The sequence below is a fragment of the Mauremys reevesii genome, linkage group 26 (genome assembly GCF_016161935.1).
Source record: "Mauremys reevesii isolate NIE-2019 linkage group 26, ASM1616193v1, whole genome shotgun sequence".
In the NCBI taxonomy this organism is placed as follows: domain Eukaryota; kingdom Metazoa; phylum Chordata; order Testudines; family Geoemydidae; genus Mauremys; species Mauremys reevesii.
The window spans coordinates 13,911,880-14,141,318 of NC_052648.1; the positions used below are offsets into that span (position 1 = coordinate 13,911,880).

The 229,439-nt window shown below is 46.9% G+C and overlaps 3 protein-coding genes and 1 long non-coding RNA gene across 10 annotated transcripts; all 4 read left to right on the plus strand.

Moving 5' to 3' along the window:
- Positions 1–448: 448 nt before the first annotated feature.
- Positions 449–34,181, plus strand: RAB11B (RAB11B, member RAS oncogene family). 3 transcript variants are annotated; one of them, XM_039515590.1, is made up of 5 exons: positions 449–601; positions 20,214–20,409; positions 23,179–23,372; positions 25,567–25,647; positions 32,754–34,181. In XM_039515590.1, the coding sequence occupies exons 1-5, from the start codon at positions 562–564 to the stop codon at positions 32,897–32,899; spliced, it is 657 nt and encodes a 218-aa protein (XP_039371524.1). In that variant the 5' UTR covers positions 449–561; the 3' UTR covers positions 32,900–34,181. The 3 variants fall into 3 exon arrangements, with proteins under 3 accessions (XP_039371524.1, XP_039371526.1, XP_039371525.1); XM_039515592.1 differs by lacking the exon at positions 449–601 and adding an exon at positions 3,557–3,575; XM_039515591.1 differs by lacking the exon at positions 449–601 and adding an exon at positions 19,850–19,901.
- Positions 34,182–48,038: 13,857 nt separating this feature from the next.
- MARCHF2 (membrane associated ring-CH-type finger 2) lies at positions 48,039–135,854 on the plus strand. 3 transcript variants are annotated; one of them, XM_039515668.1, is made up of 6 exons: positions 48,042–48,177; positions 64,971–65,082; positions 68,250–68,479; positions 91,568–91,763; positions 120,147–120,356; positions 134,901–135,854. In XM_039515668.1, the coding sequence occupies exons 3-6, from the start codon at positions 68,304–68,306 to the stop codon at positions 135,057–135,059; spliced, it is 741 nt and encodes a 246-aa protein (XP_039371602.1). In that variant the 5' UTR covers positions 48,042–48,177; positions 64,971–65,082; positions 68,250–68,303; the 3' UTR covers positions 135,060–135,854. The 3 variants fall into 3 exon arrangements, with proteins under 3 accessions (XP_039371601.1, XP_039371602.1, XP_039371603.1); XM_039515667.1 differs by lacking the exon at positions 64,971–65,082 and having other exon boundaries at positions 48,039–48,177; XM_039515669.1 differs by lacking the exons at positions 48,042–48,177; positions 64,971–65,082 and adding an exon at positions 57,224–57,244.
- Positions 135,855–154,526: 18,672 nt separating this feature from the next.
- Positions 154,527–157,667, plus strand: LOC120391840. Of its 2 annotated transcripts, XR_005591505.1 has the most exons (3): positions 154,527–154,600; positions 155,093–155,348; positions 156,538–157,667. It is a non-coding gene; the product is annotated as an uncharacterized LOC120391840 (long non-coding RNA). The 2 variants fall into 2 exon arrangements; XR_005591504.1 differs by lacking the exon at positions 155,093–155,348 and having other exon boundaries at positions 154,549–154,600.
- A 10,410-nt stretch (positions 157,668–168,077) lies between these two features.
- Positions 168,078–217,923, plus strand: HNRNPM (heterogeneous nuclear ribonucleoprotein M). Of its 2 annotated transcripts, XM_039515166.1 has the most exons (16): positions 168,078–168,238; positions 181,177–181,346; positions 190,639–190,691; positions 191,544–191,551; positions 191,632–191,725; positions 197,739–197,933; positions 199,568–199,721; positions 201,990–202,039; positions 202,895–202,955; positions 203,790–203,891; positions 204,912–204,956; positions 205,572–205,646; positions 206,748–206,846; positions 214,744–215,522; positions 215,885–215,936; positions 217,482–217,923. In XM_039515166.1, exons 1-16 carry the CDS (start codon positions 168,141–168,143, stop codon positions 217,643–217,645), a joined length of 2,199 nt encoding a protein of 732 aa, XP_039371100.1. In that variant the 5' UTR covers positions 168,078–168,140; the 3' UTR covers positions 217,646–217,923. The 2 variants fall into 2 exon arrangements, with proteins under 2 accessions (XP_039371100.1, XP_039371101.1); XM_039515167.1 differs by lacking the exons at positions 168,078–168,238; positions 190,639–190,691 and having other exon boundaries at positions 181,214–181,346.
- Positions 217,924–229,439: the final 11,516 nt, after the last annotated feature.

The following is a 229,439-nucleotide window of genomic DNA, read 5'->3' on the forward strand; positions in this document are numbered from 1 at the left end:
GCACTGAACCCAGCCGGGTGCCCTCGGGGCCTGCCAGGGTGGAGGCGGGGGCCGCGTATCCCCTCAGGACTGGCCAGGGTAGGGACCAGGCAGCACTGAACCCAGCCGGGTGCCCTCGGGGCTGGGCAGTCGGTGCCGGCTGGAGCGCGCCTGCAGGGGTCAGCACGTGACGTAATTCAATTAAAACTTCATCGGCCAGGGCCGGCGCGGGCAGTGGCCACGGGCCGTGTCACGGGGCGCGGCCAGGCGCCGGGTCCGCGGCCTGCTCGGGGGGGGGGGGGGGGGCTGCAGCAGGGCCCCCCTCCCCCCTCACATCACAGCGCTCCTGCCCCGCTCAGCCAGGCCCCGCCCCGCCCCCACCGTCCTGAACTGATTGGTTGGGCCGCCTGTCAGCCATCTTGACGCAGCCTCCCATTGGGTGGTGTCTGCGGAGGTTGCGATGTGCCCGCCCTCCGGCGTCCCTGGCGGCCGCTGATAGGCGGCCACGGGAGCGGTTTTCCCCACCCCCACCGCACCGCGTCGGTGCCTGGCAGCCAGAGGATCGGCCCCGCCGCCATCGCCATGGGCACCCGGGACGACGAGTACGACTATCTCTTCAAAGGTACCGCGGGCGGCCCCCCCCGCCCCGCCGCGGGCCCCCGGCCCAGGGGCGGCCCCTCCTCCTCCGCCGCCGCCGGGCTCGCGGCGCTGCCTTGGCCCGTCGGCCGCCATGGCCGCCAGGCAGCGGGTCGGGGCGGCTGGGCCCGGAGGGGGCGCAGGCCGCTGGGCATGTTCGGAGGGGCCGGGCGGGCAGCGGGGCTCGAGGGGCGGCGCGTCCCGGGCCGAGGGGCGGCGCCCACCAGGCTTGGCAGCCCGCGGGGAGTGCGGGGCGGTGTGTGGGCTCTGCCGCTGGGAACCGAGCAGCGCTCCGCGTCTGGCGCCGTCCGTCCCGCCTGCCCCCCTCTGCCGGGGCCCCCAGCATGTCCGCTTTGTTCCGCAGAAGTCGGGGGGCTGGTGGCGGTGCTGGCTCGATGCACAGAGCACCCCTGTCACTCCCGTAGGTGTGTTCAAGCACCTTCGAAAACCCAGTATTGTTAATCTAGTGAAGAACGTTCCTCGGTAAGCGCTTGGAAGTAGAGAAAAAGGTGTGAACACAATTTTGTTCTGTTCTTGGACTCTGGCTGCCCCTCTCTCTGTTTTTTAAGCACTTAAAAATGTGTGTTTAATGCTTGGCTGCCTAAGGCTGTCTACACTACACAGCTTTCAGCGACACGGCTGTGCCGCTACATCTGTGCCACTGAACGTCGGGCAGTGTAGCTGCTGTTTTGTTGGCTCTCCTGAGGGCCAAGAACTTCCACCCCCAACAAGCGCACCTGCCAACAACACGCTCTTCACATTGGTGCTTGTCGTGGCAAAACTGTTGTTTTTCTGGGGATGGGAGGTGTTAACACCTCTGAAAGACAAACGTTTTGGCGTTCACTTGCCAGTGTAGACATAGCCTTAGAAACAACAGGTTAGCATTCATTTAAATTTTCCAAAAAACTACCTTTGGGTTGAGACAAAGGGCAAGAAACTTCAGCTCAAATGTTGCTCAAAAATTGCTAAATGAAAATGGGGGTTAGAGTAGAAAACTCTTATCCACCTTAACTCTAGGACTCTTTGTCGCTTAACTCTAGAGTCGCTGTAATAAGCAGAAATTCCTTTATTGCTATCCCAATAGCGCTGCAACTTTCTAACTACTGGGCAGCTTTAAACTGAGATTGCTCAGTATATATTTAATGCCCACATAAAATTAACTTAATAAAATTCTCTGAAGCCGGTTGCTGAACCTCTGCAGAAGTTTTTAGTATTGGCAATTTCTCTTTAGAGACTGAAATGACTTTGTGCTCTCATCCAAAAAAATATTGGTGGTAGATGCTCTGGAGTTTTAAGGGTGTGTCTGTGAACACATATCTCATTGTCACAACTTCACTGGCAGTAGCAATGATGGTTGCACTAGTGCAGACTGACTGCTGGCCCCAGCTCTGAGCGGGTCTGTGACACTGGCAATAACGGCACTCTCACTGTTGCTACCACCAGTTGAGTTGCAGCAGTGTGATATTCTAGGACAGGGGTTGGCAACCTTTCAGAAGTGGTGTGATGAGTCTTCATTTATTCACTCTGATTTAAGGTTTCACGTGCCAGTCATACACTTTAACATTTTTATAAGGTCTTTTTCTATAAGTCTCTCTAATATATAACTAAACTATTGTTGTATGTAAAGTAAATAAGGTTAATTTAAAATTAATTAAAATGCAGAGCTCCCCGGACTGGTGGCCAGGACTCGGGCAGTGTGTGCGCCACTGAAAATCAGTTCGCGTGCTGCCTTCAGCGTGCCATAGGTTGCCTACCCCTGTTCTAGGAAAACAAGCTGTGGATTGATGACATCTAGGTGTGTAGTTGATTTTGGAACTGTAGTAGGATGTGTGTGTTTTCTCTGATGAAAACCTTCCTGAGGATTTGAAGTTGATGTGTATTGAAGTATTGCTATTTGCAACTGTCCTACAAGTGGTACTCCAGGACACACTCTGCACTGTAACAAAGTGGTCCCCAACCTTTTTCGTCTGGTGGGCGCCAGATGAAGGACCATGGTGGCGGTTGAGCATCTGCCAAAATGCCACCGAATTTCGGCGGATGCTCGACTGCCGGCCAGGACGCGGGCGCCGCGTTGGGGACCCCTGCTGTAACAGTGTCCTCACAGTGAGTTAGTGTGCTGTAGATTAACACGCTGTCTTGCCATGCTGGAACTTGCTGTATAGACAAGCACTTGTTCTTTTCATTGGTGTCCATGCATAAATATTTTGCTTGCCAGGGGAAAATTGAGGGTTTTTTTTGTTATGTTCTATTTTTTTCCCATTAGAAGCAGTTTACTGTGTCTCTTATTTTCATGTAAAGTTAATATGTATTGCACTATATGACCCACTCATTTTAAGAGCTGCCAAACAGTTGGAAAAACTTTTTCTTTTTCCCCTCCTCCCTTAAAGCATAATTGATTAACTTCCAGAGTATGCTAAATTGCCAGGCCTGGTACTAAATCCCATCAGCTTTCTAAATGGCTCAATATCCGAAGACTTTAAAGCTTGACAACTGTCTTATTCTTTTCCCCCTCAAAAATAATTTGATACGTAGATGAAAGTACGCAACATTACATGGATCTTGTTTAAAAAAAATCTACACTGTTGAGAAATAGTTGAACTTAAATTAGACTTTATATTTTCAGGGAAGGACTTGCTTTTGTATTTGTATTGTAAAGTACTTTCTAACATTGTTTAGTGAGGGGGAACCCTGTTCTATGTGGCTGAGAGCCTAAATTCCTTAGGGTGGGGACCAGGTCTTCTATGTGCCAAATGGTGCTGGACATACACTGATGTTGCTTAGATGATATTTTTTATTATTTATCTCTTGGCCCAGCAGTAAAAATCTGTTGTGCTGTTCCCCTTCTAGCTATGGGATCATTGATACCAGAGAAGGAATAATATAGTGGCTTATGAATCTCACCTGGAAAGAGATGGGGCTGCCGCCCAGGCTGTGCCCCCAAAAGTAATAAAAAACAATGGGTAAGACCAACTTCAATCCCCACTGCCTTGTGAAACTATATATCATGTGTTGTGCAGGCACTGAAGAAATAACTGGTGTCTGAGTGAATTTTTTGCTGGTATTCTGACCTGCCCTTATTTTTATCTGTGCACTGGCTTTTTGAGTTGTTTCTACCTCTGTTCCAGCGACCATATATATGGTGGTCTGAGCAGGAAGGAGATGATTGCGTTTCAGGAAGGATTTTTGAATTTTACTTTCTGTGTTAAGAGGACAGAATACGCTAACCACTTTTTCTGAAAGAGACCTGGTATTTATCTCCTGGTGCATCTTTAGGGTACAATTTAACTCTAATTTTAGTTTTACAGACACATTTTGCTAGCAAAAGATATGTACTAATCATCCTCCCAATTTACGTATTGGAGTGGCTCTTAGTAGACCTAAAGAGGCTTAAAAATGTCAGGTTTCAGAGGGGTAGCCATGTTAGTCTGTATCAGCAAAAACGAGGAGTCCTTGTGGCACCTTAGAGACTAACACATTTATTTGGGCATAAGCTTTCATGGGCTATAACTCACTTCATTGGATGCATGGAGTGAAAAATACAATAAGCAGGTATAAATATAGCACTCAAAAAATGGGGGTTGTCTTACCAAGTGGGGGTGTGTGTCAGTGCTAATGAGGCCAATTCAGTTAGGGTGGATGTGGCCCGTTCCCAACAGTTGACAAGAAGGGGTGAGTATCAACAGAGGGAAAACTATTTTTCGTAGTGACCCAGCCACTCCCAGTCTTTATTCAGGTCTAATTTGATGGTGTCAAGTTTGCAAATTAATTCCAAGTCTGCAGTTTCTTGTTTAAGTCTGGTTTTGAAGTTTTTTTGTTGAAGAATGGCCACTTTTAAGTTTGTTGTTGAGTGTCCAGGGAGATTCAAGTGCTCTTCTACTGGTTTTTGAATGTTACAATTCTTAATGTCTGATTTGTGTCCATTTATTCTTTTGCATAGAGACTGTTCGGTTTGGCCATAGTACATGGCAGAGGAGCATTGCTGGCACATGATGGCATATATCACATTGGTAGATGTTCAGGTGAGCCGAGCCCCTGATGGTGTGGCTGGGTCACTACAAAAAATAATTTTCCCTCTGATACTCACACCTTCTTGTCAACTGTTGGGAATGGGCCACATTCACTATGATTGATTTGGCCTCATTAGCACTGACCTCCCCCTACTTGGTAAGACAACTCTCATCTTTTCATGTGCTGTATATATTTTATTCCTGCTTATTGTATTTTTCACTCCATGCATCTGATGAAGTGGGTTATAGCCCACAAAGCTTATAACTAAGATTTATTTAGTTCTTTTCTTTTAAAAAAAAAAAAGCTTCAGAATCACACTTCAACTGTTAAAATATTTACTGCTCTAGAACTTCCTTTATGAAATCTTGACTTCAGTAACTTTTTTTTTGTTTGCAAAAATGGTATTCAGCAAAGTTTTATATGAAATTATTGCGTAAACTGACTGTTCAGAATTTGAAAATGGCTGAGAAACTAGAGCATGAGCTGTTACAGCCAGCTCACTGTTTTGGTGTTCCCTCACACAAGAATTGGCTGTCTTCTGTATGTGGGAGTGGCTGTTCTTTAATATGACTGTAGTAGATATGGAAAGATGGCTGAAGTCTGGCCTCAGGTAATCTGTTTTTGTACTTGGAGGGTGAAAGTGTGGTTATGGTCAGAGAGCTGCTCTGGAGGACTAGCCATTCTTAGAGTATATCTGTACAATAATCTTTAGTGTCATGTTGTGCATCTTCACTCAAATCTGTTTTTTTGTTGTATTTTTTTATTGATCAAAATGAAACTTTGCCCATTGTCCGCACTGCCCTAGCTTTGTCTGTTATGCTCTAGCTGGGGAAGAACAAGCTGATGTCTGCATGTAGCAGAACAGAACTAAAATTGCCAGTGAAGGACTTTGAAGTAAGTCTCTTGTTGGTGAATAATACACAAAGCTGAAACTTTGGATTTTTCTATTAGCAAATTAGCTTGCAGTGTGAACATTTTAAAAAGCAGAAACCTTTTGCTTTGAGTTATAAATGGAACATATAGCAGGTGGGTTCACTGGTCTATTTAGAGCAGGGGTGGGCAAACTTTTTGGCCTGAGGGCCACATTGGGGTGCGAAACTGTATGGAGGGCTGGATGGGGGAGGCACAGCCTTCCCTAAACAGCCTGGCCCCCACACCTATCCGCCCCCCGGACCCCACCCCTGTCTAACCCCCCCTGCTCCCTGACCCCTAACTGCCCTGACCCCATCCACACCCCTGCCCCCCCAACCTCTGCCCCATCCAACCGCTCCCCTGCCCCATATCCAACGCCCCAGCCCCCTTACCATGCTGCTCGGAGCAGCATGTCTGGAGCTGCGCCTCTCGGCTGGAGCCAGACACACTGCTGTGCTGCCCTGCATAAGTGCGCAGCCCTGCCACCCAGAGCACTGCCCATGCAGCAGCATGGCTGCAGGGGAGGTGGGACAGCAGGGGAGGGGCCAGGGATAGCCTCCCTGGCCAGGAGCTCAGGGGCTGGGCAGGACGGTCCCACGGGCTGGATGTGGCCTGCGGACTGTAGTTTGTGCACCTCTGGTTTAGAGTCAAATACATTAATAGTTGTCCTTCAGTGTTTTATAATAGCCCCAAAATGGTCTTTGAGGTGATTCACTGTACCTGTAAAACTGCAAACTCTGTCTCTTGTATTCTAACAAGAAAATCAGTTTCTATAGAAACGTTCACTCTTAAATAAAAATGTTGAAGGCTGCAGGAAGGAAAAATTGCTGACCTTTGTTAAGAAACTGTATCTAGAGGTAGAGAAATATTTGCCTCCAGCTTTTTTGGAAGTACGGCCAGTATAACTGAAGCTTTAGTAGTAGGAGCAGTAGTAGTAAAGGTAGGTTTGTTCATAATAAACCATTTTAAAAAATGTACAAAGATTTGGCGTCCTTATATGTTAAATTATTTGTAACAAGTCTTATTTCTGCAAGCCTTAATGGGAAATGTGCTCTGATATTGTTTAGAGCAGGCGTAGGCAACCTATGGCACGTGTGCTGAAGGCGGCACATGAGCTGATTTTTCAGGGGCACTCACACTGCCTGGGTCCTGGCCACAGGTCCGGGGGGCTCTGCATTTTAATGTAATTTTAAATTACGCTTCTTAAACATTTTAAATGTATTTGCTTTACATACAACAATAGTTTAGTTATATATTATAGACTTGGAGAGAGAGACCTTCTAAAAACATTAAAATGTATTACTGGCATGCGAAACCTTAAGTTAGAGTGAATAAACGAAGACTGGCACAGCACTTCTGAAAGGTTGCCAGCCCCTGGTTTAGAGTGTTCAAAATACCACAGGCAAAAAATTAAAAGATGCTAACAAACTGTATGGATGGATTCCAAAGCCAGAAGGGATCACTGTGATTGTCTAGTCTGAATGTCTGTATTACTAGGGCCCTACCATCTTCACGGCCATGAAAAACATGTCACGGACCATGGAATCTGGTCTTTTGTGTGCTTTTACCCTATACTACACAGTTTTCACTGGGGAGATCAGTGTTTCTCAAATTGGGGGTCCTGACCCAAAGGGGAGTTGCAGGGGGCCACAAGGTTATTTTAGGGGGGTTGCGGTATTGCCCCCTTACTGCTGTTCTGCCTTCAGAGCTGGGCAGCTGGAGACAGCTCTGAAGGCAGCGCCTCACCAGCAGCAGCGCGGAACTAAGGGTGGCAATACCATACTGTGCCATCCTTATTTCTGGGCTGCTGCTGGACCAGAGTGCTGCCCAGCCAGCAGCTGCTGCTTTCCAGCTGCCCAGCTCTGAAGGCAGCACCACCGCCAGCAGCAGCACAGAAGTAAGAGTAGTAGTACTGCGCGCGCACACACACACACCCCCCTCCATTTTGGGTCAGGACCCCTACAGTTACACATGAAATTTCAGATTTAAATAGCTGAAATCATGAAATTTACTTTTTTTTTTTTAAAGCGGCAAAGAATTCTGTGGTACATTATAGACTAACAAACGTATTGGAGCATGAACTTTCGTGAGTGAATACCCACTTCGTCAGATGCATTCACCCACGAAAGCTCATGCTCCAATACGTTTGTTAGTCTATAAAGTGCCACAGGACTCTCTTTTAAATCCTGTGACTGTGAGATTGACCAAAATGGACCTTCTCATGGCCAATGATTGGTTAGCCTCAAAAAGCTCAAAATATTTAGCTTATCACTGTAAGGCATGTTTTCAAATACTTTACTCATTCTTGTGGCTCTTCTCTGAGCCTGCTCCAGTTTATCAATATCCTCCTTGAATTGTGTGCACCAGAACTGAACACAGTATTCCAGTAGCGGTCACACCAGTGAAATAACATCTCTCCTCCTGTTCTGGATTCCTCTTTTTTATAAGGATTTCATTAGCTGTTTTGGTCGCAGCATCACACTGGAAGCCTACCCCCAAATCTTTCTCAGATTCAGTGCTTCCCAGATAGACCATACTTACAGGATGGGGGACTATGGTCTTTGTTCCTGAATAGATAACTGATATTTAACCATGTTAAAACTACAGCTGTCAAGCGATTAAAAAAAATTAATCACAATTAATTGTGCTGTTAAATACTTAATAAATGGTATTCTCATTATTTTTGACGTTCTCCACATTTTCAAATATTGATTTCAGTTACAAAACAGAAAACGAAGTGTACAGTGCTCACTTTATATTTTATTACAAATATTTGCACTATAAAAAAGAAACAAAAGAAATAGTATGTCAGTTCACCTAATACAAGTACTATAGTGCAGTCTTTATAGCAGTAAAGTTGACCTTACAAATGTAGAGTTAGGTACCAAAAAAAAGCACTCAAAAATAAAACAATAGAAAACTTCAGAGATTACAGGTCCACTCACTCCTACTTCTTGTACAGCCAATCGCTCAGTCCAGGGGTCGGCAACCTGTGGCTCTTTGGCTGCCCCCTTGTGGGCAACTGTTTTTTGAGGGGGTGCAAGGTGGAGGCTCTGGCTGGGAGGTGCTTACCACAGGCGGCTCCCAGCTGGCAGTGCAGCAGGGCTTAGCAGGCTGGCTGGCTGCCTGCCCTGGCCCCATGCCACTCCAGGAAGCAGCTGGCTGCTGGCACGCCCCTTGGTGGGAGGGGGGACAGGTCTTTGTGCGCTGCCTGTGCCCACAGGCACTGCCCCTTCAGCTCTCATTGGCTGGTTCCCTCCCCCCCTGCACCCCAATCCCCTGCTTTGTAATCAAGGAAGACTGGCACTCAGCGGAAGAGGTGGGAGGTTTGCATGCAGGGGCTTTGGAGGTTCACGTACGCACTGCAGCATGGGTGTCGTCTCAGGTACGCAATGCTTCTGGCACCCCATGATTCAGAAGGGCAGAGACCACTCAGTCTCCAGGGAGCGCATTACTGTGACCCCCCCTGCCCTTATTCAGAGCCTCACTTGAGGGACTGTCAGGTCACTCGCAGGCCCTGTAGCAAATGCATTTTAACAAACCCAAATGTGAATGCAAGTATTTGCAGGAGAGATGGGTCCAAACTTGTTTGTATATCCGTAACATCAGTAGGCCCCAACTGAGATCAGGTCTCCATTGTGCTAGATGCTGTACAAATGCAGGGGGTGTGCCTACATTGCAATCACGCTCCTGATTGCAGCTCTGCTAGCTTTAATTTAGCTACCCTGACTAAAGATATCCGTGAAGATGCAACGGCCTGGACCCAGCATGGTTTAACACTGCGGCCACATACCCAGGCTGTGGGCAGTCTGGTACAGTCCTTGCTGAAGCACCTAGATTCTAGCTGCATTAAAAGTATTGGCAAGTAGTAATTTTAATATGTTCAATTATTATTAGTTGATAAATTCTAACTCTAGTAGCTTTGGGTGTGATGCAGCTCTCGAAATATTTTGGTCAAAGACAAAAACAAAAAAAGACTTCTTTGAAAGTTGCCAACCCCTGGCTCAGACAAACAAATTTGTTTACATTTGCAGGAGGTAATGCTGCCTGCTTCTTGTTTATAATGTCACCTGGAAGTGAGAATAGGCATTCGCATGTCACTGTCGCAAGATATTTACATGCCAGATGCACTAAAGATTCATATGTCCCTTCATGCTTTGACCCCCATACCAAAAGGACATGCGTCCATGCTGATGACGGTTCTGCTCAATAATGATACAAAGCGGTGTGGACTGACGCATGCTCATTTTCATTATCTCAGTCAGATGCTACCAGCAGAAGGTTGATTTTTTTTTTCTTTTTTTGGTGGTTCGGGTTCTGTAGTTTCTGCATCAGAGTGTTGCTCTTTTAAGACTTTTGAAAGCATGCGCCACACCTTGTCCCTCTCAGGTTTTGGAAGGCACTTCAGATTCTTAAACCTTGAGTGCTGTAGCTCTCTTTAGAAATCTCACATTGGTACTTTCTTTGCGTTTTGTGAAATTTGCAGTGTAAAGCAAACAACATGTGCTGGGTCATCATCCGAGTCTGCTATAACATGAAATATATGGCAGAATGCAGGTAAAACAGATCAGGAGACATACAGTTCTCCCCCAAGGAGTTAGTCACAAATTTAATTAACACATTTTTTTTATGAGTGTCATCAGCATGGAAGCATATCCTCTGGAATGGTAGTCAAAGGATGAAGGAGCATATAAATACCTTGCAGTGACAGCTACAAAAGTGCCGTGTGAACACCTGTTCTCACTTTCAGGTGATCTTGTAAATAAGAAGCAGGCCGTATTATGTCCCGTAAATGTAAACAAACTTGTTTGTCTTAGCGACTGGCTGAACAAGATGTAGGATTAAGTGGACTTGTAGGCTCTGAAGTTTTACATTGTTTTGTTTGAGTGCAGTTATGTAACAAAAAAAATCTATATTTGTAAGTTGTGCTTTCATGACAGAGTGCACTATGGTACTTGTATGAGGTGAATTGAAAAATACTATTTCTTTTGTTTATCATTTTTACTGTTCAGATATTTGTAATAAAATATACACTTTGATTTCAACTACAACACAGAATACAATATATGTCAATGTAGGAAAAACATCCAAAATATTTAATAAATTTCAATTAGCATTCTATTTAACAGTGCGATTAATCACAATTAATGTTTGAGTTAATCACGAGTTAATGGCGATTAATTGACAGTCCTAGTTAAAATGCATTTTGTTTTCTTGGGCCTAGCTTACCAAGCAACCTACTTCACACTGTATCAGTAACCAATCCTCTTTATGTACTACTCCTCCAATTTTGTCATCCTCAGATTTGAGTGGTGGTTTTGTTTTCTTCCAGGTCATTACTACAATTGTTAAATAGTGCAGGGCCAAGAACCGATCACTGTGGGTCCCCACTGGACACATACCCGCTTGATGATGAGTCTCCGCTCTCAAGTACACTTTGAGATCTATCAGTTAGCGAGTTTTTAATCCATTTAATGTGTGCCATATTAATTTTAAATGTCTTGTGGTACCAAGTCAAATGCCTTACAGAAGTAAAAGTAATTGTGTTCATATAATGTACTTAGATCAGCCAAACTTGTAATATCATTTAATATAGCAAGTTAATTTGACAGGATTATTTTCCAAAAACCCCTGTTGACTTGCATTAATTATTTCCTTTAATACTTATCAATTCCCATGTCAACTGCTCCATTATATTGCCTGGGATTGGTCAGCTGACCAACCTATAATTACCCTGGTCATCCTGTTTACCCTGGTCATCCTGTTTTTAAAAACTGACACAACGTTAATTTTCTTCCATCTTCTGGAACTTTCCCAGTGTTCCAAGACTTACTGAATATCAGCATTAATGGTCCAGCAAGCTCCTCAACTTGCATCCAAGAGTTTTAAAAGAGCTATTTTGACCTGCTGATAAGTTTACCTTTAGTGGCTGCTGTTTTCCACTCTACAGTGGAATAAAAATTGTTAATCACCATGTGATGAGTCTGTATAGTCTGTATTTTCCCAAATACAGAACTGAAATAATTGAAAATTTCTGCTTTTTCTGCATTATTTCTGATGCTTCTACAAATGGTAATGGACCAGATCCTCACATTGATATCTTTTTTTGTTCCTAGTATATTTTAAAAAATTCTCCCTTATTGGCCTTAACTCTGCTGGCCAGAGATTTCCCCTTGTGCTCCTTTGCATCCCTTAGGAATTGTAGAAAATTAATAACTACTGATTTATATTCATTACTATCAACCTCCCGTTCTCCCCCCCCCTCCCTTTTTTTTTTTTTTTTTAAATATCTGCCTTCACTTCCCCTCTAACCAGCAAAGCCTTCTTCAATTGTGGCTTTTTGGGCATCTAGTAAGGTGCTCTTAAATAATTCCCAATTATCATTCACATTCTTCTGATTGGTTGCAACACTTCTTGAGTTAGGAGACTGTCCTCCTATAAATTTTAGAAATTCCAGGGATGGTCTAATACTGGCAGCATGATACCTCCAGCATATGTCACTGCAATTGAAGTCATGTCTCCCGGCTCTTTCTCTCCCTTCCCCCCCCACCCCCATGATCACCCAGAACTTTTTCCTGCACATTCTAGATAGGTACATAAGGAGGTAGTCGTCATGTTCCCTAGTGGGATATGATGGTCTATAGCAGGGGTCAGCAACCTCTAATTTAAGGTTTCACATGCCAGTAATGCATTTTAATGTTTTTAGAAGGTCTCTTTCTAAGTCTATAATGTACAACTAAACTATTGTTATATGTAAAGTAAATAAGGTTTTTTAAATGTTTAAGAAGTTTCATTTAAACTTAAATTAAAATGCACAGCTCCCCAGACCCGGGCAGTGTGAGTGCCCTTGAAAATCAGCTCACGTGCTGCCTTGGGCACGCATGTCATAGGTTGCCTACCTCTGGTCTATAGAAGACACCAACTAATACCCCATCTTGTGCTTTATCTGTTAAGACATTGATCTGTAAGTATTAAGGATCATTTTCTTCTGAGTTATCAGTGACTCTGAAACCGGTAATGCCGTTTTGGACAGTGCCACTCCCTCTCCCCTTTTGCCCACTTGATCCTTCCTAACTAGGTTATAACCATTGATGTTAACATTACAGTTGTGCAGATCATTCCAGTGGACTTCAGTAATACCAGCTAGACTGAATTTGTGCATAAATGAGCAATTCCAGTTCTTGTTTGTTACCCAGACACCTAGCATTGGTGCATAGGCAATTAAAGGCTAGTGAATGTCTCCATGTCCTTTGGTTCCTTGGTTAATTATTTTCTCCACATCTCAGTTTTTGTGCTGAGCACTCATATCTTCCCTTTTATTAGCTTAACCCCCTCCTGACTACTCGAGCCAGCCTGTCACCAAGGAGATTGGTCCCGCTTCTACTGAGGCAGAGGTCAACCAAACTATATAGTCCCTTCTCCCCATAGAAGGTGGACCAATGTTCCACAAAACCAAAACCCTCCATCATGCAACACTTACCTATCCAGCAGCTGACTTCCTCAATCTTCTGTCTTCCTTTGCTTGTGGGACAGAAAGGATCTCAGAGAAGATTGCTTGGGTGTTTATCTTCAACATGCTTCTGAGTTTCCTGAAGTTTATCTACTATCTGTGAGATACTCCATGACAGTGTCATTAGCGTCAATTTAAGCTGCACAACTGTAAGAAAATCAACTTTTGTCTTTGTGCTCAATTTTTTTTTTTAAATCCAGTCTTCCGTCTTTACTGCTCTAGCTCTGCTATGAGATGTGTATTTTTAAAGTTGGGATGTCTATTTTTGGTTCTTACTGGCTGAACTTCGCCATTGGTACTTCAGTTATCTGGAATTCAGTATGAGACTTGAATCTTCTTTTTGTGAACTAGGTAGTGTTAGTAATGTTTCTTGCACCTCTAGATAGGCAGAAGGCTTCAACCACTTCTCTGGGATGAGGACCTAGCAACAATAATGCATTAATTCATTACTTCCAGACTAACGCACAACAGTTCCCTCTACACAATGCACTTCAAGACCAGTCTGCAGTTCCAACTGGTCCAGCACACAGCAGCTTGCCTTCTGGGGTGTGTGTGATATAAAAATACATCTCCTCTTCTACACCCTCAACTCTGTCCAATTCAGGGTCCTTATCGTAGATTTTTAAATGCCTTTAATGACCTGGGAACAGACTGTTTCAGCAACCAGTTTACCATTTGTGCCCCCCTCTTTCTTTTGCTCACTTACTGTACTATGTGTGTTTACAGAGCACCCATTACTACAAGCACCAAACAAAGTAAACTGATGGCAGCGTGTAGCTAGGAGAGAGAAGGAAGTACAGGAAAGAGGTAAGCATCACTGTAGTTGAGGATGCAAGCTTGGGTTAAACTGATTTTTACGTGCACTTTAACCAGTGCAAATCCCTAATGTAACTAAATTAAAAATCTATCTAGTTAGATCAGTGCAACTTTTTTAGTACCTTTAGAGCCCATTCATGCTACTGTGGTTTGGTATGTTCCAGTGTAGGAGCATTTGAAAGTGATGTATAATTTTGCAATAAAAAACAACACCTAGAACTCAGTCATAGACCAGGTTCCCATTGTGCTAGGCCCTGTAGAAACACAGGACAAACTGTCCCTACTCCAAAGAGTTTTTACAATTTGAGTTTTGCCCTACTTACTTCATGTTAATTTATTATTAAAAATAATAATAATAAAAAAGCTTCACACCACATCCAAAACAAATTTTATCATTTTACTCCACCAGAAAGCTCTGCTGATAGATGTAGAGCAAACATATTGTCTACTGAATTGTTCCTGATGCTAGGAACCTCCTGAATTCTAAACTCATGTCTGACTTTGACATGTTGTGTGACTTGCTCAAAGGTCACATTTCAACCTTTGTCTTCTGCTTCCCCTTGCTTAACTCACAAGGTGGTTATGCGGATTGATGTTTGTAAAGTACTTGGAGACCTTTGGATGAAAAGTAGTATAAATACTAACTAGTACTTACCCAAATTATATGATGACTGATAAAACAAACTTGATATTTGCAAATCGACCCTTTTCTAACCAAAATGTCATCCTTGTGACGGGTTGGATCACAGAAACCCCCTTGGGGCTGCTAACTGATGTGCCAAGACTACTTCTGCCCCTGCTTTTGCTGCCTTATTGAGCCAGACATGCCAGTCTGCTCCAACACCGACCCAGCGTCTGAACCACATGCCCCAAAGCTGCAGACTTAACTGAAAGCAACTTGAGAAGTGTTCCTGTCTTAACACTCGGATGCCCAACTCCCAATGGGGTCCAAACAAATCCATTTTAACCCTGCATAAAGCTTATACAGGGTAAACTCATAAACACTGATAGAGAGAGATGCACAGCTGTTTTCTCCCCCTCCCCCCCTCCCTGGGTATTAATACATACTCTGGGTTAGTTAATAAGTAAAATGAGATTTTATTAAATACAGACAGTAGGATTTAATTGGTTCCAAATAGTGACAGACAGAACAAAGTGAATTATCAAGGAAAATAAAATGAAACATGCAAGTCTAAGCCTAATACAGTAATAATACAGATAAAATCTCACCCTCAGAGATGTTTCAATAAGTTTCTTTCACAGACTGGATGCCTTCCTAGTCTGGGCACAGTCCTTTCCCCTGGTACAGCCCTTGTTCCAGCTCAGGTGGTAGCTAGGGGATTTGTTATGATGGCCACCCCCTTTGTTCAGGTCCACTCACTTGTGTCTCTTTTGCATAAGGCAGGAATCCTTTGTCCCTCTAGGTTCCCACCCCTCCTTCTCAATGGAAAAGCACCAGGTTAGAGATGGATTCCAGTTCAGGTGACATGATCACATGTCACGGTAAGACCCCAAGCCTTCAGGAAGGCCTGTCTGCAAACAGAGCGATCCACAGTCAGTTGTCCTGGTTGATGGGAGCCATCAAGATGCCAAACCACCATTAATGGCCCACACTTTGCATAATTACAATAGGCCCTCAGAGTTATATTTCATATTTCTAGTTTCAGATACAAGAGTAATACATTTATACAAATAGGATTACCACACTAATGATTATAAGATTTGTAATACCTTACAAGAGACCTTTTGCATGAAGCATATTTTAGTTACATTATATTCACTCATCAGCATACTTTCATAAATTCATATAGAGTGCAACGACACAATCTTGATACAGGTGAAATGCCTCTCCCTCTTAGCAGGATTATGGCAAGACTAGGGAACTAAGAATTGTAGGAGGTCCCTGAATTCGCTTGTCACGGGATGGATGCAATGACCCCTTCCTCCCCATCCTTCTCCATTTGTCTATGAATCTGATAACCAAAAATACTGAACATATGTCTAGATCAGGGTGTTAATCTCACTCTAGGGATAGGGCAAACTCCATTTATGGTCTGTGGAAATTTAAGATTGCTTATCCCCAAAATCCAGAGTGTAACTCCCCTTGGAATCAGTGGGAGGTGGGCTATTGTGTAGTAACTAGCCTTCAAGGGCTGCATGAAGCTGACTCAGGACATGGCTACACTTGCAGATGAGAGCACTGTGAGTTAAACCTGCCTTCGGAGAGTGCAGTAGGGAAAGTGTTGCAGTCTGTCAACACTGACAGTTGCTTGCGCACTGGTGTGGCCACATTTGCGGCACTTGCAGCAGCATTGGGAGCAGTGCATTATGGGCAGCTATCCCACAGAGCACCTCTTTCCATTCTGGCACTGTGGCTTGTGGGAAGGGGGTGGGGGGCGCAGGGCATTCTGGGTCCTGTCCCAAAACCCTGTGATGCATCAGTTCGCATCCTAGCATTCCCTGTGCTTCTGTCCACATTTGGTGCCATTTTTCAATGTTTTTTGTACTGTACGCTCTGTCTTCCCTTTCGGTCTACGGGAATGGAGCCCAAACTGCTGAGGAGTATGCTGACGAGTCTCGCCAGGGTTTGGCGGTCGAGTTATTCCTTAGGATCCAAAGTGATAGTGAGAGTTCCGACGACGATATCGACTCGAGTAATGCATACAATACGAGTTTGCTTGTGGCATTCATGGACATGCTCACCACCGTAGAACGCCGCTTTTGGGCTCAGGAAACAAGCACTGAGTGGTGGGATCACATCGTCATGCAAGTCTCGGATCATGAGCAGTGGCTGCAGAAATTTTGGGTGAGGAAAAGCCACTTTCATAGGACTGTGTAAGGAGCTTGCCTCCACCCTGCAGCGCAAGGACACGAGATTGAGATCTACCTTGATGGTGGAGAAGCGGGTGGCTATTGCAATCTGGAAGCTGGCAACTCCAGACAGCTGTCGCTAACCAGTTTGGAGTGAGAAAGTCGACCGTTGGAATTGTGTTTTGATGCAAGTTTGCAGGGCCATTAATTGCATCCTGCTCAGAAGAACGGTGACTCTGGGTAACGTGCAGGACGTTGTGGACAGCTTTGCACAAATGGGCTTCCATAACTGCGAAGGGGCGATAGATGGCACACACATTCCAAGTCTGGCACCAGCCCACTTAGCCCTGAGTATGTTAATTGGAAGGGGTATTTCTCTATGGTTCTCGAAGCGCTTGTGGATCACTGTGGACATTTCATTGACATTAATGCAGGCTGGCCTGGAAAGGTGCATGACACACACATCTTTTGGAACACTGGCCTGTTCAAGAAGCTGCAGGCTGGGACTTCTTTCCCAAACCAGAAGATCACCAGAGGGGAATTTGAAATGCCCAGTATGATCCTTGAAGACCCTGCTTACCCTTTAATGCCGTGGCTCATGAAACCCTACACAGGGAGCCTTGACAACAGCAAGGAGCGGCTCAACAACCAGCTGAGCCGGTGCAGAATGACTGTGGAGTGTGCTTTTGGCTGTGTAAAGGACCGCTGGCACTCTGTATGGGAAGCTGGACCTGGCAAATGACCGCATCCCTGCGGTTATATCCGCGTGCTGTACCCTCCATAACATTTGTGAAGGGGAAGGTGAAAGATTCACTCAGGCATGGAACTCTGAGGTTCAACACCTGGAGGCTGAATTTGAACAGCGAGAGAACAGGGCTATTTGAGGGGCCCATCATGGGGCTGCAAGGATTAGGAATGCCTTGAGGGAGCAATTTGAGGCCGAAAGCCACCAGTAATGTCTGGTGTATAGTATATTTATGTTAAATAAAAAATAATTGAAGCAGTACATGTTTACTGCTGAAGTTTTAAAGAGAGTCAAATCACTGAACTGGTGGAAGTCACAGTTAAGCACCTGGAACATGCAGAAGAATATTTTCTTTTATTTCAGTTCATTCAAAGCTGTAAAAGCAGGAAAGCTTATTTTCTGCTTCCAATCTCTGAATTAAAGAGGTCTGTGACGATGAAATTAAATTTTTAGTTCTAAAATCTTCAGAACCAGAAACAGTCAGTTCAATTCACTGGCTACAGATAATACGTCCTTTTAATAAATTAAATTATAAAATATGTTCTCAAACTTCTTATGTATCCAGAAATATTTACATAACTAATGAAACTTTTTTTTAAATGACTTGTGTATTTTTAATTGAATTTAAATTACCATCCAAATGCAGTTTAACATAGATCATGAGTAGAGAAATTAATAATCTAATAAATAAAAAATCCTATTTTCTAACCATACAAAAATTTAAAAATTAAGACTCTTCAATTATATTGCTTAATATACATTTCTTAAATGTGTATGGATATGGTGTATGCTCCTGGCTAGCAGGCAGAAGTACCACATTTAGTGAAGGGAAGTCTGTGAGGCGACCTGCGACCCACACATTATAATTCACCCTTGTTATTGCAATAACGGGATGTCCCACCTGCAGTCTGTCTGTGCCTCTTTGACCCACCTTCAACTTCAGTAACCTCTTTTGGAAAAGGGGCGAATGATGCTCATATTCTTTGCTGTGATTGGTGAGGGTGGCTTTTGTTGATTTGACCATGAGTTTCCATTTATTTATTGCTTGCTAACTTGTGCACTCCCTAATGTAGGGATTTAAAAAAAAAAAAAAAGTAGTCCTTGTACCTATAATTTCCCCTCATGGTCCCACAAGAGCCTCAACTCTAGGCTCCTCAGCCATCACCTCTCTTGGATGGAGACCTTTTTGTCTGTGTCCCTCCTAACCAGGGTTTTTCCGGTCTTCATAGTTCCTTGCCTGCACTGAGAGTTGTTCAGCAGTCTGCCTTCCTGGAGCAGGCCTATTTCTGCACTTTGCTACCTCCGCAGGCTCTAAACAGTGTAATTGCCGCAGTTGAGTTACCACACAGCTCTTTCTAAGCAAGTACATTTATTCTTAAGGTAAAAGCATTAGAACATTAAAAAAATAAACAAGCTTGCATGGATACCAATAAGCTTAACAGAGATCATCTCCCCAAGAGCTCCAGTTGGCGTCAGTCCTTTCAACCATTCCCTAAGGATTGGGGCCCTCCCCTTTGACAAATCTGATCCTGTCTGTTTTGCTAGATCAGAACAAAGACTGAATAAATTTAAACTTAGACTCTCTCTAGTCCTTCCTTTTGTCCGTTGGCCTCTGGAGAATCCACTTTGAACTAATAAAAGGGAGCATCCTCAGGGGGTGGTACCTCGCTCTGGAGGTGTTACAACGTGAGGGAATTTGCCTAATTACCCCCTGCTGTTCGTAGTTCCTAAAAAGATGTGTTTACCCTCCCCCATGGAATTACATATAATCCCTGTCCCATAATGATGCATAAACTTAATATGGTAGGATCTCACAAAGAGATTGTAGGCAATTGCCTAAAATGTCCGTCAAAGTCCCTGTAATGTTCTGTTAAAGAAACTTATGTGACAAATCTGGCTGAGAAAATAAGAAGTTGTTGATTTGGGGGAGAGGGGATTGTATCTGGAGGTCATCAACTGTCCAAAGAATAAAGGAGCAACCTGTTTATCTCACAGTGTGAGTACAGGTGCAAGCCAGGACTGGGTTTACTCTGAATACATGTAATGTTAAGTGTGGCTGGTCCCAGATTTAGGAAATGGCATTGGGATCTGGCATTAATTTAATTTTAATCTAACTGCAAGTATTTTTGTAAAATTGATCTCTTTGTAGTAAAGATCTCTTCAGTGCTGTTTATACCAGTGGTTTGCAACCTATTTACCGCTGTAAATGTGATAAGTGTTTTATATGGGCCTGTACGACCTGTATGGCCCTGAGGATGTCACATGGACTGCAGCTGTGTGCTGATTGGCCCACAGGTTAAGAACTGCTGGTTTATACCATTTCTCTACAACGTTCAGTTGGAACCTTGCCACGTTCAGGTGGAGACTTTCGAATGGTCATTTACCATTTACTAACAAAGAGGTAATCTACCAGAAACTGGCTGCTGGATGAATTACAGTTTTACACTATGAAACATGAGTTTCTTTCAGATCTTGCTCATAGTGGTAAGTGTCTGACTATCTTTCTTTCTGCCTAACTTTATGTGAGGCTCTCCTTATGCCTAAGGATCAGAAACTTCTTAGAACGAAACCTGTACTGAAGGGATTGCAAATAATTGTTTTAGGGGTTTTGTACTCCGCATCTGGGCAAGCAGTGAGTGGCCTGATAAAACTGTTGATTGGGGACTCTGGAGTAGGGAAGAGTAATCTTGGGTCATGTTTCACATGGATTGAGTTGAAGTTTCCCAAGTCATAAAATATTATCATTAATTCCTCCCACAAATATCAAGATAAATGATTAATTTTGATTTCTTCCAGTTGTGTTGATTGGGGACTCTGGAGTAGGGAAGAGTAATCTTCTGTCACGCTTCACTCGCAATGAGTTCAACCTTGAGAGTAAGAGCACCATCGGGGTGGAATTTGCCACCAGAAGCATCCAAGTGGATGGGAAGACGATAAAAGCTCAGATCTGGGACACTGCAGGGCAGGAACGATATCGTGCCATAACCTCAGCGTGAGTATTACCCAGCAGCAGCTCTCTTCTGCTCCACTTCTGCTGTTGGTGGAAACGCATGAGAAGGAAAGAAACCAGTTTTACTTTCTACTCCCAGGGTTAATCTGCACACTAAATCTGCAGTCAGTGAGGCTCAGTAGACAGTGGTTCTCAACCTTTCCAGACCACTGTACCCCTTTCAGGAGTCCGATTCATCTTGCACACCCCAAGTTTCACCTCACTTAAAAATTACTTGCTTACAAAATCAGACTTAAAAATACAAAAGTCGCAGCATACCTATTGGAAAAATTGCTTACTTTCTCATTTTGTGTATGACATTTTAGTTTGTACTGATTTCACTAGTGCTTTTTATGTAGCCTGTTGTAAAACCTTGCAAATATCTAGATGAGTTGATGTACCGCCTGGAAGACCTCGGCATACCCCCAGGGGTATGCATATCCCTGGCTGAGAACACTGCAGTAGAGAACCACCACGATGCTACTTGTACAAACACACTATAAAAAGAATGACTAGGGGGTGGGATGGGGAGGAGTCTAGATGAATATGGTGGAAAGTATTGCTCAGTTGGAATGACACTGTATTTAAAGTAGACTAGGCCATTTTGGGATGTAAGAGTTTAACCAGTTAACCAATAGTGTTGATGCTTATCAGTTTCTGTTAATAATTAAACTCCGTCCAGGGTCCCTCTCGGCTGCTGGCCACGCGTGCCTGGGGAGCCCTGGGCGTGAGGGTGGCAGCAGGGAGCCCCGTGTAAAATATGAGGGTGCTGCAGCACCCTGTCGCCCCTAGTTCCCCAGGTGAGCGTTTAATTGTGTAACTGAATTTTAATCAGTTACACGGTTACTGTTTTTACATGTTGTTTACATCCCTAATGCCATTAGGTAACCCCAAAACTTCTGTCTGATTCTCTTGCTGCCTAAAACGTACTACCTTCATTAGGTGTTTCAGTCACATTAATAGTAGTCTCTATTAATAAATGGGCATTATTTGATCCTTTAGTCCAGGCATGCAGGCCCAAAAAAATTCAGAAGTGTCCACTGACTTGGTTTCCAATCTGAGACACCTGGGACTTGGTTTTCAGAGGTGCCAACCATCACAGATTCATTTGAAGTCAGTAGGAGCTGTGGGCGCCCTATACCTCTGGAGTCACTGAGTTAAGCACCCAAAAACTGGAAGCTAGTTTGGATAATGTTGGCTGCTAAGCATTGGGCATGTCTCTCTAGACACCTAGTTCTGAGATCCTTTCAAATAAGAGGCCTTCTCAAAAGTGAAGGATGTCTTGATGATATCTACTGGCTTTGCTGCAGGTTGCACACTGAGATAAGTGCATGGTTTGTCCATTAATATTAATTTACATATTTGTATTAGCTCCTAGAGACCCCAAATCTGTAGGCCTTGCTATAGAAACTAGATCCTGACTACTGCAGAGAATGCTGCACCTTGGTGGAGTGTAGGTGTATGTTACTGTTTTGAAATGGAGTGTGAGAGAAACAAGTAAACTCAACATAAAGATTTAAACTTGAGTCTAATGGGGTGGGGGGGGAGGGAAATGTTCTGTGTAAAAAGTAGACTGTTCAGATCCCAATTTCAATTTGCCTGTCACATACAGGCAGAATGCTGGCATCCCAAAACACAGGACTTTCCTCTTTTAGAGGAAGACAACTAATGTGGTTGGGAGGTGGGTTATCCAAAGCCACATTCTGATGAGCTGATTGGACCTTTCTGATGTCATCAATGGACTTTGTCACTGAATTGTGGACAAAAAGCATCCATGTCCATTGTGTTAAATTGGATGGGGGTGTGGCTGGAATGTTGACTTTTGGGGTTTTGGCATTCTTTGGGGACAGGTGTGGAGAGAGGAAGTTGCAGGAGCAAAGAGCCCCTGACTAAAGGAGGGAGTGATTATTTTAAACTACCCCATCTCCCACCCCAACTGCCGTGTGTGGTTCGTTTTTTTTTTGTTTTTTTTTCCCAAGCCCTGTGTTGTCCCTTTTAGCCACTCAATTCACTTGTCCTGTAGAAGTCAAATGTTAAAGGAATTGAGTTGAAATTGGCTGCTGTGAAAAACGTGTTGAAAGGACAGCTCAGGTTCTGGGATAATGGGCCAAGGGAGAAAGGGTCCAAATACCCCAGAGAATCTCTTAAATTAAAAAAAAAAGAGAGAGAGAGATGGGGAGGGGTTAGTCAAATGTCCATATTGGTCTTTTTTTCTAGTAATTTATTTTCATAGTGGAAAGATCGATTACATAAACTCAGCAAAACCTTTTGAACAGAAGTCTCCTGTCTATCTTATTCTTTGAAATGATAGTGAGTTTCCCTTTATGCTGCTAATATGTCCTGCTTAAAATAGCCTTCAGATTCTTCAGTGTTTTGTTAAATACATTTCAGTTTTCTGAAAATCCCATTTTTAAAGTTGAAACTTACTTTTATCTTTTTAAAGAAAAAACCAAACCCGTAGTGCCCTTTTTTTTAAAAAAAAATATTTAAAATAGGAAAACTAACTGTAAAATGAACAGGAGTACTTGTGGCACCTTAGAGACTAACCAACTTATTTGAGCATAAGCTTTTGTGGGCTAAAACGCACTTCATCGGTTGCATTCAGTGGAAAATACAGTAGGAAGACAGACACACAGACACAGACCCCCCCCCCCCCCATTGGGTGTTACCAAACACACTATAATGAGTGATCAGTTAAGGTGAACTGTAAAATGTCTGTGTAGATCCCTGAGCTGAATTCCTTCTAATGCAGTGTATTCTTCATGGTTTCAGCTATTACCGTGGTGCGGTTGGGGCCCTCCTTGTCTATGACATTGCCAAACATCTCACCTATGAGAATGTCGAGCGTTGGTTAAAGGAGCTCCGGGATCATGCAGACAACAATATTGTCATCATGCTGGTGGGAAACAAGAGTGACCTGCGCCATCTGAGAGCTGTGCCCACCGACGAGGCCCGGGCTTTTGCAGGTTTGTGGACTGCGTGTTTTATCTGTTAAGCTGGTGTTTTAACTTCAGCATGTGGTGTGTGGCAGACTCAAGTACTCCATCTCGGACAAGGGGCAGCCTTCCATTTTGAAGTTCTGACGTGAGGGGTGATGTATTTTAAAAAAAACAACCTGGCAATGGAAAAAGTGCACTTAAAGGTCAAACAGTGTTTGGCTGAACTCTTTTGAGACCCAGAGCTAGGAAGATGTCTGGCAAACCAGTGATCCTGTTCCTGGGCTGCCTGATATCTGAAGCACAGACTCTTACTCTCCCCAGCCTGACAAGGAAATAGGAACAAAGATCTGGATGAAAAATGTTGCTGATGTTAAAAACCAATCTTGAGGGATGAATAAAGAAGAACATAAAACACCAAAAAACTAAACGTTCTCTGAGTATTACATTCAGTAAAGAGCGAAATATTTGTGTTGAACAGAGATTTACCTTTGGCTGTGGAAATGGTTTAAAACCCTCCCTGCCTTGGTGTTAGCCAACACCATGTAACGGAGCAAGTCACAAATCTCAAGAGACTAAATGAGTCTTTCCCCTGCGTGTCCTACTGAAACCCAGTGCAATACGGAATGAGAGGCTGCAGCTCCTACCTCGGCTGTTCCGTCATAGTTAATGATGGGGGCGGGGGCTGCAATGCAAACTTCCAATTTAAGGTCTCACATTTTGGCAGGCAGGACTGTAACGTCATATGTGCAGCATTTAAACGTTGATGGTGGCAGTGGTACATGATCTCTGTGGAGGGAAGGCACTCCCAAGGGCGGCGAGTTGTATGGGCCCGTGGTTCCCAGGCTCCAGCAAATTCAGGGCCTGGAGGGGCCCCGCTCCACCAATGTAAGGGGCCAGGTCTCTCTCCCCCAGCCCCACCTGCCGCCCCTGCACGCCTTCCCCAAGTGTCCCTGCCTGCCCTGGGCAGCTGCTCTGCCACTCCACGCTGCGCTCCCTCGCCTGCCGCTGCCGGCTACAAGGGAGCGGTGCCGGGGGCAGGCTGAGGCGGCTGCTGCACCTGTGGAGGGAGGAGGTGCATGGCACATGCCTCTTGAGGCAACTCTGGGGGTGTAGGGAGTTGGGCGTATCCTGGCTGGACTTCCTGAGCAGCAGCCTGGGTGGGGCTTGGGTGAGTGTCATGCCAGGGAGGGCCCCCCCTTCCCTAGAGCTCGCTGCTGCCAGTGGGGAGAGGGCTGGGGGTCGGGGTGTCCTCTCTGGCCCCCGTAGCCCGGGGCAGCCTGCCTGCTGCACCCCAAACTCCTTATCCCCAGCCCCACACCCCCTCCAGCAGCCTCCCCAAGCCAGTACTCCATACCCCCTCCTGCACCCAACCCGTCTCAGACTAGAACCAGCACCCCTCCAGCAACCAACCCCCTCCCCAGCCAGTACGCCAAACCCCCTCCTGCACCCCTATCCTAGCCCAGACCCCTCCTGCACCCAGACTCCCTCCCAGAGCCTTAGGGGAGTGCGGGGTGGTGGCACTTGGACCCATTCTGGGTACCACCAAAAATTATACAAACCTGCTGCCCCGGGCACTCCTGTTTCATTGTTTCTTGCCCTTGCTAGTGTGATGTCTCCAGGGAATTATTGGCTGTGGGGTCACAGAAGTCCTGCTTTTCCCAAGTCAGTCTCTGGGAGTGGAGTGAGGATGAATCTTGCAGTTACCCATCTACATGACTGTGCCTTTGCTATTGCTCAGAGGTACTCCTGTGTTGCTGGGAGCTGCAGCACACCGGTACACCTCTACCCCAATACAACGCAACCCGATTATAACGCGGTAAAGCAGTGCTCCGGGGGGTGGGGGGGGCTGCGCACTCTGGTGGATCAAAGCAAGTTCGATATAACGCGGTTTCACCTATAACACGGTAAGATCTTATGGCTCCCGAGGACAGCGTTGTAGATGGGTAGTTCCAAACTGCTGTTGGCAACTGTAGCGCAATAATAAATAACGTGCAGGGCAGGGACCCTGTTGCCTGGCAGAAGAGGGACTGAAAGGAGGGAGATGTGCTCAGACTCTTGGGACTGGGGTGCCAGATCCATTTGAGCAAGTAGTGGAGCTTCTTCTGTCACACAGAAAACAAGACTGGGGTCCAGGCCGGCTATACCAAGAAATCTAAGCCAAGGTCTATAATTCAAAAGTGCTGCTAAAGTCTTTAACTGAATGATCTGTTTCTTTTTACAGAAAAAAATAACTTATCTTTTATTGAAACTTCGGCCCTGGATTCCACAAATGTAGAAGAAGCCTTCAAGAACATCCTCACAGGTATGGCTTTGCTTTTTGGCTTGCATGTCTGCAGTATGTGGGAAAAGCTCATGAGAACCTCTCTAAGAAAGGCACCTATCAGCTGGGTACAAGGCTGGAGTCTTACATGATGATGGGTACAGTGGAGACAGACCATTAGGGACAGCAGTTCAACTTCTGAAGCCCTTTTGCTGGTTTATAATGCCAAGATGACCTGGCAGGGATTTGTCCTTGCAGTTGCTGCCGATGGATACTAGTGAACAGAAAGGTTCTCGTTTTGTTTTATTATTTTTAAATCAGGGCACTAAGGGCTGGATTTGGTTTTGCTTGAACTCGGGTATGCGATGTTTTCTTGGCACTGATCACCAAACTCTCTTAAAGGGACCCGCCAACTGCATTTTCTCCTCGGGGGGGCCCACCTTTTTATAGATATACTGAGTGTGCCGGTGCATACACATGCCACTGTCTTTAAATTTAATCTGAATTTAATTGAATCTTTTAAAATGTTTTTTTAATTCAAACATGAAAGAAAACGACAATTATGTGCTATCCACACTAGTATGACAGCATGTACAGTGCAGGGCTGCGGAGCTCCATTTAAAAGGGGAAGTGGGGCGGCCTCTAACTTGGACTTGTCCCCGCTCAGCTCCTCCCAGCCCCCTTGCTCTTGCTCTCTCAGCACCGCCCTCTCTTGTGAATAGAGGACTCTATTAGGGCTTGTGCTCCCTGTAGTCTAAGGTCATCGCTGCTTTCTTTATGGGGGAGTGGAGGGCAGGCTACATACAACAAAACAAAGGAACACACACAACATCCTGCAGGCCGTCCTTTTCCTGGGAGAGAATTAGCCTCTCAAGACCCTTTTATGCCTGGGGGACCCAACTGAAACAGACACCAAATACGGATCCCCTCCCAGCAAGGAGGGGGGCACACAGTGCCAGTCTGCTTGGGCATCAAGGCGAGAACACTCCTGCTGCCCTGCTCCCAGACCCTCTGCTCGGCTCCCCCAACCCTTTGCTCTTGTTCTCCCAGCTCTGTCCCTTTCTGCAGCTCCAGTCAGCACCTGTGTCTCTGCGGCTGGGCCATGATCACTGCTGACTGGCCACTTGCTGGCTTTGGCTGTGTGCTCCAAACTGCTGCTGCTGCCTGAATCCCGGTTCTCAGGTGGAGTGAGAGTGGGCTCCAGATGATGATCGCAGCAGCCAGCGCAGAGGAAGCAGCCAGCGCCATCTACCAGACAGCCAGCAGTCTGTGCATGCCCTGGAGGCACTTCCTCTGTGCTGTGGCTGCCATCCAGATCCCACTCCTCACTGCCCAGGGGAAGCGAGAGTGCAGCGGGGGAGTGCCTCTGGGGCACATAGAACCCACCTAGACCCTTCCCGCAACCCACTGGTGGGTTGGGAAACACTGCAGTAGTGAAACAGTGGAAGTGTTGAATCTTAGACCAGTCTGCACTAGAAAAGATTTTCTAAATATAGCTATACCAGCAAACCGCCTCAGTGGAGACATAGCAAAGGGCTCTAGTTCACCACATGAAATCAGCTATACTGGCAGAAGCACTTCTCTGCCAGTATACGTGCATCTACACTAGGGCCTTTGCTAGTATAAAAAGCTAGTAAAATATCACACCCTAACCACTGTTGTTACACAGGCAAAAGTTTCTAATGTTTAGGGCCAGGTCTACAGGAGGTGATTAATGCAGTTTAAGATGAGATTTTTTTAACAAAAGCACCTTCCCAATCACTTTTCACTCCCATTTTAGGATAATTCTACCGGTTCTGTAATTCAGCGTAGTTGACAAGACTTGAATTTCTAACAACAATGTTCTTTCATTAAAAGCATTTTGGAAAGGCGGGACAGGCCCAATTCTGTTTTCCTCGGCTGTGCTGGTGACTTTTAGGACCCCCTGCATTCTATAAAATGTCAACATTCCTGCACATTCATAAAATATTTCATGCTCTCAAGTGCTCCAGTTCCATACCAAACTGGGATTCAGGTTTGCTGTTGTAATTGGAAAGCTGGTGAAGATCCATGTCTGGGACATGAGACATATGAAAGGGAAGCCAGAAGCAGGAATGCTAGTAAAACAATGTGAAGCTGTCCTTTACATATAAAAAGCTGTCCCTCCTTTTAATTATAAAAAACAAATATATCTGGTAGGGCTTTACCAACCATTTATTTACCTTGCTGCAATTGCAAAGCACAAATTACTCCTGGGGGAATTCTGCACAATGCAGAATTTATGCAAAATTAATGTTCTGTGCAGAATTTCACTTTCTCCCCCAGAGAATTTGTGCTGCGGAGCTGCTGGATGCCACTAGGGGCTGCTGGACCCTGCAGAGCCTGGCTTCCCCAGCTTGCAAATACAGGCCATTGCGGGGGGTGGGGACTGGAGGGTTCCCAGCAGCTGCAGTTCCCAGCATGCCGTGAAAGAAGGAGGTGGTGTGTGGGCCACAGCCCTGCAGTGAGTGGAGCACCCAGCCTGGCCGGGGTGGAGGCCCTGTGGAGTGTCAGCCCTGCACAGCCCAACACTGAAATCGCCACCGGGTACCCCATACAAGTCCTATCTGAGCAGCATCAGGCTGTTTCTCCCTCTGGATCTCTGGGGGTGGAGGGGGTACAGGTGTCTGGGTCAGGGTGGGGGGCACCCCACAGCTGGATCTCTGCAGAGGGAAGGGTATGGGAGTATGGGCTGGGGGTGTCCCATGCAGCCCCCTCCAGTACCCCCCAAATACCCTCTCCCAATACTCGGAGCCCTTTAGGTGTCCCGTCTTTCCCCTTCTCCCCCCCCCCCCCCCCCCCCCCCCCCAGCAGTGTCCTCTATTTGGGAACCTTTATATAGCAACACTACACGTGCAGGGTGAAAAAATGAGACTAGACTAAAAGACTGGAGGGGCAGAGTTTTCCCCCAAGATGTGCCCAGTTGGCGCATGTGATAGACCCAGACTGAGGCACCTGACAAAAGCATAACTGTGAAACAGGAACTGGGTTGTCATAGGGGTTTCTTTAACTCACTACTCCAGGGGAATCTCTTTTGTTGTCTGTATTGTTACAGACATACTTGCTGGGTGGTATTTTGAAATAACCAAAATAAGTGAAACGGGGGTGATTATAGTGTTGTCTTTCACAAATAAAACATGCTGAATTTTAAAATATTGTGTGCAGAAATTTAAATTTTTTGGTACAAAATTCACCCAGGAGTAAAGGCCCCAAGGGACTAAGTGTGTGTGTAGCAGAAAGAAAGTAAGGAGATAAAGGGAGTCTTGTACTAGAAGTTGCTCACCAGTGACCAGGCCTTCCTGGTTCCCATCTCTGGATCAAAGGGGGAAACATGAGAGAAGGAAATACAAACTTAAAAAAAAAATTCTACCGATCTGCACAAACTTGCCTATATTCTGGCAGTACCATCTCTATGCAAGGGCAGGTTAGTGGGTGACCAGAGCTGGCTGAAGGCAGTGAGAACAACCTGGACAAGCCTCCACCACTGTGCCACAAAGAGTAGTGTCGGGATCTGGCTTCGTGGAACAGATATGTGGATCCTCAGCCAGGACAGTCAATAGGGAACAAACTTTGTACTAAATCCTTTGGGCTACAAGCCAAACTGTAGGAAACCTCACACACATTGATGAAAGATCATACACCAGGGGATGAAGGGCGTCTGCCATATGTTAGAATATAGTCCCCTGTCATTTAAAGGAAGGACTCTAATAACCACGTAAGTCCTTTTCAATCGTGATTCCCAAACTCTTTTTCGCCATAGCATCACACTGGGCTAATGTGATCCATGTATGTATAAAGAAGGAAATAGCAAGCAGGTGTAGAGTTGCTCCCTATAGTCTGTTTCAACAATCTCTACTGCAAGATCTGAATCTGGTTCTAACAAAGCTGATGGGGAACCCCCATTCAGACTATCAGACTCGTATCGCTACCATATCTTCTTCCTGTTTTAACATCACCCTGGAGAGCAAGTGAGGTCCAAAACCTTACAGATTCTCTTCCCCCACGCTTCCAACATTAACCTTCTGGAATGCCAAGTGTTTTTGTGTCCTGCCCCAGACTCTCGTCTAAAGTAGCCTCTGACTTGTCAGTCAGGTCTGCCTCTGTCTTCCAGGCTCATTCATATCCACAGATTGTCAGGGTCCGTACGTTGATTAACAAGGCCCTTAGCTGTTACCCAAATAGGACCAAACCGTGCACAAATCTGTCTTTGTTCTGTGAGGCATCTGAGTATAAGACCACTAGTCAGCCCCTCTTTGGACAGTGGTGTCCTTCATTAGCCTATCTTCCAGAAGAGGGAAGACCTGCACCCCCAGGTTGTGCAGAAGCAGGCAGTGGTGACATCTCCTGCTGTGTTTCATGAAAACATGCTGAGCCAACATCAGCCCCAACAACAAGATGAAATGAGATGATGCTTGAATGTGAGATACTTTTACTGTGAGTGCCTGAGCAACAGCAAGGCCTAAAAGTCACCCTCCTCTAGAAAAGGCAAGATTGATCCCCAGGCTGGCTGTCTTAAGCTTTTCTTTGACCAGCTCTACTGATGCAGATCACTAAGATGGGCCTGAGCTCTAGGACCTTGTGCTATTTGATGCTAATGCTTTCCTTCCCTGGTGTCAGATGTCTAGAGGGACTGGATTTGTGGCATCTTTTCCCTAATATATAGGTGCTTCAAGGTATTGCAAGGGAATGGGCCTGAGATGTAATCTGGTGGGTTTTTAAAACCTGAATTTCTGTAGCCTTATTGAATTACACTCGGGAGCTGTGTGTAGAAGCTGATGGGCCATTTGGATGAGTTCAAGGTTCCCAGTATATCCAGCATAGACCCTGGTGGGCTGCATGTTCTAGAGCCTTTCAAAAACCCAGCAAGTTTTGATGGTCCGTGGACCACAGCTTGAGAACCTCTGGCACAGAGAGTACACTTATAAAGTTTGCGAACGATACCAAGCTGGGAGGGGTTGCAAATGCCTTGGAGGGTAGGATTGTAATTCAAAATGACCTGTACAAACTGGAGAAATGGTCTGAAGTAAATACGATTAAATTCAATAAGGACAAATACAAAGTCCTCCACTTAGGAAGGAACAATCAGTTGCACATATACAAAATGGGCAATGACTGCCTAGGAAGGAGCACTGCAGAAAGGGATCTGGGGGTCAGAGTGGACCACAAGCTAAATCTGAGTGAACAGTGTAACACTGTTGCTTTTTGTTCTTTGGGTGTTTTTGCAAACATCATTCTGGGATGTATTAGCAGGAGTGTTGTAAGAAAGACACGAGAAGTAATTCTTCCGCTCTACTCTGGTGATTAGGCTTCAACTGGAGTATTGTGTCCAGTTCTGGGTGCTACGTTTCAGGAAAGATGTGGACAAATTGGAGAGTCTGGAGAAGAGCAACAAAAATGATTAATGGTCTAGAAAACCTGACCTATGAAGGAAGTTTGAAAAAACTGGGTTTGTTTAGTTCGGAGAAGACTGAGGGGACATAACAGTTTTCAAGTACATAAAAGGTTGTTACAATGAGGAGGGAGAAAAATTGTTCTCTTTAACCTCTGAGGATAGGACAAGATGCAATGGGCTTAAATTGCAGCAAGGACGGTTTAGGTTGGACATTAAGAAAAACTTCTTAACTGTCAGGGTGGTTAAGCACTGGAATAAACTACTGAGGGAGGTTGTGGAATCTCCATCATTGGGGATTTTTAAGAGCACCTTAGACAAACACCTGTCAAGGATGGTCTAGAACAGGGGTCTCAAACACGTGGCCTGCAGAGTTATTTCCTGCGGCCTGCCACAGTTCTCCTCATCTCTCTGCCCCCCAGAGCACGCCCCATCCCCGCTCCTCTGCCTACCTCACAGTGCTTCCCACAGCCAAACAGCTGTTTGGCAGTGCCTAGGACTTTCCATGAGGGAGGGGGAAGGAGCGGGAACATGGCACACTCAGGGGAGGAGGCAGGGCTGGGGCGGGGACTTTGGGTAAGGGGTTGGAATGGGGTGGGAAGAGGCGGGGCAGAGGGTGGGGCCTCATGGAAGGAGTGGAGCCGGGGGCAGAGTGTGGGGGGCTTTTGTATCTTTGTCCTCATGTGACCCTCGTGCTCGTTTGAGACCCCTGGTCTAGAAGATAACACCATGAGTGCAGGGGACTGGACTAGATGATCTGTGTCCCTTCCAGTCCTACAATTCTATGAATCTATAATAACACAAACAAAGAAGCTTATTGCTGAAAAAGCTTTTAACCTGACCATGTTCCTTCTGAAGTGTTACAAGGCTATTAATCCTCCTGCTTCAGGGCAGAATTGATTAGTTTTGAATCGGAAAGAAATTACTTTACTTTATGCTCTAGTACTGCATTATGGGACTCGTTGGCTTCCACTGACCTGTGTGTTGTAGATCACCGGGGGGGGGACAATGGCTGTTACGGTACAGCGGTAACAGCGTTCTGATATTCTTGTACCATTTGACCAAAGTAGAAGTGTGCAGTGACCACTGGGAAGAGTTGCTGATGCATAAGTAGAAGTTTAACAAACATCCTGTTTAACAATAATGCTTCTAGATGGTGTGACTTTCCCTTTTATATAGGACATGCCCTTGAAAATAGTATCTCTGTTTAGGGAGTTAATCTCCTCTTTCTGCTTATACCCCACTAAAGGCCCATCAGCCATATCCTGTGCAAATTGGTGTCAAGCAGCACTTTGGAGGAGGAGTTGGTAGCAAGAGCAGATTACTTCGCTAAACAAAGATCTAGTTTTCATGATGTCCTTATTAACAGAGCATGGGCAGAAGAATACAGCTACAGAACTGATGAGGAAGCTGTTAAAAAAATAATGGCTTTCAGAGGTGTCAGTGGGTATTAACGTTCTGCCCTGCATTGGACGAAGCAAAACCAGAATTTATGACTAAACTAGAAGAGATTTGGGATTAGCTACATAACACTGTATAAACCCTGTTTTGGCAAGGTAAACAGCCTCCTTTTTGGCCAAAAGGGTCTGCTGTAGGTAAGCACCGGGGCTGGTCAGACTAGATTACCCTTGAAACTCTTCAGTACCACATTCTACAATGTCCTTTCTGTGAAATGTGCAAATACCTTGTTGAAGCAAATGTTTGTCTAGGCTCTCGCTAACGAGTCTCTTCTCATGTACAGAAATCTACCGCATCGTCTCACAGAAGCAGATTGCAGATCGATCTGCACACGATGAGTCTCCCGGCAACAATGTAGTTGATATCAGCGTCCCGCCAACCACCGATGGACAGAAATCCAACAAACTCCAGTGCTGTCAGAACCTGTGACCTGTAGATGCTGTCTGTGCCCCTCACATCTTCTGTGCTTCAGTTAGAAACTTGTGTGGGCTTCTTTCAAATATTTCCTGTGATTCAGTGACTCCCTGTGTTCCTCTTCTCCACACCCCTCCCCAGCCCACTTCTGTCATCTTAGAGCTTTAATTGTAGGGCTAACGTTCCCTTGCCTCTGAAATTCCCTTTTGAATGTGATGACTTTTGGGCTTGAAATGTAGGCACTGATCTGGTAGACATACTTGTTGTGGAACATCTGCTGCTGGATGTTATCCCGTGAAGCACTCTCCTCAAATGTATATTTTTATTTTTGTGTGGGAGAGGAGGCAGGGGGACTTGGTTAGAATGGCTGAAGAAATAACTACATTTAGGTTTTCATTTGTCTCGTAGTCAGACTTTTTCACAGCCCCTTATGTTTCTGTAAACATGGGGGAGAAATTAAAAGAAGATACCTAGTCTACCAAATGTTCTGTTTTCTGTCCAGCTGAAGTATCACAGTGAGGTTTTTAGTGGCTGCACACACGAGTGGTGTTGAAAATAACCTTACTTATTATGTAATTCCCCTGAATGCAGAGTTAGTCTGGCTGTGCAGTTTACTGTTTCCTGCCTGGGAAATCTTCTCTACTCTTAATTTGTTTTATTTGGGATCAATGAAGTATGTCTGCATTGCATTATTTGCCACGATGGATGCCTGTTCAGCTCTGGGCAGGCACTATGAAGTGGCTTAATATTTATTCTTGGCTTTGTTAACTAACATTAATGTACAGTAAGTGCCAGCATATTCATTTTAAGGTCCTCTTGCAAGCTGTAGAACTAGGTTCATTTTATACTGTAGATCAGTGTCTGGAGGAGAAATCCTCTCTAGTCCCAGAATTTTTTTGCATGCTGCTTTCTCACTAGGTCTATCCCTAAATCCGTTTGAGTGAGAGTAAAGCACTATTTTCATGTCATGTCCATACCTGCACTTGTAAGGTTTTTTGGTTGTTGTAGAGAAACCCAATACTTTATACATTTTGTAAAGCTTATGCAGAACCATAGCATCTTGGATTTTCTTTCCATTATCGTTCACTATTGACCTGGTGCTTAATCTTTTTTTTTCTTGACCTCCACTAAACTGTATAAAATTCCACATAATACACACTGTCCTGCTACTTCACTCTTAGCCTGTTTTCTGAATTGCAGCTTGTAACTTCCAAATGACTAATTCACATGATATGACTGATTATCTGTCATCAGTAGGGCTAACAACTATTAAACTTGTTAAATAGGAATAATTTTATCACAAACTTGTCAGTCGCTTGCTTGCTTGTGAAAATCCTCTGTAGGGAAGGGTTCATCGGTCACCAGTTCTGGTACTGTTGCATCTTTGCAGTAAACAGTGTTGTGTTGAAAGAGTACCAGGTGAAATGATCAAAACGAGGCGTTGGGAGCACCCGCTGTTCTTGGGAGGCTAACTAAAGCAACTTGCTTCCAAAGTCTGAGTTCAGGCCTCACTTGACACATCCTACCTTGCATGTCAGTGAGTTGTTGATTTTTATGTTACAAAGTGAATCTGAAACTGTACATTGTGTGCTTGGGGTGCGGGGTGGGGTGGGGGGAGTTGACATTCCAGTCTCAACTGTTTTGTATCTGGTTATGTAATAAAATTAAGGGCAGTGAACTCTGATGGCTTTTCTTTATAAGATGTCCAGCCAAATGCATTAAATTTTACAAATAGAAGGCCAGAGTTTTAAGCTAAGCAGTCACATGGTCTCAGTACTTCATAGTTTAACATAAATTATTTAAACTTAACCGGTTTTCTAGTACATTCACCACAGTCATTGGCCAGGGTTCATTTCAGGCTGTGGGACTATGCTCTAGGACGGTGAACGATCCCCATCTCCTGGGGAAGGTATTTATCTCTCCTGGGAAGTGGTGGGGTGCTGTCCCTGCAAACTCCCAGTGCTAGAAGCACTCTCAGCACATGACACTAGCACTAATAACATCCTGAGAACAGGACTCCTAGCAAGCCTGAACTGGAACCTTCTCCTTCTGGTGCGTCTGAGACATTGTGTGACTTGCAGTTAGTATTTGGAGGCTGGCAGGGGAAGCACATCATGCATAATATATTGAAAACAGTCTCATAAAGGTTTGAAAATATTCCTTTCAAAAGCAGGCAGCCACTCTTGGAGCTGGAGTCTTTTTTTTGTTTTGTTTTGTTTTTAAAAAGCTCTTTCAACAGAACACTTGATGTAAAGGAGCGAGGCGCATCCCTGAGTACTTTGATGGCATGAAGAAGAATTGTGCTGTTAAGAGGCCTTAGTCCGGGGGTAATTTACTAATACGGCGATTACCCTGCAAAGCCTTTGTTTCTAACGGCCTCTTCTCTCGTTAGCAGGTGAGGGGTTTTCTGGCTAGTTTGAGAAGAGTTGAGAGAAGCAGGAGGGGTCAGAATTGGTTAAATTCCTAGGCTCTGGCCTGGAAACATTTTTACTCCTGGGATTTGTGCAGAGCTCTGGAATTTGGCTCAGAGCCCTAATAAATCCTTGTCCAGGGCTCAAGAACAACCAAGCATCCTGCTTACTGGAGAGATCCTGTGCTAATTCCACCTGTCCTGAGGTCCTGGCATAACGAGCTGCTCAGTTGTGCTCTCCCCCAGTGATGAAGCGTGACTGCACTGCCCACATCACCATGCTGTAACATGGGCAGTGTAGACATACCCTTAGTTTTCTGGTTGCACTCCAGCCCATACTTGACATGAAGTTGTTTTTGTCTGAATTGGTCGGTTGCTTCATTAGCCTAGTTCTGGACTGTTTCCCACAGGCTGTTCTGCAATTGTTTGCAAAGTCAGCAGAGCACAAAACTCTTCCCCCTCCTGTGAGGATGAGATGATTTTGCCTAAGGTATGCCAGAGGCCGTTAGCACTAGAGAACGGGCACTTACTGTAGTCTTAAGTCTTAATAGCTCTTATATCTTCCCATGCACAGCTAGGAAACCTTAATGGGGTTACCGTATAATCTAAAGTATCTTGATTCTCCCCCATGCCAATCCCTTACACTTCTGAAATTTAGTGTGATTAGAAAGCACTGCAGGTGCCTGCTCTTGGAGTGCTAGACAAAGGAATTCAAAGGCAGCTTTCTGATACTCAGACCTGGAGCAGCTAGAACAAACCTTTAAATAAGATGTACAGTAGTGCAGGCTATTACTACACTTTCTTGACATGAAAAAACTGAGGAAAAACTAGAAGAGGTACACTTCTGTCACTTGTCTGCAGTGGGGGCATTTGCATGTCAGTGAGAGCAAAATTTGTCTCATAAATTAAAACTCCTTTTTACAGAAAGCTGCCTGTTCAAGGAAGCAAACAGGTTCTGTGGGAGTTAAAGTTAAATCTTCACAAAGCTTGTTCTCCAAGTCCCTACTTCACCCAGACACGGCAAACAGTGTTAGTTTTCAAAACTTAGCTAAAACTAACTTCAAAAACATCTTCCACCATCAAATGTGGATGGTCTGGTTGTTGTGTCCATTTTGAAGGTCCCTGCTGACTTTAAATTTTATTTCTGTCTTGGATGGTGCCATGATAGCAGCATCTTTTACTAATTAAATAACTAGCTAATCACTGTCTATTGAAGCTGTTTTGGAGAGGAGGCAGAAGACCAAAATTAACCAACACCCAATGTTTGTCATTGAACACATGCACAGCGGAACCTCATTACATTAGCTCATCCTATTCTGATCAGGGTTTTCTCGTTAAATCTCACATTCGTTTCTGTCACATGGGGAAGTCTCAGTAACTGCCTACATGTCTGAGTTCAGTGACAGGAGCTCTCAGCCGGTCTTTATGGAGTTCACCTCTGATGTGCAAAGCAAGCAAGTGTGGTCCAGGGGAAAGTTTAAATCACTAAAATTGTTATTGCAAAACTCCACAATGACTCTGCTCTAATTGTTGAATCCCTTTATTAAAAGGACTTTGTGTGTGTGTCTGCTGTAGAAGTGTTTGCAGAGGGGAAAGGAATATGATTTCCTTTCTTTCCACCCCCCCACAGCTCATCAGAGCTATATCAGAGGGAGCTTGACTATATGTGGTGCCTCTACAGAACCCCCAGCCTGTGGGAAAAGACCTAGTATCTTTGTCCATTTAAAAAAAAAAAAAATCAAAGTGGGAAATGCAGTGTGAAGATACCTCTTGATTCATATGCAAGACAACTGGAATTGTTAGGCTGCTGTCTTGATTTTGAGGACAGGTCCATGCCTTTGTTATTTGAATAGGTCACTCATTAAAAGAAGCCAACTTGCTTTGAAAAATCTGCTTCTCTGTTTGGCCAGTAATATTTTGATTTCTGTGGGCACAGAGTGCTGTCACCCTTGATCTATCAGTGGTGTGAAACGGAGTCCATCTGTGCTCTGTGATAGGAGAGTCTCCATTCTGAGCGTAAAGGAAGAATACCATCCTTAGACATTTTGATCTCAGTAGAAAAATACAAACCTAATAAGGTATTTCATAGGCACCTACTGAGGCCTTTGTGCCCCAGTAAAGGAATTTACACTAATTAAGGACCTTGCTCTTTTTAAAGAGGCAAAAGTCAGGCAATTTGGAGTGAAGGCTGAAATTGTCCTTCACTGGTCTCCAGCCTGTTAGGGCTGAGCTTGGATTCTCATGGTTTCTAGAGCAGACCTTTAACAGGACTGTAATGTAGAATTTTGTAGTTCAGAATGATGAGCAGTGGGGTATTTCCAGAAAAATGTGATTCCAAGGCTGCTTCATTACAGTTATTTACACTATCATCAGTTTTTGGTAGAGTGTAGTCTGTCGGGCTTCGTGGGCTACCACACTGGACCTTTATGCAACTGGGAAGAGGTTCCTGTCACTTACTTTTATTCATGGTTAATGTGTTCAGTTAAGTGCAATTCACTTTGTAAATATATATATGCATCACTTGATTTTTGTGCATGGTTATGATGTATTGTGGCTATAAAGATTGCCAAACCAAATTGTGTGTGTAAATTATTTTGTTCTTAGAATAAGATGGGAATCTGTTGCCTTTGGAACTGGCAGGGTAACAGGACTGAACTACCAGAATTGAGGTTAACAGATATTACATTGGAGGGGATGTCTGATTAGTCAGTGGTGCGGAGTCAAGGGGAGTTCACAGCGCAGAGCTATTCAGGACATTCCTTGAGAAGCCATTGGATTGACCCTTATCCCTTGGAGCAGTGGGAGCCTACCACTCCCCTTCCAGCTGAGCCTTTGGAACCTGTTATGATCCCTTCTCACTCAGCCTGCCCAGTGGGGCTGCTGAACAATACCAGACCCTCCAGCTCAGTGAGGACCTGGTGTGGGTAAGGGGGAATCCAGCTAGAAGTGGGCAGAGCCATGAAGTCACCGGGAAGGTGGTCTCTGTCCTTTACACTTGTTCAGATCAAGTAATTCAATCTTCTTGTGGTTACTTTTTAGTTGGTTCTGCAGCAGCAGCAGCAATGATTTCACACACACTGTATTTTATACAGAGCTATTGTAATGTCATTGAGAATCTGCCTTGAACAGGGCCTGCCTGGGGATTTTATGCTCTTTTCTACCCTTCCCCCCTCCTCCTTTTTTTTTAAGAGGGCCTGAAAGCTTGGAGCCTTTTTGGGCTTGTTTTGAGCGAGGGTATTGTCACACATACATTGATCCTAGCCCTTTGCTTCTCCAAAATCTATATGTGTCAACGTCTTGTGGCCAAAACCAGACCTTTAGCTTATCCAAATTTGGGCAGGTCTTTATGAAGTGCTGCCTGATGTAGAGGGCTCCCAGTTAATGAATTCTCTGCTCCTGCCCTCTACCCAGCCTCATTCCCCAGTAGTTATGCACCCCAAATTCCACATCAATTAGCTTTGTCCTTCCAGCCCTCTCATTTGCCCCAGACCGTCACCAAGGGTACTCACCCAGTCCCATGTCAACTTTGTCTGCATATACATCCCTGATATGGAACCTGTTGCCCTCAAGCACACCTGTAGGCTTCCAGCAGCTGTGAAGATGCTTCACCCCCTGGGAGGGTGGGGGCAGTCTCAGGGTTCTTTGTGTAGGTCTCCCAGATCTGAGGGGGTGGTCAGCTCTAATAGGGGGCTGTGTCTTCAGCCTCCCAGGCCTGGTCCCATGCAGTGAGGGAAGAGAGCTGCCAGCTCCTAGTGGTTGCTGCTTCCCCTTTCTGAAAGTGGCTTTGGCTGGGCTTTCCCCTCCCCTATACCACATGTCTGTGGGCCCCTGAGGGGGCGTGCTCTAAGGGCTCAGGCAGTAGTTGCCATTGGTTGCTCTTCCTCTGGAAGTAGGGAAGCCAGCCCCTCGAGATGGTTCCCCCTGGGCAAGTCTGAAAGCTGCAGGAAGGGCTGGAGCTCTGAGGCACAAGACAGACTGTAGTGGGGGCCAAAATCACAAGAGTTAATGATAAAAGAAGAGAGGCAGAAGAGAGATTAGCAGTAGCTATAGTCGGATCTTAGTTGGGGCAGGGGACCAGGGAGCCATAACCTCATCACTTTTAAAAGGGAGGGCTATGCCCTCACACTTTTTACCAGCCGTAAAGGCGAGCGATGGAAGGGCGTGAAGAGGAGCAAGTGGGGGCAGGGCCTCAGGGGAAGGGGTGGTGCAGGGGGACAGGGCCATGGTGCAGGCACTGATGACCTCCCCACTTTTAGGGAGCTTCCATTGCTCCTGATCTGAGTTGCATGGCTGGCTAATGTAGCGACAGTCAGCCATAGCATGCGAGCTGCCCAGGGCTGTTCTGATGGGTGTAGAGACAAAGCTATGTTCAGTTCCAACTGATCCGAACAAGGTTCATAAATCTCTGCCTTGCCACTTGCCCTGTACTAGAAATGCCCCCTTATGCATCCATCCTGTGCCCTGAATGAGGCAGTGGGGTGCAGGGGGAAGTATGTGATCATGTAACTGCAGGACTGTATCACAATGCAACACACAATGGGGCAAAACATATGTAATTTCCTACTTCTCCTCATCCCACCCTTCTTTTAAAGGAGAAAGGTAAAATCATGCAATTGTAACTGTCCCCTCCTTCAAGTATATGTCCTACCATAGGCTGTGTATGTGCCCCTGTGCTCTCAATTGGAGATTGTAAACAGCAGCATCCATGCCTCTGTAGAGCAGCACCTTATGCTCCCATGCAAGAACATATAAGCAGCATGGAGCTTCTGCCCCTCCTGTTCCTTCTCAACCAGCTGTGGCTCAAGATGGAACAACTGCATTGTCTGCTGCTGTGATCCTCAAAGCACCCCAATACCAGCTGGCACACAGGTGTCTTGCTATTACATGCCACCTTTTGGGTATATATCACTGGAAAACTAATAACTCACTGATAATTAATATTTTCTCATGGTGTAAATATGGTAACTCAAAGGACCTAAATATATGCTGGAAATGTTATCAAAATATATTTGGCAAGCAGCCCCCAGGACATCCCTGTTCCTGACAAAGGAGTGTAGTTCCACCTGCTTGAATGTGTTTCTGATATAAATTAAGAAAGGTGTGACAAAGAAAAGCACATTTACATGCAGGAGAAACAAAGTCATCAGGAGAGCAAGTGGGGAAAGATGACCACTTAACAATCTTGATAGGGGATGGAAACTCCACCCCGAGGAAGCCTTGCTGCCCCTGGATGCGGAGTCAATGATTTTGGAAAGATACAAGGGGGGGGAGCAATTGTAGCCTTCACCGGAGCAGACAAAGGCACCCAGCACTCAGAGCTCTGTGGAGGGTCAGGGCCAGAGTCTAGTCAGCCAGGCTGGAAAGGAGACTTAGTGAGAAACATCTTTGAGCAAGAGATTAGTTTGTTATATCAGGGTTTAGGCTTAGCGGTGTATTTTTACTTCCGTTTTCTTGTCACCCTTTCTATCTTCATTCCTTATACCTGGTATCAGTTAAACCTCTCACTTTTTGTTTAATAAATTTGTTTTACTTCTACTATAAATCAGTTCAGTACTTTGATTAAAAGAATGTGTGTTAATGCCACTTAAGGTAATAAGCTGCTAGGTACTGTCTCTTTAAGGGAACAACAAATGAATAACTTCTGTAAGCATTCAGCGATAGAGCTGAACTCTACTGGGCAGAAGATTTGGGGGAAATTTGGGACTTGGAGGTTGTGACATTCCCCTCTGGTGTTAGCTGGACCGGTGATCTGCTAGGTCATTCCAATCCTTGACTCTGAGAGCCAGCCTTACCCTGCTCTGCTGTGAGAACCCCACTCCTGGGCTGTTCACGCACAGCCTCTGGCATGTAAGCTGCTCCCAGGTATTTGCAACTGAATGACACTAGCCAATATCTCCGGCCTCAGACGCAACCCTAGGAATGTCCATCTTGCAGTGTCCAGTTATGCCTGGCACTCTAGTTGTCTCCATTGTCTGAAACATTCACGTCCCATTGAAGTGTAAAGTCTGTGTGGGGTTCAAAGGCAGGTCTTGTTAGAGAGGTTAGGCTGAAGCTCCTCTTAGTGGAACACTCCCTAGTCCAGTAGGGGCCACTCACTTGCACCCCCGAACATTGGCCTCAATCTCTCAGGCAACTCTGCTGACTTCTGGAGCCTCAGAGGTGGTTCCAGAGATGAAGATCTCTAAAAGGAAGAAGCCCATCTCATCTACCAGAGACTCTAGAAAGTGGGATATGTCACCTCATCGAGCTGACTCTTGGGAGACCTCACATCCCATAATGGGTCCCACTGAGGCTCCAGCTGATGCCAGTACCGAAGCTTTTGTACCATCTAAGAAGTCCTAACCAGAAAAGCCTTCAGCTAAGCAGCACCAAGAAGCCCCTATCTCAGTAGCATCTCATCTTTTGGCACCAAGATGCATCTAAAACTGGAGACCATCCAGATTGGCACTTGGCTTTTCCCCCCACCCCCAGTACCATCTTTGGAGCATCAATGCACCTGAACACATGCTGCTGGCTGTGCATGCTCTGCTAATCAGCTGGGCAGCATTTGAATCTCTCCTGGGCAGCCGCGCAAGCACACAGCTTACAGGGAACACAGCCCCGACCCAGCAGCCTGGGCTCCCAAAGCCTCCAGCCAGCACTTTCACCACCATACATACAGGTAGGGACACACCCAGCTGCAGTTACATGCAGGCTCTCTGACTAGCCTCTGCATAGGAAGGCTACAGCCAAGGCAACTCCCAGCTCCCCAGGTACACACCCCCTCTGGAGTATAACCCCAAAATGATACCCTCTTGCACTGCACAGGGAACTGTACAGCATAAGGTCATGAAGTTCGTCCCCTCCCTCAATGTGGAGAGGAATATGCAATAGCCTTTGCCCCTTGAGTTATGATTCCCATATACTTCACTTCAACTCACTGGTTTAGATAAAGCAAAAAAAAAAGTTTATTAACTACAAAAGATAGATTTTAAGTGATTATAAGTGCCAGCAAGCTGTCGTGTTGTCGGTGAGGACGGACACGCAGCGACCTTGGAGTTGGGAGCAAAAGGTCTGGCACGCCAAGCGAACTGCTCGCTGGCAGGCCGAGCACGGCTTAAATCCTGGTGCCTTGGGCATGAGCCTGCACCGGGTTGGGAAAAAGAATCATGATTTGGAGCATTCAACAGCAGAGTCAAGGGAGAGAATTAGTTCAGGAGTGGGTGGATCGGCTTATGTGGCCTGCATCTTGCAGGAGGTCAGACTAGATGATCATACTGGTCCCTTCTGATCTTGAATTCTATGATTCTACATCAACAAGCAGGGCGGAGCACGTTCCTCCCGGCTTTGCACGGAAGCGATGCAACTGTGGGACTTTTGCATAGCCCACTCCATCCATCTAGTAGCATCGTTTCTCCCAGGAGTGCAGAACACACTGGCAGACCGCCTCAGCAGGTCTTTCCTCTCCCACGAGTGGTCGCTTCGTCCCGATGTGGTGCACACAATTTTCCAGAGGTGGGGTTTTCCCCGGATAGACCTTTTTGCCTCCAGAGAGAACAGGAAATGCCATCTGTTCTGCTCTTACCAGGGCACCTCCCAGGGCTCCCTCTCGGATGCATTCCTCCTCCCGTGGAAGGATCGCCTGCTGTATGCCTTCCCTCCCTTCCCCCTCATACACCGGGTACTGCTCAAGCTCCGGAGGGACAGGGCCCACCTCATTCTCATTGCTCCGGCGTGGCCGAGACAGCACTGGTACACCCTGCTGTTCGACCTCTCAGTAGCGGATCCTATTCCCCTCCCGCTATGGCCGGACCTCATAACGCAGGACTTTGGCAGGCTTCGCCACCCGGACCTGCAGTCCCTCCACCTGACGGCTTGGCTCCTGCATGGCTAATCCGAGCAGAGCGGGACTGTTCCGCTGCAGTGCAGCAGGTGCTGCTAGAGAGCAGAAAACCTTCCACTCGGTCGACCTACCTCGCTAAGTGGAAGCGTTTCACGCTCTGGTGCAGTCAGAAAGGTCTCAACCCTCTCCTGATCCCTATTCCCAAGATCCTGGACTATCTCTGGTCCCTCAAAGAGCAAGGCCTCGCGATCTCCTCCATGAAAGTGCACCTGGCGGCAATTTCCGCCTTTAGGCCCAGCATAGGGGAACGTTCCGATCTTCTCCAATCACATGGTTTCCCGTTTTCTAAAGGGGCTAGAACGCTTATACCCTCCGGTACGGCGCCCAACTCCTACCTGGGATTTGAACTTGGTCTTAGCCAAGCTTATGGGAGCCCCCTTTGAGCCCTTGGCCACGTGTTCCCTTCTCTACTTGTCCTGGAAAATGGCCTTCCTCGTCGCTATTACTTCGGCGAGACGAGTCTCTGAGCTTCGTGCCCAAACGGCTGACCCGCCGTATACTATCTTCCATAAGGACAAAGTGCAGCTTCGGCCACACCCCGCCTTCCTGCCTAAGGTGGTGTCGGCTTTCCATGTGAACCAGGACATCTTCCTCCCGGTCTTCTTCCCGAAGCCACACGCATCCCGTAGGGAACAACAGCTTCATAGCCTCGACGTGCGTAGGGCCCTTGCTTTTTACATAGACCAAACGAAGCCTTTCCGCCGTTCGCCCCAGCTCTTTGTGGTGGTAGCAGATCGCATGAAGGGCATGCCAGTCTCTTCCCAGCGGATTTCAGCCTGGGTGACGTCATGTATCAAGACATGCTATGACCTCGCTCAGGTTCCGGCTGGTCATCTCTCCGCTCACTCTACAAGAGCGCAAGCCTCTTCTGCCGCCTTCCTGGCCCATGTCCCCATTCAGGACATCTGTCGGGCAGCGACCTGGTCTTCCGTTCACACCTTTGCTTCCCACTACGCATTGGTGCAACAGTCCAGAGACGATGCAGCCTTTGGCTCAGCAATCTTACACTCTGCCATGTCTCACTCCGACCCCACCGCCTAGGTAAGGCTTGGGAATCACCTAACTGGAATGCATTGGAGCAATCACTCGAAGAAGAAAAGACGGTTACTCACCTGTAGTAACTGTTGTTCTTCGAGATGTGTTGCTCCAATCCATTCCAGACCCGCCCTCCTTCCCCACTGTCGGAGTAGCCGGCAAGAAGGAACTGAGGAGCGGACGGGTCGGCTGGGGTATATATCTAGCGCTATAGCGGCGCCACTCCAGGGGGCGCCCAACTGACCCACCGAGTGTTGCTAGGGTAAAAATCTTCCGACGAGCCGTGCACGCGGCGCGCACACACCTAACTGGAATGGATAGGAGCAACACATCTCGAAGAACAACAGTTACAACGGTGAGTAACCGTCTTTTATTGCCTGCATGCACTTCATGATAACCAACTGCCACTATTTCACCCACTTGCAAGTGGGCAGATAAAAATTGTTACATTCTGGTCAAGGTAATGGAGTACTACTTTTCCTATCCCAGCCCCAACTCCCTGGTTATGGACACAATCAATGAAAGGAATCGTCAAGCATGCTCCAGATCCTCTCTGTTCAACAGAGAGTCCAGATGCCTAGATCTCCTGGGTAGGAACTGTTATGTGTTGTTGGCTCTTCAATTTTGAGTCATAAATTACCAGGGCTTGATAGCAAAATGTGATTTTAATAGCTGTTCATTGTTCACTTATTTTATTGAACATTTGCCAGAAGACCAAAACAAATATTTTCAGCCTCTCATTTTGGAGGGTCCCTTAATCACCAAAGCTACCCTACAGGTCGCTCTTGATGCTGCTGACATGGCTTCTTGTCCTTAGCCACCACAGTGGTTATGCAGTGAGAATACTGGATCTAGAGCTCTGGCCTCCTGAAGGAGGTGTAAAACACTGCGAGGACTTCTCCTTTGAAGGGCCCAAATTCTTCAGCAGTGACATGGATTCCTGGCCCCACTCCCTTAAAATCTCAAGGGCAACATTGTGGTTCCTGGGAATATATGTGCTTCCAACAAAGAGACATTTCAGCAAATCTGAAAGAGATACAGTAGTCTGGAAAGGTTGAGAGCCACTGCTCTAAGAGACCATTTTGATAATCTCATCAAGGGCCTTAAACAGCCTCTACTGCACAATTCTGCCGTCTCCCCCCCTTTTGGAGACTGCCTGTCCCACTTACTACCTACCTGGGAATATATCACCTCAGACAAGTACATGCTGGAGGTGGTCACTAGGGGATACTCCATTCATTCCCACTCTATTCTCCCCTCCCAACTCCCTCACTGTCCCTCATCAGGGACCCTTCTCATGAGGATCTCCTAAAGCAGGAAGTCTAGTCCTTCTTGCATTTTGGGGTGATGGAGCTGGTTCCCCCCAAATTGTCCAAAGAGGGTTCTGTTCCAAATGCTTCCTGATTCACAAAAGAAAGAGCAGCTGAAGGCTGATATATGATCTCAGAAATTTGAGCACCTATGTCTTATTGCAGTACTTCAGGATGGTAACACCAGCCACCATAATCTCATCCCTAGATCCAGGGGACTGGTTTGTCTCCTTTGACCTTCAGGACATCTACTTTCATATTGCTAGTGTCCTCTCCCACAAACACTTTCTATGCTTTAGAATTGAGAACTTTCTATTACACCAATATCGTGTCCTCCCCTTTGGGCGCTCTGCAGTGAGGGTTTTCAGCAGTAGTGGCTCACTTGCATCAGTGGGGCATCACAGTCTTTCCATATCTGGATGGCTCACTTCTCTGGGGCTGCTCAAGAGACTCAGTCTCTATTTCAGTCCCTGGGCTTTTGCATCAATCTAAGGAAGTCTACACTATCATAGAATATCAGGGTTGGAAGGGACCTCAGGAGGGCATCTAGTTCAACCCCCTGATCAAAGCAGGACCAATCCCCAGACAGATTTTTACCGCAGTTCCCTAAATGGCCCCCTCAAGGATTGAACTCTCAACGCTAGATTTAGCAGGCCAGTGCTCAAACCACCGAGCTATCCCTCCTCCTCCCTAAAGCAAGTTGGGGAAGCTACATGGGTAATAGAAACCAGTGCTTCAGGTAGGGCTTGAACTCATAACCCCAGCAGTATTCCCCTGTGCACTAACCAGTTGCACCACTGTCCAGTGGCTAGACTTCATCAGAGCCACCCTAGTCTCCCCATCCACCAGGCTTATCTCCCCAAGGAAAGATTCTTCACTATGACCAGCCTGATCTCTACTCTAAAGCACAGCCTCTTACAACTGCAAGGGCCTGCCTAGAACTCCTGGGCCATATGTTGTCATCCATATTTGTTACACCGCATGTGAGACTGCGCCTCAGACGTCATCAGACTGGGGCAAGGACTATGTAGACCCCAAATAGGCAGGGTCTTTCCAAACTAATCACAGAGCCTGGGCTGGTACTAGACTCTCTCAGGTGGTGGAAAGACCCACTGAAGGTTTGTGGGGGAGCCCATTTTCACATCCTCCACCTTCAAAAATTCTCATGACAGATGCCTCTCTCCAGGGTGGATGGGCCAATCTACAAGAAGTCACAGCAGAGGGCAAATGGTCCCCCAAGAGATTGTTCCATAACAGCATCCTAGAACTAAGGGCAGTCCACTACACCTGTCAGCACTTCCTTCATGACATACAGGGCCACTCTCGCTGGACAACGAAGAAACTATATACTATATAAACCATCAAAAGGGAGCAAGATCTCTCAGTCCTTATGCACAGAGTCACTGAGACTATGGAACTCATGCATCCCTCATCACATTGATCATCTACTCAGCCTTCAGAACACAATTACAGATTGCAAGAGCAGGCATTTCCATCAGGACCATCAGTGGGAGCTCAATGACTGTCTTCCAGAGCATTTACCAAACCCGGAGCCTCACACATGTATACCTTTGCAACATCAACCAGTGAGAAATAGTTAAACTATTCTGCTAACATTCAGTCAGTTCTCTGCTCCCTCAGAGGATGTGGCTGCAACTCCTTGGGAGATGTTCTGCTAATATGCTGGCCCCGCTCTACACGTACCCACCTATACCTCTAATCTTCAAAACTTTGCTTAGACTGAGACAAGGAGCGAGTGTTAACCTCATAGCACCTTAATGGCCAAAAAAGTGCAGTACCTGGACCTCCTTCACCTCTGTGTGGCAACCCTTCTCAGTCATCCCTTCAGGCACCCTGAACCATCCCGACCCCCCGACTGGCTCCCCAGAGGTTCTCGGGCACAGAGTTAAACGTTCAGTCCGTTCTCTTGTCCAGACAGGAATGTTCTGTGGTGGGTAAGTTTTGCGACCCCAAACCGTCCCTGGGTTTGGGGGCTGGCGGAGGCAGAGGCCGTGGTGGAGGTGACGGCTCAGCGCCAGCTGGTCCGCATTGCCTGGGGCTCAAGCCCGGCCTGGCTGCAGCCCGAGGGCCCAGGCGTGGGCCTAGCCAGGGCCTGCAGCCCCCAGGCACAGTGAGACCCAGCTCCGACCGGCCTCCCCAGGGCTCCGACCGAGGCAGCCCCTCCCCCAGCAGTGGGGGCGGGGCTAGGTGGAGGAGGAGAGGGAGGGGTTCACGCCCTGCCCCTGCTCTAGGCCCCGCCTTCTCCAGCCCGGTACGGGGCCGAGCCTGACCTGTCCCCGCCACTCGGCATCCTGCGCGTCCGTGGCCACATTACGCCCTTCCCCAGGCTGCTAGTAGCTAGTGGCTATGTCCATCAAGGTAATACCATGACGTCTAGAGTCGGTTCTGGCAGACGATTGGGCGATATGTCTATCCTTCTGTGTAATCCCGTGCGCTGATTGGCTGGTTTGGGTGTGGGCGGGGCTATCCGCGTGCGCTGCTCCATCCGCCGTGACAGCGGGAGGGAGGCAGTAGGCGGCGCCCGGCGGCCGCTGGAGCCGGGATATGGGGCGGCCCAGGCCCCGCTGAGACTCAGCCCGGGGCACCGGGACCGGCGGGTGTCGTGCGATAGGCCCGGGCGGGTGCTGCTGGGACGGTGAGGGGGGCGCTCCAGGCGGGATGGGCGGGGGGAGCTGGGCAGAGCCCGGGGAGGGGTGACGGGGCTGAGGGGGACCTGGCGTTGCTGGGGAGCGGAGGGGATTCGGGGAGCAGCGGCAGGAGCTGAGGGAAGCCTGGGGCACAGGGGAAGCGGGGTGGAGCTGAGCGGGATCTGGGGGCTGGCGGCACAGGGAGCTAACAGCTGCCCTCAGAGGATGGGGGCTTGATCGGGACCATCTTCCCTGCGTAGGTGAGGAATGCTGGGGGCGAGGGCTGGCTGGGGGCGGGCTGCTCTGGGGGGCTCTGGACTGGTGCTGGAGAAGCGGCTCCCATTCCCCCCACTGCGCCGGCCCAGGGGAGCTGGGAGGGACAATGTCAAGTCAGTTAGTGTCTAAGCTGGATCCTTCTTGCCCTGAACCCCCCTAGGCTGAGGCAGGTTCTCTGGGGCAAGGGACAGGAGCTGGTGCCTCAGCATTGCCCTGAGGTTGCTAGGCTGTCAGTCTGTCCAGTTGCCCAGTTAAATTTGGGATTCCTATCTGCCTCTTAGAGTGTCTAACTGTTTCTTTCTAGTTGTAGTTGTTCCCCCATCCATTTCAGAGTCTGGTCTTTTGTCTTTAATACTGACAATGGTACTTGGTCTGATTTTAACGTGCCCACCTTTGCCAGGCTGGATAAGCTTTCACACCTCTCCTCTTCCAAGCATCTACAAAGTAAATAGTGAGATGTCTTAAGTATATTTAGTTCCATGATTAAAATATGTAATATAATAATGCTTAGCTCTTAATTTCCTTTTTCATTAGCTCTCAAAGCACTTCACAGTCCTTAATGTATTTCTCCTACCAATATCCTTGTGAGGTAGGGAAGTAAAAGCCATAGGTTTCTCCAAGATTAACATTTAGATTAGACCTTTTGATTTCTGTCATCCAGTGTTGTGTTGTCTTTCTGTTTTTTTGTTTGTTTTTATTCTAGGACAGTCAGGGGGTAGGACCTTGTTTTCTTAGCACTCATCTGAGCTCCAGCATAGTCAGAATTCAATTGAGTGCTCTCACAAACTTCTCTGGGGTTCTGTCCCCAAATACAGTAAGATTCATCTTGAGTTCTCCATAGTGAACTCTGCTCTTCAGCTCTAGTCTGGGATCAGTGTGAGCAAGCCTCCCTTTGTCCAGGTGTTGATTTCACATAGGCAGTGTGACACCTGGTGGTGTCCAGTCAATACAGTTTGCTGAGGAGATGCAAGGCTGGGTGGTATTGGTATGTTGTTGGCAATTGAGCCTATGTTACTTGCAACTTATCCATGAGTTCTCATATTGAAGGGGAAAGAGGCAGGAGCAGCACTGATTTCTGCAGATCTGTGCATGTGAATGCTCTTGGGGATGGGGAGCAGCTATGCTCTCGGGCCAGTTCAGGAGGAATTATTGCATCAGTGACAATGCTGCACCATCTGCTCAGGATAGGTCTTGTAAGGTCAGCAGCATCTTGTAATTGACTGCCTTGAACACTGCAAAGAGACTGAATAGTATCAGTGTTGAGGATTTTTCTCTTTCAGTTGCCATAAAGAGGTTGTTGACTAGATTTTAGGGCTTGTCTCTGTGTCGCATCATGGGTTGAAACCTGATTGTGGAGAGTCCATGTCAGCATGGCTCAAAGGGGAAGACAAGATTGGCTTTTTAAGACCTGGTGGACTGTTGCATTCTCCAGGGGCCTGGTAGGTTGCCTTCTCTCAAGGAGTTGTAATTTCCATTGTATGGCTCCATTGTTGTTCACTGACTTTCTCTACTTGGAAGAGGCAAGGATCTGTTTCAGAAATAGTGTCCAGATGTGTTTCAGAGCAACCTAAGACATGTATATGTATAGTGGTACTGAGTTCATTCAGAATTGTCAGGATGGATATTGCTCTATATTCTGGTCTGATCCTCTTATCTTGTCCTCCAAGATCTCAGATTTTAAAAATCTAACCCCCTGAGCGAAGACCTTGTCTACACTAGCACTTTTGTCGGCAAAACTTTTGTTGGTCAGGGGTGTGAAAAAACACACCCCTGACTGACAAGTTTCATGACAAAAGCGCCGGTGTGGACAGCAAGTTTCTAGTTTAGAACTAGCCCTTGTGCCACAAGGGGGTGGCATTTAGGAGATACCATCCCACTTTTCCACCCCCGTTCAAGAAGGAACTAAATCCAAGGGGCCAGCAAAGCGCATGGGTGTATTGAAGTCTGGCCAAAGGAGAATCCAGTTTAAGGAGTCCAGGGGAGCTCAGAGAGCAGCACAGTCATATTTTAGTATTTGCTCACTTTATATTGAGTGGTGTCTTATTTTGGCATCTCGGATGGGCAGAGCTTGGAAGAAGACTGCCACACTTTAACTTATGTTGCTCATGGGTGTGGAATTTTCACTCCCTGAGAGACCTAGCTAAGCCAATGTAACTTTTGTGTGTAGCCCACCACTTTTCTAAAATAAAATCTGAGATTCTGGAGGACAATTTAATATTAGGGGGGACATAACAGTTTTCAAATATATAAAAGGTTGTTACAAGAAGGAGGGTGAAAAATTTTTCCCCTTAACCTCTGAGGATAGGACAGGAAGCAGTGGTCTTAAATTGCAGCAAGGGAGGTTTAGGTTGGATGGTAGGAAAAACTTCCTAACTGTCAGGGGAGTTAAGCACTGGAACAAATGGTCGAGGGAGGATGTGGAATCTCCGTCATGGGAGGCTTTTAAGATCAGATTAAACAAACTCCTGTCAGGAATGGTCTAGTTATTACTTAGTCCTGCCTTGAGTATAGGGGATTGGACTAGATGATCTGTTGAGGTCCCTTCCAGTTCTACACTTCTATGATTGTGTGCTTGTTGTAATGAGGATTTTATTGAAAATAAACATTGGGGCCTCTTGTGTTGTAGACCACATGCTAGAAGACTTATCTGCTAGAAAAGACAGTTGAGCCCACAGAGGTGTGTAGTCTAGCAATCTGAACAGAGAGTTGGAAATCCTGGGATTCTGTCACCGACTTAGCCCTCTGTGGCTCAGTCTTCTCATCTGCAAAAAAGGGTCATCTACCACTTGGGCTGTTCAGAGACTTAATGTTTGTGGTCTTCAGAAAAGTGATACAAGTGCAAAGTATTGTGACTGACGATAATCTACTACTTGTTAGTACAACTGTGTAGTCAGGCAACCTCAATATCCCTTCCTTAAGCTTTAACAATGAATCAAGTGGACTCTTTTCCCCCCCCCCCCAAATCTTTCATGTAAACATCCTACAGAGAGGCGCTTATGACCTAATGGTGTTAGCCTCTTATAGGGAAATGGAGATTACATATTACATGTTGAAAATGTAGCTTTTCCAGAATTAACATAATTCTAACAATTTCTAGCCCCTCCTAGGAAGCCTTATGTTCCACTTCTTCAGCAGTGTATGAACTCTTAAAATCTGGGCCATCATGCACACCATGTTTAACACGAGGTTAATTAGCTTTTGAAAACAAGAATCAAACATTTTGTATCCGACACTATATTTTAAGGAGTAGGCCCTAGATATGCCTAAAAAGTGTTGAGAATCTTCAATTCCCGTTGAAGTCAGTGGGAGTTGAGGGTGCTCATCTCTTTCCAGGAGGCTTTCAACACATTACAAAAGTGGGCTCTTAATGATTTAATGTTGATACTGTATGTAACAAAGGTTTTGGAAGATAGTATAACATCCTCCTCTTCTCTTTCAGTCTGGTGTCACTGCATCATACTCATTTTTTGAACAAAGAAAGAACTTGGAAACTCATTCTTTGTTCTTTAATTTATGCAGACATAAATATTATGTTTGTATTTGAAAGGATTTTTCTTATAATTGGTTTTGTATGCCTGTTGTCTCCTCCTGTCTCTGTGGACTCATACTGAATCTCATTTGTCAGACTGTGTTGCTGTTGACTAATTGGTCAAGCTTACGAAAGTACAGAAACACACATGATTGTAGAACTACCTGTCACGGCTCAGTTTCGCCTTCCTCTGCAACATAGGACACGGTCACTTGCAGGTTTAGACTAATGTAAATGGCAGGTTTTCTGTAACTTGAAGTCTTTAAACCATGATTTGAGGACTTCAGTAACTCAGACAGAGGTTTTAGGTCTATTACAGGAGTGGGCGGGTGAGGTTCTGTGCTTTGCAATGTGCAGGAGGTCAGACTAGATCAGTGGTCCCCAACGCGGTGCCCGTGGGCGCCATGGCATCTTAATGCGCCCACGTCCTGGACCCTGGGAGAGCACCCGCTGAAATGCCACCAAATTTCAGCGGCATTTCGGCGGGGACGCCTCTCGATGACGACGCTTGTCGACGGCAAGCGGTGTCATTGAGAGGCGTCCCCACTGAAATTCGGCGGCATTTCGGCGTGTGCTCCACCGCCGCAGTGGCGCCAGACAAAAAGGTTGGGGACCACTGGACTAGATGATCATGATGGTCCCTTCTGACCTTAAAGTCTGAGTACAATTGCACCTATTTTCCCCCTCTTGTGGTCCCTTGAGGGCTCCCAGCTTCTCAGCCATCACCTCTCTCGGGCAGAGGCATCTCTCTCTCTCTCCTGACTAAGGTATTTCCGGTCTGCACAGTTCTCTGCCTAGATAGTAATTTCCCCAGCAAGCCAGACTGCTTAAACAGACCAGCATCTGCGCCTTGCTTTCTGTCTGAAGGTTATGATCAGCTTTAGCTGCCAGCATCACAAGTTACCACACAGCTCTTTGTAAGCAAGCACATTTATTCTTAAGATGAAAGCATTGCAGTGAAAACCTATTAAAAACAATAAAAGAACCTACACCGATGTTAATAAGTTTACCAGAGATTATCCCCCAACTCCATCAAGGGCTCTGTTAGGAGTCAGTCCTTCAGGCCTGTGATGGGATATACAAACCCCACACTGGGACAGAAGGGGTTAAAGAACAGTACTGGGCCTCACTAGCCTTGCCCCTCCAACTGTGCAGAGCACACTCCAGCTGCAGACAGGGTTGAAAAGCCACCTCAGAAAGCTCTGGAGGCTGGGGAGGAGTACAGACCTACTCTGAAGGTCCCTGCCAAAAAGGGTTGGAGATGCCTCCTTGAAGTACCTGGACTGTATGCTGAGCCTGGCTGGGACTGACTGTTTGGTTTCCTCTTCATTTTTCTGTTTCCTATTTGCGACCAGAAGCGGAGAGACTCAGGGAGGGTAACTTAGAGGGTGTTCCTGGAGGTCGAATGCTGACGACCCTCCTAAGGCCCTGGTTTGGAGTCCAGTGGAGTGGGTGGGCCTGGGCTCCCCTACCACTGCTCCACAACTGACTGGACGCTAACCACTAGGCCTCCCAGCCCACCAACAATCCTATTACAAGTTCCTGCAAAGGGCTTTTTCTGTGATCACAAGTTCATAACAGCTCTAGCTCAGAACCAGTACAATCATGAATAGTTAAGTCTTCCCTTTATACATCTGATTGTTCATACACTTGGAATCTGTAAATCCATGTTGTAAGATTAGCAGGTACTCCATCCCAAGAGAACTTGTTTAGTATTGCTTTCCATCACCACTGTTCTCTGCTCCTTCTCCTCTTCTGTGTTCATTGCTCCAATGACAAACTTACAGCTGGATGATGGGTTTGTGACATCAGAGGCACTTCTTCCTCACAGGACAGCTCATTGGGTGGGGAGACTGCGAGATAAGAGGATTGCAACTTTCTAATGACTACCAGAGCAGAAAACCACTTTACCAGAATTTTATTAATTCAGACACATGTGACATGCAGACTCTACAGTATAGATACCATAGTAGAGATGTGATGGATTCTTCTCCCCCAGACTCCTCTGATCTTGTGTCCACTGGATATAGTGGACTGAACTGGAATGACACAGGAGAGATGGGGTCGTGGCTGTCAAAGGGAGCCACAGCAGGTACAAATGATGAAAGGAGTCTCTGATTCCTGTAGGTGCAGGAGACGGCTAAGCCATCTTTAGGGTACATGCCATGTATGTGTATCCTAATCCAGATGTCACAGCATGCATGTACATGCTTGGGTAACTGTGTGGCTAAGCTTTTTTAAAAAAAGTATACACTTAAGGGGCTTTCCTGTTTTGTAAAGAATCAGTATGCTCCTTGGCTGAACAAGCTCAGAGAATGAGATTGGCTGTTACTCAGTTCATGAGAGCATCCTCAGATTAATTAAATGCAAAACAAACCTGTTAATGAACACTAGTGTTGCACAGTTCAGAACTCATTTCAGGAAGTGCTAATGTTAAGGTTGAACATGAAACTGTAGCCTTCTGTTGTGCGTGTACATTGTAACAATCTTCAGTTGCATGATCTCATGTTCTATCTTTATACTATCATATATGTGTATCGAAGTTCGTAGAAAAGATGCCACAGATCAAATCGGGTTCCCTTTGCTGGCAGCCCTCCAGATTGCTGTGAAGGGATCTACCATTGAATACTCATGTGTTTTTTAGCATCTGGAGTCTGAACAGAGCCCAGGCATTGTCCCTGTCTTGGGTCTCGGGGCACACACTTGGGATGCAGATCCCTTGTCTAGTGCCCCCATTCGGATAGCTTAGACCATGCGGTTCCTCGGTCCAGTCCCTGGAACCAGTGCTGATGCCTCAGACTTCTGGGAGAGGCTGTGTTTAAACTACAGGAGAACACCACCCAAAGATGTGAGCCTTCTGTCTCTCTCCTCTTCAGGGGGGCTGGTGGTAGGTGTAACACTTAACATGCACAAAATTTCTGTATAAAAGTGTCTAACACCATTGCTCTTTAATTAACAAAGCATAAGAGAGTACAGATAATCTAGAAAACCTCAAACATCCTAAATGCAGTGCCCCTGGCTAGCTCATCCTTCCCTTGGGAGTCCTTGGAGGTCCTCTTTATTCAGAGGAGCAGCCTTCCGCTTTGGGCCCTACATGCAGCTCTTCTCTTCAGCCGTTTTCACCAGCTAAAGCTGAAGGAGCGTCCTGCCCTTTTTAACCTTCCAGGCCCTTTGTCAGGTGACCACCTGGTCAGTCCCAATAGGTGATCTCATTGCTAGGTGTGGTGGGCTGTACAACCCCCCTACTGGGCAACACAGAGTTAATAAACTAATGCATCAGGTATAATAGGCCAGGGAAGGCTAAGCTTCTCCCAAGCCAAGCCCTGGCCCTGCCCACTCTGCCCTCTCCCCAAAACTGGTGCCAGCTCAGCTCCAGCCAGATACCAGCAGGTGGTTGGGGCCAGTGAGCAGCCTGGCACTGGGGCCAGCAAGCAGACCAGGGCTGTTCGGATGGGGCTTCTCCAGCCGTGGGCTCGGGGCTCTGGCAGGCTTTGGGGGGATCGGGCTTGGGCAGAAGGGACGGGGCTGCATGGCTAGCCTCCCCGAAGCAGGAGCTCATGCACTGTCCATGGCTAAGGGTACCTTACCCTGCCCTGCCAGTGCAGCTGTGAGAGATGTCAGAATTAGAAGGAAGAGCTTAAAAGTGAGAAGCCTAGCCCAGTCAGTGGCACACTTGTGAGAAGAGTAGGTCTCCAGTCTTCAGCTCCTGGAGCAAGGGCTAACTAAAGATAAAAACTGCTCAGCTGATCACTGCCTGGTGACCCCTCCCAGGAGGGAGGAAGGGAGGACCTGTTGTGGATCCACTTGTGATGCCTTTACACTAGCCAGTGAGCCTAGTTGGGAGAACTTTACCACATCTGAGGGGCAATTGGTTTGTGTTTATTGACAACCCCTGGAAGGGGTTGACTATCTGGGGCTCAGCCCTCCCCCTGAGCCTCTTGAGACTGGGCAGGTATACAGAAACAGCCACATACCCCACCCCCAGAGCAGAATGCTGGTGCGAAGGGACCTTGTACTGTACAATATGGTCCACTTGCTACTGATTTAAAAGTCATTGGCATATTCTTAAGAGGACAGATGTAAATAAATTGAAAACTAAATTCTTTCCAAAAAAGTTCTGACATAAAATTGGTTTCCTTTGGTTACTATATTAAATAGTAGTTGTGTAAAGACTGATGTGTTAATGAAAGATGATTGGTACATGGCTTATGGAAAGTGTTAATATTGTAAGTTAATGGCAATTTCCTGTGTATGCTAACACTTAATACTGTTTGCTGCTTCTTAAACAGCAGATGTAGCGTGACTTATGTTTTTCTGTGTACTCATTTTAAATTACCTTCAGTGAATCTGGCATAGATGGGTAGTACAAGATGCTATACGAGTGTATTTAAAGAAAATGTAGGAAATATTGAATCCGAGAGCTAATATGTGATCGTGCAGTTTGTATCATGATACATGCACAAAGTGGAACTGAGGTAAGGTTTGTATGGACAACTTTAATATTAACTCTTTAAAATATAAATTTGTTATGCACTGTTAAGGTTGCAGGGTTTAAGTGTGTGTGAATGTATAGTTACGTTAAAGATAAAGTTGAACTAATATCAGCGATTCAACTTCTTTATGTGTGAAAAATACAGTATTACCATCCCAAGCTCATAGCACTTACTCTTGGAGTAATGAGTGAATTTCCATTCAGGAGCTCCACATGGCCCCCCAGCTCCCAAAAAATCTGCCACAAGTTGGCTTCCTGCTACTACCCTGCTCCGAAAGTTTCACACCATGATTCCAACTCCACCTCTCAGCTTTGAATTCCCATGGACTTTCTGAAGATCAGAGGACCTGCGGTGGACATTAGTGCATTAAATGGTGTCCCTAGCCTCTCTTTGCCAGAAGCTGGGAATGAGTGACAGGGGATGGATCACTTGATGGATCACCTGTTCTGTTCATTCCCTCCGGGGCATCTGGCACTGGCCATTGTCGGGAGACAGGATACTGGGCTAGATGGACCTTTGGTCTGACCCAGAAGGGCAGTTCTTATATTCTTATTAGTGCAGCACACACCATCAAATATGGATCTTGTAAGGTCCAGAGCAGCTCCTGTGACCCCTTTAAAAATCTGCTATTGTGTGGCCAGGGAGGTTGAAGTGTTCTCCTACAGGTTTTTGTATATTGCCATTCCTAATATCTGACTTGTGTCCATTTATCCTTTTGCGTAGGGACTGTCCAGTTTGGCCGATGTACATAGCAGAGGGACATTGGTGGATGTGCAGGTGAATGAACCGGTGATATTGTAACTGATCTGGTTAGGTCCTGTGAGGGTGTCGCTGGTGTAGATATGTGGGCAGAGTTGGCAGCATGGATTGGTTGCTGAGTAAGAATTGTTATGGTGCGGTGTGTGGTTGTTGGTGAGAATATGCTTAAGGTTGGGAGGTTGTCTGTAGGTGAGGATTAGCCAGCCTCCCAAGGTCTGTGAAAGCAAAGGATCATTGTCCGTTATTGATGAGACTCTAGTATCTGAAGAAAGTCATTTATTCATGAATCAGAGGGGTAGCTGTGTTAGTCTGGACCAGACTCCAAAGAGAAACTGCCGATCTTAAGTTCATTTGCAAATTTGACACCATCAGCTCAGGATTAAACAAAGACTGTGAATGGCTAGCCAACTACAAAAGCAGTTTCTCCTCCCTTGGTGTTCACACCTCAACTGCTAGCAGAGGGCCTCACCCTCCCTGATTCAACTAACCTTTTTATCTCCAGACTGATTCTTGCCTGCATATTTATACCTGCCTCTGGAAATATCCATTACATGCGTCTGACGAAGTGGGTATTCACCCACAAAAGCTTATGCTCCAATACATCTGTTAGTCTTTAAGGTGCCACAGGACTCTTTCCTGCTTTTTACAGATCCAGACTAACATGGCTCCCCTCTGATTCATGAATAAATGACTTTCTTCAGAATTTTCCATGGAAAACAATATAAAATTAAAATACTGTTGAGCCACGCCTTCCCCATTTTTAACTAACACGTGACTCTATTTTTCCTGTGACAGAACAGTGACACTTCCATTTTTATTTTATTATTTTTATTATGTTTGCCTGGGCAAACAAACACCTTTGTTTATAACTGGTATTTTAACGTTTGCCACACATGGACCATGTATGAAAAGGCCATGTGTGAGACAAATTTCAGGTGCAAGTATGTCTCAGTCATTGTCTGTCCAACAATTGTTATGACTTTTGGTCCATCTAGCCCCGTGTCTTGTCTTCCACCAGTGGCCAAGTGTTTCTGAGGGAATGAGCAGAACAGTCAATCATCAAGTGATCCATTCCCTCCCAGTTTCTGGGAAACAGAGGCTAGGGACACTCAGAGCCTGGTGTTGCATTCCTGACCATCCTGGCTAATTGCCATTGATGGACCTATCCTCCATGAGCTTATCTAGTTCTTTTTGGAACCCTGTTATAGTTTTAGCCTTCAGAACATCCCCTGGCAATGAGTTTCCACAGGTTGAATGTGCATTGTGTGAAGAAGTATTTCCTTTTGTTTGTTTTAAACCTGCTGCCTTTTAATTTCATTGGGTGACCCTTAGTTCTTGTGTTATGTGAAAGAGTAAATAACATTTCCTTATTAACTTTCTCCACACCTGTCGTGATTTTATAGATCTCTATCATATCCCCACTTAGTCATCTCTTTTTCAAGATGAACAGTCCCAAACTTTTTAATCTCTCCTCATACAGAAGCTGTTCCATACCCCTAATAATGTTTGTTGCCCTTCTCTGTACCTTTTCCAATTCTAATATATCTTTTTTGAGATGTGGTGACCAGAATGGCACTCAGTATTCAAGGTGTGGGCATCCCATGGATTTATATGGAGGCACTATGATGATAGGCGTGGACTCCATGGGTGCTCTGGAGCACCCACGGGGAAAAATTAGTGGGTGCTCCGCACCCACCAGCAGCCAAGCTCCCCTCATGCATTTTGTGATTGCAGCGCCATTGGCCATTATCTTTGAAAACTCATGGCGAATGGGGGAGGTCCCGGATGACTGGAAAAAGGCTAATGTAGTGCCCATCTTTAAAAAAGGGTAGGAGGAGGATCTGGGGAACTACAGGCCAGTCAGTGTCACCTCAGTCCCTGGAAAAATCATGGAGCAGGTCCTCAAGGAATCAATTCTGAAGCACTTTGAGAGGAAAGTGATCAGGAACAGTCAGCATGGATTCACCAAGGGCAAGTCATGCTTGACTAACCTAATTGCCTTCTATGAGGAGATAACTGGGTCAGTGGATGAGGGGAAAGCACTGGATGTGTTATTCCTTGACTTTAGCAAAGCTTTTGATACACAGTATTCTTGCCAGCAAGTTAAAGAAGTCTGGGCTGGATGAATGGACTATAAGGTGGATAGAAAGCTGTCTAGATCGTCGGGCTCAACGGGTAGTGATCAATGGCTCCATGTCTAGTTGGCAGCCGGTTTCAAGCGGAGTGCCCCAAGGGTCGGTCCTGGGGCCGGTTTTGTTCAATATCTTCATTAATGATCTGGAGGATGGCGTGGATTGCATCCTCAGCAAGTTTGCAGATGACACTAAACTGGGAGGAGTGGTAGATATGCTGGAGGGTAGGGAATAGGATGCAGAGGGACCTAGACAAATTAGAGGATTGGGCCAAAAGAAATCTGATGAGGTTCAACAAGGACAAGTGCAGAGTCCTGCACTTAGGACGGAAGAATCCCATGCACTGTTACAGACTAGGGACTGAACGGCTAGGAAGCAGTTCTTCAGAAAAGGACCTAGGGGTTACAGTGAACGAGAAGCTGGATATGAGTCAACAGTGTTCCCTTTTTGCCAAGAAGGCTAACGGCATTTTGGGCTGTATAAGTAGAGGCATTGCCAGCAGATCAAGGGACGTGCTCATTCCCCTCTATTCAACATTGGTGAGGCCTCATCTGGATACTGTGTCCAGTTTTGGGCCCCACACTACAAGAAGGATGTGGAAAAATTGGAAAGAGTCCAGCGGAAGGCAACAAAAATTATTAGGGGGCTGGAGCACATGACTTCTGAGGAGAGGCTGAGGGAGCTGCGATTGTTTAGTCTGTAGAAGAGAAGAATGAGGGGGGATTTGATAGCTGCTTTCAACTACCTGAAAGGGGGGGTTCCAAAGAGGATGGATCTAGACTGTTCTCAGTGGTACCTGATGACAGAACAAGGAGTAATGGTCTCAAGCTGCAGTGGGGGAGGCTTGGTTGGATATTAGGAAAAACTTTTTCACTAGGAGGGTGGTTAAGCACTGCAACGGGTTAACCTAGGGAGGTGGTGGAATCTCCTTCCTTAGAGGTTTACAGTCAGGCTTGACAAAGCCCTGGCTGGGATGATTTAGTTGGGAATTGGTCCTGCTTTGAGCAGGTGGTTGGACTAGATACCTCCTGAGGTCCCTTCCAACCCTGATATTCTATGATTCCGTGCTCCGCCCCACCTCCTCCCCCTCCCCTGAGCGCGCTGCGTCCCCACTCCTCTGCCTACCTCCCAGCACTTCCCACCTGGCCGCCGCCAAACAGCTGTTTGGCAGCGTTAGCACTCTCCAGGAGGGAGGGGAGGAGCGGGAATGTGGTGCGCTCAGGGGAGGAGGCAGAGAAGAGGCAGGACTGGGGCAGAGATTTGGGGAAGGAGTTGGAATAGGGGCAGGGAGGAGGCGGAGTTTGGGCGGGGACTTTGGGGAAGGGGTTGGAATGAGGGCAGGGCTGGGGTAGGGCTAGGGCCTGGGCCTGGGCCTTATGAAAGGGGTGGAGTGGAGGCGGAGGCAGAGGGGGGTCAAGCACCCATGGGAAAGAAGGGAAGTTGGCACCTATGATTATGATATTCTCTGACTTATCTGTCCCTTTCCTAATGGTTCCTAACATTCTGTTGCATATGTGTTGCTATGTTGGGAAAATGTAAAAATATTAACTACAGGTGCGTGAACGTGATTGGACAACTGAACAATACTCTGCTCATGTTTTATGACGATGAAGGCCTATCAGCGTCTAAATAGTGTTATGCAAAGAGAAGACCATAGGTCTGATTCACTTAAAATAATTAGTTAACTGTAACTGTTTTGAAATTATTATGGAACCATAGTAATGACAGCGTAGTTCTTATAGTGAGACAGTTTCCATTTGATGCAGTTTTAATTAGTAAATGTAAGTATTTATCAATTTGGACTGCACCCCAAAAAACTGATCCAGGGATAAGGTTGTGCTATATCCACCAATATCAATATAAGGTGATTTCAAGAAAATCTCTTCCCTCTATGGAATAAGCGTACACTCTGTGAATACACAGTAGGCTCCAAACTTGAAGAGCAAAAGAGAGCGCTGTGTGTAAATATGCACTACAAGCTCTGTGACAGTGCAGTGGTAAAATACACTGCAACCTGCAGGCAGCTGCTAGTTTCCAGAAACAAAGACAATTGAAATCAAATAAATGAAATACTTTACTTCAGTCTAATTTGGAAAATAATATCTAAATGTAAGATTCAAATTGTTTGGTAATAAAATGTATTGATTATAAATGATCAATATTGCCCATAAAAACTGAAATACAATACAAATCAAATCCTGCCAAGCCTTGAGCTTGACAAGTTAGTTTTTTCTAATCTTTTTAAGACTGTATTCTCTATGGAAGACTGTCTTCATCTGTGTTTGGAAAACAAGCCCATTTAAAGCCTGACCACAGTATAAATAAACCAAGTCTTCAAACATTCTCTGGAACAGCTCTCTAAAGTGGCCTGTCTAGGAACTACAGGTTGTAGTCATCTGTCTCCGCTGCAAGATAGGCAGGCTTAATTTTAGTACTATTTAACACTAACACTGTGGCAGCTCTTAGAAGCCAGCCAGGCCGGATTGCTGGGCAATATACAAACACATAGAAAGTGACAGTTCCTGCCCTAAAGTGCTTGCTGTCTCTTCAGAAGGTCATGTTTTGGAGTAATTTGTTATGAATATTTGAAATTTCACTCCATGAGTGAGGCAAATAGTCCTGCTGAAAAAATATAGTAGCTTATGGCATTAAGTCTGTGGGCATTGCCTTTCGAGCCTGCAAGGTGTACAGCCTCTTCCTTAGCTAAGGCTTGATAAAAAGTGTACTGAGTCAGTGGGAGACTTGTTCCCTTGGCTCCAGTGATTTTTGGATCAGCTTTATGCTTCTGTGACTTACTGCTATGAAGCAGTGCCTAAAGAGGTGAGTTAATGATGGGAATCTTAACTCCGTAAAGGTTCTGACTCTCGTGCATTTAGATTCTCAACCTTTAATGTTGCATTAAATAAACACAAGCCAGGAAATCCAGAAGTGGCCTGGTGAGTGATTATCCCATGCATGTGCTCTACAGAACTTGTAAAATGCTTTGAGATCCTTCAGGCTGAGAGCTGCTGTACAAATGTAAGTTATTGTCGTGAGCTTGATTGGCTGGATTGATGTCATAAAGCACATATAGAACTATTATCTTCATACTGAAAGGGCTCTCCTCAATTGCATGCTCATTCCAGGTCCGTACTATTCTTATGACTTACAAGTTTGAGTTAACCAGTATCTGGAGACCTGAAAATTCCAGGTGTATTTTCCTGCAACTTCCATTTTTGTTTCACTGTAGTAATCTCCTGATGGGGCTTCCTCCTTTGTGTGTGTTACTGAGTACATGTTTGTAACAAAGTTTAAAAGACGTATTAAAATTATTTATATATAAATGTGTTTGGGGGCCCGGCCAGATATCTCTTCAAATGCTTTCAGAGTATGATGCAGTGGGTTAAGCCAGATGAGTCATGTTGCTGAAGCACGAGAACGGCTTTTTGAAGCTATGCCCTTGAATCATTAATCACAGCCCATAAAACTCTCTGCAGCAGTTTGGGACCAGTGTTTGTAGTTGGGTTAAACCAGTTCTGAAGCTTTGCGACCATAGGACTATCTGGAAATACACACATGTGCACATGCTGGAATAAGGGGGAGGAATAAACCAAAATCTCCTCACCCCAGAATGCACATGACTACAGGGCGCTATACGAATCTGCAAAAACATAGTTTTGTGAGAACCTGTCTGGAACTACCCCAGCTCCATCAGTTGCACAGGGTGGGAGGTGGTGATGACCATTTCAAAACAGCCTTCCCCTCTTCAGAAACCCAAAGGCACAGGGGTCTGTGGAAGACTCTCCAGAATTTGACTTTCGCCAGGGTCTGATTTTATCTTCTGTAGCGTGTGTGTGTGTGTGTGTGTAGTGGTCCCACTGTCACACTGCAGCAAAAAGTGCAGACCTTTCTAGTGTATTCTTGAATAAACTCCATGTTAACACGGTTTTAAGGTTGAGAGCAGAGATTTTATGAAATTACCAGTATTTTAGGGGGGAAAAAATCACAGGTTAGTTGTAATTATTCCAAAAAACAAGCATCAGGAAATCCAGTTATGGTTTAACTTCAAAGCTATCCAAGCATATTGAGGTAGGGAAGTGCACAATTAAGGCACTTGACTCTGCTCTATAGTGACACCATGCAGTAGGGGGAGAAGAATTACTTGTGGTTTGTTCACAGTGACTCTTACAGTGTTCTGGGGTGTGTTAATGTTACTGGAACTTAAACATTTCCCTACTTTATGGTATTCAGGTGTCAAATCTTGCTTGCTTTATTCACACAAATGGGACTGCTCAAGTGAGTAAGGCAAGCAGGATTTGGCCACTAATCACCACTGTAACATTGCCTGAACGTAGAGTTTGTTTCTAGTATCGATGCACTAAGGTAGCACCCTCCACTCCCAAAATACAGAAGAACTGCATCCAGGTAAAATGGGGTGGGGGTAGGGGGAGAAGAATTACTGGTGGTTTGTTCACAGTGGCTCTTACAGTGTGCTGGGTGCTGTACAAAGGGCAGCTCGGTCCCTGCCCCAAACAGCTTTACAATAAAATTAATAAACAAAAAGTACTTATCCGAGAACCACCTAATCTCGCTGTATGTGTGAGAATTCTGAAATCCTAGGCATAACTCGCACTGCTGAGCTGAATTTCTAACACACGTGGTTTAGCCCTTTTAAAATCCGAGGGAGCTCTACAAACCAAACCAGTTTTGCTGCAGATCTGTTCAGGTGTTGAGTGTGTGAAACTCCCATCTGTAACATTGTGGAGACCTTTATTCACCTTCACAGAACAGCTGAGGAGATCTTATTTTGTAAGCTTAAAAAAAAAAGAAATCTCTGGGCAGACATTGAGCATGGAAAATTCCAGCTACTAAGGGCTGTTAGAGAAAGCTATGGGTGACTGAAAAGGAGGGGGTGTTTTTTGAAAACAGCACCTGTCACTCACCCCTGGCTCTTGCTCCTCGGTGTTCCCATGATAGGATTGGGTTTGGGCATGACGAGCTGTGGAAATTCTTGAGGAGAGTGAGTGTGTCGAGGAGGTTGAGGTCCTTAGGAAGTCAGGAAAGGGATAAACTTGGCTTTGCATGCAACATGTTCACCTGTGTATGAAACTGGAACTGGAGTGCACTGGAGATGTTCTCTATGGACTTCAGTTATTTCCCCACTAACTGTAACTGTGAAATACGAACTGCTTTTCCTTTGTGTTTATTGGACGGCATTAGTCAGATACATATTAAGGCAGTGACTTCAGGCTACACCCTGCCATGGACCATGTTGGGAAAATCCCAAATATTTTGTAACCGGCCACCCATTTCCTGACAGACTGTAGTGTGTGTCAATTCCCCTGCAGCACTGAATAGAGGCAGGGGGTGGGGAAGATCCTGTGCTGCATGTATTTCAGCAAGATGCAGAACATGGAAGAAATGCAGTGTTAAATATCCTCAGGATGTTAGGAGGGAGTACAGGTCTTGTGCAAAGGGGTATTTTTCTCCTGATTTAAAACAAAAAAACACATGTTTTGGCTGAGCAACTCTAACTGACCTTTCCAGGAAGAGCATATATCTGCAAAGCAGCTGGTTTGATAATCATCGTAAATGATATTATCTGTGATGGGATTTACTTTTTGCTTCTTTAGACTCTGGGTGATCCTGTGTCTCTTTTAAAAGAGGGGGAAGAAAAAAAAGAGAGCAAGAGAATGTTACAGACATGTACTTCTAGTCCCAGACGCAGTCTGCCAAGAGGCAGAGGTGAGTTGAGTGAAAGCCAAATAGCCAAATCCAGTTCACATTAAAGTCCGTGAAAAGGCTCCTGTTGAATTCAGTGGGAACTGGTTGGGCAGTGGTGCAGGAAGATTCCTGTGAGGATGTGGAGAAAGGTCTCTAGATAGCTGTCCAAAAATAGTTTTGCTAAACAATTCAAATCAGAAACATTAGAAAACTGTTCATGAGTTCCCTATTGAGGGCCTTTGGTGTCCGACATTTTCCAGGAACGCTCAAATGAGGTTCTTGTGGAGTGATCAGTAAAGCAGAGGTGTGTGTGTTTATGGGGACAGGGGGTACAGCGAGTAAATGAATTATTTATGAATTACTCAGAATATGATTAACATATAAGACTTTCTGTGAATTGAGGGAGCCCTTTGCTAACTGTTGTTGCCTACCAAAGGGAAGTCAGGTAGAGATACGGATTTGCTCCTGGATCTGTTCAAAGGCAACAGAGCCATTCTGAAAGATACGGTTTTCCACTGTGCAGGACTTACTAAAGGTGTTGTAAATTCCTGAAAAGGAAAGTTCATCCAAACAAGTTCTTCCATTTTTAATCTTCTGAATAAGTCTTCTTAGAATCTCCTTAACAGTCGTGCTCTCATCTTTTCTCTGCATGTCCAGCCAAGTGTGTAACCAGGGAACAGCCTCTCTATTATTTTTCTTTTTCTGTTTTATTCTGATTTAGGCCCAGCTGTGACTGATAAAACTATGCTGGTTCATGATCCTGGCTGACTTCCATAGTGCAGAAATTTGAAAGCAAAACAATTTCACTTCAGTGTAATCGGTTATTTCAGGATCTCCCATAAGTCCAGAGCCCTTCCTGGATATGCCAGTCAGCTGCCAAACACTGACTTGTCCCAGCAACCACCCACCCCTTTGAACAACCTCTCATCTACACCAGCCATGCCTGACACATTTTATGCTATTCCATGTCCTAACCTGCCAGTGCTTGTGGCAGGGTTTATTGACCGAAAGCTTATTGTTGTAAGCAATTTATTTGCACATATGGAAATTAGTTTATTAATTTGCACACAATGACACACATGGAGCAGAACAAAACTTGACAGCTATGGAGGAAACTGAAGGAGTGCAGGGGTGTGGAGATCCAGGGGTTTGTGGAAGTGTAAACGGGTCGACTCACCCCTGCGGCGCCTCCTACTGGTTGCTCTCCGAAATTAGCTCAGTCCAGCCCTGGAGCACCCTCTGCAGGCTGGTGATCCACCTGTTCTTAGGCCCCCCGTGGCCCTCCCTGGACCCGGTGCCCTTTTACATGGGGTGCTGCCCCCTAGCAGTAACCCCTTTCTCTGGGTCTCCCCTTCTGTCTCAGGGAACCCCCACCCTCTATCCCTACCTTGCCTCAGTATTTGGCTACTGCCAGTCATTGTCTAGCCCCACACTCTGGGGCAGACTGCAGTATCAGCCTACTCATCACAGGCAAAGTTGGGTTTGGACCTGCTGCCTTGGCCTACCCCTAGGTTGCCCTCTGCAACCCACAGTACCTGTTGGCCCACTGCTAGGCCGCAGCCTGGGGCTTTCTAGGCTGGAGCTCCCCAGCTCCTCAGCCTTCCCCAGCCCTGCTGCACTCAGGTATCCAGACTCAAGCTCCTAAGCATCCAGGCCCATCTCTCTCTATAGCCAGAGAGAGACTGTCTGGCTTCTGGCTTCCCTGCCTTGTTATAAGGCCCTGTTCCTCAGTTTGGGGGGTGGCCCCCCAGCTGCAGCCACTTCCCTAATCAGCTCAGCCTTGAGAGCCACCGCTCTCAAGCCCTGTCAGGCCACTTTTTAAACCCCTTCTCAGCAGGAGCAGGATCCACCCTGCTACAGGAAGGCAGACTGAAAAGAAGCAGAATACGGCTTAGGAGGTGCAGAGGAGTAGGGGTGACAGATGGAAAATGTGAAAGATGCAGTATTGTAAAGGGAAAGGGAGTGAAAATGTGGGGTCAGGTAAATATAGACTGGAGGCAGGACACTGTCAGGGAGCCTGGAGGGGGATGAGAGTAAAGAAGACGACTGGGTGGGCTGGAGAGGAAGATGGGAAGAGCGACGGAGTAGTGATAAAGGAGAGGTAGAATGGCAGCTCCCCCTTTGCAGGGATTAGCAGGGGTGAAGGAGTGCCCTCCAAGAAGCCAGAGGGGTAACATGTTTTTGCATGTGTGTGTCACCTTGAGTTTTGACCCTGAAATGTTTACACACTGAGGGGGTGGTCCACTTAAAGTCTGGGGGTAGAATGAGAGGAGGGGGGCTTTAATTAGACAATAATGTATGTTAGTGTGCCTTGTCTAGATTATATCACATGCGTCTGACAAAGTGGGTATTCACCCGCAAAAGCTCATGCTCCAATACGTTTGTTAGTCTATAAGGTGCCACAGGACTCTGCCGCTTTTACAGATCCAGACTAACACGGCTCCCCCCGATACTTGTCTATATTAGACTTTTCAAATATGTTAGCTAACACATGCTAGTATCACACCTTAAATCCTAGTCTAGACAAGGCCAAAATGGCCTCATGGGGCTCCCTGATTAATGTCCCATCATTTCCACACTCAGTGTGCTCAGTTTCACAAGCTAGGATGGCTATTCTAATTGCGGGTACTGTGCACTCTCCCTGGGGAGCAAAATCCATAACATCCTCCCCAAAATGGATGAAAAGGCCACTTCATCTGGAACCTCAATTTTATGTTAAGGCAGCCTCACAAAATTCTACTTCTACATCTCAAGGACAAGTGCAGGCTAATAAAATATCATTAATGGCTTTTCTTTATCACAAGGGTGGACAAGTCAGTTTTGTGCCTGGGCCAGTAAGGACAAGTGTGCAAGGCTTTGTTTAGGGTTCCATTTCCCATGTATGTAGGAGGACAAGGTACCAATAGCACAGATAGTGATGCTGAGGCCAGAGCAGGATCCTAAACGACTTGGAGTCAGTCCCCCCTTCCCCCCTTTGCCCACTGACTGCAGGTAACTAATCCTGTGTGACAGACTTGTAGAGCAGTGTAAGAAACAGCACACTGCGGGAAGGAGAGTCTGATGGCATGGGTGCTATATGCCTCAGGAGAAGGGGGAGAGGCTGGTTGTGTGAGAAGCTAGCTGTAGCTTGAACAAAGAGTGAAATGGCTTAGAAACCTCTTCATCGGCTTTGTCTCGTTTTGTTCCAGGCCTATCATGACTCTGAGATTCAGTCTCTGAAGGAGTAGGTGCTCTTTGTTGCCATGACGACAGGCGACTGCTGCCACCTACCTGGCTCATTGTGTGACTGTCCAGGAAGTGCTGCTTTGTCTAAGTCAGTGGAGGACTCCGACATCGGGCGACCACAGTATGTCACCCAAGTGACTGCAAAAGATGGCCGGCTGCTCTCAACAGTGATCAAAGCACTGGGAGCACAAAGGTAAAGGAACGTTGCTCGCTGCTTGCGCTGGGCTGCATCAGCCTTTTGCTCTTAGCTATTACTATATCCCAGCCCATTTGCCCAGGAGCTTCATGGTAAACTAACATTGGAGATGATATCTGTTTAGCCAGACCTGTCCAGGGAAATAGACCCTAAAATGGAACCTAATACTAATCAAATACATACAATTAATTAGGCTCTCAAATGTCCATTGCATCCTAACCAGACTACCTAGTGCTGACCAAGCCTAGGCCATGAGTGCTACAACTGGCATCAGCTGGGGCTGCAGTGAAGGTGAGACATCCTCCACCAAAAAAGGCCAGGAACTAGGCTTACTGTCATGATTATTTAAGCACCAAAGACATAAGACATAAGACAAAATACAATCCTTGCTCCGACAAGTTTGTGAAGTAAAAAGTGCACATGCAGACTGTACAATGTCCTTTCTCCCCAGCATACTGGAACACCAGGGCACTTATATCTGGACACCATGATTTCTTCAAATATAACTACTGTAGGATTCTTGTATATTTAAATATCCCAGCTACTCACAAAAATGAGCAGGCAGAACAGAGGGTCAGTCTGATGTGCCTGGGAGTCAGAGGGTGATGTGTGTCAGTTGAATCTAACCAAGCTAGTAAAATTTAAAGCTGTATCTTTATAGAGCATTTGCCAATTCTTTTTTCCACATCTGACTTCCAGTTTTGTCCTCTGCAAACTAAATTGTGTCTTCGTTGATTCAACAAGCAAATGGCAGCAAAATGTGCTGAAACTTTTTTGCTTGAAAAAAGCCTCAGATAAGCTCTGCAGAGAACATTGGCATCACATTCAACTCAGCTAGTGAGTTGGTCAGAGATCTTACTTTCAAATCCTACCTGAGTGTCAGTTATTCTATTCCATTTCAAATCTATCCATAAACTACGAGTAAAGAATTGATGAAGTATGGAAAATGGTGACTCTATGAATATGTGGAAGGAAGAGCTAGACACAGACATTGACAAAGGCAAAACCGAATGCTTTGTCTAACAAACCTGGAGCAGAATGGTGGAAGTGAGACTTGCATTTCTTTTCTTGGGAATTGCAATGGGAGTTCATGTTCCACTCTGCAAACAGACCATCTGGGTTTTATGGGCCGGGATGTAGGAAGTCTGGCCTAATAGTCAGAGAAGAAATAAGCTCTAGTGGGCAGAGCAGGCATCCAGGGTGGAGAAGGAAGTCAAGGATCAGCATCAGAGTCAACTGCCAGTTACCAGAGCCATGGGTCAAGCCAGAGTCAGAATCAGGAATCGAAACCGAGTGTCAGAGCCAAGGTCAGATGCCAAATGTCAGACCCAAGGGTCAAGCTGGAGTTGGAGCTAGGACTGGTCAATGAGGATTGGAGGTGAGGCAGGGAAGAGCCAGGAACAGGAAGAGAGGGAAGAATCAAGCTCTGAGCAGGAGCACAGTGGGAACAGGAGTGAAGGCAGGGGGTGAGACAGGAGACAGGAGCAGAGCAGGAACAGGGTTGGGTGCAGGAAGCAGGCACAAGCAGGGTCCAGTGCAGCCATAACAAGAAACCACTTTATTGCTTGGACAAACTTCCTATTCCTCCTCCTTGTTTAAATAGCGTAATTGGATCAATCAGTGGAGCCAGGCAGTCCTCGAATCAGAGCTCCCATGGGTGGTGCCTTGACTGGGCTATTGCCCTAGTAGCTTCTCAACCCACCTAGTTTCAGTAGCTGTTGGATGGAGGCCAGGATGTGACAGTTGTCTGGGGACTCCCAGGCCTGGGTTCAAGATCTGGGACATTACATCACCCCCCTTCTTATGGCAGCAATGGGATGGTTCTTGTGGAATGTTCTTACAAATTCGGGGGCATGGACATGTTCAGCAGGCTCCCAGGGACGCCCCTCAGCCCTGTAACCCTCCCAATCAATCAAATGCCACAGCTTACCCTACTTGGTTTTAGAATTGAGGACTTCGTGGACAATCTACTCTTCATGGTCCTGCACACACATCAGAATGGGAGGTGGCTGGGTCCGGTGGGGAAAAGGGTTAGTCATATATGGCTTCAATAGGGACTCATGAAATGCTGGGTGGATTTTGAAGGAACAAGGCAGGTAGAGTTTGAAGGTGACAAAGTTGATCTGTTAGTAGATTCGATGTGGGCCAAGGAATTGGTGATTGAGTTTATGGGATGGTTTGTTGGTATGGAGGAGCTCTACTGAGTGCCATACTTTATGGCCTACGTGAATTCGGGGCCTTTTTGTTGCCATTGGTCTTCATATTGCATGTTGTCCTGTTTGGCTTCCTCAGGTGGGTTTTTAGCTCCCTCTGGGTACAATGGATCAGTTGTACCCGATCTGAAGTGGCTGGAGTAGGGGAGGTTGGGGGTAGTTAAGGATGGAATTGGGGATGGAATGTGTAGTTTGCAATAAAAGGGCTTCGTCCTGTGGAAGCATGTTCAGTGTTGTTATATGTGAGCTCCGCATAGGATAAAAGTGAGGACCAGTCATTCTGATGGTGGTTGTTGTAGCTCTGGAGATACTACTCCAGGATTTGGTTCACCCTTTCTGTCTGGCCATTTGTTTGCGGGTGATAAGATGAAGAAAGACAAGAGTGTACTCCCAGCAATTGGAGGGCCTCCTGCTGAAAGCAAGTAATTAAGTGAGCACCATGGTCAGAAATAATGCACTCAGGGAGTCCAGAAGGCAGATGACCTGGTTTCCCTGTAGCTGGGCGGTCTCCTCGAAGGAAGGTAACCAGGTACAAGGCACAAAGTGGGCCATGTTCATGAGGTGTGTGATAAATGAAGGTGGGGGGTAGCTCCCTGTTGTGGACATCCAGTTAGCCATAAAATCTCTCTTAATAGCTGTTCTCTACTTGCTTTACCTGTAAAGAGTTAAAAAGTATTACTGCTATGCATAGGTAAAAGGAAGTGAGTGGGCACCTGACCAAAAGAGCCAATGGGAAGGCTAGAACTTTTTAAAATTGAGAAAAATCTTCCCCTTTGTCTGTCTGTGGTGGCTCTCCTGGGGAGAGGGGGACAGAGCAGCAATACTGTAAGAAGCTTTGGGCCACGTATGAAAAATCATTTGTATCATACCTAAAAATTACTTCTTTAAAACCCCAGAGATGTAATTAGATCAGGAAATGTCTAGAAAGATGCAATTAGGTTTATCTTTTTTATTTCTTTATGGCTTGTGGATTCCTCTGTGCTAACCCCAGGTGCTTTTGTTTTGCTTGTAACATTTAACCTGCACTTCAAGAAAGCTATTCTTGATGCTTAATTCTTTTATTTGCTCTTTTTAAATCTACCAATAGCCTGAGTTTTCCAATGTATTTATTTATTTTTCTTTCGTTCGTTCATTCTTAATAAAATTTACCTTTTTTAAGAACAGGATTGGAGCTCTGTGTTTTAAGAGGTTTGTGCACATACTTTTTTTAAATTAGCTGGTGGCAACAGCTGATTTCCTTGTTTGTTTGTTTTTTTTTTCTTCCCCCCCTCAGCTCTTCCCCGGAGGGAGGTGAAAGGGCTTGAGGGTACCCCACAGGAAGGAATTCCCATGTGCGCCTTCCTGGGTTCTCAAAGGGGTTTTGCACTTGGATGGTGGCAGCATCTACCCATCCAAGGTCAGAGAAAAGCCATAATCTTCAAAGTTTAATACAAGCCTGGAGTGGCCAGTATTAATTTTTGGAGCCCTTGAGGGCCCCCAACTTCTGCACTCGACGTGCCAGAGTGGGGAATCAGCCTTGACATGGTGGCAGAGCAGTGGGATCATTTTGAACCAGAAGCACAGACCTCGGGATTTTAAAAGGACACATTTTTCCTTTTGGCAGCCGGCAAAGCCAGAGCGTTTTTTATTTATTTATTTTATTTATTTATTTTATTTGCTGGCTGAGGGGGAACAGGCATGCAAAGGGTTCAGCCTACCAAGCCAGAGAGCCCAACAAGCAGTTAATTTTTTTTCTAGCTTTGTGGCAACAGGGCAGCCCTGTGCACGAGGTTGCGGTTGGGCACCGAAACCCTAGAGCAACCAGTCTTCCGAAAGTGGTACACCACGGAGAAAACCGACCCAGATCAAGCCCAGATATCCAGCTCCATGACAGAAATGCAGGGAGGGGATGGGGGACTGGGAATTTCCCAGGGGGAAAGGGTCAGCCCTCCCCAACCCGAGATCCCGGTGCCTGGATGCCCTTAACCCAGGCTGAGTTCTAACTGCAGAAGACAGGAATTTCTTCCTAGAGATGAAGTGCTTGGAGGCTGAAGCGGAGGAGAAGCGCTTGGAAGCGGAGGAAAGGAATGAGATGAAGTGCTTGGAGATGGAACTGGAGCTGAAGCGCTTAGAGCTGGAAAAGGCTAAGCTGGGTCAACCAGGTAGCCCTAGCAATCCTCCTCCAGGTACCACTTACCATTCCAAGAAATTCCCCACATACAAGGTAGGCAATAATACAAAAGCCACCTTAGAAAATTTTGAAAGATCCTGCCTTGGATATAACAGCCTTCCAGACCAGTATATGGTGAAGCTGAGGCCACAACTCAGTGGATCCTTAGCAGAGGTGGCAGCTGAAAGAACACATGAACGCATACAAACTTTTTAAACAAAAGACCAGAATTAGGATGGGGCTAACACCCGAGCATGCCCGTCAGCGTTTCAGAGCCCTAAGGTGGAAACCAGATGTGACATTTTTCTGACATGCCTATTGCATTGTAAAAAAATGGGATGCCTGGATATTGGGAGCAAATGTTAAGTCTCTGGAATATCTGTCTCTCCTAATACAAATGTTACAGTTCTTAGAGGGTGTGCCTGAGGAAATAGAAAAGTACATCCTAGATGGGAAGCCCAAAACTGTAATTGAGGGTAGGGAGATTGGAGGCAAATGAGTGGAGGTGGCGAAGAAGAAAGCTAGTAGCAGTTGGTGCAGATACCAGAAGGGGCAACCCAAAATAACACCCCACCATCAAAGTCAGCCCAAGGCCCCATCTCACAAGGAGGAGCCCTCCACACAGCCAGGAAAACCCCAGATGCCCTCTTGTCCTACCACCCTACTCTCCAACCACCCACCTCGCCCCAGCCCACAGTCAGCTGGGCGATGCTTTAAATGTAATGAGCTGGGGCATATGAAGGCCGACTGCAACTCATCACCCGGGGGTCCCACCGAGAGCCTTCAGGCCCAGAGGCCTCGCAAATACCCCCAGAGCGAAGGGAAACTGTGAGTGTGGGCGGGAAGAACATTACTGTGTGGAGAGACACTGGAGCACAGGTGTCAACTATCCGCCAGTCCCTGGTAGACATCAAATTCGTCGACCCAGAGGCCCAAGTGACGGCAGTGCAACCCTTTAAAGCCAAATCTTTTAACTTGCCTACAGCCAAGTTGCCTGTCCAGTACAAAGGCTGGTCAGGAATATGGACTTTTGCAGTCTGACGATTATCCCATTCCCATGCTGCTGGGAGACGACTTGGCCAACCATGCGAGGCTAACAAAAAGAGTGGGGATGGTCTCCTGCAGCCAGGCTAAAGAGGCCTCCCTACATAACCCCATTCCTGAGCCTCCTGCAAGGACCCAGTCTGTGTCCCCCGATACCACAGGCCTGGGGACCCATCCAGAGGTGGTGGAACCAGACCCCAGACCAAAGTCTATGGCAGCAGTTGTAGATCCAGTTCCTGGGACTCAGCCAGAACTAGCCCAAGGATCAGAACTGACGGAGCAGTCAGCACCAGAGCCCGTGCTTGCAACCCCACCAGAGTCAGGGGAGCCAGCACCAAAGGGCGCCACAGAGCCTGCGCCTGCAGCAGCAGCAGCTAAACCGGCAAAAGAAGCTCAACCAGAGCCTGAAATACAACCCAGTGCACCAGCGGAAAGCGGTTCACAATCGATGGAAACACCCCCATCACCTGCATCGCTTCCAGTGGGTCCAAGTCCACAACCCAGTGAAGAACTAATGTCTCCAGCATCAAGGGAGCAGTTCCAGGCAGAGCAGGGAGCAGATTAAAGCCTCAGGGTATGTCTACACTACCAGAGTAGTTTGATTTTACTTAACTCGAATTTGTGGAACCGACCTTACAAAGTCGAACGTGTGTATCCACACTAAGGACAGTAATTCGACTTTGTGAGTCCACACTAACGGGGCAAGCGTCGACATTGGAAGCGGTGCACTGTGGGCAGCTATCCCACAGTTTCCACAGTCCCCGCTGCCCATTGGAATTCTGGGTCGAGCCCCCAATGCCTGCTGGGGGAAAAAATGTGTCGAGGGTGGTTTTGGGTAATTGTCGTCATTCAACCGTCACTCCCGCCGGCGGGCAATCAGTTCGCGCACTTTTCTGGTGAGTGACAGCGTGGACGCCACAGCACTGCGAGCATGGAGCCCGCTGCGATCATTGCTGCACTTATGGCCGTTGTCAACTCCTCGCACCTTATCGTCCACCTTTTTCACAGTCAGATGCTGAGAAATCGGGCAAGGAGGCTCTGGCAGCGCGGTGAGGGCATCAAGTGTGAGAGTGGCACAGACCTCTCACAAAGCACGGGACCCCACGCCGTGGACATCATGGTGGCAATGGGTCATGTTCATGCTGTGGAACGGCGATTCTGGGCCCGGGAAACAAGCACGGACTGGTGGGACCGCATAGTGCTGCAGGTCTGGGATGAATCACAGTGGCTGCGAAACTTTCGCATGCGTAAGGGCACTTTCCTTGAACTCTGTGACTTGCTGTCCCCTGCCCTGAAGCGCAAGGACACCCGGATGCGAGCAGCCCTGACTGTGCAGAAGCGAGTGGCCATAGCCCTCTGGAAACTTGCAACGCCAGACAGCTATCGGTCAGTAGCGAACCACTTTGGCGTGGGCAAATCTACCGTAGGGGTTGCTGTGATGCAAGTTGCCAACGCAATCGTTGAGCTACTGCTCTCAAAGGTAGTGACCCTGGGAAACGTTCAGGTCATCATAGATGGCTTCGCCGCGATGGGATTCCCAAACTGCGGTGGGGCTATAGATGGAACTCACATCCCTATCCTGGGACTGGATCACCAGGCCAGCCAGTATATTAACCGAAAGGGCTACTTTTCAATGGTGCTGCAAGCACTGGTGGACCATAGGGGACGTTTTACCAACATCAACGTCGGATGGCCGGGCAAGGTTCATGACGCGCGTGTTTTCAGGAACTCTGGTCTGTTTAGACGCCTGCAGGAAGGTACTTTCTTCCCGGACCACAAAATAACTGTTGAGGATGTGGAGATGCCTACAGTGATCCTCGGGGACCCGGCCTACCCGCTAATGCCCTGGCTCATGAAGCCCTATACAGGCGCCATGGACAGTGACAAAGAACTCTTCAACTACCGGCTGAGCAAGTGCAGAATGGTGGTGGAGTGTGCTTTTGGACGTCTCAAGGGGAGATGGAGAAGCTTACTGACTCGCTCTGATCTCAGCGAAACCAATATCCCCATTGTTATTGCAGCTTGCTGTGTGCTCCACAATCTCTGTGAGAGCAAGGGGGAGACCTTTATGGCGGGATGGGAGGTTGAGGCACATAGCCTGGCTGCTGATTACGCCCAGCCAGACAGCCGTGCGATTAGAAGAGCCCAGCGGGAAGCGCTGTGCATCCAGGAGGCTTTGAAACCTAGGTTCCTCAGTGAGCAGGGTAACCTGTGACTATTAAGTTTGTTTGCAGAGAAGCTGAGCCTGCCCCCGTTTCTTTACCCAGTTAATGTTGACTATCCTCTGCAGTTACATACCCCATTCACCCTGTTCCCCCCCTTCCAACACACGTTTAAAAATAAAATACATGGAACTTTGTTAATTAACACCGTTTTCTTCAGTACTGATTTCGTGGTAAAGGGTTAAAACTGGGACGCAGACTGTGGTGGGTGTAGGGTGTGTAGTGCTGCAAAGACTGCTTCTAAACTCGAGGAATGACAGGCTCCTGCTCCTAGAGCGGTGCGCGGTGGCGGACTGGTTGTTTCAACGGAGCCTGCCACCCCTCCTTCTCGGGACTCTGTGTGTGGGGGCTATGTGACTTTGTGGCGGGGGAGGACGGTTACAGATCAGCTGCTGCGTGGCTCTGTGATCCAGGAGAAGGACCGCTGCATAAGATCTCTAACCACCCTCCCCTGCCACAAAGTCACATTACCCCCCCACACACACACACACAGAACATGAAAACCACCTCCCAGACTGACCAGGGTGCCTAGTGACTGCACTGTGTGTGTGTGACCTGCTGCTGAACCTGCCCCCATGTCTGTACCCTGGTAAAGGTGACTGACCTGTCCAATTACCAACCCCCTTCCCCCCCTTGAAACACAGTCTCCTCTAAAAGAACTTGACAGAAACAGTAATTAACAGAAAAGTCTTTTTTATTATCACCTAGACAGTTAGGGGATGAAACTGGGATGGGGGCTTGGGTGAGGCAGGAAGGAAAGGACTCCTCAAAATTTAGGGAATGAGAGCTTTTTGTTAATTGAGCACTCTGCAGGGGTGGAGTGACAGTTTTCACGGCCCCTGGCGCCCCTCCTTCTTGTTACTTTGGGTGAGGGGGGTATGGGACTTTGTGGCGGGAGGGGGGGCGGTTAGAAATAGACTGCAGTGGGGCTCTGTCCTCCTGCCTGCGGTCCTGCAGAACATCCACAAGGCGCCGGAGCGTGTCCGTTTGCTCCCTCATTAGTCCAAGCACCGTTTGAGTCGCCTGCTGGTCTTCCTGCCGCCACCTGTCCTCCTGTTCACTGTGTGAGCGCTGGTACTGAGACATGTTCTCCCTCCACTGGGTCTGCTGTGCCGTCTCGGCTCGGGAGCAGCCCATAAGTTCAGAGAACATCTTGTCCCGTGTCCTTTTCTTTCGCCGCCTAATCTGCGCCAGCCTCTGTGAGGGGGATGCCAGGGCAGGTCAGGAAACAGTCGCAGCTGTGTGATTGGGAAAAAGGGAGTGAATTCCTTACAAAGATACGTTTTTGCGAACAATGAACATAGTCTAGTCTGTCTCTGTGAACAAGACCATGCACAGCACCTATCTCATGCGCACTCAGGACAAGTTTGAATTTTCGGCCTTCGCATTCATTGCCTGGGGTCTTGCACTGGAGATCAGACAAGCGGGGCAGGACAGCAGAATTTGTGGAGCAGGCACACATGGTAAGCCGTAGACTTTTGGCTGCTTAAAACTTAATGTATAGCAGTGCCCTCCTTTCACGGTCAAAGCAATGCTCCTAGCGTTTGCAAGTTCCTGCTGCCGGTAATCCGGAAAGCATGAACTCTGCCCCTGTTCCACCCCCTCGCGGCTGTCCCAGGGTAAGATCCCTGTATGCTGCCCCTCTACCGCCTCTACCACGTGGCTGTAAACCGACGCTTATTGTTATGTAAAGGAACAGTCAAGCATTCCCAATACTAACATTCCCCTAATTCAAAGCAGGACGCCCTGAGCGAGATCACCCTGAGGAGGATCACTGACAGAGATAGAGACCGCATGCTGCGTGAAAGCCAGCACAAACCAGGGGCCTATGCCGCCATACTCATAAGAACATAAGAAAGGCCGTACCGGGTCAGACCAAAGGTCCATCTAGCCCAGCATCTGTCTACCGACAGTGGCCAATGCCAGGTGCCCCTGAGGGAGTGAACCTAACAGGCAATGATCAAGTGATCTCTCTCCTGCCATCCATCTCCATCCTCTGACAAACAGAGGCTAGGGACACCATTCTTACCCATCCTGGCTAATAGCCATTTATGGACTTAGCCACCATGAATTTATCCAGTCCCCTTTTAAACATTGTTATAGTCCTAGCCTTCACAACCTCCTCAGGTAAGGAGTTCCACAAGTTGACTGTGTGCTGCGTGAAGAACTTCCTTTTATTTGTTTTAAACCTGCTGCCTATTGATTTCATTTGGTGACCCCTAGTTCTTGTATTATGGGAATAAGTAAATAACTTTTCCTTATCCACTTTCTCAACATCACTCATGATTTTATATACCTCTATCATGTCCCCCCTTAGTCTTCTCTTTTCCAAACTGAAGAGTCCTAGCCTCTTTAATCTTTCCTCATATGGGACCCTCTCTAAACCCCTAATCATTTTAGTTGCTCTTTTCTGAACCTTTTCTAGTGCTAGAATATCTTTTTTGAGGTGAGGAGACCACCTCTGTACACAGTATTCGAGATGTGGGCGTACCATGGATTTATATAAGGGCAATAATATATTCTCAGTCTTATTCTCTATCCCCTTTTTAATGATTCCTAACATCCTGTTTGCTTTTTTGACCGCCTCTGCACACTGCGTGGACATCTTCAGAGACCTATCCATGATGACTCCAAGATCTTTTTCCTGACTCGTTGTAGCTAAATTAGCCCCCATCATGTTGTATGTATAGTTGGGGTTATTTTTTCCAATGTGCACTACTTTTACATTTATCCACATTAAATTTCATTTGCCATTTTGTTGCCCAATCACTTAGTTTTGTGAGATCTTTTTGAAGTTCTTCACAATCTGCTTTGGTCTTAACTATCTTGAGTAGTTTAGTATCATCTGCAAACTTTGCCACCTCACTGTTTACCCCTTTCTCCAGATCATTTATGAATAAATTGAATAGGATTGGTCCTAGGACTGTCCCTTGGGGAACACCGCTAGTTACCACCGGATCCCCCTTGTCCACATGTTTGTTGACCCCTTCAAAGAACTCTAATAGATTAGTAAGACACGATTTCCCTTTACAGAAACCATGTTGACTATTGCTCAAGAGTTTGTTTTTCTATGTGTCTGACAATTTTATTCTTTACTATTGTTTCAACTAATTTGCCCGGTACCGACGTTAGACTTACCGGTCTGTAATTGCCGGGATCACCCCATGAGCCCTTTTTAAATATTGGCGTTACATTAGCTAACTTCCAGTCATTGGGTACTGAAGCCGATTTAAAGGACAGGTTACAAACCTTAGTTAATAGTTCCGCAACTTCACATTTGAGTTCTTTCAGAACTCTTGGGTGAATGCCATCTGGTCCCGGTGACTTGTTAATGTTGAGTTTATCAATTAATTCCAAAACCTCCTCTAGTGATACTTCAATCTGTGACAGTTCCTCAGATTTGTCACCTACAAAAGCCAGCTCAGGTTTGGGAATCTCTCTAACATCCTCAGCCGTGAAGACTGAAGCAAAGAATCCATTTAGTTTCTCCGCAATGACTTTATCATCTTTAAGCGCTCCTATTGCTCGTCGAGGCAATGCTCCCAGAGTACCTGCTGATAGCCTGGCGCAGAAAAGTGTCCTACCACGGAGGACCCAATAAGGCCGCTCTCCCCAGGAACCTTCTGCGGAGGCTTTTTGATTACCTCCAGGAGAGCTTCGTGGAGATCTCCCAAGAGGATTTCTGTTCTATCCCCATATATATTGACCTTCTTTTCACATAGTTAATATTCCTGCTCTGTTAAAAATAAATGTTTACATGTTTAAAGCACGTACCGACTGATCCTTCCCCTGATTCAGGGTCCGGGTTAACGGCTGGGGAGGGTTGGTAGGGCAGCTCAGTGAGGGTGATGAAGAGATCCTGGATGTCGGGGAAATCAGCGTTGTAAGCGCTGTCGACTGCCTCGTCCTCCTCATCTGCTTCCTCCTCTTCCCCGTCCGCGAACATCTCCGAGGAACCGGCCGTCGACACTATCCCATCATCAGAGTCCACGGTCAGTGGTGGGGTAGTGGTGGCGGCCGCACCTAGAATGGAATGCAGTGCCTCGTAGAAGCGGCATGTCTGGGGCTGGGATCCGGAGCGTCCGTTTGCCACTTTGATCTTTTGGTAGCCTTGTCTCAGGTCCTTGATTTTTTCACATGGCACTGCGTTGTATCCCGGCTGTATCCTCTGTCTGTCATGGCTTTGGAGACCTTCTCGTAGGTCTTTGCATTCCGTTTTTTGGAGCGCAGCTCCGAAAGCACAGACTCATCGCCCCACACAGCGATCAGATCCAAGACTTCCCGGTCAGTCCATCTTGGGGCCCTCTTTCTGAGATTGCATGGACTCCTCTGCTGGAGAGCTCTGCATCACTGTCGGTGCTGCTGAGCTCGCCACGATGTCCAAACAGGAAATGAGATTCAAACTGGCCAGACAGGAAAAGGAATTCATATTTTCCCGGGGCATTTCCTGTGTGGCTGGTCGGAGCATTCGAGCTCGGACTGCTGTCCAGAGCGTCAACAGAGTGGTGCACTGTGGGATAGCTCCCGGAGCTATTAGCGTCGAATTCCATCCACACCTACCCTAATTCGACATGGCCATGTCGAATTTAGCGCTACTCCCCTCGTCGGGGAGAAGTACAGAAATCGAACTAAAGAGATCTGTATGTCGAACTAAATAGCTTCGTTGTGTGGACGGGTGCAGGGTTAATTTGATTTAACGCTGCTAAATTCGACATAACCTCCTAGTGTAGACCAGGCCTCAGTGTAGCTTGGATGGTGGCACGGAGCGACCTACTGCCTCTCAGCTCTTCCAATAGGTCCAGGTTTGTTGTAGAAGTAGGACTCTTATACAAAGTAACCCTTTCTGGTGGGTACAAGGAGGATTGGCGCTTAGCCCACGATCACCCTAGTGACCATGCTGGGGTGAACAGGACCAAAGACCGTTTGGGGAAGTCATTCCACTGGGAGGGAATGGGCAAGGACATTTCTACCTATGTCTGGTCTTGTAAGGTGTGCCAGAGGGTGGAAAAGCCAAGACCAGGTCACGGCCCCTCTCCAGCCACTCCCCATAATTGAAGTTCCATTTCAGCGTGTAGCTGTGAATATTCTGGGTCCTTTCCCTAAGAAAACACCCAGAGGAAAGCTGTACATACTGACCTTCATGAATTTTGCCACCAGGGCTAAAAGCATGAGCCAGGCATTGGCAGACATTTTTGCCAGGATAGATTAGCCATCAGACGTCCTTATGGATTCGGGAACTAACTTCCTGGCAGGGATCATGAAATGTCTTTGGGAAGCTCATGGGGTGAACCACTTGGTTGCCACCCCTTACCACCATCAAAGAAATGGCCTAGTGCAGAAGTTTAATGGGACTTTGGGGGCCATGATACATAAATTTGTGAATAAGCACACCAATGATTGGGACCTAGTGTTGCAGCAGTTGCACTTTGCCTACAGGGCTGTACCACATCCCAATTTGGGATTTTTCACCCTTTGAACTCGTTTATGGCCACAAAATTAAGGGGCCATTACAGTTGGTGAAGCAGCAATGGGAGGGGATTACATCTTAGAATCATAGAAGATTAGGGTTGGAAGAGACCTCAGGAGGTCATCTAGTCCAACCCCTTGCTCAAAGCAGGACCAACACCAACTAAATCATTCTTCTCCAGAAACTAGATCAGGAAATGTCTAGGAAGACGCAATTAGGTTTATCTTTTTTTATTTATGGCTTGTGGATTCCTCTGTGCTAACCCCAGGTGCTTTTGTTTTGCTTGCAACCTTTAACCTGCACCTCAAGAAAGCTATTCTTGATGCTTAATTCTTGTATTTGCTCTTTTTAAAATCTACCAATAGCCTGAGTTTTCCAATGTATTTTCTTTCTTTTTTAATAAAATTTACCTTTATTTAAGAACAGGATTGGAGTTCTGTCTCTTAAGAGGTTTGTGCAGATGTGTTTTTTGTTTTTTTTAATTAGCTGGTGGCAACAACTGATTTCCTTTCTCTTCCTCCCACCCCCCCTCAGCTCTTCCCCAGAGCGGGGGTGAAAGGGCTTGAGGGTACCCAATAGGAACGAATTCCCAAGTGCACCTTTCTGGGCTCTCAGAGGGGTTTTGCACTTGGGTGGTGGCAGCAGCATCTACCCATCTACGATCAGAGAAAAACTGTAACATTAAAAATTTAATACAAGTCTGAAGTGACCAGTATTAATTTTTAAAATCCTTGCGGGTCCCCACCTTCTGCACATGAAGTGCCAGAGTGGGGAATCATCCTTGACAAGGTGATTGACAATAGTTAAGATGGCTATATCTCTATTGTACTCAGGTAGCTGCACGATTAAGTCTAGTGAGATGGGCAAGCCCACAAGGTTTGTTGTGTGGCACCTTAGTGCAGACACGTAAGTCACAGAAGGCTACATGTGCTTGTGAGGCCACCAAAAGAAATACGAGGCCAGGTACTATGTTTTGGAACAGCCAAAATGCCCCACCAAGGGGGAATCATGGCACATCTGCAGGGCTGCCACACGGAGACTGCCAGGGGGAACATATATGCGTCCCTTCACAAAGGTCAGTCTGTCTTGGAGCTCATGCACTTCCTGGTCGATGGCTTCTTGTTTGTCGGGGAAGTCCCATTGGCAGAGGCTGAGCAGATTAGGACAAACTGGTCCGGGAGCATTGTCACACTGAGGAAGTTATGGGACTTTAGGATGTAGGAGATCTCTTGGTTGGGTTTCTTCTGGTCAGCATAGTACTTCACTTTTTGGGACAGGGCATCTGCTTTGCCATTCCCACCACCTGCATGGTAGGAGATTGTAAAATTAAAATGGGAGAAGAACAGGACCCATCGGAGCTGTCTGTGATTGAGGGCTTTGACTTTCTATAAATATTCCAGATTCTTATAGTCTGTGTATACTTGGACCGGCTGTCAGGCCCCTTTAAGGTAGTGTCGCCACTCCTTGAAGGCTGGTTTGATAGCCATGAGTTCATTGTCTAGGATTTCATAATTTTGCTTGGTGGGAGTGAGCTTTCTAGAATAAACAGCATGCGGATGCATCACTTGCTGGCACCCATGCCTCTGGGAGAACCCTGCTCCAGTTGCTACATTAAAGGAGTCCGCTTCCACAATTAAGGCTTGTGTAGTATCAGGGTGGGCTAGTAAATGCAAGTTTTAGGTGCTGGAAGGCACATTGGGCCTCCAGAGTCCAACTGAACTGGATGTTCTTATGGAGTAAAGCAGTCAGGGGCAGTCTGCTCTGAGAATTTCAAGATGAACCAGCGGTAGAAATTCATGAAGTGCAGGAAACGCTGAACTTTGTGGATGTTCCGAGGTACTACCCAATTTCAGACCGCCTTTACCTTTTCTGGATCCATTTTAACTCCTTCCACGGACAGGATTAATCCCAAGAAGTCAGTAGAAACACAGTTGAAAGCACATTTTTCGAACTTGGCATACAATCCATGTTGGCGAAGCCTCTCCAAGATGGTGCGAACATGAGTTGTATGCTGTTTGGAACGGTCTGAAAAAATAAGTATCATCAAGGTACATTACTACGTATTGATCTAGGATGTCCAAGAATACATCATTAATGAAGTACTGAAACATAGTGGGGCCATTTGTCAGCCCAATGGCATCACCAAATATTCAAAATGGCCATAGTGGGTCCAAAAGATGGTCGTCTACTCGTCTCCATACCTAATGTGCACAAGGTTATATGCGCCCTGTAGGTCTAGTTTTGTGAATATTCGAGCAGGTACCGATTTCTCACTGTTATCTGGTTCAAGGCCTGGTAGTCTACACAGAGATGGAGGCTGCCATCTTTCTTCTTCATCAAGAGACAAGGCACCCCAGCAGGTGAGGTGGATTTATGGATGAAACCCTTGGCCAAATTCTCTTGGAGGTATGCATATAAGGTTGCTAGTTCAGGTTCAGACATGGCATAAAGCCAGCCAAATGGGACTGTTGCTCCAGGCTCTAAGTTTATAGAACAATTGTAGTCCCGATGGGGAGGTAGGGAGTCCGCATACATTAGCAAAATCACTGTATTTGGTGGGGAGTTAAACAAGGATTCCACCTCCCATCTCTGTTAGGCCAATCACTACCTCCCATGGGGCCTGGGTGTCTTCTGGGTGTTTCCCATCCATCAGATCCCAGCAGTGCTGTTGACAGAACTTTGAGGAAAGAGAGACTCATGACTCCTGCAAGTGAATGAGGGGATTGTGATGGATTAGCCAGGAGATACGCTCCCCACATTTCCCCCGATTCTGGGTATTACACTCTATTGCAGCATCTCTTGATGCCCCCAGATTGTGACCCCCAGGGGGATGGTTTCAGTGACTACAGGCCCTGAGGATATTGGGGGGGGGTGGCCATCAATGGTTTCTATCAGGTCCTGGACAGACTTGGACTATAAGGGTCTGGTCTGTTGTCTTGTCCATAAAGTTTTCTGCGGTGCCTGAATTGATGAGGGCCTTATGCACAGGGAGTTGTCAAGTCTGGTGCAGGATTCTTAGCCTAACAGGCACTTGGAGTTGTGGCCCCACCTGGTGGGATTTGGTTCATGATCCTGTCAGGACTCAGCCTTGGGACTTGGGGTTATATCTTGCCTTTGTGCCCAGCTCAGACCAGGACTGGGTTGGCTTGTTCTCCAGACCCTTTTGAGTCAGCTTTCAGGCCAGGCAGGTGGAGACAAAGTGGCCTGGTTGGCCATAATAGAGGCATAGATTGAGGTGATGTCCATTGGGTGGAGGCCAGGATATGGCAGCTGTCTGGGGACTCCCAAGCCTGGGGATTTCTTCAGGGTTAAGTTGCCAGTGGGCAGAGTCTATCTGCATCTGCTTGGTGTGCTGAATAGTGTGGTGGTTGTAGCAGGTGCATGCAGGGTAAGTGGAAACTCTCACTTCTCTTCTCACGCCTTTCCCACAACTGGTTGTCAAGTTGTATAGTCAGCTCTATAAAGGTGTCCAGGCCTGCTGGGGTTTTCACTGGTGTCAGAGCATCCTTGAGCTCCTCACTCAGACCCCATTGGAAGTGGAATAGGTGGTCCACCTCATTCCGCTCTGTGTCCGATGCCAGTTGGCAAAAGTGGGCCGCATATGCGGCAGCAGTACCCTGCCTCTGCTGGGCAGCCTCAGCCATTCCAGCATGGTGGGTGTCAACAGTGCCTGTAGGAAGGTGTCCCAACTGGTTAGTACTGGAGTAATGTCCAGTCCAGTGCCTCCCCGTTAGCAGGCTGACTACCAGGCCTACCTTGGCCTGGTCAGAAGAGTACATTTACAGTTAAGGTTGGAACTGGAGGCGACATTGATTTATATACCCTTGGAACTTTCCATGGTGCCCGTTGAAATGTTCTAGCAATGGAGTCACAGGCCCTTGCGTGAGGGGTGCCACGGCAAGTGGGACCCAGAGGTCAGTGTTGAAGAGCCCATTAGTGTAGTGCCTGATTCTCCTCAGTAAACTGAGCAAGATGGGCCTGTGTTGCCTGGTAGTCAGTCTGGAGGTGGGGTCCCCACTCAGTTCTCCAATTCCCTTTGCGAAGAAAGAGTGAGCCTTGCTGATTCCGTTCTGCTCGGCCCTCCCTAAGAAGCAGTCTGAGCAAGCTCTTATGGACTGGGATTCAGGCAGTGTGGCCTAGCAAAGCTGGAGACACGTCTAATGGGTGGAGCAGACATATAGGGTGGGGCAGGAAGCCAAGCAGCACCAGAGTCAACTGCAAGTTTCTAGAGCTGGAGTAAAGCCAGAATCAGAACCAGGAATTGAAGCTGAAGGTCAGAATAGAGGTCAGATGCTAACTGCCAGAGCCAAGGGTCAAACTGGATGGGAGTCAGGGTCAGACGTTTGAGGCCAGGCTGGAGCCAGGACTGTATTGGAGGTAAAGCATAAGGGCAGGAGGAGAGGCAAGGATCAAGCTCTGAGCAGGAGCACAGTGGGAACAGGAGTGAAGGCGGGGGTGAGACAGGAGCAGAGCAGGAACAGGGTTGGGTGCAGGAAGCAGGCACAAGCAGGGTCCAGTGCAGCCATAACAGGAAACCACCTTGTTGGTGGGACAAACTTCCTGTTCTTCCTCCTGGTTTAAATAGCGTAGCTGGACCAATTTGTGGCGCTAGGCAATCCTCCAGTCAGAGCTCCCATTGCTAGTGCCTTGGCTGGGGCTATAGCCCTCGCTTCTGAGCCCATCCAGTTTCAGTAGCCACTGGGTGGAGGCCAGGATGTGGCAGCTGACTGGGAACTCCCAAGCCTGGATTCAAGACTTGGGACATCCCAGTGGGTGGGAAACAGCTCATGCCTTTAAATTAGGTGGGGGAATGAGGCTCAGTTAAGCAAACTCTGTCTGGAATTCCAGAGCATAAAAATGCAATAGGATCTGTAAACCGTGCTGCTTTTAGGGCTCTTGGTGTGAGGGTGTCTGTATGGCTGTAATGGAATCCTACTCAGCCATCACTATTTCAGATCTCTGCATTTTCACAACTACTTCAGGTTAGGTGACCAGACAGCAAGTGTGAAAAATCGGGATGGGGTAGAGGGTAATAGGACTCTATATAAAACAAAGCCCCAAATATTGGGACTGTCCCTATAAAATCGGGACATCTGGTCACCTAACTTAAGGTGTTGGTGAAGTCAAACAGAGCCATGTGGCTGAACCTGATTGTGAACATGGCCAAACCAAGAGCAAAGTAATCGCAGAACCAAGTGAAATACAGTAGAACCTCAAAGATACCAACACCAGAGTTACAGACTGACTGGTCAACTGGACACCATGGGGAACCGGAAATAAGCTATCGGGCAGCAATGGAGACAACCCCCCCCCCCAAAACAAACCAACAAATACAATACTGTACCATGCCTGTATTGCATTTTAAAGGTAGGCACATCTGGACTGCCTGTCCCCACTCCCTACTTACCATGGGTTGGGGCAGCCACTTACAGGTAGGAAGTGGTGAATGCTGTTTTCTCCTCTCCCTCCCCCCTGGCTGGAAGAGGAACAAGCTTGCAAGCTCAGAGTCTAGGAAAGTATCAGAGGGGTAGCTGTGTTAGCCTGGATCTGTAAAAGCAGCAGAGAGTCCTGTGGCACCTTATACACTAACAGACTATTGGAGCATGAGCTTTCGTGGGTGAATGCATCTGACGAAGTGGGTATTCACCCACGAAAGCTCATGCTCCAATATGTCTGTTAGTCTATAAGGTGCCACGGGACTCTTTGCTGCTTTTACAGAGTCTAGGAAAGAAACTTTCCGAGTTGCTACTGAAACATGGCCTGGAGTTTAAGCTGCTGGAGCTGGAGCCAGAGCTCCTGCCTGCACACTGCACTCTGGAGGAGCAGCTCAGTTTTAAAGTACCAGGTGCCTCACTCATCAACTTTGCAGCCAGGGGGCTAGAACCAGCTGTCTGTCCTCACCCCCACCTACTGGGCAGCCACTGCAGAACTCTGAGCCCTTGCTCTGAGCAGTTCGCCCTGAGGAGCATGCCATAACAGCTTGTTCAGAGTTACGAACAACCTCCATTCCCGAGATGTCCGTAACTCGGAGGTTCTACTGTATTTAGTACTGCTGCTTTATTTATTCGGCTCAGATAAGTATGTGAAATGGAAGAGTTGTTGAAAGCAAAATAGGAAGAGAGGGAAGGAACATTGCTACTGATAATGTAGACTGTGTCCTGCCACAGTAACTGACCTCAAGATCTCATGAAACCAAACAATACCAGGAACAGCGTGACTGATCTTAACACCGTGAGAGACAGAGAGACAGGGACTAGGTCAGGGTTGCAATTTCTCCACAGAATGGAGTCACATTTGAAATATTTCCTTTGTAGTTCCAGCAAAATTTAGCCTTTTTATTTTAAAAGCTTTCCAGATGTTATCCACTGGATTGCTTATTGGTAGTCAAGGTTCTATTAGGACACTGGAAATCTGAGACTTCTCAAACAGGAAGAGAGTAGATAAAATATCTCACAGATGCAATTCTTAGCAAATAACAGAGAAGCATGAGAATATTTGAGATGGGGTGTTTTTATTTATTTTTTTTACTACCTCAGTTGTTAATGCTGCTTATAGTTTATCTGAGCCATATTTATATAGCACCATAACTGGACTTGGTGCTTGACTGAAATAAGACGCTGCCCCGTGCCCTGAAGAATTGCACTGTGGATCAAAAGAAAGGAGCAGAAGTAGGGAGAGCCAAGATACTTTTATGTTTTGCATGAGGTTTCTAAGCTATGGTGTTCGTGGTTTTTTTTTTTTTCCATCCAAGGCCTGGCTAGGGCAAGCAAAGAGGAGTAGCTGGTCCAGGAACGGAGTCAAGCAGTGTCAAGTAGGATTTGAAAGCAAGTGAGGGTTTGTGGCTCACTGGCAGAGGGTTCCAGAAGCAGGAGGCAGAAGGAGGTGAGAGTATGGAGAGTAGATGGAGCAAGGAAGTGAGAATGGGCAGAATACAGTGGGGGATGTGTATCCTATGGAACGTTCAGTGCCCTGGGGAGCTCCGAACTTGATGTGGAAGGTGACAGGGGTTGGTGAAGTGATGCCAGGGTGTGGCAACGTGGTCAAAGTTGCAGGAAAGCGGGGACACTGCACATGACTGTTGCATGGCATGAAGACTGGATAGTCGTCAAGGGCCGAGAGGAGCAGCTGATGGAAGTCTCAATGAGCGAACTATGGCATGAGCCAGGGCTTAGCAGTATGGGGGAAGGGAGACGTCCTTCAGTGCTAGCACAGACTGGGTAGAACAGAGCTGCACCTCCTCATTTCTACCCACTGGCAGCAGTGGGAGAGTGGTGCTGAACCTCCCCAATCCCTACTTTTTTTTTTTTTTTTTTTTTTTAAGGCCCTGACCTACCCTCTCTCTAGCAGAGAAGCTGGATGCAGGGTGGCACCTGCTGCTTCCTGCTCTCCCCACTCCCTGTCCCAGCTCCTGTCTATCTTGGGTGTTTTAGGGCACCCAGTATCTAGGTCTGTGTGGCTTGTGCACACCATTCCCTGCCCTTTTGGGGTATAGGATTTCTTGTGTCTGTGGCATGCTCCCATCTCTGCAGCAGGGGCCCTCCCGCCGGCTGCTTCTCTCCTGTCCTCAAGTTCAGCAGTTTCTCGTTGGAGTCTGTTTTTGAAGTTTTTCTGTTGCAAAATTGCCACCTTTTAGGTCTGTTACTGAGTGGCCAGAGAGGTTGAAGTGTTCTCCTACTGGTTTTTGCATGTTATAATTCCTGATGTCAGATTTGTGTCCATTTATTCTTTTGCGTAGAGACTGTCCAGACAAATGCTCAAATAAATTTGTTAGTCTCGAAGGTGCCTCAAGTACTGCTGTTCTTTTTGCAACAGAAACACTTCAAAAACAGACTCCAACGAGAAACTGCTGAACTTGAATTAATATGCAAATTAGACACTATCAATTTAGGCTTGAATAGAGACTGGGAATGGCTGAGCCATTACACACATTGAATCTATTTCCCCATGTTAAGTATCCTCACACCTCTTGTCAAACTGTCTGTAATGGGCCATCTTGATTATCACTACAAAAGTTTTTTCTCTTTAATTAATTAGCCTCTTAGAGTTGGTAGGACAACTCCCACCTTTTCATGTTCTCTGTATGTATATACATCTCCTCACTATATGGTCCATTCTATGCATCCAATGAAGTGAGCTGTAGCCCACGAAAGCTTATGCTCAAATAAATTTGTTAGTCTCTAAGGTGCCACAAGTACTCTTGTTCTTTTTGAGGATACAAACTAACATGGCTGCTACTTTGAAAACTTTCCTGAATGGGACTTTCCTGCCACGTTGCCCCGCCCTGTGCTCCTTGGCACTTCCCCCAACATGCTCTTTCTGTTGCAGTTTCACTGCAGTGTTTTCCTGATGCTGTGGAGAGGTGCCTGGGGGGATTCCACTATGTCTTTTTCTGTTTCTGGCACACTGTGATCCCTAAAATACTTCTTATATTTACATTGAATTTAAACCCTTGGCAATATAACAATTAACACTTAAATGTAAGACCAGATCCACGAGAGGGAGAAAGGGCAACGTAAGCAGGCAGTCAGCATGACCAGGCCAGACTCCTTGAAGACAGATTGTTTGCATTCTGGAACTGACATTTCACTTCCATGCAATTTAATTTTATGCGTTGCATTGATTCATCGCTGAAAATGCAAATTCTACCTAAGCCGATGTGAATCTTTGAGGCAGAAATTCTGCCTCATTTTGCCAGTTCTCTGTAGATTTTGTTGTCACCGCCCATTCCTTTGTGCTTCTCTGTCTCTCTCTTTCTGTAATTGTAAATGCGCTTATGAGCTACTTGGACGGTGCCCCTGTGGTGAGCAGCCTTGGACTGTGCTAACAGTGCACAAGAACATAATTCCAGAAAGACCCAGAGAAAGGTACTCTCAGGAATATATGAACAAACGGAACTATTTTCATTTCCATCAACAACCCAGGACCATTGCTTGGAAAATTTAAAAGGCCCTGAAAGTATTTGTACTAGTCTTCCAAAGCTTTTCTAGTCCTGGCAGGTCAGAAGATACTTGACCTTTAAAATCAGATCTCTCTGATTACTGTGTTGGCTTCCTCCACACTTGATTCCAATATGTCTGTCTTATGTGAGATTTCAAACCACTAGGGGAATGATTAATGCATTGTATTATTCCTAAAGTGCAATCTGTGTACTAGGCCCGGCCTCTTCTAGACATGTAGGAAGAAATAGCCCCCTAGCCCTGCAGAGCAGATACTATACATAGACAGTCTACAAATGGAGGGTGGAGTTGATTGCAGTGTGGTGGACAGAGAAGCTTAATATGCCGCTAATTTTGCTGCGTGGTCTTTTATTTATTAGCACATGATATGCCTTTTGGGAGCATGGCTTCTGATCTGTTTTTATTTCAAATGCAACCTTGGTCTTTAGTTCTAGCTGGTTTTGAGAAAGCAGCTGCCAAAATCACATCTGAACGTGAGTAGGTGGGAAGGGGGAAAGCAAGTGATGGTCTCAATGATCTGATTTTTAACATTGCGATTTCATGACTTGGATATGCATGATTACTGTGTATGCCGTAGAGCTGAGACCCTAAACTCTTTAGTGAGATATTTCTGTTCACAGCATACGCTTGAAAATGAAGACTCTGAATCGGTCCGTAGCATCTTAATCTGGTGCTTTTTAGAAGCCTCCCCAGCAGTACAGGTAGCCATTCTGGACTCTGGTCCACTGTAGTTTTTGCTCCCTCATTACGTACTAACGTAGACTAAGATGTAACTCTTAGTAATGCCCTTGCAGTTATTGACATGGCCCACATGCAGTCATTTACTGTGTGTCTTTTTCAAGCTATTTCTGCTGCTGCCACAGCAGTTTGCTTTGAAGAGTCCCCCAGTCTCCAGCACAATGCAGCACCTTGTCTAGCATTAGCATGCCCTTGCAGGGCATGGCGGGATGTGTCTCAGTGTTCTCTGGACATGGCTGTGCCATTCTTCCCAGTCTGACAGCAATTTCATCCCATTATTTGCCTTTTTCTTTAGTGATGGTCCCATCTGTCGAATCTGCCATGAAGGTGGAAATGGGGAGGGGCTGCTTTCTCCCTGCGACTGCACAGGAACACTGGGGACCGTGCACAAGAGCTGCCTGGAAAAATGGCTCTCCTCCTCCAACACTAGTTACTGTGAACTCTGCCACACTGAGTTTGTCGTAGAGAGAAGACCAAGGCCCCTCACAGAGGTACCACTTTCCTCCTGCTTGGCTTTTCATGTGTTATTTTCTTTACCTTTGAAGGAAAATGACTGATGTAACAGTTTTTAATTCAGTACTCTGGGGTACCGTCAGGTCCCTTGGGCTCTGCATTCAGCCTGTCTGTAAAGCTGTGTATTTAGCAAAACAGGAACCATCTCTTTCTTTCAGTGTGTTTTTTAAAATTGAACCTGCATACTTTATTTTTAAAAGTTGAATAACTTAGTTTAGGCCCTACATATAGATGAAACAGTCTCCCAGAGTCACATGGTGGATCATTCTTAACCAGAGCTTTGTTTTGGACATAGACAATTTGATCATATCTTTTAATGCACTATAACCAGCATTGATTAAAAAAATTACTAGGAAATAGTCATTTTTCCTCAATTTTAATAAAACTAATATAATGTGAGGAGAATATATGACACATTATAAAAATGCCCTGACATAGTAACTTGAGCTGTAAGAAATCTGTGGAAGAGCAGAGTTCATGCCTTTGGTCTGGCCAGGAGTTGGCTGAGAGTTAGGTGTATCCCGTAGAGGAGGGTTGGAGAATGGGGATTAGGATATTTGTTGTTAGCCTCCTTAGAGGCAGACAAAATTGGGTGAATGAGGAGGCCAGAGAACTATAAATTTGCCTTTATGATTGAGACTACAAACAAAAACACTGTGGAAATGCAGAATTGTTGTTTTCATTTGCCCTGTTGTCCATACATAGGTAGAATTCTGTCTTGTTGTATGTGGTGTCCCCTTTATTAACTTAATGTTCATGTGTAATGTGGCTTCGAGAAGTGTAATTTTTCCTTCTCTATCCTCCCCAGTATTTTGATATCTAGTATCTCAATGTTGCATTAACTTAGTTCTCTTGCATTTAATTTCCTTGGTGTATCTTGCCCATAAATATGAGGCATGGTATACTTTAGATGCTGTGTGTCATGGACCAGTCCTTGGTGAGTGACCCTGACACACACGAAAGCATTTGGTTTGTAGGTCAGAAAGTTCGGTTCCTTCCCCTCTTTAGATAGGTCTGTTCTGGCTGTTTGTAGTGTCACATCTCCTGATCATTGTAGAGGTCATTCCATACAGGAGAGGAAGATATCTTTGACCAACTGATCTTTCAGACTTATTAATTTACTGTGCAGCTACTATACTATACCTGCTGAAGAGCTTGGGCCTCTTGCTTAGGGTGAGCATATCTAAAACATCACTGAGCTTGCAGATGTTTCCCCTGGGATGAATGAATAAATTGTGAGTTACAGTGCAAGGGGGCAGTAGCTGAGTTAGTCAGAAAACATGATTTTACTAAATAGGCCTGATGAGCTTTCAAAGCTTTCAAATAGATTTGAAACTTATTAGAATCATAGGGGTAGAAGGGACCACAAGGGTCATCTAGTCTACCCCCCCCCCCCAAGATGCAGGATTTATTGTGTCTAAACCATCCCAGACAGATGGCTCCAGCGCCCTTTTGAAAACCTCCAACAGAGCACCTTCCACAACCTCCCGAGGCGTCTGTTCCATTGTCCTAACAGTTAGTTAGATTTAATCTAAATCTGTTATGCTGAAGTTTGAATCCATTGCCTCTTGTCCTGCCCTCTGTGAAAAGAGAACAACTTTGCTTCATCTTTTTTATGGCAGTCTTTCAAGTATTTGAAGTTGCTCACCTCTGGATTCATTCTAGTTTCTCCATATCCTTTCTATACATTGGTGACCAAAATTGGACGCATACTCCAGCTGAAGCCTAATCAGCACCAAGTAGAGTAGTATTCTCACTTCCCATGACTTGCATGTTATGCCTCTGTTAATGCAACCTAAAATTGCATTTGCTTTTTTTGCAACAGCATCTCATTCTGACTCATGTTGAGGCTGGGCTCCACCACAACTCCCAGATCCTTCTCAACAGTGCTGCAGCCAAGCCAGTTATCCCACACTTTGTTCATTTTTTCTTCTTCTCTAAGTGTAGCCCCTTACATTTGTCTTTGTTGAATTTTATTTTGTTGTCTATAGCTCACTTCCCCAATTTATCAAGATCTCTTTGTATTTTAGTTCTGTCCTCCAAAGTGTTGGCAGCCCCCCTAGCTTTGTGCCATCTGCAGATCTGATCAGTACGCTCTCTGTTCCTACATCCTGGTCATTAATAAAGACGTTAAACATCACTGGAGCCAGAACAGACCTCCGTGGAACCTCACTTGAAACCTCCCTCCAATCTGACATAATTCCATTAACAGAGACCAACACCTACAAAATCTTCACCAGGCATTCTCAAAACTACGATACCCACACAAAGAAATAAAGAAACAGATCAACAGAGCCAGACGTGTACCCAGAAGCCTTCTACTGCAAGACAAGCCCAGGAAAGAAACCAACAGAACTCCACTGGCCATCACACACAGTCCCCAGCAAACACCCCTCCAACGCATCATCAGGGATCTACAACCCATCCTGGACAATGATCCCACACTTTCACAGGCCTTGGGTGGCAGGCCAGTTCTTGCCCACAGACAACCTGCCAACCTGAAGCATATTCTCACCAGTAACTACACACAGGAACCAATCCATGCAACAAACCTCAGTGCCAACTCTGCCCACTTATCTATACCAGCCACACCATCACAGGACCTAACCAGATCAGCCACACCATCACCGGTTCATTCACCTGCACGTCCACCAATGTGATATATGCCAGCAATGCCCCTCTGCTATGTACATTGGCCAAACTGGACAGTCCCTAGGTAAAAGGATAAATGGACACAAATCAGATATTAGGAATGGCAATATACAAAAACCTGTAGGAGAACACATCAGCCTCCCTGGCCACACAATAGCAGATTTAAAGGTGGCCATCCTGCAGCAAAAAAACTTCAGGACCAGACTTCAAAGAGAAACTGCCGAGCTTCAGTTCATCTGCAAATTTGACACCATCAGCTCAGGATTAAACAAAGACTGTGAATGGCTTGCCAACTACAAAAGCAGTTTCTCCTCCCTTGGTGTTCACACCTCAGCTGCTAGAAGAGGGCCTCATCCTCCCTGATTGAACTAACCTCGCTATCTCCAGCCTGCTTCTTGCTTGCATATATATACCTGCCTCTGGAAATTTCCACTACATGCATCCGACGAAGTGGGTATTCACCCATGAAAGCTCATGCTCCAATACGTCTGTTAGTCTATAAGGTGCCACAGGACACTTTGCTGCTTTTACAATTCCATTAATAGTTACTCTTTGTTTGCAGTTGTTTAACCAATTATGTATCCACCTAATGGTAGTTCTGCCAAGCTTGCATTTCTCCAGCTTACCTATCAGAATGTTATGTGGGACTGTGTCAAAAGCCTTGCTGAAGTCCAGATATATTATGTCCACTGCATTCCCCCAGCCACCAACCCAGTTGTCCCGTCAGAAAAGGAAATCAAGCTGGTTTGGCATGATTTGTTTTTGGTGAATCCATGCTGGCTGCTAGTGTTACCCCCTTCATCCTCCAGGTATTCGCAAATTGAATATTTTATACATTGCTCTAGTAGCTTCCCAGGTATTGAAGGTTAGGCTGGCTGGTCTATAGTTCCCTGGCTCCTCCTTTCCCCGCTTTGAAAAAATGGGTGCTATATTAGCCCTTCTCCAGTCTTCTGGGACCTCTACTGTCGTCCATGCTTTTGCAAATATTGCCAGTGGCTCCGAGATTTCTTCAGCTAATTCCTTCAGTACCCTCGGGTGCATAGCTTCTGGTCCCACAGATTTGAATTCATTCAAATTGGTCAGAAGATCTCTGACATGTTCTTTGCTTATCCAGATCTGCATCCCTTCCCCTTTATTGTCTATGGTAAGTTCACTATGGTCGTCCAGTCACATGCTATTTTCTGTGAGAAGATTGAAGCTAAGTAAGCATTAAGCAGCTCTGCCTTCCTATCATCTTCCGTTATCAACTCACCTTCTCCATTGAGCAGCAGATCCACACCATCCTGACATATTTGAAGAACCACTTCTTGTTGTCTCTAACATTCCTTGCCAGCTGCAACTCATTCTTTGCCTGGGCTTTTCTGATTTTTGTCCCTACACGCTTGTACTATTCCCGTGTATACTTCCTGGTGAAATGCCCCTCCTTCCATTTCCTGTATGTATCCATTTTGGTTTTTAGATTGTTAAAAAGCTCCTTGTGCAGCCATGTTGGCCTCCTCTGGCTCTTCTTACCTTTTCTCTGCGCTAGAATAGCTTGAGGTTGAGCCTCTAGTACAGGGGTCAGCAACCTTTCAGAAGCAGTGTGCCGAGTCTTCATTTATTCACTCTAATTTAAGCTTTCGCATGCCGGTAATACATTTTAATGTTTTTTAGAAGGTCTCTCTCTCTACAAGTCTATATATTATATAACTAAACTACTGTTGTATTGTAAAATAAACAAGGTTTTCAAAATGTTTAAGAAGCTTCATTTAAAATTAAATTAAATTTAAAATTAAATTAAAATGTTGATCTTACGCCGCAGGCCTGCTCAGCCCACTGCTGCTCAGGGGTTCCATCCACCGGCTCCTGCCAGCCGGGATCCCGCTCACCCTGCTGCCGGTCTGGGGTCCCGGCCCTGCCCACATACAGTGGGTACCTACTTTCTCCCTGGTTCTGGCCCATTCTCTTCCTCTCTCTGCACTGAGCTGAGGGTGGGAGTGGACCGAGCACAGGGCTGGGGGTGAAGGGTCGGGGCAGGAGGTTTGGGTGTGGGGGCACTTACCTGGGCAGCTCCCATTTGGTGTGAGGGTGCAGGTGGGAATGTGAGGGGGGGTGCAGGAGCTCCTGTTCGGTGCTCAGGGTGCGGATGTGCGGGGTGCATGGGATGGGGGCTGGGGATGTGGGGTGCAAGAGTCAGGGTAGAGGGCTGGGGACATGTGAGGGGGTGCAGGTGTCAGGGCACGGGGGCTGGGTATGTGTAGGGGTGCCAGTCAGGGCTGGGGTCATGGGGGGGGGGGTGAAGGAGTCAACAGAGGGCTGGGTGGTACAGGGCTCAGGGCAGGGGCCTGCGGGGTGGGTGGGTGGGAGTGCAGGGCTCAGGGCAGAGGGTTGGGTGTGTGTGTGCGGGGGGGGTCAGGGCTCAGGGCTGGGTGATTGCCCCCCTCAGAATCCCCAACCCCCCTGCTCCTTGTCCCCTGACTACCGCCCCCCGGGACCCCACCCCCTATCTAAGCCTCCCTGCTCCTTGTCCCCTGACTGCCCCCAGGACCCTACCCCTACCTGTCCCCTGACTGCCTCAACCCTTATCCACACCTCCGTACCCAGACAGAACCCCGGACTCCCATGCCTATCCAACCGCTCCCTGCCCCTGACAGGACCCCAGAACTATGGACCCATACAACGCCCCGCCTGCCCCAACTCCTCTCCACACCCCTACCGCCAGACAGCGCCGACCCGAACCCCTGACTCAACCAACCCCCCCAGCTCCTTGTCCCCTGACCACCTCCTCCAGAGACCCCCCCACTCTGCCCCACCCAGGACCCTCCTTGCTCCCTGTCTTCTGACTGCCCTGACCCCTATCCACCCCCCACCCCCTAACAGACCCCGGGACTCCCATGCCCCATCCACCCTCCAGAGACCCCTGCCCCTAACCACCCCTGGGATCCCACCCCCCATCCAACCCACCCTGCTCCCTGTCCCCTGACTGCCCCCACTGCTTATCCAACCCTCCTCCTGGCCCCGGCCCCCTTACCATGAGGCTCCCCGCTCATCCGGAGCCCTGCCGCCGTGCGCGCAGCCCCGCCCCTCAGAATGCTGCGTGCGCGGCGGCAGGGCTCTGGATGAGCGGGGAGCGTCTTTCCCTCCCCACAGAGACAAACACTGCCCCGCGGGAGCGCGCAGCCCCGGCCCCCAGAGCGCTGTGCGCGTAGCGGCAGGGCTCCAGGGGAAGCGGGGGAAGGCGGGGGAGGGACCGGCAGCTTGCTGCACTCGGCCGGACGCTCCGTCCCGGGAGCGTGGACTCTGCGTCTTGCCGCGCCAGCAGATTTTTAATGGCATGCTGGAGTCCCGGCAGGCCCCAGCGTGCCATTAAAAATCGGCTCATGTGCCGTCTTTGGCACATGTGCCATAGGTTGCCAACCCCTGCTCTAGTATTACATCTTTTAGGAACTGCCAGCCCCCTTTGGCTCCTTTTCTTCCTAATTGATCTTTCCATGAGATGGTGCCTACTATTCCACTGAATTGGTTGAAATCCACATTTCTGAAGCCGAGTGTCCTTGTTTTGCTGTTCTCATGTCCTCCTTTCCATAGGATCTTGAATTCATCAGAGCATAATAACTTCTTTCCAAATTCCTGACCACCTTCACATTTGCAACTAATTTGTCTGTTCGTCAAAACCAGATCCACAATGGATGACCCTCTACTTGTTTCCTACACATTTTCAGAATTTGCAGGACATATTAAGTTTTGCTGTAATAGTCTTCCAACAGATATAAGGGAAGTTAAAATCCCCCATTAATATTTGCTCATGTGTGTTAACTAATCTTGTTACCTGCTTGTAGATTGACTCCTCCACTTCCTCTTTCTCATTTGGTGGACTTATCAAACAAATGGTCACAGCAGACACTCAGATATTCACCCTACCAGCCAACAACACAGCCCCTCTAATACAGCACCTACCTCAAGAACACTCACCGTAGCTCCTGTTGGATGGTTCCCAAACTCCCTCTGTTTGCTTCTCCTCTGTTCGCTGCTCCTTAAGATCGCAGCTGGCTGCCTTTTTATAAGACTGCTGGCTTGAAGCAGCTGCCCCTCAAAGCGTCTGCTGGTTCACACTTCAATCAACCACTCAAGGCCCACCTGGAACAAAGCACTTCCAATTCACACTTTTCAAACAAACACACACACAGTCAAATCGGTACATGACTAGATGATAGTCTGATAATGCCTGTTGTTACTAGTTATGGTGGCAACAACAAAAATGTGTCATATTGCCAGATCACCAGACAAGACGTTGCTTAGCTTGGTGAGCCATTGGCTGAGAGTCCTTCAAAAGAGTCTGTGGAACACTCACCTTTAGTGGATCTTATTGATCTATCCCATCACCTAAGGAAATTCCTTGTAAACTTCTCCTCCCACTATTCGCTTCATATTCTGGTTGGGCAGCTTGGAGAAGGAGCGGATGGGGCCTTTATCAAGACAGTTTTGGGCCCCACACTACAAGAAGGTTGTGGATAAATTGGAGAGAGTCCAGTGGAGGGCAACAAAAATGATTAGGGGGCTGGAGCACATGACTTATGAGGAGAGGCTGAGGGAACTGGGATTGTTTAGCCTGCAGAAGAGAAGAATGAGGGGGGATTTGATAGCTGTTTTCGACTACCTGAAAGGGGGTTCCAAAGAGGATGGATCTAGACTGTTCTCAGTGGTAGAAGATGACAGAACAAGGAGTAATGGTCTCAAGTTGCAGAGGGAGAGGTTTAGGTTGGACATTAGGAAAAACTTTTTCACTAGTAGGGTGGTGAAGAACTGGAATGGGTTACCTAGGGAGGTGGTGGAATCTCCTTCCTTAGAGGTTTTTAAGGTCAGGCTTGATAAAGCCCTGGCTGGGATGATATAGTTGAGTTTGGTCCTGCTTTGAGCAGGGGGTTGGACTAGATACCTCCTGAGGTCCCTTCCAACCCTGAGATTCTATGATTCTATTTGTGCAGCTGCAGAGTAGGGCTGGCATGGAGGTTTTATTTCTTATCGTCTTCTGTTTTTGTAAACTGAAGAAAGTCTCCCCTTGGAGGTTTTCCCCAGATCTGTTAGTGACTGCTCTATCAGAAGGAAAACTCCACAATAGAAGAATCTGGAGATCTAGTTGAGGTGCCTGCAGTTCCCATAATCCTCCCCTTGTGTGTGCTCCCATCCCCACCAGGGGATTTCATTGTGATCTTGCTCCACCCAAGCAGGGTTATAGAATGGGATACATGCAACTCAGCTTACAGTAGAAATGTATTTGTCCTAAGGATTCTGCTACATAGCCTGGTGGTTTGGAGCTCACAAGATCATATACTCTATAACATTTACTAGGGCAGGGCCTGTATCTCAGCTGTGATGATACTGATATGCCCAGCAGCACTTGGGTTATTTAACCTTACACAGGGCCTAATTTTCCATATCTGGTACCTAAATAGGACATCCAAATCCTGCACTTAAGTGCTAGTAAAAGCATCAAAGTGCATAAAACAGAAACATATATGTTGATGTGAGCTAAGTACAGCATTTGGACATCCTGTTTAGGCACTTTATGTCTGAGAGCCATCTATTTTAGTGACACTTTCAGGTTTGTGATTGGTACGGGTTTTGAGGAGACATAAAATAGCTTTGCAAAATCTAATGGTGAGGAAACTCACTGCTGCTTTTGCTATTTATTCAAGTCAACATTGGGAGAGGCCTGCATTTGGGTCTGGATCTCAACAGAGCCATTGCTTGACCATGCAAGTACGTCTGATGGCCATTGATAAGAGGCCAGAGCAGGTGAAAGGATGAGTGCTTTAAATTCCAAGGTGGATGAATTAACAGCCAAAGATGATAAACTTTAAATTCTTATTGATGGCTTCAAGGAACACTCTCTGCCCAATTGGATTCTGCAGCCATGATGACATAGTATGGATACATTCTAAAAACACAGAGGCAGTGCAGTGAAAGAAAACAAAGTTTTGTGGTTACAACTAAAAATGGTTAAATCCAAATGAGACACAAATCTCAGTTGTGGTCACCAGGAGGTGAAGAAGCCCTCAGTTATTCTAGATGTGAAGCTCAGCTTGTTGCCCTGTCAAAGAAAGCAAATAGGTTGGTTTGACATGATTTGTTCTTGACAAATCCATGCTGTTACTTATCACCTTATTATCTTCTAGGTGTCTGCAAACTGATTGCTTAATTATTTGCTCCATTATCTTTCCGGGTACAGAAGTTAAACTGACTGGTTTGTAATTCCCCTGGTTGTTCTTATTTCCCTTCTTATAGACTGGCGCTATATTTGCCTTTTTCCAGTCCTCTGGAATCTCTCCCGTCTTCCATGACTTTTCAAAAATAATTGCTAATGACTCAGATATCTCCTTGGTTAGCTTCTTGAGTATTCTAGGGCCTGGGTTTCACTAGCAGGGGGATTCGAAGTAAGATATGTAACTTCAGCTACGCGAATAGCATAGCTGAAGTCGAAGTATCTTAGTTTGACTTACCTGGCCGTCCTCACAGCGGCGAGTCGATCGCCATGGCTCCACTGTCAACTCTGCTTACTCCTCCTGCCAAGGTGGATTATAGGCGTCGATTTGAGGATCGATTTATTGCGTCTAGATGAGACACAATAAATCAATCCCTGATACAGCAAACACGATCCGGCAGGTAGTATAGACATACCCTTTGATGTATTTCATCAGGCCCTGGTGACTTTGAAGACATCTAACTTGTCTAAGTAATTTTTAACTTGTTCTTTCCCTATTTTCACTGGCATTTACTGTTAGACGTCCAATCACTACTAACCTTTTGGAGGAAAACCAAAACAAGAATGTCATTTAGCACCTCTGCCATTTCCACATTTTCTTTTTTTTTTTTTCCCCCCCCCCCCCCCCCGTATTGAGTAGCGGGCCTACCCTGTCCATGGTATTCCTCTGGCGTCTAATGTATTTGTAGAATGTTTGCTTGTTACCCTTTATGTATCTAGCTAGTTTAATCTTGTTTTATGCCTTGGCCTTTCTAATTTTATCCCTAAATACTTGTGGTATTTGTTTATATTCATCCTTTGTAATTTGACCTAGTTTTCACTTTTTGTAGGACTCTTTTTCAGAGTTTCAGATCACTGAAGATCTCCTGGTTAAGCCAGGGTGGTCTCTTGCCATACTGCCTATCTTTCCTACACAGTGGGATAGTTTGCTCTTGTGCCCTTAATGTCTCTTTGAAAAACTGCCAACTCTCTTGAACAGTTTTTCCCCTTAGACTTGCTGCCCATGGGATCTTACTTACCAACTCTGAGCTTGCTAAAGTCTGCCTCCTTGAAATCCATTATCTTCATTGTGATGTTTTCCCTCTTACCGTTATGACTGAGTCTTTAATTACATGATCACATACTGTTTTTTTCCGCATGCTCCACCTCACTGAGTGCACAGGAAGGACGTGCTCTGGTGAGTGAATCAGGGTTGGATAGTGAAGGAGCCTGTTGTCTGTGTATAGGTCCTCTACCTTATCTATTTGTTGCAGAAGTTGGAAGATGTTGCTGTTTGCAGAACAGGGACAGGCAGGAGGCCTGCCCAAAATTAAAGGCCTAACCCTCACCAAAGAGGGAGGAACCACTAAGCCCAGGCCACAGTTGAGTATTGGAAAGTGTGCAGCGAGTAAGGCAGAGGATTGCAGGAAGAGAAAGGATGGTCTCATGGTTTAGGCAGTCGAATGCTGCCCTGGGGAATTGGATTCTGTCCCTGCCTCTGTCACAGAGTTCCTGCATGGTGCTGGGCAAGTCACTTCAACCAGATTTTTCACCGGTGGGTCACCAATTGTGTGTCCTCATTTTCTGCATGCCTGACTTGGAACCACAATGTCTGATTTGCTGAAGTGCTGGGTGCTCACAGCTGCAACTGAAATCAATGGGAGCTGGGCTTTGAACATGTACAGTGCTGTACGATGCTAAGAACTATGAAGAATCTGGTTCTAAGCATCTCAAATTGGACACCCAAAACTTTTCACCTCTCTGTGCCTCAGTTGATCTGTAAAATGGAGATAATATCCAGTCATCTCCCAGGAGTGTTGTGAAAGTAACTAGATTTTTGTGAATCCCTCAGATACTGTAGTGAGGAGCACCATGAAAAAGCCCTTGAGGAAATTAATAATTCTCTGTTCAGAGCAGGATTTGAATAATGTACAGATAAGTCCTGGAATCACACGCTGAAAAATGATAAAACAAAATATTGAATACCTTCTCATTAAGTGAACGCCATCTGGCCTAGGCCCTAAATGAGGCAGGGGTTCTGTGGAAGAAAGATTTCAATTACGTGATCACATGCTATATCTTAATGCATATACACAGAGTGGGAGTGAATTAAGGTTGTAGGGGCAATCTTAATTCTGGCATTTCCTAATGTTTGCTTGCCTTTGCTACATGAGTGATCTTTAAACATAGCGTTTTGTATGATTATAGTTGTGATCTGAGCACACTGGTTTCCAGCCAGTGTTGTTCAAGGTCTTTCAGTCTTTAGAGCCTTTAAGAATAGACCCCTGACTATAAGAAGTCAAAGTGCAGAGAATTGCTTTGAACCAGATGTTTCTACTTTAGTAAAACCATGTCAAGTGCAAACAAAAGGAATAATTACTCCGCAGGATTCATCTTAGAAAACACATCTAATATTTCAGGTGTTCAGAGAGGTTTTGCAATAACTAGGAAACTCCTTCATTCCAGAGGTTTGCTGCTTATGACCAAAAGAAGTCTTTGGTCTGATCAGTTGTAGTAGCCCAGTACATCAGTTAGTCTGTTTGTGGAGTCCGTTTGCTCTTTGGGGATGCACTGTGACAACTGTAGAAGCTCTCTTTTAGGGCTTCAGGCAGAACTATGTGAGCTGAGTCATTCATTGCTGAGTCTGCGCTTCCTTTCTCCTTAGGGGCCGTTCTCCAAGATGCTGCTGGGTCTCTGTTTCTACTGACACGGGCAGCCTTTTCTGGGAAAATATCACTGTTCTGCATGGACTTCATTAATCTCTCTGGCTGTTGCTTACTGCCAAAGCACTGAGTGGTCTGTTAAATGCTTTGGTACTTCCCTCTGCATTCACCCCTCCCTGTGTCCCTCTCCCCTTTTCTGGCTGGGGGGGGGAGGGGGAAAGGATCCACCAAAATACTTTGATACTTATTTTTCTCTTTTTGTAAATGGTTTTAATCTTTGTCTGTTTTCCCCATTTGTGCCTGAGCCTTGCCCGTTGGCCCTTCCTGGCTCTCAGATTGTCACTGAGTGTGTAACCATCTGTGATTTCTCTTGTATTTGCTGTAGGACTGTAAAATAGTAACCAGTTCACCGGTTAACTGGTAAGCATTAGTCTTACTGGTTAATCCACCCTAACCATTAACCCCAGCCGTGCCGGCCGGCAGCCAGGCCGCCGGAGCAGGGGCGGCTCTAGATATTTCGCTGCCCCAAGCAGGGTGGAATGCCGCGGGGGGCGCTCTGCCGGTTGCCGGTCCCACGGCTCTGGTGGACCTCCCACAGGCATGCCTGCGGGAGGTCCACCGGAGCCGCCTGCCACCCTCCCGGCAACCGGCAGAGCGCCCCCCGCGGCATGCTGCCCCAAGCACGCGCTTGGCGTGCTGGGGTCTGGAGCCGGCCCTGCGCCAGAGCGACCTCAGTCCCGGGCCGGCCAGAGCAGCCCCAGTCCCAGCAGTTAACCAGTTAAACTATATAATTTTAATCCTTTAAACAGTTAACTTTTTAAAATAATATTTACATCCCTAGTTTGGAGCCCTTTGCTGGTTTCCTGTTGGAGGCTATTTATTAAGGCTAATTCGCTCCTCTTTATTTTAACTATTTATTTAAACATTTTAAATCATTTTAACCCTTTCCTGTCCTCTGCTGCAGTGTTGTAAATGGGCTACCTAGAAACTGTGCCTAGCTACCTGCTATTAATAGGACATACCACCCAGTCGATACCTGAGTCAGTGAGAGGCTGCCACTGACTGCCAGCCTCCTGATCCAGGAATGGATGATTTCCAGTCTCTTTTGGTACAAGCTGCAGCCCTAGAAGCTCCCAGCAGTTATAAGTGCTGCCTAAATATAACAACTCACTCCTGTCATTGGGAAGCTCATGCTCCTGGTAATGCTGACCTGCACTGAGTAATCAGGGTTTCCAGGGGGAACAAAACTGGTGTCTGAACTGATTTCCTACTCTCATTCCTGGGTTTGGCAGATGCGCTGTTGACTTCACAGCAGCAGCTGTTAACAAGCCCAATGACAGATCAGTCCAACTGAAAGAGCAGCACACGTTATCTAAGCACCTAGAGAGAGAAATCATGTGAAGGTCAGGGCCGGTGAGAGAATGGGCACACACTTTTGTGACTCATGCTGAAGGGCCATAACTTTACTAAAAACAACTACCTAAAGGTGATAAAATCCACCCTGAACCATCTCTGGTCTTTCCCCAGTGCAACTAAGGTCTTAGGGTATTTGTTAAATCCAAATATTTCAATATGTGTGTTTCAATAACCATTTTAAATTCCAAAAAGTTTTTCTCTTGCCAGTCACCCAATATTTTGACATTCAGACCTTGTTCACGTATTTACAACATTACAAACTAATCTCTTGTAAATCCTTGCTTTGAAATGTATGAAGCAACCCAACAAAGAGCTCTATTTCTGTATCATCATCAGTATCATCATCAGTTTTGTCCTCCAAATGTATGTCTATTATTGTATGTTCTTCTATTTCACTGCAAAGTGATTGCTTTCATTGCATTCATGACACTGTAACCTTTGGACTGGTCACTTTGCACCATGTTGGACTTGCTTCCATGTTTGTTACACACAAATCTGGGTTTGCAGTTTGTGTACCCTTCCGTTCTGTCTTTATGCCATAGCATCCGTTTTAAATTAAATGCACTCTGATTTTTTTCACTGCATGCGAACGGTTAGGAAGCACAGATTTCACACACCCTGCAATTATCTGCTGTACTTTGCAAGAAATTAACTTAACGTTGAAATAACCTTGCTTTGACCTGGTTATCAGTTATACTACAAATAATTCAGTCTCTAATTAGTCCTGTTAACTGATCAAATTCACCTAATTTAGTTATTTTATGAAGGTCAGTGTTTTTTTGTCTTGCATGAATTTCAGTATTTTTGATGTTTTTAAATGAGATTGTCTTGTGGTTTCATTCCCCTTTCTGCTCCAGTTGCAGCGTGTTGCAGGGCCTGCCAACTGTGGTGATTTGGGGAATCTCTACAACTGATGAATTCTGTTCAGTGTTGTGGAGTTATGAAATTGCTGTATCATGGAGTGCCTCTGTCTGTGTGTTCTCCACTGCTGACCAGGCTTTAAGCCAGGGGTGGGCAAACTTTTTGGCCCAAGGGCCACATCTGAGTATGGAAATTGTATGGCGGACCATGAATGCTCATGAAATTGGGGGTTGGGGTGCAGGAGGAGGTGAGGGCTCCGGCTGGGGGTGTGGGCTCTGGGGTGGAGCCAGAAATGAGGAGTTCAGGGTGCAGACGGGGACTCTGGGCTGGGGCAGGGGGTTGGGGTGTGGGGGGTGGGGGGGTGAGAGCTCCAGCTGTGGATGCAGGCTCTGGGGTGCAGGCGGGTGGGACCGGGAGGGGGATCAGGGCTGGGGCAAGGGGCTGGGGCGCAGGAGGGGGTTAGGGGTGCAAGCTCTGGGCAAGGCTTACCTCAAGCAGCTCCTGGAAGCAGCGGCATGTTCCCCTTCCGGCTCCTATGCGGAGGTGCGCCAGGTGGGTCTACACCAGGGGCCGGCAACCTTTCAGAAGTGGTGTGCCGAGTCTTCATTTATTCACTCTAATTTATGGTTTCGCATGCTGGTAATACATTTTAACGTTTTTTAGAAGGTCTCTCTCTACAAGTCTATATATTACATAACTAAACTAGTGTTGTATTGTAACATAAACAAGGTTTTCAAAATGTTTAAGAAGCTTCATTTAAAATTAAATTAAAATGTTGATCTTAACGCTGCCGCCGGCCCGCTCAGCCCACTGCCGCTCAGGGGTTCCATCCCGGCTGCTGGACCCGCTCACCCTGCTGCCGGTCTGGGGTCCCGGCCCTGCCCACATACAGTGGGTACCTACCTTCTCCCTGGTTCTGGCCCATTCTCTTCTTCTCTCTGCACTGAACTGAGGGTGGGAGTGCACTGAGCACACGGCTGGGGGTGAAGGGTCTGGCCGGGAGCTAGAATGAAGGAGGGGGCTCAGGGTTGGGGCAGGAGGTTTGGGTGGGGGGGCACTTACCTGAGCAGCTTCCATTTGGTGGGAGGGTTGTGGGTGGGAATGTGGGGGGAGGGGTGCAGGAGCTCCCGTTTGGTGCTCAGGGTGGGGATGTTTGGCTCAGGCTTGCTGCACTCGGCCAGATGCTCCGGCCTGGGAGTGCGGACCCTGCGGCTTGCTACGCCGGCAGGATTTTTAATGGCACACTGGCATCCCGGCAGGCCCCAGCGTGCCATTAAAAATCAGCTCACGTGCCGTCTTTGGCACGCATGCCATAGGTTGCCGACCCCTGCTCTACACGCTGCCCCATCTGCAGACGCCACCCCTGCAGCTCCCATTGGCCCCATTCGCTGGTCAATAGGAGCTGCAGGGGCAGCGCTAGGGGCAGGAGCAGCGTGGAGACACCCCTGGCTGCCCGTACGTGTAGGAGCTGGAGGGGGGATGTGCCGCTGCTTCCAGGAGCCTCGTGGAGCAAACCCCCGACCCTGCTTCCCGGCAGGAGCTCAAGGGCCAGATGCAGTCATGGGGGCCATAGTTTGCCCACCCCTGCTTTAGGCAGTCCTACCTCAGACCAGGCACAGTGGTAGGTCATAGAAACATAGAACCTCAGGGTTGGAAGGGACCTCAGGAGGTCTTCTAGTCCAACCGCCTGCTCAAAGTGGGACCAAACCCAACTAAATCATCCCAGCCAGGGCTTTGTAGAGCTTGACCTTAAAAACTCCTAAGGAAGGAGATTCCACCACCTCCCTAGGTAACCCATTCCAGTGCTTCACCACCCTACTAGTGAAAAAGTTTTTCCTAATATCCAACCTAAACCTCCCCCTCTGCAACTTGAGACCATTACTCCTTGTTCTGTCATCTTCTACCACTGAGAACAGTCTAGATCCATCCTCTTTGGAACCCCCTTTCAGGTAGTTGAAAGCAGCTATCAAATCCCCCCTCATTCTTCTCTTCTGCAGGCTAAACAATCTCAGTTCCCTCAGCCTCTCCTCATAAGTCATGTGCTCCAGCCCCCTAATCATTTTTGTTGCCCTCCGCTGGACTCTCTCCAATTTATCCACATCCTTCTTGTAGTGTGGGGCCCAAAACTGGACACAGTACTCCAAATGAGGCCTCACCAGTGCTGAGTAGAGGGGAATGATCACATCCCTCGATCTGCTGGCAATGCCCCTACTTATACAACCCAAAATGCCATTAGCCTTCTTGGCAACAAGGGCACACTGTTGACTCATATTCAGCTTTTTGTCCACCGTAACCCCTAGGTCCTTTTCTGCAGAACTGCTGCCCAGCCATTCGGTCCCTAGTCTGTAGCAGTGCATGGGATTCTTCCGTCCTAAGTGCAGGACTCTGCACTTGTCCTTGTTGAACCTCATCATATTTCTTTTGGCCCAATCCTCTAATTTGTCTAGGTCCCTCTGTTTCCTAGCCCTACCGTCCAGCGTATCAACCACTCCTCCCAGTTTAGTGTCATCTGCAAACTTGCTAAGGGTGCAGTCCACACCATCCTCCAGATCGTTAATGAAGATATTGAATAAAACCGGCCCCAGCACCAACCCTTGGGGCACTCCACTTGATACCGGCTGCCAACTAGACATGGAACCATTGATCACTACCCGTTGAGCCTGACCATCTAGCCAGTTTTCAATCCACCTTACCGTCCATTCATCCAGCCCATACTTATTTAACTTGCTGGCAAGAATACTGTGGGAGACTGTATCAAAAGCTTTGCTAAAGTCCAGAAATAGCACATCCACTGCTTTCCCCTCATCCACAGAGCTGGTTATCTCATCATAGAAGGCAATTAGATTAGTCAGGCATGACTTGCCCTTGGTGAATCCATGCTGACTGTTCCTGATCACTTTCCCCTCCTTTAAGTGGTTCAGAATTGATTCCTTGAGGACCTGTTCCATGATTTTTCCAGGGACTGAGGTGAGACTGACTGGCCTGTAGTTCCCTGGATCTTCCTTCTTCCCTTTTTTAAAGATGGGCACTACATTAGCCTTTTTCCAGTCATCCGGGACCTCCCCCGATCGCCATGATTTTTCAAAGATAATGGCCAATGGCTCTGCAATCTCATCGGCCAACTCCTTTAGCACCCTCGGATGCAGTGCATCCGGCCCCATGGACTTGTGCTCGTCCAGCTTTTCTAAATAGTCCCGAACTACTTCTTTCTCCACAGAGAGCTGGTCACCTCCTCCCCATACCGTGCTGCAGAGTGCAGCTGTCTGGGAGCTGACCTTGTCTGTGAAGACAGAGGCAAAAAAAGCATTGAGTACACTAGCTTTCTCCACATCCTCTGTCACTAGGTTCCCTCCCTCATTCAGCAAGGGGCCCACACTTTCCTTGACTTTCTTCTTGTTGCTAACATACCTGAAGAAACCCTTCTTGTTACTCCTAACATCTCCGGCTAGCTGCAACTCCAAGTGTGATTTGGCCTTCCTAATTTCACTCCTGCATGCCTGAGCAATACTTTTATACTCCTCCCTGGTTATTTGTCCAATCTTCCACTTCTTATAAGCTGTTTTTTTGTGTTTAAGACGAGCAAGGATTTCACTGTTGAGCCAAGCTGGTTGCCTGCCATATTTACTTTTCTTTCTACACAACGGGATGGATTGTTCCTGCAACCTCAATAAGGTTTCTTTAAAATACGGCCAGCTTTCCTCGACTCCTTTCCCTGTCATGTTATTCTCCCAGGGGACCTTGCCCATCAGTTCCCTGAGGGAGTCGAAGTCTGCTTTTCTGAAGTCCAGGGTCTCTGTTCTACTGCTCTCCTTTCTTCCTTGTATCAGGATCCTGAACTCAACCATCTCATGGTCACTGCCTCCCAGGTTCCCATCCACTATTGCTTCCTCTACTATTTCTTCCCTGTTTGTGAGCAGCAGGTCAAGAAGAGCTTTTCCCCTAGTTGGTTCCTCCAGCACTTGCACCAGGAAATTGTCCCCTACACTTTCCAGAAACTTCCTGGATTGCCTGTGCAGTGCTGTATTGCTCTCCCAGCAGATATTGGGGTGATTAAAGTCACCCATGAGAACCAGGGCCTGCGATCTAGCAACTTCTGTTAGCTGCTGGAAGAAAGCCTCGTCCACCTCATCCCCCTGGTCCGGTGGTCTGTAGCAGACTCCCACCATGACATTACCCTTGTTGTTCATACTTCTAAATTTAATCCAGAGACTCTCAGGTTTTTCTGCAGTTTCATACTGGAGCTCTGAGCAGTCATACTGCTCTCTTACATACAACGCAACTCCCCCACCTTTTCTGCCCTGCCTATCCTTCCTGAACAGTTTATATCCATCCATGACAGTACTCCAATCATGTGAGTTATCCCACCAAGTCTCTGTTATTCCAATTACATCATAATTCCTTGACTGTGCCAGGACTTCTAGTTCTCCCTGCTTGTTCCCAATGCTTCTTGCATTTGTGTATAGGCACTTGATAACTCGCTGATTGTCCCGCTTTCTCGGTCTGAGACAGGAGTCCTCCCCTCTTGCAGTCTCCTGCTTGTGCTTCCTCCTGGAATCCCACTTCCCCACTTACCTCGGGGATTTGGTCTCCTTCCCCCAGTGAACCTAGTTTAAAGCTCTCCTCACTAGGTTAGCCAGCCTGCTTGCAAAGATGCTCTTCCCTCTCTTCGTGAGGTGGAGCCCGTCTCTGCGTAGCAATCCTTCTTCTTGGAAGACCATCCCATGGTCAAAGAATCCAAACTCTTCTCTCCGACACCATCTGCGTAGCCATTCGTTGATTTCCACGATTCGACGGTCTCTACGCTGGCCTTTTCCTGCCATAGGGAGGATAGACGAGAACACCACTTGCGCCTCAAACTCCTTTATCCTTCTTCCCAGAGCCACGTAGTCTGCAGTGATACGCTCAAGGTCATTCTCGGCAGTATCATTGGTGCCCACGTGGAGAAGCAGGAAGGGGTAGCGATCCGAGGGCTTGATGAGTCTCGGCAGTCTCTCCGTCACATCGTGAATCCTAGCCCCTGGCAAGCAGCACACCTGTCAGTTTTCCCGGTCAGGGCAGCAGATAGATGACTCAGTCCCCCTGAGGAGAGAGTCCCCGACCACCACCACCCTCCTCCTCCTCCTCCTCTTGGGAGTGGTGGTCGTGGAACCCCCATCCCTAGGACAGTGCATCTCATGCCTTCCAATCAGTGGAGTCTCCTTCTGCTCTGTTCCCTCAGGTGCATCATCCACTCCACTCTCTGCACTAGTACCTGCGGAGAGAACATGAAAACAGTTGCTCACCTGCATCTGTGTTTCTGGTACATGGATGTTTCTGGTACTCTTTCCCCTTCTGGAAGTCACATGCCGCCAATTATCCTCGCTGGCCTTCTGTCCCCGCTGCGTAGCCTGCTCTGAATCTTCAGAACATTGTGCCCGCTGGAGCTGATCCTGACGTCTATCCAGGAAATCCTCATTTTCTTTTATGGAACGCAGGGTTGTTGTTCGTTTCTCCAGACCTTGAATCTTCTCTTCCAAGACTGAGATCAGCTTGCACTTTGTACAGACAAAGTCGCTTCTATTCTGTGGAAGGAAGACAAACATGGGGCATCCTGTGCAGGTCACAACGGCAGATCGCTCAGCATCCATAGTCTCTTCCTTCTAAGAGCTTCCTTACTTGTGGCAGAAGCTACTCAGAGAAACCTGTGAGAGGGGGGCGTTGGTAGGCTCTCTCCAGGCGAACTCCCAGGCAAACTCCTTCTGTTTGCCTCTCTGCTGTTCGCTGCTCAGCTGGTTCGCAGCTGACTGCCTTTTTATAACAGTCAGGCCCAGCTGGAACAAAGCACTCCCAAATCAAACTGGTCAAACAAGGTCCTTAGAACCCAGCAGCCTCCTATTCAGGGAGAAGCCACTTCCTGCTGCTTGTCTGCTGGGGGCTGACATCAGTGGACAGCTCCCAAACAAAGCAGACAAAGGTGACCAAGCAGAGGTTTATAAAGGAATCAGAGAGGGAAGACAGAGCCATGCAGGGAGTTTTGGGCAGGAGAGAGGAAGGGGACAGATCAGCCAGGGTCAGAGAAGGTGGGCTGGGGAGAGAAGGCTCCATGTTTGAAAACACAAGCCATGCACTGCAGCAGAGGATCCTGGATGCCCCAGACGACTCTGACCCCAGCCCAACGAATGTTCTGGAGTGGTGAGGAAAAGGAGGCCGAGAAATGTGTGCAGTTTATTTCTGTACAGATCAGTGTATTTCTCATGTGATTAAAGGACAGTATTAGAATCCTGTGCAGAGTGGCTGTGCATTTCATGCATTATACCTGCCATGTGCCCCTTAAAGACATGAACTGTCTGCCCAAAATACCCACATGGCTGAAATTCTGGAAGACAGTGTGTTTAAACTATGGCGGGGGGGGGGGGGGGAGGGGTGTCTGAAGGCTCATCACTGTCCCAGGGCTGGGCAATGGGTCACTTGGCACAGTTCTCTGGAGGGGGTGCTAGAGAGAGGTTCTGCACACCAATTGTGCCTAGGGACCTCAAGACAGGGGCAGTACCTGGACTCTGCTGAAACTCTGAAAGCTTAAAACACCCAAGGATCCAGCAGCTGAATCCCCTCACAGCAGTCTGAGGAGCGGCCAAGTGGGAGCGCTGTCCTGGAACTGTAACAACAGGTGGAGGATTTTACATTCTCTTATTTTCTTTTTAATGTCAGTAGCTTCCAGTCAGGTTTGGAAACACTGCAGCAGCCTCCTCTGGTTCTCTGCCATGTTCCTTTCCAGTTCTTGCTGACTTCTTCCAAGAGAAAATTAACAAAATACAATGTGACCTTCCTGTCCTACAACTCTGTCGTCCTCCACAGATGCCGATGTTTCTTGTCTACTGTCCTCCTCTATCCCCTCCACGTGCCCCAGTGACCTCTCCCATCCCATCTCCTGATCATCCTTGCACCCATTCTCATCCACTCCCTTACTCTCCTCCTGGGCCTCTCTCTCTCTCCTCTGCCTCTTCCCCTCACAATACAAGCATGCTTTAGTCTCTCCCAAAAAACAAAACAAAACATCTCTCGCTTGACCTTACTTACTTCCCCATCTTCCTTCTCCCTTTCATCTCTAAGCCCTTTGAACACACTTGACAATTGTTGCCTCTCTTCCAATTCCTCTCCAATTTATTCCACTGAAATAGCTCTTACCAAAATCTCTGATGATCACTTCCAAGCTGAAGTTCAGAACCAGTACTTCATCCTTCTCCTCCTTGACCTGGCCGCTGACTATGACACCGTCAGCCATGCTCCTCTTCTTGAAATCTTGTTTTCACATGGCTTCTGTGACTCTGTCCTCTCCTAATTCTCCTCCTGCCTCTCGCTGCTCCTTCGGTGTGTCCTCTGAAAGACCCTTTTAAGGATTTTTAACAGAGTAATTAACCATTGGAACAACCTGCCAAAGATCATGGTGGATCCTCCATTACTACCCATTTTTAAATCAAGATGAAGTTTTCTGGCCTGTGCTGTACAAGAGGTTAGACTAGATGATCATAGTGGTCCCTTCTGGCCTTGCAATCTGTGAATCTCCTCCTCACCACCATCAACAACAACTTTCTAGGGGGGATTCTACAGGGCTCTGTCCTTGGTCCCCTTCTCTTTACACCTTATCTCTGGACAATCTCATCCACCAATACAAATTTAGTTACCATCTCTATGCTGATGATATGCAAATCTACCTCTCTACATGAGACCTGTCTCCTTCTGTCCAAACTCAAATCTCAGTCTGTCACTGAGACCTCCTGAATGTCTAGCCATCATTCAAGCTCAACATGGCTAAAACAGAGCGTCTAATCTCCCCACCACTCCCCAGTCTCTCCTTTCTTGATCGTTGTTAAAAACCCACCATCCTGCCTGTCACTCAACCTGGGTGTCATCTTTGACTCAGACCTCTCTCTAGATCCTCACACCCAGGTTATGTCTAAACTTTGCTGATTCTTTCTTCATAACATCTCTAAGATACAGCCTTTCCCAAGGGTGGCAGAGCCTTCCCAAAAGCAGGGGGATCAAGGGGCCACCCCCTGTGGTCCCACCCCTGCCCCTTCCCCAAGGCCCTGCCCCCAGCCAACCTGGAAGCCGAGAGAAGATGAGGAGCCTGTCCAGGATGGGGCCAAAAGCAGGCTCCCTACCCAGGTGGAGGAACACAGGCTCCCCACAGCTCTTACCCCAACCCAGCTCTGGCTGGTGGCCAGGGCCTTGGAGCCACAGCCCAGCCATAGTAAGAGCCACGCGGGCAGCTATAGGGGGCTGCGGTGTGGACCCTCCACCTGCCCACGGTGGGGACATGGGCTGGGGAGGCTGCTCGGACCCCCCACACCATGGCCAGGTGGAGGGTCTCCTGCAGCTCCCCACAGCTGCCTGTGTGGCTCTTACCATGGCCTGGCTGCAGCTCTGAGGCCCTGCCCCTCGGCTGAAACTGGGTCGGGATAAGAGCTGTGCAGTCAGCTGTGGGGAGTCAGCGTCTGGATCCTCCACCTGCACCTGCCCAAGGCTGGGCAGGGAGCCTGGGAGGCAGGGACTTGGGGAGGGGGCTGATTTAGACCCTACCCCAAATAAGGTGTCCCTGCGACTCCCACAACTGCCCAGGCTCCCAGGCTGGGCTCCACCAGCTGCTGGCCTGGCCGGGGGTGCGGTCTGGCGGGGAAGAGGAGGGGAAGGAGGCAATGTCCACCCTGGTGAAAAGTGGATGGGCCAAGCCCCTCCCTGCCCTCCAGCCCTTCCCTGTTCCAGTAGCACTGACCTTTCCCCTCCATCCACAAAGCTTAAACTCTGACCCAAACTCTCAGCATCTTGGGGTAAGTCTACACAGCACCTAGACACCCACAGCTGGCTTGTGCTAGCCAACGCGGGCTCTAGGTTTTGTGGGATGGAAGGGTCCAAGAGCTCAGCCTGCAGCCTGAGCCCTTCCAAGAGGCCTTGGAAGACTGGAGGAGGGCTGACAGCGCCGATCTTTAACAAGGGGGGAAAGGAAGAGCCAGGGCCTTATAGACCAGTCAGCCTGACTTTGAAGCTACTAGAGCAGCAATTCTCAAACTTCCTTGCACCATGAACCCCCTTCTGACAACAGAAATTACTGCATGAGCCCAGGAGGGGAGACCCAAGCCCACCCCAGCCCTGGTGCCCTGGGTGGGGGAGGGGGCCAAAGCTAAAGCCCAAGGGCTTCTGCCCTGGGCAGGGGGGGTGTAACCTTAGCCCCCGTTCCCAGAGCTGGAGCCCTCAGGCGTCAGCCCCAGGCAGTGGGGTTAGGCTTTGGCTTCAGCCCCGGGCGGTGGGGCCCGGGCTCCAGCAAGTCTAACACCAGCGTTGGTGACCCCATTAAAATGGGATCACGATCCACTTTGGGGTCCTGACCCACAGTTTGAGAAACCCGGTACCAGAGCAATGTATAAAACTTCCAATCTGTGAATACCTGGCAGATGAAGGGGGTAACACTAGCAGCCAGTATGGATTTACCAAGAACAAATCATGCTAAACCAGCTTGATTTCCTTCCTTGACAGGGTAGCTGGTTTGGAGAATGGGGGCTGCAGCAAGGCTTTTGACACAGTCCCCCATGACGTTCTGATAGGTAAGCTGGAGAAATGCCAGCTTGGCAGAACAACCATTAGGTGGTTAAAAAATTGCAAACAAAGAGTAACTATTAATGGAATGATGGCAGATTGGAGGGAGGTCTCAAGTGCGGTTCTACAGGGATCTGTTCTGAGTCTGATGTTGTTTAACATCTTTATTAAAGACCTGGCTGTAGGAACAGAAAGCACCCTGATCAAGTTTGCAGATGACACAAAGCTGGGCAGGGCTGCCAGCACTTTGGAGGATAGATCTAAAATTCAGAGGGTTCTTGATAAATTGGAGAACTGAGCTGTAGACAACAAAATGAAATTCAACAAAGACAAATGTAAGGTGCTACCCTTAGAGAAGAAAAAACAAATACACCAATACAGAGTGGGGATAACTGACTTGGCAGCAGCATGAATCAGTAGTTTGATGCTGTTGCAAAAAAAATAAATAAATGCAATTTTAGGTTGCATGAACAGAGGCATAGCATGAAAGTCACGGGAGGTGATAGTACTGCTCTACTCAGTGCTGGTTAGGCTTCAGCTGGAGTATGTGTCCAATTTTGGTCACCAATGTATAGAAAGGATGTGGAGAAACTGGAAAGGATCCAGAGGTGAGCTACAAAGATGATCAAAGGGATGGAATGCAGCCATATGAGCAAAGGCTGAAGGAAGTGGGTATGTTTAATTTGGAAAAGAGAAAATTGACGGGGGACAAGGTAGCGGTCTTCAAATATTTGAAAGGCTGCCATAGAAAAGATGGAGAAACGTTCTCTTTTGCCCCACAGGGCAGGACAAGAGGGAACAGGTTCAAACTACAGCCGAGCAGATTTAGTTAAATCTCAGGGAAAGCTTCCTAACTGTAGGAACAGTAGGGCAATGGAACAGACTCCTCGGGAGGCTGTGGACACTCCTTCACTGGCAGTTTTCAAAAGGAGGCTGGATAGTCATCTGCGTTGGATGATTTAGACACAAGAAATCCTGCATCTCAGAAGGGGTTTAGACTAGATGACCATTGTGGTTAGGGTGACCAGACAGCAAGTGTGAAAAATCTGGATGGGTTGGAAGGTAATAGGAGCCTCTGTAAGAAAAAGACCCCAAAATCGGGACTGTCCTTATAAAATTGGGACATCTGGTCACCCTAGTTGTGTCTAAGGCTACACAGCAATGAGACAGCCCCGCACACCCAAGTCGGCTGTCATGGGCCAGTCTCTGGCTTTTCTTTGCTCTATAGACATACCCTGTGATCTCGACTATTGCAACATCTTTTTCTCTGGCCTTGACAAATGCATTCTTGCCTCATTCATATCTTTCAGAATGCTGCTGCAAAGATCATACTCCTAGACCGATGCTTTGGCCATGTCTCTCCTCCTTTTGCATCCGTCCATTGGCTTCCCCTTCTCTATCACATCAAACATAAACTGCCTGTCTTCACATTCAGTGCCCTTCACAGCCTGTCCCCACCCTACCTAGCATCTCTAGTGTAACCCGTGTTTCCAATGGGAGCTCCTTCCGCAATGGATTCCCTGGGTACCCACTGCTGCAGAGGCAGACTGAGGCGACAGCGCAGCGGTCAGGCACCCCACGTGTACAGGCTGAGGACATTGCAAACAGGGCTGGTGATTTGCTAAGAGAAGGGGAAATGAGAGTGGAATTAATACAACAGAGCCACTTAAACCGACAGCGGCTTAGGGAAGTGGTTTGCACTAATTCATTGATGTCTCCCTGTTCTTCAGAAGTGGTTTAAGAGGATTATGGCTCAATAGCCCACTCCTCACCCTGTCTATCACCATCACCACCACCCTGCAGGCCATCAGACATCCATGTGCTGCCAAGTTAGGGGAGGGCTGGTTGGAGGGGTCCTGGCACGTCTCTTGGGCACTGGCATTGGTCAGATAGCAGAGCCCCAGCAGCAGGCCTTGCCTTGTTCTGCCGTCTTGGAGCAGCTGTGCCACTGCTCTGGGCCGCGATAGCAGTGAGCCACAGCTCTCTGTCCCCTCCCTCTCACTGCTGGAGTACTCCGCCTGCAGCACGGCTACTCCCTCCCCAGTAGGCGGAAATGCCTTCAGCTGGAATCGAAACAAAACTGCAGTCTCCTCTAGTGGAATACCAAGCCCCACATGATAGGAATGGGGCTTGGAGCATTGCTTGGTGCCACTCAGTGAAGGAATGTGTTGAAGGAAGCCAGTGGCTGCAGTATGGCCCAGGGAAGCACACTGTGAAAGGGGAGGGCAATGAGCAGGATCCCACTTTCTGTAGCGTGGTGAGCAACAAAATACTCCAGGAAGAGGGAAGAGTGAGAGCGTCACTGCCGGGGCCTGGCCAAGCAGTGCCCAGGTGGAGGGAGTAGCGGTGGAGGGATGGCCTGCAGGGTGATGGTGATGGACAGGGTGAGGAGTGGGCTATTGAGCCATAATCCTCTTAAACCACTTCTGAAGAACAGGGAGACATCAATGGATTAGTACAAACCACTTCTCTAAATCGCTGTTGGTTTAAGTGGCTCTGTTATATTAATTCCACTCTCATTTCCCCTTCTCTTAGCAAATCACCAGCCCTGTTTGCAATGTCCTTAGCCTGTACATGTGGGGTGCCTGACCACTGCGCTGTCGCCTCAGTCTGCCTCTGCAGCAGTGGGTATCCAGGGAATCCATTGCGGAAGGAGCTCCCACTGAGACAGAGATTATGTTCGCTTAAGCTGCCATTACCCTGCAGTGTTTAATTATACAGTCACCCACAGCATAACTGCTTTTTGGGACTCTCTTATTCCCAGTGACCCTACCATGGAACTCACCCCACTACAATCCTCTCTGTTACGGTTCTTATGCCTGGATGGCCACTGGCTCTTTTGGCATGTCTTCCCTTCCCGGGACTGTGGTGCTCTGTCTGTTGGTTTGGTCTCATTTTGTTGTTTGTTTAATAATTTTTGAATGAGAAGAAACCCAACAGTTCTGGAGCATGGACCAAGCAGGAATCCAAAAGCTTGGTCTGCATTACACCTCACCATAGAAACCTTGGCTAACGCTAGCACCTACAGATTCCTTCCTTCCTTTTCTTTTCTTTTTTTCTTTAAAGAAGGTTAAATATAGTATAATCCTCGGAGGAGAGCAACTCCTGTTGTAAAACTTGGTGTCCAGCATAAAAATTACCCAGCACTTTTACTAAATCAAGACCATTCTGGAAGAAACAAATAATGAGGTGTCAGCATCCTCTGTCTGGAGGGAGGGAAAGAGCTGGGTTCTTACTAAAACAGCTTCCTACCTTTGGATTGGTACAGCAGAAAGAGAACATTTATGCAGACTCATTCTCGTAACACAGAACAAGGGTTCATTGCGGGGGGATCACTGCATCACCAAATGCACAGAGGGAGGAAGGGAGCAAGTCTGTAAAGAAGGGAGAGTGTCCTGGCAAAGAGTGTCTGTCTGGTGAGTGTCTCGTGGCCTGTAGCCCTTGCTTTGACGGTGTCTTCGGGACGGTTGTGCAATGCGGTTGCCAATGGCTCCTCACACAATGGAAATTACATTGACTTTGAGCTTTGTCAGGGTGAAACAAAGATTTCAGCTCCTTTGCCCACAAGTTTATCTGTGCAAATAGCAAAATCCCTTCCCCAGCCTATGTGGCTGGGCTGAGACCGGGGGAAAGAGTAGTCGAGTCCCTTGGGGGGAAGCTTTCCCTAGTAAACAGGGTCATTTTACAGCTGAGTCAGAGCTTTTGACACAGGCTGCGCTGTAAGAGAAGGTGGGTCTGAGTCGCCTTCCCCTGACTGTACTTGGTTTTCTGACACTCAGCAGCCAGCCTGCCCTGTTCAGGCAAGAGGCTTTCAGTCCACATCCTGCGTGATGGGGATTTTTTTTGTTTTTTTTTCCTTCTCATCCTGGTTTCCTACTTAGTTAATTCAGCAGGGATTCTCCCCTTCCCTCCACCCCCCAGTTTGCTGTCCTCGCCTCAGAGGCGGCATCGAGAATATCTTATTTGGAGTTAATCATCCCCTAGACAGAAGGGTCTGGGTAAGCATCGGCAGGGGCAATGGACTGCAGCGAAGGCTTGACGATCTCTCAGTTTTAGAGCTGATGGAGAAAGGCAATTCCATTTCACAGAGGATTTCGAAATTTGGTTTAATTAGGAACAAAACCCCAAAATGTTTAGATTCTCCAGATGGGAATGGCGCCCCACTTCCGGGCTGTCCGGCTGCTGGGCTGTGGACCTGGGAGCCAAGGGTCCCCAAAAGCCCACCATGCAGGGCAAGTTGGCAGTAAACCAGGCAGGCTTCCATCAGAGCCCGGCCTGAATTCCATCCAACCTTCAGCAAAATCAGACTGTCCGTGGGTTTGTCAGAAATGTTCTAACCAGCTCTACTCTGATTTGACTGTTGTGGCATGTTTGATATCACTCAGATTCAGCACCTTTGGAGATGTATTTGCTCTCTAATTCAGTGAAAGAAATGTCTCCTGCTGGCAGAGTGAACAGGAACTCCTGCTTCCTCTCAGCTCCCTGCCCAGGTCCCAGAGCCAGCTAGACTGGATTGCAGGCCTAAAACAAAACCTCTTAATACAAGAGAGAAAGCAATAAATCCTGCACAAACTGTCAGGCAAGAAGATGCTATCTCATTTGCATTGTAAGATTCCAGTAAACATCGCTTAGAAAGATCGGCACTCAATGTCTAAGGGGCCTTGTCTGCCAGCAGCAGCCTGCCCTTTGCTGCTGTTTGGAGAGCAGCACTCTGCTTTGAGCGCTTAGTCAGGTGTTCCCCTCTGCACATGCAGATGTGTTAGCACTTCCCATATGCTTGGTTAGTGTTAAAAAAAAAACATGCTCTGCATTTTTAACCAGTTTTTATGAGGCCTTGTGGGTTATTGTTATAAAGCACCAGGTGCATTTATAGGATGCAAATAATGAGAAGCCGAACACACTATTCCTATTTCGCTCCCACACATGCATTAGCTCTTGTGTGCCACTGCCTAATCACCTCTTTCCTCTTCTTCCTGTAGTGGCTGAAGGATCCTGGCCCTCGTAATGAGAAGAGGACCCTCTTCTGTGACATGGTGTGTTTTCTGTTCATTACTCCCCTGGCAGCAATCTCGGGCTGGCTGTGTCTTCGTGGTGCCCAGGATCACTTGCAGTTCAACAGCCGGCTGGAAGCCATTGGACTGATAGCACTTACTATTGCACTTTTTACTATCTACGTCCTTTGGACACTGGTGAGTGAACAGCAAAATGCCACCCAGTGCCTGAGCCCAGGGCCCTGTTACATTTAAAGGTGTTTCTCAGTTACGGGAATTCAAAGCAGAGTATCCCAGGAGGATAGTTTGTGTTCCCAGAGCTCAGTCATGGCTGTGTCTGCAGTTCCTCCATAGCTGCCCAGCCCTTAGTCCAAACCAAGAGGCACATCGTTGGCTGTTCCCATTAAATACAAATAAATAACATTTTAAAATGTAATCTGCTGAGGTCAATGACACTTGACAATGAGTTTCTGCCCGTGCATGCTAACTCACTGCACATCATCAGGAACGTCTGCAGATGGACATTAGGGCAACATGCCCTTTTAGTGCAGTGTGTGCAGTGTGGGATGTAGAAGTGGACAGACCAAGCCTGACATTAGCATGGGGACCGGTGTGGTTAGCAAGCATGGGGAGAGGAGTAAGAAGCCCAGCTGTTCTTTGTCTTCCTGTTTTCAAATAAAAATCCCTGAATCTTGGCACTATGGTAAAAACAATACTGTGAATAAAATACTGTCTGAGACACCATAAGAGCATAGGAATCTGCACTCCTGTCAGCCTGGTCAAAGGCTGTGTAAAATATAGCAGTGAGGTATAGTCAGGCTCTGTCTAAGAGCAGCACTGTTATGGCGAAGAGGGAAAAGGAGCACAAGCGTATAGAATGGTTTGTGGGACTCCTCTTGGAGATCAGCTGGGGTCACTGAAATTCCAATAGGAAGCTATCAAAAGGATTTCTTAAAAGCTCTGAGAAAATGGCCAGGGGCCACAAAGTGGTCTGTTTAAAAGTCAGACTCCAGCCAAGCTGGAGGAGACCTGCCCTCCTCTTCTCACTTGAGAAATTGTAACAGTAAGTCTCTTGTAGCAGAGAAGTCCTTCCTTCTTCGAGTGATTGCTCATGTCCATTCCACTGTAGGTGTGTGCGCTCGCCACATGCACCAGTGCTAGAAGTTCTTCTTCGAGTGCTTGCTCATATCGATTCCAATTAGGGTGTGCGCGCGCCGCGTGCACGTTCGTCGGAAGATTTTTACCCTAGCAACACTCGGTGGGTCGGCTGGGCGCCCCCTGGAGTGGCGCCGCTATGGCACCAGATATATACCCCGGCCGCCCCATCCGCCCCTCAGTTCCTTCTTACCGCCCGTGTCGGTCGTTAGAACAATGGAGCGCGGCTTAGCTGACCTCCACTTCCCTAGCTACTCGTAGTTCTCTCGTTCCTTGTTGTGTATATAGTTAAAAACTTTTTATATAATTCACTTTAGTTTATTACTTTATAGTATATTTAGTATAATAATAGTTAAGAGGGGTTTGGGGAATAGCCCCTTTCCCGCACGTGGTGCTGGGGCCCATGCCCGGTTCACCGGGTTTCAAACCGTGCTCGGCCTGCCGCAGGCCGATGCTGACAAGAGACCCGCACAGCTCCTGTCTGAAGTGCCTCGGGGAGTCGCACCTGACAGCTAAGTGCTGCATTTGCAAGGCTTTTAAGCCAAGAACAAAAAAGGAGCGGGACATTAGGCTAAAGCAGCTCCTCATGGAGGCGGCTCTCACCCCTCAGCCTTCGGCACCGAGCGCTGGTCACTCTTTGAACAGAAGCACCTCCTCGGCACCGGACTGCGCAGGTACGGCCAAGGCTCCTCGGCACCACCCGTCGCCGGCACCGAGGCCGGCTCGACGCTGCTCCCTCTCCCCGAGGTCGAGGAAGTCTAAGACTCCTGCTGCTTCCGTGTCACCTGCACCGCAGCCAGAGAGCTCGTCCAAGTCGGACCGCCCGGCGCGGCACCGACGACGTCTGCACCGTCGATTCCGGTCCCACAAGGGCCGTCGAGTCCGGTGCCTGTCAGCTCCCCGGCTAGACCCGTGGTAGAGCTTAATATCCCGTCCACGCTGGAGACGTTCTCAACGGCGAGGGATCTGATTTTGATGACAGAGTGGACGCTGCCTCCGCCCCCGGCACCACCGGTGTGGGCGATACAGTCTATAGGCAAGCCGGCCTTGATTTGGCCACCCTCTGTCGGCACAGCAGACCGGCACCGTTCTAGATCACGGTCCCGCAGATGTTCCAGGTCCCGACGGCGCTCCCGCTCCCGTCGCCGCTCGCAGTCCCGGCACCGTTCTCCTCTGCGGTACCGGTCGCACTCGCGGCTCCGGTCGGCATCCCGGTCACTGGCCCGATATTCTCGGCACCGCTCCAGGCACCGTGACTCCCGTAGCCGCTCCCGACGCCGAGCCTCGAGATCGCGGTCGACCTCCCGGCACCGTTCCGGTCACAGGTCCCGATCTCGTTCCCGGTACCGGTATGCCTCCCGGTACCGGTATCCAGTGCCGAGTAGAGCTAGGCCTGCTAGAGACATGGACTCTGCTCAGGGCCTCTCCGCTCCTCCATGGCCTTCCAGGCACGCTTCAGAGTCGTCCCGCGCGGACAGCTATTATGCGCAGGACCGCGAGTCTGATGTCTTCCAAGAGGCACAGGCCCAGGACCTAGGCCCACACCAGTGGTCCTTCTGGACACCTTGGGCGTACCACCAGGCCCAAGGGGCACCAGTAGTCCCGTCCCGCTCGGCACCATCAGAGCACCGGGTGCCAGAGGTGACAATCAGTCGTCCGCCTCCCGCTGGTACGGAGGAAGCTCCAGTCCACTCACCGGACTCCCCAGTCCCACTGGAGCAGGAGGTTGCTCAGGAGCAAGAGGCCATGCGGGACCCTCTCGTCCCAGGTGTCTCCTCTTCCTCTTCTCCAGACGAGGCGGTGGCAGGGACATCCTCCTCAGGCCCTCCTCTAATCGACCTGAGGGCCCACCAGGACCTCCTCAGGAGGGTAGCACTCAACATGAACCTCCAGGTAGAGGAGGTCCCAGAGGTGGAGGACCCGGTGGTGAGCATTCTGTCGGCTGATGCTCCCACCAGAGTGGCCCTACCGTTTATTCGTACCATCCAAGCCAATGCAGACACTATATGGCAATCGCCGGCCTCCATCCCACCTACGGCCAGGGGAGTCAAGCGTAAATATATGGTTGCCCTCTAGGGGGTACGAGTATTTATATGTCCATCCTCCTCCCTGCTCACTGGTCGTTCAATTGTTAATAAGAGGGAACACCGTGGCCAGGAGGCGGCAGCCCCAAAATCTAAGGAGGCTAGGCGAATGGACCTGCTCGGCCGTAAGGTGTACTCGGCGGGCGCCTTACAGCTCCGGGTGGCGAATCAACAAGCCCTCCTCAGCTGCTATAATTACAACACATGGGCGGAGGTGGGGAGATTTACGGAACTACTCTCTCAGGATTCCCACCAGGAGTTCGCGGCCTTCTTAGAGGAAGGAAAAAAGGTGGCCAGAACTTCCCTCCAAGCCTCACTCGATGCAGCCGACTCAGCAGCCAGGACTCAGGCCTCAGGTGTTGCCATGAGGCACATCTCATGGCTTCACATTTCCAACCTCCTACCCAAGTTGCAGTACACCATCCAGGACTTGCCGTTCGATGGTAAAAGCCTCTTCTCGGAGAAGACTGACCCTAGGCTGCAAAGCCTGAAAGACAATAGGGTCATAATGCGTTTGCTAGGCATGCACATGCCAGTGACCCAACGCAGACCCTTCCGCCCCCAACCTCCCCATCCGTTTTTTGTGCCTAGAAACAGGCAGGACTTTGACAGGCTGCGCAGCCCAGGTGGCGTAGATGCCAAACAGGACCCCAAAGGGGCCAAAATCTAACTTTTGAAGGTGCGCCCGAGGACGGCGTACCAATTACAGGCCAGGATCCTTCTCCTCCCTTCTCCAACCGTCTCTCCTACTTCCTCCCGGCGTGGTCCCAGTTAACCTCGGACCTCTGGGTCCTACGCACGGTGGAATATGGATACCACCTCCAATTTGTTTCAACCCCGTCCCTCTTCAGGGACCCCTCTCACGAGCAATTCCTCTTGCAAGAGGTGCGGTCGCTCCTCGCCATGGGGGCTATAGAGGAGGTGGCAAAGAATGAAAAGGGCAAGGGGTTTTACTCCCGTTATTTCCTAATCCCCAAGTCAAAGGGTGGTCTCAGACCCATCCTAGACCTGCGAGGACTCAACCAGTTTATGGTAAAGTTGAAGTTCCGTATGGTATCCCTGGGGACCATTATCCCGTCCTTGGATCCTGGAGATTGGTATGCCGCCCTCGAAATGAAGGACGCATATTTTCATATCGCCATTTTTCCTCCGCACAGGAGGTACCTCCGTTTCGTAGCCGACCATCAGCACTTCCAGTTCACAGTCCTGCCCTTTGGCCTTTCCACAGCCCCAAGGGTATTCACGAAGTGCATGGCCGTGGTCGCTGCGTATCTCCGCCGACGTCGGATACACGTGTTTCCATATCTGGACGATTGGCTCCTCCGGGGGACCTCCGAGACACAAGTCGCCCAGCATGTGGGCGTCGTCAGGGTCCTATTCACTCGTCTAGGCCTGGTGATCAATATAGTCCTCTCTGGTTCCCACACAGAGGTTAGACTTCATAGGAGCGACCCTAGACTCCAATCTCGCCAGGGCCTGCTTACCACAGCCGCGGTTTCAAGCAATGGCAACAATCATCCGCGGTCTGCAGAATTTCCCGACGACCTCGGTTCGCACTTGTCTCGGTCTCTTGGGCCACATGGCGGCATGCACGTTCGTAACCAAGCACACCAGGCTCTGCCTGCATCCGTTAAAAACTTGGCTCAACTCGGTATACCGCCCGAGCAGGGACTCAATAGACACAATAGTCACCATTCCCCCGAGCACTCTAGGCTCTCTAGACTGGTGGCTGACTCCCTCCCTGGTGTGTGCAGGGTTACCATTCCATCCGCCTCAGCCCTCAGTGTCCCTGACGACGGACGCGTCTTCTCTCGGCTGGGGCGCGCACCTCGAGAGCCTTCGTACGCAAGGCCTCTGGTCATCTCAGGAGCTGACACTTCACATAAATGTCCGAGAACTGAGAGCAGTCCGCCTAGCGTGCCAGGCATTCCTGCAACATTTACAAGGCCGCGGTGTCTCAGTGTTTACGGACAACACAACGGCCATGTACTATATAAACAAACAGGGAGGGACTCGATCTTCCCCCCTTTGTCAGGAGACCATCAGACTCTGGGACTTTTGCATAGCCCACTCGATAGACCTGGTAGCGTCCTTTCTCGCGGGGGTTCGGAACATTCTGGCGGATCGACTGAGCAGGTCATTCCTCTGCCACGAGTGGTCGATACGCCCAGATGTTATTCATTCAGTTTTCCAGAGGTGGGGATTTCCCCACATAGACCTGTTTGCTTCCCGCGAGAACAGGAAATGCCAGATGTTCTGCTCCTTCCAAGGCCTCTCACCAGGGTCGATCTCGGACGCATTCCTGATGCCGTGGACGAACCGGCTGCTTTATGCCTTCCCACCGTTCCCGCTGGTTCACAAGGTCCTGCTGAAACTCCGCAGGGACAGAGCGCACCTAATCTTGATCGCTCCAGAGTGGCCCAGGCAGCACTGGTACACCACGCTACTCGATCTGTCACTAGCCAACCCAATTACCCTGCCACTCCACCCAGACCTCATAACGCAGGACCACGGCAGACTTCGCCACCCAGACCTGCAGGCCCTCCACCTCAAGGCGTGGCTGCTGCATGGCTGAACCAGTCAGAATTGCGTTGCTCTGCCTCAGTACAGCAAGTACTGCTGGGTAGCAGGAAGCCTTCCACGGTCAATGTATCTGGCCAAATGGAAGCATTTCTCCTGCTGGTGCGGGTCACACAGTGTTACCCCCACTGAGGCCTCGATCCCAACCATCTTGGATTACCTCTGGTCCCTCAAACAGGAGGGCTTGGCGGCCATCTCTACCTTCCATCCAGGGGGGAGTGGCCGCTCCGTGTTATCACACCCTATGGTCTCTAGATTTCTTAAGGGCCTGGAGCGCCTATACCCACAAGTACGACGCCCCGCCCCAACATGGGACCTCAACCTGGTTCTAACCAGACTTATGTCTCCCCCATTTGAGCCATTGGCAACATGCTCGTTGCTATACCTGTCCTGGAAGACAGTTTTTCTCGTAGCCATTTCATCGGCCAGGTGAGTCTCCGAGCTTCAGGCTCTCATGGTGGACCCACCGTATACTGTGTTCCACAAGGACAAGGTGCAGTTAGGTCCACACCCAGCATTCCTCCCTAAAGTGGTTTCGGCATTCCATGTCAACCAGGATATCTTCCTTCCGGTCTTCTTCCCGAAGCCGCACTCATCACGACGGAAGCAACAATTGCACTCCCTAGAAGTCCATAGAACCCTCGCATTTTATATTGAGTGGACAAAATCATTTCGTAAAACGCCCCAGCTCTTCGTCGCAGTGGCAGACTGAATGAAGGGTCTACCTGTCTCATCCCAGAGGATTTCATTGTGGGTAACGGCATGTATCCGTGCTTGTTACGACTTGGCTCATGTACCCTCAAGCCACCTCACCACACATTCTACCAGGGCTCAGGCTTCATCTGCCGCCTTCCTGGCTCGTGTACCTATCCAGGAGATATGTCGTGCGGCTACCTGGTCTTCGGTCCACACCTTTGCTTCACATTATGCTCTGGTCCAACAGTCCAGAGATGATGCAGCCTTTGGCTCAGCGGTTCTCCACTCTGCGACATCTCACTCCGACCCCACCACCTAAGTAAGGCTTGGGAATCACCTAATTGGAATCGATATGAGCAAGCACTCGAAGAAGAAAAGACGGTTACTCACCTTTGTAACTGTTGTTCTTTGAGATGTGTTGCTCATATCCATTCCAAACCCACCCTCCTTCCCCTCTGTCGGAGTAGCCGACAAGAAGGAACTGAGGGGCCGATGGGTCGGCAGAGGTATATATCCGGTGCCATAGCGGTGCCACTCCAGGGGGCGCCCAGCCGACCCACCGAGTGTTGCTAGGGTAAAAATCTTCCGACGAACGTGCACGCGGCACGCGCACACCCTAATTGGAATCAATATGAGCAACACATCTCGAAGAACAACAGTTACAAAGGTGAGCAACCGTCTTTTTTTTCCTCATTGGTATCCGTAGGGGACCGGCTCTGGCACCCTCTAGAGTGGCGCGCGTATGCGCCGGTATAAGGGGCACTGCCAGCCTCATCCCTCCCTCAGTTCCTTCTTACCGCCAGTGTCAGTGGTGGAACGCTCCCCTTACTCTATCAAGTGGCTCTCTTTCAGTGGTTCTTTGAACTTTTATTGTGTAAATAGTTGTAGACAGTTATCAGTTTCCTTATAGTGTTAGTGTATTTAGTTATTCATAGTCCCCCGAGGGACAAAGCCCAGGGACAGGACATGTCCCGCTCCCCGGGCTTCAAGCTGTGCAATCACTGTAAGAAACCTGTGCCAATCAAAGATCCACATTTTGGTTGTTTGAAGTGTTTGGGTGAGTCCCACATTTGTGAAAAGTGCCGTATTTGCAAAGGATTCAAGCTTTGGACCAGAAAGGAGAGAGACGTCAGGCTGAAGTCTGCTCTTGCACCACCCTCGGAGCCTGCACATTTGGACTCGGTGCGAGTACTTCAGCATCGACAAGAAGTGTGCCCCCAGCACTGGCTGCCTCCTGACGCCCGTCCTTGTCACCGGTAGGAGACAAAAGGCACAAGAAGCACACCAGGAAGGGATGCTCCCCGGGGTTCCATAAGGGTAAAGATAAGGGAAAAGAGGAGCCTGGACCAAGTTGGGCCATCTCGCCATCACCGGAGCGTAGCCAGGTGGCAGCCTTGCCTATTGGCCAAGTCCACCCCGCGACCTGCCTCCTACCCCAGGGAGTGGTAGAGACGTGTGATACCTCATGGTTGCGTCCACCTCAGAAGCCTTTCAAGCGGCAAAAGACATCTTCTCTCTCCCGGTGCCGCCTATTCCTCAGGAAGAAAGGCTTAAGGACCCCTCCTGCCCACCCATTTCTGAGGGAAAGCCCTCAATGGCATCCCTGCAGAAGTTACCCCCGGGCACCGTACCCGGGCCCACTCCCCAGGACCAGAGCTGCGTCCCAAATCGCAGACCCGCGGTTACTCAGCAGGTTTCTGGCGATCGCCGAGCTCCAGGCACCAATTTCCAGGATCCACACATCGATCACGAGATCCACGGTACCGGGCCACGGAGGTGTGCCACCAGTCCCCAGAACTCCGGCAGTGGTCACCCGAAAGGTGCCACTCCCTGGTTCACAGGCGCCGCTCACCAGAGCCTCAGCACTCCCCGCCCGTAGTCTCAACACCGCTCTTCGGAGAGACACCAGTTTCCGCACCCCCGGGGACAGTCATCAGAGCCCCATTGCCGGTCACCGGAATCCAAACGTCAGTCACCGGAGCGTCGTAGACAATCTCCGCACTCCTGATCATGGTCACCGAAGCCTGCGCACCATTTCCTGAAGCGGGTGGCGTCGTTCTCCAGATTATTACTGGGCATATTAGCAGCACAGCTGATTGCCGGATATGCAACATGGCTCCACGGAGTCTCGATACCACTGCCTGATTGTCAGGCACAAGACCGCCAGACATAGCGGGGAAGCCTACCCTCTGGTGGCGCCACTGCGGTCACCAGAGGAAGACTATTCCTCCTTGGGCTCTGAGAGTAAGGTGTTGATGGCCCCCAAGGGATCAACTGCCACCTGCACAGCAAGCAGGTTCTTCCCAGAGCCAACCTGCAGGCATGTGGCCGCAGGGTCAGTGGCCTGGGCCCTGGCAAGTCTATAACCCACGGGCAATTCCCCAGGCTGGGGAACTTCAGGCCCAGTGCTCAGTCTCAGGGGCATTGGAAGAACCTTCAGTCTTAGTGTCTCGACCGCCCCCGGGCTCGGACGTCACATCGGTCCAAGGGGCCCAAGAGCTACTTTCTCCAGTGGACATGGTTCCCCAGGCAGGGGACATAGAACCTACCCCTCTTTCTGGGCTGGCCGCTGCCGCCTCATTGCCTGATGAGGCAGTAGCTGGCCCACTGCAGACTGTGCCTCAGGACAATGTCAAAGCCCAGCAGGAACTGCTTAAACAGGTGGCAGCCAACCTGGGATTGCAGGCAGAGGAGATGTCCGAACCCACAGACTCCCTATTTGATGTCTTGCAGCAGCAGCAGCCCCAGAAAAGGTGGCTCTAGCCATGTACGATGGAGTAGTAAAAATCATAAAAGCCCTGTGGCAGACACCATCATCCCTGCCACCCATTTCTAAGAGGGCGGAGTGCAAATACTACGTTTCTGCAACGGGGTTTGAGTACCTATATACACAGCCCTCTCCCGGGTCTCTGGTGGTTGCGGCTGCCAACGAGCACAACAGGCAGGGGCAGCCCAGCTCGACCCAAAAAAATAAAGATGCCAAACGACTTGATCTATAGGGCAGGAAAATTTATTCTATAACCAGCCTACAGCTTTGCATCACAAACCACCAGGCTCTGCTCGGCAGGTATCACTTCAGCATATGGCAGTCCATGGCCAAGTTTGCTGATTCACTCCCGCAGGACACCAAATGGAAGTTCGATGCCATACTAGAGGAGGGCAGGGCAATTGCAAGAGTCTCCCTCCAGGCCGCCTCAGACGTGGCAGACTCTGCAGCCAGAGCGATGGCCTCCGCGGTGGCCATGAGAAGGGCATCATGTCTTCAATCATCCAGTCTATTGGTGGAAGTCCAACAGTCCATTCAGGACCTCCCGTTCGACGGCTCGGCCCTGTTTGCTGAACAAACGGACAGCAGATTACACGGCCTAAAAGACTCAAGGGCCATTCTTTGCTCGCTGGGCCTGTACACTCCAGCCCATGCTGGAAAGAGATGTAAACCTCAGCAAATGCAGAGGTTCACGGGCCAGACCAGAGTGGAACCGTACTGCAGAAAGAGATGGGGATATAGGCATTGCCAAGGCCAATCGCCTGCAGTGGGGCTGCATTTGGGCTCGAGCCGCACCCCTCACAAAAACAGGCAATCATTGTGAGGGGACGCTCGAGGGTGACCTCCCAGCCTGCAACCAGGATCTGTCTCACCCTTTATTTTCCCATCATCTGTTACCTTTCCTCCCTGCTTGGACCTCCATAACTACAGACCGCTGGGCCCTCAATACAGCGGCAGCGGGGTATATCCTCCAATTTTGTTCTATCCCCCCTTCCCACACCCTTCCCCGTACCACCTCAGGGACCCTTCTCACGAGCAATTGCTCACCCAGAAGGTGCAAGCCCTCCTGTGGCTGAGGGTCATGGAGGAAGTTCCAGCAGAATGAAGAGGGAAAGGTTTTTACTCCCGGTACTTTCTCATTCAAAAAGCCAAAGGAGGGCTAGGGTCATCCTGGACCTGCGAGACCTCAACAAATATCTCAAGAAATTGACATTCCACATGGTCTCCTTGGCCTCCATCATCCCCTCCCTGGATCCTGGAATGCCGCCCTCAACCTAAAAGGTGCTTACTTTCACATCTTAAGATTTCCCGGACACAAGAGATTTCTACGTTTTGTGGTTGGTCAGACATATTATCAGTTCGCAGTGCTCCCATTTGGCCTAGCAAGAGCACCAAGAGTGTTTAGAAAGTGCATGGCAGTAGTTGCAGCTTACCTCAGACATCGAGGGGTCCAGATCTATCCCTGGCTGGATGACTGGCTCGTCAAGGGTTGCTCCCAGAAGCAGGTGCAGTGCAGTATCGAGGTGTTGCAAACCACTTGTCATGCCCTGGGCCTGTTAATAAACAAAAATCAACACTGGTCCCTGCTCAGAGGATAGTGTTCATCAGAGCAGTCCTCGACTCTACCCAAGCCAGAAGTTCTTACCACAAGCCAGGTTCAGAGCAATGTCAGATCTGATTGCCCAAGTCATCACACACCCAGTCACCACAGCTCAGGTCTGTCTCAGACTCCTAGGGCACATGGCTGCGTGCACCTACGTAGTCCAGCATCAAAGACTGCAGCTGAGGTCCCTTCCTCATGATCCTGTCCCAGTTACTCACCTCCCTCCAATGGTGGTGCAACCCAAATCCGGTGATGGAAGGGGTTCCGTTTGCAGCTCCATGGCTCACAGTGTCCCTGGTCTCGGATGCGTCCAGCCTCGGCTGGGGAGTACACCTTGGTGCCCTCAAAACTTAAGGACTATGGTCGCGGGAGGAGCTGTCGCTTCACATAAAGGTCAGAAAGCTCAGGGCCATTTGCCTGGTGTGTGCCCCAAGTACTGGTTAAACATTTAACCATTAGGATCCTGGCGCCAACAGCCAGGGTGCTGGGGGCCAGCAGCAGAGTCCCGCAGCAGTTACTGATAAGAACATTTACATCCTAGTCAAGTGATGCAGGTGCTGACAGACAATGTTCTATGTCAACAGGTCAGTCCTGACCTGTGGGACGAAGTCTCGAACCTCCCTGGTGTCTGGAACACGCTGGCGGATTGCCTCAGCAGGTCCTCCTTCTCTCACTACGAGTGGTCCCTCCACCCTGTTTGCCAGAAGACAGTACAGGAAATGCCACCAATTCTGTTCACTACATCGCTGTCGGGTGCCTTCCTTTCCAAGATCAGGGACCAGGCATGCCTTGCCAGCATTGGTTCGGCACTCTCATGGACTAGAACCTCACTTCTCTCCACCTCACACGTCTGTTAGTCTATAAGGTGCCACAGGACTCTCTGTTGCTTTTTACAGATCCAGACTAACACGGCTCCCCTCTGACACTTGACTGCCTTGCAAAGTGGAAACACTTCTCTTGCTAGGCTTTGGAGTGGAATATTTCCTGTTAGTGTCTCTTTACAATCAATCCTAGATTACCTCCTGCAATCAGCCTTCCATCAGATCAGTATTCTCAACCGCCAGGCCAGCGTGGGGGGCCCTGCCAGTTTGGGATCCGATTCCCCAATGGGACCTCAGTCTAGTCCTTTCCAGGCTTACCGGTCCTCCGTTCGAGCCTCTTGCTCTCTCTCTCTCGCACCTGTCATGGAAGGTCGCGTTCCTTGAAGCCATTACTTCAGTGAGGCGAGTCTCCGAGATTAAAGCCCTCACTTCGGAGCCCCCGTATACGGTGTTCTACAAGGACAAGGTGCAGCTGCAGCCCTATCCTGCTGAAGGTGGCGTTGTGCTTCCATGTCAATCAGGATATCTTCCTCTCAGTGTCCTGTCCCAAGCCTCACAAGACCAACGAGGACAGACACCTGCACACTCTAGATGTCAGGCATGCCCTGGCTTTCTACTTGGAGTGCATCCAGCCCTTCCGCAGATCAACTCAGCTCTTTATTGCGATAGCTGACAGGATGAAGGGTCTTCTGATGTCCTTTCAGAGGATTTCAAACTGGATCACCACCTGCATCTGCACTTATTGCGAGTTGGCGCCGGCTGTACCTCCACAGACAGTGAAGGCTCACTCACCTAGGGCTCAGGCGTCTTCGGCTGCCTTCCTGGTGCATGTTCCTATCCAGGACATCTGCAGGGCTGGCACATGATCTTCAGTACATACATTCACCACGCACTACACCATTACTCAGCAGGCCAGAGATAACGCTGGATTTGGCAAAGCTGTTTTGCAGTCGACACGGCCATGAACTCCTGCCCGCCTCCAGAGGTACTGCTTGGGAGTCACCTACCATGGAATGGACATGAACAATCCTTGAAGAAGAAAAAACGGTTACTAATCTTTCATAACTGTTCTTCGAGATGTATTGCTCATGTCCGTTCCATGACCCACCCGTCCTTCCCCGCTGTCGGAGTTCTGATTAGAAGGAACTGAGGGTGGGAGGGGGCCAGCAGTGCCCCTTATACCAGTGCATGCGCACGCCACTCCAGAGGGCGCCAGAGCCGGTCCCCTACTGATACCACTGAGGAAAAAACTTCCAGCACCAGTGCATGTGGCGAGCACACACACCTACAATGGAATGGACACGAGCAACACATCTCGAAGAACAACAGTTACAAAAAGTTAGTAACCATTTTTTCTTACTCACAGTACGCAGAGTTCTCGATTGTAGCAGAGCAGCCCAGCAATACTGCCTTAAAATTGTCTGTCACTGCCTTGGCGTTAACAAGGCCCCATAGACTACTGGGAATCTGTAACTGGCACTGTTTCTGGGCTCTCTGCCTCAGCTGTGCATGGGATGCTCAGGGCATTGTTACTGGGAACAGGATCTTCCCGCACGCTCCCCACTTGCCCACCTCCAGGGCATGTTGGCGAAGTCAGTCAGGAGCACATGGCCTGAGAGAGGGGGAAAATCAGTCTGAATTTGACATCTAAAGGCAGTGTCATGTCATGTTGTATCTGTGTGCCCACCCCCACCCCCTCTTTCTGAAACACAAAGAACTGACCAAAGTCTGGGGCTGAGTTCCCAGCCTTCTTTGGTTGGAGCCTTCCCCTCCCCACATAGATTGTTGCCCCCTTTCTTCAGCGTTATGCCCCTCACTGTGCTGTGGTGCCTCTGTTTTCTGTCCAGTTTCTCTGTGGGTTTGTGGATGTGGCTCTTTATTTTGTTTTCGTTCTCTCTCTCCATCCCTTTTCCGCTCCCCAAACACACACCCGCTGTCTCTGCTGCCATATGGCCAGAAAGGGAGAACGTTGGAGGTGGAGAGCAAACAGGCAGGTGATGGTTCACAACTCTGTGGGTGGGCCACGACAAGTGTGTTCCTCTTCCCTTCAGCTTTGGGAACCCCAGGTCCGGTGTGAAAACTTAGCCCAAATCGCGCTGCAGCGTCCTGATTTGAAACAGTTTGTGGAGTCCCATGTCCATCATCCCAGCCTGCTTCAGGGGTTCCTGTTCCATCCAGCCTGGCAAACTTCAGTTGCATCACTTCTGGGTTCAGGCTGAGTCATGCAGGAATGTTTAGAGAGGGAAATGAGGAAAGGCTGAAAGCGCAACCGAAGTGTAGTAACTGCAGACAGGAAAACAAGTTACTGCAAGAACTTCAAAAAACCGAGCTTGGGGCCAAGCTGCACCATCGCCTGCCAATTGTAGGGATTTAACCATATGAGATTCACTCACCCTTCTGATCCTGAGCCTTGCTGAATGTTCCCTCCCAGAATGCCTAGTTCATTCTAACCCCAGATCTGGTGCTCTGGTTAACTCATGCACAGGACTAAGATTCCTGTTGCAGTCCCTTACAGAGACACCCTGTACTTCCATGGCATCTCCATAGATCCTCTCCAGAGGGCACTGGGACTGGTGTAAACCGAATCAAGCAAACTCTGGCCCAGGAATGTGTGCTCTCAGCAAATCCAGCTGGTCTGTATTATTAGTTAGGGACAATTTCTTAAAATAAGAAAACAACAGAAATCAAGGTTTTGAGTGTGCAAACAATCAGTAAAATTCCTCAGCAAAGGCCTGAAGCGATGTGTCCCAGCCACTTCTGGCACAGCTTTGTCTCCCTTAGCTTCCGTGGGCTGTGGAAAGAGTGCAGGAATCCATTTTGCAGGGCTCAGGAAAGCAGCTAGTGCTGCCATTCTATCTCACTAGCATTGTCCTCTACTGGGCACAGGCATTTACCTCCCATCCATTCATTGAGAACTTAAAGGACAGGGAACAAAGGGTAGGAATTGTTCCCAAGGGTCAGTCCTAGGACCAATCATCCATTCTGTGGCAGGCCCCGGCAGCTCAGTAATCAGACTGATACTTTGTTGTCCATCAGGTTTCATTCCGTTATCATTGCCAGCTGTATTCGGAGTGGAGAAGGACCAATCAGAAAGTCCGCTTAATGATTCCTGACTCCAAGAGCCCTCATCCTGTCCAGCATTCCCTGCTCTCCACCAAGCTCATGAAGAAGAATGCAGATGAAACAACTGTGTGAGTTACCCCATGCCAGGTATCCTCCGAATGGGGCAGCTGTGAGCAAGGAGAGGACGAGAGCGGCTTTGCAGGAATGTCGCCAGAGAAGCGGATTGAATCTTTTTCTGTGGACAAGGTGTGTGGAAGCTGCAGCAACCTGGCAAAACAATCATCCCAACCAAAGGGACTTTGCACTCAGCGAGTACAATACTTCAGTTTGAGGCAAACAAACAGATGATAATCATTTGGCTGTGTGAAATGGCCCCAAAGGGCTCTGAGTCCACAGAGACAGAAAGCCATGTGTGTTTAGCTGCCAGAATTATTTCTTAAAACTAAATACATGATGTGGAAAAAATCCCTCTATATAGCTATATATAAATATTATTTTTAATGGCCATGCATATTATGTTTCAGTCCTTTTGTGTTGACATAGACATTGTTCTAAGCTTCAGTATAGAAGCTGGCAGCCTGATCTCACTCAGAGGTTGAATCTGGGCCGTTTCTCAATATGAGCATATAAAGAACACTTCTCATTGGACATTGCTAAAAGTTCCCCTGTCCTTTGCACTAAATGGATTTTGAGATCATTGCAGCAGGTTTTCTCCTTTGTTTTCTGTAGTGGTGGTATTGTCCTTTTGACAAGGTTGTGTGTGCTTTTAATAATTATTATAATCCCAGAAGGAGTAAAATGACATAATACTGAATGGAGACATTTTGTATTGTAAAATACTGTAATCTTGAAAATTTCACAATGTTTCAGAATATGAAAACTCTCACTTGAAGCTGTGAGCTCATAAAATATGAAATTATCACTTTATCCCTAGGACTCTGCTGTGTTCAGCTGTTGGTATAATATTATTTCCGCTAAACATAACACAGCGAGTGACTCCAGGTGCTAAGAGGATATGATCCTAAAAATCACTGCATGAGCCAGAGACAGCCCATTCAGGAGACCCTTATTTGCTTAAAACTATCTGAAGGCTAAGAGAGGAGCTGTCGCCACCCCCCAAAAGAGCAGAGCTGGGTTCTCATTGGCTAATGTATCCTGTTCATGTTCCCTAAGATCAACCTATACGCTGCTAGAAGTGGGAGCTACACTACCATTAGCTCCTGCATGTACCTTCCTGGACATGTTCATGTTCTGCATCCCAAGCAGCAGGGAGGGGAAGCCTTAGGACTCCCTGCATAGTGACCTTCTGTGCACACAGCCCCTGGTGCTGCTATTTGGAGAGTCACTGAAATCACTGCCTGGACCATCGGTGGCCCTAACACACGTATTTTCCTGGGTTTTCAGGGCTGAATGGGCTCCTGAGTCACTCTCTAGTCCAGGGCATGGGTTCCTCTTGCCACCTGGTGCATCCAGTTGCCTCTGCAATAAGCTTAGCAAATGGCCCTTGACACCTTGCAGTGGAAGATCTGCCAAGGGATTTCCAGCAACTCTTCCTTAATAGCTAGTGTAAATGTTCCTCTTTGGCCTTCAGTCCTTGCCTCATCCTCTTCCATCCCCCACTTCCGTGACCCTCAAATAATCCCTCCTCTATTTAATATTCTACTGTGCACAGTGCTTTGCTTCCACATCTCAGAACAGATCTAGTCTGCAGGTGTTCTGTCACCATGGTCTAGGCCTTGGCAAGTGCTCTAATTATAGAGAGCTATTTCGGAGAGCAATATTCTGAGATCCAAATACTGCAACTGTTAAGGGAAATAGCAAAGAGTAGGCAGGCTTGAATTGTAGCCCTATACTTGCATCCATGCACCATGATTCTGAGACTCGAGTCGCTGACTCCGGAGATGGAATTTAGCTTGGATAGCACAGTTCTGGGCCTTAGCCCCATAGTTCCCAAATTGCTGGATTCTAAATCCAACCTCCCCTTTTCCGTGTTCTCTCCTGCCTGGCTGAGCTGGATCCTTTCGCCAGAGCGGCCCCCTCCCCTCCCTTTCAGTTTGGATCAAATTAAAAAAATCCTTGATGGGCAATGGTTGCCTAACTGACCATGCAAAATGCTCAGCTCTCTCTACTGGGGTCAATGGTTCGATGTGGCCAGGGCTTTGCTGTGTGGCTGGCTTCCCTCCTGTGTCTGCCTTGCAATATTCATTTGTGATTGGGCAGTAGGTTGCTGTGGAACATCTTTCACTCTTTTCTCCCAGGGTTCTCTGCGGGTTTGTGCATGTTCCCATCACTGATTGAGGGAAAGTCTCTTCTCTCGTCTGATAGCTGAGCAAGTGTGCCTTGTTCCTTGGTACCTGGGACAATAGTTCTCTCCTTTGTCACATCCATACAGTCCAGAGGCTTTGCTCCCCTCTTCCCACTGCTGCCTTTCTCCCCAACTTCCTGGGAAGGCCCTTGTCTCGTCTCTTCTGCTGGTTATCCTTCATTCTAGGAACAGCCTTCCCTTACCCCTTCAGTTCAATCTAGACTCTCCGAGGGGGCTGGCATACCCTACTGAATTCCTTCCAGCCCTGGTGAGACATGAAAGGCTCCTTCAGCAGAGGTGCAATCTGAGGGACTAGTGGGTGGCTGCACAACAGTAATCAAAATCCTGTTAGCGTTTGTGTGAAATCACGAGGAGCCCATTCAGACTCCTGGCAGCTCCTGAATGCAGCTGCAGGCTGCTCCACAGGTTTGGCCAGGTCTCTCTAGTGCTTTCCAAGAGCCACCAGAACTCACTGACACTGGCTGCTGGGTTATTGGAAAAGCACAGCCGCACTTCCAGGCTTAACTGCTCTTAAGTAGAAGCTGCCGCCCACTCCTTGCTGTTTTCTGCATTCGTGTGTTGCACATGCTGCTCCATTCCTCCCCCGGGGTGTGAGATCTGGTTACAGCCATTCACTGTGCAGACACCTGTGTCTTGGGTGCATTTTTCTCCAAATGTGTTCCCTTTTATTTGACCTCCCCAGATCCAACCAGCCCCTGGGAGGTGGTTCCTATGACACATCTAGCACAGACCTGTCTCAAAATTCAGCCCATAGTCATGTGCATTCCTGATAATAGTAATGACTCTAATGTAACCAGTCTTTCAAATAGAAACCCAGCATTGATACAAGTCTGCAACTGTGAAACCTGGGAGTCCCTCTCAGGTGATAGGGGTGGCCGATCCTCTCCCATGGCACCGTAGCTTTATTTTCTCTCTGCATCCTTGTATTTATAGTACTTTCCAAGTAATCTGAGTTGTTGCATGTGCCCCTGTAAAAGGGTGATACCCACTTTTTAATCCTCTAGGGCCTCCTCCTTCCCAGCGGAGACATTTAGCTCTTGTGGAGTCTGGAAAATCAGCGTCTCTGCTCTAGTGTCCCGGAGGAAATACACCATGTGATTATGTAAATAAAAGTGAAACAACTTTTGGGTTGTTGTGTTGTTATTGGAAGAGGCAGGATGTGCTCAGGGACAAATGCTTGCTGGAAAGAAACAGCCTTCCAGTCTCACTTAGCCAGGCCATGATTATAGAGCGCTGTGAAGATTGTCGCAGCCCTGCTTCTGGAAAGCCCCTGCGCTGGTAGGCTACAGCTGAAAGCTGCCTTCCTCTGCTTCAGAGTCCAAAAAACCACAATTGAGGAAGAAGGCTGTACTGGTTAAAAAAACCCTTCTAAACCAGGTTGAAGTGATGGCAGCTATAAGAAAATGATATAACACATGGAAGAAAGGGAAAGATTTATAGTAATGACCATAAATCAGAAGTTAGGACTGAAAAGGGACACAAAGAGAAATCTGTGGCCAGCAGAGTTAAGGACAATAAGGAGGAGTTTTTAAAATATATTAGGAACAAAAAGAAACCTGGCAGTGATATTGGTCCATTACTAGATGGAAATGGTAACATTATCAATAATGCAGAAAAGGCAGACATTTCCAATAAATATTTCTGTTCTGTAGCTGGGGGGAAAACATGATATAGTCTCATCATATGGTGGTATCACTCTTTCCCTTGCACTAGTGTTAAACAGCAGTTACTGATGTTAGACATTTTTAAATCACCAGGCCTGGACAACTTGCACCCAGGACTTTTAAAAGAGCTGGTGGAGGAGCTCGCTGGATTGTTAATGTTGATTTTCAGTAAGTCTTGGAGCACTGGGGAAGTTCCAGAAGTCTGGAAGAAAGCTAATGTTGTGCCAGGTTTTAAAAAGGGTAACCAGGATGACCTGGGTAGGTATAGGCCTGTCAACCTGATGTCGATTCCAGGCAAGATAATGGAGCAGCTGATACGGGACTCAATGAATAAAGAAGTAAAGCAGGGTAATGTAATTAATGCAAATCAGCATGGGTTTATAATAAATAGATCCTGTCATACTACTTGATGCTTTTTTTATGAGATTACAAAGTTTGGTTGATAACGGTAATAGTGTTGACATAATATACTTAGACTCCTACAAGGCATTTAACCTGGGGCTGTTCAATATTTTGGTTAAAAAACTAGAGTGATATGAAATTAACATGGTACACATTAAATAGACTAAAAACTGGCCATCTGATAGGTCTCAAAATGTGTTTGTAAACGAGGAATTATCATCGAGAGGCTGTTTCTCCAGTGGAGCCCTGCAGCAATCGGTTCTTGGTTGTATGCTATTTAATATTTTTAGCAATGACCTGAAAGAAAATAAAATCACACTGATAAAGTTTGCAGATGACACAAAATTTGGGGAATTGGCAAATAATAGAGAGCAAGTCACTGATTCAGAGCGATCTGGATTGCATGGAAATTGGGTGCAACCAAATAATATGGGTTTTACTACAGCTAAATGTGAATGTATAGAATCGTAGGCCTGAAAGGGACCTCAAGAGGTCATCTAAACCAGTCCCTTGCACTCAAGGCAGGACTAAGTATTATCTAAACCATCCCTGACAGGTGTTGCTCTAATCTGCTTTTAAAAATCTCTAATGACAGAGATTCCACAACTCCCTAGGCAATTTATCTCAGGGCTTAACAACCCTGACAATTAGGAAGTTTTTCCTAATGTCCAACCTAAACCGCCCTTGCTGCAATTTAAGCCCATTGCATCTTGTCCGATCCTCAGAGGTTAAAAAGAACAATTTTTCTCCATCGTCCTTGTAACAACCTTTTATGTACTTGAAAACTGTTATCATGTCCCCGCTCTGTCTTCTCCAGACTAAACAAACCTGATTTTTTTCAGTCTTCCCTCATAGGTCATGTTTTATAGACCTTTCATAATTTTTGTTGCTCCTCTCTGGATTTTCTCCAAATTGTCCACATCTTTCCTGAAATGTGGCACCCAGAACTGGACACAATACTCCAGTTGAGGCCTAATCAGCGCTGCGTAGAGCAGAAGAACTTCTTGTGTCTTGCTTACAACAGTCCTGCTATGAATGATGTTTACTTTTCTTGAAACAGTGTTACATTGTTGATTAATATTTAGATTGTGATCCACACTGTCCCCCAGATCCCTTTTTGCAATATTCCTTCCTAGGCAGTCATTTCCCATTCTGTATGTGTGCAACTGATTGTTCCTTCCTTATTGGAGTACTTTGCATTTGTCCTTATTGAATTTCATCTTATTTACTTCAGACCATTTCTCTAGTTTGTCCAGATCATTTTGAATTAGGGTGACCAGACAGCAAATGTGAAAAATCGGGACAGGGGGTGGGGCCTATAGAAGAAAAAGACCCAAACATTGGGACTGTCCCTATAAAATCGGGACATCTGGTCACCCTATTTTGAATTTTAATCCTATCCTCCAAGCACTTGCAACCCCTGCCATCTTGGTATCATCTGCAAACATTATAAATGTACTCTCTGTGCCATTAGCTACATTATTAACGAAGATATTGAACAGAACTGGACCAGAACTGATCCCTGGAGGACCCCACTCATGATGCCCTTCCAGCATGACTGTGAACCACTGATCACTACTCTCTGGCAACAGTTTTCCAACCAGTTATGCACCCACCTTGTAGTAGCTCCATCTAGGTTGTATTTCCCTAATTTGTTTATGAGAAGCTCATGCTAGACAGTATCAAAAGCTTTACTAAAGTCAAGATATACCACGTCTACCACTTCCCCCCTATCCACTAGGCTTGTTACCCTGTCAAAGAAAGCTAGTAGGTTGGTTTGACATGATTTGTTCCTGACAAATCCATGCTGACTGTTATTTCTCACCTTATTATCTTCTAGGTGTTTACAAATTGATTGCTTCATTATTTGCTCCATTATCTTTCTGGTACAGAAGTTAAAACTGACAGGTCTGTAATTCCTCTGGTTGTCCTTATTTCCCTTTTTATAGATGGGTAGGATATTTGCCCTTTTCCAGGCCTCTGGAATCTCTCCCGTCTTCCTTGACTTTTTGAAGATAATCGCTAATGGCTCAGATATCTCCTCGGTCAGCTCCTTGAGTATTCTAGGGTGTATTTCATCAGGCCCTGGTGACTTGAAGACATCTAACTTGTCTAAGTAATTTTTAACTTGTTCTTTCCTTATTTTAGCCTCTGATCCTACCTCATTTTCACTGCCATTCATTATGTTAGATGTCCAATTGCTACTAACCTTTGTGATGAAAAACCAAACCAAAAATGTCATTTAACACGTCTCCGATTTCCACATTTTCTGTTATTGTTTCTCTCCCCCTCACCCCCATTGAGTAACAGGCCTACCCTGTCCTTTGTCTTCCTCTCACTTCTGATGTATTTTTAGAATGTTTTTTATCTCGTTTTGTGCCTTGGCCTTTCTAATTCTGTCCCTACGTACTTGTGTTGTTTGTTTATATTCATCCTTTGTAATTTGACCAAGTTTCCACTTTTTGTAGGACTCTCCTTTGAGTTTCGGATCACTGAAGATCTCCAGGTTAAGCCACAGTGGTCTCTTGCAATATTTCCTTTCTTTTCTATGCAGTGAGATAGTTTGCTCTTGTGCCCTTAATAATGTCTCTTTGAAAAACTGCCAACTCTCTTGAACTGTTTTCCCCCTTAGACTTGCTTCCCATGGGATCTTACCTACCATCTCCCTGAGTTTTCTAAAGTCTGCCAACTTCCTGGTGCAAGTGCTGGAGGAACCAATTGGGGGCTGTGCTCCTCTTGACCTGCTGCTCACAAACAGGGAAGAATTGGTAGGGGAAGTAGAAGTGGGTGGCAACCTGGGCAGCAGTGACCATGAGATGGTCGAGTTCAGGATCCTGACAAAAAGAAGAAAGTAGAGCAGCAAAATATGGACCCTGGATTTCAGAAAAGCAGGCTTTGACTCCCTCGGGGAAATGACGGGCAGGATCCCCTTGGAGGCTAATATGAGGGGGAAAGGAGTCCAGGAGAGCTGGCTGTATTTTACAAGAGCCTTATTGAGGGAGCAGGAACAAACCATCCTGATGTGCAGAAGGAAAAGCAAATATGGTAGGCGACCAGCTTGGCTTAACAGAGAAATCTTCAGTGATCTTAAACACAAAATGGAAGCTTTACAAGAAGTGGAAACTTGGTCAGATGACTAGGGCGGAGTCTAAAAATATTGCTCGAGCATGCAGGGGTGTAATCGGGAAGGCCAAAGCACAATTGGAGTTGCAGCTAGCAAGGGAGGTGAAGGGTAACAAGAAGGGTTTCTACCAGTATGTTAGTAGCAAAAAGAAGGTCAGGGAAAGTGTGGGACCCTTACTGAATCGGGGAGGCAACCTATTGACAGATGATGTGGAAAAAGCTGAATAACTCAATGTTTTTTTTGCCTCGGTCTTCACAGACAAGGTCAGTTCCCAGACTGCTGCACTGGGCAGCACAGTATGGGGAGGAGGTGAGCAGCCCTCAGTGGTGAAAGAACAGGTTAAAGACTATTTAGAAAAGCTGGACATGCACAAGTCCATGGGGCCGGATGCAATGCACGCGTGGGTGCTGAGGGAGTTGACTGATGTGATTGCAGAGTCATTGGCCATTACCTTTGAAAACTCATGGCGATCGGTGGAGGTCCTGGACAATTGGAAAAAGGCAAATATAGTGCCCATCTTTAAAAAGGGGAAGAAGGAGAATCTGGGGAACTGCAGACCCCTCAGTCCCTCGAAAAATCAAGGAATCCATTTTGAAGCACTTGGAGAAGAGGAAGATGATCAGGAACAGTCAACGTGGATTCACCAAGGGCAAGTCATGCTTGACCAACCTGATTGCCTTCCTTGAGGAGATAACTGGCTCTGTGGATAGCATGGGCTGGATGAATGGACTATAAGGTGGATAGAAGGCTGGTTAGATCGTCGAGCTCAACGGGTAGTGATCAACGGCTTCATGTCTAATTGGCAGCTGGTATCAACCGATGTGCCTCAGGGGTTGGTCCTGGGGTCGGTTTTGTTAAACTTCTTCATTAACGATCTGGTTGATGGGATGGATTGCACCCTCAGCAAGCTCGCTGGAGGGAAAGTTAGATACGCTGGAGGGTAGGGATAGGGTCCAGAGTGACCTAGACAAATTGGAGGATTGGGCCAAAAGAAATATGATGAGGTTCAACAAGGACAAGTGCAGAGTCCTGCACTTAGGAAGGAAGAATCCCAGGCACTGCTACAGACTAGGGACTGACTGGCCAAGTGGCAGTTCTGCGGAAAACGACCTGGGGATTACAGTGGACGAGAAGCTGGATGTGAGTCAGCAGTGTGCCCATGTTGCCAAGAAGGCTAATGGTATTTTGGGTTGTATAAGTAGGGGCATTGCCAAGAGATCGAGGGACGTGATTATTTGCCTCTATTCAGCACTGGTGAGGCCACAGCTGGAGTATTGCATCCAGTTTTGGTCCCCCCACTACAGAAGGGATGTGAAGAAATTGGAGAGAGTCTAACGGAGGGCAACAAAAATGATTAGGGGGCTGGGGCACATGATTTATGAGGAGAGGCTGAGGGAACTGGGATTGTTTAGTCTGCAGAAGAGAAGAGTGAGGGGGGATTTGATAGCAGCCTTCAACTACTTGAAGGGGGGGGTTCCAAAGAGGATGGAGCTCAGCTGTTCTCAGGGGTGGCAGATGACAGAACAAGGAGTAATGGTCTCAAGTTGCAGTGGGGGAGGTCTAGGCTGGATTTAGAAAACACTATTTCACTAGGAGGGTGGTGAAGCACTGGAATGGGTTCCCTAGGGAGGTGGTGGAATCTCCTTCCTTAGAGGTTTTTAAGGCCTGGCTTGACAAAGCCCTGGCTGGGATGATTTAGTTGGTGTTGGTCCTGCTTTGAGAAGGGGGTTGGACTAGATACCTCCTGAGGTCTCTTCCAACCCTCATATTCTATGATTCTCAGTTCCCTTTTCTGACTGGCTTCTGCGGCTGGCTCCTCAGTGAGAAGCTACACTGTCTGCCCTCCTCCAGCACCATCCATGCAGGGACCTTGCAGCCCTTTGCAAACATGAACGAAGAGCCCTGTGAGGTGGGGAGGTAGCATCATCTCCATTACACAAGTGGGGAAACTGAGGCACAAGGGTCGCCCATCAAGTCACTGGCAGAGCTGGGAATAGACCTGTTCTCCTGATTCCCAGTCTTGAGCTCTAACCACTGGACCAAGCTTCCTGTCTCCTCCCTCCCAAGCTGATCCACTTTCCTTGTGGCAAACACTGACCTCCTTGTACGTTTCACCTAATGCGTGTCGATTCTGGCCCTTGCCATGGGGCCTGGGCCTGCTCCCACCAGCACCTGCCTCACCTCTGAGAGCAGCTGGGTTGTGGGGCTAGTGCTGGTTCAGAAGGTAGGAGCTGCCTGGCTGGATCAGACCCCGAGTGCAGTGTCCTGTCTGGGTGAGCGACACCAGATGATCCAGGGGAAAATGCAGGTCTCATCTGGCCTCTAGTAGTTAGAGCCTGGCTGAAGCAAGAGGTGGCCACTCTCCTGCCAAGCTCTGTGTTTTAGTGTCACCTGTTATAATGCTGACGATTCCTGTTCTTCACCGAAAGGTCCAGTCCCTCTTTGATCATAGAACATCAGGGTTGGAAGGGACCTCAGGAGGTCACCTAGTCCAACCCCCTGTTCAAAGCAGGACCAAACCCCAGGCAGATTTTTGCCCCAGATCCCTAAGTGGCCCCCTCAAGGATTGAACTCACAACCCCGGGTTTAGCAGGCCAATGCTCAAACCACTGAGCTATCCCTCCCCTTGAGCTGATGCTTGGTATGTTCTTGGCAACAGTTGGTGCTTGCAGCCCCCGTCCCTCCAAGGTTTCAGAGGGATTTATGAGGAGGGACGGGTGTTTGCCCCACTTCCCCAGAAGGAAACCACAGCCCAGGGCGGGGGATAGTCCACAGGTCTCCTGGCTCCCAGGCATTTCCTTTAACCCCTGGGCAACGCTGTTCTGTGATTGCGGCTTGGGGATGGCCTGGGACGCACACAGCATCCGGCCTTGGCAGCTGAACAGAGCTGAGTGAATACACCCCATAAGGCTGGCCCTTCTCTGCAATTGACCCTCTACAAAAACCTTGCCTAGAAACAAAACAAGAAAGGCCAGTTTCCTGCTGGCTTGGTAGCCCCAGACACTGAGGTGCCAGTGGATCCAAGCAGTAGCAGGGCCCAGCAGCCTATGGCACAGAGAGAAACCGACCTTTGGCTGGCAGAGCAGAGGTTACAGGAGGAAGCAGCAGTGAGGTGCCGCTGACTGGGCCTTTCAGCCCCACGGCATCCAGCTGACCCCACAAAGGAGCAGAGACCCTGGAGCATCCCATTCTGGTCACATCTAGTAACAATCACACCCAGCAATGGAGCATCAAACGCAGAGGGACGTGCTGGCTGCTTGGGGCAGCTCTTGGTGTGTTTGCCCAGAGGGGCAGCTCCCGGACTCGGAGCCATTCCTCAGTCTTTCCATGCTGAGAGTATCCTGCCGTCACCCAGGCTTTCCACCCGGGGTCCCTGGAGCCCCTGCCTGACTCGCCAGGACCTAGCCAGGACCCCCATCCCATTTATAATGTGAAAGGTGGAGGGGGGGTCCTGACACGCCTGTGGCACCCTCGTCTCCCCCCCCAAGCGCCTGCAGTGGTGCCCCACCCTGTCCTGCTGTAATAGCCAGTGCCTAGAGCAAGGCTCGCGAGCACGGGATCCTCCCTCAGGCCCCCTTCACATCACAGGGCCAGTGTAGCCTGCAGAGGGGACCATTGCACTGACCCTCCTGTGTAGTCCCACAATGTGCCTCTGTGGAATAGGTCCCACAATGCACTGGGGCTGCAATCGCTGGAGAGAGGACTGTGTGTGGCTGTCACAGTTTGTCTGAGCAGCAGAAATGGTGCCGTTTGCCAGCCCAGGGGTGCGTCTCCACTCGACCAGACAACCCAGGAGTCAAAGCTCCTGCGCCTGGCCCCCACTGCAGGCACTCACAGCCCAGGCAGCTTTAGCCTGGTGCGGACGCAGCTGGGGAGAGACGGGGGTCTTCACAGTACGGAAGCTGGTAACAAAATGCCCTGGGAGCTCCCTGCAGTGTCCTGTGACTGTAGCTACCCCTGGCAGATTGGGGACATGGCCAGCTGTTCCACCAGTGCCAGGACAGCCCCGGGGTGGGAGTGAGTCAGGGCCGCGTGCAGCCTGTAACAGCATCTACTGTGGTGCAATGAGGCTGGCAGCCTGTCTACACTAGCGCCCCCAGCTGGGGTTGCAGCTGTGCAGGTGCTGGAGCTAGTGCAGTGCGGTGGGGTTTTCCACTACAGCCAAGTGCAGACGCAGCCTTCTCCCAGCCGGCTCAGAAACTGCACTAGCTGCAGGAGGGACGCTCAGTATAGACCCCAAACAGACATTGAATCCAAGTGCCTGCCTTGCAGCACCACCTGCTGGGCGTCACTGACACTGCAGATGCCACCATTCTTGGGGGTCCATTGTACAGACATGGCCTGTCCCTCCCTCAGAGACATCCCTCCCATACGACTCCTGACCTTCCCCCAGGAAGCATCAGCCTGCTCTGGGGAGAGACTGAGCCGGGCGCCACATAGGCCTGCCCGTCTCATTGCAGTCTGGCTCCGCTCCCTCCCTGGGAGCTGTGCAGTGCTGGCGCTGTGCTGCTCTAACAGGGACCCAAAGGGTACGCAGAGCCCCTGCAGGGCCATTACATTGCATACGTCCACAATCCCTCTGCCCTGGGCACCCGGACCTGCCTGCAGCTGATTAGGAAATTTCCCAGTTTGCAGCCGGGTGTTTTATATTTTTTCCATTTGTGCAGCTAATGAATCCCTGAATAGACAGGACAAGTGAGTCACCGCCCCAGCTCCCGGCATTTCCTGAAAAGCAGCCCTGGCTGGTTACGAGCTCAGCTAGGAAAACATTCCCCGGCACCAGGGTTCTGGCTCCAGCTGCTTCGCTGATGGAAAATCATGTCTAGTTTCAAGGAAAGTCTCAAATTTCTGCAGCCTCTTCCTGTTCTTGCCCTTGAAAACTGCCTGGTGTGCAAGTCAGTGTCACCATCGCCTGGGTCTCATGCTGTGGAGTGATGGGATGTTGCTGAGCAGATGGAGGAATATGATGAAACTTTGGACACTCAGCAAAACTGTCTAAAAGCCTTTTGCTTGGCAGACAGGCCTCCCCATTAAGGTACCAACGCCCCCAACTGTCAGTGAGACGGCCCAGGACAGGAAAGCAGGAGGTTGTTTATTCCTGGAGTTATAATTCACCAAAGTCACAGGCTTGGCAGTGGCACGTCTCTGACTCGTGTGATGCTGGAGGTCAGACTACAGGGTCTAATGGTCTTGCCTGGCTTGGAAGCAATGACTCGATGACACCTGGGTGCCCAGAACTTGAGGCACTTTAAATCAGGGGCCACTATCAGAATTGGTCTTTAGTCTTCTGGTCTAAAGCCGCTCCCCACCCCCCACTTCAATCTTGTGCATGAAACATGGCTCCACCCGCCCCCAAGTTTGTCCCATTACCAGGGTTCTGTTTCAGTTCACCCTGTGGCTACAGTGTGAACACAGTGTACACGACATGGCTCGGCTGCCACCCTTTGCCGGTCAGCCAGAGTCAAGTGCTGTAGGGAGCTGGTGCATCTCGGAAAAGGGTCCCTCCCTGGCTGCTGCTCAGACAGTGGCTCGTTCATGCAGAACTGGCAGCTGTGGATGACTTTATCCAGTAAAACTTGGGTGAGGCAGCGTCAGGGAGAAATGTTGCACCTTTCCCTAGATCAATGAGTCAAAGAGCCAGAAGGACTCTTATGACCATCCACTCTGACCAGCTGCCATGGAGTTTCACCCAGGGAGTCCTGTACCATTCTTGGGTAAGAATGGTGTCCCTAGCCTCTGTTCGTCAGAGGATGGAGATGGATGGCAGGAGAGAGATCACTTGATCATTGCCTGTTAGGTTCACTCCCTCAGGGGCACCTGGCATTGGCCACTGTCGGTAGACAGATACTGGGCTAGGTGGACCTTTGGTCTGACCCGGTACGGCCTTTCTTATGTTCTTACCAATCCCATATCTTGTGGCTGAGCTACAGCAGATCTTTTGAGAAATGTCCAGTCTTGATTTAAAGAGTCTGAATGACAGAGAACCCTCCCATCCCTGGGGATCTCAATGGAGAATTGCCCTGGTAGAAATGTTCCTGACTGAATGTTTCTGACTTATTCTGTACCTAACAAGAGGAGTCTCTGCCAGCATCCCAGAGCTCTGACAGCACCGACAGACCTGCTGTGCAGAGGGCCATGATTCCAATCCAGCCAGTTCTGCTGGGGACGGAGCCCAGCAGCCCTGGCAGGTGGGGATTGTGGAAGATCCCTGCAGTGCTGCATATCATTTGGGCAGATAAAGTGCTGTGATGTCTGGCAGAGGCTGGCTGGGACGCTGCTCAAAGAGGGCAGAGGTCAAGTTGTCAGGGCTGGTGTGTAACTTTATAAGAACACAGGGGCTGTGTGTTGGGATTGAGGCATGTGAGGGGCAGAGAAGCTAAAGGTGGATTGTATCAGAGGGGGAGCCGTGTTAGTCTGGATGACGAAGTGGGGATTCACCCACGAAAGCTCATGCTCCAAGACATCTGTTAGTCTATAAGGTGCCTCGGGACTTTCTGTCACTTTTTAAAGGTGGATTGTGGAGAATCAGTAGAAGATGTGGGCTGCCGGTTGAGCGTAAGAGTATCAGGAAGAGAAAGGGCCTGTGCGCTGGGACTCCACAGGAAGGGGCTACATACTGGGACTGAGAGACTGTGGTTTGTAACCTATCCTTTAAATCAGCGTCTGTAGCAGACGGCAGGAGCATAGCTCATGTGATGCCAGTTTTTAAAAAGGGCTCCAGAGGTGATCCCAGCAATTACAGGCCAGTGAGCCTGACTTTTTATATGGGCCTGCTTGACCCTGATTGGCTGCTCCCTTCAGCCCTTCTCTGATTGGCTGCCTCTGGGGTGTGGCCTCCCTAGGGCTGCTTTTAATGCCTTTTCTGCCAGTGAGGGGCAGCCTCCCCATCCCAGGGCCCCGCCCCCAGCGCTGCTCCATGTGCCTGGGATATGGGCCGGGCCCTCCCCCCGAGCTGACATGCCAGGGACACGGGCCAGGGCCAGTGATGAGCTGCCAAAATATTAACAACCAGTTCCCTCCTCCTCACCCCACGAGGGGGTCATGCCCCCCCAACCCCCCGGGACTCCTGCCCCATCCAACCCCCCACGGTCCTTGACAGCCCCCATCTCCGGGACCGCTGCCCCATCCACCTGCCTTCCCTGCCCCCTGCCGCCCCATCCAACCCCTCCTCTCATTCCTGATGGCCCACCCGGGACCCCTGCCCCATCCAACCACCCCTTCTCTTTGTCCCCTGACTGCCCCTGGAATCCTTACCCCTGACTGCCCCCCACCGCCCCATCCAACCCCTGCTCCTTCCTGACTGTCCCCCCGGGACCCTTGCCCCCATTCAATCCCCCTGTTCCCTGCCCTCTGACCACCCCCAGTCCCGACCCTAATCCACCCCTCAACTCCCCTGCCCTCTATCCAACACCCCCTCCCTGCTCCCTGCCCCCTTACCGTGCTGCCTGGAGGTGGTGGCCGGGCTGGGGCCACAGGCCGGAGCCGCTCAGCCAGGGCCGGGGCCGGGGTTGGGACCGGAGCCGCTCGGGCGGCGGCGGGGCGCTCAGCCGGGGCCGGAGTCAGGGTGCCCAGCTGGCCAGGACCGGGGCCAGGCCAGAGCTGCGCTGCCCGGCTGGCTGAGGTCAGGGCGGAGCCGGAGCCACGTCGCCCGGCCAGCCGAGGTCGGGGCCGGGCCGGACACGCGCCGGCTGGGGTCGGGGTCAGGCCCGGGCTGGAGCCGCGCCACCCAGTGACGGGGTCGGGGGCCAGGCCGGAGCCATGCGGCGTCCGGAGCCGTCCTCGCGCCCCCACCCCCCTGCCCCAGCTCACCTGTGGGAAGCTGCTGCTTCCTTCTCAGCCCTCCCAGGCTTCCCGCGCGAACAGCTGATTGGCGGGAAGCCGGGGAGGGGGGGGAGGAGCTGGGGGAGCGTTCAGGGGAGGAGGCAGAGGCGGAGTGAGGTGAGCTGGGGCCGGGGGAAGGGCAGGGAGCTGCTGGGGCTTTTGTTAAATTTAAAACCCTTTTCAAACCGGTTGTCCCTCGTGGGACAACCGGTTCTAAAAGGGCTTCTAAATTTAACAACCGGTTCCTGCGAACCGGTGGGAACCGGCTCCAGCTCACCACTAGCCAGGGCCCCTCTCCCAGGGCTGCCCCACATATCAGGGACACAGGCTGGGGCCTCTCTGCCAGCGCTGCCCCATGCGCCAGGGCCAATGGCCCCATGGAGCCTGGCTGTGGAGAGCATCTGCCCCTCACTCGTGCACAGGCCTCACTAGCGTTTGCCTCTGAATCCCAGCTGGTGCCCATGCCACTGTCCCCGCATTCCTGCGCCTGGGGCTTGGCTTCTGCAGGGCAGTGCCCATCCAGGCTCCTTTGCCTTTCTAAACCTCGCCAGGGCATCCACGTATTGTCCTGCCCTGCTGAGTTCAGATCCATCCTCCCCCTGCAGTCCCGCAGCTCCCTCTGTCAGAGCTTTCAGCCTTTCCTCAGAGCCAGGGCCCCCAGCGCGTTGCCCAGCTGAGCACCGCCGGGACCAGGAAGGTGCCAGCATCCCCCTGGGGCCCTGGGCCGTCTCGTTCACTCGCCACCCCTGAGGGGCCACCGAGGCCCCTCTTGCCCAGCTCCGCAGCAGGTGCATGGCGCATGCCACCCTCCTGCCACTGGTGGCCAGACCCTGCGCCCCTGTCGGAGTCAGCACCTTGGGCCCGGACCCAGCCATGCAGGGGGCACTTTATGAGCCTGGGATCCAACATGCCTCTGTATGTTGACTCCTGTTAAACACACACACCCGTGTACACCCCCCCCCCACCATACACACACGTCACGTGTCCATCTTACTGCGGTGCTAGGCACGAGACTGCCAGTGCTGGGGCCAACAGCAAGGCTTACCCAGCCCCCGCCCGTGCTCATTACATCTTACCCAGTGCACCTTTCCCATCTCCCCGCCCCCTGGCAGGCCTGCCGTAGCTCAGGAAGGCCTTTTCCTTTGGCCAGCCTCTGCCTCGCGATCGCTCTCCTTTGCGTTTGGGTGGTTCCCCGTGTGCTCATTGTCTGCTGCTCCCTGGCCGGCGGGGAATTCCCATTCTCAGGGGTGGGGTGAGACGTGGCTGGGCGCTTCTCCACTCGTCCTGCTTTGGAAGTAAGATCTAAAAAGCAAAACCAGAGACGTCCTCCCCCTGCCTGACCTCAACACCCAATGAAGCTGTTTGCTCCATGGTTTTGCCTATCCAGGGTGAGAACGGCCCATGCCTGCGCCTCTGCCAGCAGAGTTACTGCTAATCCTGGGTAAAGCAGGTTGGGGAGGGGAGCTTCCCCCATGCAGACCCCAGCTCTGACCCTCTGCCAGTGCTCACACAGTGCCCTGAGCCCATCCCTGTGTGCCACCCATTCACTGGCTTCCCTGTATTGTGGGTCCCCAGGGTGGTGGGGCTAGGCATGTACCATCACATCCCCCCATCAGCACATGGCCACACACCCAGATGGCTTCTGCCCCGGGGTCAAAGGTCCCTGCCTGGAGGCCCCAGGATTCCAGGATTCTAGTTATACTCCCCGGGGAGGATAGCAACTGGAACCCCCTGTTACCAGTTCCCATGCCCTGGGGAATGCACCGCTCCCATCAGCAAGACTTGCTGTCCTGTCAGCCTGAGCCAGAGCTGCAGGACGGGATCTGCTCCATGCGGATACCTGTGACTCCTGAGCACAGACAGCAGGCGCTGGCTGCTGAGCCGCTGCTCCAGGCGCCAAGGGAGGAAGCGGGGCAGGGCTGGCACCTGACTCCAGCAGATAACAAGCCAGAGGAAACCCTGTCTCCTTCCTGCCTGAGTCAGGACAGCAGGGCGTTTGGCAGGGGGAAGGGGAGGAGGAGCTCAGCACGGGACAGTCACCAGGTATCAATGGGCCTGACTATCCCAGCATTGCACTGGGGATTGAGGCCCCCCAGTCAGAGCCCACCCAGAGCCCTCCCTCTGCTCCCCCCAGCTCATCCCTCTCCCAGGAGAAGCCTGGGGGAAGACATCCCTACGAGCCTGGGACCCACAGGCCCAGTCACTGCGCTAGGTGCTGTATGAACGCATGGCAAGACAGGGGCTAGATTCACAATGGGACTTAGATGCTGTTAGAAGTCACCTCCCTCCTACTGCCGCCCAGTGTGATTCCCAGCCCCAGACGGGCACCCAGGCTCCCTGTATGATGCCTGGGAGAGTCAGCGCCTTGGAAAGGGATTCTCAGTAGCCAGCACACTGCGCTGGGAGCTGCCTGAGCCAGCTAGTGGGCAATGCCGAGGACAGGGGAAGGCTTAGGGCCCAGATCCCCCAAGGGACCTAGACACCTCACTCCTACTGAGCACAGCCTGAGGAGCTGAGAGACGAAGCACCCTCTCCAAGTCAGCCCCATCTCACACAGAGAGTGAGCGAGAGCCCCAGGCCCATTGCCCACACCTGGGGCGTGGGGGGACCCAGGCGCCAATCCCTGCTCCAAATCAAGCAGAGTTGATTGAACCAGCCTGGTGGTGGTTCTGGGCTGGCTCTCGTTCGGTCTCTCCTGTTGTAGGTGTCCCTCTTGGCATGAAGAATGAAACAGTTGCTGGGCTCTGGCTCTGTCGCCCAGTGGCTAGGGGCACTCACCTGGGAGCTGGATTCAAGTCTCTGCATTTGAACCCAGCCCACAGTTCCTGGCCTTAGAGCCCAAGGGCCCAATCCTACAAGGCTCATGCACATTGCTTTACTCACATGAGGAGTCCCTACGTCTCTGCAGGGTCAGGCCCTGATTTATGACAGGAGCGGGGGTGGGTGTCCCCCTGCTTGGGACGAACACAGCTTGACGGAGCTGAATCACTTACAAGTTTTATTCCCCCCTATTTCTATTTTGTTTTTCATTCCTCCGCCCACCAGGCTTTGGAGATTCGGAGCAGGAAGCACATTCCAGAGACAAGGGTATGTCCTGCCTCTAGGGTGACCAGATGTCCCGATTTTATAGGGACAGTGATGATATTGGGGGCTTTTCCTTATATAGGCTCCAATTACGCCCCCCACACACACACACCCCGTCCCGATTTTTCACACTTGCTGTCTGGTCACCCTACCTGCCTCCAGCCCCATCTCCGTTAAACCAGGGCCTGCTAGGGACAGTGTGCTGATGCCCAGGGCTCTGCTGTTCCCGCTGGGAGAGGCACGACCCAGCCCAAGGCAACGCTTTGGGCTGCTTTTCATTACTTGGGAATTTTAGCTGGGGAATGAGGTGGAGGGGGGCACCATTTGCACCAGGACTGAATTTGGCTCAGTGGTTTACTCGCGGGCTGAGCCCATATACCTGCTCTGGGGGTGCCTGATCTATCACAGCCTCGCCAACCCCCCCAGGGCTCAGAAATCCTGAGTCAGGGCACCCAAAATCATGAGATTTTAAAAATTAATCATTTGGGGATCTTCAGGTTTTTGAGTCTTTGGGGTTCTGCGGAAGCTGGAGCATCTTGGGTAATCGTGTGGCTCCAGAAACTGGGGCTTTAGGAAAATCACCAAAGATCAGGAGCCTTGCTATAAAACCAAGACAGGAGGCTGCACAGCTATTGGAAGGTGGTTTTCTGAGCACTTCGGCCAGTTCAGACCCTCTGGTTCCACAGGCAAAAAGCCGTTCTGCAACCGGGTAGCTTTGATTGTTTAACTTCGCAACCTTAGCATTCTTCTAATGTAGTTTTTACTCGTCTGTAGTATACAGTGAGTTGTGTTGCCATTATAATGAATAACAATTATTAGCTCTTACTTAGCTAACGATTTGTCCATTCTGTAGTACTGTTAATACTGTCATTCTCAAAAGAAATGGAATTACTTAGTAATTTTAAAATAATTCAATTACTAATGTGAGGGGGAGGCAAGGCCAGACGGCTACAGAAAAGTAGTGGGAGATAGATATATTAGCCCCAGGTTAAACAAATCCATGGTACCAGGATAAGTAAATGGCAGCTGCTCCAGGTCAATTAAGACACCTGGGGCCAATTAAGATCTTTCCAGAAGGCAGTGGAGATTGCTAGGTTGATTGGGACACCTGAAGCCAATCGGGACTGGCTGAAACTAGTTAAAAGCCTCCCAGTTAGTCAAGTAGGTGTGTGCGTGTCAGGAGCTGTGAGAAGTTGTGCTGGGGAGAAGGAGACGGAGACACCATATCAGGTACAAGGAAGGAGGCCCTGAGGTAAGGGTGAAGTGGAGCTTGAGGAAGTGGGGGCTGCTGTGGGGAAGTAGCCAAGGGAATTGTATGTGTCCTGGTCCTAAAAGGTCAGCTACCACAGCTGATACTATTAGGGTCCCTGGGCTGGAGCCTGGAGTAGAGGGTGGGCCTGGGCTTCCCCCCCCCCACCCTTTGCCCCCTGATTAATCACTGAGACTGGGAGACAACAGAGACTGTGCAAGGGAGGATAGCTTCTCCTCACCTCCCTCCCTGGCTTATGATGAAAATGGCTCAGTAGACTGACCCTAGAGAGAGAAGGGTTCAGGGGAGGGTCACAGTGAGCCTCTGAGGCTAACAAAATCCATCAGGAAACACAGGACCCACAGAGACAAGGACAGAGCTTTGTCACACTAAGCAAAAATATACTTAAGTAATTTAGTTATTTACTATTTAATTACTCTGAGCTACTACAAATGTCTCACGGAATTAACTTGTGTTTTGTTTCACCATTCCTAGGAATAATGAGTAGTTACAGTTCTTAAGTCATCTTTGGAAGCAAACTCCCAGCCCTTTGCACAGAGAGCAAGATCAAACTGCCTCATTCAAGCCTCTACATTATGAACGGATGAATGATCATGTGCATGCACTGACACTTTTTTAAATAAATGCTTTTTTTATACTTTCTAGGCATGTCATAGGACAGCCTAAGTGACCGGTCCCCATTGAAAATGGCCTTGTCTGACAAAGTGCAGAGATACTGCCAGATGAGTTGGTGTGTGTTACCTAATCATTAACTGCTATTGCAAATGGCTCTCTAGAAAATTATTTCTAAAGATAATGAAAGAATGAACAGGTGGATACTGAATGACTGATTTAGCTTGGGAGCTCTTGAAACAAATTAAGTTTACTCAAAAAATGAAACAGGCAGAATTGTGTCTAACTCCTTACTGAGCCCTCAAAAGTTAGGAAATGCCAGAATTAAGGTGCCTGTGTTTTCATTTGGCCCCATTGTGGGTGTGCGTTATGATACAGCCTTTAATTACATGATCACATACTATTTTTCCATAGGATCCTGCCACATTCATTTCCTTAGACATGTTCTCCTGCTTCATTCCTACATGTGGGGGGTGTTGATGGTTATGTCTCAAGATGGCCCCCTTGTGGTGAGGACAGGTGCCTCATTTCCCTCAAATGTCATTCTCTAGGCAGCAGCAGCCCTAGGGTCCCATTCTGGGACATGGGGTACAGCGCTCCAGCTGCATCTGTGAGTGATCCACCCCATGCCAGTGCTATGGAGAATCCTAACAAGAGGAAAATACTTCCACAGCCCTCAGGAGGTCAGGCCCCTTCCTCGTGCCAGGGTGGGGGAAGCTGCAGGCCATCTCAGCACCCACTCTGCGGCATTACTAAAGGCTGGGCTGGGATTTAGTTCTGCGGCCCAGCTTCTTCCTCAGGGGCTCGGGCAGGTGCCATCCTCAAGCCACCCTTCCATTAGTATCACAGGGCCCTAGCTCAGCTTGCTTCCCAGCAGCACCCCAAACTGCACTGGGTGTCACCCACAAGAACCAGCCCCCAGGCCTGACATGCCTCACAGGTGCGATGGACGGGGGCTGAAGCTGACCACAGGAGTCCTTTAACCCCTTCTGATCAGCTGGTGTGGGATGGGTCATCTGCCCCTCCACAGGATGATGTAGAAATTCAGCCTCTGCATGTCATTAAGGACAATAGATATCGTTCTGCCTCTTGCCCTTTCCAAAGATTCAGGCTCTCCAAGCTCCTCTCAGCAGCCTCTGGGGGAGATGTGATTATTTTTTTTTTTCCTTCGGCCAGACTACGTACAAATGGAGACAGGTGCCCTTCTGTTACAGAGGGGTCTGATTTTGTAACAATCTTGTTACCACAAAACCCTAGATTTGTTTTTTAAATATAAACATTATGAGCCTGATTCTTCCCTCCCACAGATTTTTACACCAGTGTAATCTCAAGGACTTCAACAAAGTGATTGACACCAGTGTCACTGCAAGAGGAATCGGGTCCAGCCAGTCTACCCCTGCAAGAGCATGTGAAGCCAGCAGCAGGGATAGATCCTTTGATCCAGAATGGGGATGATATGATGTACCTGGCAAATTGGACAGCTGGTGCAGGGGAAAATGTGGATTTTTATCACTAGCTATTTCCAGTACTAACAGGATTCTCAGTCCCTGGCCATAGGACACCTGCTCAGACTAGGCAGGAGAGGCAGACCCAGTGACCACTAGTGCGATTGCTAGACACACTATGTACTCCTGGCTACATGTGAGAGAGAGGACCGAGATTATCTCAGCTCTGCGCTGTGACTCCATGCTGTCAGCACGGTGAGGTCAATGCTGAGAGCAGCACTGGGCCTGAGTGCGCAATGCCACCTCGCACCTTTCTGGAGGACTGACCAGTGCTCCCATTGGGAACTGAGCCCCTCTGTGCAGTCTCTTGGCCACAGGGGCCAAGAGGGCAGAGTGAAGGAATGAGAGAAAACAGCTATAAAGTAATAGAAAGGGATTCAAGAGACAACATGGGAAGGAGAGGAACCCAGAAGCATCCCTGAGGTCAGAGAGCCGTCACTTGGGGTGCAGGCAACTCGCAGAGCCTCCCTGGCTGTCCATGTGCCTAGGGGCCACAGGGACCTGGCGGCCACTTCCAGGAGCCGCACAGAGCCAGGGAGCCTGCCTTAGCCCTGGGCCCCTGCAGCGCCACTGACTGGACTTTTAACAGCCAAGTCAGCAGTGCCGACCAGAGCCACCAGGGTCCCTTCGACCAGGTGTTCCAGTTGAAAACCAGACGCCTGGCAACCCTAGTTGGGACACTGACCTGGCATTCTCCGATAAGGACAACATTGTGTGTATGGGGGAGAACAGGAGAACCAGACAAGAACCTGAAATCCAGCAGCCCATGGAGACATATCCTGCTGCTGCATGCCTGTTCAAGGCAGGCAGGGTCCAGTGGAAGTATCATAATGCATACACACAAGGGGGCCGAATTAAGGTTGAACAGGCATCCTTAATCTGGCACTTCATTATTTTTGAGTTCCTGACTTTGCAACCTTAACATTCCTTTAAGTTTTTTTAAATGTGATTTCCTAATTCTTTTAAAAAACATAGAATTTGACAAATACAAAAATTCCATCCTGTGGAACCACACTGACCCCTCCCCGGGTGTCACCAACAGGCTGGGATCTTTAGATCCACAGCACAGTTGTCGTGAGCTCATGGAGTAACCGGTTTCAGTAGAAGGCTTTTATCATAGAATCCTAGAACTGGAAGTCCCCTGCACTCAGAGCAGGACTAAGTATTATCTAGACCATCCCTGACAGGTGTTTGTCAAACCTGTTCTTAAAAATCCCCAATGATGGAGATTCCACAACCTCCCTAGGCAATTTATCCCAGGGCTTAACTACCCTGACAGTTAGGAAGTTTTTCCTAATGTCCAACCTAAACCGCCTTTGCTGCAATTTAAGCCCATTGCTTCTTGTCCTATCCTCAGAGGTTAAGAACAATTTTTCTCTGTCATCCTTGTAACAACCTTTTATGTACTTGAAAACGTTATCATGTTTCCCCCCTCAGTCTTCTCTTCTCCAGACTAAACAAACCCAATTTTTTCAGTCTTCCCTCATAGGTCATGTTTGCTAAGCCTTTAATCATTTTTTGTTGCTCGTCTCTGGACTTTTTCCAATTAGTCCACATCTTTCCTGAAATGTGGCACCCAGAACTCCAATACTCCAGTGGAGGCCTAATCAGCTCGGAGTAAAGCGGAAGAATTTCTTCTCGTGTCTTACTTACAATATTCCTGCTACTACATCCCAGAATGGGGGTGTGGTTTTTTTTGGTTTTTTTTTTTGCAACAGTGTTACACTGTTGACTCATCTTTAGCTTGTGATCCACTATGACCCCTGGATCCCTTTCCGCAGTACTGGTATTGTCCTCAAACTTTATAAGCATACTCTGCTATACCAATATAATAAAAACCAGCAGGATCTTATTAAGAGGGATAAGGCAAAGATGCCACATTTATTGTAAATATAATAGTAAAGCAAAAGATAAAAGCAAACATTGTTTTACTACTTATTTCTATCACTACTTATTTCTTATACACACACACACACACACACACACACACGTGAATGTATGAATATATATATATATATATATATATATATATATATATATCATTCATTCAGGTTCTGTATAGGTGTTATAGTTAACAGCCTAGACGTTGCTCATGCCAGGTATCTTGGTCATGAGGATGGAGCCGAGTCTGTGTCAGATGCACCTGATGCTCCTGGAGGCTGGCAGCAGAACCATAGACTCAAAGTCCTTAGTCTTCAGAGTCCAGTTTTGTAGGAATTTATTCCTATGTCAGTCCATGAGAGTTGCTTCATTCTGCTGTTGCTAAATCAATCAGCAGGTGGCTGGCTCCATGTTGTCAGATGTTTTGTTTTTCCTTCCTTTGAGGTGGTGGGGTGGATTCCAGTTTGCCCTCCGGGGGCGGGGGGGTCATCTGGTTGATCCCACTTGACACCTTCTTCAGCAGACACTGAATTCTTCAGGCTGGTAACTCCCTAACCATTCATTCATTATTCTAGGCACTCACTCATTCACATACATTCTCTATCTTAATCACATCTATTTCACTGTCTCTTTACCTTTTGGGGTGTTACCAATTTATGTGAGACTCCCTGTCTTTTAACATTCAAAAATAAAGTGAGATGAAAACTTACAGAGGGTGGGGGTCTCTATCTATATACTATAACAGCTACTGTTTTGGCTTACTTAGAGTTAATTCATGTTTAAGAAGTTTTATACAAAGTATTTCTTTGAGCAGGCTTCACACAGACACAGCTGGTGGCTTGCAGGTTAGAGGCTAAATCTTGGGAATCACATTTACTTCTAATATAAACCTTCAGTTATAAAGTATCAATTAACAATAAATCATTTCTAACAATAAATCATTTTTCATATAAACCATGTCTAATATAAACCTTGTTTAATATCCCTACATAATCCCCCTTTTGACACTACGATATACATATGCTCATTAGTGTCACTTTCTATGTAACCTGTTTAAAAGAAGGTACTGTGAGGCAACATGGGTTTGTGATTTCAATCTATTGTATATCCTTCTTATCCAAAAGTACATGCTAAACATTCCAATAATACAAATACAATTCAATACCAAGACAACTATTAAGGGATGTAGCATTACTGATAGGATGCCAGTGGTGGTTGGGGACCATCCAGAGAATATATCATACCAATGATAAGTTATTTGTTTCTCTGCAGTGGCAATTCTTAACATGTCCCCGTTGGCATGTATGACATTAATAGTCCGATTTCCTACTTGGTCATCTGTCTTTTAAAAATTTGGTCACTTCTTTGCTTTTAATTAGGCTATCAGTAAGGTTTTGCCATTTAATTCCAAGGTCAATCGAGAAGTCAGCCAGCTCAGCTGTTAGTGTTAGCTGAGACTTTTTTGGCCGCAGTAAATAGTAAGTGTGATTTTTAGTAAAAACAGTACTGACATTGCATTTACATTCATCTACTGGGGGGCTGCTAGCACTCTGCCCCTTGATCTATGATCATTACAGTAGTTGTTGTCGTCGCAGGGCACAGGTGATTTGTTGCAAACAACCAAACAATTATAACCAGGTGAATATAACTAAAACCATTACAATTGACTAAACACCAGATAGAACCTAAACACAAATCCAAGCAATTATAGTTATAATAATTGGGAATACAATAAAACCATAACCATTACAATAATTGGGTACATTGACACATAAGATGAGGCCCAAGTTTGATGCTGCAATGGCCATCAAACAATAAAAGTTACTGAGGTCAGGACCTCCTTAAGCACACACAACAAATAAGATTTTGTTGGAGGACCACAGCTGTCATGCAAGGTTAAGCTGATTTGGACTTAAACTAACATTTATTTGCTAAAATGTTGCAGAATTTCCTATTTTTAACAGTTGAACTTAAGAGGTTTTTGGGGACCTGAAAGATGGGGCCCTGCAATTATGGGCCAAGGTCTTACAGGTTATGGGGGCCCAAGAACTACCCTTTAGGACTTGGGGAAGTAGAACCAGGTGCATAGAGAAAAGTGTGGAATTAACAATACAAGCAAATGTAACTAACAATACAAATGTATTAATAAAACCTAACAAAAAATAAACCTGATGCACTGGGGACCAAAGTCTTTTGGACACAAGTGGTGATTGATAAGTTGGATGGACATGGGGGAAGTAGAGAGAGGAAAAGACATTTGCTCTGTCTAGTGTAGTATTTTTTTTTCTGGACCCAATGCTAGCACAGGACACCACTAGAGACAGACACAGAACATGCAACACAGACTTTGTCGCGACACTATAACAATGGTATTTTATAACTCTTCAGCTGGTACCAGCTCTCCCAATGTTCTGGTTTTAGAGCCTGAAAGATAAAAGCTTAGAAATAAATTAGCACAGTGCTTCCACATGACAGACCCTGCTTAGTCTCTGCCACAGTGTGTTTGGTACTTGGGGCTGCACAAATGCTAATTAAGTGGTGCAAAACATTTTTCATTTTAAAATTCCCAGCCACTTTGCCATGGCCTGGAGGTCTGAGGCAGAAGCAGGCACTGTTGTTACTGTCGCAATGGCATTCTGGTCCTGGGAGGAGGAATCTACCCAAATATTCCACTCTCCAGAGGGGTCCCAAAAATTTGCCCCTTCTGGGGTCTCAAATGTTCCTTCTTCTGATGTTACTCTTGCTGTAAGATGTGAGAGTGCTGTTTTAACTCTCTGTTCCCAACCTTAAGGGCACTTAACTGGGTTTGAGTACTACATACATTTTCATTTCGCTGCTTTTGCAGCAGAGGCTTGTAAATCTTGGTGCAGTTTTTTATTTTTACATTTAGCCAATTGAAGGAATACCTTATTACAGGTTTCCCATAGAAGCCAAACTGCAGCTGCTTCCTTTTCATTGGAGTTGAGGGTTTTTATATTAATAAGTACCTAGCCAGTTTGTTTGTTTTTAAGGATCTCTTTAGACAGTGTTTTCTTAAACATTTTCCCAACAGTTGTGAACAACAACCAACCACAACAAAACCAAATTGATAAATATTAAGCACTATAACCCCTAATTCCTAAAAGAGCAGCTTACAACAGTTGTTTCACATATTTTCTTCCCACGTTTCCCGGGGGTCCCAAGCCTCTTTTTCCCAATGTGCCATTACTTTCCAATTTTCTACCCCTTTTTCCAGTTGGGATAGTTTTTCTTTTAGAGATATTTTCTCCTCTTTACAGGCTGCTAGGCGGAGGTAGCTGTCATTACAAGCCTCCCACAGCAGCCAGATCCCTGCAGCATCTCTTTTTGCTGCATTTGGGGGTTTACATATGAGGATATATTGGGCCAATCTATCCTCTAGATACAATATAGACCAAGCATCTGCGAGGGCTTGTTCAGTCCAAGGACTGTGCCCATATTTCTGAAGGATTTGTTTAGAGGGTGTTATTTCTTTTACAAAAGGTGAGGTTGGAGCTCCTTCAAACTGCATTCCTCCCTCCGAGACTGTTCTCCCTTGTCTTTTCTTAAACATTTTTAACATGTGTATGGTTTTATTCGTCACCCCTGAACCCTTGCAGCGAGTGTATAGTTTCCTTTGTCACTCCTGAACCCTTGCAGCGAGTGACACAGCCTAAATTATCATATCCTGCTACCCCTGATCTCATTCAGCGAGCAGCTTTACCTTGCCCTATAGGCTCTTGTTACCCCTGATTTTTCAGTGAACACTTTGGATATGATTAATTGTAGCTTAAAGTTTCTATGAGCTCTTTATTTTCCTGCTACCTATCTGGAGGCCAGCAGGTTTGTTAACAATTTTATGAGCTTCTTTATTTTCCTGCTACCTATCCGGAGGCCAGCAGGTTTGGTTAACCAAGAATAGAACCGTGCTCTGTAGAGCCGGTTGTGTGCGCACAGATTGGTTTACAATAACTGAGGCAAAAATACCAATAATCCCCCTTTCGCTATTCTCCACCAAAATGTTATACCAGTATAATAAAAACCAGCAGGATCTTATTAAGAGGGATAAGGCAAAGATGCCACATTTATTGTAAATATAATAGTAAAGCAAAAGATAAAAGCAAACAACGTTGTTTTACTACTTATTTCTATCACTACTTATTTCTTATACACACACATTATATATATTCATTCATGTTCTGTATAGGTGTTATAGTTACCAGCCTAGACATTGCTCATGCCAAGTTACTGGCCAGGTATCTTGGTCATGAGGATGGAGCCGAGTCTGTGTCAGATGCACCTGATGCTCCTGGAGGCTGGCAGCAGAACCATAGACTCAAAGTCCTTAGTCTTCAGAGTCCAGTTTTATAGGAATTTATTCCTATGTCAGTCCATGAGAGTTGCTTCATTCTGCTGTTGCTAAATCAATCAGCAGGTGGCTGGCTCCATGTTGTCAGATGTTTTGTTTTTCCTTCCTTTGAGGTGGTGGGGTGGATTCCAGTTTGCCCTCCGGGGGTCATCTGGTTGATCCCACTTGACACCTTCTTCAGCAGACACTGAATTCTTCAGGCTGGTAACTCCCTAACCATTCATTCATTATTTAAACTAGGCACTCATTCACATACATTCTCTATCTTAATCACATCTATTTCACTGTCTCTTTACCTTTTGGGGTGTTACCAATTTATGTGAGACTCCCTGTCTTTTAACATTCAAAAATAAAGTGAGATGAAAACTTACAGAGGGTGGGGGTCTTTATCTATATACTATAACAGCTACTGTTTTGGCTTACTTAGTGTTAATTCATGTTTAACAAGTTTTATACAAAGTATTTCTTTGAGCAGGCTTCACACAGACACAGCTGGTGGCTTGCAGGTTAGAGGCTAAATCTTGGGAGTCACATTTACTTCTAATATAAACCTTCAGTTATAAAGTATCAATTAACAATAAATCATTTCTAACAATAAATCATTTTTCATATAAACCATGTCTAATATAAACCTTCTTTAATATCCCTACAACTCTCTATGCCATTATCTAAATCATTGATGATGATATTGAACAGAACTGGAGCCAGAACCGATCCCTGCAGGATGCAACTCATTATGCCCTTCCAGCTTGACTGTGAACCACTGATGATTACTCTCTGGGAATGATTTTCCAAACAGTTATGCACCCACCTTATAGTAGCTTCATCTAGGTTGTATTTCCCTAGTTTGTTTATGAGATGGTCATGCGAGACAGTATCAAAAGCCTTACTAAAGTGAAGATATACCACATCTACCGCTTCCCCGCCCCCCTCTTTCCACAATGCTTGTACCCTATCTAAGAAAGCTATCAGGTTGGTTTGACACGATTTGTTCTTGACAAATCCATGCTGACTGTTGTTATCTTATTATCTTCTAGGTGTTTGCAAATTGATTGCTTAATTATTTGCTCCATTATTTTTCTGGGTACAGAAGTTAAGCTAATTCCCCGGGTTGTCCTTATTTCCCTTTTTATAAATGAGCACTATATTTGCCCTTTTCCAGTCTTCTGGAATGTCTTCCATGACTTTTCAAAGATAATCGCTAATGGCTCAGCTATCAGTCAGCTCCTTAGGTATTCTAGGATGCATTTAATCAGGCCCTGGTGATTTGAAGACATCTAACTTGTCTAAGTAATTTTTGACTTGTTCTTTCCCTATTTTAAACTCTGATCCTACCTCATTTTCATTATTATGTTAGACATCCAGTCGCCACCAACCTTCTTGGTGTAAACCGAAACAAAGAAGGCATTAAGCACCTCTGCCATTTCCACATTTTCTGTTATCTTTCCTGCCTCATTGAGTAACGGGCCTACTCTGTCCTTCGTCTTCCTCTTGCTTCTAATGTATTTGTAGAATGTTTTCTTGTTTCCTTCCATTTTGTGCCTTGGCTTTTCTAATTTTGTCCCTACATACTTGTATTCCGAGTTTCCATTTTTTTGTAGGACTGTTTTTTGAGTTTTAGATCGTTGAAGATCTCCTGGTTAAGCCAGGGTGGTCTCTTGCCATACTGCCTATCTTTCCTACACAGTGGGATAGTTTGCTCTTGTGCCCTTAATGTTTCTTTGAAAAATTGCCAACTGTCTTCAATTGTTTTTCCCCTTAGATTTGCTTCCCATGAGATTTTACCTACCAACTACCTGAGTTTGCTAAAGTCTGCCTTCTTGAAATCCATTGTCCTTATTGTGCTGTTCTCCCTCCTACCATTCCTTAGAATCATGAACTGATCATTTCATGATCACTTTCACCCAAGCTGCCTTCCACTTTCAAATTCTCAACCAGTTCTTCCCTATTTGTCAAAATCAAATCTAGAACAGCCTCTCCCCTAGTAGCTTTCTCCACCTTCTGAAATAAAAATTGTCTCTAATTCATTCCAAAAACTTGTTGGATAATCTGTGCCCTGCTGTGTTATTTTCCCAACTGATGTCTGGGTAGTTGAAGTCCCCCCCCCCCCCAGTTCCTGTGCTTTGGATGATTATTTTTTTTTAGTTGTTTAAAAAAAGCCTCATCCACCTCTTCTTCCTGGTTTGGTGGTCTGCAGTAGACCCCTACCATGACATCACCCTTTTTTTTTTACCCCTTTTATCCTTACCCAGAGACTTTCAAGAAGTCTCTCTTATTTCTACCTCAACCTCAGTCCAAGTGTGTACATTTTTAATATATAAGGCAACACCTCCTCCCTTTTTCCCCTGCCTGTCTTTCCTGAGCGAGCTGTATCCTTCTATACCAATATTCAAGTCATGCATATTATCCCACCAAGGGTCTGTGGTGGCAACTATGTCATAGTTGTTTGTTTACTAGTATTTCTAGTTCTTCCTGCTTATTCCTCATGCTTCGCACGTTAGTATAGACATCTAAGATACTGATTTAATTTCCCCCCCAAAGTTTTGTCTTGTTTCTCCCTTATTTCTGCTATAACAGCCCATGCTCCCCCCAGATTCCAACCCTTCTCCCTGGTTTTTTACTTTGGTCACCTGCTCCCATTGAACCTAGTTTTAAAGCCCTACTTACAAGGTTAGCTAGTCTGTAGCCAAATATGCTTTTCCCCATCTCTGTTTAGCAGTCCTTCTTCCTGGAACGGCATCCTGTAGTCAAGGAAGCCGAAGCCCTCCTGGCGACACCATCCTCCCAGCCAGGCATTCACCTCCAGGATGCATCTGTCTCTGCCGAGGCCCCTATCCTTGACTGGAAGGACTGAAGAGAACACCACCTGCACTCCCAACTCCCTCACCCTTACTCTCAGAGCCCTGTAGTCACTTCTGATCTGCGGAGGGTCATACCTTACAGTATCATTAGTGCCCACATGGATGAGTAGCAGGGGGTACTAGTCAGAGGGCCGGATGATCCTTGACAAACCCTCCACAACGTCTCAGCTATGGCCCCTGGCAGGCAGTGTACCTCGTGGGATGTCATGTCAGGGCAAAAGAGAGTCACCAACTGCCACCACCATATGTTTCCTCCTGGGAGTGATGTCTGTGATCCTCCCAGCTGTGGGGGTACAGGGCTTTTCCTCCTCCTCCTTTTGGGGGTGATTCCTCATTGCCAGGGCAGCATAACGGTTTTCCATCACCATGGTGGGTGGGTTGGGAGTAGGGGTGGAGCACTGCTTGCTGCCAGAAGTAACCAGCAGCAAGTGTCCTCCCTGTACCAGAGCCTTATCATCCTCCTGGGGGGCGTGACAGCAGTCCTCTCTCGCTGGGTAGCCTCCTCAGCCTTGGAAGTCTCCATATGAAAACTGTCAATGAATTCCTCACGTGCACGGATGCTCCTCAGCCTAGCCACCTCCTCCTGTAGCTCTCCCATCTGCTTCCTAAGAGATTCCACCAGCAGGCACTTCTCACACTGGATGGTCTGCCCAGCCTGGCTTTCTGTAAGTGGGAAATGCAGGCTGCAAATCCACACCAGGATCTGGGTAGAGGCATCCATGGTTAGGTTCTCTGTCTGGATACAGGCACAGGTGGAGGAGACAGGAGTAGTATTAGCACTGGCAATGCAGCCCTTCCTAACCATCATTATTATATTATGACTCCCTCTTTCAAACTCCCCTGTTTGCTAGCTCCCCTTGGTCGCTTAGCTTCTGGCTTTTAAGGCCTTTCCTCCTAGGTCAGCCCTTTATCTTCTCTTATAATGCTCAGTTTCAGGCATTTATACAATCAGCCTTATGCGTTGACATTTCTGAGGCTTGTTTGAAGCCTAATTTTTTTTAAATAGAGCTTAAGTCTTAGTGAAATTGTGTTAGGCTGATTCTGAAAAAACAAACTGACTTTTGCACATGAAAACTTGATTAGAGTCTTTTGTTCCTGTGCACTCAAGTCACTAAACTTAGGTGATTTACATGTAAGCAGACTCTGAATGAGCTCTTCCCTGACATCTAGTGGTGAACTGTGGAAAAAGACTTCAGGAGCTGATCTTGTTTTCATGGACACACTCACCTGCCTAGGTGCTCAGCATGATGGGATTGCTTGCCCCAATTATCATTTATGGCTGATCTTGGATTCCTTCCCCTCCCCACCCCATTATTGGGACAGGAGTGATAAAGGGTCATTGTGCAAATGGAGGGCAGCAGAACTGTACCCGGCATATCCTGACAGAGCAACTCACCCTCAACAGCACTCGCTAGGCAGGGGACATAGGTTCCAAAACTCAAGGAATTGAGAAAAAGTGTGTACTATTTGAGTGAGTCTTTTGCCAGAGATTAATAAAAGAATTACTTTAGCCTTGAGAGTTTTTTTTCATACTATAAAACTTTGAAATCACTGATACCATGGTTTAAGTAGTAGGTCTACTCTGGGAGGGTGTGCACCAACAGGGAGGCTCCCTTGCTAACAGCTAAAACAGGGGTTTTCAACCTGAGGGTGTGAGGTTATTATTACATGGGGGGGGGTCCATAGCTGTTAACCTTTACCTTAACCCTCCCCTTTGCCTCCAGCATTTATAATGGTGTTAAATATATTTAAACGTGTTTTTAATTTAGAGGGGGCGGGAGGGGGGGTCACACTCAGAGGCCTGCTGTAGGAAAGGGGTGACCGGTGCAGACATGAGAGAGCCAGGGCGGTGTGTTCGGGGGCGCCCTGCAGCCATCCCGGCAAGCCGCCAGCTGGGGGAGGGGGGGCTGGCCGAGAGGGTCAGAGCAGAGCCCTGCAGGCGGGTGTGCGCGGGAAACAGCTGTTTGTTCTGCCCCCCACCCCCGCAGTTCCAGCCGGCGCGGGACCGACCCCCGGACTTGGCCCCGCCCCCGAAGCACCGCGCGACCGCTGTGTCACCCGCCCCGCCCCGAACGCCCTCCAGGCACGGCCCGAACCTCCCCTCAGGCACAGCGCCGCCCTGACCCCACCCAGAGCCCGGGAACGGCCCCCCGTGACGTCAGCCACCCGCACCACGTGCCCTCAGCGCGGCCGCACGGGGGCGCTGCCGCCGGGGTCTCAGCCCCGCCCCTTTCCCAGCGTGCTCCGGGGCACAGCGCGGGGCGGACGCTGTTACACAAAGGGGCTGCGCGGAGGAAATGGCGGCCGTGGGGACTGAGGGCAGCGGCAAAATGGAGGAGGCGGCGGCGGCGGCGGCTAACGGGGCGGGCAGCGCCGGGGACGGGCCGCCTAAGAGGTGAGGCGCCGCTGGTGGAGCCCCGACCCCACGGGGCTCGGGCCCTGGCGCGTCGTGGGTGGCCGCCTGGCCGGGGGAGCAGGAGGCCGCGTCCCCGCGTGTGTGGGCCGGGGCCTCGGGCCGGCTGCGGGCGGGGGGCTTCAGAGGCGAAGGGCTCGGTGGATGGAAGGAGCCGGTGCTGACAGCAGCGGCCTGGCTGAGTGAGGGCGTCGGGCCTGGCTGGATGGGGGTTTAGGAGCTGGAGCAAGGGCCGTGCTGGAGGCTGGGGAGCCATCGGGTGCGGGCCCTGGGGGGGGGCGGAGGTAGGATGGCCGTGGTGCGGGAGGCTGGGGGTCTGGCTGAGTGCGGGTACGGGGGGGGGGATAGGATGGCAGTGGTGCGGGAGCCTGGGGATCCGGCTGAGTGCGGGCACGGGGTAGGATGGCAGTGGTGCGGGAGCCTGGGGTCCGGCTGAGTGCGGGCACGGGGGTAGGATGGCAGTGGTGCGGGAGCCTGGGGATCCGGCTGAGTGCGGGCACGGGGTAGGATGGCAGTGGTGCGGGAGCCTGGGGATCCGGCTGAGTGCGGGCACGGGGGTGGGGATAGGATGGCAGTGGTGCGGGAGCCTGGGGATCCGGCTGAGTGCGGGCACCGGGGGGTAGGATGGCAGTGGTGCGGGAGCCTGGGGGTCCGGCTGAGTGCAGGCACGGGGTAGGATGGCAGTGGTGCGGGAGCCTGGGGACCCGGCTGCGTGGGGGCCCGGGGGTGGGGATAGGATGGCAGTGGTGCGGGAGCCTGGGGATCCGGCTGAGTGCGGGCACGGGGGGGGTAGGATGGCAGTGGTGCGGGAGCCTGGGGATCCGGCTGAGTGCGGGCACGGGGGTGGGGATAGGATGGCAGTGGTGCGGGAGCCTGGGGATCCGGCTGAGTGCGGGCACGGGGTAGGCTGGCTGTGGTGCGGGAGCCTGGGGGTCCGGCTGAGTGCGGGCACGGGGGCGGGTAGGATGGCAGTGGTGCGGGAGCCTGGGGGTCCGGCTGAGTGCGGGCACGGGGGGGTAGGATGGCAGTGGTGCGGGAGCCTGGGGGTCCGGCTGAGTGCGGGCGGGTGGGGGGTAGGGTGGCAGTGGTGCGGGAGCCGGGGGGTCTGGCTGAGTGCGGGCGGTTGGGGTGGGATGGCAGTGGTGCGGGAGCCTGGGGTCCGGCTGAGTGCGGGCACGGGGGTAGGATGGCAGTGGTGCGGGAGCCTGGGGTCTGGCTGAGGGCGGGCACGGGGGGGGGGTAGGATGGCAGTGGTGCGGGAGCCTGGGGTCCGGCTGAGTGCGGGCGGGTGGGGGTAGGATGGCAGTGGTGCGGGAGCCTGGGGGTCTGGCTGAGTGCAGGCAGGTGGGGGATAGGGTGGCAGTGGTGCGGGAGCCTGGGGGTCTGGCTGAGTGCGGGCACGGGGGGGGGTAGGATGGCAGTGGTGTGGGAGGCTGGGGGTCTGGCTGAGTGAGGGCGGTTGGGGTGGGATGGCATTGTTGTTTCTCCCTCCCCACAAGATTAGCTTGCTGCATTTTTATTTAAAAAGAAAAGTGTGGATGGGCGTTGCTTGGGGCACTGTCCTCTTAGGCTTGTTACTTTTTCCTGATTCTGGTCCTGCTAGAGTACTTGATTGAATAGCCATTTTGCCTGTTTTGGGCTAAGTGGCATGGCCGAGGCAGCTAGGGATGTTAAATTGAGACCTGTTTCATGCAATGCAGTAATGTCATTAGGGTCCCATGTTTTTGATTTCTGTGATCAGGTGGGATCTTAATAAATCTCTACTCTTCATTATTGAGTCTGCTAAGCAGGTTTGGGACTTCAGAACAGTTTCTTGGCATCTGGACACTTCCCTAGCTGGAGGGTGAAGCAGAAGAGTCATGGTGCTGACAAATTCTCTTGCTCCCATCTTGATGTAAAGGAGGGTGCAGGTCTTGGTATCCACTGCTAGTGTTTCTTCTGTGTTGCTGTCTTGGTATCAGGGACTGTGGAAGCTCTGCTAGTAACCTCTGATGTTTCCTCCACTAGAAAGACTGAGGAATGCATACTAATGTGCCCCTATTGATCTAAAAAAGACTAGTTATGTCATATTCAGTCAAGCCTAGCCTAGTTATTTTGTATGTTTCAGCATCAGGAAAAGAGACATGCTGGTTCCTCTTGTGTTAGAGATGCAGCTTGTGCCATGGTTTCCTGATGCCTTGAATCAGTCAGGCCTTGTTATCCTACCTTTATTGAGTTAGATCATAATAAGAGTCATTACTCTTAAGCAGTATTAACTTTGCCTCTGTGTTTATCTTTGGGGTTTAAATTATAGATTCTTATACCAAACTCATCACCATACTATCTGAGCACCTACCAACGGTGCATTAAGCAACATGACTAACATCTGCCATGTTTTGTGTTCTCACATTCTCTTGAGGGGGAGAAGGGTGTGCAGTGATGTCTTGTTTTGGAATTCTTTGAATATGCATATACACATAATTGCTATTTTTGTTAAACAAAGGAAGGTTAAAGTCATGTGCCTTGCACTTTGAGTGGAAGGTGGGGAGATATGAGACAGTCCTTAATTCCTGTGGGAGTTCATTCTAGTCTTGGGTCAGCCACTGAGTTCTGTCTCCCTCAGAGATTACTCATGAGGGAGTTCTGTGCTAAAAAAATTAAAGTACTGTGCTCAATATTTTAAAATTTTGTAAAATTCTGCATATTTTATTTAACAAAATAACACAATATAATCAACAAAGAATCCTGTGGCACCTTATAGACTAACAGACGTTCTGCAGCATGAGCTTTCGTGGGTGAATACCCACTTCTTCAGATGCAAGTGGAAAGCTCATGCTGCAGAACGTCTGTTAGTCTATAAGGTGCCACAGGATTCTTTGTTGCTTTTACAGATCCAGACTAACACGGCTACCCCTCTGATACTTGACACAATATAATCACATCATTTTCAATTGTTTAAAATACCCATCAGCAAGTATGTTTGTAACAATACAAACAACAAAAAAGATTCAGGAAATGTTTTTTGATTCCTTACTAGGCATATTAGCACATCTCTGTGGTTTCACAGTGAGCCAGAGTGACAGTCATGCATACCCAGCCCTGCCCTCCTCATCCAGGTGTCAGGCAAACACGCCCAGCCGGGCAGGATCCAAATGTGGAGGGGCTTAGTGTATGGAGGGGGATCGATGTGTGGGATGAATTCTGTGTGGGTGGCTTGGTGGAGGATGTGCGTGCAAGGTGAATCTGGAAGTACTGGGGCTCGGAGGTGCAGGAGGAATGGGAATTCCTGGGGGGCGGGTCCAAGTGAAGGTGGTTGGGGCTCAGCGGGAGGGAGGATGGGTGTTGGGGGTGGGGGGCTTGGCAGGGAAGTCCAGGTGCAGGGGGGGTCTGGATGCATGAGGGTTGGGCACATGAGGGGCAGCTCCCCATACAGTGACCCCTCCCCCCCCCCGTCGCTGGGAGCGATGGGGTCAGGAAGTGGGGTGTGTGTGCAGAGCTTTCTGAAGTGGGGGAGGTTCCTGGAGGTGGGTCTGACCCAACCCCAGGAGCAGCCCATGCAGGAGAAGAGGAAGTCCTGTCCCTGTCTCCCCCCACCCCCACCCCCACCTCCTGAGGTGGTGATTTACATCTCCCCTGGCTGCTCCTGATGCCCAAACCAGACTTGCCCCCTTCTCTCTCTCCTTCCCCCTACCCCCACTGCTCGGAAGGTGCATGTGAATGAATTTATCTGCAGGGGACATTAATTCTGCGCTTGTGCAGTGATGGAGAATTCCCCCAGGAGTAATAGGTCACCTTCCCTTATTGTAGAAAGTTCACTTGTTCCTGAGGAGTGAAGGGGTTAAGAATGGTCTTCATCTTAGAACTTTAGGGCAACCTCTTAGATGTACTAGGCCCAGGCCATCAAATTCCTTTAGGATAAGGACAGAGACCTTGAACTCGATTTGATATTCTATGAGAAGCTAGTGTAGAGAGCAGAGGATAGGTGTGATGTAATAATGGGAGCCACTGTTGCTGAGGAGATTGTGTGTGATAGAGAGGAAAGGCCGTTTGGAGGCCAGTGTACAACGGTAGCCAAGTCTAGTATATAATTTGCCAGATCCTTGACTCCTTGTCCTGTCGGTGGAGAACAGCTGTCTTTTGCCATGCTTTGGAATTTGGAGTCCATGAGTCCTTATGGTTGAAATAAGATGATGGGACTGTCTTGTTGCCTTGGAGCTGGAAGAGCTCTGAATATTGACTCTGGACTTTCTGACCTGCCATTAATTTATGGCAACCAAAATTTGGCTTATAAACAGCTGTCATCTCAGTTTTAGGGGCTCAATAAAACAGGAAGATGAGAATGTGGAGGCTGAGCCAGAAACACTTCTTTCGTCTTTGTCTCCACCAGAAAAGCAGCCAGTGCTTCCCCTTCTGGCGATATGAAGGCCTTTCTGAGGTCTTAGACTTAGAACTCACTGATTCAGCAAAAAAAAGCCCATAGATTTCTTATATTCTGCAGAACAAGCAATTGAGGATGTGACCACCTTATATGTAGCTCACTACCCCCAGTGTCTTTTCTCCTCCCTCACTCTCTCCTCCCTTTTAGAACCAAGCACACCAAATTTGGTCCTTGAGAAAGGCTTGAATATTCTTCACTTGTATGACCTTTCAGCTCTGATAGTGACCAGAGCATCTTGGGATGTAAGCTTAGTTTTTGGCCACTTTGTAGGTGAGACTTGGCAGTTATTGAGCAGTGATGGCAAGATGACTGCCTTCAGTGAGACATGCTGCTTTATAAATTTGGCTCCTGGAGGATCAAAATAAGGACATCCACTACTTTTTGGTTAGAGAGGCAGAGTTCTTCCTGACTTCATGTGAGACTGAACTTTTTTCCAGAGGGAGGTTCTCTGCCTCTAGGGGCAGGCCATCAGTTGGATCAAGCTCCATAGAGCAAAGTTGAGTCAAGATATGAACGTCACCGTTATTGAATATATCTCCAACCTTGTCCAGGCAAATACCAATACTGCTTTCTAACCTTTGGTGTCTTCACCACCAGCTTTTCATGAAACATCTGCCTGTGGCAATGGGCTTTCTTGGGTGTCTGGTTATTTGTATCTGACTGTACCTAGCGCGCACACTGTAAGATGTACCTCAGGCCAGCCAGGTCTACACTCAAAAGTTAAGTCGATCCAGCTACATTGTTCAGGGGTGTGAAAAATCCACATGCTTGAATGACGTAGTTAAGCCAACCTAACCCCTGGAGTTGATAGTGCTAGGTTGCTGGAAGAAGTCTTCCATTGCCTAGTTACCTCCTCTCAGGGAGTCGGATTAGCTATGCTGATGGGGGAAAAGTGCTTACACTGAAGTGCTACAATGGCATAGATCCAGTGCTGCAGCTGTGCCACTGTAGCACTCCAACTGTAGACAAGCCCTCAGAAACGTGTGTAAAGCATCCTGAGTCCTTAGGGTTTGCCTAAACAAGTCCACTCCCTTTCCATCACAAAAGGCTGAATTCACTGGAGCCTTAAGAGGCGCCATAGCTGAAAAGCTTGTTTAAGAGGATTTTTCATACTGTTAGGGGGACAGTGTCCTTTGAGAGGTTCCCATGTAAACCTGTAGCATTTTTTCTACAGGTGGTAAGCCTTGTGTTCATGTGACACTATTTACCAGGCTACATATTGGGAGTCTGCATGGTGTAGTGCCTTAACCACTTGGATACCTGCGCTGCAGTACCTCAGAATATTAGAGATTCTCTTCTGTTGGGGATGAAGGAGGAACATTGCTATTGGGATTTCCAGCTTACCTACCTCACTGGCTTTTTTTGCAGTATTCGTGATGTCTCAGGGAGGGTTGGAGGTACTCAAACTGACCTTGGGGGGAGGGGGGGCTACTATGGCTTGTTCTTCCAAGAGTTGGGGGTTCATGGGGACAGTTCTTAAAGGAAAATAACTCTTAAATACCATAGTTACTGACTTTTAGACTGCCAAAATGGATCCCTGCTCATGTTCCCCACTTCAGAGCATCAAGTTAAAGTTTCCTAAATCACTTGAAAGAAAGTAGTTGAAGCCACTTCCTTGAGGTTGGTTGTCCAAACAGACATTGGTTTCTAGGAGAGCTGAGCATGTTTGCCACGATTGTACTCACCAAAAAATTTGGATCCCTATAGTCAATCATCCTAAAAAACCATACTGAGGTCTTGTCTATGCTACAGAGTTTTGTCATCACAAGTTACGCTGATCGAAACCCAGTATGATCACAGTGCTTGTGCATGTTGGTACAATGCTGCTTCTGTTGGCAGAGAGTGTCCACAGTTGGTGCTCTGGCATTGATGGAGAGCCGTGCACCGTGGGTAGCTATCCCACTGTGCTACTCGCCACCTTCTGCAGCTAGGAGTTGTGGGAAGGTGGAATGGATCGCAGTGCATCATGGGTGTGGGCTCAATGTCCCATGATGCAGTTTTTTTTCTGTCTCATCGTTCCATGGGTTTCTGACTGCATTTCGTGGCATTTTTCAACAACCCCAGTTTACTGTGCACCTGCCATCTCTGTCTGAAAGGATGGATCCTGCACTGCTCTCAACTACTGTGGTTGCTGTTATGAACCCGTTGTGGCTGGTCATGCAGTATATCATGAGCACCCATTCTGAACAGGAATCAGAGGTTCCTGGTCTACGTGTGCCATGGAAAGAAACACCAGATTACTTTTGGTATTCATGGAACAGGTGCACATGGACTATCACTTTTGGACTGTGTGGTGGTACCACAGTGTTATGCAGGTTTGGGATGATAAGCAGTGGCTGCAGAACTTTTGGATGCGGAAGCCACCTTCCTGGAACTTTGTGCGGCGCTCGCTCTAGCTCTGCGGCACAAGGACACCAAAATGAGAGCTGCCCTCTTGGTGGAGAACTGCATGGTGATCGCTGTGTGGAAACTGGCAACTCCAGACTTCTACCGGTCTGTTGTGAATCAGTTTGGAGTTGGAAAGTTGACTGCTGGGGCTGCGTTAATGCAAGTGTGCAGAGCCATTAATCACATCTTGCTATGAAGGACTCTGACTCTCTTGACAAAATGCATGAAATGATGGATGGCTTTGCAGGATTCCCTAACTGCAACAGAGTGATAGATGGCATGCATGTCCCAATTTTGGCCCTGGGCCATCTTGCGATGGAGGACATCAATAGAAATTGGTACTTCTCTGTGGTCTTGCATATATGGTTTCACTGACATTAATGTGGGGTGGTCTGGGAAAGTGCGTGACTGACGCATCTTCAGGAACACTGGCCTGTACAGAAATCTCCAAGCAAGCACTTACTTTCCAGACCAGAAGATTCCAGTGGGGGGCAGGGGAATGTTGAAATGCACATAATGACCCTGAGACCTAGTGTACCCTATACTGCCATGTCTCATGAAGCCTTAAATGGGAAACTTGGACAGCAGCAAGGCGACAATGCTGCTGAGCAGGTGCAGAATGACCATAGAATGTTCCTTGTGCAGATTAAAAGCACACTGGCGCTGCCTTTATGGTAGGTTAGACCTAAATGAGGAAAATAGTCCCATGGTCATAGCAGCCTGCTGTGCGTTCCATAATGTTTGTGAAGCTAATGGTGAAAAGAATTCTTTGAGGGGGTCAACAAGCATGTGGACCAAGGGAATCCAGTGGATATAGCATAATTAGATTTTTCAGAAAGCCTTTGACAAGGTCCCTCACCAAAGTCTCTTGTCCAAAGTAAGCTGCCACGGGATAAGCGGGAAGGTACTTTCATGGATTGGTAACAGGTTAAAAGATAGGAAACAAAGGCTATGTATAAATGGTCCATTTTCAGAATGGAGAGAGGTAAATAGTGGTGTCCCCCAGGGGTCTGTACTGGGACCAGTCCTGTTTAACATATTAATAAATGATCTGGAAAAAGAGGTAAACAGTGAGGTGGAAAAATTTGCAGATGATACAAAATCACTAGAGATAGTTAAGCCCCGGGCAGGCTATGAAGAGCTACAAAAGGATCTCTCAGAACTGTGACTGGGCAACAAAATGACAGATGACATTAAATGTCGATAAATGCAAAGTAATGCACATTGGAAAGCATAATCCCAACTATACATATAAAATGATGGGGTCTAAATTAGCTGTTACCACTCAGGAAAGAGACCTTGGAGTCATTGTGGATAGTTCTCGGAAAACATCCACTCAATGTGCAGCAGCAGTCAAAAAAGCGAACAGAATGCTTGGAATAATTAAGAAAGGGATAGATAATAGGACAGAAAATATCATGTTGCCTCTATAAATCCATGGTATGCCTGCATCTTGATACTGTGTGCAGATGTGGTCGCCCCATCTCAAAAAAGGTATATTGGAATTGGAAAAGGTTCAGAAAAGGACAACAAAAATGAGTAGGGGTATGGAATGGCTTCTGTATGAGGAGAGATTAATAAGACTGGGACTTTTCAGCTTGGAAAAGAGACGACTAAGGGGAGATATGATTGAGGTCAATAAAGTCATGACTGGTGTAGATCAGGAAGTGTTTACTACTTCTCATAACACAAGAACTAGGGGTCACGAAATGAAATTAATAGGCAGCAGGTTTAAAACAAATAAAAGGAAGTATTTCTTCACACAACGCACAGTCAACCAGTGGAACTCCTTGCCAGAGGATGTTGTGAAGGCCAAGACCATAACAGGGTTCAAAAAAGAACTAGATACATTCATAGAGGATAGGTCCATCAATGGCTGTTATCTGGGATAGGCAGGGATGGTGTCCCTAGCCTCTGTTTGCCAGAAGCTGTGAATGAGCGACGGAATGGATCACTTGACGATTACTTGTTCTGTTCTTTCCCTCTGGGGCATCTGGCACTGGCCACTGTTGGAAGACAGGATACTGGGCTAGATGGACCTTTGGTCTGACCCAATAGGGCCATTCTTACGTTCTTAAGTTTTCCCTGTGGTGGTGTGCAGATTTTGAGTAGCCAGATACCAGGGTTATTAGAGGGTCACACTGGGGGCCGTTTGAATCAGGGAGGCTTTGAGGCACCATTTTGACAATGAGCTCCAGTCATGTCTTTCTGTACAGGACTCTACAATGCTTTAACTTGCCACTTTGCATGAAAATGTTGATTCCTCGCCGTGATTTGTACTCAGCAAATGATCAAATTGCCACTGGGTATTAATTCCAGCACCAGCCACTGTGTGTAGGAGGCAAATAAAGATTGGTTATCTTTCAGAGAGTATATTTTTATTAAATACCAATTAACACACACACAGGATCCAAATGTGGAGGGGCTCTGTGTGAAGGGCTCCAGGTATGGGGTGAGAGGATTCTGTGTGGGACAGTCTGGGTGCAGGCAGCTTAGTGGGGGGATGTGGATGCACAGAGGCTTGTGTGTGTGGGAGGGGGTGGTTCCAGATGCTGGGGCAATGGGACTCTGCAGGGGCTCCAGAAAGCCTTTGACAAGGTCCCTCACCAAAGGCTCTTACGTAAATTAAGCTGTCATGGGATAAAAGGGAAGGTCCTTTCATGGATTGAGAACTGGTTAAAGGACAGGGAACAAAGGGTAGGAATTAATGGTAAATTCTCAGAATGGAGAGGGGTAACTAGTGGTGTTCCCCAAGGGTCAGTCCTAGGACCAATCCTATTCAATTTATTCATAAATGATCTGGAGAAAGGGGTAAACAGTGAGGTGGCAAAGTTTGCAGATGACACTAAACTACTCAAGATAGTTAAGACCAAAGCAGATTGTGAAGAACTTCAAAAAGATCTCACAAAACTAAGTGATTGGGCAACAAAATGGCAAATGAAATTTAATGTGGATAAATGTAAAGTAATGCACATTGGAAAAAATAACCCCAACTATACATACAACATGATGGGGGCTAATTTAGCTACAACGAGTCCGGACCGAGAGCGTGGCGTTATCGGGGCTCGTTCTCTGAAGATGTCCACGCAGGGTGCAGAGGCGGTCAAAAAAGCAAACAGGATGTTAGGAATAATTAAAAAGGGGATAGAGAATAAGACTGAGAATATATTATTGCCCTTATATAAATCCATGGTACGCCCACATCTCGAATACTGTGTACAGATGTGGTCTCCTCACCTCAAAAAAGATATTCTAGCACTAGAAAAGGTTCAGAAAAGAGCAACTAAAATGATTAGGGGTTTAGAGAGGGTCCCATATGAGGAAAGATTAAAGAGGCTAGGACTCTTCAGCTTGGAAAAGAGGAGACTAAGGGGGGACATGATAGAGGTATATAAAATCATGAGTGATGTTGAGAAAGTGGATAAGGAAAAGTTATTTACTTATTCCCATAATACAAGAACTAGGGGTCACCAAATGAAATTAATAGGCAGCAGGTTTAAAACAAATAAAAGGAAGTTCTTCTTCACGCAGCGCACAGTCAACTTGTGGAACTCCTTACCTGAGGAGGTTGTGAAGGCTAGGACTATAACAATGTTTAAAAGGGGACTGGATAAATTCATGGTGGCTAAGTCCATAAATGGCTATTAGCCAGGATGGGTAAGAATGGTGTCCCTAGCCTCTGTTCGTCAGAGGATGGAGATGGATGGCAGGAGAGAGATCACTTATGTTCCAGGTGAAGGTGGTTGGGCTCAGTGGAGGGGTCTGGGTGTGGGGGTCTCAGCGAGGGGTGGGGTGGGGTTGGATGCTAGGAGAGTGGGGCTGGGCGGGGGGTCTGGGTGCAGCTAGTTGTGGGTCAGTGGCATGGGGGTCTGGATGTGAGGGCTCAGGGTGGTGCAGGGGGTGAGGCATCAGGGTGGCAGGTTTGAGTGAAGGGTGCTTCAGTAGGGGGTGGTCTGGCTGCAGGGGTGGGGGCCTGGCTGCAGGAGTGGGGGTCCGGAGCAGTGTTCCCTCTAATTTTTCCCACCATGTGCAGAATGAATTTTGTTATGTACACCAATATGGAGGTCATGTGACTATCACCTTCATATTGGTGCACATAACAAAATTCATGTGGTGGGGGTGGGGCCGAGGAATGCTTGTGGGAGGGGGCAGAGAGTTGAGGTTCGAGGGCTGCGGCTGGGGGTGTGGGCTCTGGGGTGGGGCCGAGGATTGGGTGCAGGGGGTGTGGGTTATGGGGTTGGGCCAGGGATGAGGGGTTTGGGGTGCAGGAGGGTGCTCCAGTGGTACAGTGAGGAGAGAGCACTCTCCCCGCAGCAGCACCTGGGCTGGGGGGAGAGGCGCCTGTCCCCACTGTGGGTGCACTGGGGCTGCAGTATAGGCACCCCTCCCCCGCGGGGCCCCAGCAGGTCTGGGATTGGGGAGGGCTGTCCAGGCTGCTCCTGGGTCCAGGCTGCTCCTGGGTCCAGACTGCTCCACGCCGCCCCAGCTGCTCCAGGGTCGGGCTGTGCCATGCCGGCTGTGCCAGGGTCCGTGCTGCTCTAGCCACGGCTGGATCCGGGTCATAGGATGAGTTGGGGCAGGGGCGCCCCTCCTGTGGCAGTTTGGGGTCTGGGCTAAGTGGAGGCTGGGGGAGGGGTTCCCTAAGCGCTTGTGCAGTGCTAAATAGGCAGCTGTGTAGCTTAGAGGGAACTTGGGTCCGGAGGCATGGGGGCTCCAGATTCAGGGGTTGAGGTTAGGTGGGATTTGGGTATGGAGGGCTAGAGGCGGTTCTGGATGTACTGAGTGAGGCTTGGCAGGGGTGTCTGGGTATGGGAAGTCTGGCGGGAAGCTGGGGAGGATGCTGAGCTTCTTGCAGCTGGCGGTTTCTGGGGGTGGATCTGACATAGCCGTAGCAACTCCTTGCAGGGGAAGAGGAAGTTCCATCCTCTCCTGCCTCAAGCCCAACTGGGACTAGCAGCTGATCCTGGCTCAGGGTAGGAGCCACTGGCTGGGGTGTCCCCAGCCCCGCGGTGATTTACCTCTCAACTGGCTGCCTGAAATGATGTACCTGCAGTTGCTAGGGATTTGGTGCATCACTGCTCTGGCAGCTTTCCTTTACTTCCCTGTCAAAGTCATTTTTCTGTGGGGAAGCGAAGAAATCTGTGGGGGACATGAATTCTGGGCATGTGCAGTGGTGCAGAATTCCCTCAGGAGTAACGTTAAAAATAGTTTTAAAGAGTGAATAAAAATCACTTCTTTTGTACCCATGGACTCTTCCAGGGTAGATAAAAATTAAACTTTCAATTTTTTTAAAATACTGCTGTTGGTGAGAAACTTTCCTTTCAGGCTCGCTATAAACTAGAGCTGAATGAATAATAGACTTTTCAGTTCAGCAGCTGAATTTAAAAAAATAAATAAAAATAAACTCATTTGATTCAAACCAAAACAGTTTTTTTAAACTTTAATCAAACAAAACACACACTCATTTTGAAGCTACCAAAAAAAAAATCTTGTTTCAATTTGGCCATTTTCTGGTGTTTTTTCACCCTTTGTTTTTAAATTGACCAAATTTGAAAATGAAATGCTGATTTGAAAGAAAGTCAAAATGTTTCCATATGAAATATTTTTGGCTGAAGCTATTTGAGTTCTCTCTGAATTTGCAAAATAGTTTAGGAGTACCAAAAAAAAAAAAATTTTTGGCAAAATTTCTATTTAGTGAAAAATCTGCTCAGCTGTACTAAAGACATCATAAAAGGGTTGCAAATTGAGATAGGTGTATGTGTAGTGGATGGTTGGTTCTTTTTTTCTTTTCCATGTTTAATTATGTCCCACTTGAGGCAAGAAAGTTATGTGGCCAGGTGGTAGACAGTTCACAATCTCTGGGACCTACTGATCTGAGCTGCTGCAGCTGTTTAATAATTAAAATTAATGAGACAGCCTTCAAGTCATACTCTTATTATCAAACCAAAACTTGTGAACTGAAGTTAATATTAGTTACTAATTGCTATGGTCTCAAACAACATAGTGGTATATGTGCATGAACTGTTTTCTTATGTATTTAAAGGTATGATGTATTGACTTTATTTAATGCTGTAATTGCTAATACGATGTCTGAATATTTGTATTTTTCTTGCAGTGAAGGTGAACGACCAAGCCAGAATGAAAAAAGGAAAGAGAAAAGTGTCAAAAGAGGGGGAAATCGTTTTGAGCCGTATGCCAACCCTGCTAAAAGATATCGAGCTTTTATCACAAATATTCCATTTGATGTGAAGTGGCAATCTCTCAAAGACCTGGTCAAAGAGAAAGGTAATGGCTGCTTTGGGTGGCAGAGTGGTGTCTGTCATCTTAACAGTGGCTGACTTTGTCCTGAAAATTTTAATTTATTAATTTATGTTGTTCTGGATAGAATTAGTGACATGAGTTTTGAAAGGGGTCTAGATTAAAGCCTTTTTGGTGTTGCATGATATCTGTTCTTAGGCAGCTTTCCACACAGGATAGTTCCTGTGTAGGCATGTTGGCATGTGGTTAATAGTGCTTCATCAAAGCGTGAAAGGTGCCATTGTCTCATGGAAACCGTCAGACTTTCTACATCAGGACTTGTTTTTGAGGTACTATAACGTGCTCTGAAGCATGTAATGTTTTTGGGTAATGTAGGTTGTCCATCTACTGCTGATTTAGTATATGTAGTTGTGTCCTAGAATCAAAATTTAATAGTCTGACTTGTGTTTAGATAATATCCGTATTGTACAATATTCAGGAGAACTTAAATGTGTTTAAGGGTGACCTACAAAGGAGGAAAAATTGGTTTGTGCCTCAGCATTTGCTACATTAAAGGAGGCATTGAAAAAATGTTCATGTTACGCTTCCCCTTTTTCACTCCCTCCCAAAACCTTTTTTCATATTGAATGACTGATTTGTGTATTTGGGAATTCTCTCATTGATAGATTCAGCATCCTTACCTCCTCAAAGGTGAAAACAATCTGAAGTACTTTAAACTTCTGCCAATATTCTATAATGCTTCCACTCAGATAAGTTCTACTTGTTTGCTTTTACTGATATTGGACTTATTCGTTTCCAGTCTTCCTGGAAAAGCGGAGGAGTCAAGATCTGAATTTCTAATGTAGTACAGTAGGGGCTCCCTACTTATGATTTAGAGGTCTCCAGTTTTTTAAAGATGCATAAAAGCATACAGATCATTTTCTCTTGTAGGTCACTTCTTAAATACATAGCAAGAGAATGATCCATAAATTGATGTGTCTTGCAAATTAGTGACCAATGTTTAATCGTGGCATAAACTAGGTAAGGAATGTTAGGTAATGTGCTCACAGGCTGTGGCCTAAATGACGGGGAACACAAATTTCCAAAAGGTTCTTAAATGTTTTTCTTTTTGGAGGCAAACTGGAATTGAATGCATATAATTAAATCTTAAGGACTGTAGGCCATAGGGAACATTCATAATTAAATGTCTTGACTTGAAACAATAAAATAGTGGTACCTGAATTTAACAACTGAAATACTATCGGTATTCTTAGTTATATCTCTCCTTTCAGTTGCCTTTGCCTGCCTGTAGCATTGTTACATTAATTATGAATGATCCTATGTTTTAGAACTCTATAATTTTTCTTGGATGTGCAAGAAACATTGGGTAACAGGACTGTCTGTATGTGTAGATGTCTTTAAGTACTATGTTGAATTCCGTTCCAAGTGTCTTGTGGTTTTTCTCCAGTTCACGTGGATGGAAAAGTCCGATGTGAGATTGTTTCCTGCCTTGCTGTTCAGCTATTCATTCCTGCAAGTGCTCCTAGGGGAACAGTAAAAACCTCTTCATTCTGTCTGCAGGGCTTGTCATGTTAAATATCCAGATGCATTGTTCTTGGTTTTTGGGACTGCTCAAAAATATTTAACAGTTTAGATTTGCTGTGTAGTTGCGATCCATTCTAACTAGTCATTGATTTTACCCAAATTGGTGGTCTTGTGCTGTGCTTGAACTTGCTGAATTGGTATTTCTTGTTACAAGGCGTAGTAGTTCCAAGAACCAGGAATGTGGCTTTGAAAATTCTGTTAGAATTCTGGTTTGTATGCGTAAGAATTACAGGCCCAAAATGTAATGTTTTGGGAGCATGTGAAACAGCTTTGAACATAAAGGATAAATGTAGGTGACGTTTTACGGCTCCATCACTCAGCAATCACGTAGAAGATTTTAAAGCTGTTCACAACAATGGCATAGCAGGTTGCTGAACGTAGAAGCAATTCACTTCAATCAGCTGTTTTGTGCCAGTAAGTATGGTTTAGGAGACACGAGCTTTGAGGTCTGCTCATCTCTCCAAATTGGTTTTCAGATGTGTACATCTGAAATCTTTAAAAGGTGGCACATCGCTCTGAAGAGTGATGCCTTGGTTCAGTTATTTCAGTGTATTGTTTGTTGGTGAAACTTAGAATTACAGGTGTGCAGTATCACCATTTTTAATAAAGCTCACAGATGTTCTTGTTTGAAACTCCCTTGTATTGGTTAACAAACCCTGTTGAGCTAAATTGATGTAAGTAGCATTGTACATTGGTTAAAAAAGTTTTGCAGATGAGTGAGGCTACATATAGCTTTTAGTGAAATGCCATTTTAGTATGTATGTGAAGTCTAAAAGTGAAAAGGGTTGAATGCCAAATAGCTCTCTCTATCCTGTCCACCGAACAAATGAAAAAGTGGGAGAGAGAAGCTAATTTAGTTTCCCTTTTCATCTGATATTTCAGAGCAGTTAGTGGCTCAGAGCTGTTAGCAGATCATACTAACTATCTCATCTGGGGTGTGATGACATTTACATGAAGTATTTGATCTGATTCTACTAAAATACTAAATTTTCTAATACAATTTTATAACCCTGGGAGGAAGTAGTTGGCTAGTACTCTCAATTGCAAGATGAAGCCACAGTACATCAATAAGAACTTAAGAGAAAATAACTAGCTGTTGAAGAAGCAAACTGGCAAGAGCTGTAATTGGAAGTACCCTAAAGTCATATTTGCGGTAGATAATTGTTATGAATCATTGACTACATCTGCAGTAACCCTTGCTGCATCCTTTTTCCTAATTACAAGAAATAACACTCTGGATTTGTATTCAGGGTAGGAAGAGAAGCAATATGTAAAACTGTTTCTTGATCAGATATATTCAATAGATCTATGTAGATGAGCAAACATGCATAAATTTCCAAGAGCAAACATGCACTGAAACTTAATTGTTTAAACATTGTCTCCCCACTCACCCCATCAACTCTTCAGATATTCTTGTTGGCTTTTCTGTTCCTGACTCAGGAAGGGGGGAGGGGTTTGTTTAAAAAGAAAAACAAAAACAAAAAAACCCAACAAACTTTAAGTGAGTACTCTGGTCTCAATTTTGTGTGCTCTGGGTTTGTCACTTTCCTATTAAACATTTATATTATAGTAGCCCACAAAAGCCCTAATTACTATTGGAGGCTCTACCATAGAGTGCCTACCACAAACACAAAGTCTGCTTGGTAGGCACATGTCTTGTTTTCTCCTTTATTTAAAACAGCTTATTAATTTTAAACTCTGGCCTGTTTTTAACTCTTGCCTATCCCTCTTTTGTTGAAATAAATCAGTATTCTAAAATGTATTTTCATCTGTTAACCTTGGAAACCAGCAACTTGGCTGAAACATCGTACTCTATACCCCTTTGACATACTGTGGTCACTGTACGCTAGGGGACTTGTAGTGTGCAGTGGTAGGGTCCACATAGATAGTAAATGTGTGGAAACTGGAGCTCTGTAGATGTATAGCCCAGCTTGCCATGCAGTAAAGATTCATGTAGACACACCTGTAGCCATAGTAAGTCTATCAATATATAAAATTTTGGGATAGTTACCTTCAGGAATTTAAAGCAGTTCCAAAGACATAAAATGCCCTCATAACTTGAGAAATAGGTTTGCATAAGTGTTTCATCACAAACCCTAAAAATCAAGGAAATCACAAGTTAAGGAAACAGTTTAATACAACACAGTACCAATTTTAGTGTATTCCCATCATGAATGTGTTGTGTGCTGCTTTCAATTTGTCCTTTTTATTAGTGAAGAATGTTTGGGCAATACTTATTCTCGATCGCTGAATCGTTTTATGATAACACATTTCACCTTTCCTTTATCTGATGCTCAAAGCTTTTCAAATGAAACTGGGGGAGCATGAAAAGCTTTGAGCACCATCTAGCAACTGCTTGAGCAATACTTGGACTTCTCTGTTGGAACTCTGTAAACAAACTCAGATATGGTCAAACTGATTTGCTTCTGGACGGTAGCGAAAACTATGGTATTGATTACTTGGAAGTTTATTAAATGGGACTCTGGCTTAACTGTTGGTCATAACATCATGATTATAGTTGACAAATTTTCTGGTAAGGATATTTGTCATCAAAAGAATGCTCCATGATCTAGGCTTTCATGTCAAGTTTTCTAAACCTTTATAACCTTCATGGCTGAAAAATGAGTATAACCAAGGTTCTCATTTTCAGGTTTGCTAAACCACCATTAGGGCGTGGGTGGATTAGATATCAGCCTTTTATAAAAGCAGTGCCTCTAGAATATATAATTATAACTTCTCATGTCTGTCTGCTTCAGACCATGAAATTTGGTAATCAGTTCTAGAAATAATACCTTATTTCAGCTCTTACTATATTGCATATGTCTGGGATAATCTAAAAATTAATGGATGAGATCTAGCAAAACTTCTTAGGAAGACCCTGCAAAAGTCAAATGTGTCTTAAAAGAACACTTCTTAAAAGCTTTCACTACAAAAGTCACAATTTTAAATGTCAGAAAGCAAAGAAAAAAATTCAGTGTCAAGCTTGGAGACAGCATTCAATCAGTAAGTAAATAAAGCATAATATGATTTTTAGCCCTGCTTTAATTGGAAATCATAATGCACACCACCTATGGAGCCAATCACTGTTTTGTAGTGTGCATGTATATCTTGGAAGTCATTAACTAATATCTATGGCATCTGTTTAAAAAGAGCTTCAATAAAATATCTTAAATCAAGCCATAGTGAGATGAGGGCTGTTTTTATAATGGGACTCATTATGCGTCAAATAGGAAATCTTTAAATCCCAACTTTGAGAAAATTTATATAGAATAGTTGATAGTTTTTTTTTGGGAAAAGGAAGCTGAAATGTCTTCTTTTTTTTTTTTTTAAAGAGAGAACTGCACCCATTTTGCTCAGAGCAGGCTTTGTGCTTAATGATTATTTCTGAGCCATCATCTTGTGGGAAGGGCCAAATTTTGTGTAAACTTAAATTGGCATGACTGTCTTCTACAGCAAATTTCAAATGAATGAACACACTTGTTTAATAAAGTCTTCTATTGACTTCAAAATAAAAATGACTATGCATCCTCTTCCTTCTCCCCCAGACTACTACTTTCCAAACAAAACAGAAATGTACAATAAGTAGTAATCCTTTATTGGCAGGGAGATGGAACAGACTTATTAGGTCGTCTGTTATTTCATGTTTAATAAGGTTCCCCCTTCCTTTCCAAACTCTTATGTTGAAAACTTAAAACAAACAAATTTTGAAAGAGTGCCCTAACTTGCATCTTTGATATTTTTAAACTTCATATCACATGTCCTTTCAGATGAATCCACGATGATTGTCAGTTCATGCCTCTTTGCAACTTGGAAACTAACTTTAATCTGCCAAAAATGACAATAGCAAATACCCACATACTTGCTAAATTTGTTATAATGCAGAATTCCTGGGCCATGTATTTGCAGTTGCTGTAACAAGTCTTTCTTCAAACGTTGATATTTTGCATTTTCATTACACTTTAGTTCCTTTCATTGAGATGCTGAGCTTCTCTTCAAAATATGGTATTCAAAACAGATTCTCTTGCTCCAAGTAAAATCTTACAAGTATCAAACAGAGAGGGGTAGTAGAAATATATCTAGATTGGGCAAGACTTGTTCGATCACTGAGCTCATCCTTTTTGAAAGTGTAGGTGGTTATCCCCCAGAACTAGTCCATAAGCTTTAGTAACCCTCGCATATCCTTATCTGGTACCTGTATGATATTTCTTAATTCAGTACTTGTGCATGCAGTGGTTCTTTATTTTAACCTTTGTTAGAACCTTTAATTAAAAAAAAAAAAAAAAAAACTTCTGCCAGGTCCTATAGTATATTAGTCTACCACTCAGGCCGAAAAACACTGATCAGATAGCATTGCCTCTGTACAATAGCTGAAAGGGTGGGGTTCATGTACCAGTCTGTGTTGGTGGCCCAGTGCAGTCTGACTTTCTGGCTGCTGGCAGAGGAGAGCATTGTGACTCTTCCTTCCCATATAGTGGTATTTATTTTTTTTTGTCTTTCCTTTTTCTCCTCACCCACTCCCAACAAGGGGAAAGGAAATATAGTTCTTGAACCAGGAAATGATGTGCCTATATATGGTAAGAGTACTTCCATGATGGACCTCTCACTCTTCTTCTGTACTTGGCAAGTGGTACTTGCCTGCTACTCGCTAGCCAGTAATTCTTTTATCCCTTATGCCTGTCTGCTCTTCTAATAAACAGACTTCATGTTAACAAAAATATTAGTTTTGCATCTAGAATGGGTCCAAGGGGCCTTTTCTTTACCTTTCAGGTTCTAGGATTTTTTTTATGCCATCTCATATCAACCATAGTTTTGTTTCCCCTGTAAGAACGTCATCTGGATCATACCACATGACTTACTAAGTGCAGAATGCACCTCTCACATTTCTTCTGTAATCTGGACTTGTTATCTTGGATGTTGGGCTAGCATGTCACTTGTCACATGGTGTCCCTATTCTGAAATTTGGCTGCTCCTAGAAGGAGGCTCAAATAGGTGTTGTTGTTTTTTAAGTGCAACTTTTGATACAGGTGACATTTTTTTAAAATGTGAATGTATAAGACTTGAACACTGAGAGCTCGGAGCAAAATTGGTACAAACTTCAAGGTTCTCTGTAAGATATGAAATAGCCACTAGAGAAGACCAGTAAATTTTGTGGTTTAAAGATCAGAACTTCCTGTAAAGCCATTAAGCTGATTATAGGGACAAATGTTAAATCAGCTTCTGACTGTGTTGAGCCAATGACCAAGGAAAAACGCTTGTTTGGAGGAGTTTGTGTAGATTTTTGTGTGTCAGTTGCAGCTGATTTGATAAGTAGTTTGGAGTGCAGAGCAATATCTTCCCAATGGACCAATAGTGCTACTGGGAGCATTAGGTCACTGCTGATTTCTAACCTTGTGACTTCAACTTTTGGCCTTTGTGAAATGGATTGTCTGTTGCAGGTCATCTGGGAATTTGTTTTTTTAACTACATAAATTCAAATCAAATTTGCATTCTTGTAAAAACACAGTGTGGTTGGACTCTGGCTGCTGTTGTTTAAACGAATGGCTTTCAGAATTTCCTGGTCATGCTGAATATTTATGCCCAAAGTAGTAGTTGGAAGCTATTTTTTGGCTGTATTGGCAGGAGCACTCAAAGACTGTGCTTAGTATGTACACAGAGCAAGTGGAGGCTGTCTCCCCCCAGTACAGAGGTGTAGGCCATAGAGACTTCAGCTCTAGATTTATGGTGCTCTTGATCTAAGTGACCTGGCTATTTGGATCCAAGTGTTGGCAACTATAGTCTTCAGAGATGGTCCAAATACTGAAGATGAGAATGGTAATGTAGCTTAGACCCTTAGCTATAAACAAACACTTGTTTATAAGCGTCTGCTAGGTTCACAGTAATTAATATAATTCTGGGATGTATTGACATGAGGTAATTGTTCTGCTCTCACCAGTGCCCAGTAGGCCAATTCTTCATCTGAGTCTCGTTCAGGGCACCACACTTTAAAGAAGATGTGGACAAACAGCAGAATGCAGAGAACAACAACAAAAATGATAAAAGGTTTAGAAAACCTGACCTCTGAGGAAAGGTTAAAAAACAAACAAACAAACAAACTGGAGAGGAGTATCAGAGGGGTAGCTGTGTTAGTCTGTATCCACAAAAACAACAAGGAGTCCAGTGGCTAGTTAAAGACTAACCGATTTATTTGGGCATAAGCTTTTGTGAGTAAAAAAATCTGCATCTGAAGTGGGTTTTTTACTCATGAAAGCTTATGCCCAAATAAATCGGTTAGTCTTTAAACTGGAGAAGATTAGTCTTGAGAAAAGACGACTGAGGGGGAGACCTGATAAGTATTCAAATATCTTCAGGGCTGTTATAAAGAGGATGGTGATCAGTTGTTCGCCATGTCCACTCAAGTTACAACACGCAATCTGCAGCAAGGAAATTTAGCTTAAATGTTAGGAAATCCTTTCTAATGATAAGGACAGTTGAGAAATGGAATAGGCTTCCAAGGGAGGTTGTGGAATCCCCCTCATCGGAGGCTTTTAAGAACAGGGTTAGACAAACACCTGTGAGAGATGGTCTAGGTTTACTTGGTTCTGCCTCAGCATGGGGAGGCTGGACTGAATGACCTCTTGAGGTCCCTTCCAGCCCTGCACTTCTAACATCATAGAATCAGTAGTGGATCAGTATTCATTTTAAAATCTTTCTTTAGTTCCCTTTCAATTTGGACTACTGATCCTGTTAGTTTTTGATCAATCCAAACGAAGGAGAGGGTGAAGTAACACCTCTCAACGCTTAGAGATCCTACTAAAGTTTCATGTTAAGGTTAATATGTAAGTAGTCTTGCTAGGAATTTAAAGTCTGTTTGGATACATTCGTTTTTATATAAATAAGCCAGAAAAGTAAGCCTAAATGGGTTTCTTCAGCTATACTTCTGTATGCCATTTGCTTCAAACTCAGCAGCCATTTTGGTAGTGGTATTTTGGAGGTATACAGTCTGGTTAAAGTGATCATGAATTGGCAATCCTAATCTTTTGTGGAGAAATGCAGATTTAGCTTTCCTACAAATTGTACTCTTTGCTACAGATTCTAAACATTCAGTTAATTACTTGTCTTGGGAATGAAAATTGCAACGACTTTCCTAATGAAGACTATCTTGAAGTTAGTCAAATTTAAACACCTAACCGATCTAAAAATGAAGTCTGTTTTCCCCTTTAATTTAATTGGGAGGTTAATAATCTAGCCTAAGTAAACACCTAGTTGAGTCACTGACACTTAGCTGGGTACAGTTTTGGTTTTGGAGACCCCTCTAATTGTCCCTTGTAGAAATCAGAGTGAAACATAAACTTGTAGCTGGTTAACGTCTGGAATATCTAGACAGAAGACTACATACTAGGTCAGTCTCCAATAGAAAGCTGATGCTTTTTGTGGAAAAAGGAAAACTATCATTGCAGACAATTTCCCATGGATTTGGATTGCCACAAGTGATTTGAGTATTAAAGGCTGAGGAAACTGATATTGTGGAAATAGCTTGTTTTTGAGGGGAGGAAAATCAAGAACCTGTTTAATTACCTTTTTGAAGACTTTACTGCACACCTGTAATGTCCAGCTTGGTGGTTTAGAGAATATGGAGTGTTTCTGGGCTTTCTTATAAGGCAGAGGCTCCATACAAGGTTGTTGACTGTTCTAAATTCCCATTGTTTTCTTGGCTTTTCTCCCTTGGTATATGTGTCGTCTGGAATCTGATTTGTAGTTGGTGAGGTAACATACGTGGAGCTCTTAATGGACGCTGAAGGAAAGTCAAGGGTAAGTGATTGAGAGAATTTCTTCTGTGGATTTTACTACATGACAAATGTAATTGTATGGTGGCGTGGAACCAAATGAAATCAAGAAGGTAGTGTGTATGGATAGTGGCTCTATATCTAGGCACTGCCCAAAGCCCCTCGTGGGATAGGGAGGAGGTGGGAAGGGATGTGCAGATAGTATCAGCATTGTGCTCAGTTGGTGTTGGCTGTGAGTGAATTATGCATGGACCCTAGCAGTATCTACAGTGGTATGTTAACGTAAAACGTGTCTTTGAAAATAATCATTTGTAGTTGTTGAATTTATAAGTTCAGTGTGCAAAAGCAGGTTCTGTAAACATGACACTTCCCATGCCAGTTAATATAAGGCAAATGTCTAAACTTAAGACATGCGTAGCTTTAGTAGGTGTCAAGCTAATTTCTGTTAAGTGAAGGAATGTTTTAGCAAAATCATAATAGGAACTCACTTAAGTGTACTGAAAGGATATGGATTGAGGATGAAGGAACATGGTGAGGATTTTGACAGGCTACAGAAAACAGGAAATGTTAAGTGTGTGGTGTTTTCTTGGAGAACCTGGACTTAGTTTTGCTTATTACAACGTCAAAAACTACAGTATAATCCTGATAATGTGTAGGAGTTAATATTTTTTGGAATCCAGGTAACACAGGTTATATTGGGTAAGCTTGTAATCTTGTTCTTACTATTTTTTAGAGTTAAATTATAAACCAAGTAGCTTTTAATTAATTTTAAATCTTTTTAAAGTTAACTTTTTGGCATTTTGTGCTTTACTTACTTTCTTCTCTTTCTTTCCCTCCTCCCCTCCTCCTTATTCGTCCATGAAATCACCACGTCAAGGGATGCGCGTAAGTTTATCAGTTATTACGGGGGGTGGGCAATTTCAAACTACAAGCAACATTCTTAATAATCTATCTTGTCTCCTCAGTGTTGTTGAATTTAAGATGGAAGAAAGCATGAAGAAGGCTGCCGAGGTTCTGAACAAGCATAGTCTCAGTGGAAGACCTCTGAAAGTGAAAGAAGTAAGATTTAAATCTGCTCTGTCTTGGCTTTTAAAGTGCTTGTTCATAATCTAATAAACTTTATGCTTGGCTAATTGGGATATGAAATCACCGGAAGGGTAAGTACATAAAATAATAAACTAAAACCTCTATATGAAATCAGTTCACCAGCTAAGATCTGGGCTGTCAAAACTTTTAGTTGTAGGTATATGCTTTACTTAACCTGAGGCATTGTTCTGAAATCTAGGTAAAAATGAACATGTGCGCATTGGCCAAATTTAAAGTCTAGGTGTTGAATGTGACAATTCAGAACTGATTGACAAAAAGATAGCAAGCAAAAGTGGCCATTGTTGCTAGTACATGTCTGTGTTTTGACTTGCAAAACATACGTGTACTTTTCTTGACTAAACCCCTCTGAATCTTTCCATAAATCTGTTCCAGAGAATGTTATGGAAGTGTTTGTAAAACGTGTGAATCTGAACATCAAGTAAGCATGTAGAGCAGAAGAATTACTTCTTGTGTCTTGCTTACAACACTGCTGCTAATATATCCCAGAATGGTGTGGGGGGTGTGGTGTTTTTTTTTTTTGTTTGTTTGTTTTTTTTTGTTTTTTTTGCAACAGTGTTGACTCATATTTAGCTTATGGTCCGCTATGTCTCCCAGATGCCTTTTCGCAGTACTCTTTCCTAGGCAGTCGTTTCCCATTTTGTATGTGTGCAATTGATTGTTCTGCCTTAAGTGGAGTACTTTGCATTTGTCCTTATTGAATTTCATCCTATTTACTTCAGACCATTTCTCCAGTTTGTCCAGATCATCTTGAATTTTAATCCTATCCTCCGAAGCAGAGTTGACGTTCTGTGGATTAATGGGTGACTAGGGTTAGCTTGGTGGTTTGAGCATTGGCTTGCTAAACCCAGGGTTGTGAGTTCAATCCTTGAGGGGGCCACTTATGGATCTGGGGCAAAAATCAGTACTTGGTCCTGCTAGTGAAGGCAGGGGGCTGGACTCTGACCTTTCAGGATCCCTTCCAGTTCTATGAGATAGGTATATCTCCATATATTTGAATTTGGTCCAGCACAGGAGTTGGTGAAATTGCTGCCATCTGACTGCTGTCTGGTCTCACTTCAGTTACCAGCGATTAGTTGTTAACATAGAAAAATCCATCTTCCCAATTGATATTAATTACGGCCCCTCACTGGAAGTCTTGTAGGCTGAATGAATGAACTAACCTTTAATTACTAGAGGGATCTTTGCCATTTTGAGTTCTGTATTTGTTGGAACACTCCCCCTTGTCAATTTCACTTTTTTTCCTCATACACTAGCGCAATGCTGCAGTGTTCAAATTACCATTCGCTACAAGGAAGTAGCTATTGGTATAAAAAAAACAAAAAACAAACAAAAAAAAAAACCTCCCTAATCAAAACATTTTTAATTAGTATTAGCTTTTTAAGACCTACATTCTATGCAACCTAAAATGTGGTCCAGAAATCACTGGTGGTCCAATAAAAGATATCTCACCCACCTCTTTTCTGTCATCTCGTTACATTTAGTTATTGTTTAGGCAGATTGGAGTCCAAACTACTATTGGCTATTAAGTGAACTTGGACAAATCACTTAATCATTTCTGCCTTAATTTCAAATCTGTAAAGTGGTGCTAATGATACTTGTCCTCTAAACCATTTTGAGATCCTCAGATGAAAAGTGTTCTTGCCCTCCTTGAAGGCTGACTGTACAGGTATTCTTTAGTAGGTAGCCAAGTCGTTATGGTGACTAACAAGCTTTTCTATAGTTAACATTGAAGCTATTCTGATCAGTCTTTTTTAACCACTTTCCCTAAGAATGCTAAAATCAAAGTAGTCCACCTGAAACTGTGTACACCATATTTGTCTGAGTTAGATTTTTATGCTGAACAGGCAAGGTATTTTATAGCTCTGAAGATTCCAAATCTCAGCTAAGAGTCATTTTATGAAATTTCCCAATTTGCTTCTGGCTCTTCGTATCTCAGGAACAGATTTAGCTAAATCTCTGTAATATTTTACAAGCCAAAGAGCCCTTTCAAAAGACCGATATTACCACGAATACTAAAGCACAGTTAGAATCTTAGACTATCAGGGTTGGAAGGGACCTCAGGAGGTCATCTAGTCCAACCCCCTGTTCAAAGCAGGACCAATTCCCAACTAAATCATCCCAGCCAGGGCTTTGTCAAGCCTGACCTTAAAGACCTCTAAGGAAGGAGATTCCACCACCTCCCTAGGGAACCTGTTCCAGTGCTTAACCACCCTCCTAGTGAAAAAGTTTTTCCTAATATCCAACCAAGCCTCCCCAACTGCAACTTGAGACCATTACTCCTTGTTCTGTCATCTGGTACCACTGAGAACAGTCTAGATCCATCCTCTTTGGAACTCCCTTTCAAGTAGTTGAAAGCAGCTATCAAATCCCTCCTCATTCTTCTCTTCTGCAGACTAAATAATCTCAGTTCCCTCAGCCTCTCCTCATAAATTATGTGCTCCAGCCCCCTAATCATTTTTGTTGCTCTCTACTGGACTCTTTCCAATTTTTCCACATCCTCCTTGTAGTGTGAGGCCCAAAACTGGACACAGTACTCCAGATGAGGCCTCACCAGTGCCGAATAGAGGGGAATGATCATGTCCCTCGATCTGCTGCCAGTACCCCTATGTATACAGCCCAAAATGCCATTAGCGTTCTTGGCAACAAGGGCACGCTGACTCATATCCAGCTGCTTGTTCACTGTAACCCCTAGGTCAGGGGTCGGCAACCTTTCAGAAATGGTGTGCCGAGTCTTCATTTATTCATTCTAATTTAAGGTTTCGTGTGACAGTAATAAATTTTAACGTTTTTAGGTCTCTTTCTGTAAGTCTATAATATATAACTAAACTATTGTATGTAAAGTAAATAAGGCTTTTAAAATGTTTAAGAAGCTTAATTTAAAATTTAAATTAAAATGCAGAGCCTCCCGGACCAGTGGCCAGGGCCCAGGCAGTGTGAGTGCTACTGAAAATCAGCTCATGTGCCACCTTCGGCAAGCGTGCCATAGGTTGCCTACCCCTGCCGTAGGTCCTTTCCTGCAGACCTGCTGCCTAGCCGCTCGGTCCCTAGTATGTAGCAGTGCATGGGATTCTTCCATCCTAAATGCAGGATTCTGCACTTGTCCTTGTTGAACCTCATCAGATTTCTTTTGGGCCAGTCTTCTAATTTGTCTAGGTCTCTCTGTATGCTATCCCTACCCTCCCAGCGAATCTACCACTCCTCCCAGTTTAGTGTCCTCTGCAAACTTGCTGAGGGTGCAGTACATGCCATCCTCCAGATCATTAATGAAGATATTGGACAAAACTGGCCCCAGGACTGACCCTTGGGGCACTCTGCTTGATACCGGTTGCCAACTAGACATCAAACCATTAATCACTACCCATTGAGCCCAATTAACTAGCCAGCTTTCTATCCACCTTATAGTCCATTCATCCAGCCGATACTTCTTTAACTTGCCGGCAAGAATACTGTGGGAGACCGTATCAAAAGCTTTGCTAAAGTCAAGGAATAACACGTCCACTGCTTTCCCCTCATCCACAGAGCCAGTTATCTCATTGTAGAAGGCAATTAGGTTAGTCAGGCATGACTTGCCCTTGGTGAATCCATGCTGACTGTTCCTGATCACTTTCCTCTCCTCAAAGTGCTTCAAAATTGATTCCTTGAGGGCCTGCTCCATGATTTTTCCAGGGACTGAGGTGAGGCTGACTGGCCTGTAGTTCCCCGCATCCTCCTCCTTCCCTTTTTTAAAGATGGGCACTACATTAGCCTTTTTCCAGTCATCCGGGACCTCCCCCATTCGCCATGAGTTTTCAAAGATAATGGCCAATGGCTCTGCAATCACATCCGCCAACTCCTTTAGCACCCTCGGATGCAGCGCATCCGGCCCTATAGACTTGTGCTCATCCAGCTTTTCTAAATAGTCATGAACCACTTCTTTCTCCACAGGGGGCTGGTCACCTCCTCCCCATACTGAGCTGCCCAGTGCAGCAGTCTGGGAGCTGACCTTGTCTGTGAAGACAGAGGCAAAAAAAGCATTGAGTACACTAGCTTTTTCCACATCCTGTGTCACTAGGTTGCCTCCTAACCTGTAGGAGAACACTTCAACCTCCCTGGCCACACAATAGCAGATCTTGAGGTGGCCATCCTGCAGCAAAAAAACTTCAGGACCAGACTTCAAAGAGAAACTGCTGAGCTCCAGTTCATCTGCAAATTTGACACCATCAGCTCAGAATTAAACACAGACTGTGAATGGCTTGCCAACTACAAAAGCAGTTTCTCCTCCCTTGGTTTTCACACCTCAACTGCTAGAACAGGGCCTCATCCTCCCTGATTGAACTAACCTCGTTATCTCTAGCCTGCTTCTTGCTTGCATATATATACCTGCCCCTGGAAATTTTTACTACTTGCATCCGACGAAGTGGGTATTCACCCACGAAAGCTCATGCTCCAAAACGTCTGTTAGTCTATAAGGTGCCACAGGATTCTTTGCTGCTTTTAGGTTGCCTCCCTCATTCAGTTGACTTAGTCACCCCAGTTTGCATGCTTTTCAGAGTGGATGGTTGGAGTGACTGGCAGCGAATCCAAATGAGAGTAGGTGTGGCTAGCCTTGAACAAGAGCAAGAAAGGAAGGCCATTTGAGGAACACGGGGTCCTGAATGGAGAAAGCCATATGTGGAGCTAAGAGGTTGTCTGGGAGACCCTGGGATTTGTCCCTGCGTGGCTTGCAAGGTTTGTCAAGAGAGCTGTTATTGAGGAATCTCTTGAAGACTTTTTTAAAAACTATATCTTAACCCAGAGTTAAAGTTGCAAGAATTTATCCACTGTGCCAGAAACCCTAAATAGTTGTGGTTGTCAAACTAATGCTTGTCTGGAAATTACAGGCTACGGAACCAGTTTACAAAAATACCCTGTATTATTGAAAAGTATGGAAACAAACTTCTAAAGTTATCCAATTAATCCTATTTATTTCCTATTTATTGGCTTTTAATCTCCTGGGTGGTGGGTGAATCAGTGGATAAGGTTGTCTGTTTCTAGTTGTCACTGTTAGAGGTAGAATTATATTCATTTGAGTGACCTTAACTGAGCATTTATACGCCTTTGAATGTCTTGGTTTTTTTAAACTGTATTTCCTCTCAAATTAACCTTTCCAGTCCCCCCAATCCAGTTAATTCTTTTCTGCATGTACTGCATTTTATTCCTCTGGTGTATAGCTTGCTATGGCCCTGTAATTTTGGCTTACATGTGCACTAGTTCTCTTGTTCCATATTGCATCACAAGCTTGTATCTACAACTTGCTGTCCATGGTCTCTTGTATAGATCTTCTTCATCATGGCTTTGCCCATGTTAATTCTCTTCTGGATTTTCTTCAGGTAGAAGCTTTCTTTGGCTTGTCTACACAAGGTGCTCAGTCAGCAGTACAACAATATTGGTGTAACTGCTCCAGTGGCTAAAACTAATTTAGACAGGGTCTCTATTCTGTACTGAATCTTAATTTCCTGCCTCTCTGGGTCCCTGTTGTTCATCTACACTGGTATTCACGCTATCAATTTAGTATCCTTTGCACGTGTAGCTTGCTGTTAACCCATGTTCTAGGTTATTTAAGCATTTATAATTTTGTATCCCAAGTACCTGAGTAGGTAAGTTTTCCCTCCTTGCTATCTGGAATGTGCTGTCATTTATTGCCCTTCATGCTCCTTCAGACAGCTTTCAGTGAAACCCATATTCAGTTCAGTTTGAGCTTTTCAAGTGTGATTCTTGAGTCACTATCAGATTGTTCCTCTTAACTTTTTTCAAAAACAAGCAGTGAAGTGGTGCCTGATACAGGCTTCTGAACTACTTTTTACCGATGACTTTTATTATTGAATCATGGGAGTCTTGCCATTAAATCCCCCTGTGTTACTGGGAGTAAAGTTGGCTCTGTAGTGTCCATATTGAGTTTAGTGAGTTTTGCCATCTTGTTGAACATGTTACTCTTACTGTTTTGCAGGATCCTGATGGCGAGCATGCCAGAAGAGCAATTCAGAAGGCCATGGCAGCTGGTGGCATGGGTATTGGCCCAGGACCAGGAGGCCCTGGAATGATCAACATACCACCCAGCATCCTCAATAATCCCAACATACCCAATGAGATTATCCATGCTTTACAGGCTGGGAGACTTGGAAGTACAGTATTTGTTGCAAATGTAAGTACGGTGTGATGTCTGGGCAGAAGATTTGGGATTTAACTGGATTAGGTACAGCTCTTCATTTGGAGAGCAATCTGCCAGGGATCAGGCTCTATTCTGGCAAATTTACTTACTTTGAGTAATCAGACTAGATGATCCTGATGGTCCCTTCTGACTGTAGTCTATTAATAGTGTCCTACTCTGTAACTAGTCCTGTCGTCTTCAGTTGGACTACCTGCTGAGGAAAGTAGTACTTGACATGATGGGTGAGGTATTATCTTTTATTGGGCCAACTTCTGTTGGCAAGAGATGCAAACTTTTGAGCTTACAGAGAGCTCTTGAGGTCTGGGAAACTCAGGGTCACAGCTAAATACAAGGAGGAACAGATTAATTAGAATAAGTAGTTAACACATTTCAAAGTACCGTTCAAGGTGAAATGGTCTATTAACACCCCTCCAGTCATTGGGGTAGGCGAGGGAATATAGATTGTTGTAATAAGCCATAAATCCAGTGTCTCTTCAGCCCCTGATTTTTAGGGTCTAGCAAATTTATGAATTTAAGCTCCTAGGCTTGTCTTTTGAAAGTGTTGTGCAGGTTTCCTTTGAGGATGTGGAATAATAGGTCAGATAGTGATCGCTTTGTGAAAAGCGTTCGCCCACAGGCAATATGGTGTTTCTTTTTCATCATTTTCCGGTGTGAGTTTATTCTAGAGCATGGTGATTGGTTTGGTTTCACCCACATAGTTGTTCAGGCATTTATTGGGGCCACTTCACCTTGAATGATCCCTTGAAATGTTTTTACTACTTATTCTAAATAATCTGTTCCTCCTTGTATTTAGCTGTGGCACTGAGTACATTTCCAGACCTGAAGAAGAGCTCCGTCTAAGCTGGAAAGCTTGTGTCTCTCTCCAACAAAAGTTGGTCCAATAAAAGATCTCACCTCACACACCTTGTATCCTGGGACCAACATGGATACGACAATGTTGCCTACATATTTGACATGAGTTGGGGTGACAGTATCATGCCTGAGATGAAATGCAGTATTCACGTGTCATACAGCCAAACAGTGCACATTCCACATAATGACACCTCAGTACTGCACCTGCACTGAATCTCCAGACTACCTTACTGTATAAAGAAACATCACTTTATTGGGGGAGGTATAGGGTTGTGAGTTCAATCCTTGAGGGGGCCATTTAGGGATCTAGGGCAAAATCAATACTTGGTCCTGCTATTGAAGGCAGGGGGCTGGACTCGATGACCTTTCAGGGTCGCTTCCAGTTCTATGAGATAGGTATATCTCCATCTTATTATTATTATTATTTATCATAGAATACTTCTTGCTGTGCACTTACACTGTAGCAAAACTCAGTAATTCAGTTAGAGTATTCTATCACTAATACTGATCAGCGGGATTCTTCTGGAGTTAAGGTACTCGCTATGCGTGAACGGCTTGTATTCACTTTGCTCTGGTTTGAAACTTTCATAGCTGACTATCTTTGAGTTAACACTTTCTGCCATTTTTGCAAAGATTATTGAATTTATTCTCAAATCTACAGCACCTAGTTCAGGAAGCTTTCAGTAAACAATATTTGAGGCTACTTGTTGGGAGAAACATTACAGAAGGTTTCAAACAGTATGTTTTTCTTTCAGTTGGATTACAAGGTTGGCTGGAAGAAACTGAAGGAAGTGTTCAGTATGGCTGGCGTGGTTGTTCGAGCTGACATACTAGAAGACAAAGATGGCAAAAGTCGTGGGATTGGCACTGTTACTTTTGAACAGTCTATTGAAGCTGTTCAGGCTATATGTATCCTTTCTGAAGAAATTCTGCAATACTGAAGCAAAGACCTTTTAAAATAAGGTTTTCCTAGGTACCAGACAAGACTTCCAGTCCATCATGTCCCATCTGATTCCTCGTGTGAAAGCAAATGGCAGACTAGTAGAATTGGCATTAGTTAAGAAACTCTGATTGTGCTTCTGTCTCTCACATGGAAATTAAGCACCATCATCTTGCCTCGTGGTAATACATTGTCACCCTGTCATAGACACTGAGGAAACCGGTGAAGAAACCTGGGTGTAAATGAAACTTTATTTTTGTCTAGCTTAAGTAAACTGTTGACTTGAGGAAACAAGAATGTATTGGAAAGGGGCTCCATTTTGGAACAACATACTGCATATCTTTGGCTGGAAATGTACACAGCTGCCTCTTAGGTGTACCTAATAATTAAACACAATATAGATTTGCTAGAGGGGTTTATTTTAAATCCCTTTACGGATGACCAGTGAGGGAGATTGGGGGAGAAAGGTTTGTGGCATTCCCTGTTTTATGATGTATGAAGGTCTGGACCTTTTTAAATGTACCTGCTTTTTATACTGTAAACTCTGGTCCTGTCTACCTTTGCTTTCTTGGAAGACAGCTAATAAACGTGATAATCACAGATGCCAAGCAAGTGATCCTAATGCTGAGGGGAAACAAATTTTTATTCATATTTTTCCTTTGTGAGCACTTGTAACAAAGGAAGAAAGAATTTTACAATTCAACTTTTCAGTTAAAGGCTGAGCATTCAGAGTACTGTGTTCCAAATCAGGCATCCAGATAAAAGGGGGAGACACGATTTGATAGCTATGATGTTTTTAAGCTGGCTCACAATGGGAGGGTGGATTAGAGAATGGGGTGTATGTCAGGAATGAGGCTCATATTAGACTAAGTACTATAGCATCATATAGTAGAGGTACATGTGTCAAAATGGACATGTCAGAGGTTGAGTTTCAGGCCTGAGCAAAGTTGCTAAAGTTTCTGGAGTAGAGTTGATGTTTGGAGAAATTTAAATTGTCTTCTGGCTTTCAAATGCATAGTTTTTAATGATACATAATGTCTTGCAAATTTAAGGTGCCACAAGTACTCGTTCTTTTTGCTGATACAGACTAACACGGTTACCACTCTGAACCTGTCATAGAGTCTTAAAGACTCTTATTTGGTTAGGATTAAATATGTTTATAATCTTAATTTTTCCCAACCAAAAAACACTGATGAAGATACCTTTTGAAGCTTCAGCTGATGGATTTTAAGTTCCAGGGAGGGAGAGCAAGGATGGCCAGACCAATGCTTCAGAGGGAATGGATGGAACAGGGCAATTATTGAATGATCCATCTCCTGTCGTCCAGTCCCAGCTTCTGGCAGTCAGAAGTTTAGACACCAGAGAGCAGTGGTGTGCTCCTTAATATTGTGGCTTAGTTAGTTCAATCAGGGAGGATGAGGCCCTGTTCTAGCAGTTGAGGTGTGAAAACCAACCTCGTTATCTCTAGCTTGCTTCTTGCTTTTATTTATGCACACGCACACACACACACACACACCCCCACCCACCTGCCCCTGGAAATTTTTACTACTTGCATCCGAAGAAGTGGGTATTCACCCACAAAAGCTCATGCTCCAAAACGTCTGTTAGTCTATAAGGTGCCACAGGATTCTTTGCTGCTTTTACAGATCCAGACTAACACGGCTACCCCTCTGATAAATGACTCTAAGATCTTTCTTGAGTCATAAAAGCTAATATAGCCCTCATCATTTTATGTGTGTAGTTAGGATTGTTTTCCAGTGGGCATTACTTTGTATTTATCAACATTGAATTAATCTGCCATTTGTTGCCAGTCACTTGGTCTAGTGAGATCCCTTTGTAACTCTCCACAGTCAGCATTGGACTTGAGTAATTTTTTTATTGTCTGCAAACTATGCCACCTCACTGCTTACCCCTTTTTCCAGGTCAGTTATTTATTTGTTGAAGGGCACTGGTCCCAGTACAGATCCTTGGGGGGGGCTCTGGTATTTATCTCTCGCCTCTATGAAAACTGAGCATTTATTCCTACCCTTTGTCCTATCTCTTAACCAGTTACTAATACACAAGTTACCAGTTACTTATTCCATGACTGCCTATTTTGCTTAAGAGCCTCCCTGCTGTGGGGTGGGGCTGATACACTGCCAGACATTAACAGCAGTACAGCTTCAAACTTTAAGTTTTTTAGCAATAAGATTTTTGGACTAATATTTTGAAAAAAAAATCCTTAACTTAAGTATTAGCAATGTTCAACGGGCAACTGCTTTTTGACAGACCAATGCATGTAAAAATGGTAAGTATATTCACAGTCCTCTTACTGTGTAATGTGATATCAGAACATGGGTTGGATATCCTTATGGCTGGCATTCAAACTGTGGTCCATGGAACACTCACAAGTTGAGAACCAAGCAATGTGTTAATCTGGTGTGGCAGGGGAAGGCAAGGAGAGAAATGGAGATGCAACTGTGAGGATTGTTTCGTCACATTTAGTTTGTAGGATGAAATGTGAGAGGTCATCAGACTCGTTAAGCACTCAGAACTCTTCATCATCGTGCTGCTGCTTCAAACCCAGCCTAAGCACATAGGAAACACAAGCAGCTGCCATAGAATGGCTATGTGGCAGCATAACAGAGGCAAAGGATCAAATGAATCTGGATTTTGAACTGGTTTCATCACTCAAAGCTGGAATAACTTTTTGTTTACTGGTACATATCTGTCTTATGGCTAGGATTGCTGTTTGTAGAGCACTCTTGAGGACAGCTGCAATTGCTTTAACAGAAAGCTTTAGTGCCAGTTAAAATTTTATTTATGCCATCAGCAAGCACCTAAACGATTTAAATGCATTTGTATTGTTAGTGTAGCTAAATGCAGATTTCCAAGTTTCCCCTATTGCTATTTCTCAAGTTGCATTGAGGAGGCTAAAGTGCCAGTGCCTTGCCCATAGAGAATTCTCTTCTCGGGTAATCCCCCCAAAACGTAACTTCAGGAAATGGCCATATTTATGAATTGCCTACTTGGCAGTAAGTCCATAGTACAGTTATGGATGTTGTTTGCCAGGAATTGTCATAGCTTTCAGAGGGTTGGTTCCATTAAAAGGTGCTGCCAGTAATCTCATGTGTGGGGTTTAATGCTGTTGACCTGTTTTCAGGATGAGCGAGCCTTTCCAAAGGGAGACTTCTTCCCTCCAGAACGACCCCAGCAGCTTCCTCGTAAGTTTCTTTAAAACTAACACCTTGAATTTATGGCTTGCAGGAGTTCAGTTTGCTATACTGCAGGAATGGTGCAGGAAAGCCTCCTTGGCAAAGAGTGCCATAAAGCTGATGTTGCTAGGTGAGGTGAGGAAGGGCTTTTATTCCAGGTACTCCCTAATACTCAAGGCGACAGGAGGGGTTAGCCTCTGTGGTTTGGGGATCCCTCAATCAGTTCTGGATCAAAGGAAAGTCAAGATGGTGTCTGGAAACATCATGCCTCTTAAAGGCAGGAGGCTGGCTTTGTGCTTTGAATTCTATAGCATTTAAGTATCCACAGGGATGCATCTACAATCCCTAGTAAGTGCATCTGTATGTGAGAAGGAAGTTGGCTGTTTCCTTACCTTGGCTATTGAATGATCAAGAACAATACTCTAAAAAGGATGAGCTGTTCCCCACTGGATTCCCACTGATCTCAAATGGAGGGGTGTTAACTTATATATTAACTCATTTCTTATCCTCCATCATCCAAAAGTAAACGTTCATTCTTTTTTCCATCTTGCTGTTTAGAAGACTTTCAGCTCTTGCATTAGGGCTGACCTTTGAAAGTACCTAAATGGGGATTGGGAGGGAGATGCTTGAGGAAGTAGAGAGAGGTGGTATTGCACCACCTATCATCACTATTTCAGATCCAACTTCAGAGTTTCGAGAGTTCCCACTTACTCAAGTGCTAGAAATACAGACCCAAGAGTGGGAATCCACTGAGATCTTCAGAACAAAATAGTAATTTTGTCACTTTAAGAACAAAGCTTGCTATCATCTGTGCCCCTCCCCAAAAATTACTTTTTTCTCTAGATGGGCTTGGTGGCATTGGCATGGGATTAGGACCAGGAGGTCAGCCTATTGATGCAAATCATTTAAACAAAGGCATGGGAATGCCCAACATGGGACCTGGAGGTAAGAAAATCACACTTCTTACTGTGTGTGCGCTTCATTAAGTCTTTTTCCGAGCTTTTCATATGGCCTAGGGTTGCTGTCTTTCCAGTAAAGAGAACCCAAAACGTGCTTCAAAAAATCCAAACTGCTAAAGTATTTGTCCTCCGTGATGATCCAAAGTAGAGTGGATTTACGTACCACCTTAAATTCTAAATGAATAGATGGAACATCAAACTCACATACCACCTGTGGTACATATACCACACTTTGGAAACCCCTTGCCTAGTACATACCTCATTTTCTGGTTCTTGTACACTAGGAGCAAACAGTACAAGGGGATGTTAAACTTTCAAAGTAGTCTTCTATTGGAAACTTCTTACTGAGTTTGGAAAGCCTTTTGATTTCAGAAATCTACATTTAGACCTCTAACTATTTGATACAGTGTTCCCTCTTATCAGTGTTCCTCTATGGTAATATTCTGAGATGGGATTGTTTGTGCTTCGGTCAGGCTTTCTTTTTATGTCCAATAGGGAAGTGGCACTTCACCTGAGGCTATAATGCTTCTTGTCAAAATAGAACACAGAAGTTCCAAGTCAGATACCTGAAGGTGTTGCATTTCAAAGTATTGTCATAATTCATAAGCGATTTGTGGCTTCCTACTAAATACCAAACATCAGTAACTGATAATTTGACCTCCATTTAGAATCCATAATTCTAAGTTGCCTGGAAAATGAATACTGGATTCATTACATGCTACTGTGAAAGAACCAATTGTGAAGTTGCATTTCTAACAACTTTCAATTTGAATATGCTCATGATTTTTCTGCTGTTTTGTCCTTTTAGAAAGGATTTCATGTCATCTTCTCCCCAAAGAGCTCTTGTTAGTAGATCTGCTCGTTCACTACTTTTCTCAGTATAAGCTTTTAAACCAAAATCTAAGTCCGCATTCCTGCAAAGTAACTTTGAGAAGCTGAAACATCAGACTGATTGTATGCATGTATAATTCCATCTGTAAATAAAGCTTTCTTTTTTTATTTTGAGGAATGGGAATGGAAGGCATGGGCTTTGGAATAAATAAAATGGGAGGTAAGCTACTGTATATGCAGTTCTGAAGTGCAAATAGCTTTTTCATATATAAATATATCTTTATTTGTCTTTGGTATTAGCTATCATTTACGTAGACTGATATCTCCCTGGAAATACCTTAATTTAGGAAGAATAATGCCAGATAAGCATTTGTTTACTTGGAAACAGTCACTGAGTCAGTAGTGACCCTTGTTTTTAAAGCAGTAATAAATTACCATATGTTGTGCTAATAGGTATTGTGCTCCTGGAGGGGTGAGATCTTCAGATGAAATATAAACCAAGATGTTAACCACTTGTGACTCTTAACTGCTGCTGGATATTTACAAAAGTTAGAGCATGGGCCTGTAGCCATATTCTATCTTGAGACTAAACTGAACAGTTCCATTACAAGGAATTTCTTGTTAATGCTAGTTTTAATTTTGTAAACATTCCCTTATGCCTCCAAGGTGTACTGTTTTGAGATGGCATTTTACATGTGGCTGCTTTTCCTAGAATATTCCTAGCAATATTACCAAAGAGTAAATAGGTGGAATAACATTCTGATCTAGTGTGGTAACTTATTTGAAATGCACTTTTTAATGTCACCTTTATCTTAGATACTATAATTTGTTTCAGGAATGGAGGGTCCTTTTGGTGGCATGGACAACCTGGGTCGCTTTCCATCTGGAATGAATATGGGCAGAATGAGTGGTGAGGCACTGATTCCTACATTATAGACCCCCAGCCTCAGTAAATGTCTTGTCATGGAACTCTTCAAATTTGGATGGTCTAATTGAATTAGTAATGATTGGCAGTCCTGTTGGAGCATTGTATGCTTTAAGGCTACATTTCCTTTATATTGTGTAACGAGAACCTGAAAGCTTTATTTTTTTGCTTGTTTTTACCACAAGCCATAACAGCAGTGTCAAGTTTAATTTTTGCTGTAGGTCTCCCTGGAAAAAACTGGAGTTTTCTCAATCTTTTCTTGTTGGAATGGGAGTGATGCATCTTCAACAAAGATCTCATTTTTCCACTTCTTAAACATTTCAGTTAAAGATGCCAATAAACAGTTCCAACCACTTTGACCAAAAATTCCTTTCCCCTCTCAATTGCTCAGGTTTCACTTGTGATAGCCTGCTTTACTCAGTTCCCTAGTCTTCTGGGATGGATAAGACCTTACCTTCACATGTAAATAAAATTAGGAAAACCCTTCAGTTTTGACAACTGATTCAGCCTTTCTTTATTCATCATGAAGAAGCAAAAATGATCACAATCAATCTTTCCCTTGCAGAGTTGCACTTAAAAATAAACACTTGTTTGCTCTTATGGGGTATGAAATAGCCTAAAATTTCCAGAGCTTTTCCTGACCACTTTCTAACACTGAAATATGAAATCCTAACTTTGAAGAAATCTTGACTAGCTCTTGGGAGGACCTGGATAGAGTGATATTACAGTTGTACCTGAAAAGGTTTGGCTCCCTCCTCATCATAAGTAGGTTGAGAGAGGAGTGTTGATGATCTGTTAAGGAACAGAGCAGGAGCTTGGGTTAGTCCTATGTAATCCATAGATACAGGTCCTCCAAACGTCTTGCCAAGATCCACTAGGAAAAGGAAGTGCAAGGATCTGAAGTGTGTGTGCGTGTAAAAGGAAACAAAAAAACTCCACGTGTGTGTGGGGGGTCTATATCTCTAAGAGGCAGTACATGGCAAAACACTTGTTTCACAGTTCACCTGCTAAAATATTACAAGAGACATGTTCTCTTCAAAATGTCTAAGTTGTCTTGGAAATATACTAAATTAATACTTTCTGCAGAGATGGATCGTGCGATGGGTGGAGGATTTGACAGAGACTTTGGAAGAAATGAAATGGGAATGTCTCGTAGTTTTGGAGACACCCTGGACAGGGGAATAGGTAAGCAAACGAAGGCTGTATTTGTGCTATGTGCTATTCATCTGAATTGTGCTCACAATAGTGACAAGTAATGTTTGGAATAATCTCTTCTGCTGTGGTATGAGAATCTAGTTGCAACTTTGACTAAAATTTAGTGTACTCCCTAAAATGTATTTGAAACCATGCCTTTTGAGAAACTAAGGGTACGTCTACAGTACGAAATTAATTCGAAATTATTTTATTCGAATTTCCTGAATCAAGTTCATACATTCGATGTTGTGTCCCCACTAAAGTGCGTTAATTCAGCGGAGTGCGTCCACAGTACCGAGGCTAGCATCAAATGGCGAGCGTTCCACTGTGGTAGCTATCCCACAGTTCCCTCAGTCTCGGCGCCCATTGGAATTGTGGGTTAAGCTCCCAGTGCATGATGGGGCAGAAACGTTCTCACGGGTTTTTCTGGGTGTGTGCCTTCACTCGCTCCTCCCTCCGTGAAAGCTATGGCAGATGCCATGCTGCCAGCAGACGGTGCATCACGGTGCACCACCTGTCTCCTGGTATGTTGAATCCACTTCGAATGTCCTCTCCTCTTTCTATCTACTCTTTCATCTAACCGTTTCCCGCCGTTTCTCGGCCATCATGAACAAAGCTGCACAGACAATCTGGAGAAAGCGGCGGAAGCTGTCCTGGGCTCCCGTGGAAGCTACAGAAGACAACCATTTACCACCTTTTATCGGCCATCTTGAACCGAACAGCTCATTTTGCGCCCTTTTTCAAGGATTATCTGTGCAGGCGCCATTGCGCAGCAAACATGGAGCCCGCTCAAATCTCTGCTGCAGTTTTGACCATTGTAAATACCTCATGCATTATCAAGCAGTATGTTCAGTATCTGCAAAACCGGGCGAGGAAGCGACGACAGTGCGATTACTATACTGATGAGGACATGGACACAGACGTTCCCTAGGTGCATGGCATGTGGCGATTGGGAGATCATGGTGGCGTTGGGCCAGGTTCGTGCCGTGGAACGCCAATTCTGGGCCTGGGAAACAAGCACAGACTGGTGGGGGACCGCATAGTATTGCAGGTCTGGGATGATTCCCAGTGGCTGCAAAACCTTCGTATGGGTAGGGCCACTTTCATGGAACTTTGTGACTTGCTGTCCCCTGCCCTGAAGCGCAAAGACACCAAAATGAGAGCAGCCATTACCATTGAGAAGCGAGTGGCCATAGCACTGTGGAAGCTTGCAACGCCCGACAGCTACCGGTCAGTTGGGAATCAGTTTAGAGTGGGCAAATCTACTGTAGGGGCTGCTGTGCTACAAGTAGCCAACGCAATCTTTGAGCTGCTGCTATCAAGGGTAGTGACTTTGGGAAATGTGCAGACCACTGTGGATGGCATTAATGCGCTGGAGTTCCGTAACTGCGGTGGGGCGATAGACGGAACGCATATCCCCATCTTGGCCCCGGCACACCGTGGTGGCCAGTACATAAACTGCAAGGGGTACTTTTTCCATGATGCTGCAAGCACTGGTGGATCACAAGGGACGTTTGACATCAACGTGGGATGGCCGGGAAAAGTGCATGACACTCGCATCTTCAGGAACTCTGGTCTGTTTGAACAGCTGCAGACTTACTTCCCAGACCAGAAAATTACTGTTGGGGATGTTGAAATGCCTATAGTTATCCTCGGGGACCCAGCCTACCCTTAATGCCATGGCTCATGAAGCCATACACAGGCACCTTGGACAGTAGTAAGGAGCAGTTCAACTATAGACTGAGCAAGTGCAGAATGGGTGGAGTGTGCTTTTTGGATGTTTGAGAGGGCGCTGGCACAGTTTACTGACTTGGTTAGATCTCAGCACAACCAGTATTCCAACTGTAATTGCCGCTTGTTGTGTGCTCCACAATCTCTCTGAGTGTAAGGGGGAGACTTTTATGGCGGGGTGAGAGGTTGAGGCAACTCGCCTGGCTGCCAGTTTCACACAGCCAGACAACAGGACGATTAGAAGAGCACAGCAGGGCGCGCTGCGCATCAGAGAAGCTTTGAAAGCCAGTTTCATGACTTGCCAGAGTACGGTGTGACAGTTGTTTGTTTCTCTTGAAGTTACTCGCACCCTATATATATGAAAGGAAATAAAGTCAAAATTGTTTTAAAAACTCATTTGATGCACAGCGCATTGAGAGAAATTAGAAGATAGACTGGGGGTGGGGGGTTGGGTTGGGGGGTGGAGGAGGAGGAGGGAAAAACAAGTCGAGAAACCAAATCAAAAGTTTGCATATGCCAGCTTTCTGGTGCTTGGGCAGTCCTCTGGGGTTGAGTGTGTGGGTCCCTGTAGCTTCCCCCTCGTGTTCTTGGGCGTCTGGGTGAGGAGGCTATGGAACTTGGGGAGGAGGGAGGGTGGTTATACAGGGGCTGCAGCGGAAGTCTGTGGTCTTGCTGCCTTTCCTGCATTAGATCCACCATACAGCAGAGCATGTCAGTTTGCTCCCCCATGAGCTTGACCATAGCGTCCTGCCTGCTCTAATCGCGTGCCTCCCTCCTCTCTTCGTGTTGCCATAATGCTTTACGGGACTCCACAATTGTTTGCCTCTATGCATTCAGCTGGGCCCTATCAGTGCGGGAGGACTGCATGAGCTCAGCAAACATGTCCTCCCAAGTTCATTTTTTTTCCGCTTTCTAATCTGGACCAGCCTCTGGGATGGAGTAGATAGGGGCTGCGTTGAAACATTTGCACCTGTGGGAGGAGAAAAAGGGAGGGTAGTATTTTAAAAAATGAACTGCAGAGAACAAAGGGGGCACTTTGGTATGAGTAAGCCATCACACACAGCCGGGCAACAGAATTCATCTTGCAGGAAGCCCCTAGGGGCACGCAGGATTCTGCTGCTTCTACGTTCATTTCAATGCTTTCAAACTGCTGGGCCCCCTTTCCCACAGCAAGCATTGCCTGGTGGATTTGCCATATAAAAGGAGGGCCTGCGGGCTCTCTGGGATGACCACTGCACACAACCACCCTCCGCCCGGCTCCGATCAGGCTCAGAGCAGGGATGAGCCATTTACTCTAAACGCGAACAACCCAGCACGGCTGGGTTTCCCCCTCACCGCGTGGCTCCGATCAGCCTCTCATTCATCAGAAGTACCTTTTCCAGGGTCATGGAACAGGAGCCCGCCTTGGGAGTGAGGGGAGGCTACTGGATCCAGCGTTAAGATTAGTTCCTGGCTGTGGGGGGAAATGGATTCCCCACTTGCCGCCTGTGCACTCTCCTCTTCGTCTTACAATGTCTCTTCCTCCGTGCAATTCCCCCCTTGCAGGTGTCCACGGACAGTGGTGGGGTAGTGGTGGCATCACCCCCCATAATTGCATGCAGCTCATGGTAAAAGCGGAATGTATGGGGCTGTGACCCAGAGCGCCTGTTTGCCTCCCTGGCTTTTTGGTACACTTGCCTGAGCTCCTTGATTTTTGTACGACACTGCTCTGTGTCCCTGGAGTAGCCTCTTTCCATCATGGCCCTGGAGACTTTAGCATAGGTATTTGTGTTCTTTTTTTTTTGTTTTGTTTTTTTTTTAAATGTAGTTCTGCCATAACAGACTCCTCTCCCCAGCATGTGATGAGATCCAGTACCTCCCGTTCGGACCATGCTGGGGCTCATCTTCGAATCCAGGACGCTGTGGTCGCCTGTGATGGTGGACTGTGCTGATGGTCACCTGTGCTGATGGTGACCAAACAGGAAATGAAATTCAAAAGTTCCCAGGGCTTTTCCTGCCCACCTGGCTAGTGTATTGGAGTTGAGAGTGTTGACCAGAGCGGTCGCAAGGGAGCATCCTGGGATAGCTCCCAGAGGCCAATAATGTTTAATTACGTCCACAATACCTTTAACCCGGGATTGTGATCTCGATTTAAGCGCTACTCCACTTGCCGAGGCGGAGAACAGAAATCGAATTAAAGAGCCCTTTAAATAGAAAAAAAAGTTTGGTCATGTGGACTGGATTTTTTTTTTCTTCTGAAATAACTCGGCTAATTCCGAAATAACAGGCTAGTGTAGACCAGGCCTAAGTGTTCTCATGAGCTGTATGGGAGGTATCCGAACTGAGTGGTTCTTCAAGTGATTACATGTGTGCATTGTGCACACAGTCAATCATAGGGAATTTTTCCCTCAGTGGTACCTGTTGGCTTGACTCAAATGCTCTCTGCTGCTGCACACCATTATGTGCTGGTATAAAGGAGACACTATGCTTCCTCCTTACCACCTAAGACCGCTCTCATTACCTGTTCACCGTGCTACTTTTGGCCTGTCAGCAGCTTGTTGAGTTTTCAGAAATGGTATGACAGTGGTAGCTGCTTTTCTGAGGAGGCTCCGAGTACAAGTCTACCCTGCCCTGGATGACTGGCTAGTCAGAGACCAGTCCAGGGTTCAGGTACTGTCAAGTCTATCTCTCATTTAGTCAATTTGTAAAACGCTGGATCTACTGATCAACTTAGAAAAAGCTACTTTGCCCAGATAAGAGGATAGAGTTCATAGGAGCAGTGCTGGACTCTACTCAGGCCAGAGCTTTCCTTCCCGATATAAGGTTCCAAACGGTTCGATCTCTTGTTGCTGATCTCAGTGCTTACCAACAACAGCTCAAAACTGTATGAGGTGCTGGGGCATATGACACATACATAGTCCAGCATGCCAGCCTACATCTCAGGACTCTTCAGAGCTGTCTGACCTCTGTTCATCAAATCTTCAACATCGGAACTCTGTTAAATGTGCCCTCTTGAGTATTGACTTCTCTAGACTGGTGAACAAACCTAGTCAGTGTTTGTGCAGGCGTTGCCTTTGTCCGCCCTCAATCTTTGCTGATGGACGTGTCTGCCCTGGGGTGAGTGAGCGGCTCATCTGTTCCCCTCCATACTCAAGTTTTATGTCCCTCAAGGGGACCTCGCCCTACATATCAGCATCAGGGACCTACAGGCTGTCTGCCTAGCCTGTCAGTGGAAAAGTCTGTTCTCTGACAACACAGTGGCAATGTTTTACTTCAGCAGGCAGGGAAGAGCTTGTCCTTCCCCACTGTGTCGAGGCAGGTCAGAAATGGAATATTGGCGCGCCAGTTCAATCATTCTTGAAGCCTCTTATCTTCTAGGGCACAGAATGAGTGGGCAGACTGCCGAAGTGGATCATTTTACGAGTCCCCCACGAGTGGTCTCTCCGACCAGATGTAGCCAGTTGCATTTTCCAGAGAAGAGGAATCCTCACATAAGTCTACTTGCAACCAAAACCCAACAGGAAATGTCATCAATTTTCTATCTACCAGGTGGCAGTCCCATTTCCATCAGACACTTTCCTGATACCCTGGATAAACCTTACTATGCTTTCCCAATTCCACTCTTACAGTGTTGCTAAAGATCAAACTGGATCATGCTGTCTATCTTAATAGCCCCAGAGTGGCCCTGGCAGCACTGGTTCCCCACTCCTCTGGATCTGTCACTGGAGGCTCTGATTTTGTTTCCATTGGACCTAGACTTAATCTCACAAGATCAGTCAGCTGTTGCACCCAAACCTATGGGCAGGAACTTAAATTAACAGCCTGGATGCTCTATGGCTAAATCCTAGACGAGTCTGTGAACTTGCTCCAAGCAAATGACTTGTTGAATAGTAGAAAGTCCTCCATGTTGAATTGGAAGTGTTTTTCTATCTTTTGCCAATGCAGTCCTCAGTTCAGCATCTCGTGGATAACTTACTGCACCTAAAACATCAGGGTTTGGCAATTAGTTCTCACTTAGTAGCAGTATCAGCTTTCCATCCTCACATGGACAAACGTTCTATATTTTCTAATAATATAACAATGAGATTTTTGAGTGTCCAGCCTACTCCATTTAGAGCTCATTGTTATGGCTCTAGTAAAATCTACATTTTTTTTAAATACACATTCCCCTTAATTTTGAGATATACAGAGCTGGTACGTGGAAATCATTTCACACTTTCATAACATCATGCATTGGATGTGGCATCCAATCCCAGCGTAGTAGAACGGTACTCTAATCCTTGTGCAAGTAGAACTCCACATCGCTCCATCCAATTTACTTTGGTTGCCAAACTGTCCCAAGAGCGGGAATATGCAGAGGACACTTGAAGAAATTGAGAGGTTACTTGTAACTGGAGTTCTTTGAGAGGGACTCTGCATATTCACACCCCCACACCCTTTCCCTGTCCCTGTGGAGTCCAAATTAAAATACCCTAGTTTTTCTGCTGTCAGAGAACTCTGGTTACAAGTAACCAACCTTCATTTTAAATTAGTTCATGTGGTTAGCAGGTAGATTTTAAACATCAGTGAAAGGATGTGAACCACTCTGCTCCACTTATGTACTGCCTTTACCTTAGCTTATGTTAGTTGAAATTTTATAGTTAAGTCAGTTTTTAGAATGTTTAGTTTAGTTTTAGACTGGATTGTAAATTTAAGGGCAGCTTTATTGTTCAGTATGCACGATCCCAGTGTGAAGAAACACTAGTTCAAGCGGTGCAGCTGGCATCTCATGCACATATCGGATGTCTAAAATGATTCAGGGAGAACCATTCCCCGGCACGTTGTGCTATCTGTACCACATTTGCACCTCAGGCCCAGAAAGAAAGACCAAATAAACTTCAGGCCCTTTTATTACTGTTCAGATTTTGTGGTGTACTGTTTGCAAAAATGTCAGACTACATCAGCATCTCGTTCTTCAACATAATCATTCTTCAGAAATATTGGGAAGTTGTAAATGAGCCTGAGCCCAAACATGCCTTTTTCCCCCTTTGAGCCACAGTCAGGTTCAAATTTGTCTTAAGATACAAATGAGCATGCAACATTTAAATACTATGAGCTTATCCCTTCATAATAAAACACACCTGCTAGCTGAGACTGCTCCCTAGGCATGAGCTGAAAACGTTCGCTGTCAGCAGTACAAATACCATATGTTCTTTGTTAAGCTACAGTTGCTCAGTAGATGGCAGTATGCTCTCACAAATGCATAGAGTGCCTAATCCTACTCAGACAGTTGCCAAAAGTCAAACAATTGTTAAGTTAATCACAGCTTGCTTTCTAGCACATCTTTTCAAGGAGATGAGGGAAAGTTTTGGAGTGGCATAGCTGATTTTTGGGACTAGATGTGCTCAAAGAAACTTTAGACGTGGATAGTAACTGAAATTACTCATGTGGTTTACAGAAAACTTGTCACTAGTGTTGCCTTAACAATAAACCTGACACAATTCTGTAGCAGATTTAGGAGTGTTCAGACATGGAGGAATACACGGGAATGATATGATCGGCACACTAAAATCAAAGAAATAGTTAAAATATTTTTTTTTGCTTCTCTCCACATTAAAAAGCTAAATATACTGCATGCTTTTGCCTTGGCAGTGAATACGTGCACTGGAATCTGTTGGTTTTGGCACCCAGGAGAAAACTAAAACTATTGGCTTGCATCTCTCTACCACTTCTGGCTGACAGGAGCAGAGTCTGTTCCGATCCTTTTGGGAGAAGGGTCTTGAACTCATTCTACTCCCAGCAACTAGCTACTTCACTGCCCAACCCCAATATCTGCTAGTGCTTGAGCAGGCTTATGTTTTGACAGCTGAAGTTACACTTAAATTGTTGATGTGAGCTCTGAACACAAATCCAACTGTTCTCTTGAATTTGCAAACGGCTTCAAACACTGCATCTCTTTAACACTTGGTTCACATTTGAAAGCTCTGTGTGTAAGGGCTAGAAACTTGACTTCTCATTTAAAAAAAAAAAACAACCCTAGGTTCTCAAGCACAGTTCTGCTTCAGAATCTGCAGCTACGGAATGCACAGGACACTAACAAATTGTACAGTTTCAAACATCAAGACTATCCAGGTGCATCAAATTTAATATCCTCTTCACATGATCACAAATAATGAAGTCTCAATGTATTGTGTTCTAGGTGGAAGTGCCAGCATTCCTGGAATTGAGAGGATGGCACCCGGCATTGATCGTCTGGGTGCGGGAATAGAAAGAATACCTTCTGGGATGGGACATGGGATGGAGAGAGTAGGGTCTGAAATAGATAGAATGGGTCTTGTTTTGGATCGCATGGGTTCTAATGTAGATCGAATGGCCCCAGGAATTGATCGAATGGCCCCTCTGGGCATAGACCACATAGCTTCTAGCATTGACAGAATGGGCCCAACCATTGAGCGAATGGGTTCTGGAATAGAAAGAATGGGTTCTGGAATAGGTTTTGGTATTGATAGAATGGGTACTGCTATTGATCGTGTTGGTACAACTATGGACAGAATGGGCTCAGGAGTAGATCGCATGGGTTCTGGCATGGATAGGATGGGTCTAAGTATGGATCGTATGGTACCTGCTGGAATGGGAACTGGAATGGGTCAAGTTATAGATAGAATGCCAACTGGACTAGATCGCATGGGGGCCACTAGTATGGACAGAATGGGATTGGATCGCATGGGGGCCACTAGTATGGACAGAATGGGATTGGATCGCATGGGGGCCACTAATATGGAGAGAATGGGGCCTACCATGGGGCAGGGAATGGGGGCAGGTATAGATCGGATGGGACTTGCAATGGGAAGCAGTTTTGAAAGAACAATGGACATGGATCGTGGAAACTTCGCAGGCAGTTTTGCAGGCACTCTTGGAGGAACCGGAGGACCTGCAGCTGGGGTGGCCAGAAAAGCCTGCCAGATATTTGTGAGAAATGTAAGTAACACTTTCATAATCTAGATAACTGCACAAAACTCTTGTGTTGGAGCTTAGAGGATGAAGAAATGCTAGTACTAAGTTGCACGTTTTGATGGCTTCAGTTAGACTATCTTAAGTATTTGTGTAGTCTCCATCAAATGTATTAATGCTGCACAGGGAACAGTTTTTATAAGGTCTGAGTAGAAAAATCTTTCATTTAATTGCTACTAACTGGACACACAACCCTCCACACTTGTAAGTGCGGACAGTACAATGCTGTGTGTTCCCTGTGTTTTATACTTCGGTGCTAGCAACTCTTAATAATTATATTGATAAACCATGCAACAGATTCTCAGTGAGTGACTGCTTTCTTTCTCCAGCTTCCTTTTGATTTCACATGGAAAATGCTGAAGGACAAATTTAATGAGTGTGGTAAGTTACTTTATACTACTGAAGAACCTCCAAACAACCTTACTGTAGGACAAAATCGTTATGTAACATATCAGATTCTCTTTCTGAATCATAACTTAAACTGCTGCCTGTACTACTTAACCAAAACTTCATACAAACCTAGGAAAATATTAGATATAAGTAAAAACTTGTATCTTGAATAAATGCTTGTTACACGGTCCTCAACTGTGTCAGGTTTTTATCCTTCCCAATAATTGTGCCTTCTAGTGGCAATACTCCAAAAGTAACACGCAATAATTGTACATCTTTCTTGCAATAGTTGGAGACAGCCTGGGTACATCAGGCTTACTAGTAATCCCATCCCTACCAGTAACTGTGAATTGTTTCTTACAGGAGTTTAATAGATCAGACAATTCTAAGTACTCCTCTAATGCAAAACTTTAGTGTAAATATGCCCTACTAAAATAGAGACTGTCTTCTGTAACATTGAGCCATGAGCCCAGAATTCCACTTGCTGGTTATAGGTTAATACCAACATTCCATGACTATTCTTCACTTTAAAACTCTAGTCCTGTGTCTTACCAGATTCATCCAATAAAAGATTAAATTGAAATCTAACCGAATTCCTTTAATCTTTAAATCATCTCCAGTAATGTAACACTAAAGTGAAAGGAGGAAATGGCTTCATTTACAAGAGCTCATTATGTACATCATGGGGTCTCAACATGGGAGAGGGTGGCAGGTCTCAAGTAGGTCCAGAAGGACTTGTCTTTTGGACTAGATGGGAGGCAGATTCAGAAATTCTTCCTCTTATTATGTAGAGGAAAAGTATGGAAAAGATTGAGAACTGCTGGCACAGATGATATGCCTTCCATGTAGAAATATTTCAGAACACAAATTAAGTTTAGAACCATTCAGTTAATTGTCACGTATTTTCCCTGCTGTGCTTTAAGGATTTCTGGATGTGGGTAGATCGATCCAACAGATTAATCTTAAAATGATGTGGCTCATGTATTTTGCTGGAATGGCTTTGTAGGGATATCTTGGGCGGGGGATGCCAGATATGAAGCTGTTTGACGAGTTTGAGTTTTACTTACCTATAGTTAGTCCCATATGCTGACTCCTTGTTCGTTCGTTCCATCAGTGAATAACAATAATACTGCACTGTGGCCTTTACTACAAAAACCTTCCTGTGAACTCCTTAAAAAGGGGGCAAGTCTTGGCTGGCTCTCTCAAAACTGAGTGTCAAGCTGCATCTTCTTAACACTGGGAAATGCTTGAAGGGAGTGGATCAGTGGAAAGAAACAGATTCCAATCAAATATGTTAAGTGAGGCAAATGTTTAATTTTGAGAACAGTACTTTGACTGTACTTTTATATAATCACACCTGAAATGTTTCTGCTGCATTTGACTCCAAAATATGTTATAAATGTACATCTTTTTATCACTGTATCTGGAATGCTTTATTGGAGACTTTTCAGAGTCTTAATCACAAGATCATTTCATGTAGGAACCTGGTTTAGGTATTGAGCTTCATGCACACTAAATACAAACCCTTTTTTGCAGGTCACGTGCTGTACGCAGACATCAAGATGGAGAATGGGAAGTCCAAAGGTTGTGGTGTCGTTAGATTTGAGTCCCCAGAAGTGGCTGAGAGAGCTTGCCGGATGATGAATGGGATACAGCTTCGTGGCAGGGAAATTGATGTGCGAATTGATAGAAATGCTTAAATTAGTTGCCTTTTTAAACACTGATACCAGATCTTTTGAATTTGTATTTTTCTTGTTAACCATTTTAATTTGACTGGATGTGAAGACATTACAAAAATTCAGTTGCTTTCTGGAGTAATTTTAATTACTTTTTTTAACAAATGGATTTCCATTTTACTGTTTTGCATTGAATCTGCAAAGTGCACAATCTTTTTTGTAGTTGTGGCATCTTGTTGACATTACAGATGTATACGGTATGACTTTGATAATAAATGCCAGTTACTGAAAGCTTTCAATCATTGATGCATCAATTACTGGCAGTAAATATTATACTTAACAAGTCCTGGTATAAATAGAGCAAGTAGTTCAGAAACCTAGAATGCATGTGCTGTGAAATATAGATGATGTCTGGAAGCACCTAGGAATGTCTTAAACTAGCTTTTAAAACTTTCAAAGATGTGTGAGCACAACATGAGAACATTAAAATAATCCTGGTTGTTGCACACTAGCCTCAATAGCTGAATGTCTTTGGAGAACAGGTGGCCCCACCTCAGTGGATTTCACTTAGTCTCATGCTGGAAGCAGGAACCCATGTGGAAACTGTCATAGTTTCAAGAGACATCTTGTAACAGGATGATCTGTCCAAGAACTGCATTGTAGGGAACAGCATTTCTTGCCACTCCCTAGGCTTATTGAAGGGCGTTAGACCATGTTGCAGCCTGCTGTTCCAACCATACCCAGAGCAGAAAGGAAACCACTACTTAGTCAATATCTCAGACAGAAATAAAGAATGAAGTGTGATAGTAGCACAGCTAAAGCTAGGAGGTACTTCTAGTGCAGTGGTCCTCAACACGGTGCCCGTGAGCGCCATGGTGCCTGCCGGGGCATTTGTTTGCTCGCCTAGTGCCCAGCAGGGGGGAGAAGCCATGGCCCCGCGCCTGCCGGGGACAGAGAACTCCGGGGCTGCAGGCTGCGGGCGCCGGTGTTTTCTGTCCCTGGCAGGTGCAGGGCCCACCTAGTGCCCAGCCGGGGAGAGAAGTCAGGGCCCCGCGCCTGCTGGGGACAGAGTGCTGCGGGCGCCAGTGTTCTCTGTCCTCGTGGCTTCTCTCTGCACTGCCCAGAACTGCTGCCAAAAACAAAAACTGCTCCCCCTCTGCAGAATGGACCGAATGTTTGATATTTATTTTGTTAAAACGCCTTAATTTTTCTTACAGATAGATAAAAAAGAGCAAATTCACATAATTAAATTATTCGTCAATTACTCTTTCACCTTAATACCTTTTACATGTAAAATTACCCGTTTTATCTTATGGCTTCATATATTATGTAATATTAAATGATGTTTTTCGTGTTATTTAATGTACAAATAGAAAATAAGCCTTGAGAAATTGTTGGTGCCCGCCACACACTTCTGAAAACATGAATGTGCTACTGGCCACAAAAAGGTTGGGGACCACTGTCCTAGTGAAATGCAACAAATTAGCTGTCTCCCAGTGTGTGAAGATGAAAACTTGTCTGAGATGGGGTGGGGAGAAATAGATTGAGACGGATTCTCACTGGAGTAGTTACTATCTGGTTCTTTGGCTCAGATCCACAAAGGGATTTTGGTGCCAAGTCCTAGTTTTAGGTACCACTGTGATCCACAAAACCCCTGTTCAGCAGCTGCCTAAACTCACTCAGCACCTAAATTTCTGTCAAAAGTTCCTGCCTGTGCACTGCTGCTTTACTCTAGGTGCCCAAGGGCCTGTCTCAGACCTAATCCCCACTGCGATCCACAGGCAGAGGAATGCCGATCTTTCCCCAATCTTCCCTGTAAGACCCAGTCTGTTTAGGCGTGCTGAGAGCAGGCCTACCAGCTCAGGCCCTGATCAAAATCTGGCAAGCCAGGTAGTGTTGCCTCCTTTTAACTTTCAGTCCAGTGGTGAGAGCATTCATCTGGGAAATGGGAGACCTAGGGTCCAGTTCCCTGTTCCAATGACCTAACTTTTAGAAGGTGGAACAACTTCAACTGGGAGCCCGGCATCAGAATGTCCCATAGGCTAATGGTCAGGGCACTCTCCTGAGAGGTAGGATTTGAACAGGGCTCTCTTCTCCCTGTCAGGCAGAGGGGGAAGCAGAACCTGGGTCTCTGCATCCTGGGTGAATGATCTAACCACTGGGATAAAAGTTAAGGGAAGTACTATCACAGTTGTTCTCAAACCTTTGTATTGGTGACCCCTTGCACATAGCAAGCCTCTGTGTGTGGGACCCCCCACTACAAATTAAAAACACCTTTTTACATATTTAACACCATTATAAATGCTGTGGGGTTTGGGTGGAGGCTGACAGCTTATGACCCCCCCCATGTAATAACCTCATGAGTCCTGACCCCCCATTTGAGAACCCCTGTACTACCACCTCTGGCATAAACTCCATAAGCCACCTGACACCAGGACAGGGTTCTCCACTGGAGATTGGAAACCGTGATAAGTGCCTCCTGGCAGCACAGACTTGGTATCTGTTAGAGGTGCAAGGCCTAGGACCCTCCCCTCATAAGCCCTCAAACTGACTACTGTAAGTGGCTCCCCAAGTAGTATGCAAGCTGTTGTGGATTCCAATCGTAGGTGTGTCTCTCACTCCGTTGCTTGTACAGGGAGCCTAGGTGCTTAGCTCAGGCTTGGTCGTCCCACTGTTTATGCCTGGGGGAATTCTGTGCTGCTGCACATGCACAGAATTCATCCCTTGCAGATTTCTTTGCTTCCCTGCAGGAAAATGACTTTCTGGTGGGGAAGCAAAGGGAAATCACAAGAGCAGTCATATGACCCTCCCCAGCAGTATGTTTCAGGTGCCATGGGCAGCCAGCAAAGAGCTAAATCACTGTGGGGCTGGGACTGGGGAAGACCCAGCTGGTGGCTCCTACCCTGCACTGGGCTCAGCTGCTAGTCCTGGCTGGGTTGGGGAGGATGGGACTTCCTCTTCCCATGCATGGGGGCTGGGTCAGACTCTTCCCCTGACTGCAGCAAGCTCCCCCTGCCTCCCTTCCTGCACCCATCACTCCTCAGCTGCAGGGGAGGAATGTCTGTACAGGGAACTGCTCCCCTGTGCATCCAGATCCCCCTGCTGAGCCTCACACACCCCCTGCGGTTGGACCACCCTGAGGAGCCCCTGGAGCCCCATCCCACTGAGTCCCAGCATCTGGACCCCCCACACTGAGCCCCAACCACCTTCACCTGGACCCCCTTGCTGAGTCCTATTACCATTACACCCCAAATCCCCCAACAAGCCCCTGTGCATCCAGATCCCCTACTGAGCCACCCCACGCAGAACCCTCTCAACCTGCACCTGGATTCCCCCCCCATACTAAGCCCCTCCACACTTGGATCCTGCCTTGCTGAGCCTGTCCACCCACACCAGCTGTGTCTGGCATGGAGGGGCAGGGCCCAGTCCTTGCGCTGTTAGGGCTGGGTGCAGCCTCAGCGCTAACTCCGTGTCCTGGGAGGATCAGGGGAGCTACAGTGATCTCCCACCTCTGTTCAGCCAGTGGCCTGTGCTCCCCAATGCCATGCTGAAGCCTCCACATTTGACACATACAATTTGCAGAATTTTAAAATGTGGGCAGAATTTTTAATGGCACAGAGTGCTCTCACTGTTCCAGTGATATTAGGCATCTAAAAATACGGCATTGCAATGCTCCAGTCCCTTTATGGAGCCAGGCTCTTCCTGAGTACTGAGCTGGAAAAGTCAAAGCTATAAAGGGAATTCTGGGTGCTTTTTATACTTGGAAATTCAGCTAGGTGTATAAAACTTGGTCAAGACACTTGTAACTACTTACAAAATTACCCATTCATAGAAAGTGCACATAGCGGCCTTGGACCTGGTTGCTAACTTTCTGAATACTTAAGCCCATCTTTTCCCTCTGGCCATGAAGATTTAACTAGGTAATTTTAAGTGTTGCACCTACCACACTAATCACTGCAGAAGAGAGAGAATGGGTAATTGCTGCTTCATCTGGAGTTGGATCATGTTCCACAGGCACCTGATTTTGGATGGGTTGAAGGCTGAAAGCACACTAATTTTATCCTACCTTCTGCAAAGGTGATAGAATACATCTTACTAAGGCTGCTAGCAGCTATAGTGAGGATTGAGTGGCCAACTAATGGTATAATAATCCCAGACTATAAACTAAGATGGTGTTACACATTTTGAAAATGGGTTTGCCCTCCTGCAATAGAAAAAGCCCCTTTTACAACCAGTTTAAGCTACAGAAAAGAATCTCCATCCCAGGGAGAACATGAATTTAAATGCTTGTTTGGCTGTCTCAACACTCGCTCCTCTGATACTGGCAATGGTGAAGAATTGTATCAGACTAGCAGAGTGCCCCAACACTTTAGAAAGGAGGGTCAAAAAGAGGAATCTAGACAAGAGTGAGGAGATAAGCATATCCCCCCAGGCTGATGAAGGATTTTTAAACTGCCACGACTATTCATCCAAAGAAGTAAAAAGACCAGGAAAAACAAGGTACAAGAGATTATTGAAGCCAAACAGGCAGTGATGAGCTGCCAAAAAATTAACAACCAGTTCCCTCCTCCTCACCCCACGAGGTGGTCGTGCCCCCTACCCCACCCCCCAGGACTCCTGCCCCATCCACCCCCCACATTCCTTGACGCCACCTCCCCAGGACCCCTGCCCCATCCACCCCCCTTCCCTGTCCCCTGACTGCCCCATCCAATCCCTCCTCTCATTCCTGATGGCCTCCTGGGACCCCTACCCCCTTTCAATCCCCGTTCTCTGACCGCCCCGACCCCTATCCGCCCCAATCCCTATCCACCCACCCCCTCACCACGCTGGAGGCCAGGCCGGGGGTGCTGGGCCGGGGGTGCCTGGCCAGAGTCAGGGCTGGGGCCGGAGCCGTGCCACCGGGACCGGAGCCAGGGCCAGGGCACACCACCTGGCCAGGACTGAAGCCGGGGTCGGGGCGCGCCGCCCAGCCGGGGCACCTGAGTGGGGCCAGGGCCAGAGGTGGGCCAAGCCGCCGGAGCCAGGCCACAACTGAGCGGCGCTGCCCAGCAGGAGGTGGGGCTGCACCGCCAGGGCCGAAGCCGGGCCACATCACCCGGCTGGGACCGAAGCTGGAGCCGGGGCCAGGGAGCTAGACCGCACCACCCCCTCCCCGGAGCCCTCCTCGCTCCCCACCACACACTCACCTGCGCAAAGCCGCCCTTCTCAGCCCTCCCAGGCTTCCCGCGTTCAGGGGAGGAGGCAGAGGTGAGCTGGGGCTGGGGGCAGGGCGGGGAGCTGCTGGAGCTTTACGGGTTGTTAAATATAAAAGCCCTTTTAGAACCAGTTGTCCCGCATGGGAACCGGCTCCAGCTCACCACTGCAAACAGGTATCATTCAGGAAAAGGAAGTCCAACCCTAGCAAAGCTTAGATGAAGGATTGTAAACTATGGTAAGTAGAATATAAAAAAGATTTTAGAAGGAATCTGAAGAGCAATTCGATTTTCTGCAAAACATATCAGACTAAGAAGCAGGCAACATACTCTGGGTTTGCTGGACTGCGAAAGGTATAAATGGAAAAATTAAGGAAGAGACAGACATAGCAAGGAAGTCAGTTCTTTGCATCAGTCATTACCACAAAGCATGATAGGTACAATATCTAGCCTACACCATCTCTAGGTTAGTTGAGACCATAGAAGTATCTCAAACTGACTTCAGCGGAGTAGCATGATGGCAGATGAAATTCATTGTTGATAAAAGCACAGTAAAGCACATTGGAAATAATACACTGAACTTCTGAGATATATTACTGGGTTCAAAATTTAAATACTGAAGAAAAAGACTTGTCTATCATTGCTCAAAGTGAATTACATTAGGCTGCATAAGGAATGCAATGGAAAAATAATACTGAAAAAGTTATGCCATTATATAAATCAAACACTATCTGGAAATAAGGATGTAGAGATGAGCAAGGAAAATGATTAGAGGTCTGGAAAGACGTTCATGTCATGAGGAAATGAAAAAGTTGGAATTGTGCAGAAAGGAGTAAGAAGGCACATGAGAGAACGCTACAAAATGCTGAATTGTATAATAGAAAAAAAAAACCAAATATGACAAGCTTGGAGGGGAAGATTGGGATGATAAACTTGAGTTGGGACTGGGACTGGCTAGGTGAGGAGAATGGGACTGGGATGAGGAGTCGGTTGTGGGGACAACAGGTTGGAGGGAAGAAGGGGTCAAGCTTTGGGGAAATGGGCAGATGAGTCTGTGGCCACTACAGCACACTCCCCTCTAGACCTGGGAATGGAATCCAAGATTCCTGAGTCTAATCATTGCTCTGCTGTCAGCAAATATCTGTGAAACCCTTTGACGAAGTATCTCATCCTCTAGTGCTGGTCCACATAGAAGATAACCTGCTATTATCATTTACAATGTTAGCTCAAGTGGTAGATCCAAGAGTTCCAGTCCTGGTGATGGACTTTGTGGGTGTCAGTATCATGTCACATGATAGAAATTGTTTTTTTAGTTTGCTTTTTTTTTTAAAAGGGGAGGGATAGCTCAGTGGTTTGAGCATTGGCCTGCTAAACCCAGGGTTAAGAGTTCAATCCTTGAGTGGGCCATTTGGGGATTAGTCCTGCTTTGAGCAGGGGATTGGACTGGATGATCTCCTGAGGTCCTTTCCAACCCTGATATTCTATGATTCTATGTCTCCTTTCAGTCTTTTTTATTTTGCAAACAGGGGCTGCTAACAGGGAGTTTCACAAGGGAGTTCTCCAGGTGAAGGAGGAGCAAATACAGCATCTGTGGGGTAAGTGACTGTCTGTAGCGTGTATTTGTTTGTTTGGGGGTTACTTGCTGTGTGCTGAGCTTGTGTTTGTCAGTCTGTTTGTTTGTTTGTTTGAAGGACTGTGTGCTGTGGCTGGCAATTGGAGGCTGTGAGCTTCAAAGAAAGGTTTGAAAGCTAGAAGCCTCTAGTAATTGGCTGAGCCTTAATCAGTGGGTGGGGCATTCACTCAGGCCAGGGCTTTATAAAGCCACGCACAAGCGACCAGGGGCTGCCAACAGGGAGTTTTGGAAGGGAGCGGGGGTCCCTTGTCGGTTCTATCTGTGCCCCTTTAGTCCCCTTAAAACCTATAAACCAAACTACATTCAAAACCTCCTTCTTTAAACCACCCTTTCATTAACTAGGAGACAATGCAGGCAGAAGCCCAGCAGGAGAGTGGGGGCTATCCAGTTTATTGCATCGAGTGTAGCATGTATGATTACCTGCCCTGTGGGCGGGTGGCATATGTGTGCAGTCGGTGCAAGGAGCTCCAGGCCCTCAGAGACCATGTACGGACTTTGGAGGCCAGGGTGGCGGAATTGGAGGAGCTAAGATAGGCAGAGAGGTATGTTGATGAGGCTTTCCGGGACACTGTAGAATTGTCCCACCTCCGGTCAGACAGCCCCTGTGCTGTTGAGGAGGATGAAAGGCCCAGGGAAGCAGAGCAGTCAATGGGAGCAGAGGGAAACCTTCCCATAGTTGGGACCCTCCTTCCAGATGGTGCTGGGGTTGCCTCTCGCACTGAGGTTACCTCCCCGGGGGAGGGAACTCCAGTTTCTAGGAAAAGGCAGGTGTTAGTAATGGGAGATTCAATCATTAGAAACGTAGATAGCTGGGTTTGTGATGACCGGGAGAACAGTATGGTGACTTGCCTGCCTGGTGCGAAGGTTGCGGATCTCTCGAGGCATCTAGACAGACTTATGTGTAGTGCTGGGGAGGAGCCGGTGGTCATGGTACATGTAGGTACCAATGACATAGGGAAGGGTAGGAGAGATGTCCTGAAAGCCAAATTTAGGCTGCTAGGGAAGAGACTGAAATCCAGAACCTCTATGGTGGCATTCTCAAAAATGCTCCCAGTTCCACGCGCAGGGCCAGGTAGGCAGGCAGAGCTTCAGAGTCTCAATGCGTGGATGAGACGATGGTGTAGAGAGGAGGGGTTCACGTTCATTAGGAACTGGGGAAACTTCTGGGATGGGGGGAGCCTATACAGAAGAGATGGGCTCCACTTAAACCAAAGTGGAACCAGACTGCTAGCACTAAACATTAAAAAGGTTGTAGAGCAGTTTTTAAACTAGGAGATGGGGGAAAGCCGACTGCTGCAGAGGAGCATGTGGATCAGACACAGACTTCTCTTAGAAGAGAGTCTGATGATAGAGAATCTCCAGGTTATAGTCAGGAGCAGAGGATGGAAGAGGATAATGTAAGGGCCAGATCAGATGATAAAGAGTCACATAAAAAAGAATCTGGCACATCAGAAAAGGGCAGACAAATAAACAGGGACAAGTTTATAAAGTGCTTGTACACAAATGCCAGAAGTCTAAATAATAAGATGGGTGAACTAGAGTGCCTTGTGATAAAGGAGGATATTGATATAATAGGCATCACAGAAACCTGGTGGACTGAGAGCAATCAATGGGACACAATCATTCCGGGGTACAAAATATATCGGAAGGACAGAACAGGTCGTGCAGGGGGAGGAGTGGCACTATATGTGAAAGAAAATGTAGATTCAAATGAAGTAAAAATCTTAAGCGAATCCACATGTTCCATAGAATCTCTATGGATAGAAATGTCATGCTCTAATAAAAATATAAACATTAGGGATCTATTATCGACCACCTGAGCAGGACAGTAATAGTAATGATGAAATGCCAAGGGAAATTAGAGAGGCTATCAAAATTAAGAACCCAGTAATAGTGGGGGATTTCAATTATCCCCATATTGACTGGGAACATTTCACTTCAGGATGAAATGCAGAGATAAAATTTCTCGATACTTTAAATGACTGCTTCATGGAGCAGCTGGTACGGGAACCCACAAGGGGAGAGGCAACTCTAGATTTAATCCTGAGTGGAGCAGGACCGCTTGCAAATAGTGACCATAATAAAACAACATTTAACAGCCCTGTGGTGGGAAGAACATCTCAACAGCCCAACACTGTGGCATTTAATTTCCAAAGGGGGAACTATACAAAAATGAGGGGGTTAGTTAAACAAAAGTTAAAAGGTACAGTGACCAAAGTGAAATCCCTGCAAGCTGCATGGGCCCTTTTCAAAGACACCATAATAGAGGCCTAACTTCAATGTATACCCCAAATTAAGAACACAGTAAAAGAACTAAAAAAGCAGTGAGAGATAAAGACTTCCTTTAAAAGTGGACAAATAGAATCCAAAGGTAATAACAAAATGTTTTTACATCAGAAGCAGGAAGCCTGCTAAACAACCAGTGGGCCCCTTGATGATCAAAATACAAAAGCAAGCGCGCTTAAGACAATAAAAGTCGGAGAAAAAAAAATGGATTCTTTGCTTCAGTCTTCACGGCTGAGGATGTTAGGGAGATTCCCAAACCTGAGCTGGCTTTTGTAGGTGACAAATCTGAGGAACTGTCACAGACTGAAGTGACACTAGAGAAGGTTTTGGAATTAATTGATAAACTCAACATTAACAAGTCACTGGGACCAATGGCATTCACCCAAGAGTTCTGAAAGAACTCAAATGTGAAGTTGCGGAACTATTAATTAAGGTTTGTAACCTGTCCTTTAAATCAGCTTCGGTACCCAGTGACTGGAAGTTAGCTAATATAACGCCAATATTTAAAAAGGGCTCTAGAGGTGATCCCGGCAATTACAGACCGATAAGTCTAACGTCGGTACCGGGCAAATTAGTCGAAACAATAGTTAAGAATAAAATTGTCTGACACATAGAAAAACATAAACTGTTGAACAATAGTCAACATGGTTTCTGTAAAGGGAAATTGTGTCTTACTAATCTATTAGAGTTCTTTGAAGGGGTCAACAAACATGTGAACAAGGGGGATCCGGTGGACATAGTGTACTTAGATTTCCAGAAAGCCTTTGACAAGGTCCCTCACCAACGGCTCTTACGTAAATTAAGCTGTCATGGGATAAAAGGGAAGGTCCTTTCATGGATTGATAACTGGTTAAAAGACAGGGAACAAAGGGTAGGAATTAATGGTAAATTCTCAGAATGGAGAGGGGTAACTAGTGGTGTTCCCCAAGGGTCAGTCCTAGGACCAATCCTATTCAGTTTATTCATAAGTGATCTGGAGAAAGGGGTAAACAGTGAGGTGGCAAAGTTTGCAGAGGATACTAAACTACTCAAGATAGTTAAGACCAAAGCAGATTGCGAAGAACGTCAAAAAGATCTCACAAAACTAAGTGACTGGGCAACAAAATGGCAAATGCAATTTAATGTGGATAAATGTAAAGTAATGCACATTGGAAAAAATAAGCCCAACTATACATACAATATGATGGGGGCTAATTTAGCTAAAATGAGTCAGGAAAAAGATCTTGGAGTCATCGTGGATAGTTCTCTGAAGATGTCCACGCAGTGTACAGAGGCGGTCAAAAAAGCAAACAGGTTGTTAGGAATCATTAAAATGGGGATAGAGAATAAGACTGAGAATATATTATTGCCCTTATATAAATCCATGGTACGCCCACATCTGGAATACTGTGTACAGATGTGGTCTCCTCACCTCAAAAAAGATATTCTAGCACTAGAAAAGGTTCAGAAAAAGGCAACTAAAATTATTAGGGGTTTGGAGAGGGTCCCATATGAAGAAAGATTAAAGAGGCTAGGACTCTTCAGCTTGGAAAAGAGGAGACTAAGTGGGGGATATGATAGAGGTATATAAAATCATGAGTGATGTTGAGAAAGTGGATAAGGAAAAGTTATTTACTTATTCCGATAATAGAAGAACTAGGGGTCACCAAATGAAATTAATAGGCAGCAGGTTTAAAAGAAATAAAAGGAAGTTCTTCTTCACGCAGCGCACAGTCAACTTGTGGAACTCCTTACCTGAGGAGGTTGTGAAGGCTAGGACTATAACAATGTTTAAAAGGGAACTGGATAAATTCATGGTGGTTAAGTCCATAAATAGCTATTTGCCAGGATGGGTAAAGAATGGTGTCCCTAGCCTCTGTTTGTCAGAGGATGGAGATGGATGGAGGAGAGTGATCACTTGATCATTGCCTGTTAGGTTCACTCCCTCTGGGGCACCTGGCATTGGCCACTGTCGGTAGACAGATACTGGGCTAGATGGACCTTTGGTCTGACCCGGTACAGCCCTTCTTATGTTCTTATGAGACTACACACAAAAAGCTACATTAAAAACATTATTAGTGTTGCAAAGTCAAGTACTCAAAAGCTAGGAAATGTCAGAATTAGGGTTCCTTGTGAAACCTTAATTCGCCCCCCTTGGTGCATTCATTATGGTATAGTCTGCAAATGCATGATCACATACTATTTTTTTCATCGGATCCCTGTTTCGTTCATTGCACAGAATGGACCTGCTCTTGGGATGGAGCAGGTTTGTGTGGTGCAGGAGGCAGTAAACAGCAGGAAGAGAAAGGTTGGTCAAGTCAAATGAATGCTGCCCTGGAGAATTGGATTCTGTCCCTGCAGCTGATGCTGGGCGAGGCCTTAGACTTTTCACAGGTGGTCACTAATTGCGTTGTCCTCATTTTTTGGGTGCCAGACTTGAGACCCTGGAGTCTGTTTTTCTGGCCATGCTGAGTGCTCACAGTAGTAACTGAAGTCAAGGGGAGCTTTGCTTTGAACATATAAAATGATGTGCACTCTGAATAAAAAGCTCTTAGGCATCTCAAACTGAACACCCCAAATTAGTGGAAACTTCACCATAATCTCTGTTCCTCAGTTCCCATCTGTAAAATGGGACTAATACCACCCCTTCACCTGACAGGGGTGTTGTGAAAAGAAGTTAAGGTTGGTAAAGCACTTAGATATTATAGTGATGAGCACCACACAGGAA

What these genes read in the sequence shown, in the direction of transcription:
- RAB11B (XM_039515590.1), top strand. Translation starts at nt 562, where the DNA reads ATGGGCACCCGGGACGACGAGTACGACTATCTCTTCAAAG. An exon ending in GTACGACTATCTCTTCAAAG is followed by an intron (nt 602 to 20,213) that starts GTACCGCGGGCG and finishes GATTTCTTCCAG; the next exon opens with TTGTGTTGATTGGGGACTCT. An exon ending in CGAGGCCCGGGCTTTTGCAG is followed by an intron (nt 23,373 to 25,566) that starts GTTTGTGGACTG and finishes TTCTTTTTACAG; the next exon opens with AAAAAAATAACTTATCTTTT.
- MARCHF2 (XM_039515667.1), top strand. Translation starts at nt 68,304, where the DNA reads ATGACGACAGGCGACTGCTGCCACCTACCTGGCTCATTGTGTGACTGT. An exon ending in AAAGCACTGGGAGCACAAAG is followed by an intron (nt 68,480 to 91,567) that starts GTAAAGGAACGT and finishes CTTTTTCTTTAG; the next exon opens with TGATGGTCCCATCTGTCGAA. An exon ending in TCTACGTCCTTTGGACACTG is followed by an intron (nt 120,357 to 134,900) that starts GTGAGTGAACAG and finishes GTTGTCCATCAG; the next exon opens with GTTTCATTCCGTTATCATTG.
- HNRNPM (XM_039515166.1), top strand. Translation starts at nt 168,141, where the DNA reads ATGGCGGCCGTGGGGACTGAGGGCAGCGGCAAAATGGAGGAGGCGGCG. An exon ending in GCCCAACATGGGACCTGGAG is followed by an intron (nt 203,892 to 204,911) that starts GTAAGAAAATCA and finishes TTTTATTTTGAG; the next exon opens with GAATGGGAATGGAAGGCATG. An exon ending in GCCAGATATTTGTGAGAAAT is followed by an intron (nt 215,523 to 215,884) that starts GTAAGTAACACT and finishes TTCTTTCTCCAG; the next exon opens with CTTCCTTTTGATTTCACATG.